The 243,793-nt window shown below is 39.1% G+C and overlaps 1 protein-coding gene across 2 annotated transcripts; it reads right to left on the bottom strand.

The window, feature by feature from the left end:
* Positions 1-806: 806 nt before the first annotated feature.
* ALCAM (activated leukocyte cell adhesion molecule) lies at positions 807-128,299 on the bottom strand. Of its 2 annotated transcripts, XM_064521616.1 has the most exons (16): positions 127,943-128,297; positions 39,466-39,566; positions 36,369-36,588; positions 31,656-31,720; positions 31,178-31,265; positions 30,116-30,298; positions 24,491-24,618; positions 22,529-22,658; positions 16,297-16,409; positions 15,238-15,373; positions 15,014-15,151; positions 13,335-13,463; positions 12,593-12,631; positions 12,153-12,270; positions 5,031-5,147; positions 807-3,078 (listed from the first exon to the last, which is right to left on the bottom strand). In XM_064521616.1, exons 1-15 carry the CDS (start codon positions 128,028-128,030, stop codon positions 5,060-5,062), a joined length of 1,764 nt encoding a protein of 587 aa, XP_064377686.1. In that variant the 5' UTR covers positions 128,031-128,297; the 3' UTR covers positions 807-3,078; positions 5,031-5,059. The 2 variants fall into 2 exon arrangements, with proteins under 2 accessions (XP_064377686.1, XP_064377681.1); XM_064521611.1 differs by lacking the exon at positions 807-3,078 and having other exon boundaries at positions 5,112-10,240; positions 127,943-128,299.
* Between the last annotated feature and the right edge of the window lie 115,494 nt (positions 128,300-243,793).

Raw genomic sequence — 243,793 nt, 5'->3', positions numbered from 1 at the left:
GAATGCAGGGCATCCTGGAGAACTCAAAATCAGCAGGAAATTATCCTGATGCTTTGCCTTTTCCTGCATTGACCTTACCACTTCAGGAGGCCTCACCTATTGCCACCATTACCACCTATTTCTGTGCTGGTGTTTTAGTAGTGGCTCATATCCATTATAGTGTGCCTATGGTTTTGAGATTGCTGCCTCTGGGGACTTCCGCAGTTGTCTGCTTGACAAGCCTGTGAGTTTTGCATGATGCTGCATTTGCACCGTGCAGACAAACCTGTTGTTTTGTTCCAAGCTTAGGGGCCAGTTTCTTCTGAAACTATGAACAGACAACAGAACTTGTCCTAATTCCTCAGCTCTAAACCAAAAGTCCCGGTGTTCTCCCCCTCCCTGTTGTTTTGTTCGTCATCAGTTTGTGAGCAGGGACTTTTCCTTCCCATGTGCAATGAACTGAACTTGAACTCTAGAGTTGCGTCCTATACCAGAGTTGAACAGGACCCCTAAGATTCGTTGCTACAGGTTTCCTACCAGGCCCTAGGTGTGAAATGAACTTTTGGGAGGTTTCTCGTGCTAAGCAGGCAGGCAGCACGATGTCGTCACACTTTTCTCCAACCGGCTGCTGATGCTCTCTAGGTCCTGCCTCTCTGGTTGGAGGGAAGACCCAGAGACCCCCACAGAGCCCTCCTGCACCTACAGGACTGCTAACGTCAGCTAGACCCTGCATATGCACATTGGTTGGATTAGAGTCAACGACAGCTCTAAGTGCCCTCCTTCATGTTCATGCATGTTCTTTTAAACTGAGATTTCAGACAAGCAAGTGAAGACATACTTCAGTTTTATTGTTTAGGCATGGATAGAAACATTAATTCTTTTGCACTCTTGGTTCTTGAAACGTGCCCGTAGTGAACTTTGAGCAGTGAAAAACCTGGCTCCTAGGCCTGATGATTTAAAGTGCATAGGAGATCTAGTAGAATCCCATTAAGGTGAGGTGGTTCTATTCCTTTTTCATAGTGGTGGAAGTTGAAGGAATTATTTTCTTCTCTCCCCTCACATTCCTCAGACAGCAGTACGTAAATTTTCAACCCTTTCCTATGCTTTTCCTCATGATCGCTGGAGGTTTCTTCTCTGTATTTCAGAATTGTTTGTAGTGTTATAAGCAAAAACAGTTGATTTTTGCGTACTCCATCACAGCATTCTACCACAACTTTTCTTTTTTAAAGTTATTCCCACTGCATTTTTTTAAAAATGTGTATCACTTGGCAGTGTTCTCGCACCAAAAGAAAAAGATATATTTGTATATAAAGTAACTCTTTTGTGTGTTCACGTTTTATTTTGGAAAAACAGGTGTTTAAAAATTTTAGAATTTTTTTAACAAAATTCTAAAAAAAAATCACAATATTTACAGAGATAACATAATGGCTTAGCCATGCAAAACAAATTACTTTGGTTTTTTTTCCCCCATTTTACTTTGGTTTAAATATTGACCAAGATTATAATTTTTTTTGCCAAATAAAACAGTAACAAATCAAAGTTTAGAGGCAATATAACAGGATTTCCCCTCTAATATTTTATACAGCGTAGAGTTTATAGGACATCTTATGTATTTAATCCATGCCAATGCACTACAGGAAGCTTTTATTAAGACATCAGTCACTACTGCCCAGACATTTAACATTTTACAAATTTACAAGTAACAGTGTTTTTTTCCCCCTAAATAATGCAAAAGTGGCAAAATACATTTCCTAACGTCCATCTTTGTCTTTTACTTATTTATTTATTTCTGTCTAGCAGTCTATAAAAACTTACTTTTTCCCTGGATATCTGTAAATGGAAACCTGATGTTCTGCTTACTTTACTGTTTCTCTCCATCAAAACTGCCTGTTACTTTCTTCCAGAAACTAACCTGTGTAACATGAAACTTTTCCCTCCCAAGTATGATTTTCTATTGGCCATTTACCCTAAAATGTTTTCTTATCAGTACCATTCTAAAAATTTCCTCAAGCATAAAACAAGTTTATAAAGTTACAAACTTGAATGTAACTAAAGATACATAGACATTTCATAGTTACAATTATATGTACTGTTTGATAAATTAGGTACCAGTTAAAAACACTAAAATTATCTCAAGGTGCATTCAATATCTGTAGCGTAGTTAACAAAAACACACAAAAAATATATATATTCTATTTCTGTGGAAAAAAATGCAGCTTTGATATGACCACTTTTTTTAAAAGGTCTCCAATTCTGACTGATATCTTTTTGAAAGGAAGAGAAGGTACAGTACTTTAAGGCAGCAGATAACAAAGGAGGCAAAACCAATTCAGAATTCTAGTTGCTTATCCTAATTCTAACACAAAAGAGAACTGATAACATATCAATAAAATGTGTGTCTTCCTCTAGAAGAAAAGGATTATTAGCCACCATCTGGATGTAGGCCAGGAATTTTTTGTTACATTCCTTGTTCAATACCCAGCCTTCTCTGCAGAAACTCTTTATTCCCTTTCTGGCTGTTAAGCTTTGCTTGTTTTTTTTTTTTTTTAATTTTCACTTTCACTAACGATTTACTTTATTTTTTGTCGCAGCTGTCACCCTTTCTCTTTACTGAGTTTTCAAAGGATAAGAAAAGAGCTTGATATTTTCCTTTAAGACAATCTTACACTTTAGGTACTTGCTACAAAGCAGAGGCTTCACTGATAACAATCAGAATTAGACATGTACCTGCTGAAAGGGTGTCATAAAAACAACTGAAATAAAAACATTACACTATACATCAGATTAACAGCAACTCCCAGAACAAAGCCTTACAGTGTATAAAAATAGCTACGTAAAAAATTTACATAAAGGCAAACAAAAAGAAATCTTCAGTGCAGACATTTACAAAAAAATATTTCAAACAGAACACAACATGGTGACCTATTATCATGGCTATTGCCAAAATCAGTTGTATTTTTTTTAACTTGAGATAATTATGTCTAAAATCCTTTGAAAACTTGATAGTATGGTCTGTTTAATACTTGAACCATGAATAGCTGTCACTTCTTTGTATAGGTTTAAATACAATCCATGCTTCAGTTGGTCTATATGTATTCTCTGAAAATGTGAAAGATAAAGCCAGTTAATCATCTTTAGTTTTAAATATGTTAACTAACATAACTGCTAAGTATCTAACCCCTAAATAAACAGACACGTTAATAGTATTTTCATCTGCCATTTAATGATGAGAACACTATCTTACATGATGAGAATAGCTGCTGCAACATTGTTACTGGTAAATCAAGGAAGTTCATCAGATAAGTAATGCATTTATGGATAAGCATGTATAGAACTATTTATGTAGAACTGAAAAAATCAAAAATTTATAACAAAAGACTGTGCTGAAGGCCGAGGATGTTATTTGAACTGCTATGTTCAATAAATATGTTCAATAAATAGCCTCAAGCTAATTTCACCTCTGTCTAATCACCTCAGTATTGCGATACTGTAGAAGGTAAGTGGTCCAGGAAAAAGATACAAAACAGTGCCTACCAAAGATAGTACAGAAATTTCCCATAGAATTGCAGTGGAAACCCTGGGTGTTTGTGCATTGCATCTTTTCAAAATTCACCTAGGTCCCACTTTACATCATTCACAGAGCATAATTTTGGTCTTCCTAATTTCCTCTCTCCAACTAGGAAAACAATCATTTTGTTAACAAAGTCCATACGGCAATGTTACATCTCTTTACATAGTAAGTAATCATTCTACCTAGTGAGTTCTGAATAATTAGTGTAAAAATAACCATTTGTAATTTAAAACTACAGACAATATTTACATGTTTAAATTATAAATAAGCAGTGCTATCAAGTGTTTTTGTCAAGTTTTACTTAAATTTGAAACCTTTTTATTGAAATATGAAATCTGTGTTAACTCCACTATATACTTGGAAACTTTGAGACCAAAAGTAGGTATCCAATGCTATTAACTTAAGATCATTAGTTATTAATGGCACACTGAAAATCAGGACCATTTATGGTTTTCCTGTTGAGGAACTCACTGTGCAGTACTGCAGCACACTTACCACTCCTTTAATTAAAAAAAAAAAAAAAAAAAGTTTAACTCAAGAAATCTCACTATGGGTGGTTAACTGGACTTCACACTCTTGTGCTACCACAGTGCTAGTTTCAAATGGGCTCCACTGTTCAGAAAGAGGGTTTAAGGGGAGAGATGCAGCAGTGGTGTATAGATCTGCAAACACTGGGTGGTGCTGTTGGTGTTTCGTAGTGCCCCTGTGTCCCCTAGGGAACTTCTGGGTCAGGCTGTCGAGTTTAATTTATACAGATCCTAGTTGGGGAGATTTTCACACCTGTTGCATTGTTGCTAACTTAATATACAATGTCTGTTTCCAGGATAAAATTGATAATACTATCAGCCTTTGAAATCTTGAATAAAAGAATGATTTTGTTCTAAGAAAAGTTTCATGCCTCTTGCAGTGATGATGATTAAAGCTGGCCAAAGACTTGGAAACTATTGTTTTTGATAAGGGAAGCTCCTGTGAATAGCTGAAGTCATACCTTAAGAGTTTCTAAACAATACCGAAGCTCTACACGTGCACACACACTGCAAAAGGTATAATATACAAATTTGTTTCTCATTTTCAGGAGTGCATGAGTTAAAAGAAAGCCAAGTACTAACTTGCATCTAAATGTTAGAGTTCTTTAATATATCCATATGCTGATAAAAATTCTTAGCTGGCTAGGGACTTGAGTCTGCCTATCCTAATACTAGAAGACTCAAAATCACCCCCACTGCCCACCACTCTGGAGGAATGCAACAGCCTCCAAGCTACTGCTGTGATTCCTAGAGCAGGTAGGACCCAGTGCTGGGAAGAGGTGGGGGGAATCTGGCATCATCTGGCTTGAGGAGTGCAGCTCTTTTACTGCCTGAGGAGAAATGACCTTTTGCAGGGCAGAGTGCATGTTACAGAGATAACCAGATCCAGTTCTCTTCCACAGAGGGAAACGGCTGACAAACGGATGTTAAACGTTGCAATATGCGACACCTACCTGGAATCATGACTGACACATTTTGTCTCTTAAGCTTCAGATTTATGATTGTTTTCTTCTAGTTTTTTATTTTCTTCTATGTTTCCAAGATCTTTGTCTACATGTTTTGAGGCTGTCCTATAATGAAAAGTTAAGGTCAATTTTACATGTCTACAGCATTTTGTTCTGTATTCACATTAATCACAGTGTCTCTTCCCCTCTCAATAAAAGAGAAAGTTGTTACAGTTCTCTTCTGAGCAGAGCAATAGGCTTGCATATGTCTGTATATAGACCAAAAGCACTAATTTCCCCACTGGAGTTAGTACTGCAAGAAGTATTGCAGCAGGCCTGTGTATATGTATCTGTCTTACTGAAGAATTCAAAATTATTCTGACCTAGCTTGTAGAGAACATTTAGTAAGGTTAAACCAGTAGTGCAGATCCGTGTTTCTTGACAAATTAATTGTGTAGCTTGTTTCAATAAAAAGAGTTTGCTTTAAGGCATACTAAAATGTAGAAGTGTGGCTAAGATATCTTTATCAACGTAGCAATCTCTTGTGTACTTGTAGTAATTGACTTTCAGAGCCTGTGCCAAACAGAAGCTCTTTTAGCTGTGAAGAAATTAATGAAAAATCAGGCAACACTGAAAAAAAACCACTCTGTCTCCTAGATCTGTGCTACTATGACTGACAATCTTTGGATGAAGAAGAGATTGTGTAAATGTCTGACGGGGAGAAAAGAAGTATGCCTCATTCAAAATAGCAGGTTGTCTTTAATACGAATAGTGGAGATGAATTAATGAGTTAAGAGCTCAGTTTAGCTTAGTACAATAAAACCATTAAGCTGTTCCTTTAATATGTGAGAAGACTCACTGTCTGCCAAGGTGAGAGATTCCTGCAGTGCGGTGATAACATTTTAAAGGCCACAATTTTTAAAATGTAAATGAGCAAATGTGTTTGAGTGGGACAAAGTAAATCCCTTGTGTCAAAGCAGCTTATCCTATACGCATTTTCTCTGTGGATAATTTGTTTCCCCTACAGAAACAATAATGTCTGTTGTGACAGATTAATGCATATGCTCACCCTTGCTTCAGGGTAAAGGTCTGCAGTGACAGTGACTTGCAAAATACAATGAAGACACAGGTTAGCAAGATCGTGTGACGTGTCACGCTGACACCATGCAGGTATGTACCTTACAAAACCACTGATTTGAATTTTTGCTAGTGGAGTTTCTGTGTGTGTCCTCCATCTGAGCAAAGGCCACTAAGCAGTGGCTAAAAGCACTGTGTGCGCCCTGAGTTCAAGTAGCCTTGAAAAGTAGTGTTAAGAGAGCACAGTTTAGTCCTTAGCCTAGAGCAGCTTCTGAGGGGGTGCAAATCCCCCTTCTCAACAGTGCTGGGGGTGCTACTGCAGTGCCGGCTCTCCAGGAGGGGCAGCAGCATGTGACGGGGCGTGCGAGGCGAGCGTGGAATTCTGGGCTTGAGAGCCCACGGATTATACTGAGCAAGACCACGTTAAAAAACATTCTGGTTTTACTTCCTAAGTGGTTCTATGTTTTAATGCTTCCAAGTTCCAAGTTGTATGACTTTCCCTGCTGTTTCTAGACTGCCTCTGTTGTGTTTGTGTAGCTGATAAGAAGGCTTCTGTGCAGAACCAATTCTGCTGAAAACCCAGTTACTACAAAGATCCAAGCTTCTGCTTATCACTGACAAAAGTAATTTTAAAAATACTACGATTAGGTCATGAAGTAACTTGTCCTACAGTGGTAAATTTCTATTGTGCAGTAACTTTCTACTTTCTTCTGATATCTCAAAACCTGAAAGACTAAATCTGCACAGAAGGAAAGGATGTAAGATATGACAAAGAAGAAAATCCAGTGCTTTGGTGGTGACACAGTTTCTTCTGTGATCTTAATAACCTTTTACAAAGCTCTTTAATTTCCACTTAAAAAAAAAAATTTAAAAACCAAATGTGTTTGTTTTAGGTAGCGCACAGAATTTGGCTTGTCATTTGAATGACAAGTCTCTTCTATAAACAAGCCTTACAAAATTGGAGACAGCAGGGAAAGAGACGATATGCTCAAAAGATCTGGACTCAGGAAATTACCTGAGTTGCAATAAACTGGAGGTTAGAAAGCTGTATCATATGTGCCTGCCCTATTCTTACACTGCCTTATGTATCCACTTATGTCTGCCCCTGAAGAGAAAAGAGTGGGCTAGACAGACTCTTGGTATGGCTCACTATGACTCCCCCTCCCCACTTTTTTTTTTTGCCTCTTATATCAGGAGTTTTGCAGTGCCCAAAGTATCTTACGTGAGCTGATATTTAATAACTGAAGGCATTGTAACTAGCATTACTCTTTTAAGTTAAAATTGCTCAGTGATTAAAAATGGGAGGTCCTGTAATCCTATCAAGTTTTATTTTTAAACTGTTTTAGTTCTGCCTTCAATGAAACTGGTATTCCCTTCACTAAGTATCATGTATATTTTCCTTACACCAAAATGGATAAAAATGGAGATTTAAAAGGCAGTGCTCTGACTCAGAAGGAGACAGGATATCCAGAACTCTTACAGAAGCTGGTATGTGCTACTTTTGTGAAATGAGTGTAGCAGAAGTTTTGCATGTCCAAAAATCAGATGGATATGGAGCCTCAGTGCCTGAGACTGAGATACAACAGTTTTTAATTCTGCTGGTTTTGTGATCTTGCTGACCTTTTTTTTAATTTTGTTCCCCCATTACTGCTATCTAGGCAGACTCACCACCTCAGCCCAAGCAATGCTCCTGCCCTTTTTTGTGCTAGCTAAACGGCATTACTAAGGGACAGACGAGTTCTTTCTACGGAGAGCTGCAGCAGTGTGAGCCATAGGCAGTGCTGTGCCAGCAACAGAGGCACAGGCAGCCTTGGCATAGCACCAGTCCTCAGAGCTCAATAGATGTGGCCTGGGTTTGTAACACAGGAATGGCTCAAAACATTGTTTCTGTCACTTCTTCAGGTGACTTTGAGGCACTAGACAAACAGTCCTTAATCAGCTTAACCTTTGACAATGGTCTTTCCCTACTTTTTTAGTTAGTGCACTCACTACTGTAGACTTGCTGCATTTGCACCTCAAGAGAGACTTCATGATGGTAGCGTTCAGTTGGGCAATTCAGTCTGAATACACTTAAATATTCCAGAGGATTTTCTGAAAAGGGCTGAACGATCAAGTTTGGCCAGGTTATCTCACGCTCATTAAAACTACCTACACTTCCACAAACAAAGCCTTAGCATGCTTTGGCCATAGTTTTGTGACGAGTGAGAATTTGGTTATATCAATATAGGTTTATTTATTATGTCTCTCAACTGTTCTTTTTAATTCACTTGTAAAACGCAGATCATTCTGAGCTCTTGCTATAATTATGGCTGATATTTTACATTTATCTATGCTTGCTCTTCAGGAAAAAAAACCTATCCTCAGGGAAACATAATCAAAATCTCTCTGTAAGTAGTACTAAAAGGAAGTTTTTAATTTCCTTTGGGGGGGGGGGAGAGAGAGAGAGAGAGAGAGAGAGAGAGAGAGAGAGTGAGTGTGTGTGTGTGTCTGTGTGTGTTGGGGGGGTGGTTATTTTCATGCGTTTTAGATATTGTTTAAAAAGTTACCGTTAATAAAGAACACTTTCTATCTCTAGTGTTTTGCCTGCTTTAGATTAAATACTGACTGCATATAGTATACTCAGAAATTGTCTTTGTGATTTAATTCCCGATTTCTTTTAATCTCACAGGTCTCACCCTCAACTCTGTTTACGGATGAAAATTTGTAGTGCTCTCTGTCCTTGTTACCTGAGCTGCTAATAATGACAGGTAAGAAAATAATACACTTACGTATACTTCTGGGTGCTGAAGCAAGAGCCATCAATTTCATTAATGCTTGCATTACTTTTGAAAGGCATGCTAGACACTCAGCTAAACCATTTTGACAACTCCTATAAGAGTCTTATACATCCAAACCTGGATTATTTGCAAACTCTTTCCATTTCCCCCATCTTGACTTTCACCTCTTCCAATTATTTTCAAATCAGCAGCAGAAAAAGAACACAGAGATTAGAAAGATATTCCAGTGATCAAGGACTGTTTTTGAATTAAATCTGTGCCATTTTTATACAAGATTTGTGGCATTAACTGACACTTTCAGAGATGTTTGTAACTTGGTCTTCTCTCTAGATGGTAATTGCATGAGAAACAATACAAGTACTGGGTCTTGTACAAAACACTCATCAAGTTTCCTACATACTTGACCTGCCACATTTGGTTTCATATGCTAATTTCCTATAAAGTATCAGAAAAACGTAATTGCTATGCTTCAAGTGTCTAGTTTTGGCTACAGTGAGACTAGCAAGTAACATTTTTGGTTACTGGGACGTAGGAAGAATTTTGACAGTATGATGTGCTCTGAGCATGCTCAATCTTAAGACTGCTGCTGCTACAACTTCAGTTTTTCCAGCTGAATTTTCCTTCACTCCCTTTTAAATCAGGTTAACCTTGACCTAGCCTCATGTGGCATGAGATTTGTGCACCTCCAGAACCAACCTACAAAAATGGGACAAAAGTCCCACCTAATGCAAAACTTACTCGCCTAGAGAACAGGGCTGTAGGGCACAAGATGCATCATTTTCTTTCTAAATCTTTAATTTTTTCAGTACTCTGAACTCTTTCTGGCAAAGTGTAAATGAAGGATGTACTGAAGATGAGTGCACCAGAATCACTCAGCTGAGGCATGACATAGAAACTTTAGTAAGAACCTGCAATGCTAAATTATATACTGTTTAGTGCAAATTAGTTTAAACTATCTTTTTGGAAACAGAGGAGAAATCCTCTGTCTTTGGCCTTCTGCTCAGATGAAGGAGAAACATAGCATGCTAGGATAGGTAGCTTCAACTCTTTATTCAAGAGAGGGCTGGCTGCAGCATGTGGAATACAGATGAGTCCCTGATTTATGGGATAATACTCATAGTGAAAAGAATGTAGCAATAATCAGCTTTTGCATCAAGTGGAGCTGAGGCAGTGAGTAACTATGCAAGTGATTTATTGTGAATATATTCCAAGGGTACAAGTATAATTCCTACTTAGTGCAGATGACAAGACAATAGAAGATTATACAAACCACAACACCAATAATGAAAAAAATAATGTTTTTCTTGCCTCGGCAGACTTGGAAAGTTCTGTGCTGCTGCCTTCTCAGACTTTCCTTTGGCGTCACTTTGGGGATAGAGATTAGGTGAGTTAGGGTAGGTTAAAAAATAACTACTAACTCTTGGCCTGTGTGGAGATGGAGGGCTGTGATTAGACACAGGTTGTGTCTGAAGGTATAAGGTGCTTTTTGTAAGGACAGTTTTTATTTCTAGGGTATAATTTGTGCTGAAAACTTTGTCAGAATAGGTACTGACATACTGCTTGTCCTTGCAAGTATGGCATGCAGAAAGTAGGGAGGATAGCAGAGCAACTCAAATATATGCTGAGAACAGGAGATTGTCAGTAATGATGCATCAATTAAGTGTTTTAGAGGCCAGCAACAGTGTATCAAATATGAAGTCTATTATTTAACTATAAAGGATTTTTGTTTCCAGTGAACCTGTGTAATCAATCCTAGCTCTGATTTCTACTGTAAGCTTGTAGAAAAGAAGTTGAGCATGAGGAAAGGAAGTGTTGTCCCTTTTAGAATATGCTGTGTCCTATCTTTGAATATGAAAAAGCTATCTTAAATTATAAGTAAGTTTCCAAGTTTCTTGTCAGCTCTCCCAACACTACATGAAAAGATACTTTACCTTCTCTGCCCTCCCTTTACCCTAACCACCTCTTGGGGTGGGGCGGGGGGGGGAGAGGACACCACTCAGTTTCATGATTCTACTTTCTCATATTCAAAAAGGAGAGACAAAAGAAAATGATTTGGGACATTATGATGAGAGTAACAAAGTATGGGAAGAGGAATTCAACATTATTATTACTTTTCAGTTTCTACCAAAAGAACCATATGCTTTGCATAAAATAACATGGTTTTTTTTTGTGTATAATATCCGAATGTGGTTCTGTACTTGGTCATTTATAGGAATTCTGCTAAGTTGTGGCTGAGTAAAAACCTTATACAATATCAAAAAATGAGCATCCTCTACTGCAAACAGATGGGGAATTCCTTGTTGTACTTTCACATCAATAAAACATTTGTTGCTAGTAAAATTCCAGTAGTGTATTTTAGATACAGTTTCATCACAAATTTTAATTTAAAAAATCATATGAAAAGGCAACTGAAGTTTAACATTGCTTGTATAAATGTACTAACTTGTATATGTTATGCATAACTGCCTTACTCCCCCTTTTAAGAGACAGCTCTTAGGAACCCTTAGAGAACAAGCCTGCCTGAGGTTCTCACTGGGGACAAACACATGGGGGTAAAGCCAAATGGCATATAGCGATGGCCACCTTTAGAAGGATGGAGAAACATGGTTTCTTTTTGAGATCATCCAGTTTATTTTCTGAAGTAAGCATGTGTGATAATAAACTTGAAAGCAAGCAGGTCTCATTGGCAAATCCTGTACTATGCAGAGGAAGGCAAAAACATACCAATTTGGATGGTGGCTTCTAGTTTTTCAGCAACACAAGGTTTACTGTTACCAATTTTACTTCAAAGATCTCAAAGCACATGTGAACAATTGAATTAAGCATCTCTCTCCTCCCTGAGACAGTTTAGGCTTATTCTGTCATTTATTCCATCTTTAAAGCATATGAACTACCAAACCTGTAAGTGAAGACAGCTTCTAGAATCAATGAAACCACACAGAGGTGCTATCCCACAGTGAAGTAGCAGATACGATATTTGCATGCAAGAAGTGGTACACACTTGGTTGTCAGGAAACAAAGCCTCATTATATGTGACTGGACTGGGAAAGAGGTAGGAAAAGTCTAGGAGTCCCACCTCAAAGAGATGTGTCACATTAAACATTAGGACATGCCACACACAGGTAGCAAGTTTCCTTCTTATATTCAATTAATTGACAGTAACAACTTTTCCCCACTCTGACTATTGGAATGCTGCAGGAAGTAAAATAGGTAAATACATTTTTCCTTTTATGATTATTTTATAAAACTTAGTATCAAATTTTCCATAAATTCTTACTTTGATTTCTTCACATAGAGCCAGTAGACAACGCCTGCAACCAAAGCAGCCAACAGAAGACCAACTACAATTCCCACTATTAGCTTTGCTTGGTCATTAACCTTTTCTCTATTGTCATCTGAAGCAAAGAAGAAAAGTTAATGAGATAAGCTATGATAAAGTAAAGCATTACACAATTTCTACAGAATTATCTTCGAAAACAAGAAAAGGGGTGAGAAAGTCAAAAAAGTGTAAGCATGGTTCTTAAAAAATATTTCTTAATATTTCTTAAAAAATAAAAGCTTCAAATCAGTCACATTCTTAGCCAATCATGGCATTAGCTATTTCAAATCAAGTCCAGCTGTAAGGCACTGTGTAAATTGCTCAGTGACTCCACATATGTCTTGAACTAAGGTAATCAAAAGAAAGGGTTAGGGAGATGGAAAGACATACATACATACCATTTCTATCCTCTGGCTCATCATATTCTGGAATACTTACTGAAATGAAAAATGTTAAAATGAAATTAAAAACAAAAAATGTGTTGATACCAGAAAGTCACCTTCTTTTCATATGCTGCAGTATTTATCAAAATAGTTGTGTATTTACAGCAGTGACAGAAATACTGAAACTTCATGCAACATTTGCCAAAAAACAAGGTAATTAATCTTATCTTTAAGCAGGAATCTTTACTTTATAGCTGTAATATATCATATTGAAGAATCTTATTAAAGAACTTTAATCTCATAAATACTTCTGACTATGCATTTCCACATTACCCTTTCACAAACAGTAGCCTCTCACTACCTTTCATCATTGAAAATAGACATTTAATTAAAATCCAGCATGGCTGAATTCTCTTCTGAATCAAGTCATACCAGTGATGATAAACTGGAAATTGGGGGACTATAAGAGGACAATCATTTAATAAGAAATGAAAATCAGTTTTTATAAATAATATATTGCACATGTGAGAGAGCTAGCCAAAGTCAGGAAGACTAAATCCCTTCATCCAGTCCAGACCAATAAAGTCTATGTACTACTAATCCAGGCTGGTTTTCCAATTGCTTGACTTTATAAACAGAAAGATTGAACACCTTAATACCATCAGTACTATGCAGACCTACTCTTCATATGGATATGAAGGTGGATACTTTATTTGAAACTACAACTTTAAGGAAATGGTCTGTGGAAGACACTCACTAGCAGAGACATTCAGGGAGGTTACAGTCCTTTCTAATTGATTTTCTGCAATGCAAGTTAAAGTCACATTCTCTTCAGGTGCAATTACAATTTTACTGGAAAATCTTCCATTAACATATTTGGTCTCCTCTGTCTGAAAAGGTTAAAAAAAAAAAAAAGGATTAGTATCCTTGAAAACGAAAAGAACAACAAATGCACTGTCTGTATGACACACTGGAAATGTCTGGAAGGAAATTACTATCAACTAATATTTTACTTTTTAAAACAGAATAACTTATTTTAAAAATATCAAGTAAAGGAGAACACTGCACATAGCACTAAATATACAATCGAAATAGTGTGTGATTTTATTAAATGGTGACATGAGTATTTATAAGAAAATACTTTGGCCAAGATATCTAGTTATATTCACATTTTGTATACTGTGTACTGTAAGATCATTGATAAACAGGCATTTTTTTAAGAAAGCTAAGTACATTCTGTATTTGCTTTTGCTTCTTTGGACTATTTTTTAAATATTCTAAGTGACAAAATTCTTCTGGAAAATTGAGAAGTAAGCTTCTAAGTTTTCATTTCTCTCAAACTCAATATTTTTCATTTACGCCCTTATAATGAGAATAATCACTGTAAATTTTCCACTTTCTAGCATTCAGAGTCCTGAGTTGTTTCTACTTCAAGTATTGTTTTGCCAAGCTAGATGTATTTAGTAGTACCTGCAGTATGTGTGCTGTAATAGTGATGTGGAGCTGTTCCTTACATTTGCTGTACATTGTTCTTAGATTAATACAATCTCCAGAAAAACAACTGTCAATTATTTATGTAGCTTCAAGACAGTTCCTGCCCTATAGCTGCAGTGAATGGACAAATTTTGACCTTGCACACTTGATCACTACAGCCATACATAATTTTCCTAGGACTAAAGCAAAACCTAATGGGATTAATGAAATCTACAGAAGGACTGTCTGTGCATTGCACTTCCAGTCTCTGATTGCTTGTATAGATACCTAATTTATTTCTCCTGTTAAGGCAAAATGTGGCAGTTCTTCATATGTGATTTGGTAATGAATATGAAAATACTTTAGACTGCTTATTTTCCAGGTATTTTTCCTGCTGCATATGGGCATTCCTTTTTTTTCCCCAAGGATGATTGCATTATGGTTCTCTTACCAATGAAAAACAGTGGGTATAACCATAGGAAAACAATTACAAAAATCAGGATGAAAATTGCAAGGTCTAAAGTGACTATATTGACCATATTTTCTGACTTATACTTACCACAGTCCATAGCATTTCCCCCAGTCAATGCCTACATCAAGTACCTTTTTTCTAAAATAAGTTGCGCAGTTCCATCGTTATTTGTAAAGTCTTTATGCAAAGGCAAAATCACAATAGCCAGATAAAATGGGTAAGTACCCTCATATAAAATGTACATTCAATTTCCAATCTTTTCTTTTCCTCTACAGCTTCAGCTTGTAGCCAGTGGATCTTCTGTGCCTTCACCTGCTACATTCAAAAGCCCTTTAGCATCAGAAATCATGCAGGTACAGTGATCACAACCTTCTCTTAGATAAATGAAGTAGACTGAGTTTCATTAATCTCACTACCTGGAAAATTTTCCTTGACTTTGTCACACCTCCTATGCACCTATCTTTTTGTGAATAAGTTAATAGGAAAGATACTTGCTTTATTTATGATGCTTCCGCTACCAGTAACTGTCCATTGTACTGCTGGTTTGGGGAAACCTTCCACATGGCAGACAATTGTTTTAGACATTTTATTTGTGTTGGTTTTCTTTGTCATTTTGATTTGAGGTTTTCCTAAAAGAACAATATTATAGTTAACCATTGTGTTAATGTAACACTGAACAGGACAATTAATAATCATAGCTATGCTGCTCCCTTACCTTCTACGATAAGTTTAAGTGTCTTGCTTTTCTGTAAGCCTTCAACTTCCTGTAGAGTAGTTTCACAGATGTAGTTTCCGGCATCTTGATACTGAAGACTTGAAAATGATGGACTTTTTCGCATTCTGATATTGTCCTGATAAAGTGAGGAGTTAGTCTCTATGAATTCTAACTCAGAATACATTATCTCTAAATTAAAAGTATGACGATTTTCAACAGAATTCTTCACATGCTTCGCTGGATTAGACCCTTAATGCTAAAGTGTTGCCCCATTAATAATTATGTTTCAGTAGCTGACAGCAACATAACAGTATGAAACGTAGAAACTATTGAAGGTTTATTTAAGCCATGAACCTTCTTCTGAAACAACTTCACATTCAAAAAAAAGGGTCATACATGGGGATCAACTGTTTGTTCCAGGCCTCTCTAGTACAATGGCCAAAAATACTAGTGGTACAAGCTGTGATAGAAAAAAAACAACTTTCTCCTAGGAACTAGGCTTATGAGATATGAACATATGCTACTAAACAACTGTTAGATATCACTTCTTTTGGTTTCTATCAATATAGGTTTGATTTAAACTCACGATCTATGATAAGTATCTTTTTCACCAGCCACTAAACAGCCAGTTGTCAACATCTAATCTCTCAACCTGCCTTGTCCTTTTATCACGTTTACTGGAAGCAAGACAAAAACAGAACTCTGTGTCTGAGAAAGTGATTAATAAATCCAAATTCCTCCAATGGGGCTACCCTTCTAAGTGGGAACTGATTCTCAAGGGCCTTGTATAGACTATTTAAAAAAACCTAGGTCTTTGTAAGTGGTACAGTAGGCATCCAAAATCATTTCTCTGCATTTGAAAAATCAATGCAAAAATTACAGTAACTAATTTTTAGTCATCAACTTGAGTCAGTATCTCTTATTTTAACAATAACACTCATTTTAAGATATCCTTCAAATCAAGTCCAATGAAAATGGCTTCCTCTCTTCCAAAACATTGAAGTAACAGCAGTACTCCGAAGAGATGAATTACTTAGATAAAGTACATGAATCACTGACCTTTATCCAAAAGACAGTTGCATTTCTACTAGAAGAAATCGTGCATGACACAGGAAGGGCCTCTCCGATCTGTTTTGTGATTTCTCCGCTAGGAGTAAGCTGCAAATCCAAATCTGAGACAGGAAGAACATTTATCAAAAGGCTAATCTGAGAATGCTGGCTCATTTCAAAGGCTTACTAAGGAAAGAAAATGTGACTAATTGCACTCATTAAATTCACAATTTCATTTTTTTCACTACAATCTAAATCAATTTTAGAAGTAAGGAAGAGAGAGATTATTCTAAAATAGGCCTTGTAGAACATTAGTGTTTTTGGTGCAATTATAGGCTAAAAGTAAAAGAGAAACTTCACTAATCACTAGACAAATGGATACATTTTTTCCACTTTGTACTACTGAAAGAATGATACAGGAGGTACAGGAAGCTGCAGGAGTTCTTCAAATAACAGTACATACTTCGTGAAAGCAGAAGCACAGATTGCTCCGAGCGTAGGTTGTTAAGCGCCAGGTAGGAATGCAGTTTCAGGGGAGGACTCATGCAGGTGGAGCTAGACTAATTCAAACAGTTACTTATGAAAGTGTGAAGAAGAGGGTGAGAGGACAAAAGGTGAAGTTTTGGAATCTGATAAAGCTATTTCATTTTTATCTTGAGCATATGGAGAAGCTTTTGAAGAGGATGAGGGTGGATAAGACACGCTACTGACTGAATGGGCAAGCCAGACTGAAATATATGGTTGGTAGGCCACACATGAGGCCGCTGGCTTCCTTTCTTCTCATTCCTAACCTTAAAAAACAGTTTTTGTTCATGATCCCTGTGCGAATCGGAGGCCAAGCTTTGCCTGACCTATTTTGGCTCCAGGGAAATTGCAAGGAGTCAGTGATAGCTGCGTTTGGCACTAGGCAGGGTGAGACACAACAACGGGAAGGTCAGGAAACTGTTTTAGATCTTCCTAGTACATGAATTTGGCTGGCTAGTGCTTGCTTTTTCACAAAAATCCTACACTGAAAGAAGAGCAGAGTTTGCCAAGTTAAAAGTCTATTTTGCTTCCCCTTGCACAGCGCCTTGGCTTGAAAGCCAAGTTGCCTGATCAGCTTACTATCACACACACACACACACACACACACACACACAAAAGAAAATAACAGCTGAAGTAGCAAGCACACATAATTTCATCATGAGCATAGTACTTGCTGGAAATGGACTGCAAAACATTCTTCTAGCTTTTAAGCAGAGCTACAAAAAGCCTGAGGCAAAACCACAATGGGTAGAGGAAAGGGAAAACAGTGAGTTTTTCTTAAAAAAAAAAAAAAAAACCAAACACACACAGCAAAATTGACTGCTGGCTTCCTTCAGTGGTTGCCCTGGGAACTCTATTATAATCAAAAGCAGGATTTCAGGGAGAAACTAGGGTCCATTCTGTACTATTAGTCTGCATTACCTGTGTTACAAGTCTAATGCCTAGTCTCAGAGGGTCACAGAACCTGTACCTTCACTTATGTACCAGTAAAGCAAAGATCTTATCAGAGAGAGAGAAAACATTTTTTTTCCCCGCATTTTAAGAGGATGTCTTGTCCCTCCTCCCCCTGCCTCCCCAAACTAACAAACCCAACCAAACTAACAAGATACTCCAGACTTTACCATTGCTTCCACAAGAAGAAAAATGACTCAGCTAGTGAATATTTGCATATATTTTATCGGATGGCTCACAGGAGGTTTTTCTTTCTGCTCTGTTACTCTTGAGTACATACTACCATGGTAGAGGGGTGGTGGAAGAAAAAGCTAAGAATTGTTTTCTTGGGGTGACTCTCTTTCAACATCTGCTTAAACATTTATTTCTTTGAAGCAGGATAACACTTCAAACTCAAGAGATCACAGAAGATCATTCGAGAGGGATTCCTGTCACACACATCACAGGAAGCAGGAACTCATTAAATTTTTGGCCTTCATCTCAAGCAAGACTGACACTCAGCCCAGAGCAATCCTACAATCCAGTCTTCTTTCTAGGTAACGTGCCTGTGTCCCCTCCCTTTTGGGGGCAGAACTGAGACTACAGTCCCTCTTGCACAGCGCTGTAGGTTATTACAGAAGTTCAGGCAAATCTGTAATATGCAAGACTTACTGCATAGCTCAGAGCAGAATTTGTAAGGTGATTTATGAGGCAAGTACAGAATTAAGCTTCTGTTTAGCATTGGATTCCCTCTAGGAACTCTCCATAGAGCAATTTGATTTGGATTAATATTCTGCCAGTTTATCTGTAGGGTCCACAAAGAAATGTGATATAGATACTTTTACTTCTGAACTTATATGCTTCATTAGCAAGTAATCTGTGCTGGGTACAGAAGTACAAGGGAAAAATATTCATTGCATATGGAAGACTGTCAAAATTCATCTTCTTAGTGGTTTAAAGAAAAACTTGGTTGCAAGAACTTTCCATACATTTCTGGTTTTGGCTTTGAAAGTTTTTACGTAAACAAACTTCTCATTAGGCACCATTTTCAATATATGCCAGCTCTTAATGTGGTCCCACTTGAAGTCTTGCATTGATTTCAGTGCTGTCTTTGCATACCAAGTAGCACAGGGAAGAGGCAAAGAGTGCATTCTGCATGTATTACCATGTCATATGTGAGAGGTATGGAATTAATGTGCGAAAGGCTAGAACAAACATTTCTGATGTTTGGGTTTATAAGCTGCATTGCATGTGTAGGTCTGTCTCCCAGCCTTTAAAGAGGTCTCAGAGGGGATACCATGCTACAATTGGGAAAACTATATACAGCACCTGCATGTAGTCTGAACACTCCAAGTATAGTATCAGCTAGCCAGAAACTTCTCTTAGTCTACTGAGAATAGAAAAATTTTCCATGCATCATTCAAAAGATTTCTCCTGTATTTTCGGTGTGTCTGCAGTACAGGAAAAGACTATCAGAAATACCACGCAGTCTGAGCCCTCACTCCACAGATCTCACCCCCTCTCTGAGGAGGTGAGAACTAAGGCTGTCCAGTTTGTCACTTAACCTCTGTGGGTAAGGAAGAGACTCTTCCTTATCCCTCCCTGCAAAGACTTCCGGCATGAATACAATATTTCCCTAACTATGATGGGTAACTCAGATACTTTAATGTTGATGTTCAGCTTTCTGTGGATCTCATAATATATATTCCACTTGGGAAAAAAAACAATATCCTTGGTATTAAGAGCTGGAATATTTTGCTATAAAAATATTTAAGGGCTATAAAGTGCTAATATATTTTAATACCAGCAAAAACCTTTCCCTAGCTAGCCACTGAAAGGAACCAGCATACCCACATTGCTCTGTAAAAGCTGACTGGGAATAAGTGCGATAGTTGAAATGTAACAAAAATTACTATAAATGGATTCATAGATGTAAACAAAAATTATTATATTGCTTGTTTTTCATGAAAATCAAAAGTCTGAAGTACCAAGAGCAGAAGTGAGGAAATAAAAAGCCCTGAGCAAACAATGAAAGCTTTTTCAGTGTAACATCACAGACAGGAATACTCATCTATATATGTAAAAGAAAGCAATAAAGCAAAAGAGGGAAAACAGTAGGATTTAACAGGCATCAGTAAGTATTATTTCAAGGAAAAGAACAGCAGGAAGGCATAAGAACACTGAACATCTAACACCAAAAATAAGTATATTAAAAGCAGAAAGTACTAAAAATTATTGGATTATACTGGAAAATTCATGTGAAATAAAGCAGTAGAAAGAGGAAAGAGGGTATTATAAAGCAGTTCTGGATTTTATGAATTGTTCGGAAGAGCTCTCCTTACAACAGGACATGCTGCAGAAATGCTTTATACCAGTGTAAGGCAAAACATCAAAGTAGCTTTACGATGGATTCTGTCACACAGCTGCAAAGGTATAGGAATTCAGGAATTACGGAAGTATTCCAGGCCATTGTACCTCACTTAAGAAAAGGTTTTACTGAGAATGGAGGTGTTTAAGGAAAAAAATAGACTGGAGTAAGGTGGCAGGGTGCTAGCTGGTATCTATGCGTGCTGAGTAGCTGCACTAGCTGCCAGCACTGGAAAGACCTCTATCAAGAAAATATATGCTTCTCTCATATGGTAAAACTCTTCTGACATGCACATAAAATAGCAGAGAAATGAAAACTGGCTTGTTATAAATAACCTGGATTTGAAGAAGTCCTTCTTTAGAGTAACTATTTGTGGAAGTCCAAGTAGTCATGCAGTCTGCTTTGAGTAAAATAAGGGGGTTGTTTTATACCACAGCAAAAATATTTACAAGGTCTTTGTACCCAGCAAAATACAATACGCTGTGAAGACACCCAAGCTACCTTCAGCATTGGGCAGATAGCTGCAGCAGTACAGAGCTCTCTCCAGATCTAACATACCCTGATCCTTGGCTGAGGGAATGGGTAGTAAAATAACTGATGACCTTATTAAATGTACGTTAAATAATGTCATTATTCATATACGGGTATATTCTATGTGCACTGTATCTCCTCAGGAAAAAAACAAACACACAGTTATAGCAGTAAAGTTAGAAAAATAAAAATATGCCAACTATAGAAATCATCTAACTTCTATGAGGCCATGAATCAAGTATTCCTTGGAATATTGTGTTCAGTTACAGACAGCCAATCATAAAAAGTATACCTAACACAAGACCAAAGTTGGTTTTAAAGAGTCAGACTTCAGCATGAAAACAGACTGAAAGAAGTTGTGTCAGTTTAGCTTACAGTGGGGACTAAGTATCAGCAGACGCAGTAGGAATATACACAATAATGTATGGTAAATTAAGACAAGTAGAGAGTAAATGAAATTGAAAGGTTATATAATCAGATAAAACTGTTTTGAAGAGAAAACAGTCACGTAATACCTACATTTTCAAGTGGTACTTCTGTAAAATTTTGATGTTAGAGTGTATAGGAATCAAAGGGGCTTTATAGGTACATGAAGGAAAACAGACACTCAGAACTGCATCAAGGATTGAGTCTCCTATGATCTCAGGAATTTACATGCAGCCTAAGAAGTTACTGTATGCAGTTTATGTACACCTACTGAATGGAAACTGGTGTGCTACCTGGCACCCCTGCCTCCTGCCTGGGCTGCATTAAGCATTCCCCGGCCAAGGACAAAGACGACATTAAAATCTAATGGCTCTCATTCATATGGAAGGCACCTCAGAACGGAGCCATCCCATTTACTATCAACAACTGGTTTCCTCCACAACCCTGACCTGGCTCTTACAAAGCTGAATTTTGAGGTTTCCCGTGCAAGTAGGTAGATTGTGAACTTCAAAGACTTTGACATCATAGTGTAGAGGAAAAATCCACTTAGACGTCTATTATTTTTGTCTACAGCAGTGTATTTTTCTATGTGAAGTTTCTTTCTATGTAAAGTATAACTACTGTGGGAGCATTTAAACATGTCCCTCTAAATTTGTAAACTATTTAGGGTGTTTATGCTACTGGGAAGACTAGAGACCATCAGTGCTCCCAGGGAAAACTATCACAATTGGGTTGAGTCTCATTTCACAGCCTGTAATAGGATTTCAAAATTTAAAAGAGTTCCTCCTGTTCTTTTTTTCTCAAATAAAGGGAAGATTCAAAGCGACCAGTTATGGAGTGGAAGTATCCAGCTAAAGTAACTTTACCGAGCTCTGTAGTCCTATGATTCTGGGAAATGCTAAAAAAGAAATTTCAACTATGTGAACATAATAAATTCCTAAGTCTCTTCTCTGAATTCCTTATATGCTGACTTCATTGAGATAAGATGAAAGGATATTAGACTAATGTGAATTCGACTTTGAAGGATGACCTTGAGTGATACCACTGTGGGACAACTTGTGTGTTTCAGTATGTTCGAAGACAGGGTTGAAGCAGAATTATTTGCTATGTATGTTCGCATGACTGATACTTATAAAACATCAGAATTTACACTACGCATGACAGTGCAACAGTATCATATACTATGCAAAAGTTTCATAAAGTGAATCTGTATCTAAGTCAGTGAAGTGAGAAAGTAAGTTTTAAACAAAAACACATTAGAATAAGTAAGAAAAAGAAGGGGGGAAAAGGAAAAAAATAAAAGGGAAAAAGAGAGACCTGACACAACTTCGAACAAGCCACAACACCCTTCTCCTGTAGGTTAACTGGACAAACACCCACGAGTAAAGCAGAGAGCGATCAGCCCAGAAGCTGCAAGACAGGCTTCTATCCTAACTAGGAGTGCAAAATGCAATGACTTACAGTGTACAGTGATGGTGGTTGAGTCCATCATGCTTTTATCCATCAGAGAGCACTTGTATTCTCCTGTTGCATTTCGTCTCACATCTGTCATTACATAAGTATCTGAGCTTCTTATGCCTTCTGTTTCTCCCTGTGGATGGAAAACAAAATATTTATTGTATATAAGCCTGCTAAAAACATTTATTTTTGTTGAGAATTTTTTAATTATAAGGATCCTGAAATTCTATAAATACAAATAGATTTAGCATATAAAATACATCTGGATTTAGCATCATTGAAGTGCAGTCACCTACTAAAAATATTAAGGTTTATTTTCTGCTTGACTGCATAGTTTTAAAAACCACTTGAACAATTAAAAGCTTGCTCTTTTAATTGAATGACCAACCTTATTTTAAGAAGATATTAAAATACAGAATCTACAAGTTTAACAGGGAGAAGATGAGAAGAAAACAGAAGTCTGCAACAGTCTACTTATAAGGGTGTTAAGAGAAACCACCATAGCAAAAGAAATTGTGTTTCTAAATCTGTATCTAAGATGATACATTTCATTTAGGCAAAATCATGAAGTGAAATGCACTGCATTACACATTTTTAAACAGCCTAAGCAAGCTATGTTCGAGCCACATCAGGATAGGAGCCTTTTAGAGTATATCACTACCTTACATACAGTTATCTACAGAAACTGGTGTTTTGAACTAGCTAAAGTGTTACTTTCCAGCTGTTCAGTTCCCACTTGATTACAAGGAGCTGACTTAGACTTAGAATGAAACTCTAATTCATATCTCTGAACCCAGAAAGAAATTTAGCATGCCTGTCATAATACCCATGTGTCTTGCAAAGAAATCAGCAATTCCAGCTCCCCTTAAGTGAAAGAATTAATTACAGGTAGCTGACAAAACAAACTGGGATGTTCAGCTTGCTCAGTGCGATCATGGAGCAAGGAAAGATACCATGCACTTCTTCCCAGCATACAGTGAATTCTTAGGATGACTTTAACTTAAAGGACAGTTGATTGGAAGCCTCAGTTCTGGTCTCACTGGACCTAAGTGGCCATTCTGAGGTAAGATGACTTCAGCATCTATTCTCCCTTGCTACTCTTCAACAATTCAAAGATGCCTGGAGTCTAAAATAGATGAGGCTATGTTCAAAGAGCTACATGTTGTTTTAGAAATAGTTGAAAGCATGCCGCCTCTTTTGCCCTCTCTCAAGCTCAGCTCTGCTCATTACTGCAGTAGGAACAAAAATGGATATAAACTAGGAGGGAGAGAAGCAGGACATGGGAAGAAGGTAAGAACCTTAGAATATAAGGCCACATCTGTCTGTAGGTTCCAGCAATCATAAGAAGATTAATTTTCTTCTCTTTTCTTTTTTTTTCTTTTTTTTCTTTTTTTTAATATTTCCTCTTTTTTAATCTTATCTTATGTATATGGCAGATTTGTTCTACACTAGGCTCCTGTGCTGACACACTAGTTCTTGCTTGTGGTTGCATGCTACAAAACAACTTAAATAAATACATAAAAAATGTACAAAAATTCATATGTGAAGGTCCAAAAAAATGGCTGACTTAATTTCCTGTACTTTTACTGCTGGATCTTTGTCTGTTAATGACAACAGATGAGATGATTTCATTTAAGGTGCTAAACTTCTTTTCTCAAAACCACTTTTTACTCAAAATATATGATGATGAGAAATGACATGAAGACTAACAATTTTAGTAGGCCTAACCCCCTGAAAATTTCAGGGCCAGGGTGCGGGGAGGTATTTTAAGAATACTTTGTTAACCCAGGTGAGGCATTCTGCGAGAGTCTGATGTAAAGGCCAATAGCTACCTTCCATTTTAGTCGCATCAAATTCCTTCCTTCCTTTCTTATAAAATTGCATATATGGTGACATGCAGCAATGTCTGTAGGAAGGAATGATATAGACTATTTCAGTAAGCAGTAATGGTGAGGCAAAACTTACTGGAATGTAAAACAGGAACTCCTGTGGTGGAGGGTTACCATTCCCTGAGCATTTCAGAGTGATGTTATCACCTTCTTTAATGGTACTTCTTTGCGACAGCACTTGAATAGTCACCTTCTCTGTTGGATCTGTGAAAATAACATGCACATTTAATAGCGTTTGCAAAAAAATTTACAACAACATTATGCATACAGTATTCATGCCCAAAGAGTACATAATTTTATCATGAAGCAGGTGAGGGTATACCCATGTGTAGATATTTTATAGAAGAACTTAAGTTAATCACACTTTCTAAATTTATCCCAATCAAAAAACCGCAAAGAAGCCTTATTATAGAGCAATCCATTCTTCTTCACCAAAGTACCTGTAACTGAAACAGGAATGACGACAACTACTTTGTGTGTTTAAAAAGAAAAAACCCTGATCAGTAGGGACAATTTCACAGTGTGATTTCATTATGAGGGATTAATTTGTCATCTGTGAAGCTTGCTGTTTAGATGACTGCAGCAATCAGAAAAACAACTGACACTCTCAACACCTTTCATTAACATTAGATAATAGTATTCTTGAATTAAAAAGAAAGAAGTAAGAACTGAGCAACCCTATCAAGGCTACTCTATATGCTGATCACTACTGGCTTTCAAAAAGATGAATTTGGTGAACATAATAGACCTCTTAACACAGTCAACAGAACTGTAAATGTAACATACTTCTGTCATGTTCAGTGAACTTGAACTACAACTTATATTTTACTTCACTAATTTCTTTCAAGCAAAGAGGAGTATACTTTAATACATGCTATTCTTCCTAAATAGAAGCCTAAATTTAATTTTTCAAAAACAGAGTAAAATAAACAAAAATAAAGGAAATAATCTGGAAAGATAACTCTCACTGTTTTAATTTCAATGAATAAATAAAATTCCACAAATGATGCTAATCTTGCATTAAGACACAGTACAGTCCACCTTATCAGACACTAAAAAAAATCTACATGGCAGAGAAACTCTTGCCTGACAGGAGATTCTGTGTGTCCAATGAAGCATGTGCTCTACAGCCCTTCCCACCCTCAAGGCATTCATCACGTCTGGCTTCTCCTATGGGGATTTCCAAATAAGAGCAGCTGTACTCTGCAGTGGCCTCTCTATGCCCGAGTGCCCTAGCACAGCCTCTAATCTCTGCCTTCATGGGAAGAGCAGTAGCAGGCTGCAACAGGCCACAGCCTCCTTCCTCGAGGTGCAACACGCTCTGCTCCCTCTCCGGTCCACACGGCCTCCGCCCCCAGCCCTTCAGTACTGACGTACAAGCCTGCCTGCTTCAGAGAGGGACGCGCAGCATTGCTGCTGGTGTGGGAAACGACAGAGGAGGGTAGACAGCCGGCCACGATTCACACGCACGCCTCGTGGCTGCTGCAGGGCCAGCAACCCAGCCTCAGGGGCTCCCTGGTCAGCTAGCTGGCTGCGGGAACTTGTCTCCCCCCTCCAACAAACCTAACCAAATGTAAGAAAGATATAAGGGATGGCTAGACATATGCTAGAATTGCTTAGGCTCTCTCTCAAGACTGGAAAGGGATGAATTATACTGTGGAAAACTATAATTTGGAACAGTATTCCCCACAGAGAGAAACAGAACAGGATTAGAAATGAATACAGTTAAGCGAGAATGACACCCTTGCAGACCACCAATTTTTCCTGTAGGAATATTTTATCTTTGTATCTATTGCAATCAACCATGAGTAATGTTTTTATTTTATGATCTAAATTGAAAAAAATATATATATCGACAAAGTAAGTAGCAAAACACTAACTAAAAATATATATATCGACAAAGTAAGTAGCAAAACACTAACTAAATTGTTCTCTGAAGTGAACCAGTCACCCTTCTGAGGAAGACACATGCTAATGACAATATTCTTCAATACTCATGCTAAGGCAGTGCTCAGCAACTTGCTCCCCTGCTTTTGCTAATAAACAGGAGCAGTTTGATGACGGTATATTTTGCCTGAGTGGCACAACATCCCTGGCTCACCCCATCTTACCTTGTGCTCGTCTATACTTGACACCTTGTACCTGCTTTCTGCAGGAGCAAAGTTTTGGAAGTAGGCACCAAAGGACAGTTATTTAGCGAACTGAATGCTGCCATCCCAGACCCACCATGGTCATGGCAGACATCACGCTGATGAAACACAGATGCTGGAGGCAGCATGGAGTATGAATTGCCTTCTGACTCTAATTTGTTATGGAAAGGAGTTTATCCATAAAAAGACAGATACTCAACAACACAGTATGACTAGAAAGCTTGTCTGGCGAACATATCTTTTTACAATGATTAATTTTGAGCACAACCCAACATAACCAGAGTCTGGATAATTTAGATATCTGAGATATTATCTAACTGTCCAGCTACCAGGACTTGACTTAAATTACTCATCTTACATTCTGTAGCCTGCTCACCACAGCTGCAAACCAGGGCCCACAGCTAAGTATTGATAACTACTGATCGCTAAGCTCAGTTATCTGACCAGCACCAAACTCTGCAGGGGCTAATTCACTCTTTTTCTCATACTATGTTACAGCGACTTCAACTGGCTATGAAATACTTGAATACTAGAGCCTGCACTAACCCTGAGCTAAAAAAATAGTAAAACACTTTTAAAATATACAGATATGTCTTTTAAAAAAAATCATGCAGACAGTTTTAAGTGTGCACTCTCCATTTCTTTAGAATAAATGGCTAAGTTCCAATGAATCTCACCAGAATCAGAATGGATGGTAGGTCTTTTTTTTTTTTTTTTTTTTTTTTTAATGAGGGATTTTTTTCCTACTTGCTTCAGAGATGCAAAACGTGGTATTTCAGAGTCAAAAAAAAGAAAGGCTGAAAGGAAGACTTCCATTTCTAAGAGGTCGAGTATGGCATTTATTTTTATCTGCATTACATCTGACTGAGAAAAAAATAAATTGAGAAAGCAGCTAATTAAGATCACCAAACCAAATTTAAAAACAAAACCAAATCAAGACGTGTTGTTACTGTCAATTAACATCAGTCAAGAAATCTTTCTATAGAAACTCTGGACATCTATTAATAACGAATTTCACAAATGCATCTGGAAATGCACTTGAACAGAATAAGGAATTGAAGTTACATCAAATGAAGATACTGAAAATGGAAATTGGGTAACACCATACTCTGTAGCTCAACAAGGTTCACGCCAGGTAGGCCTCCTCTCTAATCAAGGGGGTGCCCACCTCCCACTCTTGGCTAATAAGCAGCACAGTGATACTGCCTATCTCTGGAGAAGAATTTATCTTAATTAAATTGTGTACTAGTAGACACAGATTAAAAGAGCTGGGCTAGCAAACATGTTAAATTTCTAGTGCAGAGTACAGGTGATTTCTGCAGCAGAGATTATTCTGCAGTGCTGTGCAGCCTTCTTTTTTCCTTCACCTTGGATAGTCCTTGATTGCAAGTGCACAGAGTATGTACAGCACAGGAATGTGCAGAAGTCTCATCCTCAAGAGATGAAGCAGCTTAACGCATGAAAGTGGTGGGGGAAATGGGGACAGCACAGCATCTCTTGGCAGTAATAGTAACAGAGCAGTCTGAGTGGAAGGGAAGTCAGTGCTTTCTGGTCATGACACTTCTTCCCTGTGAGAACTTCTGCCATACACAGTAGCAATTATTCACAGCCATGGGGCTCCACAAAAGACAGAAAGAGTGAAATTTGGTACTCAACTTTTAAAGCAAAAGCTAAAGAAAACCCTAACTTAATGGGAACAATAGATGACTGCAAGATTGAAATCTCTTTGTTCTCTCCTAGGATAATGGTTACTATCCCAGAGGTTTTCATCTCCGTTACTTCTGTTGGTTGTCATTCTGAAGAAACAGCTGATGAAAAAAGGCCTAAATTTACTCTGGTTTCTCCAGGTGAAAACAAAGAGTAACTACTCTAAGGTTTCGTGTGATTTGACCAAGGTCAAAATTGATCCCCTACTTTTGCTGCTCAACAAACTTCACCTGGGAAGGAGAAGCAACTAGTCATCTAAGTAAAATGCACACTGCCACCTCAAATTTAGGACTTTACCCTTTCAAGGTAACAGCAAACACCTGCTGGCTGCAGAAATCCAGCATGCATTACTATTTATCTTTGTACACAACTGGATTACCGAGTTTTTAGAAAAGAGATGACATATATTAAAGCACCAGTGCTGGAAAACTTTAAGCACATAACACTAACTTCAGCAAATACAACAGGCCTCGTACTTTGTGTATTCTGACCTTAATTGTGTACCAGCTTTGGGTTACTTAAACACATTTAATATTTTACTATACTGAGAAATGACAGCTGCATAGAGTTCTCAGGGCATACATGAAATCCAGAAGTCTCTGTATTTGTTAGCAACAAAACTCTGGGAATGTAACGGATTTATACTTCATGTCCTTTCTGTTGCATTGTCTTTACAAAGTACGTTTAAAAGATGATGCCTTTTTTTTGCAAAGCATTTCCAGTACCTTCAGAAGCCTTCAGGATTAAGCAAAAAAAACCTAGCACCTGGAGAATCCTGCACTATAGGAGACGTATTATTTTTTTTATCAGTTTCATTGCCTACTTCCTCTCAGTGGAAATGGCCTGCTCATAAAGATAAAACATGCACACTATTCCTCTTAAGTTTGTGCTCTGACTTTAATTAAAAGTCACATTGGCTGTCTGGACTAAAACTGCATTCCCAAAGCAGAGGTTTTTCTTTAGAAGCTGAGGTATTACCTAAAGTGTACAGATTAACAGCAATTTACTGGACATCACCTTGAATATTTCTCATTCCAATCCTTCATTTTGCCATGACCTGCTGCCTTCTACAGTCCTACAGAAGTGTTGTTTTACAAGACTCTGAAATGCCTTTTCCAGTCTCTCTAACTGCTACCTCCTCTTCTGACCTATCCTTGCCAAATGCCTGTTTTCTTTGCTCAAAGTAGGATTACAATATCCATGCTGGTCAGTAATGCAATAAGCAAGTTGCTTTGGGGCTTAGGCCAGCTGGAAATAATTAGTTACACAAATTTTCTACTAAAAAAAATAAAAGTCCACCAATATTCAGATACGCATTTTAGATGCAAAAGTCAGCGTCTTACTGAATGCTGTAAAGAAGCTACTATATTTTCTGCAAGGCAGTCTACCAGCGTTAGCTGAAGGATGCTGCATCTCCTTTGTGCACATTTGAAAAGCATTTCAGCATACTGAAAACTGCACATTATATTCATTGCATATTTCAGAGGGCACAGGGAGTCATCTTTGATCCTTAATAGAGCACCATCCATTCTAATCAACCAAACTAACTTCTGTTAAAGTTCTTGAAAATCCCATTTCACTTTAACTTATTGTGGTTACTACTTTCCTCTTGTCAATGCAATCCTGATATTCAGTATTCTACTGTTAGCAAGAAAGTAAACTCAGGTAAGTCTGAAGATAAGTATAAATTAGATAAATAATGTACTCAGATCTTCTTTGTGCAAACTGGCTTTGAAAAAACACTCCCAATGGTCAAGCAGCAATGCTCCTGTAATTTTATAAACTGTCTCTGATTTTGTCCCCCCCCCAGGTGTATACGGCAATAGATGTTTTTAATAACTTACAGTGAACGTCAAAGACTACTGGTTCGGACTGTATTGTCTTCTGTCCAGATGGTCCATAATATGTCACAGTGCAAGCAAACTTTGCATTTGCATCTTCCTTTGTTGGCATGTACTGAAGAGATGATGTCATGGTGAAGAGTCCGGTTGATTTGTCCACAATCTTTTGCAAACTTATGACCACAACTGAAAAGAAAATACTGTTTCAGTATCACAGGGCTAGAATTTGCAGCCTTTTTCCTACTGTAGATACATCATGCTTGCCTGCTCTCTACTTGCTAGCAGTCTGCAAACATGCAGGCAACATGACAATTACCCAAAAGACTGTACAGTGTTCCCCCAGTATTGCCACTGACACATACCAGGGACATTTTATCCACAACATATTCCTAACATACTGTAGATTTTAAATCAAAACAAAAATCTATTTGCAGACTGTTTTTTTTTTTTTAATACAAATCTCAGCTTACTTTGTAAAGCAGAAAGAATGCCTCAAAAATGCTGGCAGAAAGAACTGAAGACCACATTTATAACAAAACAGGTAATGCCTATGAAATTATATGGAAGTTAAAATAATGTAGCTCGTTCAGCCTAGCAAAATCAAAGTTGAGAGGGAAGAAAAAAGTGATCTTTCTAAATCTCCTGGAGAACAAATACCTCCAGTAGAATGAGATGATAACCTGTGTGATCCAAAACACACTACTGGACAGGTATAAAACTGAGATATTTAATACCTAATGAGAAGCTGGGAATTAGATACAGGTTCCTATCTAGCTACTTAACAGAGACTCAAGAACAGCCTTGCAGTACCATTAACAAAGGCAACCTTTCTTCACTACAATGTGGTTTTTAAGCTAGAACGTGACATGCAGGAGACAGAGTACATGGTGTGACTTGGGTGCTCTGAAAGGCCTAGAAGCTTCTTTCAAGTTTCACGTTGTGCATCAGTAGTTTTCCTCAAAGGAACAATACTTCAGACTAAAACAGAGCAACTCACATAAATAGAGTTATTCACATATTTGTCTCTCTGTAGATTCAGGGATATTGTCCGATACTGAAACATACCTTCTTCCACAGGCTGCAAAACTTTCCCATTTTTGTACCATGTAACATTGCCTTCTGGATAACTCTCTCTTGCAACACATTCCCCGAGCTGCAGAACAGACAGAAATCGGTCACCTTTTCCTCCATTAGGTATTAACAGAATTCTATGTTCGTTTATGCTTATTCGGGTAAAATTTCTAGAAAGTTCAAATGCTTAACCCCAAAGATTTTTAAATTGCTTAGGTACAATTTGGAAGAGGGGTAGGTGGTGGGTCTAAGGTCAGGATGGCCTCTACTTGCAACTGGAGCAAGGCTTAAACAATGTTGCTGGAGGGAACTACTCTGTGCTAAGTCTGCCTGTAGAACACAGTCTCTCTACACACACACATGCACACGCACACACTCTTAGCAGTCCATCATCACACTTCTTGGTCTTGACTGTAAGGGAGCTTCAGGCAGCCTTCAGGTCCAAAACTTTGAGGGAGAACATTGCTCTTACCATTTTTAGCTTCTCTGTTTCTAAGAAGTCTGCTTGATGCAAGATTTCTGGTTGAGATGGTTGTTCTAAAACATAAATAGGATAAAAGTACTAGTAAAGGGAGCACAAACAGTTTTTTAAAAAACAAAGCCCACGCTGATACAGCAATATCGTCTCTGAGATTAAGCAGGTCAGGCCTGATACCGTCTTATCTATACTTTGCTATTTAAAAAAAGAACAAAAAAGAGAGATAATTCTACCTAAATATTAGGAAATGTGCAGAAGGAGGGGAAAAACAACCCCCAACTTTAAAATGTGTCATAATTCCCATACTTAATTTTATACATACTAACAAAATATGTTCTAGCCAGGCAGATTAATTCAGCGCTTGGGAGGAGAGAACCTGTCTCATCTCTATGAGGTACATGCTGGAGAAAGAACCAGTGGTACAAAAAATAAAGCACCAGTAACATAAAAACAGCTTTACCGTCGATATTACTGTAGCCAAGTTGTCGCGTTTTAACTGGACAAATTCATACTAACCATTCTTCTGATTTTTTTTTCCTAGCTGCTAACGCTACATTTAAGAAATTTGGATGACAGAGGTAAGTGAGGTACTTTAATTGACTTTGACTCAGTTATGTCTCTCTCTAAAAAATAAGCTTTTTCTTCAGTGCCAATATGTCTTCTTACTTACTTTTTTTTTTATGGTAGATGGACCCCTTAGCTTGCCAAAGTGGAGGATCTATCAGTGTTTCCATCATAAAACACTATTTTCTAGAGCCTATATAACTTGTCCGTTAAAATTCAGTTTGGCCTGAAGCCCGGAATGCAAATTTTTATCTCCAAAAGGAACTGGTTTTGCTTCAAGTTTAAAAGCTGGGGGGAAGGGGAAGGGCGGGGGGGGGGGGGGCAAAACAGTGCTTATACAGCCAAAGAAAGTCTCTGCACTCTAGTATATGGCTTAAATAAGCATACATACTACATGCTTTTACAGACTGAACCTTCCTTAACCATCCCAGCTTACAGCATCTTTTTTCTAAATCAAGCTTCCTATGAAATTATGCTAGTAATCCTGTCCCAAGTGATTTTCACACCATCTCATCAAAATTTCAACACACCAACGAAATCACTAATCTATCGGTGCACTGCTTCTGCTATCACAGAGGAAGCATGATTCGGTGAGAACCCATTTCTTTTGTGTGTACGTGGGTGTACGTTTGTGTGTACACACGTGCACAGATATTCTGTGCTTGGAAGATTCAGCCAAAATGGAAGAAAAAGAACAGATCAAGAGGGCAATAAAAGAAGCTATTTGACTCTTTCAAACAAGTTGCCTGTAGCAAAAAACAAAAATAAACAAAGGAAGCAGTCAAAGCTATACACCAAAACCATCGCAATGTCTTCAAAGGGCTAACAAAGATTTTTTTTTAAGATATGTGCACGTTTATTTCTCTTTTATTTCTCTTTTGTTAGCTTTAAAGCAAAAAGGTTAACATAAAGGTTTCTGTAAGAACCAGTCAAGGACAAAGCATTTTCATGTCAATTCAAGCAAATTAGGTTTTCCAAGACCATTAACAGGCCTTCCGGTTTAGATTTTCTGGTCCCATAAACAGGCATAGTTGGTTTCCTGTCATAGTCACCCAGATGATGAACTCAAATAATCACAAAACACACAGCTTTCCCCCACCCGCCCCCAGGCAAGCTTTCCTCCCTTGAATCTGTCTTTTCCCCCAGGACTGTACTCTACTGGTGCTCAGGACCACGACTGACTCTCTGCTCTGTACTCCTCTTGCATTTCCTCTTTGTGAGCAAGGCGAGGACCTCCTCTTCCGGGGCCTCTTTGCGGCTTCTGCTAGTCTGAGGGCTCCAGTTACTGAGTAGATGCTCTAGCTGAAGGGCAGCCACCTGCTCTTTCAGAGCAGCCTCTGAAAAGCAAATGCCTGCTGCCAAATCCCAACAGCTACAGCACAGGCAAGGAGGTAATTCACTATAAAAGACTTACTTGGCATTTACTATCTCGGCGTCTGAAGCAGGAAGACGCGTTAAGCTTAACAGCAGCAGAGCACGTTTTGGTGGGTTTGTAACTGCAGCTCACTGCTTATCTCTTGACTGAAGAGCTTAGCAGAGCACTTTGCAGCTCCATACAGGTATTATAGTGGCGGAAGAAGAGAGCTCACTGCCTACAAAAGCCAAACATCAGGGTAGCAGGATAGCAGCTAATGTCTGCAGGGCTGGTCTACTTTGCAAACTCTGGCCATTTAATTCCAGAAAAAGATGCTGACAAGATCCATCTGGAAAGCTGGTAGAGCTTGTTTAAGTAATCCAGCAAGTGTGACTAGCAGGTGGTACCTGTGCAATGAGCCATTTCAGCTCATCAGTTCTGAGTTAATCAGGTAGTATTGCTGAGGATGCGACAAGCTCCAGTGAAACTCAGCTTCAGTCAAGCCTTCTGGGATACAAGAGAGTGTCAGATAGCCAAGACTTCCAGTTAATGAGGGTTCGCACTGCTGCAGCTTAGCTCTGTATCTGTGGTTCAAGGAGCTTAGAGACTCCACTGGTTAAATAAATGAAGCTTGCAAGCTACTCTTAACCGTTTCCTAATTAAGAAAACAAGCAAACAAAAAGAAAAAAAATCTACAAAATCAGACTACAGGAAGATAAGTGTGAAAATCTATTTCCGGAACCCTGAAGTTGTGAACTCTAAATGAAAAACTGCAAAGGTAATTTTTTCTTGCAGTGTTAAGTCAGCCACATTACATATGTGGTATTTTCTCTTCTTGTTTTCCTTAGTAAATAGAAGCTTTCTCCATTAGTATTAATGCATACTATAAAACATACAAACTCTGCTCCATGGCTGAATTAGCATTGAGTTAATATTTAGTAAGGTATACACTAATTCAAGCAGTTAGTATTTTGTTCACCATATACTATAGTCTCATCTGCATATTTACTGCTGTGTGATAAGTAAACATGGTAATTCTTTATCATTTCCTCTGGAGCACTGTGTTTACTATGTGTGCTCTGAGCACACTTGTCCCTGTCGTCATTAATTCAATTGTTCTTGCAGTCAAATTCAAAGTGAAACGAGGGAAAGGAATTATTGTTGACTCCTAATCTACCTTCAAACTGATTTATGCCACTGACGGACTTCTGCCAAAGCAATGCTGAAGAATCCCTGACACCTTCTCCTTGAAAGAAGTCTTTAAGATTGTCCTTCTAAAATATATGTGTTTTTCAAGCAAAAGTGTGATCTGTTTGAAGCTGCCTATCCCTGCAAGCAACGTGTTCTGACAACAGAGACCTACTTTGAGTGTGTAAATCTGCATTTGAAGAGCAACAAAGGCCAAAGAAAGCAATGTATAAATACGAAGTTAAGAAAGATATCCACTGCAGCCATAGGGCAGTATTTAGAAAAAGCTAACTTCAGCTCAGCAGACCTGTGCCCCCCTTAAGTCCATAAAAAGGAGGAAGAGACTTCTTCATGGAGTGAGTCAGAGTACAAAGGATTATACTTCTGCTCTGAAACACCACCTGGAAAAGCCCAGGTCCACCCACTCTCATGTTTGAGTCCAGAGCAGGACTGTGATTCAGAGTGCCTTGGTTTACACTGCAAAAATTGGGATGAAACTAAACCACAAGTGCTTCAGAAATTCACTTAATGCTTCCCACCAACAGTCATTTGGTACATAGGGCCAGACTAGATCTAGTTCAAAGTAAAATCCTCTGAAACATGTATTGTGGGGATACTGGCTCCTGAGCGCCAACTGTTTTGCTCAACAGGTCCGATCTCATGGTAGCTAAGCTGCTAATATAGATGTAACCATTGTCTCTAGGACACCGGACAACACAAAGAGAACTTTTCAAGACTAGTATTATCCTCTGTAAATAGCTCTCAGAGTATGCTCAAAGCTGTAAATGCCACACTACTGTTTCTCAATAGACTAGATGCTTTGAGAATCTCAAATCTGACTTCAGTAATCATAAAAGGGAGGATCTTTGAAAGCTGCTCAATAAGAAGCCTCAGGAAATGAGGTTTCTGTGAGATTTACTGTTTGACTTAAAAAAAAAAAAACACAAAACAAGCAAAAAACCCCCATATATATTCAACGCTCTTGAAAATCTCAATTGTGATCAATAATTTGTAGTGTTGTCAAAATGCTAATAAACTTTTGTAGCTCTTCCTTGCTCTAAAATGGAATTGCAGGCTGGTGTATTCCTCCTGGTAGCTCAGCAGGGAACAAAATATGCATCTTGGGCTAGCAACTTGTTTTCCAGCCTCTGTCTCTTGCTCAAAGTTCATTCCATTGCCTACTACCTCCTCGGGGCTGCTTTAAACCTCTAAACTGACATCTAGTACTTCAGACCACACACAGTTAATACTTTTCTCCTGCAGAAAAATTCACTCAGAGAACAAATGAAAAATAATCAGTGCTAATTTTACATTTTTCATTTCCAAGGCCAAATGACATCACATAAGTGAGTCATTATCAAAGCCTAAAATTCTCTTTGAGCCAGCACTTATCATGAATAAACTCTAAGTGCAGGCAGTCCTGTTATGTAAATGTTACCAATAGATTACATTTTTTAAAACTGCATGAATCTGCTAGTCTTAGTAATTTACTCAGCCAAACTTACTTTCTTGACTTTAATCTTTCCCTTAAACAAAAGTTTCCTTAATTTAAGATTCAGGTATGATGAATGTTAAAGGTAATGACAACTAGTTTTACTTACTGAACACTTTGACTATTGTCGGCTCTTCAGAAACATCATCTTCAGTTACTAGCATACATACAAATCTCTTTTCATCACTGATCCTTGCATTCTTGATGGATAATGTATAGTTTTCTGAGAGAGACAACCTGTCTTTGTAGTCTGGTACATCATCATACTGTACACTTTTTTTTGTTGATGATCTGAAGGCAATAAATACTGGAGATCCATTTGGCATTTCCTATAATAAAAGGATAAACACCTCTATTTTTCATAAACACTCATTTAGAAGTGTTTCAAGATCTGCAAATGGTGCAAAAACATAATTTTAAAAATCCAAAAACTCTGCGAGATTACTTTTCTGCCAATTAATTTCTGCTGTACAGACAGGAAATTCAGTGTTATGTAAGGGCTAGCTTAAAACTGCTGTGGTACACACTCAGAATATCATCAGTAGAAATAATTTCAGTCCTTTAGCTCAATCTCAGCAAAGCGTAGGGCTTTCTGTGATCAAGGCTGGTGGTTCTGGCACCACCTGACTTCTGTGTATGCGAAAAAGTATTTGAAACAGAGGCATTCAGCTAGGCTCAAAAGCTTCAGTTTCCTTTTTTGACAGTTGTTTTACATATTCATATTGTGTGTTTGGGATATTCAGACTTCATTCCAAATGCAGAATTTAATCAGGCATAACTGCCTATTTTATTCTAAATTAGTTTTTTTTTTAAAAAAAAAAAAGCTTTTTTTGTTTTTAAAAGACCCAAAAGCTTGTGGCATGGGAATATACATACAAATACTGTTATTTATGCATCTCGAGATAATCTGCAAAATATCATTTTCTACACATCCTCCTTACATCAGTATGCAGTTGCTATCTTAAGAATACAAAAAAGGAGAGTCTTGCACAAACCTGTCATATCAAAAATTCATCTTTATGAGAGAAAAAGTTACAGGCTGAATTCTGCTGGCTTCAATTTCTCCCACACACACATAGAAAAGGGACAGATACTGTCCCCCTTTAAGGGTGGTGAGGTGAAAAGTTGAATCCATCTTTACATTCAATATTGTGCTGAGGGCTGGAAGAGGTTTTAGTTCCCTTTTAGCTTCTATCCCTTGCATCTTGTGGCACTGATACTCGTCATGTTCCCAGCAGAGTCTCTCAGCTTGACTACAGAGCCTGCAAAAACATGACGATGCTGTGACAACAGATAAGTGGTGCCAGAGCGGTGGCAGGGAGCAGGAGACAACAGCTAACGTGAAGTTTAAATTCCTTAACAATCTTTCTCCCTTTCCCACTTTTAAATACATATTTGGGTTATTTTAGATGTCCATCAGTCAGGAAAAACAGGACTGTGTTGATAAACCAGAAGTTGGCTATTGAGTGCAAATGAGCTCTTAACTCTAAGACTACTTGGTGCATGAGCATTCACAAGTACTAACTGAAGCTAACAGTCTGCTCCAGCTGCACCAGAATCAATATACTTCTCTCAGTGCTTCGAAGTTTGTACCGGGCACCAGAAGAGCTACTCTCAAGACGGCAGAGTAGAAACTGAAATTCTTCTTTCTTTCACTGAAATAATAACCTTATCAAAAAAAAAAAAAAAAAAGAAAAAAAGAAAGAAAGAAAAAAAAGCAACCCACCCCAATAACAAGTGTTGCCACACTGGGAGCTGCCTGGAGAGAATGGGTACAAGTTTCACTTGATTGAATGGACTACATCAAAAATCTTCCTGCAAGTATAACTCTGCAGACTTTTTTGCACACAAGGCTTTGTGACCCTTTATATCACCATTGAAGTTATATGTGAAATGTGCACACTAAGTCATAATGTCTCCATTTACTGACTAGTACTTGTCTGAGATGAACAATCCAAATGCACTGGAAAGAGAAAATGGATTTCTTTTTCTCAGAATAGCCTTGCATCTTCGCAGAGATCAACTTTTGTCTCTCTAAGAAAAGCCAGTAGACCAAAACACACATTGTAAAATGTAGGCCCTGAATCTTCTGAATGCGTACATGAAACATTTTTGCCCTCCCTTTTTTGGAAATATTTTCCACAGAGTTCTGATTTAGCAGCCCAAAACACATTTGTGGAACAGGAACTCTTGAGTGTGAGAGGTCTGTAAAGACTGCAAACCTCCAGGTACAAGGGAAAGAACCAGTGGGGACTGTGCAACAACTGCAGGGGTAGATCTTTCTGCTTTAAAATGGGCCAGGGGATGGCATTCAGAAAAAGAGTGAGAACTACAAAATCTTAAAGCACAAGTCCACTGTCAGAGTAGAAATTCAGGCTGTGCAGTCACTCCTGAGCAAATGGCCCTGCCACTCCTCAAGTTACCTCTTATTGCTGGTAACATTCTGGTTTGAGCCTAAGAGGAGATTTAAATTAACTTTAGAGAAATGGGAAAAACACTTTTCATAGTGTCAGTCTGAGAAGCTCAAGGGTTTTGCTGTCCTAGTGGGTTTTTTTCCATGTATGCTTCCAGTGTTTTAGGGACTGATCTGCTTACTCTCCTTTGGGCCCTCAATGTAGGAAAAGTGCATTCTGCGGTGTCTCTACTACAAGCTAATTGAGATAACCATCAGAGCCCTGGCATGTTTGCGGTGTGCCTCTGTTCTCTGCATGCCAGCAACGGCAGAGCGAAACCACCAATGATTCTATTAAGGTTGGCTTTGCGCTCTTCACTGTGCGTAAAATACACTGAAGCGTGAAACAGGATTGAGTGACTGTCAGATCACCCAAACACGGGGACAGGGATTTCCCAGGGATGAAGCACTTCCTGCTTCAGGCAGCCTGCTTCAAAAGTATTCAAATGTACAGGGAGGGTTCTGTCAAACTAGTGAGACACCACTGGGCAACATGCCAAATTTCTAATACTGGTTGGCAGAGAAGTCCTGAATAATTATTTCTCTTGAACAATGAGATTAATTCCTCATACTGCTAATCTATACTTGGCAGAAATTATACAGATTGTAATCTTGTAGTCTTGCACACACAGAAATAAGTATCTTCACTTGGCAGAAATTCTATAGGTTGGAATCTTGTAGTCTTACACACACTAAAATATGTATCTTCTTATACTAGTGCTAATGAATTAAGGGTAAGGGAAGCTATACTTACATATTTCCATTTTCCAAACATCAGACCATCTGGTACTTCTAGACGACAAGGCATAATAATAGTATCTCCATATACTGCATTTACTGTATACAATCCCAGAGCTGGAGGAGAAACAGAGAAAGAAAGGAAACAATTTAAGTGTTTTCTTGAATTCCAACATGCTAGCTAGTATTTATTTTAAAGCTATTAAAAAGGGGGAAAAAAAGCCATGTCCCATTGCAAATGGTTATTTTCCAGCATATAGGATTTATCCCTAAATCTCTAACAAAACAGGATTCCTGACACTAAATACATTTACTCAGATATTATGACCCTTTTGAATCCACATTTCCTCAGTAGGAGCTAAGTGGATTTGAAAACAGAATTTCACCCACTCAACCAGATGAATGCACACACAACAACCAGTCTCCACAGCTATTGTTCCAAACTACTCTTAAGTCTGGAAGAGGAAAACCCCAAACATTTATTTTCCCTATCTGCAAAATTGATGGCCGCTTCTTTCTGGAGAGGTTATGCTACAGCACAATACCATGATGAGGACAGCAGAAAAGCGTTTCTTCTTTTTTTTTTTTTTTTTGGTCTGTTGCACCACCACTACTTTAAAAACTCAGGAAGGAAAGAAAGAAAGAAAGAAAAAAAGAGATGTTATTAAAGTACTAGGTTCTCTTAAATCTGGAAGACAAACTAAACCTTACATTTAGGTTTTGGAAAAACAAACTGAAATGCTTCCATGAATCATTTGAAAATCTAAACACATTATTATTGTGATAACGCGTAAGATTTTCAGAGGAAAACTGACCCACTTATTTCATTGTCCAAAACACGTGAATTGAACAAAACCAACAAACCTTTAAGTGATGAAATGTTAAAACCCAAGTAAGTTTAAAGTGCAAGACGTTACTATTTGGTGCATTCGCAACTTTGCAATGCAACTTTGCGCTGTCCCTATTTTTAGCATTACCCCTCCCCGCAGCCAAGCTAACCGCTCCTTAGGCTGGAGCGCTGCCAGGCAGAGAAGGCAGGGTAGAGAGAGCAAACTCCAGGGAGATCTTCCCTCCCGTGCTCAGCGAGCGAGCACGCTGGCTGCCCACTCCCGCCCGCCTGCAGCTTCTGCCAGGGTCTGACGCCCAGAGATGCAGGCCCCCCTTGCTCTCCCTCCAGTTCCAACTGGAGCTGCCTAATCAAGGGCTTGCTGCCAACGAAACCTCATTTAAGAGGCAGCAGTAGGCTGCTGGCGATGTCGCCAGCGCTGTAGAAACACTTGGGCCTTCTAGCGGCCTTCGTTTTTCAGGAGATGCAGCCCTGCTTGCTCGTGCTGGAGGATGTGCACAGCAAGTCTGTTCCTCCGTGCCCCGCAGAGCAGACCCACCGAGCTGAGGTCTTCCCGCAAGTCCTCAGGCGGCCCCTGGCACCACCCAGCAATCCTCCCGCTTTCTGTACGTGTGTACTGTACAGGGAGGCTTCTCCAAGGGACTTTTTTCTTTGAAGAAAAACAGATATTTTCTAAGAGCCAAACTTCAAATTCCTTGCCTACAACTTAAATTGGATGGATGCCTGAACATTTCGCTCAAGTGAGGATCACAGAGCTCACCTCTATTGTAGGCGTCGCTGAGCATTTGTATCACAGCGACAGTTAGGCTGCTCTTTATTTTGTGAGGCACTGCACAAAGAAATAGTGTTTCAAAACCCTTCCTCTGAAAAGCCTACCACCTAGAAGACACTTCACGGTAAGGCAGAGAAGCAGACAAGCACGATGAAGCTTGGGAGACTACACAATAGGCAACAACGCTGGCACACATCTTGAGTTTTCTTCATGGGACTCCTTTTCAACCAAACAACTGCTAGTCTTTTGATGCTGTTATATAATTAGTCACAAATACACTTTAAATATGTTAGATACGTTATAAAGACTGCGTTCTCTAATCTGCTATATAGTTTGCAAAGACCAGCTGTTTTCAAAATTAAAATAGCAGTTGGTCCACTAGATGGTGCTGAATAAATGCAAACTTTAAAAATGTTACCAAAAATTTTGGGAAAATCAGCTAACTGTAATATTTACTGGAACAGGACCAATGTTCCATGAAATCAAACTCTTAGTGGAAGTAAAATGAAAAAAAGGAACAAATTTTCCCCTTGGCCCTCTCTTGCAATCATCCTCATTCTGATCTATAGGAGGGGGACAAAGTAATTTTAGTTTTAAAATCTGAATCCCAATTTTTATTTCTGTTAGAGTTAGCAAACAGTTCTTTTTGGTTCCTTTCTCCCACGAGTGCAAAACTACAAGACGGACTTGCTAATATAAATTCAGGAAGTATATATATTCAAGAGGTATGCTGCTTAGTACTAGTTCAAACTACAATCAAGTATCACTGGTAATTTAAAATTAGATAATGGTATTTCACATCACATGGAAAAACAGGAATCTGCTTCTTCTGCTAGGATATATTGTCTGTCATTAGAAGAAAACAAAATAACCCTGCAGGATTTGTACTGTTGTTTTTTATTGCTCTCGCCTAGACAATCGTTTAACCCCTGCAAATTGCTACGGTAACACATATACACTAGCAAATACTTGACAAACAGCCTCAGGAACATGAATGAAACTGTTTGGAGAGAGGATTTAGGTTTATAGCATTCAGAGCAGGTAATCAATGAATAGCCTGATGAATGGAAAGATTGGCCTCTGATTTAAGAAAAACCCTTTAACCTAAAATGTATTCCTTAAAACAGACAAAAACAACAAAACCATGTCTTGCCATAAATTCTGCCTGAACTAAAATTATACAGTCTTCTAGAAACTTGTAACACATAGAATCAGAAAGGGATTCTTATTACTGAGGTGTTTATTACATATACACAGAGAAACAAGTTCTTACAAGAATACAAGACGCCCTGCTGTAAAATTTTCGCCTCTCTATTCTGCAGCAACAAATCGAGGACTTTTAAGGAGTGCAACGTAGCTGAATCACTGAAAACTTTCACAGCAGGAACTGCAGTAATCTCTGCAAAATGATTTTGCAAAGCTATGTATTAAAAATGACAAAAAAAGCCCTAAACAAATTTGGAAGTTCCTCTTTTTGTTGTTGTTAGATATATTTGTAAAATGCATGTCTGGAGAGGGAAACAGAAGAAAATGACTGCTTAATTACATGACAACGCTTACCATCAACCATCATTTTCTGAGGGCCCTTAAGTTTCCTTCTCACTCTGAGAGAAAGAAAAAGAAAGAGGAATCTACAAATACACAACGAATTGCTCCACGCACTAACATAACACAGGATCATGTCAAGGCCATCATATCCCATTAACTGCAGGAGGGAGCAAAAGCAATTGTAGTGAGTAACACTGCAAGAAGCCACTGGACACCATCCCCACGGTGCTGCGTTTCTGATGTACCTTTCTATAGCAGAGTAAAGTCTCAAAGAGCTCCTCCGCATGATTTTCTGGTGCTGCCTACTAAAACTGGGTCAGTGTTGCTAATAACAACACTAATACAGAGGGGCAGGATCTGTTCCCATGTATGTTGGGAGAAGCTGCACGGAACTACCTGGGAGCTGCAGCTCTACACGGAGATAAGCCAGCTCAGTTTCCTTCCACTCTGTTACACACAGGCTGGAGCAAACCGAGGTGCCTCTTACCTCATTTCTCCCTCTTTGATCCAGTGGTGAAGAAATTCTGCTTTCAGCTAGATTAAGCTTTTCCGCACTGGTTTGGACAAGGAAACAAAGCAGCAGCATCAGGAGGTATTATAACTCAGAGAAAGATCCCAGCAGTACGCTGCTAAATTGAGACGGCATTTGCTGCTGACACTACTGATTACAGTACTTTGCACATCACCCTGGCAGTGCTAACTGGCATCCTTCTTCGTCCCCCTCTCAGCATATGTTCCCCAAGGGAAGAGCCAGCCAGCTAGTACCCACATATTTGGGTGACAAAACAAAAAAGCTGTTTTGTTGATCAGAGCCTTACAGGCAAAGGAGGCACTGTTAGCATTTTATTCTAGAACATTACCATGAGTATATGATGCAGGTCATAATTTAGAAGAATAATTATTATTATTTTCAAATCAACAGGGTCATTTAATGGGAACAGATAGAATGCGAGTATCTGAACATCAGGAAACTTTGATATTTATCCAAGGAAATAACAGAAGCTTTAGGAAGCATGTGAAAAGTAGTCATGTTTTCTACCTGTCTTCCATTCAAAATACCAAATGCTTTTCTTACAGCAAATGCCTTTTTAAAAGCCTTTTTAAAACGCTTAAGAGTAACATTTTTAAGATGAATCTAAAACACAACAAAGGCTGTTTAAAAACCTTTTAGATGCAAGATTCACTGGAGACTATGAAGCTACGTTGGAAAACTGTGACTAGCAGCATTGCTGTCTGAAACTCACCTTTACCTGCAGGCTCGACTGCCTCACAGCACAGCTCAGCTCAGCTCCATTTACTACAGTAATGGGAAGTGGGCAACCGAGCCTCCCTCAACACCCGAGGCCACTCACGTTGGGTGGGCAATACATTCATGTTTGCTCACAGCTCGTCTTTTAACTGGCATTTTTTATGTGCAAAGATGTCCTCTTTCTTCTGTACCCAGTTCTTAACTGCTGATGCTTCTGTTCTGGGCAGGTTCAGCAATGATACTTTTTATTACGTTTTCTGGACCTAAAGAGAGAGGTCTCATTAATGAAGAGCAGCAGGATGCTGCAGTTGTTACCGCTCTTTGTGGCTATCATTAACAGCTCTGTCAGCTCACAGGCAGAGGGGGTCAATTAACGGCTTCCAGAAGGGCAGCGTCCAACCCAAAGAGCTGCTGTTTACTTAGTGCCTACTTCAGAAATTGCCAGTAAGTTCGGCCCTTCAAATCCTTCCTTGAGATTTTGGCCCTCCCACCTAGCCCAGATTACCTTGTCCATATGCATATGTTGTGGTAGGCTAAAAGGCTTTGCCTAGTGAAATAAATATTTTATTAAGTTGCTCAGTATCACCTCTGGAAGTAGCAACAGGAGTTTTTTTCTTTCTGCCCTCCCCTCTCTGTTCCATTGCTGAGCCTAGGGGCATTCTGGGCATAGCTGTGCACGCAGGGTCTCTGAAGCATCCACTTAGCTTCCAGTCTGGGAAACATCAATATTTCTCAAGGAAAAGAGCTGCAGCTTCTTAAGATCAGGAAATCACCTCTTATTAACAGTATTTTATTTTATTTTATTTTTAAGGACAAGGCAGCATATGATTGACAGCTGGGCACTGGTGTGATGCAAAAGGTATTAGCAAAAAATTGTCCAACTGTGAATGAATGAGACAGGGCCTGAGAGTGGGTACTTGCTGTCCCGGCTGTTGGTGACAAAATGCTTCATGATGCTTTTAATGCTGAAAAGTATTTCCCATTTAATTGCAAGCACTATTTAGAGCAAAAGTTAAAAGAGTTGGACTCTTCAGATAGGACTCAACTTTAAATTACTTTTTCTCCTTCCCTTTTCCTTGCTTGTCAGAAAGTCACTTTTTCTGCAAGACATTTACTAGTCTTTCGAGACTTTTACAAGACTGATTATGGGAGCAGAGGAGAGCGAATACAGGGAATATGTCACAGTTCTCATGTTTCCCTACCATGGCCTGACTGAAAGTCAGCTGAAAAAAATGGGAAGTCCTGAGCGGACATAACGTGCTTTAAAACAAACTGTCCGCACAGACGCTCCTGTGGACGTTTGCAGCATTTGGCTTTTGCTCAGTTTCACGTGCACTAACCAAAGGCAACCAGAGAGAGTATGCCTGGGTAACACCATAGTCTGGCACATCACAGAAAACACGAGATACGCTTCAGAATTTCAAAAGACTGGTTAAAGCAAGCACTAGAAAGCCCCACGTTATCTGAACTCACACACAGGGCAACCCTTCTTTTGAAGCAGTGGGTACGAGCATTCCTTGTTTTAAATTTTAGGCATCAAAACAGGGAAGCAGGTAAACACATCAAATCAAGAAAATCAAGAAAACCCAAAACTGATTACCTCCATCTAACACACATGACTGAAAACGCATGAGTATGCATTCATAGATATGTTATCTGATATAGGTTATATAAACATGATATTGTTTTGTATCTCTACCTCTTTAAATAGGGAAACAAATGTACATGCTGGTGATTAAGATTTCAGAAGGGCTCTTAGTTTTAAGAGAATCACCAATAATATCCAAGAGAGAAAATAAATGCAGTAAACATATCCAGCAGCATTTAATGTAACAGAAACTTGTAAAATAACATAACAGAACTTGCTGAATAGAATTTCTTATGCTTTACTACAGCATTTCCTCAATGGTTTTTAAATCCTGAATAATATAAGAGTGCAGACAATTTAACGCCAAGGGAAAAAATCCTTTATCATCTTCTAAGCACTGAAGCAATGGACAGCAATTACCCTTTGGAATCGTCACTGCTAACACGAGCTCTCTGAAGATGTAAAATAACTGAACGGGAATGCACATTCATTCTTTGGCAAGACCCAACTCAAAACATGGACTTGACTCTGGAAAATGCTGAATTCCCTTTTGATAAGCTGGTCCAAAAAAAAATCCTAATTAACTCTAAAGATACAAGTAGTCAAACCTGAATAGGAGCACTTCTGTGCTTAATACTAATTTTGGCAAGTACTCAGGCAGATTAGGGAAATGCAGCCTGGTGCCCAGTAAAATTATTAAGCCATCAGGTAGTATACACCCAGAAACAAGCAGAGTATTTAATGCTAAAAAGATACTAAAAATACCAGAGCTGGAGAGCACTGTCGACACAATTCAGGTTTCATTACCCAAGTAGTATGCTAAATATAAAACATTCAGGGTTTTTCCTTATACATGAGAAAAAATTACTAACGGAAACACTTTTGATGGAGTAGAAAAGAAAATACTGAAGAAATCAGTGCTTTCACAGCAATGAAATCAGGCTCATGCTACACCTGGAACCACAGAGTTCATCACACATGTTACACTGGAAAAATAGCTGTATATAGTTTGGGGGGAGGAGACAAGGGGAGAAGGGATCGTTTTTATTTTAAGCCAGAAAATGCGAACATATAAAAAAAATTCACTCTCCAAATCTCTGAACCTTCAAAATGTTACCAAGTTCACGAAAATGCCATTTTTCCTGTTTCACATCCCCAAATGACCTGGTCCCATACATCTTTGGAAATTCTGCCTCCGATGAGCCCTAGTAACTAAGATTCTCCTGCTCCTTTCAAATTCTATATAAAGCATTCCAGTGTTCTCTTTTATCACTACAAAGAAAGCGGGCACAATTAGAAACTAGCACAGATAACCTGTCACATCTGATCAAGTCAGCGTGGGCTGCATCGCCCTGTCAGTGAAGACTCCTCTGCCCCCTCCACCAAGAGGCCAGCGCATGTGTCTGCTTGGGACTTTGCTCCACGGCTCAGACGGTCGTGCACTGCACAGGAAGCCCAGTCATCTTCAGCTATTACTACCCATACACATAGCTTGGCCTTCTACACAGTCCCAAGCGTGTGTTCAAGACCGGGACCTCCATGAGATTAGACAGGATTGCCAGGCAAAATCCCACTGAGCACGTTCACTACAATTTTCGACGTCCTACAGCATGACCAAATCAAACTCTGGGTTATGCGTGTTTATTTGATTATAAACCATGCTACTCAACTGCAGCTTATTTCACTGTGGGCTACTTCTGTGCTAAGATTTCAAAACAGCTGGTTATTTCCGTACTTAGGTGGCTACCTCCCCTTCCTCCCCGCCAACTTTCACATCTGCACACCCCCTTCATGAGGCCTTTGCTGGCACTTTGAAATGGAACCACTTTAGCATAAACTTTTGAAAATTTTGATGGGAATTTCAATCAAGGCAGAGGTCTTAGAAACTTATAAACTCCCAAGAGCAGGGGGTTTTGTGGTAGAAGCTACAGTGTGTTTGCACTGGCTGTTGCTCCTGCAAGGTCTACCTGAGCAAGGTTGACACGGAGCATTCCTCTCAACATTTCATAGCATCATCGCTGTTAGAGGAACAAACGGGAGAACTTGCAAAAGAAAAGCTGCTTCAGTCTGAATGCACCAAAACTCCTATGTAGTTTCTAAATAATTATGACTAATAAACTTTGTCAGTTTAGGAACTCTAAATGTTATGTATAAAGCAATAATCATCACAATGATCATACTGCAATCATCAAAACATTTCTTCAATTTTTGATAGGTGTGCAAAAGAAATTTGTACACAGTAATTCTCTTAAAATTCAAATGTCCATCATTAAGTGACAATAATAATACATTTAAAGTATAATAGATACTACTTTCAAAGTCAGCCAACCTTTCAAACTACCTAAAAAAAAGCTGTTACAATTAACTTCTGCAAAGCTTGAGACAAAATAAGCTTAAAGCTCAGCAGTTAGCTCTAGACTAACAGATGCAAAATTAATTACTTGTGCCAACAGATAGATCTATCTTTCTCTCTTCCTCAGCCATTTTGCCAGTGCTCAGCTCCAAGACGACAAAGGAAATTGCTCTGAAATTGGACAAGCAAAGATCCCTGTTTTGCTTGGGACTGGTGAGAGCACCTCTGCCTTTTAATCCAGTCCCTACTGAATAAGGAAGGCTCTAAAAACCACAAAAGAATGAGAAGGAAAACCCATGAAAGGCACCACATGGACTATGTTACAGAAGAATTTTTCTTTCAGAAGGAAAGGTCCTAAACTTCTCTCCACACACACGAAAAAATTACTTGTGGTTTTAATGACCACCCATTTATATTATTTTACAGAAACTCTAGCTTTAGGCTTAGAATTGTATATCTCTATTTTCCTGGGTTTCGTACTACCCTGAGAACAATCAGATTTGTTCCACAGACTGACTTGAGGGTTTAAATTTCCAAGCTCTTTAAGTAAATCTCACAGGCTTTAAAAAGTTACATGTATATTGGCACCATTGTAAGTAGCCAAAATGTAGTGTAACTCCAAGCAAATACTTACAAATATGACTTATGGAACAACCTATCTACCTATAAAGTCTTGAATTAATAGAAGGCTAGCAGAAACAACGTTTCCACAAGATCTGGGTGGAACCATGTCAAAAGACAATATTGGAAAGTTGTGGTCAGCATCAAAAAAACCCCAGTTGCATTTCCTACCAGCAGCATACGGTGGAAAAAAGTTATCTTTCCCACAGCTGATGCCTCAGTGGAAAGACTAGTGTTAATAACTTGAAGAAAAATTTTCCAAAACATTTTTAGGATAATTCTCATAATTCAAAGTCAGAGATAGGATGACCAACACATCTTTCTGTTCAAGATGTAGCCTTGACTAAAGTAACTATGATTAGTTTTTTCTAAATATACTTGAAAATTGAAAATAATGAAAATAGCTACTAACATATGGTGCGATTTTTACAAAAGTTTCAGCACATCTGCCGAGGCAGTGAGTTTTAGCTTACCAAAGTTTGATGAGACAAGCTGTCTGCCAAGAGATGAGCAGCAAAGTGCGGGAAAACAGTTCTTGAGTCAATACTGCAATGAGTTTCAACTTTTAAGTGTACCTAATTAGGCAAAATGGGATCAACAAAAATTTTTCTAGCATGCTGAAACTTGTCAAGGCATTCTGAGTTTAGCTTCTGGCTGCTTCTGCAACATACTTCTATTATATGCTTCTCAGCTTCCCTTCCAAAACACTCTTCCATTTGCTGAAGCTATTCCAATTATTTTTCCTCTTCTCTGTTATGCTAGTCAGCAATCCTGCTGAGCAACCAATAGTTTAAAGGGACTTAAAAGTTTCTATTAAGTCAAATAAAACCTGTAGCTCAAAAATACTATCTAAAACCCTCATTATTTTATGCAATGAATCCATTTTTTTTTTATTATAGAGAAATGTCAAGGGATAGCATAATAAATAAAGAGCTGGCCTTCTCGCTTTTTCATAATGTGGTATTGACAGCATGGATCAATACACTCACACGGCAATAGAACAGAAAAAAACATAATTTATGCATAAATGCTGAATAAAAGGCTAAACAGCATATGTTTTTCATATCAGAATTATGAGAGATTTTGTTTTAGTACTGTAAGAGTATATTACTCTGTCATCCAGGATTTTAAGTCAATGTGAAGTTGGCAGTTCTCCAAAGGAGATGATGTCTTGAAAAAGGAGGAGATTGGACTTTTGCCACTTGTATCCTTCTCCTTGTTTGCATTGCTTCACTACAACAAGGAGCTTCAGAAATGTGGCTGCAATTGTGGTCACACTGAAGCAGGGACGGGGGTGCAGATGGCAAAAGGGGCCCAAACTTGCTTGCTCCTTCCAGGTGCCACCTGGAAATGAGCAGACTGTTTCTCTTAGGGTGAGACACTTCATCTCCCTTCCTACCAAATGGCTGAGATTTGGTTGCACTCAACCATTAAATTAAGAATCCTCTTTTCATCAGCTGTGAAGGATTAAACCAGTGGGAGTAAATGCAAGACTGCAAGAAAGCGGTTGACAAAGTGGGATGTGGTGACCACTATTTCTGGAAGGTGTAATTACAGTACCATGCAAGACTTTGCCATGATAAACCATTTAACAAAAACCACACAGAGCATGAGAGTCCCTGACCAAGAGCACTCTTTTCCAACTATGGAAAACACAGGAAAAAAGAGTTTTATTTCCTACACGTTATGGTTCATGTACATTACTAAAGTAATACTAGCTTGCCTATATACAAGTATCCCTTCTAAGAACATTCCTATAGATTTTGTTCTGTGAGGACCCATAAGAGGACAAACAGCAGATGGATCTTCCACATACAGTTGTTTTAGGAATTATGCACTATCTTAAGCAACACATGACTTACTGATCTATGCTCCAACTTTTGCATCACAACACACAAAAGAAAAATAACTCAAGCAAGCCCTTAGTTTTGGAAAGCGGTTAATAAGAATCATTTTTTTCCTCCAGGATCAGCCAGATACAAGAACCCACACAAACACGGAAGCATCACAGAAAAGCCTGACCCTGAATCCACACGCTCCCAATCAAATACGTGGAAGGACTCTGTATCCATGTTCGTAGAGCCAACAGCAGCATTAAAGCTAGTTGTTTTCCCTCACTCGCTTTCTGGGCCTCTTCTACCTCCACTTAGTGAAAGTAGTGTGTGTAACACATCTAACACTCATCAGTGCATTTTAGTAACAATTCTTTTTCTTTAATAAAAAGTGCATGCCCAAAAACATTTATTTCTTATATTCCGTTTAGTATGAAGGACTCAAGAGGAAATCAACATAATAGAAGGCAAGCTGAAGGATCATTTTGCCAAGTATTTGGGGAAAAAAAAATCACAGATTAATCCAGGTATAAGCAAGTAAGTGCAATGGAAATAATTATGACTTACGAGAAACAACGTAATGCAAAAAATTAGAAAAGCTAATTTGGTAAATCAATGCCACTGCAGTCCTTTTATACAAAGAAATCTCAATAACAGGAGCTGCTCTAATCACTTTCCTCTTCTGAATTTTCCTCATTCTGTCTACAGTCCTCCTTCTAGGAGGAGGCACTTCCCTTCTGCCTGGCTAGGATCCTTCCATGTTGAAAATTAATGCCTGACAGTTTTCAGTAATACATACATATTTCTTTTACCATACTTGTTCCGCTATTTCGAATCATGATTTGCTATGTTAAGTAATACTAATATACAAAAAAAGGACAAATCCCTACTATTCAATATGTTCCAAACCTGCAAACCTCGCCCTGCCCATTATCTGCACATTCAGCTGGGCATTTGCCTGCTCAGGCAAAACTATGCTCAGGTTCAGACCTCTAAATCCTGGCTGTTGACTCTCTACCCGGTGTCAGCCTTCTCCCCTATAGCAAACAGGGCTTTCAGCAAGCAGAGGAGAATCCGTGCAGAGAAGACATCACTTTTGACTGTCTTTCTTAAGTAGAACTCTAAAACATTTGCAACAGCTTTGATCGTATTCTTGTATTAATCCTGTACTCTAGAATAGATTCAAAAAAAAAAAATTTGCTCAATAAAAGTTTGACTGACAACTTGCAGAAATACACACTGCAACTTCCACTGATTCTCTGTAGAGACGGTCACCTGAAATCATTTATCTAATATCATGTATCACCTGGCTACCTACCCTTTATCAAAGTGGAGGGATCTACAGCTAACTAACAAGTAGTGTCCTGCCAAACTTCTGTCCGCCATTTGTATTTGCCAGACCTCCTGCTTGCTGCTTTTAGCAGTGCTTATTCCCAAAGAAAACTAGATTCAATCAACAGAACAAACATAACACGTGACTGCAGTGTATACCAACACATTATTTTCTGTAAAGGAGCTGCATTTATTTAAAGTGAAAAACATAAGGTACATGATCACTTCACTCACAACTTTATAAGGCACGGGTAAAGGTCAGATTTATCTATCCATAATTCCAAGAGGGTTGAATAAGCTGTATGCGCTTTAAACAGAAAAAGTCTAGCCCTTCTGTATTAAGGAAGTAGATTGGTAAATGGAAAGTTCCGCTTTTCCATGCTGTCAGGTGGCTCTGGTTCAGTGGAAACCCCCTACAGCTGATGATAGGCTTTTGGCTGCTAGGTCTGTTTTCCAACTGCATTCTCTACTGATAAGGGAGATGACAAAGAGATGTAGAAGACATTCATATAGCCTCACTGGAATCATCAACAGGGCTTTGTTCCCTGGAGACAAGCCCTATCATTTCACTGACAGCACAATAACATAGGTATGGGGTGGGGGGGGAAGCTCATTGAAAGTATAATGCAATGAATCCTTATGATTTATGCTAAAAACAAGTGACTGACAGCTCCTTTGAGGCCCTCTTTAGATTTAATGGGCTCCTCACAGACCTGGCTTTTAAATTTCGCAGATGCCTGTAGCCAGCTCTGGTATTGGCAACTGTCTCCTGCTGTATGAAGATGAACTGGAACAGATGTGCTCTTTCACTGACGGGAGAAATCAACATCACCTTTATTTCCGAAAGTTCTGCCTTTGCCTGACTTTCTTAACTAGTATGCTGAAGACTAACAGCAAACTATATAGCAAATGAAATAGTTAACGTTACACAAACTCCCATTCAATGGCGAAACATAGGTGCACTTACACAGAAACATGTAAGGTTGGTGTGATTTCAATGCCTATCAATTCTATTTGTGGATATTACTGATATGTGTGATTGTATGGAACACTGCCAAATATCGGGGTCTGTTTCAACCTCATCTTGTATGTATTTACATGCTATGTGCAGAGATAAGCTAGCATCTGGTCTGCTATTACTCTTCTTCTGTACATGAATCCTTTACTGCTTTTACAAAAAAATCCCTGTTGCTTAAAAATAATGCATACATAAAATACAATGCTGGAGAGGACCGCTCAATTGCAGTCCAAATCTGGTGGATGAGCCGACTGCTTCAAATGATTTTCCAATATAATATGACATTAGAACATACATTTGCCATCTAGTTATTGAGCAAACTGCTGCAAGTCTCAGCTGCCCACTACAGAAAAACAGCAAGGGTTAGAGAACAGAGAGTATTCCTTTTTTTTTTTTTTAATCAATTTCCTATTTACATTCTAGAATTTTAAACTGTAGGCATCGCTTTCTGTCAACACTGTATTGGTATAAAGTATAAAAGAAGCAGTATACATTGTAAGACAGACATATTTGGAAGAAATGTGTCTATCTTTAGTAGCCAAAAGAGAACCAAAGAGTTACTGGAAGCGTGTGTGAACAGAGGTAATACATAAGTTCAGCCTTCCAAACGTCTGTGCACATGTTTATCTTCAAGAACGAGTAGTCCCACAACATGAGGATAGGGACACAAAACATCGGTATTATTAAGAAAAAGCAGTTACGCTGAATAGGATCCTTTCCCTATTATTATACGTATTGTAGTGCCTCTTGAAACCCCAGGACCCCGTTTATAGACTAATAAAGAGGCACTATCAGCAGACTGCTCAGGGACCCTGTCCAGATCAAACTTCAGTGGAGTACTGGAAGCCCCCTGTGTCACTGTTATTTCCAGAGTGTAAACCCCATTTATGAGTTCCCCAACTCCAAGCATGTGGTACGTGCCTCAGCCACCAGTAACATCTGTAGGAACGGGAATTTTGTCTACCCCAATAATATACTATGATGGCTTTAGGGAATGTGTTCACTGCATGCCACTAGTATCGGCATTGTCCTGAAGAGTAGTATCAGAAATGATAGCAGCTGCACAGACTTACAGGCTTCTTATTTTCGATTTCCACTTTGATGGTTGAGCAAACAGCAATTCCTCTGGAGTTACCAGCCTTAGTTAGATTCATGGCTTTCAGGGCAGAGTGGCCATATTTATGCTTTCATTGAAATTCTCTGTAAATACACATCTTTGTCACTACAAAGTTGGCCACTTTCCCTAAAGACCAGTCAGAAACTCCTCCTTGTAGAGGAGGTAACTGTGTATGTTAATTAGCAGGACAGCTTCTATATAGTGCGTTATGCTCCTGTAAACTGCATTAACACCCAACTGCACTTCTAAGGACAGTTAGACATGTTGTTTTGACCTACATACTTGGGGCAAAATTACTAATTTCCTTATCTAGGCACTGCTGCTGTCTATGTCAGTTCTTCTCCCAAGATGTCATACTGATACCTTGCAGAAGCTTTTATGTGTACATACTACCTATTCATTTTTAGACACTAGCTGTGTATTTGGAAAGTTACTGTTTTGTAACTAACATTGAAGACAAGGTGTTTGCTACACAGCACGTACCTTGGCCAAGCAAACAAGCTACTCCAATGCTACACTGAAGAACAGCAGCTACTCCAGGGCTGAGCATGTGTGCATATCCTTGTACTGCAGTACGGTAAAGTAAACGAGAGGTAACTTATTTCTTTCATAAAAGACAGGCAAGTCATTTCATGCTTTCTGCAGAAAACCAGCATTCACACAAGGCCCAGGCAGGGACTGATTCAAGTTTTGGTATAAGTTAAAAGCAGCTCTGCGCTAGCTGTAAATATGTGCTGGTGCGCTGTGGCCCTCGGAGGGCTCTCACGTCCGAGGGGGCTCTCGGAGCACAGTTAGCTACAGCCCTCAACACCACTCTGCGATAACAGCAACGTGCCTATGCTGGGTACCTGACAGCAAAAACTTCTCGTACAACGCAGTCATCCTGCAGGTATTTCAAGCCTTCTCTTAGTGTGAAGAGGGGTACTAAGATGACTCGGGGGGGGGGGGGGGGGGGCAGAAATGAAAACTTGTTTTCCTGTCTTTTGTGAGGAAACAAAACACTGATTACTACTATTTTTAATAGCCCCCAGCTTTTGTAAGAGCATATATTAATTAGCACACATTTAAAAAAAATGCTGCTATACCTAATTATTCTGAAGAAATCCTGAAAACTAATTATTAGCTCTGGAATCCTTTTTCTTTTTTGGAGCCAGATGGTGCCCTCCCTAAAATACCAAGGCTAGGGAATTATTTATGTGAGCTCTGACCATGTCTGAATGGCTCAGGGAATGATGTATGTTTTTAATGCCCTGATACTGACAACAAGCCTTTTTACACTAAATTAATGGGAAACAAATGTCACACAGTGAAGATAAAAGTGACTTTGCAAAGTTTTACTCCTTAGAAGGTGTCTTTTTAAGAGACCAGGGTCCTTGTAAAAATGTCAGTATCTGCTTGTCTGAAAGAACAGAGGGATGTCACGACGCGTGCGTGTGCTCAGACCACGTGCATGCTCTGGGCTGTGTGTGCAGGGGAAATCAGTGTTATTTGGAATAATTTTAGGTTGGTCTTAATTGGATCCCTCTCTCAAAAAAAAGACAATCCTTCCTGCCCCCACCAAAAAAACCCAGAATAACCCATCACCCTCCAGCAAAGTAGCTACCTTTAGTTACTTAACACAAGCTGATTTGCTTTGTTTAACATTTTGACTATGTTTTTTTTCAAGTGCGTTTGATATGCGAATTTAGTCAGAAACATAGATGTTTATGCCCTAAATCAAATCCTTAAAATAAGTAAAAGCAGTAAAGAGGCTGGGTTTTGAAATCTAATTCCTTACATTGGGTACAGCTTCAGCGTAGCACAGCTCCAGTGTGCACCACTGCTCTGACGAGTTGTCCAGTTGTTCTTTCCTACCAAGAGCAAGAAGGTGCCTTTGAACAGGACCCTGCACCTTCTTCGTGCAAGTCCTAGGAAGCAAGACCTTCCAAACACAGTGCTCAAAAGCATCTTTTTAAAGAAGTCAACAAAAGCCTAAAAATACCAAACTTCTTTCTTACAGACAGCTGTTCTCACCAGAGAGCCTCAATGTACTTTCCCATGGAGATTACTGCTATTACCCTCATTTTAAAAGAGCAAAACAAGGTGCCACAGTCAAGAAATGCCTTGCCCATCATGGGTGAGGAGGGCTGCCAGCCGCAGCCAAGCCAGGACTGGTGGGAAGAAGCTAGAAGACAGTTGCCATCAAGGTTTGAAACAAGTGACAGAATACCAGTCTGCAGAGACCTAACAGGCTTTTCTGCAGCATTACTCACCTTATACCTTTGACATATCGTATCCTGCCTCATAAGCATCAGGCATCTGTTTTGAGGCTCAAACATCAAGAAGCCCAAAAAGGTACCTTCGTACCTGAACTTGCCTTCTGTGCACCAGTAGCTGTTCCAAGGACAATTTTTCCTCTCTAGGCAGTCCATATAGGTATCTGAAAATGGCTGCTGCAGTACTAAAATGAGGCCAACATAAAATGAACATCCATCATAGCTATTAAAAAAATCCCTCATTATGTTAAGTATTCTACAGTCAAAACAAGGCACTGTAAATCAAGGTGAATGCATTTGTGTAGGTTTTCATTATCTAGATTTATATTGGGTACATGGCATTTATTTCTCATTAATTTGCAATATGAGGCATTTCATACTTACAAAATATTAAAACATATTTTTTTCTCAAAATGACTAAAATGTGATAAAAGCCCACGCAATAATTCCCTTGCCTTGACGTTTTCAAGAGAGTACCATATGGCTTGTATGAATCCCTCAAGGAGGTTTCCTGAATTCAACACTAATTTGATTTGAGGACTCTTTTTATATATATATATATATATATATATATATATATATATATATATATATATATATATATAAGAAAATGTGAATTCCCGTAATATATTTCAAATTATATTCTATTTAACAAAACATTTTTTCCTGTGACAAGTACAAGTAAGCTTTTACACATACTTCATTTTGATCTGTAATGGTAAATCCTTCAGCTTTTAAAACTGGCAGTTGTATTATTTTCAAACACAGCATCTCTGCACATTATTAATAAACTACTAGTGCAAAAGTACCTCTGTGCCCCACCTAGGTCTCACTATATTAGGCACCTTGAAAATCTGGAATGTGGGGCAGCGTCTTTTTTAAAGAGCTATGCTGTCTAAGTAAGAAAGAAAAGCAAAGGAAAAGAGCATTATTGGAAATTCTTTTTTTTTTTGGCAGGAGGAAGGACGGAGAACTGCAACACAAAGATCCAGTGACACTGCCAAGTAGGCAGTGTTTGGTAAGATGATTATTCTGGGTTCAGTTCTCCAAGGCCCTGCTACAGAAGGCCATTCTTCCTAGGCTTGTCTCACAGATCAACCAAAGAAAGAAAATCAAGAGCTAAAAGCTTTTCTGGATAAGTCAGTTTAGCAGCCCCAATGGAATTCGGTAAAATATTCTGAATTGCCTGGGATTTCACAGCAGGCTGAAATAACGTCTTCATTTCTCAGGATGGACACAATAGCTACAACAGAAACTGCTGTTCAGGTACGCGTCAAAGAAGCTGTTAGTCTGTCAGCACAGGATGCTCCTGTACTCCTAAAAATAATGGGAATGTAGTTAGTATGAGACACATACGGTAGAGCCGTTAGAGGCTTTTCTTTTCACCCAAGGAAAATGAAGCTTGCATGATGGTGCTGTCTGTGTGTACTTCCATAGGAGGCAACGGACTAAGAACTTGACAATTTCAATTAGAGCTTCACCGAGAAACAAGAGAGACTTCACTCCCAGAAGCGCCATGAACTCAGGCAAAAGAGAGATGACGACAGCGGCTGCCTGAGAGGAAAGCTGCAGAAATGAGCTGAAGCTCGCAAGCCACCAGAGCCTCCACCCTGCAGAGAAGCTCCCAGCACCCTCAGGAGGAGAAAAGCTCCCCTGGGAATCTCCACCTATTTGGTCTCCAGAGAACCCAGCCGTGACGACAAAAAGACATGGAAAAAACAACCATTACTAGTTTTATTGAGCTTAATTTACTTATTTTCCTCTCTGCACGTGTATTTTTAAACATTTCTGTAGAGAATGATAATCTGATACCATCTGTCATACTGAACAGACAGACCTCTTAGGGAGGCAGACAAACTGGCATTTTATAACAAGCATAATGAGAAGCCTGCAGAAAGATACTAGGGAGCATCAAAACCCCCCTGACATTTGAAGAAGTCAGCAAGCTGAAATAAAAGAGTGGTCTGTAGACATCCTGAACAGCCAACTGAACCTTGATTACAGACCCGTTTTTCTAACCCCACCTATTAAGGAGCAGTGTAGTTGTACACTACTCTAGCAAAAGTGTCACTTCATTAAAACTGTTATTTGAAAAGCAGGTGTTTCTGCCAATGTGTACACTTCCCCTATCTTAAAGTAAAAAAAAGTCTGTAAAATTCTAGCAAAAACTGGCAGCATAAACAAACAACAATAAACAACAGCAAAAAGGTTTCCCACCCCCAAAAGGACACACAGGGAATTCAGTGGCGTAGCAGATTTGATAGATCAAGGCGTGATCCTAACTAATCTCACCAAAGCAATTCTAATTAGGCAGGGAATGAAGAATGGTACCTCTCAAGCTGGCTGAAGCAATGGTGGATTGATTTAAATCAAATCACTGATTTTAATCATGGATTTAAATCAGCCAAGCAGGACAGCTTGATTTAGCTCATCAACTTTAATCTTGTACTTTTCACGTTTTTCCTGATGAAAGCTCATTCATGTTGTTCAGACAATGTGAGGATTTGCAACAGATACAGACTTTATGTTAAAATGGAAAAAAAAATTCTTTCATTACTAAACATTGAGGACTTGTTGATTACAAAGCCTCAGTTGACCTAAAAAAGTTTTTTTACATAATTAAAAAACATCACTTTTAGAAGTAATTCAAATTTGAAAGTTTATACATGAAATGTTTAATGAAAATTATTTTAGAAATTATAGCAAATTTAGGCCTTTATATAAAGGATTTCAACTTAATTTTCTTTTAAAAAAATCTTCAGGTAAAATACCCCAAACCTGCAACGTCATAGGCTTTGATCAATTTGTGTTGAACAACACTAGATGACTGTAAAAGGGTAAGGCACTAGATTATGTGGGGACACCTATGGATGGTATGAAACCTGATCTTACTCAGCATTCTCTTAAGAAAAAAAAGAAGAAGAAAAAATCCCCCAAATATGATACCATTGCAGATGCCATTAAAAAAAATGAGGGAAGTGTCGATGCCAGGATCACAACGTTGCGAAACTGAGAGTAGTTGGAATATGATACAGAAATCAAGATATGGTGCTATCTGGAAAAAAAGAAAGCTTTATAATTGCGGGAAACAAATAATCCAAAAGAAATGTCGAAAGAAAGGAAGAGATCATATCTAGTCATGCTGAAAAGACAGAGAAGAACAGAACTGATTTGGTACATAAGTACTTGGCAATATCATGCGGCAGCGGCACGGTAAACAACAAAGCATATTAATAAAAACAAAAAATGAGATATTAAAATGATTTAAGCGATACTGCAGGAGAGTGGGCTGGCAAACACGTATTATACACGGTATGCCCAAGCTTCAACAGTGTACAGCATTAGAGTGTTGTTTCCCCATCTGCTTTTATTTACAGCCTTGCCAGACATGAAAGTTATCCAGGTGTCAGGAAATACACATTTTGTACCAAACCACACCAAGACATCCTCATCTATATTACATTCTGCAAACCTAATATTAGGTAACGTGAGCTAAATTTAAGACAAAAGCGCACAAAACTTATAGATGAACATTACCTTATTTTAATTGTACATACGAGTGAACAATTCTGCCATTTATGTTGGGGAAAAACTACTGACAAAAAATATCAACCCTGAATCCTTGCAAGTTACTGTTTAATCCTTTGGCTCTGCTAAAAATGAGCAACGTAGAAATGGTGACATGTTATTCATCAGTCTTGCCCTTGGTATGTATTCAAAGCCATGGATTCAGAGCTGCTTATTTCTGTGACAATGTCTTAAGCATTTTTCCTTACTCTTGTTCACTCTGGAAAGCTTGGAGAGAAAGATACGGAGTCTATCTGGAATCATTCAGAACAAAAACCAAACCACACCAAAGCAACCCTCCCTCTGCAAAAGGTTAAATAAGTTTGATTTGCTCAGACATATTTTACCTCAGAAATCTTTGAGCATAATTTTCCCCTCCCATTGACAACGTTTTTGAATAATACAAGATTTATAATCAACTTTAACGTCTTAACAGAATTTTGCAGTACTTTTCCTTACAAACTGAGAGAACCTGAAGCACAAGCAAACTGGGAATCTGCTGAACAAAACAGATGCAGTAATTCTGCTATTTCGAAATGAAAGAAATGTCATGAAAGGAAGAAAGGATATTTTAAACAATACTCAAAAGCATACAAGTGATAGAAACAGTCAATCGAGAAGGAATATTCAGAAGAAAAATTGAAGCTGCTGTACCTAATAAAGATTTAATAAAAAGTTTATATTGTTGGCCTTCAGCCTATACTTGTGTGATAAAGCAGAGCTTATACAGGAATGCAGAATTCCTCCTTCTTTATGATTAGGAACTTCAGCTCTTTAGTTTTGTGTATTTGCTTGGAAGATAGTTTTCTAAGGGCCAAACTACTTAATCTAGGCGCTAGCCAGATTCTAGATAAGTGAAGTTACCTACTTGCAACTCCAAAAGGTTAACAGAAGACGACAGCGGCAGTTTCATGTGTGGAGTAATACTGACTCAGAAGGTTGAAAGCTATGCAAAAGTGCAACAGAAAAGCTTTGCAACATTTTCAATAGGTCCACCTTTCATACAGTAACAGCATGCACCAGCAAAAGGGACATTCTCGAAATTATGGCTATGACACTGCCCAGTTAAGAGAGAAAGAGGCGGCACTGTGAGATAGAGTAAGCTGTATTGACTACTAACAGATACAGTATTTTAGTCCAGAAGTGTATTTTGAATACCAACGCCTCTCCCCACCATCCTTCTCCCCAAATACAATTACATAGTGCAATTTACACTGTGGACCACACATGTTTTTGAATGCTTGATTTGTTTCTCTTTATGTTGTTCTCCAAAGAATACAAACCAAGTTCAGGCAATTTGGTGTAGGTCACCACCCTTGTTTTCCCCTTCTAAAAGGAGATGGAGAGAGAGAGGGAAAAAAAAGCAGCTCAATTTCAGCATTCCACTTTTTCCACTCAGTCTTCACACCTGTATGTTACAAAATCATGGATTTTTCAACTCAAAGTAAATACTTAATGCATTCAAAAACTTTAAAAAATGCCACCTATCCTAAGAGAGCTTCCATAGATCATGCTATCAGAGCAGAAACTGGTACTAATGCAATTTCTCAGGACATTTAACCCACCTCATGAAATACTCAATCATTCCATCTTTCACAGAAATCTTGTTATGCAAAAACAAGTTTTTTTTGTTTGTTTTTTTTAATCAGCACACACATCTAAACCTTTTATGAACCTCAGCATGTGCTAGCTCCTCAGACAGAGGAAGAGTAGGAAAGCTGAGGAGTCCTACAGTTGATGAAAGCACTTTTTAATTCATGCATTTATTTTCAAAAATCACTAAGCTTGTTAAATTTACCTGTTAAAAACTACACCTTCTGGTAACCTATAAAAGCCCAAAGATGAAGAGCACCTATTTAGCAAAATAACAGCTATTCCGACTGATCTTAGTGTACCAACCTGCATACACTTACAGTAGCTGCAACAGTCTGAGCCAACAGAGGACAGACTTCAGATAAGTCCTGGTTTTCATCATAGCCAAAACTGCTACGCATAGTCACTTACCATAACAGAAACACAGGCTTTGGAATAACTACTAAAAATACCTTCCTCTATACTTTTCACTAGCTATTATTAATACAAAATATAATGCTAATGTAAAGCTAATGATAAGATAAATGATGGCGCTAGCCGTTTTCTGCTAGGAAGGATACTTGCTATATGCTGACGTACCTATTTCTGTGGCTCTTCCTCACTTTTTCTATTAACCTTTCAACAAATCAAACCCACTCTTGCCTCCTGTATATAACCACTGAAGAGAAGTGAGGTGTGTAGTAACACACAGCCTTTTGGCTCTGCCATACTTCAGAGGAGCAATATGCTAAGTGTAACACTCCTCTCATTATTTTAGTAAAGTCTTTCTTTTCTACTGAACTTCACGTTGTAATTTTAGTGAAGCACTAAGACATATTTAAACAGGTGTCTTCAGTGATATAAATTTTTAATCTTAGGAAAATAATTTTAGATGACCACATATTCATGCATTAAAACCTGAAACTAATAAAAAAAAGTTTTCTGAATAACTCTTGCTCAGAATTATATGATTCATCACCTTAATTTCTGGTTTATCTTTCACTGAACACAGATAGCTTCACTTATCTTAATTGTTTACAGAGGACATATGATCTTAAGCTGAGTTTACATTCTTCCTTGATAACAATTCTTTTTAAACAAGCAGATAAAATTATTTACATTTATAACTTGCTCTGCTGGTAATAAAGGTTTTCCAGATGAAAGGAACTGTATAAATTTAAAATAATATTAGAGTACTTATGACTCCTACCAGGTAACAGGAAAAAAAAAAAAATCAAGTAGGGCTTATTATCATTACACTGAATATTTTGGGCCAAATCTCTCATAGTTGATTTCTGCCTAAAGAAAAGTATTTTTAGTTAAAAGATTTACATATTCAGTTTTAAAACAATTGCATGTTTGATCTTTTTCATATCTTGAAGTCCTAGCTATCATCTTTCTGGATGGATAACTTTAAAATTTGTATCTGGTATGAGCTGGAGTCCTTGGAGCCAATATTATAAAATCGAAATCCCCAGATATAAAGTTACAATGCAAATAATAAATTCAACATTTAATGGATATATTATATATTCCTAGATTTGGAACGTTTTCAATACACATGCCATCAAGCATATTCTTCCCTCCATGGTTACAAAATTTTATAAGCTTACTTTCATGAAAAAAGAAGCAATGCGAAAGCTTGAAAATTTCAATTTTGGCATCTTTTGTATATGCCATAAGATCCTTACTTACAGGCTGGAAACCTAACAGCACTTCTGTGTATTCTGTAACTTGCTTTTGCTACTGTTGAAAAACTAAATTTGCGAACAGTTTAGATCCTTCTCCCCCCTTCCCCACCTAATCTAAAATGAAACATAAGATCCAATTCAACTGGTCCAAGGCTACAAGACCAGCAGGTGGAACTTCTGATTTACGAGGAACTTTAGGCAATTCTGCAAAACCCTGCATATAACTAAACAGAGGTGTATAAAGATGTCAAATCTTTGATCTATGAGGATTCAGTCTCTGCATTATTCTTTTTCAACTACGAAATCCTGTAAGATTTCATGAAAGGGGGAATAAAATAATACAAAAGATTCAAGCCAGAGGATGAAGATGGGATTCATCAAAATATTAAGAAGCTTTTCTATGCACTCAACTGAAAAAACACAACCTTATAGATAAAGAGTTTATATTTAGGGTTCCTGAAAAGAGAATAAGGGTTCCATGCATGGTACGCATGTACCTGTTTACATATATGTACAATCGCACCATGAATATGAACTGATTTCCTCAGAAAAATTCCCTTTGATTCACACCCCATATATTACCAAAGCTCCCAATACAATCAAAAAAATGAACAGGTTAGTGAACTCTTCACAATCTCTTGAGATTCCAGCCTTCAAGTTCCCTGCCTTCAAATGCATGAATAGAAGATGAAATATAATACCTGTGACTTGGGTTCTGATTTCAGTTGAAGCAGTGTAAATCACTGAAATTTAAGACTTATTCCAGATCTGTACTAGAGCAATTGAGATCAGAATGCAGCTCTGAATGTTGAATGGTGTAGTGTACATCTTTAAAAACATACTGGAGAATTCTGTCACAGCCTCCAAAGCAAAACATTAGAAGCACAGTATTTCAAATCTATACATCCCTGCCTCCATCCCTGCCACTCGTAGTCGGCGAACCCACTATAGCATTAACTTCCATGCTGCTTCCAAATTAATTCTCTTAAACCTACCAGTCAGTTTTCGTGTAAAGCAGGGGGGAAGAGTTTACATAAGCTGAACACCTTAAATTAAGAGGCATCTTGCTAGGGCAATTATACTTTTCAAATCTGGAGCAAAAAGCAGAAAGTCAACAGAAAGGCCTAACCAATCTATGAACAGTATAGAAAGGAAGGGCTTTTGACTAAAGATCTGAACAAGGAATAAGGACACCTGTGTTCTTGTTCTGCCATCAATAAATAAATCATTGTGCCAGCAGCACTTGGGACAAACTGCTTTCAAATATTTTCTTTTTCTTTTAAACCAACTCTGTAGCATTTTGTAACTAAACTGAATTTAGCAATTACTGATTGGTAGTCCACGTTTTTGTGTTAAACTCTGTTAGGTGAAACTTGATGTTACATACTCAAAATGATAAACTAGTAATTTACAAGACATAGTCACTTTATTCTGACATAAAGGCAAATCCTTGTTTTTAGTTAATGTAAAACAACATATTTTCTGTATCATTAGAGTTTCAAAATGAAGAGCATTACAAATCTCATTTATAACAAATCACCCATAAAGTAGTCTCAAGTTAACATGCACGAAACAACACATCCCAAAACACTGTATAAAACTCAGCAATAGTTGTAGAGTGGCCTCACCCAAGGTGGCCCATGAAGGTGAAGAGAGAGAAAAGTGATGTCTTATTAGCATTAGGAAAACAGTGAAGCTCCTGGACACAGCATCTGCTCACTACCTTTGACAGAATAACTTTTTAATGGCTACTCACGAAGAGTTCACTACAGCTTAGTGTATCTGTCCGACATAGTTACCTCTGTCTTACTTAAGTCTGCAGTCTTTTGACTGCATATACTTCAGCTTCTACGTGTGTTATATATGAACGTTTCCATGGAACAGAGCAGTTCTATATGCAGCGGTCTAACGTAGTGCAAGTGTATCTCAACGGTAAAGACTCAGCATCTTTCCATACCGCTTGCCTACTATGTTCACAGTTCTTCACACCTACAAGGGCTTTATTTCACAATACAACATACACTTAAAAACTACTAAGCTATATAACGGAAACCAAAGAAACGGAAATTCTAAGTGTGTCCTTTAAAACAGCAAATTCAAGCGAACCAAGGCACACAACCAATACTAAGGTCCAGCGAGTACATTTCTAAAGGGAAACAGAAATTCACAAAGACAATTCAGCAAGTCTGCCTTCATACCAGTGCTTGCTGGCATTTTAAAAGTATATTCACATCTCGCCCACAGGCCTAAGTTGACTGAAGTTGGACAGTGCTTTTCCTAGCCAACATTTTCCTACTGTGCGTATAGTCCACCTTGATATTTATTGGTTGTCAAGTGTTGGTTTTACCAACAGACCGCGAAGTATGTTGGACCTGTCCTATGCCATTCTTGAAGATCAAGATGAACTCTTCTTTCTGTTTTCTGAGCGCTAGAATGCCTGCCTACACTTATGCAAATGTGCTGTCCACATGGTTCACCAAAAAACTCTCCCAAAAGCCACACAGCAAAAGCCACCCTCTAAAACCCAAGATTTTAACAAATATATGCATCTTTCACCCAGAAGTGTGTTTTCACCAAGGAAAACACACAACTCTTTCTGTTCAGCTCCTTTCAGACTAATGAATTACTTATTTCATAGCAAAACAAAAGACACATATGTAAGTGCCTTCGTACAAGTCTTGCCAAACAGCCCTGAAAATTCAGCTTTAGGCTGACTAATGCAGGAAGTAATGTCAGAAGTCCAGGACCACTGAGGTACACAGAATTTTACCTAACACTTTTTTAATCACATTACAACATATGGACTCCTTTGGCTAATCTGAACTTCCACTGTGGTGATATACTATGGGAATAGCTGCCTCTGAAGTAACCACAAAACATGCTATTTAATCCAGCTCTTATGGGCACTGTAAAATAACCTCCTGGTCATGCACAGTACCGTAATTACCAAAATTACCATTTTCCACAGAAAAATATGAAAATGCTCTGGGAGTGGCACCTCACTGGGACTTTACTGGGTTTCTAATGACAAGGCAGCATTATATATATGGGGAATCAATTAACCGAATAAATGGAGAACCATTTGAAAAATTACTCTTACAAGTCAACTTATATGTATTCTTAGTTGAAATATGAATTTACAAACTGCTTGTGAGTTTCTAACCTCTAGCTTTAATCTCAGTCAGTTAAAAAAAAATAACAATTTGGTGCCCAACTGTGAAAGCAAAGAGCCATTTCCAGTTTTGGAAAAATTCAACAGATTTTGCTTTCAGCTCATACTCTTTATGAAATGTAGGGTGGGAAGGAGAAGCTTTAAACTGCTGGTTTAGATATATCACTTGGAAGCACAGCTCCTTAAAAAATTAAACCCATTATACATTATATTATATATGGAATTCCAGGTCTTCTAGGTATTAACCTCATGTTCTAGAAAGAATTTAATCTGACTGGACAGCCTGTCACAAAACTATGGAAAGAAAGTTCTCACAAAATTTCCTCTGTAGCAGATTGATCGGTTCTTCTAGTAACTCATTGCTGTTCCGCTTATACATAAAATCACTGTGTGCAAATATCAGAATTACTTGTCTTCGGCGCCTTTTATATTTTCTGTTCAAAAATTATGTGACAGCAAAAAGCAGTCAGCAGAGTAAGCATTAAAAGGCACGCATAATCTACTTGATTTTATAAAGATGTCAGCACATTTTTTATCCACTATTACAGATTTGCCATATTTCATACTGCTCAGATAAAAGATGCAACAATTTCTCTCAGCATTTCAAATGTTGTCACTGTTAGTACTTGTATTATAGTGGTATGAGCAATCTGAAGACTCACCTCCACTCTGCTAGGCACTACAAAGAACACAGAGCTGGAGAAAGTGTCTCACAAATACCTTGCAATATAAGCAAATAGGAGAGAATAAAGGTAAAATATTTTCTCCTCCTTCTTAACTCCTCACCTTCTACAATCTCTCCCCCCGCCCCCCCAAAGTAGCCACAGGAGTGAGCTCCAGCAAGGATAGACCAACTTGCTTCCAAATACCGCCGGAATGACAGGCCACACACTGGTGCTACCACGCTTTGTTCAGAAGGGAGTTCACCCAAAGACTTTGTGCAAAGTACACACATTTGCAGGATAGGTCACATCTGGTTCTGACCAGCAGTCTCATCTGCAGCTAGGAAGCTGGAAACTCCCTCTGATGATTTTCCTCAGGTTGAGGCATGAAAAATATGAATGGGGTAGGTCTGCCCATTACAAGGGGACAGAGACTGAAATCTCCCTCTCCAGTGAGATGAACCCAGAAATTCAATTCTAAATGTGCCAGTGGTGTGGTACCATTTTTTTTAAATAGGGAGAGGGCATCTTGATGAAGACAGGAAGGGGCAAGACTCAAGGACAGTTTCCTGTCCCTGGACAGATCGAGAAGAACTAAAACACCATCATGTTTGGGTCCTGCAGCCACAAGCTCTGGAACGGTGCAGGGGCTGACCCTGGCAGAGCCTGCTCCCAGCTCACCAAGCACTTCCAGTGTCCTACATCCTTGCCTTTAAATCAACACGAAATCAGGCAGTGAGCAAAGCACAGAGAGAAATGGGGCAGCAGCACAACATCTGTGTTAGTTTAAGCAGACGGGCTCAGCACACTGAACGTACATACATAGTTTTCAGAGTTCATCTTGAATACAGCATGTTGCAGTAACCAGCCCGAGAACCATGAGTGCACTCGCTGCTTTCACTATGCCCATGCTGCAGATGGAGGCTGGTAACTTCTAATCACTTTAGAAGCTAAAAAAAATGAAGTTGTAACACATTTTGGTGATTATACTCCTTAGGAAGCTCCCTTTGTAGTTAGGGAGTCAGAGCATCACGATATTGCAGAAACAGCAGGCTCACCCACCTCAGGAGCCGTTAGCAGATTAATGCACACTACAGATCATAGCAGCTCATCTTTGCGTAGCTTGGCAGACAGAGCAGGACGAGAACTGAAAGGTGTGAGCATGTTGCAACAGCTGGCAAAACAGACCCTGAGAGCAGTAGCACTTTTCATGCTTCTTTAGCTCTGGCTTACACAATTGATACCCTCCTGCAACGTCACCTGTTAGCAAGCCCCCATAAATGCTACCACCAAGGGCTGCTGAAAAATGAAGCCTCAGGAAGGGTGCACAATCTACATCCTTTGGTGCAGGATGATCAGCCATAAGTAAACTATTCATCATGCCCGCTTATGTATTCTTCTGCTTTACAGGCTGGACAGCTTACCACAGGTATCTACACTACTCCACATTCATCTCAACACTTTCAATCAGAAAAGTGTACAAAAAGAACTGGTAAAGCCGATCCTAGACAAAAACTTTTTTGTATTTTTTAATAGAAAGGAATAAGTAAAAACCCCCACAAACTAAAAAAACCCAGCAAACTGATAATTCACAGAAATGTTTTGATTCAGTTAGTCACTAACAATATTTATTAATCAGACTCCTTCTCAAAACTGTTAATACAATCAGAGATATATCTCTGTAAGAGCATGACAGCACAGCTATTAACATAATTTTAGAGAGTCATTACAGCTTTTTGGGTGATCAAAGTGAAATATAATGGAGAAATCTGACTTCCAGAAGTCATATCTCAGTCACACGAAGAAAAGATATTGAATTCAGGATCCCAAAGCGAAGCATGGCCAAATACAGAGCTATTTGTGATTATCAGGCCTATGCACAGTATTTGACACTCCCCCCTAAATTTCAGTTCTCATCGATAAATGAAATTTTGCAATCTGGTGCAAAACACAGAATCCTCTGTTAACTATATTAAAATTGATGCATTTAGAGATGGGGGTGGGGGGGAGAGGAACAAAATCTGCCATAACTCAGCAAATTTAAAGTTGCAAGTTTTGAAAACACATGAATAAACCACTTTTTTTTCCATGGGAACTGAAGGTATCTTAGGTTCTTGGAAGGAGAGAAAGCAACACCTTTTTACATATTTAGAAATTACATTTTTGGAATCAAATGTTCTGAACAAGAAGTTATAATAAGATATTTAAAATATAGATTAACCTTACTGTGGATTTCTTCAGCTTGCTCCAATTATTTGGACCTGTGATCTCAGAAAACAAGTGAAATGGAACCAGCTGAAAACATAGACACGTGTGGGGTAAATTAAGAACATTTTCCTCAGCTTCTGAAAGATATCATCAGGCAATTTTCCATTCACTGTATGTTTCACACAAGAGGTTGTTTGCATCTATAATTCCCATGCTCTCCTCACTCTTCTCTGTTTTTCCTGTGCAGTTGCACAGAACTGTGGAGTTCCCAGTATTCACTCCTTTACGTATATAAAATAAAAGTTCAGGATATAACTCAGCCTGTATTTCCCCTAAAAATTAGTTTCACCTCTATTTGGAAGGGACACATCACAGGACATTACTTGAAAAAAATACAGGAGTATCATTATAGAGCCAACCATTTGATTTTCACCGTCCTCAATTTTCCCACCTAATCACATTGTACTCTAAAATAGAGTGTTGTGAAGGTAAGCTGTATAAATATATATATACACTTCTTTTTTTTTCTCTCTCTTAACAACTTCTGAAGCTCTCCAGGACATACAAAACAATGTTAAAGTCTAAGGCCCATCACACAAATGGAACAAAATAATAAATTACTTTCTTTAAACCCACTTAGCTGTATTTGTTGTCAAGCTTGCCAGAAGCACCATTAATGCTCCCAGCACTACTCTGCTTTTCCACTTGTTACTTGCAGGCCTAAAATGATAACAGGAATGTGCTCCAAAAAGCTAGTTCTTGCCAATTATAGAAGCAGCACTCCAACTCTTTTGGTGTTCATCACTGCAACTTATTTTTTGAAGGGGGAAGATCTAGATTCGAATAATGTTTTAGCTTATTTTGCTTTAAACTGAGGGGTTTTTTTGTAGGAGGTGGAAATACAAAGAAGCATGGGCAAAAAATTAGTGAAAGATGTATCTTTAATATCAGCCAACTCAGTGTGTACCCAGTACGTATCTGAAGATATTAGAAATTCACAGGCTCATAGAAAAGTCTAGGTTGGAAGTCTACGTTGCGGATCATCTAGTCCAACCTTCTCTTGAAAGCTGCTGCTGGAAGGAGAGCCAAGATTAGGTTACTCATGGCCCTGTCAAGCCAAGTCTTAAATAGTTACAGCAAAATGCTATGTTTTTTTCTAATTATTTTTTTCCAATTAAGTAACAAGTCTAAAAGGAATGCTCAAACACCAGGCTAGTGTTGATTTTAATGGAGACCTTTCATTTTCACTGATTTTCATTTATTATATCTTTTCGCTTAAGGAACGGCAACTTCAAATATAGTTAGTTTGTTTGTTTTTTTTAAACAGAAATTAAATGCAAGGTTAAAAGTTGCTTCAAAACCACCACAAATCCTCCTGTTTCAGAGCTGTAACAACACAAGATAACAATACCGGTAAAGGCACAGCTTCACAGACTTGAGCAAAGCGTCCTAGAGACTTTGTTTTCTAGGTGCCATTTGGTGCAAAACCCAAGCTACTGTGTTTTTCAGCTGTGGACAAAAAGAAGATGCCAAACTGTTTTATAATTACTGTGAGACAGTGGCTAAGGTACTTGATTACATCTTTTGTGTTAGACTCAGGTCCATCTGAAGCTTGCAGACATTGATCAGTGAGCACTCGATCAGACCCGTAGCTGAGAATTTAAGCAATTTAATTAAGGTTTTGTCAATCTCGAAGTTTGTTCGAGAAGCAATCAGCCATTTACTGAAGCGGACAGGTTGTCCTTTTAAACTTGTAGGCTTTTCCTCTAGGACCAGAACAAACATTCTAGGTCCTTAATTTACAGTTAAGGTTAATCTGCGTTTTAACAATTTCTGAATCACCTAAGCGGCTTCAGGTATTGATGAAAATGGAGGCAGAACACAGCCTGATTAACAGAAAGACAAATTTGCTTTTCATCTGAATCCTGAGATGCTAGAAAAAGAATAGTTGGGAGAAGTAAGAAAATTTGTCTACTGAAGAGTAAGAAAAGATCTGAAACACTAACTCTCGGAGCAGAACAAATAACTACAGGACAGGCACTTGCAAAGAGAAGAATTACAACAAATCAAGAGTGGAAGGCTCAAAAAGGTGGTTCCATTAAGGAACTCAATGTCAGATGAAGGCTCCATGGAAGAAATATCTTCTGAATATCAGTTTCGTTAAAAGGAAAACTTTAAAAAGAAGAAGAAGAAGAGAAAGAAATGTGACTTCAAGTTGTGAAAGAAAGCTTTTTTCCCTGAACTCTGCCCCGATTGCTAAAATAGGTGCTATTTGCACTTTAAGTAGTCACCTCCAGAGTTTTTATCAAAAATTCTTAGCGGGAATCCAAGATCACCAGCTACTTGTTAGGAAGAATTACACCAGTAGTATAAGAGATTCCTGGACTGGCAGTCTCCAAAACATGTGAACAACAGCTGGGAGGGCACTTCATCTGTTAAGTATGTGATTAACTATTCTGAAGTTGATGCTGGGGGCTATGTAGCAAGAAGAATAGATTCTGCAGTCAAAAGTGGAGCTCAAGTACTTAAGTCTTACCTTGACAGAAACCTGTATCCAGCATATATGGACAGAAGGCACAATCTATACCATAAAGTGTGCATGAGAAAACATCTCACATAATAGACATCTTAACCTATCACTGGCCATAATATCTATTACATTGAGAAGTACCATTTTGTGTAACATGATCTGCAGCAAATCAAAAACATATCTCAAAAGTAATTACAAGAAAAGAATTGCTGATTTACTGTTTAAATAATGCTACTCTGCAGGCAATCTGAAATTTGCTATTTTTATCACTGAAGATTCTTCTCAGAAATACCACTGCAAGCAGCAGATATGCACTTATCATCAGTAAGAAAAGTATGAGTAAGAAATATGGGGAAGTAGAAGCAATTGAGTAACAACAGGTTAGACTGCAAAAAATTCTCACGGTAGTGAATGGGATTCAATACTAAACATCAACAAAATGAACCGTTTCCTTGAAAAATTGTCTCATACTATATAAAAAAAAAAAAATCTGAAGACACTGGAAAAAATTTGGATCCTAATTCCTTCTGACTCTTATTAAGTCACTAAATATTCTCAGGATGTAAAGCTTCTGTAAAGAGACTTTTTGGTACTGTGAGACTTTACAAAATTCTTCATTAACAAGTTTCTTTTAGTAAAATTCTTGAAATCAACCATCTCCAGTACATTTGATCTAAAATGTGGTTTAGTAAGTTGGGTTTTGTGAATTTTATTGTCTGTGTGTTTTAGGAATGACAAAATCCTTTTTTTTTTAAGCATACAAGTTAATTCTGGTTCATGAATAGTCCTTCTTAAGCTGTATAAATTACTCATTTCTACCAATATCTGAAGCATATAGAACAGCTAAAATGAAAATGCTGCTAAACACACAACCACTCTTGCCTTTTCTATGCACACCATAAATCTGTCATTTCAGCTCTTCATGAACAGCTATAAGTTACATCCTCACTCTTCTCTGTTTAAAAGGTAGACATTATCAGGATTGCATTTTTTTTCCCCAAGAAGGCCAAAGTAAAAGCATCACTGAATTTTTTGTGCGCTGATGTAAAAGCTTACCAGCTAATTTGTTATTAAAAATATATATTAGTCGTGAACTCATAGACACAGGACATTTACATCCCAGTATTTTTGTAACCCCCCACAGAGCCACCTATAGTCAATGCTTGCTCTGAGGAACTAGAACACTAACTTGTAGTGAGAGTATCTCACCTAACTCTAGTTAACTTCAATATGAGCTTTTAGGTCACTGTAGCATCACCATTATCCTCAGAGAAGAGAAAGAAGCACTTCTAGGGAAGTGATGAAGCCTTTTTTAAGGTGAATCATGCCCTACTTCTCTTTACTGAGAACAAATATGGTTTAGACAAGTGGCTCAGATGTAGTGTCCCTGCTTGGTCAGATAAATTCCTGTGATGGTTTTACTTGAACTATTTGCAAATACATAAATAAATAATACTGTGCGTAACTTTGCAACTGTTCCCAGCTCTGCCTCAAACATTTCCATTTATACACCAGAAACTAACAAGTGTTCTTCTTACAGAGCAGTTTGTCACAACTCCAGGTCTACTGATGCAGCAGGCCTCTCATCCTAGCTGTATTGGATATTCTAGGCAAGCCCATATATATACACATGAACTTCACCTTGTCACAAAAGAGAAAATAAAAACATAGTATTAGGGAATTTGAAAGAATCATTCACCAATTTACCAAGTTTTGGCTCACACGCCTGTAGAAAAGCAGCTTCATTTCTACCACACAGGTACAAATATTCATGCTGGATTTTGTATAGTTATTTGCTCACAAACAGAAATGCCAAAAATGTGGTTTCAATATATTTCCAATTTTGCAGACAAAAAGTAGAGGTTTCTAGTGAAAATGCTGATGTGAACTAGCTGCAAGTGCCACCATTATCTTCAAAGTTATACAACTAGAAAAAAACATACATTTGCAAAATCATTTAATAGATCAGTGTTCAGTGTACTACTTCTCACTGATAACGTAAGTGATGGATTTCTTTCCCCAGAGACCAGCAGATATTTCACAGACACTGAATACAAAAGAGAACACCACACAGGCATTTCATCTAGTCTGCAGTACTAGAACCAAATCAAAGCATTTAGTAGATGTAATGATGATACTAATTTAGGAAACTTTACATCATTGAGACACATATATAGATCGATCTATATATAAAGAGCCTCTAAATATCTTGATGAGTTAAAAAAAAAAAAAAGTAATCCTTTGAAACAGATATCAGCACTACCTAAAGTCGTTGAGACAAAAAATGTACACTGCTTTATGTTGTTTCTTAAGATTAATTTAATAACCTGAATTAATAATAACTACAATTAATAACAGCATTTTTGCTATTAGTAAATAGCAAAGAAACTTCCTAGTGAATCCTTCTGGTAGCAGACAGCTGGCCCAAACAATCAGTAAGTAAATGTAGTAAATAAATGAGAGAAAAGTCTGTTGATAGTTTTGACTGCAACAATTATTTAAGAACTTCTGAACTGCTGCTTTTTCAAAGGAAAGTCTGTTCTTGAGAAGATGGGATTAACTAAACAAGTTCTTTCTCCTGTTCAATGCTTTCCAACATGGGAAAGAAGATTATATCTTTTTGTCTCCAGTTCACAGAAAGGACAGAGACAGTTTCTGTTTCAAAGAAGAAATCCCAAATCTGTCTCCCGTGTTTTGAGACTAAGCGTATGTTTTGATGAGACTAGCAATTTCAGCTAAATAGTTGAGTGTTTATCTGTTTTTATCTGCCATCCTAAGCAACATATTTGTCCTCCAAACTCTCTCCCATAAGCATTTTAATCTACTGCCTCTTATCTTTTACAGAGCTCTTGGCTCTTCAGGGATGTTTCTTCTCTTCCTGATCTGAACTTCTCTTTCCAGACACACATGATTCATCAAACTTCCTAACATTTCTTCAGAAATAGAGCACACTTTAGCTGAATAACTGATCATGACTGAAGACTGTCTCCCAAAGTGTTGAGGAACTGAGGGAACTGGCTTTGAGGCACGGCCAAGAAACTTCTAGTTTCACTGTCTAAATGCATTATTTTCTCTAAGACTGACTGCAACAAAACCTTTTTGGAAACCACACTAACATTATGTCTCAGCGTGTCTGTTTAGTGAGTGAATCAGTGTTACTTGGTGACTCCATCTCCCTCTGTGGCCCTTTCAAGCATTAGCATCCTTTGCCTTTTGTGAAAAAAACGATCTACATTATTTACTACCCAGCTATCTCACTTTGTCAGAGTATCAAGACTAGACATTTGGATGAGTATCCATCCACTCTACTGAACAGAGAAATTAAGTGATACTTGTTGATTTAGGGACGTTGAGGTACTTCATCTGCGGTGACTGACTGTCTACTGTCTTTGATATTAATAACCTAGTGACTTGTATTAGCCAATACACGGTCCTTCACAAGGAAGGATAAATGCCTCCATTCTTTTTCCTTGGAAAGATCAGAAAAGCAGTGGGTAGAAATTATTTGGCCCCCCCCATAAGGACAGCCAACTAATGTGATACCACATGCTGTCAACTCTGTTTAACCTGAAGCTAGAGAATAATACTGATGAGAAGAAAATGGATTTTGACATGCCCTGACCTATGTCTGCAGTTTTCTCCTACAAAGAAAGAAATAACAAGTAGGTAAGATTATTCAAAGTATAAACTGTACCTTTATCCAAGAATCAAGGTTGGGGAAAAAGAAAAGTTGGTGCAGATTATGTCAACATGTTGTATTAAATTCACTGGACATTTACTCTCTCCAGTGTTTTATTTCCTACTGCCATACACCTTGGCAGTCGTTTTGTGAGAGCTGTGCATAAAACAAGAACAAACAAATCCTTGCAATGACAGTGTTGTACTTTATAGCCTTTCTGCAGTATGAAAGCTGTCTCTGACAACAGACTGCTAAGCTTTCGGTGTGTGACTTTACCCTGGCTGTCTTCCATGGCCACATTTAGACTTTACATTTAGTAGTTCAGGTATGGCACAGAAGCAGCTTCTCCCAGAAGGGTTAGACCCATGGAGAGAAGCTTTCTATATCTTGGACAAATCTCGAGTGCAGGACAGAAGTTAATCACAAAGGTTGACAGACTGGAATACAGTGGATTTGCAAAGGCTTTTATTTTTTATTGGGTAGATTAACTGTTTTATAGTCAATTCTGTACGGTCATTAAATTCAAACATTTTATTTCAAAATTAAGATACATCCTACTGAACATGAAATGAGAGCAAACAGACTGGAGGCTAATTCTGCCACAGCCCCACCCTTCAATTTCAGTAACAGGGGAAATGCTTAAGACAGTCAGAAGAGAGGTGACACAGTACTCTGTGGAGATCTTGTCTTCTCCTTATCCTAAGAATTCCAGACTAAAGGAAGTCTAACTTTATGTGAGAATTAAAAAAAAAAAAAAAAATGTTTAGAGGCATTTGGGGTTATTAAAAGAATTGACTGCTCTCTGAGAGGTGTCCAAAAGCAAATTAAGGAAAATACACCGTACTTACTGGCTCACTAATATGATCTGGTCAGAATTAATTTTCTCGCACAGTGGAACTACATCAGTACTGTTCACCACTGGGAGCCAGAACCCACCAAGGAATACCATATGGCAGCCTGCAGATCAACTCTCCAAGAGAGAGCCATCCAAAAGCCCAAATGGACATTGTGCCAGACAAACACTGTGGCCCTAAACCCACACTGGGGGAATTTCAAAAGCATAAATAATCCAGGCCCTATTTCCAATCAGGAAGTGCTTACCATCTTAAATTTATCAGGGAGGAAACAGAGGAAAAGCAGTAGCCAATTTGATCACTGAAGTATAAGGAACTACAGGTAAATGGAAGGAGCTGCAGGTGGGAGCCCTCTGCTCCCAGGCTTGCTTGCTGACGCTTTACAGCTGCTACCTCTCCTCTTGTGCATAGCTGACCCCAGGCCATATTTCCTCCCCATAAAGTTTCCAAAACTACAGTGCGAAAGGCAAGCAAAAATCAAACAGCTCATCACGTCACATCGCCTCCTCCTCCTACCTTCTTCCCCTCCCCAGATAACAAACCAGATGCTCTGAACAAAGTGAAAGACAATAGTTTTCTTTAGATGTCTTAGTTCTGCCCAGCAGAAACGAACCAACAAAAAAATTCAAAGCGGGGGGATGACTCTGGGTTTCACCTGATCCAGAAAGTAGCTCTAGAGAGATTCCTCTTAATTAATTACATCCTGCTTTATAAACCCAGCAGACAACATGACACATGAGCTACATTGGTTCCGCCGATGCCGTAGAAAACAAATTAGCTGACAAAGAGGAAAAATTTGCCTTTTCATCCCTTTTCCAGTTGAAATTAATTGCAAAATGTGTACCAGTGTACTGGAAAAATGCTGAAGTCAATATAAAATTTTGCTCATGTAAGGGCCCCCATGTATTTGATATGTATTTCGTAACATTTTATTTTTAAATAACAAAGGTTTGCCTCATTTTGAAAGAACCGATTTACATGCATTTTTGCAAAATCTATATAAACTAGCTAGAAAGAGCAGTACTACCATCCCTATTTTTCAGAGAGAAGCTGAAAGAGATAAAAGAGAAAAGTCAATGGTTTAAGAGAGGTTTAAGCTTACCGAGGCTGGACTTCATATCCAGAGTAATGAACACCCAACCAAACACCGAACATTAACGGTCATTCTCAGCAACGCCCAAACTACAATTCAGAGTGCTTATATATAGGATCAGTAGCCTGACAAAAATATAGACATTTCTGCAAGTATCTCAGGTCACCAGCCTGACAAAAGTGGGACCTGCAACCAGAAAATGGATTTGCAACTGAAAAAGCTGAGGAAGTGCCAGGCTATGCAGTGCAGTAAGGTAGCATCTCTTGGAAGGCTGGACAGTCCCCACTCCTCCCATTTCCAAAGTAACTGGAAAAGGAATGGAAAAAGTGACTCTGTAAGTTTGTCTGTACCAAAAGCTTAGTGTTAAAGATGTTACCTTACAGACTAAAATTCATGAAATGAAGGTAAAGGGACCTTACCTTACCACATTAGTGGTAAGGGCCAGTTATCTGGTCCTTTAACTTCACTCTGTTTTAAATGTTATTGGTGCGCTTTGTAAATAGATACAATAGTTAGTCCACAGCGTGTGAAATATCATTTCAAAAAGGAGATACAGGAACACAACCACACCACAGTATTTAGTTAACCTATCAAGATCATATAATCCCTAGACTCAAGCATAAGAACCCAAGAATTCAGGCTTACGCATTTATGATGAATTAAACACTTCTGAAGGCAAGCCCGGCATAAGACCCTCCGAACTATGTACATACAAGTGGCAATATATCCGTTTATGCTGCCAAGCTAGTTTTCTATGACTTATGCTGCTGAATCCTTAATTGGGAAACACGTGCAAGGCCACTAATCTACAATGGGAAAAATCTTGCTCCAGTTATTAAAATAGCAGCAATTCAGCTTCACTAGATGTTTAGCAGCAAAGTAGAATATTCAGTAACTCATTATCACGTCAGTCCAGATGAGTGGAATGTAGCAACTGAAATGCACAACTTCTTCAAAGCAATACTGCTGAATAACAACAAGGTAAAAATTACAGGCACATTTAGAGAGCACTGAACACCCTTTGTGATGGTATTTCCTAATGCAGTTGCGAACAACTTCTCAAGAAAGACTGAAATAACAAAAGTTTCAAGAGTAGAAATTTAAAAACTAAAGAAATAAGAACTCACAAAGTAAAACCTGTTCAAGCCTCCTCACATAGGGACTTTCAGACTGTACCACGTAAGTGATTTTTGCCCAGTGAAGAGAAGGTCCAAGACCAGAAGTCTCTGGTCAAGAACCCATAGAAAAAGAGACACTGAAGAACTTTAAATAGTAATTCAATTTACTTTTTTTCTTCAATGGAACTACTTAGTTGCTATGTTTGTCAGTAGAAAATAAGGGCTTTTAGAAACCCTGCAGACTAAATACATCTAATGGCATATACAGTTTTCCTTATATTCACTTTTATGTATAGTGTTGTTGGAGTTGCCAGGGAGCTATTAAGAAGCTGCACCTGGATAAGAGCAAGCACATCATACATTTAGATGCCAAATAGAGGTCAAACTGAAAAAAAAAATTCAACAGTTTAAAGCATGCTCCAACAAAACAAAACCATCTTACAGAGCATACGAGTATACACAGAATGCATGAGTTGTCTGCATTGTCTATGTGACCTGGCCTAAGTCATGCCTTTTCTGAAAATCTCACAGCTGGAAATGGTTCCTGATAAACAGAGAGCAAAGAAAAAGCAGAAAATTAAGTTCTAGTGCCTTGTGTCATCATTCACACTAAGCAACCTTTTTACAAAAGTGTATTTGTCTATTTTGAGAATTCAAGAGTCACATTACAGTTCTCTGCACAGAGAACCCTTGGAGGTTTGATTTCAAAAGCCAGGCATTGTGTCGTATATTCACCACTGACAAGATTTCAGTCAGACCATATTACATAACTCTTCAAAGAGATCAAAAGAGTGGTATAGCAAATGCAGGAAAAACCCTGAAGTGATCTGATAAATGATTTTATTAGTTAGTTCGGCACCACTATGTCTGGCATCCAATATTTATGACACACAGCCTACCAAGCACACAGTATTAGATTCCTGATATTTTGTGTTGACAAGAAAATATGCCATGCCTTTGTAGTAAAGCATGGAAGAAGAGAAAAGTCAGAGGAGGAACACAATACATTCCCCCCAAAAATGAACTGTACCAGGACTGGACGTTTCTAACAGACTATCATTAATATATTCTAGAAGAAAAAGTCACAATTCAGACTAACTCCAAGCATATCACATTGCACTAGCATTACCTAGTTTTCGAGCACAATTCACTATAGAATGAAAACAGAAGAAATAAGGTATCAAAAGATTGTTTTCTCCCCTTACAGATGATTTCACAGAATTTTCATTTTCCAATTCCATATATCTTCAAATTCCAATATGTTCCATGTATTTCCAATTTCCATACATCCGATACCAAGACTAAGAATAAAGAAGGTAGAACAAAGAAAGAACAATATGCCAGAGACTAATCTATTTCACAGAATCATCACAGAGTAATTCAGGTAGGACAAGACCTCAGGAGGTCTCCGGCCCAAGTACTTGCTCAAAGCAGGGTCAGTCACAAGATCAGACCAGGCTGCTCAAGGCTTTACCCATACTGAAAACCTCCAAGGATGGAGCTTGCACAACCTCCCTAGGCAAACTGCTCCACTACTTAATTATCCTCACAGTGAGGACTGTTTTCCTTACTGCCCTATTTCAATTTATGACCACTGTCTCTCGTCTTCCTGCTGTGCACCTCACTGAAGAGCCTGGCTCTGTCTTTTTAATAACTTTCACACAGGGAGGAGGCTGCTGTTTGGTTCCCCCAAAGCTGCCTCTTCTGCAGGCTGAATAAGCCCTATCCCCTCAGCCTCTCCTCATAAGGCAAACGCTCTGGGCCAAAGGACCAATGCAGTGGATTTTCTGCTGGATTTTCTCCAGTTTACTGATGCTGTTCTTGTATTGGTGGGCCCAAAACAGGATGCAGCATTTCAGATGTGGTCTTATGAGCATGAAGTAAAGGTAGTTATCGCTTCCCTCAACCTGGTACTATTCTCCTGTTAATACAGCCCAAGAATCCATTGGCCCTCTTTGATGCCAGAGTGAAGTGCTGTCTTGTGGTCAGCTTGTCTATCAAGATCCCTGGGAGACCTTATTGGCAAAGACTAAAACAAGGACAACACTGAGAATCCCAGCCTTATCTGTGTCTGTTGTCACTAAATCACCTGCCCTGTTCAGCAACAGGTCCACACTTCCCTTTTCTGTTCTTCTAATGCTCATGCAGTGGCAGAAGCTCATCTTGCTGCCTTTTATGTTTCTTTCCAGTTTCAGCTCTAGCTGAGCTGAGCTTTGGCTTTCCTAACACAATGGTTATGCGCTTGTGCAATGTTGCTAACTCCCCCCTTTGTAGCTTCCATCTCCTACGCACTTCCCCTTTTGAACTGGAGCTCAATTATGACACTTCTACTCATCTTCCTCAGTAACAGGCTGAAGCATTCTCATGCTTGGAGAGGACAATCTTTAAAGACCTACCGGGTCTCTTGAGATCACTCCCCTCATGATCTCAAGCTCCACCATTTCATAGTTGCTACAGCCATTAATTATCACATCATGAAAGTTCCTCCTTGTTCATGAGCAACAGGTTAGGAAGGTGTTACTGCTCACTGGCCCATTAGCATCTGCATTAACAAGTTGTCTCCAACACCTTCTAGAAACCTCCTGTATTGCTGGCATCCTACTGGACTGTCATTTCACATGTCAAGGAGGTTAAAGTTTTCCCTAAGAATGAGGGTCTATGATCCAGACTTCCTTGAGCTGCTTAAAGAAGACTTTGTCTTGATTGGATGGTCTGTAACAAATTCCCACCACAACATCACCTTTACTGACTGCTTCTCTGATTCTGACCCAAAAGCTCTCAACCAGTTTGTTGTCTGTTCTACAGAAGAGCTGCTGCTTCACATAAAGGGCAATGCCCCCCCCATCTTTCTCCCTGCCTCTCTTTCCTAAAGACCCTAGATTCATCCACCACAGAGCTCCAGTTTGACAAGCTGTCCCATGTTGTTACTCCAGTATTACAATTCTGTGTCTATGCTCTGTAGCTCCCTCTTCCTGTTTCTTTCTCAAGCTGTATGCATTTGTATACAGGCACTTGAAATGCGTTTTTTGACCTGTCTTACCCTTCCCAAGGTTCTTTTGCTCCCAGCAGCCTGCCCCATGTATTTGCCACCTACAAACACTGTTCCCTCACTTAACCGCATCCTACCAGCACTGCTTGACATACCCGATTTAAAGCTCCCCGTACCACACTGACAAGGCAGCTGGCAAAGATGCTATTACCCCCATTTTATCAAATGAATCCTTGTCTCTCACTAGTAGTCCTTGCTCCTTAAAGGGAGACACATGGCTTTAAAAGCCAAAGCATTACATGCAACATCAACAATGCAGCCAGTTATTAGCTCACAGGATGCGTCCATTTCTACCCAGCCCTCTCCCTAGATCAGTGAGAACAGCACCTAGGCACCCCCATCCTTCACCTTATCCCCCCAAGCTCTATAGTACCTCTCAGTTTGGGCCAGATCACCCTTGGCAGTGCTGGATGAGCAGTGAGGGACAATGGAGCAAGGGCCAGACAACTGGCAATCCTTACACAATATCCCAGGTCTGGGCTCTCAGTGAACAACAGATTTCTGTAGTTCATAATGTTTGTTACAAAACTGTGTGCTGAGAAGGTGGGGTTTTAATCTCAGCATATTACAATTTTTATTTTGAAGGTGGCTATGGGGAAGAAGAGTTTTTTTTCTTAAAGGCTAAGATAGAAGTGATTAAAGCACTTTTGTTTTTGTAATGACAAAAGGGCTCAGATATTTCATTCTCCATCTGTTTTGTTAAAAGCTTGCAAACTCCATAAATAAAAGCTTGAAACTCCATAAATCCAGCATTGTTGCAAGATACTGCTATTTCCTCCAAAGCCTATGAAGGCCATCCTGACAGACTCTCTTGGGAATCTGGCTTTATTCATGGTACTATTGCGAGTAAATCTGAGGCACTGTTGGAACAGAGGTTCTCTAGAAAACAACTTAAAAGCATCACATGATCACCTGCTGCAGGCAAGCTTTAAAGGGAAAGCAAATAAACTTCTCTCCGTTAAGGGAGATTTGCCCCCAAAATAGGAGGGGAGATAACCATTTGAAATCACTATGCAAGACTTCCTCAGGAAAAATGAAAAATTTGAAGGAGTACAAGCACTGGACAGATAAATGGCACAAACAAGGGCATGAGAACCATTGAGGAAAATAGCAAGACATCTTCAGACTCTTTTTTTTTTTTTTTTTTTTAAAGATGTTATCATATGCCTGGCAACATACGCTTCTCCCATTTCTTAATGACAGGGTCTGGGAAACTAGAATCCAGATACATGGTGCAAGGGGGAAAAAAAACTCTTTCAGGCCAATCTTAGCTGGTGAGAACAGGTCTCTCAAATATTAAAATGACTGAGAGCTCTACTCCTCTTCCATGTGGTGTTTTGTAGTTCTGAATGGATTCAGCAGGCAGGTCTATCCACATCAGGACAGGAGAGTGGAGAAACATTTCAGGAGAATGAACTCAGCTTTTTGCTACTGCAAAGCTATGCATGTCAGCACTGACTATACCCACATTTTAACCCCACCACTACCCTGGAAAAAAGTGTAATTTTAAATCTACTTCAATATCTATAATATAAAGTATTAAATTTAGTGTAAATTATGTATTTGTGAAAAATACATTTAAGCTACCTCCAGATTTCAAATCTCTTGGTATTTGACTGAATCACTTTAGCTACCTTGCTCAGTAGCTTATAGCCCCTTACTTGGGGCCATAAAGATTCAGGTACAGAGCTTCAGCTGACTGCAGTGGTCATTATATCCAGACTTAGCCCTTCAATGTCTTGAGATCAGTTCAAGTTTTAAAAAATAATGCAATATGAACTTCCAGGCTAAGATATATTTTGTTATTGAAGCTTATTGCAGAGCAGAGGAAAACAAAGAGCAAGCTGAAAAATATAATCAGTATTTCACATCTTTTTACTTAGTTTATCTAAGGTAAGCAGATGTGTGCAATGAATAAAATAGTCCATTTTGCAGCATCTCCATGAATGTTAGAAAAACATACACTTGAATACAGAAGTTAAATATTGGCAGAGGGAATCCCTCTTTTGAATGTATGATAGTTTTGTAGGTTGTATTAAACCCAAAGGAATAAACACAAGAAGTGACAGATTTTTTTTTTTTTAATTTATTTAATAGCAAATTTTTGAATAGAGAAGTGTAAAGAAGAATATCTCCTTCATGGTAAAAACATTCCATAGCTAGTTTAATATTAGCAAAAGGCCTCTTCTGTCCTCTGGACAGCACTTTTTTGTAAGAGAGAGAGAGAAAGAGAGAGAGTGTGAGTGTGTGTGTGAGCAAACAACCTTTCTACATCAGCCCAACCTAGATGTCAGGTACAAGGGGTAACACTGGTCTTCACAGCAGTTCAATCCTTGAGATTTTTTTTTTTGACAAGGCTTCCATTTAACAGTCAGTTGTATCTGATATAGATTGACTGTCTGCTAGGAAGAAGACAGATGACCCCCTTATATCACCTGAGAGAGACGTGCACTGATTTTTCAAGAATACCTTTTCACTGTTTCAGTTCATGGTCTGGCTTTTTTGTCAGTTCTATCACTCATTTCTCATTCTCTTTCTTTGAAGGATTCCCATCTTTACTCCCACCAGCTGAAAGCAACAGTGGGTTTTGTTCAACTATGACATACACTGGCTTACATGTAGCCTGGTGTCCTAAGGAAGATGAGCTTATTTAATCATACTTATTTGTGTACCTGTCCCTCCGTAATTATTTTGGCCTAAAGATATCATCTTAAAGTTGACACACAGCTAGAAGTCTCCAAGATTCAAAGTGCTTACAATTTTCTCATTTAACAGCAAAAAAGGGCTACATTAGGCCCATATCCATTTTACTTTGTCCTGCCTTGCAGAAATGAAGCCGTATCTGTCCTGATTCTCCCTGGAAGAGGATCAGGATTATTGTGAAGACGAGCTCAGGGTATCAGCAATTTCAGGCGGTAGAAGGGAGATGAAGGATAGATAATAAAAAGCCATGGGAAATTATACGTCATTATTTCTGCTGCCTGCAGATGAACACATTCAATTGGGAATACATGTTAACTAGTATATTCTTGCCAGCATGATCAAGATGACTAATGCTAGCATGTTCCAAGTTAAAAGTCTGGGAAAGACTATCCTTGACAAATATTATTAGAAAATTTGTATGACAAAACTTTATATGAGACCATATGGAAGGGGAAGGTGATATTTATTTACCAAACCTCAAAGTGGATTTTACCCACTCGTTCTCTCATATATTCTATTCACGCACACTCTTGCAAGCACAGACCTTCAAGTCCCAAAGTTTCAGAATCTTGCTTACTTCAGTCTCCATAAATCTTAGGCTAGGTTGTTGCTCACTGTTTCTTTCTCCTTTTGTGTTTGAAATGTGTGTTTTTCCTGGTGTACTAACAGGACAAACAACTGCATAGATGATATGCTGCAACATCATTGCTATCATCACGTTGTCAGCAGAGGCCACTGTTCTGGGTAGTCATCTATGATGTGGTCTTATCAGAGTACAAGCCTTCTGGTCTTGATATAAACCACATTCTTCGGTTTTATTGCTGAAAATGGCATCCTGGGAGTAGTATCCTGGAACGGTCTCCTTCATTATCAGGACAGGCCATTCTTACAATCCTTGTTCTGCTGTTTCTTCTGGTGTTTTCACACATAAACATGGCAGTTCCATTCATACAATCTTAATCCTTCTGTTACAGATCTCTGCAATACCACTTTTAATTTGGCTGAATTTATGAAGTGCGTAATGTGCAATTTTCCTTCCAAGTTCACACAGATGTGATGATATAATCAAGATTTGCCACTTTTGAAACCAGTATTTGTTATATTCCTGATTTCTTGAAGGTCTGCATAACGTTACAGGTGTGGCAAGGCTTAACTTTGACAGATTGCTTCTTTGTTAAACCCTTGAACCAAAACCCACATGTCCCTTTTCTCCTAGATACCACTGGGAAAAGTTTAAAAACTTTTTCACATAGGATACATAGAAAGATCCCACACTCCAAAAAGCATCAATACTTGCATTTATAGTAATTATCCGCAGCGCCAAGATGAAAAGCCTCTGTGCTCACTAGATCTGCAGATAACTTTTCTATGCTTATGAAAGGTTAAACTAATGGTCACATTGTCAATACTAATGAAATATACAACTACCACAACACAGCCAATTCCAGTTTGGTCTTTACATTGTACTGGTGCTTAATAAGCACAAGATCATCAGTATACTTGAGAAGACTTCTGATAATGGCTGAAGTGCAGAACTTCTCCAGCACTACAGGACACATTGTTTCCATGCTTTTTGTCTACATTTTAGAACTGCCTCTAGAATTTGCACCTAAACACTGAAAGGCTGATTAGTTCAATTAAGCTAATAAAGAAGAAGAAAAAAAGTCATCTCAACCTTCACTTGACATTAACAAAAGTGTTTACATGGCACAGCTCCTGGCTTTCTTAGTCAACAGAGCCTCTGCAACACAACCAATTAATTAAACAACGCTGAGAAGTTAACATTGAAGGTTACTGATTAATTGTATGTTAGAGCCATCTAATCAAGTACCCAAGGCAATAAACAAATACAAAGATAAATTATACCCTGATTAACACAATTACTTATATTTTTAACTGCTTGCTTGCCACAGAGCAGACCTCAACCTGAATAAACAAAAGGGGATGGCGGGAATCAGGATCACATACACTCTTTCTCACCTGGATATTGTGGCAGTTCTCTCTTGAAAGAAATATATTATAAATCCTGCCACATGCATGAAAATCACATAGGCATATATGCTGAACGAGCAGACACACAATGTTCATTTATCATATACTTTTGAGTACTAATGCTCACTAATGCATGTCCCCAAGGGTTTAATTCAGCATTCCAAACAGCTGCTAGACTTCACTGAAAGACAGCAAGCAATCCACTCTAAACACTACAGTGTTACAATGAGGACAAGAGTCAGGCCTAGAGCCAAGCAACAGCTTTTTCTCTGATACCCAGGTTCCTCTGCCTAACAGTGAATGTCTCATTTCAGGGATTTTTGCTCAGATGCTTGGAAGGGCCCATGACTGAAATTCGATCTCCAAATTGCAACACTTCACCATCTGTCAAAGCAAGGCTATTTTCATCGTTTTCTCTGAGCCACCGGGTAACTCATTCCTCCATTCGATAATACAGAGTTTGCTGCCACACCGTAGTTCCTCTAACCTACAGTGTCCACACACACTGTAAAAATACATCTTCTCCTTGTATGCACTGGGGCAAGTGTATCTATTCTTCAAAGGGCCTGTTTGGCCCATGATAAGAAAAGGCTCCAGGAAGAGCTCTGAAAGAAGGAAACTCCTCATCCAGAATCATTCTTGTTTTCCCCAAGTCACAGAAAATAGATGCTTGCCTCTTGCAGAAATGCCATCAACTATCCTCCTGCCAACCCAGGCTGCTTCATACAAAGAGGCCTGGGAGAAGACTCTGTCCCTTTTGCTTCCACCACCCACCTTTCTCCACCAAAAAGAAAACATATATACACCTCACAAAAAGGCAGCAATTACTGAGAGGTCTAATGGGATTCACCCATCTCCTGGTATTTTCCCCCAGGAGTTTCACTGTGCCATAGTTATTAGACATTTTAATATACAAAGTCCTTTGTCAGTCTGCTTTGAATACAGTCAGCACAATAGTCCAAGTACAAACATTTATTCTTACCTATGCTTCTCTTTTGTTAAAAGCCATTGTATATGCAATCTAACCATAATCAAATCGCCTACTAAACTTTTTCTAAACTTTCCCTCTTTATCTACATGGACCCATTTCCCATTTATATCACACTAATTTTAAAGTTCTTCCCACCTCAAGACTGTTTAAGACAGTAAGCTCAAACCACTGTGGTGGCTAGTCCCGTGTCCTCTAACTACAGATGCTCCACAGCTTGCAACAAGATCCACAGCGAGCTATGAAATTTCCTTTTTTCTGTAGTATTTGTATGAATGAGATCAGACAGCTCCAGCACTCTCATCCTTCCCCACCCTCAGATAACTGCTATTTTAAGCAAAGGGGGTATGGGAAGGAATTACAGAAGCCCCAAGAAGATTGGATCAGCATGAAGTGAAAGAGAGAAGTCAAAGGCTGACGGATGTCACCACTGCATACTGTAATAAAATACTACAATTTGGTCAACTGACTTTGATAAAAGTCTGCAAATTTCATTAGTGCTCTGGTCTAATTTTTTTTCATTTTAAAATTACATTTAGAGTTTCTATTTGCCTCACCCCCGCCCCTTTAAATCTGTCTGCAACTACAATCAATCAAGAGCCACAACCCTATCCCTTATCTCCTGAATTATGGATTCTGTGACATCATTATACATTTAAAAAAAACCTGTCCTTCCTTTTTTCCAAAAGGGTTTAATTATATAACATTAGAGAAAACTCTTTAGAAAGGCTAATCTTCACCAGAATCTTTACACATAGAATAGTTTATTTCCTTCAGAAAATATTTTCAGACATGAGAAAAGAATACTGGGAACATCCAAAGAACATTCAACTTCATCTTTACAGTATTGAGAAATGTGTGAATGGAGCTCACACACATGTCCAAACAATATTCTTCCAAGCACAGATTCTCAGACCCACTGCTTGACCCATCTGAACACAGCTGTCTTCAGCAGCTTTGATTTCCAGGTTACCACTGTCTGCACTCATGCAATTTTAGAATAAATTTGCACAAATTTGGAACACTTGTTTTGCACATGCTGTGCAACATACTATAGCAGACAGCCTATCTTCAACAACTGTTATTTTCACTCATTAAAAAAAAAGTATCTTTTATTAATCAAAAAGCAAGGAACAGCTAGCTACCTGTAAAAAAATGCTAGGCAGCCATCTCTACTACAACAGAAGTATACCAGTCCTCTATCATTAAAAAAGACTCATGTTATGTTTACTTGAAGTCCAGATGCAGAGATTAATGTTTTTCATACTATTTCTCTCTGACTGATTTAATGTAGGAATTATATCTTTAGTCTGTTATGTACCTAGTTTAGCAGCTACTCCTGAATGGCAAGGTTAAACTCACTTACTTCATTTTGACACAGAAAGGTAAATTAGTTGTATAATAATGAAAAACACTTGCTTCTTGTTTTAATCATACAGCAACCTCAAAGAATTTTCAGTTCTTTAAAAGATGTTGAACAAAAATGAACTATTTTACTTAACTTCAGCTTTCTAAGGTTAAAAATACTCCCTTCCACCTTTTCCCAGCCCTCCCATGATGCCATCTGTGTTGCAACATCACAACTCTTCCATGCACTTTTCCACTTAATTTGTCACAGAAGATTTCCAAAAGAGGGACAGAAACTATAATTACATTGACCTTCAGTTAATCATTCAAGCTGTTTGCACAACTAAGGCACTTTTAAAAGCCTGTATTAAGATCCACTATGTCTGACAAAAGTGCTTACAGCGTACATGCTAGCAAATAAACCAACAGCATCACCAAACTGGCAGGTAAGAGCTCACAGCTTCAGCAAATGAAATATAATAAGCACAGAAGTACATATTTACAGTTAGGAACCTAAATTTAGAGCAGTCTTTCCTCTGTCAGTACAATCCCTAGAAAATGCATCACATAATAGTTCATTTCTATTTCAAATGCCTAGTGACACTTAATGGTTACAAACCACATTTTAAGGACTTGTTTCCCAGGGACGATTACACTCAGGGAAAAATACAGTGAAACAACTGAATGAGTATATTTGATACATGTCCTCAACATATTTTTCTCATTCTTGGGGGGCAAAATGAATCTGAGCTCTTGAACTAACTCATGCAGCTAACTTGCTTTAAATTTCCTAAAGCAAACCCGTCTGGACAAGTCTGTACCAAGAAATAATTTGTGTACACATTTTTTGACACATGAGACAAAGCTAGTTGTGTGCAGGAAGCGTTAAGAAGCTATATATTACTTCTTGACTAAATATCTGAAAAGATTATTATACCTGTAACACATCATGAGGAAAAAATTAAGTAAAATGATCCCTAACTTAGGGGCTAGTATTAAGCGGCAGATGGTTTGGTGTTTAAGAACCACATGAGGTAAACAGCTTAAGTAATTTCAACAGACAAAAGCATACATAGATTCTTCGCAATCTTCATTTGAGAAACAGCAATGAAAACTTCACTCTTCTGAAGAGCAGCAATGTTTTTAATAAACTCTAATGGTAAGGCCCAAATATTAAATCTGAGAAACATTCACAATGACATTTGCAGGGATCAAAAAGCAGAATTTTGTACAAGACTGTTTATGCTAAAACATTTAAGTTTTGATATTTCAATGCAGGAATTTCAGAACAGTATATCTGTGGGTGTTTTTGATGAATTTCTTCTCAAAGACCAGGGAGTTGCTAAGATAAAGTATAGGTGAGCTCAAGACTGGTGTTTTTCATTAACTAAAAATCACCTGAAACCTGAATATACCAAATCCATAGTGTACTGTAACCTGGCCATATCCTTGTAACCTTCCTCCCACAGGAAGGGAACAGATCTAATTACATATCTTGCTATGAAATTTAGTTACTTTAAAATACTCCTTGAGCATAAAAATCAGTTTCATTATTATGCCTATTGTATCAACTCTAAAGACCACCTGTGGAAGTGCCTAGGTGTTGTAATTGTAGGTTTATAGGATGAATGCCTTGGAATGTAACTATCTAAACTACATAAAGATGATTGGGGCAATTACATTTGGATAAAAATCCTCAACACAATGTCAAAACCATGTAGCGTTTTTGTATTTGCGAGGCATACTGTTCCTGTTCTAGCCCACAACTGGCTTCCACTCTTTTTGCCGTGATATTACTGTCAGGGAAAATAGAAAAGTCTTCTGGCATTTTCCTTTATGCTACTGCTAGTCTCCCAGAACAAATTTGGAAGGTATTTGCAATGTCAAATCATGACTCATCAGTAAGAATACTTCATGTATTTTGGATACCTTTATTCCACTCACATATATCTGAAGAAATTTCTAGTAGAAATTAAAAAGATTTTAAAAAATCAGGCTTAATTTTAGAAGAAAATATTAAAATTAAGGAAGTAATTATTTCTGTGATTATTTACACAAGGCAGCAGCACACATCATGGTTAAAATGTAAGTTAAACCGTTTTCACAGAAGAAAAATTGTGAAAAGGAGTTTCAGGAAAATCTAAAAATGATGAGATCTTCTTTAATAGAGCATAAACCATAACGAAAATCCTACTATCCCCAATTGAATTTACTTCCATTTGAACTTTGAGCAAAATGTTTACATATGGGGAAGCTTTGCTCATCAAGGAGAGCTTTGAAAAACACTTAATTCCCTAGGTAAGAGACATGGTCATGGCCAAATTGTGTTGTTTACAACTTTAGAAATATTTCCACTTTTTCACAGATTTTCCTGCAGGGTTTTTTTTCTCCTCATCAACAGGACCACATAACAGGACTGTATGAGTAAAAAAATTGTTCTACAGCTACATCACTATGACAAGCAAGCACTAATAAGCTTACGTCCTTCTGTTCAGCGGGTCACCCTGAGAAATCAGAACCTCATCCTGAACCTGTTTATTGCCAAAAAGAGTTTTCGGAATAGCAGCTTGCTGTGAATGTGCATGAGGTTAAATACTTCAACTTTTCTAAAAAGAGTATTTTCACACAATAGACTACTCTGGTAAAGCACTCTGGTGTATTTGACTAACTTAAAAATACAGTTTCTGCTGATACAACCCCAAATTCTGAATAGCACTTGGGCAGGATGCATGACAACTTAGTTTTTCCTTAGCTGCCTCCTCATTCACAGGCAGATGATACCCTTTTCTAAGTTCCCTTGTATCTTCAACCAAGTAAGCTGGCACACTCTATCAAAAGAAAAGTGATTCTGAGGAGTCCGATTCTTAGCTAAGCTCTTCCATATCCTACCAGCCATAGACACAGAAGTCTAACAGCTGTTTTCCTCTTTTTCCATCAAACAGTCCTCTAAACTGCTAAGCTCTAAGCCTCTCTAGCCTTCTTCATACCAAGTGCACAGCTTCCTATTTCAATTTAAAAAAAAAAAAAGTGACAAGAAAAAGTGAATGGTGTAGAAATATATATATTTTAAAATCAGATTATCTCTCTTCTCCACTTCATCCACCCATGTGTATGGTATGATTGCAGCAGACAAACTCTTAGTGAGAAGAGCAGGAAACAAACTAGGAGATAAACATCCAGAAATGACCAAACTTAAACACAGCATATCTTCCTCTGTAACCACTCATATGTGCCCATCCACTTCCCCAAATAAAAAGCAACTATTTTCTTACACTCTATAAAACAAAAAATGAAACAAAAAAGAAACCCAAACAAGAAAGGCAGGCCAGTGTGTTGCACAATCACATAAATATCCAAATTGTCAGTGCTGCTCATTACTGTATGTCACACATAACCCACAATCTCAGATCACCCACTGTTCTATTCTCCCTCTCCCAAGGCTGCTGCAGATCTGGCAAACTCTCCAGATCTTAGTTCCCTACTGCTAGAAAGGGGAAGAAAGGAGAACAGAGCAGGAAATAAGGTTGCAGGAACAGAGATTAAGTGTGATAGTAGGTCGCTGAAGAAAGAAGTGAGCTGTGGGTAACCTGAAAGGCTGTGACAATCTACTTTCAATGGGGTCACAAAGTGATACTCAAACTAGATAAGATCCTGTATTTTTAGCCTAAGAGGTCAAATTAATTTCTAGCTAAATCTTCTGAAAAGTAAAACATTTTATTTCAGAACAGCTTAATGACCAACATACTGCTTTTGCACCCCAAGCATATCTACTACCTAAGGACAAACCAGGACGGGGTGGGATAAGCTCACACAGTATACATCTACATTTTATGACTCAAGCACAGCAAGGGCACAGGATCACCCCCACCTGCATTATTTGCTGGTTTAGCACATGCCCTGGCACAACCCAGCCAGTGCCACGTACCACTCTCCTGACCATGCCCAAACACAATTCAGGCAAAACTCCGTAGGCCGGACTTTGTTCCCAACAGGCAGTTAGTGGTACAGACGTAAACCGTGCTCTACACTACTTGCCCTTTTCTTCTATTAACATAGATGCTGCTACAGAAACGGGCCTAGTTAATAACACAGTGAGACTAGAGGAGACTGCAACACGCCTAGGAACAGGGGGCAGCATGACAGTTGAAAAGGCAGATGGTAGGAAAACCCATGCCTCCTAGAAAAAGGAGGAGAATAGGAAAAAAAGAAGGGGAATTCTGGATAAGAGGGACCAAACATTTAGTGTTTGAGATTAAAGATTATTAACCACTCCCCTCCATCTCTGCACATTACTGCTGTAATCTAGTTTTCAGAAAAAAATAATCATACAGACTGTGCAAAAGAAGTGTAACATTAGATGGTCATATGATCCATCCTGGTCTTTGAGTTTTAATAAAGATGGAAAAAAAATAGGTGCTATTAAATTTGAGAACTTTAACACAGCAACCCTCTATTTTCACATTAATATGGAATGGCTTCAGTTCTAGTTGGTTCAGACTTGGGGGAGGGGGTTATATAGAAAAACAACACTCTGAAATGCAGAAACATTGAGCTACAGATTGTTTTATAATGAACGATAAACCAAAACTGCATATTTACTTTGCAATTTAAATTATTGTTCCATAAGAACAACAGCGAGAACATCTTAACAGGACCACTCCATCCTTTGTGTATTCACCTAAGTAGGGCTTCTCAGAGTTCTAGACTTGGCATAAATTAATATGGAGAAGATTTAAAGGCTTAAGAGATTTTCCCAGTTTTTACAGACTTGATAGTAATTGCACTTTGCATTTTTAGTACATGTCATTTTCATTTATTTAGCAGGTTTCTTTTACAATGCAGTTTAAAAAAATTTGAAAAAACAAGACACTACTGACAAGACACTTACACACTTCTGAACACTTATGCAAGACAAAAATTTAGTCTGTAACCCCACATCTAGAATTATCCAACAGAATCAATCTTAAGTTCCAATGCTCAGTTCACATACTACTACCTTTAAATATTTAACAATTCAATTAAATGTCAGGTTACTTGACCACTTGTCCTTGTAACTACACTAATTACAGTTTTTAACAAAGGAATCACAAAAATACATTTACAGCTCTCTTAAATAATAAGAACTTTCAGACCTACTTTAATTTGAACTGTACAGGGAAAAAAATGGATCCACTTATCACCAGTCTGTCTTTTTCAATAATCCAAGCATATTCATATACTTGTGATTATCCAACTGCTATCACACACACAGAGTTACAGTGCTAGACCAGACATTTGAAAATGCTGGACTGGGAGTCCTTGCGGTGCTTGGAGTAGCCCACTGCATTATACAATAGTTCCCATGTCAGATATTATATAGAAAAACTCAGAATTCTTTTAGAACAACAATGTAAACACGTATTTAAAGTTTTACCATGCCAGTTAATGTAACACAACACTGGCTGGATCCTTGATACACTCATCTGAAAGGAAAAAAATAACCTAGTCTTTCCCACGCAATACCATTTCCTGTACTCTTCCCTTCAAAAGTGGTAATCACTTCTGCAGTCAGCCTGGCTGCAGTCACCATCAGCCACACAAGCAAAGTCACAAAGGAAGATAAGAACGCTGACTACTACAGGAAGATTGATGAAATTCTCAGGATAAAATTTTAAAAACACTAATCAAATTATCATGATGCACATAAATGAGATTTTATTTCTAATCTGTCTTCATCATTTGCATTCCAAAACCAATCTTTTCTGCACAGCCTTAAAGAAATGAAGCCATTCCTAGCTACTCGGATACACTGGGAAAATAATGACATAAAACATGTTAAGTCACAGCTTCTCAAATGTTCTTCAGAGTTGTCAGGAGCCACTCTTCACATTCTATTATTTTTTAACAGAATTGTTGTGGCTTTCAGCACATTATTTCAAAGAATGTGAGCAGACTTTCTTTAAACACTTGTCAGTCTGTTTCTGTTGTTTATCTAGTATGTGTATGTGCTAAGGTTGAAAAGAAAAACACCAGACCAACTAATAACTGCAAAGTACCTAAAATCAGCCTGATTTTTCATGGGTATATGTAATAAAAAATAATTTAAAAAAATAAACAAATAAAAAAAAGAAAGCCCCCTAACTATAGCTCAAGTTGTTTGTTTCTTAATATAAGGAGTTCAGATTGTATAAGCCAGAACTCCTTGTCTTTTTCCAAGGTCATGGCTCAATCCCTAGGGAAACTCCTCTGCAAGAACATACAAAGATGCATCTTCAGAAGCAGAACGAAGAAGAAAATGCTGAGATACCCAAATACCTCCTTGCTTGCCAGATGTTATATGCCTTCCCTCATCTCTTGCTAATTCTAAAGTAATTCACTGGATGGAACAGGCCAGTGCAATCACCAGTCTGATACAGATGTCAAGGGATCAGACTGCACATCTTTCAAAAGGCTGCAAGCATACAAAATGCCTGCAGAGTCCTCCTCCCTCCTGATTTTTCACTGATGTAACTTTTAATGCTCCAAGTACTTTCACTCATAAGGCACATTATATTTTGTCTACTTGTATACCAGTGTCCATTTTCTCTATTCAGAAATAGATATTTTACTTAAAAGAAAAAAAAAAAAAAAAGAAGAAAACACCCTGAGAAACTGGTTACTGAAAAGATACATTTCACTATTTTGGTCATTGGCCAGAAATGATACATATTCAGTATTTTTCAACACACTAATATTTTAGATACTCTTAGAGGACTCAAAATGCATTTGTACCATAAGAATGCACTTTTTTAAAAGCTACAAAACTCTGTAGGAAGTGAAAAGTGCTTCACAATAGTTTTCAAATGGCTATTAAAACTTCACACTTGACATAAAAAGACAGTCTAACACCTCAGATCCTGACATCTCCTTTATATAACAGATTTGCTCCTGTTACTCAATTGTGTGTGGCAAAATAACTATATTCTAAAGATGACATCTCTGGACTTCTTAAAAGTAAACTTAAGAACTGCTGAATGTGAAGTCTGCTAAAAAAATCCCCAGCAGTAACAGAATAACTTCTTCCAATTGCTGCCTTTTCTGCCACACATCACTAATACAGATGTCAATTAATTAAGGCCTTAATGGTATACTTCAGATCTTTTGTACAACTTTCAGATAGCAGAGGAGGAATTACCTTCTAACACCTGCAATAGTTTTCAAACAGCATCTGAAAATTAGTCAAATCTTTCCCTCATCAGTAAGGACACCACAGATTACAAGAAGTGAGCTGGGATTTCTTCTGATATAACTAAGGGCTAGATTTTCAAAAGCATTTTGGTTCTAAAGTACAGCCTAGACAACTAACTGACACTGAAACTACACATCAAAAAACACAGAAGTCTGTTAATCTAATGTTATCTACCATAAACTGTCCATTTGTTAGGTTGGATTTTATTTCCGAGAAGGAACATACAAGGTCCTTGGGCTCTATAGGTCCCATCACACTCCTGTGGGGAAGGATCCTACATTGTTCTGATCAGACTTTACTATGCAAGGGATCATGGTTTTCTCTTCAGGGTTAAGATACTTTCCTAGGAGTAGACACATGCAAGTGCTACTTCTGCTACAGTAAATATTTCTCAATATACAGGAAACAGTGTAGAGCACTGGACAAAGGAGACTTAAGCTTGCATCTCCAATGTCTTGGAAAATTAACTTGTGGCTGCCCTTCTAAACAGCAATTATCCTAATTGCTGAACTGTTCATCATTTGCTGCTTTGTGTAATCAGTTATTTTGGAAGTGCTTCATTTCTAGTACATCAGTTTGTTTCATGGAAAAAATAGAGTTTTTCACGTTTCTGGGTTAGACAGATAAAGCCCAAAGTCTTCAATCATACAGATATATTCTTTTTAGTAGATTCCTAACATGTTTGTGTGAAATATGCTTTCCGCTGGCTCTGTCTGATCACTTTAACCATCCTTTCCTTACATGAGACTCCCACACGAGGTAGGAGTGGGAAAAGGTAGGAAAGACATGCTACTACTTCCTTGTAACAGTCTTTTCCCACACAGCAATACAATTTATAGCCTCAGTATTTGAATGAGACTTCTCAACAAATTCTCATTCATGTTTAACATGAATGCAAGATCTTTTCCTCTTTCAGTCATTCAGGTTTTCTTCTATTTGAACACAATTTTGGGAGCTGGGCCTATTAACATTTACACATACTTTAAAGCTAGATTTGATTCGAATTTAACCCTCAGTCTTTTCTTCATCTCATGAAGATTTATTTCACCTGTCCACATAGGGTAAACTGCTAAAACTGAATTTATCAGCTAGACCTGAAAACTGAAAAGTCATGTTAAAGCTCAATGTCTAAGTGTAAGAGATTGAGCTTTGATGATTTTTTTTGTTGGTAGCCTTTTCTCCCAACTTTTTTCTTAAATTGTTTTTGGAAAAAAAAAATTACCCTGTATTTTATAGAGTCTCTAATTATGGAGTCTCTACTTATGAAGAGTGATACTCACCACTTCTTCCTCCCCCCACACACACATAAAGGGGGACAATATTCAAAATATTTCTGCACTTCTCCAGGGTTTTATTATTTTAAGAAGAAAAAAGACAATAAAACAATAAACTGGTTAACCAAGTTAAAATAAACCAGGTCAGCACTTCCATGCCTCCACATTCTTTGATTTATAAGAAAAATACTATATGCACAGGCTGCCACCATCTGCTACAAACAGGAAACTAGCTTTCATAACCAAGGAAGTTGATTTTAAGACTACCAACCATCACTGGTCACCTTATATTTTATCATATCACTGCCCATTTCCTTCTGCTGGGAAGAAATGAGTACAGAGGCAGGACATTCTACTTGTCTCGTTTTGATTTTCCATATTGTTTTTTTCATTTAAAAAAAACAAGAGCTTTTATTGTTAACTCAGAAGTCAAACATCTAACTCCAAAGTAGTGAGACTTACAACACCAGTACCATAATGTTTCTTTACAAAACCAGAGGAAGAAGTTACCTCCTTTGGAATTTATGATACCATTAAAACCAGCTGGGGTCAGCTAATTTTTCCAATGATCTTTTATTAGAAAGAGCATACAAAACAAACATTTTGCAATAAACTATTGACAGGCAAACCTAAAGCTAGCATGAGTCTCGTACCTTTCAAAAATGGCACTGTATAAAGTCATCATTCCAAAGAATTATTTAAATCAATTAGCAGAGAGGACTTTTTTCCACCCTTTCACTTGATAACTCCATTTACACTAACTGCAAGGGTAGTGGCTAGAAATAAAGCATATTAAGAAAAGGAATGCCATTAGTCCTAATTTCGTAATTACAGGGGAGTAGACCCAAGCTGTTTGGTATTAGCTCCTCATGTAGGTTCACCAGTGCACAAAATGAGCAACCTTTCTTCAAGCTAAATGAGAAATGGCAGGGCATTGCTTTACTGGCATTCAGAAAAATGACTGCTTATTCTCAGCAGTGCTGAGTATAAAATAATTGCTGAACAGACTGAACATCAAGGGAAGAACGTTCAGGATCATTCTGCTCAAGATGCTGGTTGGAAGTCACTGTTCTTCCATATTCTTTTAAAGCTATTACTTTCTCAAATATTCTCCCCCTTAAAAGATAAAGTGCAACTATCACCAATACTTGCAATCAGACTTCTGAAAAAAAGATTAAGTATATTCTCAGAAAACCAGACATCCTTCAGTCCTGCCTCCTTGTGGTAAATCATGTAATCACTCAGTATCTCACCACATCAGTATTTTATTAGTGTGCTCTCTCAAGCTCCAGTTACCCAGCAGCAAAGGAAGCAGTTTAAAAAAAACACACGTGAGTGGGGAAAGGTGAAGGTATACAAAAAAAGCCTGTCTTCTCACAGAAGCATTACTGAGACACTGGAAAGATTAAATTTGGTGTCTTCACTAGAGTCGTAACGCAATAGAAAGTCAGAACCTACAGACAACTTAGTTCCCTTCTTCTGTCCCGCAAAATGTTGTATGACCTCGAAATCAGCAGATCTGACATTTGTAAGAAATCATGTATAGAAAACCACATCGTACCGAGTACTGACACAGGTGGTACTTTTCACCATTCTCGCATACCTTTTCTGATTTGCCTCTTTTCCTTCTCTACCTTACTCTTTCTATTGGGTTTGCACTCCATAAACTATTCATACATGAATTTTATCCCTCAATATAACTGAAAAAGTGTAAAAAAAAAAAAAAAAGTGCAGATTTAATGATATAGACTGAGCAATGACATTATCTCCTACTTTTGAAATGCTGTAAAAAGCAATTGCACATTTGCCTTCATTAATCCTTGATGCTCTTTGCCTCAAACAACTTCCCCATACTTTCTACCACCCAGCAATATGAATTCCTTTCTTACTCTCAATAAGCAGAAATAAAAGAAAATCTTGGACATAATAAAATCAAAGACAGGCAGCTGAATCATGTCCTAAAGTTTCATGTATTTATTCTGAGATCTAAGACATCATGGATACTTAAGGGATAATCCTGCCCTTTCCTCCTCCCCCAAACCAGCTCTACTTTCATAGGTTCCTTTGAATCAGTTGTAGTAAATATACAGCTGAGAATGAACTATAAATACAAGTGGATTAAGAGCTTTCAGTTGGACCAAGTCTACAAGGTAGCAAACACAAGAGGGAGAGTGGGCAAGCAGTAAGATCTTCTAGAACAGAGTCCAAAGTCAGAAAACTGAATATTCAATTAATTTGCATGCATGCAAACTAACAGAAAAAGTTTACAACTGAACTATGTTCAACTCTGCAAGGCTGTAAGAAAAATCACTTAGAAGCAGATGTGGCTAAATCTTTAAAATAAAAGTCCATCTCTTCCATGAACTTTACGAATACCTGTACTTCAGCATTTTCTGACCACACACATCTTGCTATATTCATGACACATTTTCATACCGTATAAAAGGATCGGCAGGGCTTCCGCCCTGCCAAACGCTAGACTGGTAACTATGCTGGAGAGCGTCTAATACTAGAAGAACAAACTAATCTTCCAAAGTTAAGTATGCTCCAGGATCTTTCTGCAGGCAGAAAAAATAAGTCCTTGATATCAATTATTACAGCTTTAGTTCAGAAAACAGCACTGTACAATTTATGAAGTCAGTAGCTCTAGATTCTATGTTTGGTCTCAAAGCAAATTTTCATAATGATGAATATCATTTTAACTCCATGGTATTGGAAAGGAAGCCTAACAACAACAAATGGGAGATTATCAGTGGGCTTCTTAAAACATCTGTCTTGAGACCAAAATTTTTTGTTTTTATTTGTTTTCATCAATAATCTTTGCAGTGTGCCAATAAGACCTACAGGCTGAGCACAGTGGAGAGACATCATCAACAGGAAAAAAAAGAATCAGAGCATCACACAGGAAGATCTGGGGTTTCCTTAAGAGTGGAATAATAGAAATGGGACAAAAAGCGTAGAAATGCAAGGTCTCAGGAGTGTCTCATTTGGAAGTGCTCTAAGAGCATAGCAACCTAGGCATAACAGATGACACAACAACTACAGGCTTACAGTTTGATGGAAACAATGCAAACAGAAGTAGGAACCTAAGTGATACTTCATCTCCCCAGACATAGGTGTCATTGTAGAATGACCATCTAAACAGCATGGTTCTGCCAAAGCATTTTCAAGGAGCTTTGATTTAACTAGATTAGGTAAGAAGAATGTTTCCTGGCAGGAATGGAGAGTCTATCACAGTAGAGGAGACTAAGAGAGGCTAACAGAGAAGACATCGTTCTTTATCAGAGACCTGTTGAAGCTAAAGTTTAATACTGGCACAAAGCTTTAATATGCTAATATTTTATTCTGAGATTTAGATGTGTCCTAGCCTTCTGAAAGAAAGAAAACTTGGTCAGTTTTAAAAAGGAGTCAGTCAATTTATAAATGGAATTTATATGATATGATTGCCTGTGGCAATATGGGCCTGGACTTAGTGACCAAGATGTCCCTTCCAGTCCCAAGTACTTAAGTGCATATCTCTTTCTTGTTAAAGTCTCTATAAATCTTCTCACAGCAAATTCCAGGGTGGTTATAAACCACCTGCTTACCTTGAACACACTATGCCCTCTAGCCCGAAATTAGCAGTGGATGTTTGAACTGGAAATAAACGACTCCTCTGAGACTACTTCCATTTCCTAGAGTGTTGAATGTTTAACAAATTCCCTATATGGAACTTTTTGCTGTCTAGCCCCTCATCTCTTAATACAGATCTAACAAAAATCTGTTCTGTATCTTACTGCTATGTCATGTCCACAATTTTCTTGCTTAAATTACCTGTTGGTACCCTCTAAATTTATTGGGCCTACAATAACATACACTAGCCTACTGCTTCAAGCAGAACCATTACAGACTGTCAGGAGCACATTATATGCCTTCTACCCTAGCGCTTCAGTGTTCAGCACTGTGGATGTGCTGCCAGTCTCGGAACACATGGATTTATCTTTGGTAGTGCTTTCTGCTCTCCCTTCTCCTGCCCTTTCCTCCTCCTCTTCTCTTTTCCTTTATCTTGAAATAAGTTTCTGAAAGGAAAATTTTCTGACATTTCATAGCATTTCATAAGCCAATTTAACAGTAAGTGTTTATTTGTCTGCATCTTCCATCCACAGTTAACCAGTGACAGTGCTGGGGCTGCCAAGTTGCAAAAGTTTCTTCCAAAAAAGTGATACTAAACCAACTTCCAAATTCCAAACTTAATTTTATGCATTTTCTTCTAAGTGTTCTGAAAATATACAGAATCATTTCTTTTGCTCAGTTGGAGGAAGTTTAATCTATTTCTGTTCTGTGGATTGGCATGCATCAGTGCCATCATCTCATGTTAACTCTAATATCTCACATACTGGATACTACTGTTTTTCAAAGCAACTAAGAGGTACGATACCAAGCCTGCTACTCTCCATGTCAATGTAAAGACAAAAGCAGCACATTTGAAACAGAGTCCTATTTTCCAAGACTGGAAATCCTAGATTTGAGATCAGTAGGAAAAACACATTTAAATATAAATCTAAGATTTTGAAAGAAAAAAGACCCCTAGAACATTTGCTTATACAGATAAACAGTTTGTCTCTGCAGGCTGCAGTAAGGAAGAATGTACCTGCATAGTGTTTTCTAATCGAGTATCCAATTCAAAGTTCCTACTTGTTCATTCAAATGCAAATTACACCAACCAAAGCACAAATGCCCAGTCCAAGACACAAATTAAATTATAACAAGGCAGCTGGCGAATTCTTAATATGGACACTTGCTATACTTGCATATCTTCATTTGAATGTAGTCAGGAAAAAAACTGACATGAAGCATATGCAAACTAGATGTCACTGTCCTTGATGTATATGCTAAATTAAAATAATCAGCAAAAAAAGCTGACAGACCAGAGGTTTGGGGTTTTGTTCTACACAATTTAAGAAATTCTATAGAAATACAGGCATTACCTTTTCTGTCACTTTCTATAAAGAGCTTTTCCTCTATTCCATTTTCAAAAAGTAAAAGAATTGCAATCCTAGATGTCAGCACAGAATGATGATCATGGACCGATGTTCACCGTATGACTGACTACAGGTAGTTGAAAGTTTAGAAGAAATTCTTAATGACAGCCATGGAAGCTTTTACTCTCCTTTCAAGTTACTTCACACTCTTAGCTTTTGTAAATACCTTTCACATTCCAAATAATTAAGAGTGGAAGGTCTTCAATTAATCATTTCCTTGGGCACCCAAGTCACATCACTTTCAAAAGCTTGGTCCTTGTACAAAACTGAGCAGCCTTTGCAGCAGTTGTTTGATATACAAAACCATCCCCCAGCTATCTAGCAATTCAGTGCCACACTTGAGGGCCCCAAACATGTATAAGTACTACCCATACCTCCATTTGTAGTAGATGCCCCACAGCACAACAGCAGGCAGATCCTTCCATTCGTCATGTGGCTGGACCACAGAAAGCCATTCCTCTCAAGGGGAACACTTCTTCCTTCCTCTTCAATGAGGATTTCACACACTTGTTTGCATCAACACTACTGATCTGTTGGGAAGTTCACTTCAGTGAGAGGCAGCAGAGCTTTCACAAAGCATTATCATGTGCTTTGACAGACATAAGCCTAGGTCTGAGGTTACTGCAGTAATTTCAAATAATCTGTTATTGCCCTTTGGGACATAAAAATCCGTGAGTCTTCTTCAACGTAATGTACTCACAGGCCGACACATTTCACCAGGTCCCCAAAGGTGTGCAACTTCTGCTGAAAATTCAGTAGCCTGAAATGCATACAATCTTGTTCTGGAAGCATGAAGATGTCATGTCATTTTGTTTCAAAAAGGGGTAGCCACCTGAACTAAAAACAGAATACATGCATCTCTCTTCACACAGTCATCTTACTTCTGTTTACAATGTTATCCAAAGACCAAATTTAAAGGACTTAAAATATATTAGTTGGGGCTAGTATATAAGGCTTCAGTGGCTATATGAGGCTTGTACAGTTTTGCAGATTTTCAAAGACCAAGGGTTAAATCTAAAACAGATAAGCAAGCAAGAAATTTTGTGCTGCAGTTGAATGGATAAAATTCATCTATGCAGCATGAGCCTAAATTTAGCTTTAATCTTCATATCCAGGTTTACTGATAGATTTTAGCTTATGTATACAGTAAGTGCAGCCTTCCATTTAACTTGGGCAAAATGGAACTATATTGACAATAAACAAAAAAAAAAGTGTTTTTAAGAGCTTGATTCAAAGCATGGTCTTCCATGGAAGACATAAGATAAGACCGCTGCAGTCTGGAAACTACAAAAATGGGGGGGGGGGGGGGGGTTGGTGAAGGGAAGGCATTTCAATGAATGCCTTACCACCCCCACCCCAAAAAAAAAGACAGGCTTATATACCAAATGCCATCACCAGCCAAACTCAACTCCAGAGCGAACATGAGCTTTATATCAAATTGTACTTTGATGGGACAAGTTTTACATGGTCTAGATTTCTTATTGAGCAATTAGATATACGCTTTGGCCTATAAATCTTCATTGACATAAGAAAAAGTTTCATAGATATACTTTATATATTGAGATATTTTCTCCTGCTCTCCATACTTTATATTTGCACCAAGAAAAGAAAAACCTCATTACTCTGCTTTTCTTAGTATGACAGTCTGCATTTTTCCTATGTCTCCATAACCTGCTCTTACCTTTAAACCACACAGCAGAAAAGCTTGAGATGCTGTGATAGATGTAAACTAAACAGGAAGAGACGAAGGAATTGACTGCAGTTTGTTGCACTGTATCTTTTGTTTGGATGCTTTTTGAATAATTAAAATGTGTATTAAGCTAAGCATAATACTCTTGAAAGAGTACAATAATTCATAAAGATCTCCTGTGCTAAGCTTTATTTTACTTTTTCTTCTAACAATACTTGGTTTATGTTGTAAACACCAATAAAGAATGTGTTAACAGAGCACTCGGAGTATCTATCATACCCAGGCAAGTGACAATATAGCACTATAAGAACTCACCCAATAAAACTTCTGAAGAACAAAACAAAAGCAAATGTTCATGAGAACATAGAGGCAGAACAAGATACAGTGATCAGCCTTACACAAACATACTAAGCTTTTACAGTCACTGAAACTTTTTTCTTAAATGTATTAGAGCAGGCAATTCAGCCTTAAACACATACACAGAAAAAAACCACACATCTCTCACACACACACACAACACACACTAAGGGACAGCTTTCACATGCCATGCTGGAAGGGTCTGAAGTAACTGCACTAATTTAAAGTCACTTTGTGTGTACAATAGGTGAGTACAGAACTTTAGCAATTTTTTTCTTTTTTTTAATAGAGAAGTTGCATGCACAACACGTAAAATGGGTACTGGGCTACAGTGGTTTCAGTGGCAAAGTTGCCACCTTATGATGTGACAGAATTAGTTATCCAGCATTAGAAGCTCTCAGGAACTTCCTTGTTTATTTAGCACGGATCTTAAATAGTGACAAAAAGCCCACAATATTTGTAAAGGTGAAACTTAACTGACATTTTTGCATGAATTATTCCACTATAATGATACATGCTGCTACGAAAATCAAATACACTCTAAGATCAGTAAAAGGAATCAAGATAAAGATAAGCTCTTACTTCTTACTGGCACTTAAAAAAAAAAATCCAAGTAGGCAAGGTGATTTGGTTTTGGCTGACAGAAGCTACACATCACCTAACTTTCACTACGGATACTAATGCCTACAATAAAAACCCCCTACACTTTGACATCAAAGTAGTTTTGAAAGAACACTAAATTAACATGAAGAAACTTATTTTTCTTCACTTTCTGAAACTTTGCAATAACTCCAAAGGGCATTACACGTGGGACTTTAGTCTTCATCAAATAAAAATCTGAAGAAAAATCCTTTTTTAACCGATGTGGACAACTTAATTGGAAGAGCTCCTAATGTGACCTTCTAGGTGATGTGTAATTAGAATGTCCTACTTTCACGGTGTGTAAATGAATTAAAGCAAAAGAAAGTACTGGATAGTTTCCTTAGTGCTTAAATCACTCAAAGCTGTTTTTGAAAATGGGCTGTGAAGGAACATATAGTCCATCTCCGAAGAATTCTCTTAAGAGGAGAATTCAAGAGCACACAATTAGCTGGAAACTGTGCATCTGAGAGGAGCCTGATGTGTCTCTTCATAACCTCGCTTGATGAGGCAAGGCTACTAAAGAGCTATACTGAAAAAGAAGATTAAGAGAGCTGGATTGTGCATGTTGCGGGGGGGCAGGACTGGAGAGAAAGGTAAGGCAGGAGAGGAAAAGAGTGCGGGGCGGGGGGGGGGGGGGGGGGGCGGAGACAGGCACCTGTTCCTCAAACTGGAAAACTGCAAAATGTCTGAAACATAGGTATGTTACTAAGAACAAGCATCTTCAAAGCATCAGGTCAAACTTTTGCAACAAGTCATTTCTCAGGAGGCAGAAGGCTCAGGATGTTAAGAGACAGACTATGCCTGTGCAGAAGCCATTGCTATGCCAATGGTATGTTTTCCTTCATCAAGTCGTAATTCAAAAGGTCATCTAACTTGTACTTTTAATATGAAAGTGCAGGTGGTAATAGCAAACCAGAAGAAGCATCAGTCATGCAGGGAATAAGCCACACACTATATGTAAATATAGTGATCAAGAGTCCATTCCTACCACTGTTTTTCCTTTCTTACAATGTTTCTAACTGCACTGTGATACATATAGGCTAGTTTCATTAATATAGCAAAAATACACCTGTCTCTTCAAAGGTTGTAGAAGTATTAGATGAAGAACACAGTGAAAGAGTTTTGGGTTTTTTTTTATTTGGCTGGTTTCTCTTTTTTTTGGAATATACCTGTCTTGCTATTAGCATTCCGGGGGGGGGGGGGGGGGGGGGGGAAAGCAGCTCATAAAGGTATTCTTGTCCCACATAGAACTACCCATTGGGCAACAGCAGACAACAGTGAGGTTAATGAATTTTGGTAGTACCCCTGCCTCCCTCCCCAGACATTTATGTAAACTATCAAGGGAGGTGCTAGATTTGACTAAATTTCTTCTCCTATGATCACTTTCTTGCAATAGATTGCTATTGTACATCTAAAGGTAACCGACACTACTAGAGTACAAATAAATCAAACAGAAATCACAGACAACTGTCTTTTGATCAAATGTAGGTTTCTATTCTGATATTGCAGAAATAGTGACACAGAGCTGCAACATCTAAAAATGTACAGCTAAAGCAACTTCTACACTATTTACTCAGAAATTAGAAGCTACTTAAGGAGTTATTCCAGAGATGCTTATCACAAATGTGACATTTAGAAGACCTTTGAGAAGTTCCAGTGAGGGCTGAAACTGAATTTAGGCTTATTTTTCCTCAATCTGTGCAATCCCTTATGAGTATAACCAGGGAAATAATCTTCCAGCTCTCTTGAACTGACAGAGGAAAGTTACCAAAGTATGTTGTCACCATGCCTTACCTGTTGTCCTATCACTAACAATAAGTCAAAAGCACTACAAGAGAAGGAACATGGTTATTCTAGAAACAAGTCATTAGTAATCCACAAACTTAGGAGAAGGGGAGGTTAAGTCCCTACTCTCATCCAAACAAATATTCTTCATTCAAGGAACAGACTGCTGTTTCTGCTTTAGAGTAACAAACCGAGATCCCTTCATGCCTTTTCACATCAACATGAAAGGGCAACTGACTGATGAGATTTTCACTCAATCATTATGCAATGTACATCATCACAAAGCTGGCCATTTTGTCCAAGGAAGATTATTAAACTGTGAGAAGCTGCAGCCTGCAGTGCCCTCCAAGCTTTGCCTAATGCAGCTTGGCCGTCAGCCAGTCAGGCCAGACACTTTCTTTTGACCAGAGAGTGAATGATGGTGCTTCATAACTACTGTTCATGGTTCAAAACATTCAAACATCATGACCAAACCTTGACACAAGCTGATAGAAATAATTCCTGAAGGAGAAAGCATGGCTACACCTGGTGGGAGGGTTGCAACTGGCTGAAGGGGGGGGATGGGGGACTTCCCCCTCCCCACCCTCAACACCAAAAATGTCAAGCACAGAAGAGCACATTGCAAGGCACAGCACATCCAGCCTAGGTGACAGTCTGTGAGCACAGCCATTGCAAATCCTCCCCAGTGGAGAGAGTTTTATCACAGTAGAAAATGGGTATTAGGTATAACGCCAGCAAAACCCTTTCACAACTGCATCCGCACCAAATGCTTTTTTTCTGGTAGAGCTCTTGAGCTTAAGCTTCTGGGTTTTTCCTTCTGTCATTGTACCTTTGCCATGCTATCAAAATATTAAAGCACAAAATAGGCACACATATCAGAAAGTTCAACAAAAACAGAGATTAAAGAATAAAATTCTGGGGTGTAACTTACTACTATTCTATTTACCAGTTCCAATTTGTCTTTTTGCAATGACATCAAAGCTACTTTAGCATGACCCAAAAAGGGACCTTACTCTGACTGAAAATTTAAAGATTAAAATATCTGCATTTCAGTTATACTTAAAAGATCCATGTTATACAATACCTAAGAAACCTAAAGTAGATTTCTTTCCCCTACCAAGGGTATTTTTCTTCCAGTTGCATCTTCTTTCTTTAATAGCCATTCTAAATTTAATGAAATGGCAGGGATCTGGAAAGTATTTTAAATCAAAATTGCAACTGGTAGACCATAACCTCATTTTTCTTGCCAACCAATTTGTTTTTAATATTCTGAGACAGGTATGCCTTATGTTTATTCCATAAACCCATTCTTAATTTTCCCGTGGAAGTCTGAAAAGAAACAGAAGTCAGAACACTAGCTCCTTATTTTAATGCTAGGACATTAACATTAAAAGAAATAGAATGTTTGAATAAACAAATAAATTAGCAACCAGAATTTTTTTTTTTAATTTATTTATTGAATCATCTTAAGGTGTATGACTCTGCTTTCCTAAGCAGTTTAGCTGGCCATTCAATTGTTTGTAAAGCATCCATCATGAGATATGCTCTGTTGGACTCTCCCAATACCAGTTACCCAGCACCCCAAAGGGAGGACAAAAAAAAAAAAAAAAAGAGGTGGTGTCTGCAGAACTACATATTAATCTGCAGACGCCAGTTTATGAAATCCTCTCGTAGGCTTTCTCTGCATTTGTATTTGCACGGCTTTTGGGGAATAAAGCAAAACAAAGCATCTGTGCGTAGTAACATGAGAGAGAGAGAGAGAGAGAGAGAGAGAGAGAGAGAGAGAGAGAGAGAGAGAGAGAGACAGAGAAACATGTTCAGTCAGCATGCCTTCCGCACAACCCACATTTAAGTTTCTTTTTTAAAAACAAAAAAACACCTTTGCTGTTTCCTAAGTGAGACAAGAAATGGAGATAGCGCGATGTTTGGAACATCTACATTATACACAGTATTCTGAAAAAAATGAATGGCCAAAATGCTTTACGTCATTGATTTTTAAATTAAAAATAGCTTTCATAACCAGTCATCAGCAGAATTTCACGATGAAAAACAACCTTTAACAATATTCACTACACACTGAATCACAAGGGTTTATTGATAATAAAACACTTAATTACAGACTCAATTATTGATAGACATAACAAATGAAGTACAGTTATATCATTTTTATAAGCTTTGCAAAATATAAACTAGAAAGCAAAGAAAGCATTCCTGATTTTTACTGCTTAATCCTGGTAAGAGGTTTTTCTTAAAAAAAAAAAAAAAAAAAAAAAAAAAAAAAAAAAAAAAAAAAAAAGTTCTAAAACAGCCCTCATTCCCTTCCGCTTTGCTTTTCCTTCACCTTTCACTTAGCTTTTCCATCTTCATGTAATTTGTCCTTTCATTTAGTAACACAGTCCTTCACTGGCACCCTAATTTATTTCCATCCAGCATACTGGACACACCAAACTGTCTCTCCTCCAGTTTTATCATTTCAGGCAACAAGAACCATTTCCATCTAGTTTTCAGCCTGCTCGGAAGCCGGCCTGCCAGTCACTACTCCACCAGCACATCCTAATAGCACTGCTTTAGCAGCAGCACTAGTGTCTAGTAGAGGGGCAGCCCCACCGAACTGAAAGGCAAAGGTGCTGAACTACAGTAAGTGCCAAGAGCCTCCTCTTATGCCTGCATACGGCAGAGCTGATTCTGGTTTCCTCCTCCTATTCATACAGGACTTTGAAAAAGAGCCCTAAAAGTCTCCAATCTCTAAAGCCAGTTCTCTACAGCTCAGACATCTCAGAGCCAATGCTCAACCATCTAGTAACAAAACTAGATGGAAAATCACCTCAGTAACAAGGTGGCTGTGCAGCACCTCTATAAATCCATTCTAATACAGTATTACACTAACACCGCTACTATCTTACCACACAGACACTCTGTGCTGGTTCAAGGATCGTTGCACAGCCCCAGGCAGCACTTATGCACCCCAGGAAACCACTGCCAGAAGAAACTCACCTTCCCCTCTATTTCCCTGCCTAGCAAAGAATTTGTTAATCCATCTATGTGGTGTGAATTCCCTGCTGGAATTTGTGCAGAAAGTTCAGGCAACTTGAGAAGACTTGCATGATATTGGAGAACAGAGAAAAATAGCCTGACTAAAAATAGATATTGAATCTTGAATGAGAATCAAGCCAGAAATGTTAGCAGAAGTTGCTACTCCTAACATTGCTTCTGGTTGGATAAAGAGTTCTTGGTTCAATAAAGAAAGCAATTATACCTAGAAAATGCATTCATTTTCATATCTGTTGCAATCTGCAGCTGGTAGTTGGGTTTCCTGATGTAAGGCTGGGAAGCAACAAAGTCTTCCAACCTCTGAATGGCTGATCATTCCACTGTGGTTAAAATAAAACTTATATATCAGTTTTAAAAATAGAGGAGTGGTGAGGAAGTTTCAATTTAACTGACTTTAAACTGACTTTAAGTCAGTTTGGAAAAAAAAGATACAGTCATGTAGAGGAAGAAAACAATTAGCAAGAGCCTGACTGGTGCCAATGAAAGGCTCTCTGAAAAGCAGGGGGCAAAAATAAGCTGTGATTCAGAAACTTAACTGTCTATAAAAGCTGTTCTTGAACAAGAAATAAAAGTAATTGTGGTAAATAACTATGAATTAACATAAAACAAAAATTCTTATTGATTAAAAGAAAATAAAAATCAAAAGCTCAACAATTATAGTAAGAAATTGCAATACAGTTTACAATTGCCATGGAGGAATCCAACAAAAAAAAAAAAAAAAAAAAAAAAAAAAAGAATTCAGGTGAACAACCACCAATTTCACCAGAAAGGAAGTAATTTTGCCTTAAGCAAAGTAACTGAGAAGAACCAAGTATCTTACTGATAAATAATGGCTATATGCACGGCCTGATTAGCATAGAGACTTTATCCAACCATTTCCAATAGTTGCAGTTTCACATATTAGTAACTTTAAAGAACTGAGAAATATGCTGCACCTAAGATCTATTTTCAAAATACTACAATGAAGGAAGTGATGCAGAGAGTATGCAACTCTGGTGGAATATGTTGCAATCCACCAGAAAAGTAACAGAAACAAAGCCTGAAAAAGCCTCCAGATGTACAATCAAGAAACAGAGTCAATAAGTCAAATGTGCCACCACACTTTAATAAAAATAAAGTAATACTTGATCTGATGACACTCAGAAAATACAAACATGATATCTTGTATAAGGACAGTGAATACAGTCTTAAACGGACTAGTATGAAGACTGCAATTTTCTGACATAACACATAGCCTGCCACCAGCAACAAATAACTTCTGTACTGACTTTCAGATACTTGGTGAGACAAGTCAGAGGCAAACACAATCAAACAAAAAAATTACCCTTACTTGCTATCTTCCATATCAGGAGGTTCTGACCACTGATGTGGATAAAGTAATTGAGCAGGGAAGCAAACCTTTGATCTTTCAGTTTAGCTTTTCATCATAAAAATGAAGCTGAAAGCAATCTATGCTTATAAGCAAAAATCATTAAGTGTTTAATTAATGAGCAAGTATATGCCATCATCTTCATCCTGAGATGAATAAAAAGTGTGCTTGGAAATTGAAGGGCTTGATCCTCATGCTTTCGCAAGCCAGTCTGAAAGACTCTAAAGATGAAAAACATCTCTTCCTCTCCTCCCTAAAACACAATGTGTAGAAATACACTGAAGTGATGTGCAGGCATTTATCAAAAATTATTATAGCTTGTAACCTTTGCTAATAAGTTTCAATAAATAAAAGTGCATTTACCATTTGCTAACGTCTGATAAGCAGCAGCTATAATGGATCCATGCTAAAAGTATGAATCAAATTGCACTGGTATGAAAGGCTGTATGTGAAACATGGATATTTTATCTAATACCACATCCATTTCATTGACTACTTTGCCTGCATGAATGACGACTGAACCAAAATAGCCACACACAACTTTATTGGTTTGACTACTGCAGCACATTTGTTATTACTGGGTATATTACCCAAAACGAGATACAAGGTTATCAAAAGTTACTCGTGAATATTAAGGACTTGAGGAACACACCTACTTTGGCAAAGCACACTTGCTTACCAAACTGTCTCCTGCTCAGATTGCTCTACTGAGAATTATTTTGAGATTTCTGCACTCTAGAATGGATTTAAAATATTCCAAAGAAAACTGGAACACACAAAATATATTTTAAAATATACATAAGATACAATTTCCAAAATTTGTAATTTTCTGATTCAAAGAAATGTTTAAAAACTCTTCATCCTCTACCTCTGAGAACATTACTGAAATGCTGCTTGAAGCAGAGAACCTGGATGTCTGGACTCCTCTTCCACAGCTAAAAGACAGCTAGCAACATGGGCTCAAGCCTGTGACAGCTACCAGAAGACTGAAATTACCAGAACCCTTTCACTATTTAGTTTTGATACCCGCTGAACAGAAAAACAAGCCTGAGTGTAGTATTTTAGAAAATATTATTCCATTTTTCTTAAACAGAAATTGAAAAATACAGAAGCTATGCTGATCCCCCCTTCAAATCTGCTAGAAGTCCTTTCTTAATAGATAGCAGCTTTCCATAGGTGACATGCAAAAAACAAGCAACGTCACTATTTCAGCCTTTGAAGAATGGGTAAGAGGAAAAAATCCAGGCTGAGATATTCGGTCTAAGATGAAACATGATTTCAGAAGTCACCAGTCTGTATGAACAAGTTCACAAGCAAGATCATTTTACAGGCAAAGGCTCCACAGGAGATGAGAAGGTCACTTCAGCAAAACTATCATCTTTTAAGTGTTGAAAGCAAAACTGAAAATAAACCTTTGCCCAACGCAGGAGTGCAAATAAAAGGAACTACATAACACTTTCCTGAAAGGGAATCTAAGAGTCAGAAGCAATCATTAATCATTGCCCCAGAGACAGTCTCCTTTCCCAACCAGATCCCCATGGCCAAAACATGGCAAATCTCAGAATCTTGTGTTTCTTCTGGCACCACACTGAAGAGAGTGCCCAGAGCTAGGAGGACACAAGAGGGAGCAGACATACTGCTTCTACTTAGCTCTAAAGATAGCAGTTCACCTCCTTCCATCCACTTTCTCTCAAAAGACACACAAAAACCCACAGCAGCCTTTATTTCACTGACTTATTCTCTTAACAGTTTTCTCCTTTCCCTCTCACGTGTTTTTGTCTCAACTTTTGTTCTCATTTTTCTCTATCAGGCATACAGAAAAATAAAAGCTACAACTCCTTTATCACTACAGCATTTCCTCTCATTAAACATAAGCAATGATGAGACTCCTCCCATTCTGTTTTCTCTTTCAACACCTGCAAAAGGAATATAATCTCTGAGGCACAGTTTGGTAGACGAACTTTGATTAATTAGCTATATCAGAATACTCTGCTAATATAAACACAGCTCCTATCAGCACGTGTATCACTGTCAGTAGAGCAAACAATTCTCCCTCCCTATTCCTCTCCTTTGCTTTGCTTTTGACAGTATGTTTTGCTAGAATAAGTACATTTATATTAGCGCTTGGACTAGTAGAGAAACATCATGAAAACATACACTGCATTCTTGAGCAATGTTACCCTCTAACAAAATATTCCTTTAAAAAGTTTGCATGGTAGATCAGCCCTAATTATTCTACCTGATGCTCTATCTGATGGTTTCCTCTTCCTGTATCTTTAGCAAAGAGAAAGCTTGTATTCAGTGACACACAGGAGAAAAGGGCACCCCTCTTCCTCTGCATACAGGCTCCTGCTGGTCTAGAGCACAGGGCTCTCCACATAGTCACTCACACAAATAGGCAGAAGCAACGTGACTTCAACTCCTCACCACATTCATGGTTAGAGTAAGGCAAAAAGAATTTGTTCAACTCAATTCAAATCTTTGCTCTCATTATTCCCTCAGCCTGAGCACAAGTTCAAGTAAAAGGCACCATACCCAATTCTGGCCAAGATCTGAATCCCTCAGCCAAATGAATATCCTACCAACATGCCAGTCTGCTGCAAATAGAATAGGGCTCTGACTAATAAGTATCATTTTCTCCCAATAAACTTTCTATATCTCTTGCTTGCTATCACAATTTCATTTAGCGTAAGCCAAGATTTTACATTTTTCCACTTATGTCAAGACATTTTTTTAAATGAGTTGTCTCTTGTAGCTCATCATGGTGATCCTTCCTCCACTCCTATTTTAGTCTTCCAGGCTCCACTCATATTTTAGTCTTCCAGGCTCCTGAAAATTGATTTCCGGAAAGAGCTAGAATAACCTAAATGGTCATTATTCAGAATAATCTAGCAAAACATGCTTCACTGAAAGTTAATAAAAGTTAATTAAAAAAAAATACAATCTCCAATTAAAACTATTTTGGAAGTTTTTTTAAATGGCAGTTACAATAAAGCATTACAATATCTCTTTGAAAAGAAGTGGGGCACAAACAACACATGAATGGGACCATAACTGAATTAATCTACACTGCAACACAAAGAAGTAATCATCACAGGATTTAATAGCCATGCATTTAAATATATCCTGATCTCAAAACTAATAAGAAGGCATAACTATAAAAACAGATCTCTCATGCTAAGTCTCATAAAAGTCTCAAAACTGCAAATCTGTTCTAAAGGATTTCCTCACATTTTAATTAACAGTCATAAAAAAAATTGTGATGAGATAATCTCAGTGCATATAGCAGCATTTTCTCCATTTAAAGTTACATTCAAGAAAGCTTAGTAAGCTGCATATTCCCTGCTGACAAGTTCAAAAATATCTTTCCTCATATATTAAGTTTCATATATAAAAAACCATGTGTGTGCAATTTAAGAACAGAGGCTTAAGTCAGATGAAAAGGTGAACTACCACTTGCATCATACTTTGAAAGACTGAACCAGAGCAAAATGAGAATCTCATACCTAAACTGTTTGTTTCTCTGTAAGTCATACTAGCTAGCCAGATACACTCTGCAAAGAGGAGCAGAAACATGGTACAACTCACAAACACTGGATGCTAAAAGACATGCTGGATCAGGGCCCCAGACTACTGAGAGTCAGTTTAAAGTTTCTGAATACTGTGGCTCAGCACAATTTCAACTGTAGGTTTATTAAAAAAGCCCACAATCTGATACTCCCCACTTCAGGTGGGGAAATGGTAAGAAAAGGCTCAGACTACAAAAGAGGTTGACCATGGCAATTTCAAGAGAAGTGGGTCATACAGCTATATTTATTACAGTGTTCACATTAAACAGCTAATGAATTTCTTCTAATAAAAATGCATTGAAAAATATAGGCTTATTTGTTCCAGAGACAAGAATTTCTTGACTATCTTAACTGATCATGGATTAAGATGCTTGTAACTCTGGAGGAAATTTGACAGTTCAATAAGGACAGAATTGAATATTTAGGTCAAAATGATTATGTTTAACATATTCTTTCCTGACACATTGTTTCACACACCAGGACACTTACAAAGACTAGAAGAAAACATTAAGCGTCTTGGGGGTGGAAGGGACCTTAATATGAACAGCTTTTACGTTATCTACAATGATCCAAGAACAGAAAATAAAAGGCTCCTTAGAATGAATGCATTAGTCCAGATAATCATATTTTCAGAATGATTTACAAGCACAGATCACGTAAGTGAAGTGTAGAAATGCTTCGGCTTTGAGAAATCACTGAGGAAACCAATGTCTTGCTGAGGCATGAAAGAATACTGAAATGTATGGATGACAAGAGAGGAAATATAAAGAGCTGAGTACAGTGGCATTGCAATAAACAGGCTTGACCAGAGAAGACAGCCTGCCAGCTACAGCAGGAAAAACGAAAAGGAGGCGGCAGAATAACTGTGAAACCAGAGAGCGTACATGGGGATACAGGCTGGGGAAAGCAGGAACTATATGCTTTCCTTAAATTCTGTTCTCCTTGCTTTACAGTGTCTCTTCTGTCTGGCTCTGCTCCTCTCTCTCTCTCTAAAAATTCTTACAGAGGATCCTCCTTAATCCTGTAACTTTCCAGAAAGCTTCGACAGAAAGCTTTCTATTCTCCCTCTGCAGCTTCTCTCTTGCAAGCAAAAAAATCCAACCACCGTTTCTATGCATACGACTTACCTCCTTACTCCAGATTTGTCTCGACTGACCTGCCGCCAAAGCATCACAAACACATACACACTTCCTTAGCACAGCTGTAATTGGAGCTCTGAACTTCCTCCCTCTTGTCCCCCACCTGCCAAGGTCTCAAACATAAGCACCACTCCTCACTATCTTTGCAGTCAAAGTGGATTTGCCAAGTCAGATCCAAAAGCTGGGGTTCCCTCAGGTTCAGCTGACTGCTCTTCAGGCACTCACACACACAACATGTGCAAGTCTTGCACAGAAATGTGTGAAGTACAGCTCCTCCCAGTCTTCAAACTAGCCATTGCTTTTGTTCAGGCTCTTATTACCTCCCGTCTCCATCCTTTCACAGGCCTTGTAAAATTGAATTTCTTCCCTCTCAGTCTGTGTTGCAAAGACTACTTTGCATGGTTTTGACATATTACTACCCTTTGCAGGCCTTATGGGTATACCTGCTTTATCACACCTGAAGCAAGCTATTTGTCTTGCGTATGTCATTGCCTATAGAGATACTGACTCATGTCTTTGATCAGATCACCAGTTACTGACAATAAGCTTGTCTTTCAGGTAGTTTCTATGTGCACCGACCAAGAACATCTGCTTAGAGAGTAGCAGGAGAAAACTGAACTTTAAGTATAAAAAACAATCCCTCTTCTTTTTTAGTTTAATACATCTTGCCAAAGATTCAAAGAACTCTTCTTGCAATTCTAAATATTTAGCTTTGCTTATTTGTTCTAATTTCTATAGCTTTCTCTCTCAGAAACCATAAGATCATAAACACATACACCAGTCAGTGACAGCAAGGTCTAGCAAACAATATTCTGGCAAAAAAACAAAACAAAACCAAAAAAGAACCAACCCCTCCCTATTTCTCAGTCAGAAATATTCCCCCAAATCTGCTTTTAATATTCAAGTATAATACATAAATCAAAAAGGTCTATACTATATAATTTAATATTTTCTTTGAAGTCACAGATCTTGTACTTTTTTCTTAAAACACCACATGCTAAAAAAGAAATTATTGGCTAAGACTTTCAGTATTCTATTTTTATATATTTTGTATCTTTTCTATGACCCTAGAAAGACAAGTTCATATTCCTCTCTGAAAAAAAGTGTAGAAAAACAACAGCTTTTTCAATGCAAAAGTGTGTGCTGGCTCACTTCACACAATTTTAAACCACCACTCAGGTATGCCATCAGTACAAGGGATCACACCTGGCAATATACAAAATAGCATCTAGGAGGAACAGTGAAAGCAGTTCTTGAGCCACATGAGGCTTGTGAGCTATTCAAGCACACTCCTAACCCAGGGCTGAATCACAGAAGCCACTGGCCACTCCTCAGCTGCCGACAGAAATACAGCAGCAGTAGCTGCTAATGCTGATGCTGTTGGGTTGCCTTGAGAGTCACTACATACTCAATCCAGTCCTTTCCTGCAAAGGACTGAAAAATACCGTCTTTGAGGAATCACTGCTACTACTTGGAAGCCATGGTGGGAGTTTCCACTTCCCTGGGCTTTTTTTATGATATATTACATAGGCTTTTTAGGTCCTCACCATATAGAAAGTCTGGCCCTCTGAGCCCCACAATGCAAAGTTCAGCTACTCTTTACACAGGGAGAGTTCTTTACTATATAATCTACTCAAAATATCTGCAAGTATAATTTGCACAAGGCTAGGGACTATGGATTTGCAAACGGTGTGCTAGGAATAGCAATTATTAAGGATACATGTCCACCACAGCAGCAGTCCATATAGGATTCTGCAGCCTTGCAGTTACAACTGAAGTATTACCAAGCTGCAAAAGGCAACAAAGTGCTCACTATGCTTTAAGTTTAGCTAAAGCAAATGGCACAAAAAACATAAAACTCAATTATTTTTTCCATCACTGGAGTACCACAGTTTAAGTTAGACACTCAAATCCTCTTCCGTTAAATGCATGCTGTGGAACTTCCACCCTGCCTTAACAGTCTGAAAGCACTGACACATGCAAGAAGAAGGGGGGGGGAAGCTAACTTAGGTGACCTATCCCAAGCCAGCATCATTCCTAATCCCCCATTTCCTTCTGCTTATAAACAGTTTGAAAAGCCCAGCCTCCACACAGAAAGGCTGTGAAAGTGTGACTTGCTCCAGAGAACACTGATCAGTTTCCTCCTCCCTTAAACAATAGCTAAAAAAAAAAAAAAAAAAAAAAAAGTCATCAATCCACATTCAGTCCTCAGTCTTCATTGTGCACAGGGTATCAAACAAGCTCTTTTAAAAAAGCTACCATTCTGGAAGATACTTGGAAGTTGCTTAGTTTTATAAGCAGATGGAAGATTTAGGTCCTAACCCCATGTATGTTTTATGCAGACTTGAAGGAATTACAGACATTTCTCCAGTACCTGTCTTTCCCTCCTTTCCTAGAGGTAGAGGAATGGCCCCTCTTAAAATAAAGCTATCCAGAGTTTACAAAAAGGTTTAGCCCCCGCCTCCCCCAAAATCACTGCAATAATCCAATTAACGTTTTCATTAAATATTTCGATTAACAGGCTCCCCCTCAAGACTTCTTTGTAGTTTGCCACATTCTATCACAGAACTCTCAAACTATAAGCCACCTATTTCCCTGTGTGGTTATGAAAAAAGGCTGCCTGGATTGTACAATATGTTTAAAAAAGTAACAAATATTTATTCCGTCATCTCAAAAAAAGCTTCCTCACAAGGGGTCACGGCCTCCAGCATTCGCAGTGTCCTGCTCTTTTGCATTTATATGAAGAAGTTCTAAGAACAATCATTTCTGCTTACAGTTGACGGCATCTCAAAAAGAAGACTAGCAACTGGTGTAAAAGCAAGAAAAAGCCAGTGATTTATAAGGCTTTTGTGAATTAGAATCCACACCTAAGACAAGGCACTCTGGCATACTAAAAAGGCTGGGTTTTATATCCACTTATGCAAAGCACTGTCCAAATGAGCAAGCAGCTACATGAAGCTTATACATGCTCCTGACGAGCAACCATACGTAAAACCACAATAATTTGCTTTGAGAAATTGCACAAATGCACTATTTCTGCTGAGAAAAAATTAACAAGCTTTTGGGGTGAACTTTCAATTCCAGTCTTCAAAACATTTCCACACCGAATAGAACCATATTGTAAATCCCGGCTAAAAATTGTTCACTCGCTTCTCCTACCACGTGTGCGGATATCACCCCTCACAACACCCAGTTCTCTCTGGATAAAGCTTCTGTCAGCTTACACTCACCCATTCAGCGTTCATTGAAGGAAATACACTACTTTATTCATTCCTCTCTGCCCTGTGCATCTGATGTAATGCAAGCAGAGCCAAGGATCATGAGCATACTGAATACACTTAAGCTTATCCTTCCTTATCACTGCTGTACACACAGATGGAAATAATGATAAAAAAGCAACCCACGGAGTCCTTTCCACACAATTCAGAGCAAGAGAACAAATTGATAACCCCAAACTATGCAGATATCCTTTTGCAGCAGTTCAGAGGGAAGGTATACCCTTTGCAAAAGCTGGGAAATTCTCAAGCTTCAGAGAAATACAGCTCTTCCCTTGCTGCCTAAGTATTGGAAAGGAAGCAACCACCATAGACACTACAGATGACCACCACTGTTACAGAAAGTTTCTGATCTCTGGCTCTTGAACTGCATGCTGCTGAAGTGTCACTGCAAAGCGACACAGTGCAGTCAGCTATGCTGCCCCAGGGGCTGCTGCAGTGATCCACATCCCCAGCTGACGGAAGACAGCCAGTAGGGGCTACAGAGATGAACACTGCCAGCATGCCCCGAGACCAGTGACATGCCCACTCCCATCCCACATCATTGGGCATGACCTCTGGAAAAAAAACTCTCATTCGCCGCTCCCAGAACCATCATCCCTTTGGCCCTCAAAAGAGTGTATATCAACATTTTGAAACACAGACTGGAAAGTTTGCCCTGCCCTGTCATATAACAACTTCCTTCTGACTGTGGACTCCAAGGGCTTATGGTCCTTTCTAGATAATGAAAGCAATTTCTACTGAAACAGGCATATGCTGTTTTAAAATGCATAAGAGATACTAAAAAGATTCTGTGAATTCAAGCTGACAGCGGTTCACCTGCTTCTCCTACCATGTGCACAGCTATAACCCTCACCACACTCCAGTTATTTTCCACCATCTCAAAAGCTTTGTACTCCTCTCTCCCGGAAATTGGACAAAAGTTTCAGATTTAACATTGCAGGGTTCTTAAGAATACGATCAGTGATGACAACAAATGACCTGGAGTCACAACAGAGTTTGGATGAAATAACAGAAATACAACCCAACCCTTAAATCCACAGGTAAACATTCAGAAGCCTCACTCCGAGAGCAGAAATGCTCACACAAACAGAGAGCAATTCGCCACTGTGGGGGGACTTTACATTATTAGGGCTACATTTAGGGTACATTATAAGCTACATTATAAGCACTTAAGCCTCAAAAGAATGAAATAACATGTTGCATTGTTCAACAGTGACATGATGAGTAAGGTCAGAGTAAACTGTGGAACAGGTACTCCCTCCAAAAAGTAGGGCACTGTTTTAGAAGCCATGTCAAGAGATAAACCTCTAGAGCAGAACAGTTTCTAGATGTTTCAAATATTTAACAAAAATTCATTTTGACAACAGAAAGATAGAAAAATGTAACTTTATGCTCATATGAAGTCATTGTCATTTTTTGCTTATATAAAATAGCAACTATTTAAAAATTGTAATACTGTTTACACAGCAAACTATTACTAAAAGCTCATTTGAGTGTGCAAGAACATTACAGTAAGAAATGCAGTTTGCCAATATAACCTAGAAATGGGAGGGGGGGGGGGACATTCATAGTACTGACTTCCATATCATTTGTGTATGTAGATGGGGTTCAAGATTAGCAATATTCTGCAACAGTTTGAGAACTGAGGAGGTTTCTCTTAAACTTGATAAAACAAAAAAACCACACAACTGGGTCTTGTACATGATAGCTGGAAAAGCAGGTAAGGGCATCTTTTTTTTTTTTTTCCAGCTTAAATTCATGACTGAAGTTTTATGTCGCCAGCTGTCGTCATGCCCCATTTTTGGCGTTGTCAGAAACTTTAAAATCAGTTCCCCGGTTTCAGAAAGCAAATCTCATAGTAGTGTATATAACATTAAAATTCATCCAATACTTATCCTATCGTCTTGTCTATATGTAAGCATCTGTTACACAACTTGATGTACAGTGTCAGCAATCAAGGAATCAAAATTTACAATTCTTTTCTCTTCCAAAATTACATAACTGCATTAAAGTCCCCCAAAACCCTCCTAAATACAGAATTTTTTCATCTTCTTTTCCTGTTCTGTGCATGGCTTTTGCAAGTAAAGGCCACTAAGTTCATCTCTGCTTTCCAAAACAACTAGAATAAGCCAATAAACAAACACGGTTTTACTTGAATAAGCAATAGGTCTCACTTGGCTAAAAGCACGCTGGCTTCTAGATTTCATGAAACAAAATTTCATACCAAAATGGAGTGTATCCCAATACCTAGGCTAACTCTCTACACAATCCATAGCTAAACATTTCAGCAATGAAAAAGGAACTTCATCCCACAAATACTAATAAAAACTCTCACACTTACATTCAGGCATCCTAACACCATCCTATAAAGTGAGTATTCTCTGTAAGATACCCAGTTACAGAGCCTAATATGAATGTTTACTATTTTTCCCATGGGATAAACTGCATCAATTCACTTTTGTCCTTCTAAAATACAATCCTCAATGATTCTTTTTGGCTAGCAATGTCGAGTTCCCGAAAAACAAGTTGTTCCACTTTCTAAAACAAGCTTCAAAAAAAAAAAACCCTGAAATGTTTATGTCAGTCATACAAAATGACATGTTTAACTCTAGCTGCATACAAGCTACATCTATTTTATTACTCAACATCTAAGAGTTATTTTCTCTTGTTAAATTGTTAAATTAAAATATTAGAGAAAAAAAAATCAGGCAACTTTTGCAGCAGGTCAAAAGATAAGTTACTTCTGTGCAGCATTTACCTGATGGAAGAATAATGCTGAGTGTACTACAAATTTACCTTTTTATTTAAACCACTAAGGGGGGGGGGAACAATTCTTAATGAGGCTTCATAATTAGTCTTAAAATACTCTGATGAGAAATAATATTTAAGAAAAAACAAAGGATCCAAGAGAAATAAAGTTCTAGATTTGCCAAACAGTTACCAGCTTTCTGTATTTACCTGTTCCTACATAAAAGACATGCAGTGGGTTAAAAGCATACAAAAACATATGTAACCTGATTTTCTTTTACAACAATGAAGAATCCAGATTGTTTTTGGAACAGCACATCTATTTCAATTTTTCCTTATGACCCCAGAAGAACTTACTGACAGAATTGTTTCTGTTAAACAAAAATATTGTTTAACAAAGCCTACTGGAAGTGTTTTAGCGCTCTCATGCATCCAGTGAAATCATTTCCTTATCGTGTTTGTATCTTATCATGCAACACCACTCCTGGCACCGTTCACCCCAGGAAAGCATCCTCTTTTTATTCAAGTTCTTTTTGAATTTCTCCATGAAGACCCTCATCAGGCAAGAACAGGTTATTTGAAAAATTGCATCAGTAACTGATCCATTAAAAAAAGGCAAAGCCATACAGCAGAAGAGAACTATCTCTAACTGAGTCATCACTTCAGGTGATGAAGGCAAAACGCTTTCAAAAACACAGCCTGATACCTCAGAACACTCTGAAGGAAAGGAATTTTAACATAATTTCCATTCTGAAGCCAGAGCTCTGAGAAAAGCACAAACACGCTGCTTCTATCAGTAAGGTAGTGGAGCTCCCTCTATTGAGTAAGTTGCCAAAAACAAAACAAAACAAAAAAAATCTTTAAAAAAACGCAGCATACTATGGTTGAAATCAGCATGTTTTACTAAAAAACATTCCAGCTAGGACTTAACTATCTGATATGCAAAATACCTAGAAGAGGCAGGCGAGTGAATGGGGACAGCTACGGGCACAGAGCTCCGAACACATCCCAAGAGTCCACTGATTCACCAGGGCTCCAAATCAGAAGAGTTTTGCAGTCCGTAAGACCTGAGTATATGTTTAAAGTTTGACAAACATTTAAGTGTTTTTTTCTTAGGACCAAATAACTAATACCCATGTCTAATAATGCTACAAAATTCTACAGATTATAGAATCACAGTACAAAATCTAAGATATGAATGCAGTTCAAATATTTATCGTTTTTCTTCCACAGAAAGAGGTTAACTATACATAGTACAACCTAATTTAAAACAGATGATACAGATATATAGATTGCTGAAACAGTCATTAAATCACTAAATGCAGTTTTTGCTTGTTATCAAGGGAACAGCTTAGCATGCCCCTAGTTATTGCTATTGAAAGCACTTCAAATGCTTTCTAACCAAACACTACAGAACTGTTCTACCCCGATAACCTCCTAAATCATACCCTAAAACTTAGTGCTGTCTTTCTCCCCACTATTTTATCACTTTTCTTCTTACTTTTTCCCCGCCTCCACCAGAGAGACATATTTCTTATCTATGAAGAAAATACCAGCTGAGTAAATGCAAGACTTCCTTTAATAAATAAACACTTATTAGCTGTTCTGGAGACTTAACTGAATCTTAAATGTGGCAGATACTCCTCAAAAGAGCCACCATTTGAGAGCAGTAGATTAACATCTACTGGGGTAGGACTCAGTGCAATTCATGCCACTTTCAGTAAAACAGACTGGGGAAGGAGCAAAAAAACCAAAACACAAAAAGGGAAAAAACATTATTTGATCACTGCCTATAGCAGATTATCAGTATACTAGTTGCACTGCTAAAAGAAGATTCATTTCCAAGCTTATTAGAGATGGAAATGTATGCCATCCCTTAGTGTATATATACTGTTGTTCTTAAAGGAAATATATCAAGATACAGAATACATAGGTCAAAGACTTGTCTTCAGGGAGGATAACATGACAATACCAAAACAAGAGTTGCAGATACTCAGTTTTTTTTCTGGAAAATTGCATTCTACTCAAGTCAATTCTAATCACCATCTACAGCATTTACAATTCTTGAAAATTCTTTCATTTGAGCTGTGGTGCATGAAAGCGTAACTGACTTGATTTTTCTTGAAAGCAGAACTTGTTTCAATGTGCTGAATTCTCTCAGGTGTTCAGTTCTCTTAGAAGTGTGGCCTTACAGTTTACATATATTTTCTAATATCTTGGAAAAAAACAATTGTATTACCAGAGTAAAAATCTATATACTAGCCAGCCTCAAGAAACCTTGAAGAGCACTGAACAAAGAGCCTAAAGATTATGCTTCCAGATACGTTAAATATCTTTGAAAAAGAAGTATAAAGATGAGCCATTTATCAATCTGCAGAATTGAACAAGACTGTATTAAAAAAAGTTTCCACAGTCAGCACAGTAGCAGAAAGGAATACTCCCATATGTGAAATAGTAGTGGTAGGAAAGCCACTGCAGACCAGACCATGCGCCAGCTTACCTGTGACCATTATGCCTATGGTCATATAAAACAGGTCACAGAAAATAAAAACTATGAATATTGCATGATCATCTATGGTTAGGAGATTCAATCACAAGTTATAGCTCCTAAAAAGTTAGGACAATTGCCCTTAACTGTTAACAGACTTTAAGTGTATTTTAACTTTTTTCTTATATAGATAGTCTGGCTCCCCCATACCTGGTCCCTATTCTGTGATCTGCTATTGTTTCACTACAGGTTCAATAATTATCTGAAGACCACTTTGATAGAGGCATTTTTTTGACTAACCAAAATACTGATAGGGGTGGGGGGCGGGTGGGGGAGAACAAAAAAATCCTACCATGCTGTGCTGCACTATGACTAGTGAGCACATTAAAGCTAGTAACACTGAAGTAATGCTTGTTTTTAATACTAGGTCTACTAGGCCCTTCCGTACCATACGTAATCAGATCTGACATGATGGAAATCTGCAGTGAGCCCTCAATAGCTTAAGGCTACAAAACACATTATAAAAGCTGGACATTTGTAAGAAAATAGAGAAGGCAGATTTATGTTGATCACACATGTAATCTGCATTATGTAAAATACTTAATAGTACTTTCTACATTTTCCCATTCATGTATCACCTTGCATAAATATTCAGAGATTTTGTTCCCCAAAACTTTAAGATGGAGATAAGCTAATGAATAGCATTGCTTCTACTACAAAGACAGCTGAAACTGCTTCCCCTGGGATTACACATTAGAATCCTAGGATGCTTTTAGGAAAGGGAATGAATAGCAGCATAAGAAAGGGTATTACTCTTCCATAGGTTGGAAGGTATCCTCTAATTAGGTACGACTCACTGTAGAGATATTTATTTCATGAACACAAAATATATTTTTTTTCTAGTTAAAAAAAGAATCAATGGCTTAGGTCCTTAGAACTGAAGAACTGATTTTCTTTCAGTATGAAACTTGAGAGGCTTCAGATTACAGGCCTGGATGACTTCTGTTGCTGCCTTCTGCCTCATAAGATGTACTAGAAAAGCAACAGAGGAGGAGAGAGGACAAGAAGAAAAATAATTTATGTTGTGAGACTTTTCAAGCATATTCTTAGGCAAAGAAAAAAAAACGATTTTTTAAACAAGTCAAACATTTCCCAAAGCAAATGATTAACAACTAAAAATGAGTTGGGCTTTGCCAGCTTTGTGTTGGACCACAGAAACATACTGTATCAAAACAAATATGCATGGTACGGTGGTTTCCTGACTTCAGTCTTGGAAAAAACATGGGAACCTCAGGTTTTAATACAGAAAACCAGTTCTCCCTCAACCAGTATCACGTCACATGTACCAGAAAAACAGCAGTCAGGAGTGAGAACACAAAGCATCATGTGAATGAAAACACTAAATATCAGTTTCACTACACTTGCATAACATAGCAATGTGTAACACATCTTCAGTAATAAAACAATTCAACAGACTGCTTTTCATAATTAACATTCATGGTGGGGGGAAGGACTACACAGATGAAGATTAGCTCTTGATTAAAAGTTGACTTTCCTTTCACATATAGTTATTCCCTCCAGAGAATCATGCATTTTAATTAGTATACCTATTTAGTCTGGCCTAGGTTTAATCTTCCAATAGCAAATTGGGACTTAGACCACCTCTTTTTTGTATTTCTTCATACATATATATATATATATATATATACACACACACACACACACACACATATATATATACACACACACACACATATATATATATATACACATATATATATATACACACACACACATATATATATGAAGAATGTATGTATAAAAGATCCGTATCTTTTAATATATCTGCATTTTTAATATATGTTATAAAGCAGTTTATTCTGTGAAGAAAGAAACTTAAAATTCCTAATAGGGACCACCAATAAGCTGCAGAGATCAACACCTAATACATATCAGCTTGTAATATGCTTTTAATAGCTTATCTATTGCTTTCATTGCCATGTGTAAACCTGAAATGAAATTACCAAAAGCCAAACATTATGTAATATATCCAGAATTTATTGCGGATGATAGTAAACTAGTATGAAACTGCTGAGATAACAAGGAGAGAGTAACCTGAAACATACAGTAATATCAAGACTTTCTTACAGATATTTTTATATTTAAACATCTTTTGGCCTTCAAACAATAAATTGGAAACTAGAGGATTAAATCTTAACTTAGGCTTTCCAGGCATTCCCCTGTGCTACTGAAAAGTTATTAAGCTGAGGTAGTACTGTTTTCTCTTTTTATACACTTTCATCAGCACAAACCTTGAGATAGGCAGAAATCTGAAATCATTAGGTATTTTAAGTAAAAATGTGGACAGTCACACAACTGGTGAGATCATTTCTTATTTTCTTTACTGGAAAATGGGATAAAACTCCCTACAGGGGACAAGTCTTGCTTCTTGGAAGCTGAGGTGCTTATCTCCACATACCTTTAGAATTTCATAAAATGAATACTCTTTCCCGAGGAGTTTCTCTACATCACAGAAACATGTATTCTTTGTAAGCTCTGCCACTGAGACTTACATTTTTAAGTCTTACAGTGATTAAATACTGTATTTGCCAAAGCAAAAACCCAGCAGAACAGCTTGACATATTCCCTTAAGGTTCTTTCTGCAGCTTTTTTTACTGTTCTAATTGAAACTAAAGCCTCAGCAGCCTTATTCTATTGGTTTAGTAGCTCATTTTTTACTTAGCTAAAGCTTGTACTAAATAAACATCAAAATATTGCTAGTAAGAGAGGTCTCCTGAAGTCACATCCTTATCCTTCATTTGGAAGAGATTACATTGTCTGTAAATGGTTAACTGGAAAGCACATAATAACAAGGCAGAGGCCAGGAATGAAGAAACACCAACTCCAACACTTCTGCAACCCCTTCCCTGTTGCAAACGCAAGCACACAAAGGCAAAGCCATTTCCTTAAAGCAATACAAAATGTTACCACAGGCTGACGCTCTTTCTACAAGAATAATGAGACACTCTCTACCTCGAACGCAGAACTCCTCGCTTCACAGCTTTCCTTCAGACTTCAGTTTCACGCTCAATATTTACAAAATAAAGCCTGCGAACACCTCACGGCCCCAATACTCCCAGAACAATTAGGGCTTTCCAGCGCTTCCTGCGCGTCCCCACCTCCCTAACGCCCGCAGCACGCTTCCAGGCCGGGCAAGAGGAGTCACCACGCGAACCCGACCTGCCGCCGTCTGCCTCGTCCAACGCGGCGCTGCCACCCCCCGAGGCGAGGGGCGGCTCAGCCCCGCGCTGCCTCGCCGCTGCCCCCTGCGCGGGTGCGCGGCAGTTGCGCGGCCGGAGCGCAGCGCAGCCAGCCGCCGGGCACCTCGGCGCCGCGACTGCTCCCCTCAGCTGGCGCCGGGGCGCTAAGCGCCACGGCGGAGGGCAAGCGCCCGCCGCGCGGCCCCCAAGCGCCGGCTGCCGTCGGGGCGAGCGGGCGCCGCGACGGTGGCGCCCGAAGGCGCGGAGGGGGGGGGCCCGGCCCGAGCTGGCGGCAGCCCGCTCCGCGGGACGTGCCCTCCAGCCGCGCAGCGCACCGCGCACCGCGCCAGCCCCGGCTCCCTCGCCCTCCGGCGGCCGCTCACAACGCCCGCAGGGAGACACCCCCCGCGGGGGGAAACCGCCGCCTCCCCGCCGGGGCAGCGCCTTCCCCTTCCTCAGGACAGCGCAGCTCGCACGGCGCTCACCCGGCCGGCCCCAGAGGCCCGCAGCGGGCGGGGGCAGCCCGCGCCCCTCAGCCGCCACGGCGCAAACAGCGGGAGGGGGGAGTGGGGGGGGGATGGGGGTGCCCGGCGCGCGCCAACGGTCACCCGCGCCAACGGCCGCCGGCGCCGGGAGCGCTGGCCCCGCGCGCGCGGCGACGCCGAGGAGCCGGCGGTAGGTGGGCGCAGCGGGGCTCGGGCTGCGGGCGGGCAGAGCCGCCGCCACGGAGGGCGGAGAGCAGGGCAGGGGAGGGCAGGGCGGCCGCGGCCACCTGCGGCCGCCCCGGCCTCCCCTCGGCGAAGTTGCGGGCGGGCAGGAGGGCGCGGTGGCAGGCGCCGCTTTCCCGCCGTCGCTCACCTGGCGGCAGGCAGAGGGCTCCGAGCAGGAGGCAGAGCAGCAGCGGGCGGCGGCAGGAGGCGCGGGCGGCGGCGGGGGGCTCCATCATCCCGCCTGCCCGCGGCGGGACCGGGGGGCTGCGGCGGAGGGGCGGCGCGCCCGCGGCGGCTCTTCCCTCGGGCGGCGGAGCTGGCAGGCAAGTTCTCCCCTCCGAGGCCGGGCGGCGGCGGGAGCGGTCACGTCCCTGCCGGCGGACGCCGAGGCGGCGGCGGGGCGGTTGCGCTGCCTCTTGTCGAGCGAGCGGCGAGGAGCGACTCCGTACCGGGGCAGGTGGCGACTCCCCTCTGGCAGCGAGCGGCGCTCCAGGACTGAGAGCGGCGGCGGGGAGGCGGAGCCGGGCGGCGGTGGCGGCGCTGGCTCGGCCCCTCCGCCCGCCCCCGGCCCCCGCCTCCCGCCACGGCCGGGCCGCTGCGCGCGCGCGCCCCGGGGCGGCGGCCGCGCCGGAGCCGCGGCCTCTCGGTGGGGCGGCGGGAGCGGCGGTGCGGGGCAGGCGATGTCCCCACCGCGTGCGCTCGGTGCTGCGTGCAGTGCAGTGAGTATTGCAGGCCGGTACTTGAAAGCCAAAAAAGCACCCCCCAAGCAAGCCAGCTGCAGGCGACGAAATGCCCGCCGTGTGGTGTGTTTAAAAGCCTAGTGCGCTGTCCTCTCCCTCGTCCACATTAAAAGAGGACTGAGGGTAATACCGCTCAGTCAAAGTAATTTAGTGGAGGAGTAAGAGGAGGGGGAAGGAGCTTACAGCACTCTCCAGTGCGTGGAGGAACACCGATGAAGGGCAAGGGCGGGATCCTTCAGCACTTCCTGGAAGTCAGCTGCCCTAAAGGTCAGACAGATTGTTTCTCAAAGTAATGTGCTCCAGAAGCGGCGCTTTCAGGCACAGTGCTTCATTCTTCTCCCCCTGTTTTCCACTGAGCAAGTGGTGTTATTTCACAAAGAGGGACATGAGCGCCTTGAAATCACGCAGCAGGTTTCCTGACTAACAGTTCCGTGTGATCAACACGTAGTCCACGCTGTCATATGAAGTAAGTCTGATCTGCTAAAAGTAGAAATGTGAGTGTGCACATCATGTGATCCCTCCAGAGGGACTTTCTAGTAGTGAAATCCAAAGTGACGAGTGTCTTATCTTAGTTCACCATGTGATGATGTGCACTCTCAGAGAGAAACTTCCCCAAAACTCCTGCAAGTTGAACACCGACTTAAGCCAGTTTATTCTGCAAATAGGTTTGCTGTTCTCAAAACAATTTTCATGATGACTAAGAACTGAGAACACATAAACATTACCACAATATGGAGTAGGTTTTAAACAATACAGCCTGTATATTTTTTCCTCATGTAGTTTACTTTTTCCTGTAAAATGGAATGAGGATGTTTCACTTTTAGAATTTGAAGTCTGAAACAGTCTTCAAATCAAAACATCCTTCTGTTCTTTCACATTATTATTATATCTCTTACTGTGCAAGTCTTGCTATGCATTCAAATCTAAAAATATTTTTTCTAAACTTACAGCAAATCAGAGCTCTGTGGTCCATTGTTTTCTGAGCTGATTTCTCTCAGTGGGATATATTAATAAGCAGATTCCAAAAAAGTACTACTTTAAGATCAAGAAAGTTTTCATCTTCTTGTTGAAGGTGATGGAGGTTTTCCATTTGGGGTCTTTTCTCACATATTCGAAAGCCTTACCAAGTATGCATAAGTAGGGATATTTAGTATTTTTATTACTGCAGAACCTGGAGACCATCTCAAAGTCTTGAGAGAGGTATTGTGTGAAATTATGTTGCGGTGACCTAATCCAGTTCATGATTGTATTTCTATTAAGTTTTTTTAACTTCTAGTGCTTTAAAGAGTGTTTGCTGTTTCTGCAACAATTAAGTACATTACAAATTAAGGGCCTGATGCTGAAATCATTGTCGATATGGACAAACCTGTTAAAGCTAGTAGGACTGTAGATGGGAGAAAAGGGTGAAAGGTCAAAATTTAAAAATTATCCGAATGCAAACAAACATAGAAGAGGAGAAGGCTTATATGCTAGAATTCAGTGGTGCACTTGGCATATGGTTTGTTTTAAACATGACAATAGTGAGGTCAATTTGTAGAGATAAATACGTGGTTTGCTGGATTAGGACATTAAATAATGCCCAAGCATCATTTTTTTTTAATGTAGATGATTAACTGTTCCCTCATTTGCATCAAAATAATGAGTACTATGTATTTTCTGTCTGTGGGGGTGGGGATGAAGAAACCTTTGTGAATGATGCAAATAATTTCAAAGTGTGTGGTGCAGAGACTATGAAAGTGCAGTATAGAACCACAGAGTTCAAACAGCTGAAACATAGAGAGTCATTTTATAATTTATGCTTAAGCTATTATTCAAAAAAAAATTCTTCAATGACTGTTTTGCCCTCAGGTCAATACTGAACATGTTGTTAAAAGTCTGTAAGAAATATGAGAAATGTGGAAGATTACATCAAGGGCACAATACTTAAATCAGAAGTATGATTTGTTTTGGGTTTTCCTCACTACTTTCATCAAGGACACAATACTTAAATCAGAAGTATGATTTGTTTTGGGTTTTCCTCACTACTTTGTCATTTCTCTTCAAAGCTATTTCTACCTTTCACTTGAAAGAAGCTCTTTAAATTCTGAGTAAATAGAAAACATCTCAAGCTCAGATTACTCAAATGTTTTGATAACTTTGCAGGAATTTAAATGTGATTAGAAATTGTCAAGATAATTATTAAAGATATCTTTATGTGCTATGTCATTTCAACTCTCCTCAGTTCTGAGATTTGTAATTAATTCCTTTAATGTCTATTGGGTTGATGGAATATAGATTTGTTTTTTACAAATTATGTACTTGGGGCATGCTCCTATTCCCATTGAAGTTAATGGGAGAATGAGTGAATCACTGATCTACTGGGAAAATAGCAACTGCCTGGCTTTAAAGTCCAAAATAAACACTTTTTTGAAGAAGTTAAAACAGTTACTAGTATAAATTTTTTCTGCTGTAGGAAATAGCTCTGTGTTTGAAAAGCACTAATAATAAAAACATTCTTTGATAGATGCTTAATCCTATCAAACCACAGATTTTGTATTTATGTGACAAATGGATTAAAAGTGTAATCCATTAATAATGGATTGTGCATCATAACAAAGAGTTTTTGTTAAACTGAAATATCATTTTCCATTTACAACAGATGTATAAAATAGTTATGTTGAAAGCAAATGTCTAGCAAGAATAGTACGGAATATTGTTGAATAGAGGACTGCTCAACACATCTGGTAATTTAATCCATTATCAGTATTGAGTGAATAAACTTCAGCGTATGATAGTGAATATAACGTCAATGAAACTGTGCATGCTATTTTGGCTTAGCATCCAAAAATACAGTCTGCAAAATGGAAATCTTCCATTGTCGATACTGCAGTTGAATTATAAAACAACTATTGGATGCAATGTCCAGTGTCGTATTTCTGTAAGCTAATTTCTGTTAGCTTAGTTAGGTATTGTTCAGATAACGTTGTTAATTCATCAGGTGCATACGTGTGCATAGATTCTTGAGTTATTTGTATCGATATGCATCACATATTTTTTTTTTTTACCAAGGACTGAACATGAATGTAGTCTATACCGCCGATCATAGAATTTTTAAAGGAATTATGTCAGTGAATTGTTTGTGACTTGGACCCTGTTTTTAAGACAGTTGGGAAATCCACAAGGTACTTCCTGCGCCGTCAGGCACCTGAATACCTTTAAAAACTGTCCTTTGCAAATCAGAGCCAAAGCGTCTTGAAGTCTTTCTGCTGATTTTGCTTGATTAAGGAACAAGCTGTGGTAGAAGAAAGCCACCTTCTGTGTCTTAAGAGTAGTCATATTTGGCAGGAATTATTTTGTAAGCTTATCATGTGAGGATAACTGATAGCAAAGTCTGTCTAAATTAGATCAGCTGTGTGTGGTAAAGAGAGTGTCTTTAGGTTGTACGGTATCTCACACAGAAAGTGCAGAGCACAGATAGAAAAAGGACTAAAAGCAGAGCTGAGCTAGAAATGGACTTCAGCCAATGGTAACAAAGAGGAAAGTGTACTTAGTGCAACTGTTTGCAATTTTGGCTCTCTCTGATCTAAGCAAATGGGATGCATACACTTGGCTGGGGGTGGGGGGAAGGAAACAAACAAATAGCATTGGAAGAATACCTGGAATCTGTGTTTCCAGTATTTCTTCATTGCAAAAATGATCCTACTCAAAACAATCAGTAAATGGCTGACAGTATTGTTATTATAGTCATCAGCATAGCAATTATGTTCCTGAAATAAACTTATTTTCCTATTACCTGTGTCCAGTGCACCTGTTTTTTTATACAATTTAACTGAAGGACCAGTACTGTACAAACATTCATTAAAATGGCATTTTGTTTACACTATATACAAAACACCCGGAATGCCTTCAGCTGAGACAAAATTTTGACAAAACATGAGTGGGAGGTGGGAGGAAGAATTTTCAAGAATAGATGGTGGTCATTGTCTTTAAAAGTTTGCAACTTGCCTCAAAAAAAAAAAAAAAAAAAAAAAAGGAAAATAAGAGACTAGAAGCAGGTCTTAGAAAATATAAGAGAAGCCAGAAGCCTCAACATGTTAATGAAATGTGTGAAGAACAAAATCACGCCAGGTTTTTAGGTTGCACTAGTATATATCAGCTATGCTGGCTTCCTAGTCGCCTTTTGTGAAGGCTCAGTTTCCTTCTACTTTCTTTGAAACTGTTTTGAGAAAGGTAAAAGAGAACAGTTTTCAGATCAGGTGTCTTTTTTCATTATGAAAGGGGTTTTCGAGGGCAAAGAGTTGTTTTTATATGCAAATCCTTTGGGATACATAATGGCAGAGTGTGAAGAGTGGCACATAATATATCACAGAAGCAAGATAGCTGTAATACAAAGAACAAGATTGTTAACACTGCTAAAATGATTACACAGTGTTTCCTCATTTTTGTGCCAAACTGTGTGACTTACCATGCCTTCTAGTCCTTGGTGCTGCTTGGCTGTAGGAGGAAGACACCCTAATACTGTAGGAACTGACTAAGCCCATGCTAAGGAGCATCCTTGACCAGACACGTCCCATTTTGCCAACAAACACCTTGCAAGTCAGTGCTGCAAAAGCTGGGTTGCAGTGCTGGCATGCTGTGAAGGAGCAAGAAAGACCATAGCACGGTGTGATTCAAGCAGAGTTTTCCAACTTTTCAGCCAGACACCTGCTAGACTGATCTTTGGACATTTGTCAGAAGTTGGAGAAATATGGCTGCGCCAGAATCATAGTATTATGCTGGGTGGAGGAAGAGGACGTGGTGGGTTTCCTTGCCCTCTTTGGTGGCTCTGGCCAAGTCCTGACACTTGCCGGAGGCTGCTCTGTCTGCTATATTTTCATGTGTCTCAAGCAGTGCAAGGCACAATTCTCAGAAGGGCTCAGGCAACATGCTGGACTTGGGAAGTTGCTTCCTGGGTAATTGGCCTAGGCCTGAGGGGCCTTTCCTCAGGGCTGAGCACAGTGGGATTGGTCTTGGCTTCAGCTTCACGCTCGAAACGTCTCCCCGTCTGTTCCATCGTTGTCACTTGTGGCTAAGAGTTGGACTAACTTGCTTATTGTAAGATCAGCTCTAGGATGGCTGTACTACCAAATCAGGGCCTCTGTTTGATTCTACCCGTGCTGCCAGTGCAAGTGCAGACAAGGTCCGAAGCAACAGAGAGGAATGGAGACCCGTTCTGGCCTGCATCCTCCTTTCATCTGTGCTACAGTGCTGTCAGTCAGGCAGCAATCCGTAATTGTTTTGGGATTACGTGACACCAGATGAACTGGCATAGGAGCTGGTGTTGGGACAGCATTAGGAGTTCCAAAACACCTTCTGGACTGTGAGATAGTGTGAATGGGGGGGGGGGGGTCTGAAGTCATCAATAGGTGGGTCCTTGTGGGCCCTTGTGGAGGGCCCTTCATAGGATGCTCTGGGGGAGCAATCCAACAGAACGAAGACGGGCATAGCCGCAGGTGCCATCTCCTACATCAACACCAGAAGACCTTCTAAGTATCCCCATGCTCAAAATTAATTGTAACTTTCTTTTTACAGAGGCTACTTGTAATTTTGGCCCAAAATTTCAAATTCTTACTTGGATCACTGATTTTTGAAGAAGTTGAGAAGAGCTGTGTAATTTTAAAAATCTGCTTGATCAAATCTAATCAGAATACTTATATTCAGCAATTTTTTATCCAAGGGCCTTACACTGATTAAGCCTCAAATCACGACACCTTTGTAAAGTAGGTACTCAAATAAGTGCTCGCTTTTGTCTTGCCTTTCATTTGAGGAATTTGAAGACTTGTGAGAGCGTTAAGCGCTTGGCAGCATGTGAGGGTAGAGATGATACTGGAGCCTAAAGAGATAAGCAGTTTGCCCAGATCTCCTTAACAAAGCAATGGTGAGTTAAGAACAAAATCCAGAGTTCCTGACTCTCCATGCTCTACCCTAAACCTGAGGACACTCTGTGTTAATACATTCTGTTAGGTAGGTGGAAGTAATAAAGCAAAATATGAACATTATGTAGTAAGGTTGGTAGTCAAGTCAGTGAAATGCACTTGCCCATGGTACTTAGTGTGTTTAGGTTTAATTTTGCAGCCTAACCAAGAGGAAGGAAAGTAGAGGTAGCTCATTCAGAACAGTCACACATCAAAGGGGGTTGTGGATGTTCCCCTTTGCATTGTGAAAACCAAAATGGGAGAAAGGATGGGAAGAAATCACAGAATCACAGAATCACAAAATGGTTGAGGTTGGAAGGGACCTCTGGAGATCATCTAGTCCAACCTACCTGCTCAAGCAGGGTCAGCTGGAGCACGTTGCCCGGGATGGTGTCCAGATGGCTTTTGAATATCTCCAAGGAAGGAGACTCCACAACCTTTCTGGGCAACCTGTTCCAGTGCTCAGTTACCCTCACAGTAAAGAAGTTTTTCCTCATGTTTAGATGGAATTTCATGTGTTTCAGTGATGCCTGTTGCATCTCATCCTATTGCTGAGCACCACTGAGAAGAGTCTAGCCCAATCCTCTCTACGCTCTCCTTCAGATATTTATAAACTTTGATAAGATCTCCCCTCAGCCTTCTCTTCTCCAAGCTGAACAGTCCCAGCTCTCTCAGCCTTTCCTCATGAGAGATGCTCCAGTCCCTTAATCATCTTAGTAGCCCTTCGCTGGACTCTCTCCAGTAGCTCCATGTCAGTATCTGGTGTACCAGCCACCCCTCCCACTTTTGTATTGTCAGTAAACTTGCTGAGGGTGCACTCTGTCCCTTCATCCAAGTCACTGATGAATAAGTTGAACAATACTGGACCCAGTATTGACTGCTGGGGGACACCACTATCACAACCCTCTGAGGTCTGCCATTCAACCAGTTCTCAATCCATCTCACTGTCCACTCATCTAGCCCGCACTTCCTGAGTTTGCCTGTGAGGATGTTATGGGATATATGTCCAATAAAAAGTTTGGAAGGCAAAAAGTGAAAGAAGTGGAATGGAATCTTGTTCATAGCTTCTTCTGACTAGCAGACTACTGACATGTCCATCAGGAAAAGCAGGGAAACAATCCCTCTAGTCCTGTCTCATCTCCACATAATTCTTAGCTGTGATAAAGAAGAAAGTCAGCATGGACCTAATGATAAAAGAAGTGAGACCCAAGACTAGAAATCCAAAATGTGAAGCAGGAGAAAGAGAACAAAAGAGCAAAGGTTAGCTTAGAACAATGTTTTAGGAGGCTCCTTGTTGCCATTTTTTTGCAGTGTTTCATCATCTTGCATTACAAGTAGTACAGTTGAAACCAGTAGGATTCTGGATAGAATATAATTTTATAGTGGTGGAAAACTAGGTCATTTGGGATAAATCTTGGGCTGGTCTGAGCTTGCACTCAATCCATGTAAATAGAGGGCAAGTGGTTTTAGGTCTGCTTGTGGCTGAGAAAATAACGGTGAAGTTCGCAGCAGCCTATAGTTCTCTGTGTGGAGGAGGGACAGAGCAGCAGACAGCTTGAAGCCCTTCATGCCTACTCAAAACTCACTTGAGCCAAAGGAAGTTTATTCGCCCTCCTTTAGAAGCATATTTCTGCCATTTTTGTCCTGGGAGAACCAGAGAACCTGGACCAAGGGATGAAGATTGATGAGTTAGAGATGAGTATCACAGGTATGTTGGTTATACCATGCTGCAGAATTCAGCTCCTTGCAAGTACTGCTTCTGTGAGTAATGCAGCAAAATAAGAACTATTGGATTAAGTAGGGGCAGCAAAGTGAAAAGTAGGAATTAAAATAAAGGGATAGCACAAGATTCCCATTAGTTTGCAATGCTGCACGGTACAGAACAGTTTCCCTAAGTGACAAGTATTACATCATACCCTAGCATGTGTCCTGCTTATCAGGTTTTCCCTCCAGTCTTGAGGGTGGTAGCAGACCTTCTCATGCTGTATGCCTTTTAACGTGAGTTGCTTTCATTCATTAACTTGGGGGGAGGGTCAGCAGGAAATCAGTGATGCTTTTTTACTTGGCCATATGCAGAACCATTTAAATGAATCAACTGACTCCGTTCCAGCATTGCAATTTCTTCCTTGCAACGTTTATTGTGGTGTGTCTGCCCCGATTGTGCTACATCAGAATGTATTATGCTTCCAGCATTAGAATATTGCTTCCACATTAGAAAGAGCAATTCCTGCCTAAATACGAGGAAGTGGTTTTTCCCAGTCTGTCAGTTAGCCATGGTAAGAATAGGCCAGCCTCAAGGGACTGAAAGGCCATGTGTCGCTCACATGTTCCACAGAGCCATGTTATTGAACAGTCAGATTCTTGGAAAAATGTATTTGATCCTCTATTCTTTAACTGGGTATTTGTGCCAAGCCTTATTTTGTAAATTAATTTTTTAATGCTTGAAGATTAAAAGGCTTTCAAGACCAGACTGTTTGGATTGCAACGCAGCATAGAGGGAAAGTACTGGACCATCTCTGTTATATACGCAGCACTAGTTCCTCAGAAGGTAAAATTAGCCCTCAAGAAGAAGGATACAGTTATTACAAATGTTGAAAATAGGTTTTTATTATCAAATCAATAGAAATGTACCAACAGATTTGGACGTGAGGAGAGATAGGAAGTGGGGTGTGAGTATTAGCCATGTAGGAGAGCGATAATTATTATATAAAATTGTGCTGGAACAGCACCAAAATGGTCTGAAGTGACTGGATTCCCTTTAAATAGCTCTTGTTATTCCAGAGTAGTGGGAAGCCCCTGCTACAGAGTTTACAGATTAAAGAGACGTGATGAGCAAAGGATGGCTGAAAGGAAAAGAAAAATGTCATTCCTGTTTCACAAATGGGGCAATGAGGCATCGCGAGATTGACATGATTCTCTGGAGAGAGAAAATTTTAACTTAAATGGCCTTAAAGTCTGCTTTTTTGCATATGTCAAAAATTGCAGGAAAGATGTTCTATAAAAATTTACAGAACAGTGCATCCTTAAAAAAGAAAACTGTAGGATCCATCTAGCAGGATTTTTTAAACCAGTGTCAATAGCAAATATTTCAAGATAAATAAAAATGCATCCACATTAAAAGGTGACCAACAAAATATCATCCTGGTTCAATGTAATAGGTTACGGTATTCTGTGCATCAGATTTTTAGATTAAACCAAAAAAAATTAGGAAGAATAAAATCAAACTTGAAGAAACTTATGATTTGCAGAAATAAAAGTAAGAGATGAATTCTGGTAAAAATGACCTTTTCATTATATTCAGGAAACTATGAAGATGTGTTGGGGGAGGAGATTTATGACACTGCACTTATTGGCAGAAGACGCAAGCCCAGGTTATTAGATTAAGGACTAGTGTTGAGTTACATCCTAGAAGGTAATACCCACGGATGGTGCATCCTTATTAAATAGACTAACTGGGGTAGCAGTGACATATGTTCACAGTGGCTAAAATAATCAGTGCAATTGTCAAAGCAATGCCGCAGGAGCTTTTTTCTTAAAGATTATTAAGAACAACTGATAAGAGTGGATAACCAATAAATATATATTGCCAGTTCTGTTTAGTAGTGTTCTGCAAATCAAAAGCTGAAAGACAGTTGTGATCAGCTGTTTCAGGGTCAGGGTCTGCTGTGGCATGTAGTGGATTCAAGGTCAGATTTACATTCTTTCAGTATGTAAGAAAAGATTCTTTACTGGGGACTGCAGCAAAAGGGGTTCAAATCCTCCCAACACAATGTTCTAAATAATTGCAGTTAGTAACAAGAAACAGGGCTTAACTATTGTGCTAAGGGCACAGTTACCAGGATCTCTCTGTTTTTCTGGGCTTGCAGTTGAATTAACTTTTTTAGTCCATCACATTTTTCAGAGGGCAGTTTGTTCCACTGACCCTACCACCCAGATTTCTGACTTACTTACTGAAGGCATGCTTGCTCTGCTCCCCTGTTGCCAATACAGTCTCCCATGTCTCAAGACAAGAAGATGTTCTTCCTGCATCCCATTATTTCTGTTGCTGGTCTCTGCCACATGTGTGCTTGTCTCTTTGTTCTCCTTACTCCTTAATAAATTTGTCTTAGCCCACAGGCAGGTTTCTAGCTGTCTGCTTTTGTCTACAGCCAGGCAGCCTTCAACCTGCCAGTTCGTCCTTCTTCCCACTCTTCCTGTGCATCTTCCTGTGGTTCTCACCATGAGCATGAACCCCTTGACTCTCCATTTCCATCATGGAGTCTCCTAACCACTAGATGTTGAGCTCAACAATATGAGATTCCCCTTTAACTTGGAAATTCACCTGTAGTCTTGTTCCTTCCAGAACAACTTGTGGCCCAATGTCTGATTTTCTATTCGGTTTGGGAGAGTTTTGTGTCCATTCTATGCCAAAGGTGCAATCTAGTTATTACAAGTAAACAGGTTTGCTGTGGCTTCATATAGCTTCACTGATAGATAATGATATACACAGAATAGCAGTCATGCCACCTATTCACCAACAAAATTGTATATCCAATATATGTTCCAAGATATGAAGATGCATTTTTACAAGAATAAGGATGTTTACAAGTATAAGATGTATGGTAAGCATCCATTTGATCCTCAAACTGAATTTTTTTGCTTGCAGCTCTTTGTAAGGCAGTTGTAAAATCTATTTAAACAAACAAAGGCACATCAGAAAATGAATGCATTAATCACACATTCACTTACCTGTTTTGCAAGTATAAATCTTTGAGCATTATATTTCCCTCACATGAATAAAAGGTCAAAAAAAGGGAGAAGGATCTGGAAAGAAGATGCAAACATTTAGCAACAGTCCTTTTATCTGTTAGATGGGCTAGGAAATTAGAATTTGCTTCACCAAAACAGGGCACCAGTATACAAAATTTCAGCTTTCCAAGAACTGAGGTGGACTTTAGAAAGGCATAAATGCAGTGATAGATTATGGAAGTGAATGCTGCTGTTAAGCGGAAAGGTTTCCACTTTTCTTTGAACCACTGCAGCTAATCTTTGCATACATTGTGGGCTGTCTTTTGCAAATCATATCGTTTTGGAGAGGGATGAACCCCTTGAAAAGCAAAATCTGCTAACAAGGCAACCAGAAGGATTTGAGTTCTTTAATCGAGCTCATGCTGAATTAATGTTGCATTTTCAAATGCTGCTTAATGACATGGAGGATGGCAAAGACATACCATTTTTATACTGTGCGAACCGAATTCCAAGATCTTGAGAGGTGCTTAGAGATGGCGTCTATCTCACTCAAATCTAAGTGTCTCTCAAATTTTAAAAAAAAAAGAATAATAATACTTACACACAGCTTCTATGAAGTGCTCATCATCCACAGTTCCAGCAGCACTTTAGGAAGGATATCATTATTCGTGCTTTGCAGATGGGGAAACTGAGCCATGTGGCAGTCGTGTGCTTGCCTAAAGTCATCCAGAAGGTCTGTAGAAGACTTAGGAACAGCTACAGTGTCCCATTAATGCTAATCCTGCCCTGTAATCATTACTATCTTGTTTGTGCCTCTGGACTTGGCTTGAGAATAAGCTGTCTTTCTTGAGAGAAGCTCTTTAAGTGGGCCACTTGATTTCTTTGAGAGATCCCAGGAAGTTTGAATTTGGGCAGTTTTGAATCCAAGACCTCACTGGTCGTTCATGCTCTTCTCAGTCACACTTCCCTCTTCAGTGTGTATATGAGGCCTTTGCAGAAGCCACAGATAATTTGAGATGCAATATTAGGGGATAAACAGCATGCTGATTTATTTCCCTTTTATGAAAGTCATATACTGTGGTCTTTGTTATTTCAATAACTGCCAACCACAAGGACCAGAATGAAGAGCTGGGAGAAGACTAAGCCAGAGGTGACAGAAGAAGAGCTAATATACTGGCACAAGGTCTTTGTAATGGGTATTTTACCCTCTTGTGATAGAGGATTGCCCTCTCACACTATTCATTCAAAGGTGTATACTGAAGATCAGTCCAACTGATGCCTGAAGTTTTAGCCAGTGTTGTTTGATAAGTATAGCTTTTACCTGTGTGTGAGGAAAGAAAAAAGACATGATTAGATGACTGGGATTTTTTTCTATTATGATAAAAGCATCTTCAGGATCTCATATATGTGATTTCTAGGACAAGCTATTAGCCTGCAAGCAAACTGGGCATAGACAAGACTAACTGGACACCAGGGTAGGACAGAGGTGCTTTTCCTGTTAAGGTACTTGTATGATTATTACATTAATATAATAGTTGCTAACACTTATTTTGACCTCTTTGTCCTGAGATCTTAAGTCCTGATAATAAGATCAGGTATCATTATCCTTATTGAATATTAATGGAGAAAGGGTGGATGGTAATGTTTGAGTCTTGGTGTGATTCCCATTGTGGAGGCTGTTCAGTAATGAAGGTCGATATGAACTGGCTGCTGGTTTTCCAAAGGATCTCGACTTCCACACGCAGGGCAAGTGCTATTACTGGTGACTCCTACCATTTGAACACATGGAACGCAGCAGCAGTGGGTATACGTAAACATATATGTGAGTATATAAGCAGAAGAGTAGATTGGAATTCACTTTGGAAATTCCTTCCCCTTCTGATCACCAATACAATAATTTCAGAGCTAAGTGCTTTATAACAAGTTGGCAAAATGATTCAGTTACAGCTGCTAGAAAGTAGAATATAAAAACAGAATAGTGAGATTGAGTTGCAGAGATACATATGTTTTTACCTTGTACGTCTGTTAGCTCCCATTCCTATTTTTGGTCTTTTTATTTATTAGCTGTAAAACTATTTTACTTTAGTAAGTAAGTTTGAGAAAAATCTAGCACTAAACATAAAGCTTTGCCTGATAAGATGAACTTGGCATAACTGCTGTCTGCGATTAATTTTGGTTATTTGATTTACTCCAATGGCATGTTCAAGGGGCAACTTTAGTCTTAGCAACACTCTTGTGGAGTACAGGCAAACTGATCTTAAAGAAACAGAGGTATTGTAGGGTTTAGTATGAAATTAAGATTTTTACTTTTCATTAATTTATGTATATCAAAACTTTCCTTCAGGGAGCTGGCTCATCAAAAGGCACCAGTATTTTTACATAAATTACTGCTGACCTGAGGAATTACTTATACACCTACTTAAATCCATCCTCTTTGTCTTAAAAGTGAAATAACCTTCTTAATAGCTGATTCCAACCAAGGCCATAACCTTCTGGAAGATTTTGTAGTATTTCAACACTGTCTTTTAGCCTAGGTACAGCTATATAGGCTTCAAAAGTGCTTTCCATGAAACTCTGTAAATAACTGGGAAGTTAACCCACTCTGAGCTCCTCTAACTGTATTGCTGTCAAACTAACTAACTAGTACCAATCATTGACGCTGCAGACACTGAGTAACAGCATTAGTTTCCTTTTGCCGTTGGTTTCCTTTGCCATATTCCTAATTCGTGGCAAGATGCTGTTTCCATTTTAAGTGCATCTGATTTCTAATAGTCCAAATAGGATTCATGTACTTTAAAGAGACATCCTATTGCTTGTGCTAAGTGTCTACAGGCCACAAGCAAGTTCTCATGGACTTTTTTTGTTGCGTGGGTTACTTTGTATGCCTCAGGTACTCCAGAAGTAGTGGCTGTATTTTGCTGTTTTTAACCAAGCAAAACTCCCGTTAAACAAGATTTTGGCTCAATTAATGACCAAACAGTTTGACCCAGTATTCATTTCAGTACCATTTCTAGTTTCTTCCCCCCCCCCCCCCATCTTACTATGCTATCACCCTCTATGTGGAAAAAAATAGTAACATGAAGAATATCAAGCAAAACAAAGGATTTGGGTTTCTTAATAAGTCCTAGCAATTGACTAAATTCTCAAGTTTCCATTGAGATTGAAACTTCATTTGAACTCTCCACTACCTCTAAATCTACAATTATCAAACTGTTCCACAATACTGTAAGAGTGAATAAAGCAACTGTGTTTTTGAGATATTGCTTGTAATTACTGGAAAAGATAGGGATATTAGTAACAACATTCGTAAGATTTATAGCTTGTTTGCTGTTGCATAGAAAAGTAAGTGCAGATCACTGAGGGTTCTTTGCTATGAAGTCTGTGAATTAATGTTGTTATCCATAATTTATTATTCTCCATGTGCTTCTAGTCTACATTTGGTTGGTGAAAAAAGTAAAGACAGAGAGACAGAGAGTAAGGAGGAGTAGCCTTGAAAACATAAGATTTGCTTCATATAATTACCATCTTCACCCTGGCCCTGAAAACAAATAGAGAAGCCTATTGTTATTTAAATACTGGCTTGGTATCTTGCTTTAAAAATTGGATGCACATTCATTAAAACATAAAAACTTGAGCAGCCCTCTTGCTCAGCTCCTGTGCCTTCAACATGGTGCTCCTTTGGGAATTTTGGAAGAGTGAGAAATGCAATATTAAACACTCCAGAAAGAGTTCAAATACAGCTTTCAGCTTAATGTGATCACTTTCCTGTATTTTTATAGGTGTTTATATATGTTTTTCATAAATAGTGCTTTCTAGATTTAGATCACAGGTTAATATTTGCTTCCACATGTATTTCTAAACGATATCTTTAAATGCACTTTCTGTGCATTTAAATATATATTAAGAATGTTGGAGAAGAAGAAAAAGACAGTACTAGCTTGATAGATATACCTTTGTCTATTAAGTCCTAGTACATTTTTCTCATTAACTCATGTTTATACCTATGTAGATATAGATACATGTATTTAGAGATATTCAAAAATGTACAGTGCTTTGAACATGTACAGACTAAGTGTCATACCTATACTGTAGCCAAAAGAGGAGAAAGAAAATGTCTATAATATCTTTTTAAGATGAGTTCACTTGAACTTGGCTAGCAGAACACATCATTTAGTGCTCTGCTGTGTTGACCTTATCTTAGCAACATATCAGCTTCACTCCAGCACAACTTTCAGTCCCCACATTTTAAACGAGTAATAGTTTAACAATTAAAGAAAATGTTTTTCCTATGTGTGTTCTTCCTTCAGTGTTTCCAGATTATCTTCTGGGTTCCTGCCCTCCTATTGTAAGGGCCAAATTCTGCAGTAAATTCATCCACAGGTAGATGTGTTTGCTGGCTCATTTCATAGTTAATCAAGGTTTCATTGGGTACCAGAATTGTTAAGTTAGAATCTCCCTAGGCTGACTGAACCGTAACATTTTTTAAATTGTTACTGAAGTTCATAAAGTGATGCTATTTTATGGACTGGCAGTATACTGGTTTACATTTATTTACTACTTCCTCATTCTTCAAATTTATAAAATAAAACCAACAAGAGGGATGTGTTTGAACATTCTAGATGCTATGACACATGTCTGAAAAATGGGTAATAAAACCCATCAAAAGTAGCACCCTTGCAAAATGATAGGAAATCATCAGGTAGTTCAAAAAATAAACCAAAGGGCTTATTTTCTATTCCAAAAGGATTCACAGTGGTACATAATTTTATAGCAACTGTTCTTACAGCATGGACCTTGTGCCAAGTCTTGATACATAAAGGACAGGGGTGGCTTTCAGCAGTATTGAGGAACTCATTCAAAAGAGAACCTGAGAGCTGTTGCTAATGTAGTCTCAAGGGACAGAGTTCATCTCCTCAACTCTAGACATCTAGAAGTTAGCCATCCAGAAGAACTGAGATTCATTCTTCAGTCAGTGGCTAGACTAAGGCTCCTCCAGAGCAATTCACCTTACTTATAGATTGAGGTTAGTGCAAGGGCAATCACAAAAAACATTTGCATTGCTTCTTGGCTTAGTCTTGAAATTTAAAATAGTTTCTCACCATTGTAATAGTAACATTCCTGTGGCAGCCCTGTTAAAACATTAAAAAACAAAATGGCTGTTTTAACTATTAAAATGTACTTTGAGCTTTATGCACATATCCTTTGTCCCAATGTTTGTTCCCTTCCCTCTTTTTCTTACAATATATTTCTTAAGGCTTGAATCTCAAAATATTTATGCATGTGCTCGGTTTAGGTTTGAAAGTATTGCAGATGTGGCTGCTCACATGCTTACAGTAAATCATTGTGTTTGCAGGATCTTTAAGTGCGCAGACTGTGATGACAGTAGTGTGTTTTCTTACACTGTCATGGCTGAATATCTGAAAGTGTTTAGATAGCTGACTTCCACTGAGACTAATGGAAGTTAGCCACCTAAGTACCTTTAAAAATCTGAACCCTGGATCTTTTGGGGTGGAAACTTTTTCCCTCTGCATAACTATGGAACAGTATGCCTATAGCTGTGTTTTAAGAGCAGTAATAATACTATTTGTACCCATTGTTATTATTTTAATACATATAAAAAAAATTTTCATGTTTTATGTTATTAGTACTGTACTTGCTCGAACTGGAGAAGAGAACGTTTAGGCAGGACCTAATAACAGCATTCCAATAGCTGTGAGGAGGTTATCAAGAACATGGAGCCAGGCTCCTAACAGTGGTACATGGTCAGAGGACAAGAGACAACAGGCATAAGTTGGAAACAAGAGGGGTTCAGACTGGGTGTAAGGAAAAACTTCTTCCCCGCGAGGACAGGCAGGTGGTAGAGCACGATGCCCAGTGAGGCTGTGCAGGCTCTGTCCTTGGAGATTTTCCAGATGCAACTGAATGACCTGGTCTACCTGCTGGCTGACCCTGCCCAGAGCAGGAACTTGGACTAAGGACCTCCTGAGGTCCCTTCCAACTGAATTTTCTTACAAGCTACCATTTTAAACATAGCAATTTTAAAATAATAATAACAAATCAGATAAAAATGGATATTGCATTCAGATGACAAATGAATTAATTTAATATAGTTCTGTATGAACTACAGAATCAGACCCTTCCTTGATACTGTAAGTTAGTTTCATTATAACTTTTGAATCATTCTAGCGATGCCACATTTGCCAGTTTCCATGTACTTGAACATAGCTGGTGAAAGGATAGATGGTTTTCACTGTCTAGCTGTTGAGAAAAACAAGTTGTCAATGCCTCCATAAACCTAAGAGAGGGAAGCTTCAGATTGCTAGGGTTTTAGTTATTAATATATTCTTAGGTTTCTGACAGCCCAGCAAAATTTTTGGAAAGCAGAACTTCTCTGTAAAAAATAGTCAATATAGTTTTCCAAGTGAGACTTCGAATACATAAGATGTAATGTACTGCAAATCTTTTTCCATACTGGATTTTCTTTAACCACATATGATGGCAAAAGCCAGATATACCTCTATTCCATAGTATAAAGCAATGTATGTTTATACTATACATTGAAAAAAACCTAATTATATTTTTCAATTCAAAAAGGAACCGAAAAGTCACATCAACCATGCTAATCTTCACTTTAGATTAAAATAAAAGAGAGCGAGAGAGGAAGAACAGCTACAGCTTTTTGAATTTTTTAAAGAGTCTGATTTGAACAGCTGCAGAGAATAATTATTATAAAGGCTGTAGTCCCAATTGTTTTTGAGTTGATGTTGTAGCCATACAGCAGCAGATACTCAGCAGATGCAGACTGAAGCACACAACTTGAAACATATGGCAAGATAAAATCTGAAAGCTATGCTAGCTAGCTGCCATAAAGAGTTTGTGAGGGAAGAGAACCTTAAATCAACACAGACTTTTAAGGAAGGACAGCACAAGCATTATAGGATAGAAATGATGATACCGCTTTATCACTTGGGTGTCTGTAGCTGAAATCACTGAAAACAGGAGTTGCTGTGTTTCATCCTAATTGAGGGATGTTAATGATAATTTCTTCAAGACTTCCAAATAACAATCATAATCTCAAAGCTCAATTATTGCACATTCTATTATTTCAAAGTCTTTCTTGTGGTAGCGATATTCCCAAGAAGACAGAATAAAATTTCATATAGTAGCAAAAAGAAAATACATTTCAACATAAATGGTTCTTATTAACTGAGTAAGCTATTGAGGAAATTTCTGCCTTTTGGAAGCTGTTTAGGAGGTTTCCAGTAGAAGCATGATGTAAATAACATATTATCTGCCTTTTTGCCTAATGGACATGTTTAGTTCCAATTGCTGTGGTAGAATACTTTACTGAAATACAATTGTCATTCATTTCATTTTAATCATTCCAGTGCAGAAACAGTTACATGCATCTTAGAAGGCTTGTGAAGAATTACATTTTATGAACAATATGTATTTCAATGTATACTTCAATGCCTTAAAACTGAGACCATTTTTTTCACAGATATATACCCATACACACACATGCATACATTAAATATACACACAGAGAGTAACACTCTGCTATCTGTCACTTGTCTGCCTACTATCTTGGATTTCCATTGCCAACCACTTAATACTCTGCTCTGCTAACCATCAGTATTACCCTGGTTTTCAGTCTTTCACCCTTCCACTACCCATCTTCTGTTAAAATTTTCCCTGAGTTGCCTGGTCATATTGAAGCATGTCTGTCAGCAGCAGCTGACATCACAGAACTACTTTAAGGTGTGGATGACACTTTACTAACTGTACATTTATGTTTTCTTCCATATATTTTGTGAATGTATTTCTAGTTCCCATATAATGTTTTCTTATGGAAAGTAAGTGCCGTGAAAACAGGTTCTGCTGTCTTCTGTTGTCAGTATTTTTGCTGTTTCAATATTGTTTATGTATGACACTAATGCTAGTAGAACTGTGTGGGGTGTCCAGTGTATGGCGTGTAGCAACATCTTCCTTCTGCATTCAAGCCTTCAAGATCCCACTTTTTTGGTTAATGTTGTTGGCATATGGATGGGAGAGATCTTATATTACAGTGTATTGTCCCTGTGAGTATTTATTAAGCCCCTGAATGCATCTCCTCTGTATTACACCATTTCTTAGGGGAAAAATCCCTTCAGCATCCATTGACTTGCTATCCATTGCACTTTTCAATAACTGATCCTCAACAGATAGAAGTGTATAGCTGTATATGTCTGAAATACAGGTTCAGATCTTCAGAGAAAAGAAACAGCATGAACCATGACTAGCAGATATTTCACACTGGAAAAGAATAATTTTATGTCAGAATGGAAGCTGCTAGATACTATGAATGGCAACAATGGCTCCGATTACCCCTTAACTGAACAGGAAAAAAAAAAACAAATCAAAATAGGAAATGCATACACATAGTGTCAGAAACACTTAAAACATTCTGTGTGTGCATGTAATTGAAGTGAAAGGCTCATTGCACCTGCTGTTCAGTTGAGAGATATACCACAAGATAATGATATGGCACAATGCGATAGCGTGTGGCACGCTTTTACTTCAAAATCTTGCAGTCCCTATTGCTTACTCAGTAGCCTGTTGGTGACAGGGAATGTGATTTGACTCAAGAATTATATAATCTTTGATTTACATGAAATATCTGACTTTTTTAGGAAAATGTAGTCTAGGATTTGGATGAATCACTCAGACATTCTATTAAGACTTTTTTTCACGAGCAGGAAAGAATCATCTGCTTCAGAAAATCCCATTATGAAGTAAAAGTAGAGCTGGTGAGGATTCTGTTCTGTGCTTGACTGAGTCCAGAGAGGAGAGTTTGGGTTAAATAAGCATGTGTTTTTGCATTGTCATTATTAATATTATTATAGTAATTACTATAATTAGTGCATTTGTAAGAATAATTTTAAGGTTAATAATAGATCTATTATTCTAGGTATATTCATCAAGACATCCTATTTCTTTAACCACTGTACAGTTTCATTTCAGAAAAAAACCTTGCAAAACAAATGAAATGCAGCTGGGGGGAAAATGAAATGAGTATGGAATATTTTTCTTCACAGTTTGACCCAGGTTACCCCATCCATGGAAGTTGCAGAGGACACAGATGTCACATAAGCGTAAGAGTTCAGTTCAGACTATCACAGAAGCCTGGATCAAGTTTTTCAGGAAACTGTAGGCCTATATATTGTACTTGCTGTGGTTGAGAGTTTACTGCATATTGTTCCAGGGCAGAAAGCTGAATCCAAGCACTTCCAGTTTTTCAGTGCTTGTAATTTGCATCTGTCTATGAATTTGAGACAAGAACTCATTTCTGAATTGTACATTGCTATGCTCTTTCTGCAATTCTACTTTTGGTGTAGCTGCAATATTAAGGAAAGCTCTTCGGGGTAAGCATTAATGTCCCACCCCTGCAAAATTAGCATATACATATCTGGACCTGGTTCAGTTTGTGGAAGTGAGTGGTTAGCTTCCCCGTGACTTCAATGGATGTTTGAATGAGACTCGTGTACTTCTATGAAGTAATGATAATTCTATTTGCCTTTGCAGGATTGAAGGCAAGGATGCCTTAGTCAGTGTACTCATATTAGTTAACAAACTCATGCAGAAAAGGTACAAATATTTGAAGTTAAGAGCAGAGTTCACTTTTTTTTTCTGAAAATCTTGCTTTCTCAATGGCTTAGAGAAAAAATGTCAATCAGTGAAAAATGAATTGATAATTCCTATTGGAAAAGTGATGTGAAATAATAATTTTACACATTCTATTTTTAGGTGAGCAAGATCTTTTTCATTTATATAAAAAAGTAATTTCTTTGTTGTGTCCTTGTTTTCACTCATGACAAAGACAATACAGCCTTGTAGCTCAGACCTCATTTTCAGAAAGAAGTTCAAGCATAGCAACATTAAATGTAATCATGTAATCAGCAGGCTCTGCAATATTGCTACTTTAGGGACAGTGAAGTTTATAAATCAACAAAACTTAGTAGTAAAAAGCAGTGCACTTTTTAAGGGGGAACACTGTTTAGAAGAATAATGATTAAGTGAGATGGAAATGATGTTACTCTTAACAAAACAATTTACTGAAATGTTTGGAAAATGGAAATGCCAGCAGGCAATTTGCTTCATTTTGAAATAAACTTCAACATTGCCTTCTGCCAATGTGATGGTAGGACGAGGGAGCCATATATACAAACACATGCATATATATGTATATATATTTATAAAGGTGTACACACACACACACACACACACACACACACGCATACACTTACATGCATATACATTTGTGCAAGGAGGTGATAATGCTTTACCTTGCATTGCTTATGTTCAGCTCTTTAAATCTGATATCCGCTGCAGTAACAGCTCTGCCTTAATGTCTCATGGCAATTGCATAATGGAAGTAAGGCACGTCTTACAAAAATACTAAAAAGTTTTCAAACATGATATTAAAGAGTTTCAGGATTACTGAATTTAGCGTGACAGAGCCTCTTCCAAACTCTTTTTCTACGCATGGAGAAGTTCAGGCAAATAGCAACAGCAAAGAAAACCCTTTTGTTGCAAATAAAACTGTAGGAGCTATCCTGTATTGTAGCCAAGAAACTTGATAAATTCATTATTGAGGTGGGAAGAGGGAAGACATGGAATGGAGCGTGGAGGCCATAGAGTGTAAGATTATAAGAGTTTTAGAGGAAAACTGTGAGAGTCAGTTTTGCTAGCCTGGAACTTCAGGTCCTCTAAGCTCACCATTGTGTGCGCTTCCTTTTATATTTTGGCTAAATTCAATTCTTATAAAGCATTAGTAGGCAATACTCCTTAGTTGTAATACTGGTTTTAAAGGCAGTTTCTTCAGTTTCATATATTATGCTCATGCTTATAGCCTTTGGCCATGCTGAATTTGGCACAGGCTTAAAAAGTGTTCAGAATATTTTGAAAAGAAAGCAAAACTCATATGAAGATGCATTTATATGCAAAATACATGTTAAAAGGATGCCTGATTGATAAAGTACTTGGGGGTGGGGGCAGAGGTCCCTGCAAGGAAAGCAGAGGAATGGGATTGGTGGGGGATGGCTTTTGGGACATTATATGTGTTAACCGACATTCTCTAGTTGTGTCAAAATGATTATTCCTGCTCTCCCTCTCAAAGCCCTATTTAGGTGCTCTCTGGTCCTCTGAGCATCTCAGTGCTAGTAGTTTGGAGTTTGTATCTGTCTGAGGGATTGCGGAACCCTGTTTATAACCATCTGAGCTAAAACCTTGGTAGCTCATCCTCACATTTGTAAATGTGAAAACAGGATTTCAGAAGCACACAAGCTAGGTGGAAACAGATTGGCCAAATGTATACATCGGCTTTCAGGCCCTAGGAAAGAGAAGAAAAATTGCATGCTGAGATGCTCTTTTTCAAAGCAGTCCTGTTAGCATGTATACATCTGACCCAGCAGAGAATGTCAGTCCAGAAAGACTACACTACCTCATGTCTTGTGGAGAACCACTGCAGTTTAAACTTGATTTTATGCAAAGTCCCCTAAAATCCACATCTTTTTGTCATTTCCTGGGAAACAGTTGTACATCAGTGAGTCACAAGGTAGAGGCAGTGATCCAAATATACAGTTGTTTGAATGAGAGGTAGCAAAGTGGTGGGACCAATACAAGAGGGAAGACACTGCCTACCCAGTGTTCCAGCTTATGCTCTACCTGATGGAGAGGTACCTGAAATAATCACACTGTAATTCCTCCTCCAACACTCAGACAAGATATTCTACACTTTGTTTAAGAAAAAATGCATTAAGGTAAGGTTTGCAGAAGATGTGTGCAGATCCTGATGCCTTTATGACTTATAAAAACTTATCAAAAATACTTTGTTTCACTGTCAATCTTTACATCTCCAAAGGACTGGAAAAACATTAAATCTTATAACCCACATGTGAGCAGGAAGGATATATATTATTCTTAAAATTTCTTGCTTTTATGCATGAAATTATTACAGCGGACTGCACCGTCTCTTGCTCAAGAGGGGTAGCATGTTACTCCGTACCTATTCCTGCTGGAATTGGTAGGGCTGTTTGCAGAATACGGAGCTTTTCAGCATGAATCTAGGTGTTGTAACTTGGTACTGCTTAGTGTATCACCAAGGACACAAACGGAACCAATTCCAAAGCCAAAGTGGCAATTCAGGCATTCCAGGAGATAGTTTCAGAAGTATTAGCATGATTGGTTTGTTTTGCCCTTCTGGAGGCTTCGCATGATGCTAACTCAGATAGAGGAATCAAAATAATATCTTTAGGTTGCATCCTATGCACCTTGCTTGTTCCTGGCTGAAACCAGGCTGAAACCCTCACCTCTGTACCCTGTTCCATTTCCCACTAAGCTTTCACGTTTGTGATTCAAACACTGTTTCTGGAGTCAACAGAGTATGTAATTCCTGCCAGTGCTGGCTGTTCTGTTACTGTGATGTGCAACTGTCACATTTCATCCTTTATCAGCAACAGCTTGGAGATGCAGTCCTTCCCAATTACAGCAGTTAGTGACATCAAAAATCAGAATATTAGGTGTGAAATCAGGACACTAAGAATGTGTCCCTCTGATGCATCTCCTCTGATGTTTTCCTAGCTCACACACACATGCTTTGGTTTCTTGGAGTCACCTCAAACTTCAGCAACTTAAGTGGTCTTTGGGACTAACAGCTTCCAGAGTCACATTGTGACTTTGGGGAAGTGGCTGCTTATGGCATAGTTCCCCTGAAATTAGGACACTAAATCTGTTTTGGAAGCCTAGGCTGTTCACTGACAATGCTGTGCAAAGCATCTATGCAATCTGAGAATTCTGCCAGCAGCTTTTCTATAATAGGAACAAATGTACCTTAACAAGAAATGACCCTTGGGATGAGAAGAATCTGTCAAAACCTCCTATCACAGTTGACTCTGGTGTGGACATCATATTTTGCCTCAGAAAGTGAAGTTCTTTATCAGTTCGTAGACAGCTCGTTCTAGCTTTTTGAACTTACAGGAAAATTCAGAAAGTTATATGAAGACATGAGCAATACTGATGCTGCACTCAAGGCAATAATTGGGCTTTGTACCAACTTGTTCTTTTGTATTGTATTGAAACAGCGAAACACCATATGTCATAGACTTAGGAGATATTTCTGGATTTATTTTTTCTGCTATTATTTTATCAATTCTTTTAGCTTTTTTTTTTTTTTTTTTTTTTTTTTTGGTTGAAGTACGGAATAGATCCTCATCTTTCACTTCTTCCTGTAGGTCTCCAGTTTAAAATAGAAATAACACATCATGCATCAAGAGACATTTTCTAAATCCTGTTACTATTGAAAATACTAGTCAGCTCCAGCCAGCACAGAACAGATATTTAAAAGAGGTGAAGATTTGTAGTAAATCGATGTTAGAAGTCTTTCTTATAACATCTACCCATGTTTACATGATAATTTATCTTACATATCACCCTGAGAGAAGGAGTTGAATGTAAACTTCCTTCATCAGTGAGGAAATGGCTTCACTGCATGTCACAAAGCTCAGTGACGTCTGAGCTAGTTTTAAACTCTTTTATCAGGGTAGACACCTGTACTAGCATAGCTGGATTTTTTATATCCTAACTCAGATATCTCTACAGTATACAGAATTATTCAATAATGCCCCTGAATTGCAGATTGCATGCATTGACACCTCATAACAGGTGTATTTCTTACGTTATGATAGCTTTCCCACCTGGTCTCAAAGATTATTGGGTAAATTTTGATTTTCCCCCCAAAATGACCAAAATTGTAGTGTGAGTCAGGAAATTAATACCAGACAAGGTTAACTGAAATGCTTGGGAGTTTTTGCCATTACCTTCAGCAGCGTTGGGATTCCACCCTCAGTGCTTTTCAGCAGATTCCACTGGATAAACTGCAAGGGCAAATACATGACCAGTCTAGTGGGAGTGCTGATTGTAACATACTGCTCAGAAGGAGGAAGATAAATCTTCTTAATCCCCTTAGACAATACAGATCTCACCCTGCATCCAGAAGCCCCCCGTTATTACACTCTCCCTCTTGAAGTAATTTTGAGGGTTAGTAGAACAAGATTTTCAAATAAATTTAACTTTTTTCCCACATAAAGTGACATCAAGTGCCAAATTACTGTCAATACTGAATGTTTTATTTAATGCTCCAGCAAGTCCAGCCATATGTTTAAGTATCAGCTTTCCTTAAAAAAAAAAAAAAAAAAGACTTTGCATTTTACGTGTTTTTCAAGTTTTGCTTTGCAACCATTACCTGATGACATTTTTAAGTGGAAAGGCCAAAAACTAGCTAAAGCATGAGAAACTTCCTATTTGCCTTTTTAGGGCTTTTTAAGCCCTTAGAGCCCTTGGAGGTGGGGGGGTTCAGCCACTCTGTACATTTTCTGGTGCTTAACTCACTTTTGAGATCTGAACAGATAACACTGAATAACATGAGAGAGAGAAACAGGCTGGGCAGATTCTTCGTAGCGTAGCTCTAAACAAAAGAAATACGAGGTATTCATCCTGTCTGCTTTACATTTCTGTTGTAAAGATTTCCGTTCCTTCTGCTTTCCCTACCTCAGAAAAGAGACAACATCGCTTGCTTACTGCACAGAAAGGCTGCAGGAATTAATTAATTTAGACATACAGACCGTTTCTGAAAGGCTGGAACATCATTAATACGAACCACTACCCACTGAAGATACGAGCAGCTAACCACTGCGCCCTGTGTGCCAGTGCTTTACAAAATCACTGCAAGTATTTCCAACCTGCAAAGGATTAAGGAGGCCAAGCAGAGCTTTCTGTTCAGCAAATATGCCATTTTCCTCTTTATCCTCAAACTATATATCGTTTTTTTTCCTGCTTTTGCTCATTAGAATTCAGTATTTAGCCAGGGTGGGTGTGGGCTCTGCAGGGCTGGCCCAGGGTAAGGCTACAAGCAGCTTCGCAGGTTTTTAGTGTTCCTCTGTAGCTTACTTCGGGCCAAAGACCTTCCACTTGCCCTGTTGTCAGAGCAGGAATTCACACTGCTATTTTTAATGGCTGTGGAGTAGTTGTATTTCCCTGGGGCTCCTGGAGGCATTTATCCATCTCTAGGCTTCCTTCCACAAACCACTATTCAAACAACACTTTCGAAATGGCAGCTGGCCGTGGCAGGCTCCGATTCAGTGTGCTTTAGTCATGACTGTTGCTTCACACTTGTAAGTAGCACTTCAGACTTTTTTTTCCTAATTCTTTCCAGCTCACCCCTGCGCAGCAAGAAAATATTTCTGCGCCTTGTTGATCTTCTGGATTGTGTAGATATTGTGCCATTGGCTTTAGTACCATATTTTCTGTGCCTTCAAGCTATTTTAGTATTTTTTGCTTCTTTCTTTCCTTCTGCTTCAAAGCACTGCAGTCATGCTTTGTTGGACAAGTCACTTTCTAGGAAGAGTTAAAGTTAGAACTAAGCTGCTAGAAAAGACGTGTATCTTACATAAAGTAAGTGTAGCAAGCCAGCATGTTGCTTTGGCTTTCTCCTGTACGTTTACAGTTAGCAGTAGTTAGAGTGGTTTGGGATGGACTATTTCAAATGTTATGTGATTGAATAAAAACGTTTTCTAGCAAAAAACCAGTTTCATCAGCAGTTTGAATGAAGTGTTTTGAATTTTTGTTTTGGTAACATTCCTGTGTTTTGCCTTCATTTTAACCTTTTGATTCTTTATTGTTGTATGTGCATTGTATATTATTCCATATATATATTGTATAATAAAATCAAGCAAACAAGTCAAAACTAAGTGCTTTGACAAGCTTGTGTTAATATGCTATGAATTTATTTTTCCTCTTTCCTGTTATTTTGGGGGGGCGAAAAAACAGAATTGTCACTCCTCAATCTGAAGACATGGCAGGAAGAGGCACAGTGTTTTAAACTTTGACTGTCTCAGTTCATAGTGCACTGCATCTGCCAATTGCATTTTGGCACACAGTTCTTGAAGGGTATTTTAAATTTACCTCATTCCATGAAAACCTCTAGAAAATTAAAGCTTGTTTCTCCATTAACCAATGCTTTACAATTTCAAAATACCACTGTTCTAGAAAGGTATTCCAATATAAAAATGTGAAGATATTTTATTTAATAGTAAACTGGCTTGGGGACAGAATGATGTAACTTGGCCATCTCTAGCCTCATACTCCAATAGTCTATGACATTTAAGCTCAGATAATTTTTGTTTTTGTTTCCCATAGTCCTGACTGGGAGGTGTTTCAGGGATTCAGTCAGAGTGTAAGTCCTAGACCACAGATACATATTTTTATCCGAAGCTCTTTATTTTCGCTAGGTAAGGACTAGAGAAGGGGTTTTAAAATGATGAAACTTAGTCCAGGCTTTCTTGGGAAATATGTTTCTGCACTTTTTGCCTCTTATATATGTGATATTAAAATTCATACCAAAGTCAGGAAGAATAAAAGCAGGAAACAGTCTTGCAAAAAGAATATTTTTGTAATTGCCCGTACACCTTTCAGTAAACAAGGGGAAGTGAAATGTTGTGACACACTTCAGATTTACTCCGTCCCCCAAAGGATCATTTTAGATCATCCAAATCTGGATGAGTTTAATCAGAGCTGAACTTTTGCAACATGTTAGTTCAACAGGCACAGTTCTGCTGATGGATAGCCCTCTGTCATGCTAAACATGAGTTACCTCAGTTTAAATTTCTACTCCTACTTATTTGGCAGTATCAGGTCTCTAAAAGAAAGAAATAAAAATCAGTATCTCTGATTTTGTCTACAATTGCATGTAAAGATTCAGTCCTTTTCAGAGGAATTTCAGGGATTTCGTTCAAAGTCAAATTACCTAGGTAGATTCTCTGACGGGGAGAGAGGGATGGAAGTGCAATCTTCTGACTCTCCGTGGAGTTGTAGGAAGAACTCAGACATTTCGCAATTGAAGTATTACATTGAAATATTATAGGCAATATTACACTATTTTAGTTAGGCCTTTATTAAAGTGTTCAGTGGCTTTTAAACTCTAATTAGATGTTTAACTAGATATCTACTTCAATGTATTAATTCACTTGGAACTTTTAATAAGATCTTAGAAATGTTTGATTATTTTGTAACGTTTAGGAATTTTTAATCAAAGATTTCCTGAAATTACTTTTTGACCTTGTAAACACGACTCTTGTTCCGTGGATAGACACGGATAAGAGAAAAACAGTATTGTTAAACGGATTGCTTACATTTTGCTGCAGGTAAATGCTCTGTAGGTTTTATTTCAATCTTTAGTGCTTAGCAGGAACTTCTAATTAAGTCTGGTGTACATGTACAGTTAGATTCTGTTTGAGTGTCTGCTATTTTTAAAAAGCAGCATATAGCCTTTGCATCGTTTTGAAAATGAGGAGGCAAATTTTGTTTGACTAAGATGTTAGGGTCTGATAGCTGTTTGTAACCATTGTGTATTTTATAATAAATAAAAATTAATAGCATTCGCTTGGGAATTTTGAAATGTCTCATGAAGAATTCTTAGTTCCATTCACACTGTTTGGAGGAAGTTATTATTGTCTCTGTTTTAAACAGGTGGACTTTAAATAGCAGAGCAACATGTGATGGTGGACACTGCTTCCACGTACTCTTTTCACAGGTGCTGTTGCCCCTAGATATCGCTTCTCCTCAAACCAATTTCTGAACTGAGATAGGCTTCAGTTTAGAATATTAAAGTGTTCCTCACACAGAAGTCAATGACCAAGTCCGTGCTCACACTTGAAGGCAGCAGGAGGTCACTTGAGTGACCAGTTGCACTGTTTCTGTAGTGAGCGAGACTAGAACGAGAACGTAGGCCCTGTGGGGCCCGTAGCTGACCTCTGTGCCTAAGCTGGCAGCAGCTGAAGGCACTGTGCACTGTCAGGAGCGCGTCCCTGCTCTGAAAGCAACCCGAAGGCTGCCCGGGAGGCAGCCCCAGGGGTAGTACGGGGACCAACTGGGACATGCACCACGTGACTGCCTGTTCCCTGTCTGCTCTTCAGGAGCGCTCTAGCACTACCAGTGGGGCAGCTTGGGTGAATAAATGTACTCCTGTGCCTGCGGGTTTGAGGGCTCAGCCTATAAAGTGCAGGCATTTTTTTGTGCACTTTGCCTCCTGTCTCAGTTTCATGGCTGGAGTGTGGGGGTCAGGTGTTCTTAAACTCCTAAAGGAACTCTGGAGACTGAGATCACTTGACCATCCATATGATGAATGGCTGAAACGAAATTGAATAAGGCTGAGCTCCAGCTTGGCATCCGGTGAAAACACAAATGTACATTTTGTGCCAGACATCTGTGTTTGTTCCAAGGAAAGCCCTAGGAAAGCAACTCTGGCATTTCTCCACCTGGAACCTGTGAAAAAGGCATGAGAGCTTAGTCTGCTTTTTACTTAGTGTGTACTGTGTTATGTCTTAGCATACTGGAAGCTCCTAAAAGCAGAGCAGGGTATTTCCATTCAAACCCTGAGCTTTACTGGTCACCAGGTGCACCGTGTAGTTTCCAAACTACTGTCCCAAAGTGCACCCTGGGATCACTGGCAAGCTGAGAAGTTAACTGAGGCGAGTGTTTCTTTTGTTATTTCTTACCTTCCGGCTGGAAATAGAGAGGGTATGCCCTCACGGCATTACACTTTGGAACATTTACATATACATGCAGTTGGTGTTCTCAGTGAATACATAATGTTCTCAGTACATGCAATTAAAGATTCTCAGCGAATTCTCCACTTTCTTTAAAAATGTACAACACCTTGATGTGATGTGTTTTGCATATCATGTTCCATATTCATTTGAATATTGGTTGGTATTTGCTTCTAACCCTTTCGTACTTCATTATTTTCTTAAAGACGACCATTACCTTCATCTTCTTGCTTAGAGAGGACCTATGGGTTTTGTCGTTTTTTTTTGTTTGTTTGCATGTTTTAAAGTTAAAAAATCCAAGTCTTGCCTATTCTGAAAGATTTCTTGATGAAGTGAAAACACAGTAAAATTCACATCACAGATCATAAGGTGTACTCTTTAAAGTATACTAGCGGTTTGTTTTTGCTAACCTCTTAAACAAGTAGAAGAAAAATTGTCTTTGATAAAGCATTCTTTTCTTCAGTTATATCTTGTTGGAATTTCCAGTTCACATCTCTTTATCATCCAAATGATTCTTCTATAGAAAGGTTTCAAACTCATTTTTCCTCTTTGTTAAAGTACATTTTATTTCCCACTTATATGAATGGAACCTTGAGACCTGGCTCATGTTCTGGCAGCATGAGATGTTATATGCCCCTGGACAAATCAGGAAACTACTCTAAACATTATTTGTTTAACCATTTTTAGGGTATATGTAACAGCTTGCTTCATCTTGAACATAGGAAACCTAAAGTAAAGCTATGTTTATATTAATCAGGTTCCTAGAAGAGGAGCTAGACTATAATCACATGAAAACTTCCTTCAAGAAAAAAAGGATCAACCTGGTATATGCAGAAAATGGTGGGGCAGAGGCGAGAGGAAACAAAACAGATGGCTTCAAATAGCCTACCTTAAAACATTGGGATTTACAACACCTTCTGCATGGAGTTGACAAGAAACTTTGGACGGAAGAAGCCCAAGAAATATGTGCTACCAGGATTCATCTGTAATGCTAAATAAAAATTCAAATGGTTAGTCTACCATCAAAATATTCTACATCAGAAACATTCTTACAGCCATTAGTTCTAATTGTATTAAGAGGTTCTCTTATTCATCTCTTTTGCATATGCATTCTTTATGGTCACGTTGCATCTAATTGTTTCATGTCTTTTTGTGCTAGATCCATCTTACTGTTCAAATGGTATCAGTGTAAAGATATCCTGCAGAATTCCTAGTATTTTTTGCATATGGCACTTCAGTCATACGCACAGACTCTGTTTAATTTACAGAAAGTGAGAAATTGAAAAGTGAGAAAGTTTTCCAGATTCCACCTGGCTTCTTGGAATCCCATTAAAGGAGTCCTAACTCAGATTCTTATTTAAGAAAACATTTCAGTATCAAACAGCTACCTGAACACCTTTCCAAATGCACTATTGCTGCCGAACGGGAGGTGTTGTGAGCTCTCAGAATTGGCAGCCTTTCAGTATGTGCCAGTTTTCCTAAAAGTCGATCTCATAGCCCCACCATTCTTTGAAGAGGCAGAAACTGTAGGATTCAGTTTTTCAGTTGCTTTGGTGGAAGTTAGCCATCAGTGTTCTAAAGTGCTGAATTGGCACTTGATAACAAAAGAGAGCTGCAAAACTTAGCAGTTAGCAATAGAAACAGAACTGTAGCTGAGTGGACCTTATTTTCCAAGTACAGTATATCCTGTATAAAACTGCCAGATTATTTCCTCAAACGTCCTTAACAAAGACATCCTTAACAAAGTGAGAAGTGGAATTCAAGATTTCAGAAATAATTATATAGGCTCTGATTCTGCATTCACTGAGTATGCGTGCATGGGTTCTCATAGAAGAAGTCAATAGCTACGTTGCAGACATGGGACTGCCCACTATAAACATATGCACTTGTTTTCTGAAGATTCGGGATTTAAATAGAAGACAGAGATGAGACTAAAGGTACCAGTGAGTAGTGAAACTGCATTAGTGTTTCAGAAAGCTGCACATATTCCAGTGAATGTTTGGAGGGTTGATCTGAGGGGAGTTAGATGTGTAGGTTCAAACGAGTCTATAATATTGAAGAAAATTCATATATTGTATACAGCATGGAATTACTAATCTGCTGCTGGTTAGCTAATGCAGAGTGAATCTTTAGTATGAAAGCCATAGTTTTCATAGAGACAGTTGAAGGCCGGACTGAGCCCAGGATGGACGTAACCTTGCTCATTGCTGTTTGTAGACTTTTGTCAGCTGGCACTGTAGTGTTAACATAAACATCACTCTGTCAAGCTATAAACATAGCTCCATACTCGTTTATTTTAGTTTACTTATTTCAGCTCCAAGAATGGCTAGACACTGATAATTGTAACAGGCAAGTTTCTGACATAGTCTTTTAAACACATTTTACATTAATTTGAGTATCTTGTCTATTTTAAGGCCATTTCTGGCATGGCTTGACACAATTTTAAGTCAAGTTAGAAGCTATTAGTTAGCTAACAAAAAAACCCACCTCCTAAAATTCCAGTTACAGTTACTATTGAGACACTTTCAGGGTGTTGAGGCCAAGTTCTTCAAAGCTGAATCTACACTCCAGAAATATGCAAGGATATCCAATCAGCATGCACAAAAAATTGCATGTCTGCAGTTCTGGCACACATACAGTGGGCTTGTATACCTCACTATAAAACTGTGGGCAAGATTTCTCCTCAGTGTAAACCTGGAATAGCTTTACCATCTTCAGTACCAAAGCTAAAGTATTGCAAAACAGATGGATGCAGTTTGAGAGCTGCAGAAACAGAATGCTTCCATTTTTAGTATAAAAGTATTTTATTTGAAAAAATCCTGAGCTTTCATAGAAAAACTAGGATTTTATATTAAACAAAATTATTATTAGAAATAAGTATGTCGGAAATACTAACTTTGCCTGCGTAGAGATAAGTATATACCTTTTAGTAATATGTTTAAATTATGTCAGAAAATGTATTTTTGTAATGATTATTAGCGGGTTACATGACATTAATTATTTCATTATTCATATTCAATATTAAGAAATTATTTAAACTGGAATAAAAGTACCCAGCCTTATGCACTGCAGGCTGAAAGTTAGGGCTGTGAAGTGTTATTCTTGAAACCTATTAAAGGTGCAGAGTTAGGAGAATGTAAAAAGGAAGAGAAAGAATGGTATTTCTGAGAATCTAATGGTGAGGAAGGAAGACTATTCGTTAGGCAGTATTTTTATTTTATCTTCCTTCTGATTCCTTAAAAGTGCCTAGAAGGTCTCCATACCACACCTGAGTTGGTGCTGAAATACAATGGGGAAATGAGAGAAAATTTCTCTGGGTATGGCACTGGAGTGAGACTTGGATGTAGATTTTGTCTTGACTTTGCCAGTTGCTAGCTTGGTGACATATCATATCTTCACACTTCTGTTGAGCTCAAACTTCATCAGTCTTGTCTATTTTGATCATAAACTCTTCAGAGTAGGAACTTCTGCTGACTCGCAGTAAGAGCAGTTGGGTGTGAGCTTGGTCACTGCAGCACTTAGATTCTGGTTTTCTGAATATTTCTACAAGGTAAATAAAAATAGTCATATCAATAAATATGAGAATATATAAAAATCACAAATTAAAAAAAAACAGCAACACCATCTCATCTCCAATTGTTACCTTCCTGCACTCTGGTACGGTTCATAATTACAGTCACAGCACAACATCAGTAACAACCTTCTACACTGAAGTCTACAGTCATGTGTTCTTCAGTCTACTGCTTCCTCACTAAAGCCAGATATTCAGAGGAGTGTGGAGAACTCAGGGCTGAGCTCTCTGGAAATTAAGTCCTGTATTCTGCAGTGTGTCTTGCAGAGCTGGTAAAAGCCAGGTTTGTTGGACTAAGCAAAGACATAAATCTGTTAGTCAGTGTCTGTTGTTGGGAATGCCAGCTGGGCTCCCTCACAACTCATGTTAGATTGAAAGATTATCATAAGGGAGGAGGCAGTTTCTGCAAAGGCCAGATTAAATATGACTGCATGGGTATAAGCCACAGAGCAATTGGTCTTTCCATGATGATGTTAGAACAAAAAAAACCCAACTCCGCTTTTTTAACTTGAATAATAGTGCCTAACTTTTCTGTAGCAATTTTCTTCAAGAAATCTCAGCCTTTTACAAAGGAATTTGTTAGCTTTTTCTTAATTTTACAGCTGATGAAACCACAGCTTGCAAAAGGGAAGTGATACACCTTAAGGACTGCATTAGAATGGTGAAAATAAAGCATAAGGCACCTGGGTGCCAGTCCAGTAAACTGTCCTTTAGATCAGAAGAGGCATGACTTGAGGGTCAGTCTTACTTCTAAGAACCAATGCATTACTTGAAAAATTCGAGTTATTTGCCATGCTGAAAATTCCCAAAGCTGGTTATTTAGAACCAAGGCTAAAATTTGCCTAAAGCTCTTGTTATATAGTCACCTTTATAGCAAGTAAGTACCAAAATTTATGGCTTGCTCTCTCTTGTTTTTATTTTGTACAATTAAGGATAAGGAACTCACAAACTGAAATTCATTGATATTTATTCCTGGGAGATAGATAGTATTAAAGTTGCCTCGCAGGTGCATAGGCCAGGACAGGGAGAGACCAGCTAGGCTAATGGTGCTCAGGATCAAAACTTGGCAGTGCTTTTGCCCAAGATCTTGTCATGACCTATGGAACACCTCCTCTTCAAGAGGAAAAATGAGCATAAAATCTCTACCATTTTTGAAAGTACTGTGGCTAGGAAAATTAGGTACATTTCATTTCCACCTCTCTGTTAAGCTGTGTTGACAAACCAGACTATTGGCCAGTTTAGTAGAGTATTAGTATTTAACTACATAGCCTAATTATCAAAGCTACTTTCACCTCCTAGGAGAAAACTATTGAAAATCTATTTCCACATATTGTTTAAAATAAAAATGCTGCACAAAGACAGCTTTTATTCACTTGGCCAATGGTTTGCAAATTAATCATAGTCTACAACGCAGTGCTGTTTGAAGTTGCACTTGGTGGCTTTTAATAAGATCCCACTGTTTATGGATCAGATGAAGCATAATCTGTTTATTTACTTTTTCCTGGGCAAAGCATCACTTTAATGCCAGTCTGCTGAGACTGGCAGAGACTGGCAAAGACAGAATTGCATCATTAGAGCAAAGGTGCCAAAAGGGATGTTTGGCTCTTTCTGATCTCCAGTTCTTCAGTCCCCTTCATGCCAGCAGGCATTATTTATTAAATACTCTAAAACCAATTCGTTCAGTTTAAATTACACTGGCAGCATAAAAAATGTGATTAGCAGAGAGAGATGCTGGTCTGAGCACAGGACAGGTTACAGGAATCCTTGAAGTCCAGCTCTTGTCTCATTCTAAGCTAGGCCTCAGTGCCTTGCTTTAGACATGCCTACAGGAATAGGCACAGGTACACCAGAGCTTGCAGTCCTCTATATTATCTGGATGAAAGCCAACTCCAGTCCAGAACCTGTGAAGATGTCCTGACTGGGTGTATTATTTTGGACAGAGGGCTGCATTTCTGGATAATGATAGCTACCTACTTTATTGTGGGGGTGTTTCAGGGTTGTTGAAGGGTTGTGTGGCCTGGAGGTTCTCCTGTAAGTCTCTAGACAGGTAGAGCTAGTCTTTTGTGACAGTCTTTACTACCAAGAAGCAGAGATTATGTTTCTCTCCCTCCTGTGGTGGGGTCATTGATGAGGCTTTGCACCTTCCTGAGTTCTAGCTGCCATTCGGTGCTTTTGTGACGATGGGCAGAATCATGCTGGGAGTATTTCTCAAGGGCTTGGAAGAGAAATGACACTCTGTCTTGCTTCATATTCTTTAGAACTGTTGCTATTCAATGTTAAGGGTGAAAATGTAGCTTGTTGCTGCTCTTGAGGGCATCATTAATCAGGCTTGACTGAATGCTCATCAGTTTAGTAGATTTATGTGTATTTATTGTCACTGTAACATTTCATGTGCAGTTACATCTATTACATGGAGTCTGTGCAAACCTAGGCAGATGCAGATTCAAGGCTCATCAGGTATATTGTTCTTTTGCTGAGTCGGGGCAGCTTTCGCCTGGGCAAGCCAAGGAGTCTGGGCTAGGTTTATGAATTTAAATATATTTAATATTGATAGTGTTTGAAAAAATGAGTGAGTGTACAAATGAAATGAGTATCCAGTTGCACTCAACATTATATAAGCACACAGTAAGACAAGCTTTACAGTCTAAACAAATATAGTGTGTGTGTGAGGAAATCGCAGAATAGTGAAGTGATTTGCCCAAGATCTCACAGCAGATTGTTTGCAGAGCTTGCAGTGAATTCATAACTCCCGCCTTCTGGGGCTGTTCACAATAGGAATGAGTTAGAGTCTATATTTTGGGTTTTTAGTTCATTGAACTGCCGCTAGCTTCAGTGGTACAGGACTGTACCACTGCTGCACTGAGGAGTTCCACTTAAAAAAGCAGATTGGCAAAGGATGCCTTTATTGAACTAAGTATAATGTTCTCAGGTTGGTTCTAATTCTCAGGCTGACTTACTTTTAAAATCAGTGTATTTCTGCGGATGGTTACATTCAGCTCAGTTGAAAACAGCCTTTAATTATCAGCAGCGCTTTGAAATGACCTCACAAGGTAATATAATAACTTTTTACAGAGAGATCTGGAGACTGTAGGAACATATCAGGCTGGTATTTCACTTACATCTGGATGTACTGTGTGACATATTAACACCACAGACATATCTGCTATTCCTAAGGGGCTGAGCAAACTTCCAAATTTCAGGGCTCCAGAGCAGACAAAGAATTATCACGGGTTGCTATAGAAGGTGAAAGACGGATGCAGGGGAATTGAACAGGGCTTACTGTGGCACTGCGTGATGTACAAAGTAACAAACCACATGGCTGAATTTAGTGACTTAGAAATAAGACATAGTCTACGATGCACTAAATATGTATGATGAATATAAAGGAGTGACTGTTAAGGATTTAACTTCTATCACTCTCCCAATAGCTTGAAGTCTGGTTTACAGTGACTGTACCTCTGTAATTCCACTGAGCTTGATCTGATCTACGAGGCCAAAAGGGACACTTAAAAACATCAGTAGTTGCTAGTCAAGTCATAGTTTTACCCAGAAGTTCTAAAACACTAAATCCACAGAAGTGGTAATCTTCTGTGGTTTCTTTTCTCTTAAACAATTGTTACATGCAACTGACAGCTCTGGCATTGTTCTGAACCATGGAAACAGCTTCTGATGCTGATCTTTCATACTCATGTAACTAAACATTATCACCAGCATTATTTTTTTAACAAACTTCCTCCTGCTTTTGAAATCCTCTTTAGGGTTCTCTTTCCAGTTTGGAATGTAAATTCTCGGAGAGAGAGACTGTCTTTCTGATCTCTTCTCTCTTGTTCTCCTCTTTCTTGGTTTTGTGTCAAATTCTCAGTTTGTACCAAATGATTGCAATTTGATTCGACCATTTACTTCCATTATTTTGATCATTCTCTTCCTACTGTGTTCTGTCTTTGTTTGTCTTTTGCTTCAGAACTATGAAAAATTGAATGAAAAGAATAAGAGCAATTAGCAATGGCAAGGTAGTGCATTATCACTTAAAACAAATTGAGTTGTTCATTCAAATGGTTTTGGTGCCCACCAGTTTAACCCGTCTTTATCTGGTGGGCTTCTCACTAACACCTGAATGCAGAACTGTCTGTAGGGATAGGCAAAAATATGTAGTTGCCTGAGATAGTAGATTACTCTGGAGCGGTATTGTAGCCCTCTGTTAGCTTTGCCTGTGCCAGAGCACTGCAAAATCAGGCTGGCTACAGCTTTTACTGAAGCTAGAAAAGGGGGTTAATAGTCTGTGGGGCAGCACTTGTTGGAGGTGAGAGTATGGATTTTCCCTGTCCCCCAGACAGCAAAAAGAGCACTAAAGCCAAATTTCCAGAGCTCTAACATAGGGTCTCTCCCAGTTTTGTCCTCATCTCTTTTCTTTCCAACAGCAGGGGTTTTCTGGCTTTGTCTTGATCCAGACATTCATTCTTTTGATTCAGCTTTGCTTGTGCTGCATAGAAGCCTTAAGTTTTTAGGAGAAAACTTTCCAAAGCTCCTCGGAAACTCACGAGCAAAAGTCCCAGCCATTTTCAGTGTAATGAGACCCCTAAGCCCTTTGCTCTTTTGAAATCTCCTTCCTAATGTAAGCTCATTTAAACCACAGCAATACAGTATTGTGTTTTTTCCAGTGTGATTTTAAAGTTCGCAAGCCGTTGAAACCTTCCTTACTGGAACAGTCCCTGACATGGCTGCAGGTTGGACCCTGGTGCCTGTAATTTAGGGAAATTATTAATGGAATAATACTTTTGAAGATCCTGGGCACTTTTATATACACAAAGGTGCTAATAAAGCGATAGCTATATATATGCTTTACTAGTAAAGAAAAGGTTTTAGCTTTTCCTTTAACAACTGACCTCAGCAGAGAAGAGAGATCTTTTCCAGTCCCATGTAGGTGAGCTGAATCATGGTATAATTTGAGCGGATGCTGGCAACCATCAGTTGCAGTATCAAGAGGAAGGCTTGATGGGATGTACCAGCAGGCTGGGTCCAGTCCTGTAGGTTGTGCTAGCAGAGCTTTGCAGGAGGAAGCGCTTTGGGTACCATCAGATCTGTTCTGAATTACTGTACCAGAAATCCCTCCTCATGCTGAGATGAGGGGTATTTTCCTTTTATCAGAGATGACTTATCCTCACAGGTGGCATTCATGCTATAGGTCCAGGGCCTGTTTTCAGTCTCCTCGTACAGATGACATAGCACATGACTAAGTTCTCTTTCTTTTTGGACTCATACTATGGAATATAGACAGAACTGCAACCATGTTCCTTCTGCATGTGTTCTATCTGTACTTAATTACAGATTTTATTTTATTTTCAATGGCTGTCACTATGGCACATTGCAAAAAGCTAAATTTAAATAAAGACAAGAAGAAAGAATCAATTCTGAGAACTCACCCATAAGAAGATGTTACTCTGCATTTGCATGTGTGTTATTTCTGGTACCATGTAATGATGTATTAACTATAAAACAGTAGAAAATTGTATGTAGCCTTTTAGGTATGCAGAATATGACAATTTGGGTAGAAAATGAGAGAAAGCAATGGACTGGAGGTGGTTTTAGGGTCAACTGTCCAGAGGCAACAGGTAACGTTTAATTTCCCCAACTACATTGATCCACCTTGCTAAAAAAAGGCAAAGAAGGAACAATTTTCACATTTCATTAAAATTATAGAAAGACTTGCTAAATTAATTTATTGGCAGTCAGGTAAGGTTTAGCTACATTAGGCAAAGAGAAAGTGGCATCTCTTTCCATACTACTCCCCTGTGGGTGACTTTCAGAAACAGATTCAGAATATTGTTAAATCTTAGGCTCTAGAGACTGAATTGGCTCTGTGACCATTTATAATCCAATTAACAATAAATAAATAAGTAAACAAAGAAACAAATCCCAAACCCCATCCAAATTGTCATCACAGACTGAAAGTACATTAAAATTTAACTCCCATAACGTTTTCCTTAATGAAGAGGATGCACTAAAATAAATGCCACAGATTTGCTTCTTTTAGAAAACTGTAGGTATTGGGATATTTCGGATTTGAGTTTTTTTCTAAAGCACATGATAGTCCCCCAAACCTTTCTAATCAACTCCCTATTATTTGTTCCCATATTTTTGCAAAACAAAACCAAGAAAATAAAAAGCCTTACAATGTGTCATCAATATTTCAGCAGGTTTAGAGCTACTTTGAAGAAATTGCACCTCATTATCTGGAAATACAGCTCTCCACTATGAAAACAGCCCAAGATGAAAGAATGCAGCAACTTATCTATTTAGAAACATCACAACTGTGCACTTATTTCCCTAGTGCTCTGTTCTCCAGTGGTTCCCCACTGAATACAGAATGAAGTTAGATTTATGCCTTATGTTCAAAGCTCTACAGAGGATTCATTGTTTGTTTTGTTTTCTTTTGTTTTGTTTTGTTTTTTTCTGTGCTGTAATAGGGCCCTACTATTTTAGATAGTTCACAAAGTCAGATCTGGACAGTCCTTCCCCTGGCACCATTGAGGACACAAAATAAGGCAAGTTTGAGTCATGAATTTTGGGCAAGTTCACAGAACAAACCAGAAGTGGAGCCAAATCCTGTGACATTCATACTAGTTTCATACCAGACAAATCACATTATCTGGCGAAAGCTGCCTAAGAAAGCCCATCTTTCTCTACAAGCATCATCTCTCATAAGAACTTTTACCATAACAGTGAAACTTGTAATCACAGGACACAAAACACGGATACTATTTTATGTCAGTTGCAAAATACATTTTAGCAAGCAGAATATCAGCCCAGCCGGATCTGTCAGACATACTTGTTCCTTTGATTTAGCTTTCCAACAACCAACATATTTTTCCAGAGCTCTTGTGCAAGAAGGAGGAGAAGAAAGAAGAAATAAAAACAGAGGAGAATATCATCATTTCTTTAAAAACCATCTGCTTCTAGACATCACAGTGTTGAATGTAATACACGCAACCAGATTAATAGGAACAAACGTGGGATAAAATTTTGTTTAATGTTATTTAACATTCCTAAGATGTGTCATTTGCTCATCTTGGAACTTTTTCCCATCCTGTCTTCTCCCAGTGCCCCAAAAGCTGACTGTTTATCTCTTGGTTTTGTGTTTATATGTGATGTGCACATATGCATCTGCTTGCATAGCTGCGTGGGCTGATGGCCACTTGGAGGCCTACTTTTTCAAATGGGTTCCCAGCTAAATGGATACATACACAAAGTGATCTTGCAACTGTTCTGCTACATGAAGACCTAGGACACCAACTCGTTGGTTGGTATAAATTTGATCAGCAAAGATTTACCTTTCAGACACTAGGCATCCTTCCCACGTGCCCTGGATAGTACACATAATCCAAAGCATGTGATACAGCCTTAACCACTGACATAAGGGCTGCATCTATCTCAGTGATTGTAAAAAGTATAAATAGTTGTCTTCCATAAGCTACTTTAAGAAGGTAAATATTTACCTTATTTGTGAATGAAGTGCAGCAGCTGAATATCTGGACAGAGGTACTTTTAAAGGGATGTACACTTACATGTGCCTTTGTTTGAAGCTTCATCTTAATTATTACTTATCTTTTTTATTAACTAGCTATCTGTGTTGCCTAGGTGTGTTGGTGAGCTAGCACTTAAAGAAGAAAAGAACTGTGATTATAATCCATACTGGTACTAATAAAAAGCACGCATGACTGAGACAGAGCTTGGATCACCTGAATATGTAACTGTATTGTAAGAGATAAGCCAAGGGGTTTGCAGGATTGTAGACAGAAGATGAAATAATTAATTAAGGAATTAGATCCACAAGGTGAAAAGTCCCCAAAAATAGCTGTGTCGAGAGCTATTTTAGGGAAAGGATCCAGAGTTTCTGTATCTGAATAATTTTATGCAAATCTGAATATTCAATGACAATGCTTGTGCACGTGTGCATGTAGTTTCCTTCTTGCATAAATGCCCTCAGTGCTAGGGTCTAAGATCTTTTGTGACAGACCCTGAAAAGCTGTCCTTACATAATGCTCTTCGCTGAAGTAGTCTCATACACATCAGTGGCAGAACTGGCAGTCAGTGTGCCCAAAAGTTGCATGAGAGGCCCTTTCAGTTGACACAGATCAGGATGACTGTTTGCTCAGGGAAGGGAGGACTGACTATAGGATGAGAGAGCTTAGGGCTCAGTGCTGAGGATGGTCATGTTTTTCCTGAATCTTTTCCGGAGCTCTGCTCTCAGGAACTGTGGGGAGCACAGGACGTCTCTTCCTCTGCTCGTCATGTGGTCTTGCAGTTCTCAGTGGAAGTCTTTTCAGTGGTGTGCAGACTACATAAGTGGCAGATTTTTAGTTACTTGAATTGCTAGAGCAGTTTACATAAAAATGTAACTCGCGATCACAGAGAATAAGACCTACTAGACTGTGGCTTTCCAGACTTGTGCAGTAACCAGATACCATATTTTGATGTCAATTTGACAAAGATTGCTCCAGTTCTATGTGATGCTTTCTGTTCTTCAGATGTGCCATTGTGAGAAAAAGGGATTAAAAAACATTTCTGTAGTACACTCCTATCCTCTCTTCAAATTAGTAATTTTGAAAAATGCTACCTGTACTTTTTACATCATTAAACACTTGGCTTAAGACATCTAAGCTCTTGAAGGCTATACGCACATCTTAAATTCTATACACACACGCATGCATGCACACACCCAGATGTAACACATATACAAATCTTCTCATTGTTTCTATCTGTTTTTAACAGCTTCCACTGTGTTATTAGGAAAGATCTACATTTACACTAACATTTGTGGGCTAAGTGTATTTATTTTGTGAATGCTTCTCTTTTATTTATTTATTTTGATTTTTAGAAGGAAAATAGACTCTTAATTTGATGACCTTCCTACTATATTCAACATGTATCTTCCTACTCTATTTTCAGTAGATAATACCTTTTCCCCACCCAATTAGAATAATTCCACATTCTGGTCTTTTTAAAGTGACATTAATAGTGATCTGTAGTCTGCTTTAGGTAATGAGCAGGTTGAGAGGCACATTTTAAAAGGATTTTGTAGAATTTATGAAGCAAGCAAGCAAACAAACACAAAAATAAAACACAATGAAAGATAAACTAGAAAAAATTCCTGTTTTCCTTCCACTAATTTCTGGTGAGCTGAAATATTTGTTCTAGGCTTTATGCTCTTGTGCATATGTCAGCAGAGGTTCCTACTTGTTTAGGAAATAACCTTCTCCTGATCTTGAGATAGCAGAAGTAAGTATAGAGGCAGTATATGTTGCATATACATAGTAGATGAGAGAACAAATATTAATGAGTAAGCATTTCACTACTAGCAAGCAGAGAGAATAAGTAATTGCAATTCTTATATGTGTCTCTTTTCAACATCAAAGACGCTTTACTGTGCTTGCCTATCTTATGGCACTTTTGCAAAAGGTGCTTTTGGGGAACTGCCACTGTTGCTGGTTGCTTTATATTTGGTAATTTGTAGCACGCACAGGTCTGGACCAGGAAGCTCTGTTGTGTAAAGTGTTACACAACCAGAGGGGAAACACAGCCTCTGCATGTTCTTAGTAATTTAGGACCTATGATCAAATCCAGGCACACTAGTTCTAGTAATAAAAAATTATTTTTGCTTATGATCTATATTTTCACACATTTTTAATAGAATTTCCTGCAGTCATCCCAACACATTTTGTTCACTCTAAGTAATGGAAAGCCAGTCTTGGGCTTACAGCCTGGAGTGGGCCATGGATCCCATATCTCCTTATATTCCAGCCTACCTAGTTCCTTGCACTTCTCCACAACAACAGTACCTGATTACTTCAGGAAATTCTGGCATTTTTCCCATTAGTGGAAGTGGACAATGCATTCAAAGATTCACCTACACAGCTCAGATAATAAAAGCTGAATTTTAAAATCCAAGGCAACACTCACAGTCAGAAAGTTTAAGAGCAGTTCTACAGCTGAAATACATTGGTACCAAAAAAAAAGCAGGTCTTATTCAATGACCTGAGTAGCTAGCACTGTAAAATGAGAGCATGAATTTCTGCCAGCAGTCCTGCAGACACAGTTTGTTCACCAGTCTGTCATACCTAAATCCGTATCAGCTCCATACAAGGAACTGAGATGTGCTACCACCTAACACTGAATGTAAATGGAGGCAGTACTGAGCCCGGGAAAGCATTATGATGGCTTTTGGTGTAAGTCATGAGGCAGCCTGTAGAACATACCATGTTTATGATGATGTGTTGTATGATTGTAAGAACTGCATATGATGCCTGTCACTCTGGAGGGGCACATGCTGACTGTTCATCTGCCTGCTTGAGAAAAAGGTATGCAAACAGGTTAGCTACAAAATCTTTCTTTTATGTTTAATGAAAACAGTCTGAACTTTGGTCCATGACCCTGAAAGTAAGAGTCCAAGAGACTATCCTTTTTGAAAATGTATGCAAGAAAAAAGAAATTTGCTTAATACATAGAGTCATACTGTCATACTGTATTAGAGGTAAAACCTTTGGTTTTACCTTTGGTAAAGCCTTTGGTGCTTTGAACCTCAAACCAAACCCTACAGAGTAGAATTACTATCCAAGTGTGCATGTGAGGAGAAGAGATGGTCAAAAGATATGTATCCTCTAGCACCGGCTCCAGTGGTTCCCAGCCTCCTGCATGATGTGCTTGCCTTTTGGTCCTGTGGTAAATAAGTGAATGAGCTATGATCTGGCTGCTCTATGCCTCCTATGCCTTTCATTATGTGGCACAGAGAAAGGGTTGCTTTACCTTGGATAGTGGCCCTGCTGCTATGCTACTGGTGCTTCCCCCCTGCTTGCCTTCCTTGAATTATGAGGTTGTGGCAGGATTCAGACCTAAGTGAACCGACTGTTTTTGTGTAGCAGACATCTTTAAGGAGAAGCAGGATCTGTCCTTGATTCCTGTATTTCATGCAGAGGTGCTTGAGGACACTTATAAATATCTGCAAGGAGTGTTTATGGGATGCAAAAAGCTCTGTCCCTGGCTTTCATGCTCACTCATCCTTAACCCCTCTAGAATTAAGAGATACACATAATAAATGATTCATTACGAGTGATTATCTCTGGAGATTTTTTTTAATCTTATCAAAGCATAGACTATGTCAATCATATGCGAAGTCTCAAATGGAATTGCTTCTTATAATCAACCACTCTTAAGTTTGTATCTCATTTTTACCATGTCGTTTTAAAACGAGATCTTATTCTCAATGCCTCTTTTGCAAATTGAAAGAAATAAATAAAGTATTTTTAAATCCATCTTCAGGACTCAGCACCATCAGCTGAACAACCTCTGGAGTCTTAGGTTTTCCAATAAACTTTCATCAACAGAAAATCAGTCACTTCAGGGAGAGATTTCGTTATCCCAGTGGCTGCATACAAACATAAGAGAGGTAGCACATGCTAAATTAGATGTCTTATCATTAGGCATGGTGCTAATCTACATATCCCATTGCAACAATAGCTTGTGACACAGAAAAGTGCACTGTTAACTAATAAATAGCAATAATACTTGTGAATGTACAACAGATCACCAGGTGGCCTTTGAGAAGGTTTAAGTAAAAAAACATGTCAAACTGTTTAGGATAAAAATGTAAAAGGGATCCAATGATTATTAAAGTTCATGGAAATTGACTTGAAAGTTCCCATTATTAATTTCTAATGTACGTGTAGGGACCCTGCTATTGAAAACTTGATGAAAAGTAGACAAAAAGGATTTTCTAAAACAACATTAGGGAGTAAGTATGCAGCCTGAATTGTGCAGCTTCCATTAAAGGTAATGGGTCTTTCAAAGCGTATTTCTTGCATTAAAAATGTGCCCCGATATTCTCATTTAATCTCTCCCTAAGAAAATTCAAACTTCAGATAGAAACATGCTAAATATTATGCTGTACTAAGAACAACTGGGCACAGCCTTTTTTTTCTCTTAAGATGCTTGAGTTTCCATAGTTTTATTGAAGATTTATGCTTTTCTATTTTTAAAAAAATGCACATATGTGAAGGGTTTAGGGCTCTTCTGTATCAGTGGGTAGATGTGAGAGTGGATCTGTAGACACAGCATCTTTAAAAAGCTCGACAGATATTTCCATGATATTTTTAGAACTATTGCAGGAAAAGCAATGTGTTTGCTCACAGTGCCAACTCTACGGGAAGGCTTTGGGGATCTATAGCGGATACCCAGCTGAGCACTGTATCTGGTGCTGTATACCTCCTCTGGCATGCCTCAGAGCATGGCCCCCCTTGTTGCCCAGGCTGGGAACTCTCTCTTTGCCAAGCCACATGCCCATGTTTTCTTACCCTGGTGTGCAGTGGGAATACAGCGCCATAACCCAGGAAATATTCTTGGATCCATCAATTTCAACTAGAGACAAGAAAAAGGAAAGCAGTGGTCGAAGTTAACCCAGATGGTTGGTGCCAGGTATTGTACTAGGCCAGTTTCTCTGCAAGTTCAGTCCTGTTCTAGTCAGCACTGGTTGGCTGTGGCTCTAAAGGAAGGGCAGAAGGGCCCTGGTGGAAATTTGTGAACAAGGAGCCTCATAAGGCATAAAAAACACTCTGGGGCCTGAACAGGACACTGAGAAGTTTTGGCAGATTGTGCAGACTGCCAGTGACTCATCAGTTGCAGATGTGTTTCTATTCAAGCCAGCAACTCTAAGCCTTATTTTTCTTTAAACAAGAAGTGTAGAAGGCAGATACATTAGAAGTTAAGGCAAAGATTTCCAGTCTCTTCTGGTGACCCAGCTGGAGATAGTGCATAGTAGAGCAATAGACACAGTTAAGGCTAGCATTGTATTTTCACAGGCATGGAGCAGATTCAGAATGAGGGCCTGATGAAGGGGAGGGTGTCCTGAGGGACAACACCCTTGAACCCCTGCAGGAAAGAAACATTTTTATAATGTCAAAAAATATAATAGAAAAACAAAATGTTTAAAACCAAAATTTTAGTTCAAAATGTGTTATGGAAATTGATGAGTGGATCAAAACAAAGTGTCAAAATGAAAATACCTGTACATTAACTTTCAGCATAGTAATGGCATTCCAGCTGGTATTGCATCTCATTTTTCAGGAGTTCATTTGAGCTTTGGTACTTTAAATAATTAAACCACAAAATGAAGAAACAAAGGTGGATGTGACTTTGACCTTCACGCAAAAAAATCCAGTTTCTTTTATACTGCATGATTATGTCCATGAGCAATCAGATAAGCACAGTGCAGCCTTGTTCTTCTCAATGCACACGGGATGTTCATACATGCAGTGAGAGCAACACTGAACTCTGTGTCTCATTAACAGATGTGGTCTGGAGCCAAGATCCTGACCAATGCAGGTGCAGCTGGAATATCTAATGATGATTTGGCCACATGTTTATGGATTACCACAACCTAACATTGGCAGGAGGAGAGGAGAGGTCCCACCTGCATTTTGTATATGTGACAGGTGCAACTAGTCTGTTGGCTCACAATTTCAAGCATAGCATCATTATAAAGTCTACTCTGTCCTTCATTAGGAGTCTTCATGTCTGCTTGTGGGGGGCGCGGCAATGCGCAGACTTTCTCTCCGTTTGTTTGTACTAAATATTTTCACTTCTATTCGAGCTAAGGCAGAATGGAAGGGAATGGAAGGTAGAAGATTATAGCAAGGTTTTTTGGTCCCAAAGTTGTCCATATGGATCCTCTTGGATCATTCCTAACTCTTGGAATGATCACCTGCATTCTTATGCATGTAGGGCCATTTTCAGGAATCACAGTCCGGTAAAAGGCATGGTTGCCCCAAAATGTTAGGAATCAGTGTTTCAAGGGGCCTTTTAGGATTCCTTCATAATGACATCATAAAACTAACTACCACTGGTGGTCAGATGAGTGAAACATGAAGCATTAGTGAAATGGAATGATATTAAAAAGCCACTGTCTTGACAACTGTTGTTCATTAAAGACCAAAACCTGTGGAGAAGCCTCTTAATTTTTGTACCACATAGAAATGACTCTGCCTGCCCCCACAAGACTGAAGCAAGACAGATACTTACAATTTCTTTTTGAAGAGTAGCTCTTTTATATCATAGAGAAGAGGCAGGCCATGCCACTCTTCCACTTTTCCCAGAAGGGCTGGCAGTGTGTGAAGAAAGAAAAAGACCCATTTCAGAGAAAGTCATATATTTCCCAGAGCTTATGTAGCTTTACATCATTCTGTGTACAGATCATTGGCTCAGACATATATGTTGACTTGCTGTGTTCTGGTTATGTTATTAATATTAATCTTGAAGTTCTGTCTAATCTCTGCTAGGTGATTACATTTCTGTCTGTAAATTACCCATTCATCTCTAGTTTCCTGTGTGATGAGGCTGTTGAATGGTTGCCAAATCTCATGTCAAAGGTGGCTGAACTGTAGTGATAGATTAAATAATCCCTGCGGACCATATTGCTATAAAGGTTTCTAAAGAGTCTTAGGACATTTTATGGATGAAAAGCAATTGTAAGCTGCAGTTACAATTATCATCCAGGACTTGGGTGTTATATCATTGTAACAGAAAGAAAAAAAAAGATAAATATTGGCAACTGACATGTTTATGTGATGTGTTGATCTTTGGTAACAAACACAGCTTCTTCTTTATATGTGAAAGTACAGAAATAGCATCTGAATCAAGATTTAGTAAAGCCTCAGTGTCATCCTCTTGAGGTACTGGCTTGTTTTTCTTATTTACGTTTAACAGTAATAAGGACTGCGAAGCAGAACAAGTGAGAACGCAGTATGCCACCAGATATTGTGGAGTTTCCAAATGTGCTTACTTTGTTAATCACAATTAAAATCTAAGTTAGCTAGAAATTCTGATCTATTTTATCCTGAAAGTCTGAACCATTTTATTTCAATTATGCTCAAACAGAATATTGTATTAAACATAAGGTCTTAAGAATAATACATAAAGAATATGAAACCTTATACATTAAAAGTCATAACAAAGTGAAAGTAAATGTTTCCAACATTTCAAAACACAAGATTTCAATGCTACTGAAGCAAAGGAAAAGGTGAAACATTATTCAATTTCATACTTTTCTCTCAATTTTGGGGTGGATGTTGTCATGTTTCTATTTTGATTCAGCATTTCCCAGTGGGAAATGGTTCTGTTGAAAATGTTTTGACCATACATTATTTGTTGAGGAAACATATGTTGGTTAGAATAAGCCTCTTCTTGGCTCCTTCACTTTAAGGAACAGCACACATTTGACTCTGCCTGGCAGTGACCACAAAGCATTACTCTTTCCTTACAATCGAAGAGATGGGTTTCAATCAAATTCCTGGGGGCTATGTGCCAGTATCTGCTTGACTTAGATGCAGGTCTAAATGAATGACCAAGGATTACAGGGCTATAGCAACCACGGTATTTTCTCATTCTTAGGTCTTTTCTTCACAGAAAAATGAGTGCTTTGCAAAGATAGAATACGAGATTACAATGCAAGGGTGTACACAACTCCATCTTCATTAAGGAAGCAGAAGGAAAGGGCTATGTGGCCTTGCCTGCCCATATGTTTTGTGAACCGAAGTACCACACTGAATAATATTAGTAGAATAGGAGTACAGAATAAAGAGGAAGAGTACAGCTGCATTTTCTTACTAGTAAATCCAGGTTTATGCTAGGTACTCTGAACTAACTCCTTGTGTAGACATGTTTATGAGCAGTAAGAGAGAGGTAGCTTACTTAGAAATGTACTTTCTGAGCTGTTTGGCTCTCCAAGTTATTTGGAAAGCTTAATGTCTTTGAGTATGGACTAAGGTACTTCATTCCTGTCTGCAGCATTAATAAGCTTCGCACAGCTTCCATTGTGGAATGGCTTGTGTTCAAATCCTTGCTAACTTCCTAATTTGTGTAGTCTAGTCTTTCGACTCAGTTCCCTCAGGTGAGGGCTGAGATAGGGCCACTGGCAATATTACCTTGGGGATGCATGTACACTAATGCTTAACATGCCATCCCTCTGCCTGTCTCAAGACAGACTAGGATGCAACAGCTGCCACCAGCAGCTGTGAGCATTCAGCACCTCCGAATATTAGCTACAAGGTATCTTAAGTCTGGTATTTCAAAACTGGTGAATCATAAATTAGATGCTGCTGTTGAAAACATAGCTGTAGTTCTTGAATTTTTCATAAGAACTACCACAATTAAAGTCTTATAGTAAATAAAAGGAAGTGGGGAAGAATCAAAAGCTTTGCTGTACCCACTTGAAAAGAAGAATTCAGTAACATCTTAAAAGTAGTGTTGATAATTTTGAAATAATAAATAAAATTAGTAAATTACCAGTTAAGTGAAGTCACAGTAGAAGGTCAACAGCTAGTGTGGATTTATATTAAACAGTAAAATGAGCAAATTTGTTGATTAAAAGTTTGATAAGCCTACCTGAGGTTTGGTGACAAAAACTGAACATCAGTAAGTAGTGAAATTGGGGTGGAAATATCTGAAAAAAAAATGCAGAAAACTAAGAACTGAAATGCCTCATCTACCCAGTTTCACCTGCTTCTTTATTCAAGACCCCACATGCTTACTGCATATCGCTAAGCCAATAGATTCCCCTCTACTTCATGACACAGTTTAAACTGACAGTGAGACATAGTCCCAGTTCTAAATGGCTCCTGATTCTTACATGCTTTCAGATATTATCAAGAATGTTTCTAGAGTCATAGTGCACATCACAAACTGTGCTATGCAGGTTGTATAACAACAGCTCCAACTCTAAGGAAATCCCTTTCCTCCAATGAAGCTTTATAGCTGAAAAGTGCTTAAGCCAGCAGAGTCAGTGGGACAACTTCCAAATGAGTTCAGGTCGCTGAGTCAGCTGACTTTTCTTTTAAAAGAACTCCATGGATGCATCCACATTAGTAATATAGTCTGGATCAGTTTTGGATTCAGTTCTGCAGTGGATGTCCTGGTTGTCCACACTTAGCAAGCTTACACATCATGGACTGGTCTGAAAGTGTTCAAAGTGTGTTCCTTTCAGATAAAACTAAACCAGGAGACATGCTCCAGTCATGCTTCAGATGCAATGGGCTCAGTGCAGGGGGGCAGGCTGGAGCTAGTCTGAAGTAAAAGCTCACTGAAATGCAGATAGTGTGGATATCAGGTCCTGAGCACCAGCTATTCCCCTCTAGAAATCTTCTCCTATTGGTCTGCATTACTTGATAATGTTGACATAGCCTGTCTGTCCATCTGTGCCGCTGGCAGGAGATTTTCTGTGAGCCAGGCTGCCCATAATTCCTACACTGCCTGGCTGCATGCAGTATCAGGACCCTTCTAAGACTTGTTTGTTTCCTGGAGTGTGGTGCAGAAGATGAAATGAACTTTGCAATAGCCTTCCCTTGAGCACGCTTTGAATGCAGAGCAAGCTGGGGTTTGAAAGGCAGCAGACTTAACACTAGCAGTCTTTGTGCTGGCTCCATGTGGACTTGCACCAAGTTTTTAATACTTGAGTGTTTCCCTTGTTGTCCACGGGAGCTCCAGCAAAGGAATGAGAGTGAGTGCTGGTTGACAGATGCATGTCACTGGAGAGGTGCAAAATGCAATGCAGCTGTTCCTTATCTATGTTATTCACAGGATCGCAACAGCACAGGTTTTAGAGTGGAGGAGCTTCTTGGGAACAAATCCCGGAGTTGCTCTTCCTACTCTTATGATCCCCCAGCCCAGTCTCCTTCTTGTGTTCTGTTGTCTTCTTCCTGAGAAGAGTGTATTGCATCAACTCACAGGTTTTTCTTGAAGACACAAACACTGGGTACATTGTTTTTTCTTTTAATAAAACCTTTAATGTCTGTAGCAACCATCATCAGTTCTACAAATCCAGATGGTGTTCCTAAATCAGTAATAGTATATAGAATTTTGCAGAAAGTGTCCACCCAGTGGCCCAAGAATGAAGCAAGTCTTCAGTAAATAAACAAATAATGCAATTACTGTACAGTCCTACAGGGGGAAGTGCAGGTGATTTCTCCTCTCTGGGCTTTGAGTGAAGTCTGAGGACAGTACTGCTTATACCTGTGGCCAGGAAGAAGCAGCTTCACGCTGGGGTTTCTTAAGCATGCAGGGTCTCTGTAGGAGACTGCATGCTAGTGGAGACAGGCTGGTGACTCTGTGCAGAGTCAGTGTGTCTGCTGAACTCCCTGGAGTCTGCTCCACGCATTTTGTGATTTCTGCTAGCAAAAAGATTTCTAGCAAGGTTTTTCTTCAGTGTTCTTATTGTATCTTTCTGGGGCCTGCTGGCTAAAAGCAGCTGCTAGCCAGTGCAAAGGTTGTGTGCTTGAGGAGAAAAGTTCCCTCCGGGGAGTGACCCTCAAGTTCCCTCTGTCCTTATAGTTCATGCATCAGCAGTGCACATTTAAAACATAGTGGTGATCTCTGCCACGTGCCCATGAATTACTGTGAATTACTGCTCTGTTTTGCCTGTTTCATTTTTTTAGAACACTAAGTCTTTGTTTCCTTGGGTTTTTTCTTTTGTAAAATGGTTGCATTAACAGACTGCACCTCATTCTAGCAGCCCATGAATGTTAATATTTTAATATTTATTCCCATATCCAGACTGTCAAAAAAGCAGTGTTTAGGAGCACACTTCATTTAGTGCAATGTATTAAAATAGTACTAACTCTGAATAAATATGTTATGCCTCTCATGCATGATATGAAATTTAGAAAGGAGCCAGATGCTAGAAAGAAAGGAAAAAAAGAAAAAAGAAAAAGAAACAAATAGCCATGGACACCCAGAAGCCAGACTGATGCAAATTGGTGTAAGCTTCATTGGGACAAAAGGGAAGAAAATTCAGCTTACATAAATAGCACTCCTTTTCCTTGCATATTGATATAGTTTAGATGAGTGTTTATGGGACTGGGTGGTGATGTCTTTCATTCATTTGGAGAAGGAAGGTTCTGAACACACTGAAGAACAGAAGATAAAAAATAAAGCAGCCTTAACAGAATATCAGGGCCTCTGCTAGTACTCTCCCAGCCCAAGCAAAGTGTAAGCAAATGTAATATAACAAATGCACAGGGTTTGAAAACTTTCTGTCTCTGTTTCTCACAGAATTAGAGAAAAGTGGGATAGGAAGGACTTCAGAATGTCAAATTGAGAAGTTTGCAGCAAAAAATATTTGGTAGCTTGATCAACAGAGAAATAAAAATAAGAGAAAAAATCAAAACCGTTCATGGATGATTTGCACAGAGTTCAACGTGCCGTGCACTTGTAAGTATTCCTTCTGCTCTGCACTGTTCCTCCGGGACTGGACATACTGGAGCCCTGGTGGCAGCAAACCAGGGTTACGCCATGCTTGTCCCTTCATATTTTGAAGGGAGCTTAAGCAGAGGGAGGGGGTCCAGTATGGCAAGCAGCACCAATTTACATTAATGGAGAATCCAGTCCATTGTATTTAACTGATTTAATCCTATTCAGTGAGAACAATGCAACTTTTCCTGCTATACTGCATGCACAAATTCCATCCATTTCCTGCCATTATAAATAAAATCAAATATTCTTTAGCTGGCTTTTAAACATGTTAGCAGAAAAGGATACCAATGACAAAATGACCAAATGACGTGATACCAATATCATCCTCCTGCAATCAGTTTGTTTTACGGTGAGCAGATCAGCAGTGTGTATAAATGAGCAGGGAAAGCTGTCAATCCTCTTACAGCTAATAAAGTTTTTTGAATTTCTTGTAAGGAACCTTTACCCATCAAACTTTTCTCCAGAGGAACACTGATGACAAAACTATTACACTGTATTTATACCTTTGCTATTGTTTTATTTCAGAATTCACAATAGGTGGGCTTCTCAGAAGCAGTCTGTGTTGATCTCATTCAAATCCTGCTGACTTTAAGTGACTGCAAGGACATGCCACTTTGGAAAAGATCCTCCTCAAAATCACTTAAGCTGTATTTCCACCTGCAGTAAATCTAATTTTAAGGTGCACAGTAGAGAATGATAATGCCATGGCCACATGACATAAAGCACTGAACCTGAACTCTGTCAGTCCAAGTTGTTCAAATGTTAAAGGGGAAACTTTGTCCCTTTGGTTTTTTATTGGAAGGGCACTGTTTGTCTGCTCACAGCTGGTGTAAAGCTGAAATGCAGTTCAAGACATAAGCCCCATGTTGTACATTCTGGATAGCTGGTAGAAATTTGATTAGGTGCTTGCATCTAGTTCTTGGAGAATATGGACTGCTGGGTGAGCAGGTACTGTCATAATCTTGACCTGTGACCATGGAGCCACAACTGTTTGCAACAACAAAGACATTGTTTTCAACAGCATGTCAAGTTCACCTGTTACCTTACCTGTCAAAAAGAGGGAGGTTTTCATAGGTTTATGGCAGTGTTGCATGGGTGAAGGAATGTCCTTTTGTGATTTAATTCTCAGCTAAAACTGAGAATCACAACATGACTCCAGTGCCGTGCTGCTGTAGATGCTGAGCGTATCTTTAGAATTTAATCTACTTTACCTACTACCAAAGGATCATCCAATGCGGTAGAGTCATGCCAACTGTCAAAAATAATCTGACTAGTCAGCAACCTATAGTGTGATCTGCTCCATTTGTCAAATTTGTGAAGTTAGGGCACTTTCTCGCATTCCCTCTGCCTATATCCATTGTAATAAATTTGGATTGCATGTCAATTACTGAAATTTATGACTACCCATCTCTCAATTCTGAATATGTATGTGATTTTAATTTAAGGCTTCCTTACTGTACAATATTTATTATCAGTTCTCTGTTTTAACCAGCATTGAGATAACTGCTGTTCTACACTCTTCTAATGTCTTCTCTTTTCAAGGTCATCAGTTTCACAACATCACTGGAATGAAGCAGGACGTATGGCTCTGTTTAATCAATTTTCATGCTCTGCTGCCTCCTTCTTATGGTCTCTCTGCTAATTGATCAAGTTTTCAATTAAGTCCTCCATCTTTGTTTTAATTCTTTGTTAAGGTTTTTATTCCATTACATGGTTTCATGAGATCTAAGTTGTTACAAGTGCAAACTGTCTCTGCCTTTCCAACTGTCTAGTTACAATGATTTAGCTATATAGTTCTTCTGCCTCCCCCTTTCTTAGTATTAAAGCCCTCAGTGGACTAACTTCATCTGCTGGATTTAGACTTGAACTCTAAAAATCTGATTCATCCATCAAGGAGAGACTAGTTTACCTCAAGAGTTGTCATGGATAAAAATCTCTCTGTGTATCTCAGCACTTTCCAGACATCTTGTTCAGCTACAATTAAGCAAATTATTGTTTCTAAAGAAATATTAAAATGACTCTTGTTAATAAATGGGGCCAGGTGAAGCATGTGCAGAAAACACTGCTTTATGGAAAGGTTTTCCTAACAAGCTGAGATTCTGTTTTCATTCTTTTATTGTGTTTATATGGATCAAATAAATATTAATACGGAAAATATATATTGATGCACAGTGCTGATTACTTGTTCTGTAGTTCATAATTCCACATTTCAGGTCCTAAGTAGTATTATATCAAATCTCTTTGAAATCCACTATCATGTTCATTTTTAAAAATCAAATAATCTTTAAAGTCAAATGTTTTTCAAAAGGCCAAAGAAAATGTGCTGACAGAATCCATATAAATACGATCTTTTCAGGGAGGCTTTGTTCAATTAGGGGTAGTTCTTCATTTTAAAAGGTAGGTAGAATTTTTACCTAAATTCTGATTCTTTCAATTCTGATGAAAATACAGACCACATCATTCCCTGAAAAATTTGCGATAACTGTCAGCAGTCTTAAGAAAAATCTCACTTTATGATAATCTTCAAATAAAGCATGAAAGCCTATAAAACATTTCCATTTCCCTCTTTAAGATGCAAAAGCAGGTTTGCTTTCCAACCTCAGTTATCTGAATGTTAAAACAGAGCCAATGCATTGATAAGAATGACTGTAGTACAGACCAATTCCACCGTGCCTGTGCTAGTGCATTTTTGTATGTTGTCTAATAAAAAGTTCTTGTAGTTCTTAAACTCTTCCCCCCTGTTTGTGCTGAAGAGCGTGCTACAGAGTTCTGAGCTTTGAAAATCTCTTTATCATTTCATACTGAATATTCAGGCAGTCACCAGGAGGAACCCTGATGGGGCAGGGAGTATGGAGCCTTGGCACTCAGGCAGTGCGAGGTGGCATCCTGCTTCCATTGCAGTTGGTGCCCGAATTCTCATTGATTTCAACATGGTGAAGATGTCATCATTTCTTGTCTATAGCACTGAAATCTGCCAGGGATCCACTGTGCTTCTTTGGGCAAGCCCACTGACAACAATAAACAATACAACTGCCTACATCAATACAAATACTTTTATTTGTAGGAGGCACATCTTCACACCGCTGTGGCATTTTTCGAGGGGTGATAAAATCCATCCAGCCTGTATCCTGTTTTCAACAGTAGTGAAGTAATGGATGCCTAGGGAATACTTATAAGAGCAGAGCAAGCATGTAATGGTACCTCCCTGACACAGTCTTCCAGCAATCCATAGCGTAGCAACTTCCTTGGATAGAAGTGTTCTTGTTGTGTTTAACAGCCTTGGTGGATTTTCTTCCATGAATTGGTCCTGTTGCTTTTTGAACCCACAACAATTTGCAGTATTTAGAATATCATCAGACAAGGAATTCCCCAGTTTAACTATATGTTGCTTGGAAAAGCATCTCCTTTGTTTGTTTTCAGCCTACCACCTGATAATTTCATTTGTTGACCCTACATTTTGTATGACAAAAAATCTAAGTAATCATTCCCTATTAATCCTCTTAATGCCATTGAGGATTCTATTCTCCTGTGCTATATCTATCCTCTGTCGTCTCTTTTCTGGGTGAAAGAGTCTTAATATAGTTGTTTCTCATATGGAGACTATTTTTTATTTTTTGTTACCGTTCTTTGTATGTTTTCTCATCCTACTACACCCCTTTTGACCAGAAAAACAGAACTGCAGGCATGTTCAGCTGTGGGCACAACATGGGTTCATAAAATGGCATAATGATGTTTTCAGATTTGTTCTCTGTTTCTTGCCTGATCATTCCTAATTTCCTATCATCCTAATTCCTGCTTCCCATTTCTGTATGTCTTTACAACATCCTCTTGTTTTTATTGCCCTGAATAATTTAGTATTATTAACAGATCTGTCCTCTCAGTCTTCCCTCCTTTTTCTGGGACATTTTTGAATGCATTTATTTGAAAGCCCTTTGTGAGGATGCTTGTTGAAAGCTTTTTGAAAGTCCTTTGACTGTGGTGTGAAAGGCCTTTGAAAAGGCTTGAACTCTCACAGGTACAAAACCTGCAAGTGGAGTCACCTCAATGGGCAAACACTTTTGCCTGAATCCCTCTCTCCTTCACTTCTCCTCTTCATGAAAATGTAGGCCAGTTATGTCCTTCTTTTGCAAACTGATTTAGGCTTTGGGGGAGTAAAGATCATGTAAGTACTAGCCTTCAGTATTTCTTAATTTAGCCATTTCGATAACATCTTATATGGTGAATATTCAAAGGGAGCCATGGGAAGAGCACAAGCTGTTCTTTAATTATATCTGGTGGCCATAATAATTAATAATTGTAAAGCAAATATTGTCTACATTTGAAGCATGCAACTAGTGTAGTGGAAGAAGACTTTAATGCATCTTTGCTTTTAAAAATCCCTCAAAATCATTATGTTCTTTATTTAGTATATTGTGGGGTATATTTTCTTATGCAAGTGGGCAATTCAAGAATTGCAGAAATGACTACACTGCAGTACACATTTAAATCAAGATCAAAATAAATTCAGACACTATTCAAATTATTACTGAAGTCAGTAAAGCAAATTCCCGTAACTTTTCCATGCTTGTTCAATGATGCTGAGTTTGCCAAAGAAAGATTAAAAAAATCCATCCCCCCCAACAAAGAAAGCAACAGCAAACCTCTTTTATTGAATGTTTGATTATCTTTAGAAAACCTGCTTGTTTTTTAAAATGTATGATGTGTTCTGTCTTGTCAAGGTGAGCTACTGTATGTAATAAATTTTAAACCAATTTTGTCTGTGAATGCACACTATTGATTTAAATAGTGTTTATTCACATCGCACTGTTTTAAGGGGAGAGCAGCTCAGCAAGCAGGAAAGCTGGTAAGCCTCCACTTGCTAACTGGTGAATGCCAGGCCACCAAGGACTGGCTTTTCTCATTCCAGCCTGAGTAAAAGAGATTGTTCAGAAGCAGATTTGGCATGAGTCTGATGTGGGAGTCATAACCGGGAGGGTGCTCCCCAGCACGTTTTATCTACCAGACAAGGAAGAATCAGTGCAAGTTGCTTTTTATACCGCTTTATTTCTTTATCCTTATGCACATGTGAGCTGGAAGATGCTCACTTCTATAATTCTGGGCCTTCTTTGCCATCTACCATTAATATCAATGACAGTTCTGCTGCAGACAGAACTTGAGCAAGCTCATACTTTCTTTTTGTTTTCACCCCTAAATCTGCTGTAACTCTGCATTCTGTATCATCTGGACCTTGTAGGCACTGCACTGAGATCATGGCCAACCAAAGCCTTGATGAGAACACAGGGATGAACATGTTAATTACAGTGTATTAGTAGTACTGCCACAATAATAGGTGGGAAACTCAGCAAGGAGAAGAAGGGGAGTAATGTGTGAAATGTCCAACTGCATATCCACTTTCCGGACATTACAGTTGTCTCAATGTTGGTAAATTTTGGTCAAGCCAAGAAGCATATTAACTGGTCCAGATAGATATTCATATGATGATGTCTTTCTTCAAACTTACATTTTCAATACCGACCAAATGTGTGCCAGGTCACATCTTCCAGTCTGTGCCCTGCATGGACCTGCACAATGGAGGCTGGAAGGTGGAAGGAAGCACACGAATCTTTAAGCTGCCCCTTTCTCGGTGCAGAGCCTTCTCCCTCAGGGAGCACACCTTACTCTATCCACTCCAATGTAGTACAAAAAGGCTTTTTCCTCTGCCCCCATTCTCCTCACTGGGCAAGGGTGAATCATTCTTTTGCTCTGGAGAAGGAGAACTTCACCTTTCATTATCTGTGCTTTCCTTGCCAGCTGAGTTTCCACCTTTTTTGTGAGATTATGATAGAAAGGTAGTCATTAGCCTTTCAGTCCTCTTACCATCTTTAAGGGTTTGGTTGACTGTGGTCAGAGTGCAGTGCCTGCAAGGCTTAAATGATACAGAATACAGTTTTCTGAGATCCAGCACAATTGTAGCACCGAATGCAGTTCACACTGGTGACTTTGTAATGTGCGCAAGGACCAAGCACATTTCACCTTTGAGATTAATGCTATTGTATAACTTAATAAACACATTTAGCATGGGCTACCCAAAATTGTCCATTTAGGGTTACTCTATTAAGCCAGTCTCTAGTAGGAGTAGGAGTTGTTCTCATTAACAACTAAATGATGCATTTGTAATCTCTGTTTCAGAAGCTGTGGGAAACAGCCTCATGACTTGCTGTTTCTTCTGCCATCCAGCTGGCTTGCCCTTTAACTGATGGTTGCTGTATTAAAAGCCTAAAACTGCTATTCTTAAATTTAGGTTTTATTGAATTTAATCATTTTATTTTTAAGACTGTACTGCAGTTAATGATCCAAACAGATCAATATTTATAAACAGAGTGGTGCAAACTAAATACATTAATAAGTAAAATAGATATACTTGTATCTTCACATAAAACTTAACAAATCTGATGTGAATTGTAGACATTTTTAATTGCAAAAATAAAAGGAAAATAAAATGATTACCTCTCTCTACAAAGACAGAGAAATTCTGATTATTCCTAGGGAGTAGGTACCGATGCTGATCTAGTTCTGTTGTCACACAAGTGAATTAAAAACAATTTCACTGATGCCAGTGAAGCAACACTTTAGCTAAGACCATACCAGTACCAGGACACAGTATCAGCGAAGCTGGTCCTTCTGTAAGGCTTGGCAAAGAATCAGGTGAAGGTACTGTAACTTTGCTTCCAAAAGCAAGCTGCCATGCTGTGCATGAGATAACAAGCTTAGTATCTTGAAAGAGTTATCAGCTCAGACTTGAGCCTTTGGTGGCTGTGGGTATTTTGGTTCTGGAGATAGCTTGGTTACACTTGTATCTGAATCCTCTGCACAGTGCTTCACAATGTAAAAACTACTCCAGAGCAAAATCACCCTTGATGTCTTTGTATGGTCACCCTCTCTGTTATGATACATCAAGGTCTTTCATAGACATGACATAGGTGTCACTAGACTTTGCAGTCTAAAATAAGTGGATACCTGCCATATGCATTTCCTTTTTCAAGAGTACGTAGGGAATATGCCTAGCCTTTTGTGGGAGGGACAAAAGTGATTTTCTGTCACCTTTCAATCCTTTTTCTATTTGGGCTCCTGGAACAGATGTGTCTAGTCCCTGGGCTTCTTTATCCATGACAGTGATGACTGGGTCCCAGAGGGGCTCCTGATTGTCCCAAACTGCCAGCGCTTCCCCTATACTTTGAAACGGCAGAGGAGAATTCAGGTGCATGTGGCCCTACTAAGTGGCACATGGTGTCACGTCATCAATACTGACTTTATACAGTCAGGAAATCTTTTACCAAGTTTAAAGTGTGCTCAAGGGAGGAAGATCTGGCCCCATAAATAGGATAAGACTAAAATATCTCCATTCTCTATAACCACAATGTAGCTCGTTCATTCTTTTCCCAGGAAAAAAAAGATGCAACATTTTTTTCTCCCCCTTGACTTGTCAGATCAAGGACCTGACGCTTGCTGCTGCCACATTGCACTTGTTCTTCGATAAATCTCCAGTACTAACTAGTGAAGACTAATTTTTTTCTAAGTGGCGAGCGCAGGTATCTGTACGGAGACATCTCATTTCTTCCTAACTGCTTCAGATATACTTTGGTCCATGTTAAGCTAGTTCCATACCAAAAAGAAAAAAAAAATTGTCAACAGTGATTGCCAGCAACAGTTTCCCTCCCTCCTCACCTGTCCCCCAAATTGGTATTAAAAATGGTTGAACTGCTAATGATGATGAGATGAACCCCAAAGGACACTTCTAAGAATACATTTGTCGAGTAGAATTTTAGTCAAGCCCTTTCATGAAGGACCTAATGAGTATGCAGGGACTTGCCGCTGTAACAAAAAAGGTATCCATGCTTGTCTCTTGTCTGCAGACCTGTCAATACATTTTTCTGTGCAAGAAGGAATATGGACTCCAGCATCTTGTTTGCTTGCAGCAATAAAGCAGTGGTAGGCTACCATCTATTTAAGTTTTAGATTTCCCAGGCAGGAAAAATTTGTGCATTCTCAAATTCATCCTCATCTAACTCTTATTCATTTCTGAAAAAGCCATTTCTGAGATGCTGGTAAATGACTGCAAGACTAGACACTATGTGGCTTTTTGCAGGCAAGTACCTGAACACTGCATCTAATGTTGTCAATTTAATTTAGATGATTTAAAAATACCTGAGAATCTCTGGGGGAAGTCATTTGTGGTTCGGGAGGTTTGACAGGAGTGCCAGTCCTGCCCAGAGTGCCAAATTCCTTCCTTTTGCTTACTCCTGGGAAAAGACATGTTGGAGCAATTGCACATGTGTGAGGCGTGGCACTTGAGTTTTACCATTACTGTCTAGAAATTAGTACATACAGGCTTAACTCCTGAAAATAACTTTTACGGTTTATGTTGAGTTTTAGAGTTTGAGACAGTGAGCCTATGGATTGTGCTGTGTGACTTGTTTCAGTTTCCCAGTATGAACACAGTCACCAAAACATCTGCTCTTCAAATCTTACAGTTTTCAAGATTTCCTTTCCAGCTCCTATGCAATCTTCAGGAAAATCTTATTCCACAGCTTCCCTGGCTCAGTTTTTAATTCTTTCTTCCTGTTGTCTTTAAACACAAAGGGAAGTCTGTGGCAGATGTGCATCTGAGTGTGACTTGGACTGAGATGACAAATGGGACAAGGAGGGATGCCGTGTCTATGACTGGTCCTTTGTCACCGTTACTATTTCTTTCTGTACTATGTGGAAATGAGGAACGGGTAAAGAAATTAGTAGGTGTGGAAGGGCGGAAGTCTCCCTGTTTAGTGCAGATTTATGTGGGAAGTTTGCAAAGACCTGCTGAGTGTTTCTGCTCCGTGCAAAGCTGCCTAACTTACAGGATTCTTCAGCTACTCAGTGACCTGGGAATCAACCCGTTGCAAAATTTAGCTTCAGAATTTAAGCTTTTGTGTTTTTCCTTAAGTTTCCAGCTTTTCTGGTTACACAGTACCTGTGTTTTGTGTAACGCAGTGCTGTATTATCCTCCCCAGCCTACACTCCGACAGCATTCAAAAGAAGCATGAATTTTCTCTGTTCATCTCAGCAGGATGTGTAATGCCTCACACCTAGAACTCAACTTGCTATTTTATTCCTGCTTATTTCAGCTAATAGAAACAGCTAATAAGATTCTTTTACTTTATGTTCTCAACATATGTTACGTAGCATGAGTTACAGTCTCTGCATAATTGTTTGATGCACTAACAGGTATTGGAAGAGTGGGAGTGGAAGAATGGGTAAGAAATTTCAGCTTATCTAACAAGTCGTTTTTGTCTTTGCCCGGAAGAGGCAGTAGAAAATGAAGCTATATCACAACAGCTTCCTGAGGAGGATCAAGCCATCTACCTTGTTCCTGGTTTGATCAGACTAATCCAGTGTTTCAACTTCTAGCTTCCAAAATTGATTTACCTATTTTTCCTGTGTAATTCTGCAGCACGATGGTGACAGAAAATAGATTGTGCTGAAATGCTTAAGTTTACCCCATCTGAAAGTAAAATAAAGACACAGTGGCTGACTAATTAAAGGCCTGTTCTAAAAATATTCTAGAAAATGTCACAAACATTAGCATTACTCTTCACAGGGTCTCATCCCAGAATTTAAGTCCAAAGACTCAGAAGCCGTGTCTGCATTTTCCATACTGTAAAAACTATAGATTTGTGTCGCCAAATTAGATATCAGTCTTGACCTTGGAGAAATGAAACAATGATTACTGCTGCCGCATGGATGTTGTGTATGGGCGTACCTTTGTTGCTACAACCCAATTAAATAATAACAAATTCTATGAATGCCTGATCTAGTTATATTCAGTGTTAACACTGACAAAATCACAGGGCTCTACAGTTCTTTTAAAAGTGGATGAAAGATCAGAATTTTCTATTTCCACTTGTCAATTTTTTTCCAAAGACATCCAAGGATCAATTGGATTTTGAGTGTGTTAGGTTCCAGCTTTACCATATCAGTTGTGGTAGAGTTTCTTGAGAAATGAAAATGCACAATTTCTTCTTAATTTGAACACTTTTTCCTTGTATGCAAGGAAGTCTCAGATGTCCGGATTGGGAAAATGGGTTAGCATATACTGCCTATGTCTACCAGGAATTTGTTACTTTCAGTCAGTGTACAGAGCTGAGATCTGAAGTCTTCAGAGCTCACCTGATTCAACTGCAGTTGGCTGGTAGTCTAAGTAGATAAAGTGATTTTACTCCAGGAGGTCTTAGGAGATTAATTTGATTTCATTACCAGTGTAAGGACTTCTGAGGACATGAACAGCCCATATTCCTTTTACATCACCTCTCTCAGTAATCTCTTTCCAAGAGAATGAGAAGAATTTGTATTTTCTTATGTTACTCCTATCATGATTTGGATGATTGGAAGTGCGGAGCATGCCTTTGCTTTTGTCTGTTCTTGCTAGGAAAGTCCCTTTGTAATCGGACGCTTGCTCTCATTGACTGGAAAGGAAAAAAAACCCCAGCCCTTAGCATAGAAGATGGGACTTATGAGAAAGATCAGGTGAACAAATAACTCTTTGGAGCAGAGACTGGGTGTGAGAAACCGGATAAAGCAAGCTACAAAGCCAGGGCAAGGAGACCATCCCGGGTGGGATTTTGCGTCAGCCTGGAGGTTGCTGCTGCATTGTTCCACTGCGGCAGGCAATGTGTGCTTGTAGGCACAAGGGGAAGAAGCCCAGCCAAATGATCATGCTCTCGCTACAGAGACCTTTTGACTGAAAGGTCTGAGAGAGTTTTCTTTCGTCTTAAGGGAAACACTCAAAGCAGGAACAACGTGGCTTCATCTTCTGATTCCCATAGTACTTTCCAGATCTTGAAAACATACTGAATGTTTTCTAACGAGCCTGAGCATCCTCAGAGTAAGGAACTGACTCAGCCATGTATCAGGTTGCAAAGTGTAAAGCCCTACAATACAAGTCAGCAGGCATTTGTTTTCTGTGCCATAAAAGACCAAGCAAACACATCATTATTATTACTATTATTTTTATTGTTTTATATGTTAGGTTGGTATTGAGGGACTGTGAATATTCTTTTCAGAGAAGGAACTGGCAAAGAAGATTAAGTGATCTAATAATTTGTAATAACAAGTACTGCATTTGAGAGTACTAAAGAATGTTATATTCTGGCTTTTGGGACCATGTATGCATTTTATAGGGGAATAAATAAGTAATCATTTGTGGCTTCAAAATGTAACAGTCTTCAGGGGGGAAGGGGAGAGAAATGAATGCTGATTCAGAAGGGAACTACTGTTCCAATTTGCTGTAATTTTAACAAGAAGAGATCTGTTGAATGCATTCAGGAGAACAATGAGTAGTTAAAAAGTACTTCAAATTAAGTACTAGTTTGATTTTTTTCATTTTATTCTTGGATCTGATTATGAGTCATGTACAGAAATAATGGGAAATTATTGAAAGTTTTCCAAATTTCAGACCTTTTTTTAAGATAATGAGAAGGAGCCTTAGTTTTTTGATACCTTTATGTCTTGCTTCATTTTTCAGATGTGGATGAACTTCCCTATGCAGTTCACTTCTGAACTATCACTGCAAAATCAGATCTATTACTACAGTTTATGGCCAATTTATGGGATATTGATTTACTCATGCCAAGTGATAACATATGCTAAGAATAGTCCCATAGGGTCAGTGAAAATACATGTGCAGTAAAATGCTACTTATAGTTTCAAAGTCTGGCCTTACTGCAATAAAATGGGTTCATCTGAAAAATGTTCTAGCATTTAAGAATTATTGAAATTATGCATTTTGAGGAGAAACATATAGAATTATTCATAATGAAAATATGGTTGAAACTTTTTGCTGGATATGAGAAGCTTCCTATTTGCTTTGGGAAGGAAAAGGAATAGTAAATCTTTTACCTCTCTTACTGAGAAGCAGTAATTCATGTGAATAGTCAGTGATACTGCTCACAAAAGGGAGTCAAATCCTCTTCTGGCCTTAATAATTATAGGTCATATTGTGTCCCTGGCTTTAAAGCAGATCTTTTCATTGCAGGAGCTATGCTGCTGACCGGTGGTATGAAATTCAGCTTCCAAGTGCTTTAGTGAGTTCTTACAAGAAATAAGTACAATTGTAGTAGACTTCAGAAAGACTTTTCTGGCCTGTTCTAGGCATGGAAAACCCAACCAGTCTTGCAGGGAATTTGTGGCCTTCCAGGTTGAATGCCAGTCTAGATTCTCTGTCCTGAAAAGTGCTACTAAGCTGGCCAGAAAACTATATTATAGTCTGAGAAAATTATATTGTCATCTTTCTAATTCCCACTAACAAGACATCTAACTTTCAGTGAAGTTAATAACACAGGTTGAATAGCAAGGAACAAGGCAGCAAGTCCTCTTCTCCACTGTAGTACACCTAAATTATACTCAGATGTGGTAGAAAAGAGGTTTCTTAGGAAAGACAGATGTGGAGTGTAAAAGTGACTGGATTGTGGGCATTGACGTGGGAGGAACAAGTTATCAGTGTTGCAGCCCTACTGCCTTGTCTATGCTGCAAATAGAGAAGTTCTGGACCCGGCATACCCTGACTGTCCACTGAATGTGTTGCAGGACTCCACCTGGGACTGCACCACCTCTGGGCCATATTCCAATTTCCAGGGGAAAAACAGCTGGATATTTGAGCTGGAGGAGAACTAGTATGCACTGCGAAGGATTCTCTGATCTGTGGACAGTGAAGAATCAGGAGCGCAGGGTGTGCTACAGAGTACTGCTGTCCTGCATTTTAGACCTGGAAAAAATTGCTGTGGATGACATTATCTTTCCGAAGACTTCTAGGGGGAGTGACCTGAAGCCTGAATGCAGTCAGTCGGCTCTAGAGGGGAATGCCACCTTCAGAGGGGATGAGAGCCGTCTGCATCGTGATTGGCAGTGGACCGCTGTCTGAGGTGGGTACCTTTAGCAGTGCAGCCTGTGGCACTGTCACTGCCACTAGATTGCTGGCTTGCAAGTATCTGGAAAGCATGTTAGCAAAATTCTCATTAACACTGTCGAAAGCTACTGCACTGCAGAGAAAAACTACTATCAAGCATGCTTCCTCTCCTGTCACACTGGCACGCACAACCCTTATTAACGATTGTGTAGATACGAGGAGCATCTACTACTGCTGACTCTGTGTGGTTTTTTTTTTGTATTTTAAGAGGACATTGACATTTTGTGGTTAAAGATTAATTCACTGCATGGCTGCACTCACACATGCCCTTCCCTCTTCAGAATTCCTTGTGGATGTTTATTTTCCACTTCTGAAGTGTTATGTCGCCTTTTGAGAAAGAAGCGCTAGCAGGAGCTGGTAGATACAGCCTCCAGGTGAAGTATTTATCATTTTAGGCTATAGAGAGTGAAGGCAACATTTGTTGAAAGTACCAGATATAAGCTGTTGAATGAGAAGATAGCAGTGACAGTTCCAGAGGGGAAGGTATACCTACTGCCTGCCAGAAATAAAATGAATTTGTGTCACCACATGCAGAGAAGTGAGAGTCCTAACCATTAGCTAATACCATAGTCTAGGGCTTCTTCCAGGTGTCCAAAGCACAAGGGACTCAGTAGAGATGGATATCACAAAGCAAGAGACAAAAGGCCAAACTCAGCAGTTCTATATATTCCCTTTAACTCAGATTAATTCCAGTCATGTCAGGGGAAATATTCTTGTCAGTATTATTAATAGCAATATTTGACTCAAACTTTGGAAAGCAAGGTTAGTATTTGACACAGTAAATATTCAGTTTTCTATTTACCTTTTTCATGTTAATGTTTTGAAGTTTATACTGTAGTAAATAATGTAATAGTACATTTTTATTAGATTGAATAGACAGTTTTACATTCAGTTATTAGCTGTTTAGACATTGGTAAATGGGCTATTCTCAGGGATGCTGATCTTTGGATATCCCTTTTCTCTCCACATGCACATTCCAAGTCACAAACCATTTCATTTCTTTAAATCTTATTTTTTCAATCTTCCTTCCTTTTTTTTTTAGTGAACAGCAGATTTTCTTTGTATATACAAGTCTGGGGGGAGTTGTTTTTATTGTGGATAGTATGCGCGGTTATTTTATTAAAGTCGAGAAGAATCAGGCTTCATGATTCTTCCTCCTTCCCCTCAAAACAGAATGTATGAATTAGTATACAGTAATATATAAGGAACTTTTTTTTAGTGGTTCATGTGATCAGTACAGAGCTGACACAGAGCCTTCCAGAAACTCTTGGTGGGACCCTGAAATGATCATCATGGATGAGTGGCTGATTGCAGAGCTGAATAAATCTGTGATTACATTACAATATAAGGGCCAGTCTCTGCAACCCCTTATTCATGCAAGTAATCCTAATGGAGACAAAGTTAAGAAGGAGAAGAAAACTGAAATCATCAAATTCCTTTGAAGCATAAAAACATATCCTCAGGAGTAAAGGAGTTAATGCCTTAAAGACTTCATCTCCCTGCCCCCCCCATTTTCCATCAGCTGTATGCAATGTGAAATTAAAAGAATTAATTTAATAGTTGCTAAAAGCTTTAAGTAAAAATAACCCCAGTGAAGCCCAGTCCCAAAATCCTGCAGGTGTTACTGACTCATTTTGCAATTCAGGGAGGATATTTCTTCCAGTAATCTGTTTAACTTTGAAAGACTAGTGAAAGGTCCCTTAACCAAGGCTGGCTTCTACAGATGAATAATTTACAGCATACCAACTTTAAGCTTTTACTTGAAAACATGATATAATCTGTGGTTACCTTTTTAACGTCTAAAAAGTGTAATTTGCCTGTGTTTCCATCATTATCCCCACTTCAGCCTAAAACTATGGAAACAAGAGATAGTGCGTTCAAAAGACAGAGAGATATATGACAGAAATGAAGGTAGGAGTATACATAGTGGACTGGGTGATGTGTTTCCAGGATTGCTTATTCTTTGATTCCAAAAACATTTATGAATCTGGGCTTAAACTGAAAGCATCTGTTTAAGTCTGTCCCTATGCAAAACACTTAAGCTTGTGCTCAACTTTAAAGCTGTGGTCAAGTTCTACTGTGCTCAACTTTAAAGCTGTGGTCAAGTTCTACTGATGTTAATGGAAAAGGTGTGTCCTAGCTGATTAGCATGATGCAAATGGGGCTGATGTCCCACTGATTTCAGAAGAGGTGGATTGGACCCTTGTTTAGAGAGTTTGCTAAAATAGGGCCTTAATTATTCCTTCCACAGTACCCTAATGCACTCCTAACAGTGATGGAGCAGTGTTCAGGTAAAAGAAATGGAGAGGATGAGGTCTTTGTCCTACCTGACTTTAGATGCTGGACAGGGGCTGTAGAAACATTTGAAGTACATTCCAGTGGAAGAAGTATCTAGCATTTCTTTTGCCTTTGCTGGTCACTGTAGTATTGATAGTATTTCTCTCTAGGTCCTCTGCTTTTCAAGAGGCTCTTTCTGTGCATCCCTAACTGCTGCCATCAATGAGCTTCTCCTCAAGTGGAGTTAAAGGAAAACAGGAACTCTTCAATTTCAAGAGTATCCTTGGGGTGCATGAGAGGTACTGAATAATCCAGGAGATGAAAGGTGGGTGTAGGAAGAGCAGGATCATTTAAAATATGTAGTTTTTTTTTTATTGACAGGATCTACATATACAGGTATGGGAGGATTCAATTTCAGTTATCAAGGCAGTAACAAGATTTGCCATGAGTGGAAGGAGGAGTCTGGCTCTCAGTCTTTCCAATGCCCTTCCATTTTAAGAACAGGTAAGGAAAGATTTCTATTGGACACTGGTATCAGGGTATGAGGGGAGTATGTGTATTTAGAGATCTTCATAGTGAGTGTGTCTGAGACTCTATGTTGTCTCAGTATTGGTCCTGAAAACCTTAAGGTGGAAACATTTTAAAGCTTCCCATCTACTTCTCAAAAAGGCTTTAAAGCAGACTCCTGAAAATGCATGTGTTGGAGCCTTGTTGCTGAGTATGGGGGGAACTGCAGGAGATTCAGGGATGCAGAACTATGACATAGGTGACATGTTTTGAAGCAAGCCCCAAGAAGTTAAACAACATTGCGCATTTAAAGTGGTTTCCCACTGGAATGTTGCAAATTCTGTTGTGCCTCTCAGCCTCTCGCAGACAGGAGATGTATGGTCTGATACAAAGCCAGGCAGCCTGACTAGGATTTGGCAGCCTCAGGAATGGGTTTATATACTATTTTGCCTTTCTCTTCCAATCAATTCCCCTAAAGCTTCAGGCATCCCTGAGAAACTACAGTAAAAGGGACATGGATCCTATGGAAAACACAGTCTCTATGGGAGAACTGCCTATGCAGCCTGTTTAGTGTGGAGGATATCCTGTCGTGAGTGGAGAGAAGAGGGGGGGGGGAAACTTGGGGGGTGGGGGAAGAATGTCATAGGAATAGACCGCTCCTTAGGCATGTATAATTCCCTGTCATTGACCAGTGGACAGGGATAGTGGCAGGTTCAAGCAGAGCTGACTTAGCTGTGTTTGACCAAATGTAGTAGTCTTGACTCGGGAAATTCATTCAGACATTTGTAACAATGGAAAACTGTAAAATCCTGGCATTGGCACATTAGTAGGGAGGCTTCGTCTTCCTTCTTGCGATTTACTCTCCTCCGTTGCTGAGACCCAAATAACACTGGGGATAGATAATTGTTATTACAAGACCGGGCTTTATACGCATGCTGCAATGATAGGAGGAAAACTAACGAAGAAACAGCAACCGGACGAAAGCCATCGCAACGCTGGCTATTCTTTGTGGAGTGCCCCATTCTCAACTGCGTTTTGCAAAATATTTAGTAATCTTGTACCTACCTCTCTGTTTTTGTGACGGACATGCTCTTTCTCTTTGACTGGATATTATTATTTACTGTATGACTTCATCTGCTTCCTACAGCCTTGGAAACACCAAAGAGCACCGTGTGCTCTAGCATGCAAGAACTTAGGGATTTTCAGTGTAGAGGGGAAACACCCTTGCCACCTCACTCCCCCCCTAACCCCCCCCCCCCCCCCCACATCAAGACATCTCAGGATTCTCCAGTTCCTGATATTTCCTCTCTGATTTCACCTCTGGAAAAAACAGATGTGCAGTTGAAAACTAGGCAGAAAAGGGGGTGGGTGGGGAATAAGCTCCTAATTTTTATCCTTCAAAACATTTTATCTGCTTTTTTGTGAGCTGTGTGCCACAAATTCGGTCTGGGCATTAGTATCCAAATTACCTCTTCCTTTTATCCAGCATAAAAAACATTGTCACACTCTTAACTAATGTTTCATTTTTGTCTGTAGATGCAATATTGGAGGCTTAATTGGGCCAATAATTATTCATGCATTAGTGTGAACTTTCTGAAGTATAATCGTAACTTGTTAAATGTATAATTATTACCACTGAAAATTAGCAACCTTTTTTTATGTGCATCTCTAGTTCTCTGGAAAAAACAGTGATTACAGTACTGAATAGTGGAATTTAACCCATTTCCTCATATTTTATTTTTAATATTGGTAGCTATTATGTGTCCTCACACAACTTGGGTTAAGACTGAAGACTTGACCCTGCTCAGGTGGAAGTCCCAGTGTATAGTAGTCTTGAATACTCAGTTGGGCTGATATCTTAGAAGATGCTATTTTAAATTTCCTGGTAATTTAATGCCTTCCAGTTGTCTTTGCAATGTAAAAAAAATGCATCCTTTATGTCATTCTTATGAAAACCTTTAAGTCTTCTTTGAGGCAAACTAATTCTGTGTGCAATTGTTGCTTTTTTTATTTCTTTTCTTTCTTCCCCCCCCCCCCCTTCCCCTCCTTCTCGGGAAATTCAGATAGCAAGTTATTTGATTCCACAGCCGAAATTCCCTGTGGGGAAGGTTTTTTTTGTTTTTGTTTTGTTTTTCAAGCTGTAAGCCTGATGCATGTTTTCCATTTCACTTTAGAAATTTGAATGACAAAATGTTTCAGCAGACTTGAAGATAAAATGCTTATGCTTGCTAAACATTTTGCAAGTACTTCTCTAGCCTGACCTCTTCATTTTATTACCATGTGTGAATAATGCGTTGCACATAAATTTTTGTGTGTGTGTAAATATAGAGGAAGGTATCTATGTATGCTCCTTATACATACAATTTATGCATACACACATTCTTTAATATAGCATTAAATACAGAAACATACGGGATACAACACTTTGGCTTCACTGTTATTCACTCTGAAGTTGAGCACTTCTGAAACTAAGGTATATCATGTAATCATAACTCAGGTCCTGCGAATTTTCCAGTCCTTAATTGTGTGATCATGCCTTACTTCTCAGATAATACATCCATGTGCAGCTTTATCTATAAGCTTAGAAGTAGAACTATTTTAAAAACTGATGTCTCTGTAGTCCCTCTCCCAGAAGCTTAATTTTATATTATCTGAATTCAATGAAAGCATTTCTTACTGCCTTCAGTGGTGCAGGATGTGGCATGCTGCTCCCTGAGCTATTACATCCTCTCTGCTAACGTGACGTAAATATGGTACTTCAAACCTTTAATTTTCAGACTTTCTTTCTTTATTTGCATGAATTTTGTTTTGAACCATTTATTCTTTTTTAATAAAAATGGTTTATGGAAAAACACTTACTGGGCCTATGGGTTGATTCCTTTCTGATACCACAGAAGGCTTGTGTATGTACTCCCTAGATGCATGTTAAGGAACTGAGGGTTAGAAGAATTACTATACAGTTTTTTATGGAAAATTAGTTACTCATAGGGTTTTTTGTTTGTTTTATTAACATAAATCTTCTGAGGAGAAATTTAATTTTCTTTTTTTGTTTAAAAAAAAAAGCAGAAGTACCAATGATTCTAAAAAAAAAAAAAAAAGAAAAGAAAAGAAAAGATTGGTCCTTAGTAGAAGTGGTAAATGAATCTGTGAAGACTACCATTCTCTTCTCCAGGCTTATCTTCCCATTCAGACTGCATTTTCATAATGTCTTCCAGAGAGATTATAACACATCAAAAAAGGAGCATCCAGCTAGAGATTTCCTGGTTTTTGAAGCTACCTAGATTCAAGAAACAGTTTGAAGCCCTACAAAAATGCTGATTATAAAATCTGGATCTAGTTCAAACTTGGATTGCTAATCTGAATGAAATTGTTGGGACTTGTGAAGTGACATCTAGATCTAGTTCTTCCCTAACCAAGTTATAAAATGTATAAAAAGAAATAAGCCAAAAGAGAATGATCAAGAAAAGCAACTAAAAGATAAATGGTTCCCTGTTGTATTAGAGTGGTAATAACCTTTTTGTTGCCTTGATTTACTGCTTTGTAAATTGGGAATATCATGGTGGTTTCTGATGTTTACATAGCACTTAACAGATAATTAGGACTGCCTACATGCTAAGCATTTCACCCACATGTGATACTGTAATAGCAATATCCAGGTGTGCATATCAACAGAGTGTAAGACCACAATGTTTGTATGTGCTTCTTCTGGAACAAGAAAGCATGTTTTCTTTGTTCTCCCATAACCAGTTTCCTTTTCTCTGCTTGGACTATATTAGGTTAGAAGAGCTTGTATACAGAGTGGCAATAGAGTGGAGGTTTTGGGTGTAAAGATATCCTGAAATGAGAGTGCACTCTTTCTATGACAATTGGATATAGAGCCTGATGGTCAGTGAATTCAGTCCATTGGGAGGATCATTGGTATCCCTAGTAAAGACTGGACTTTGACAAGAAATTTAATGAGTCTGTTGCTCCTTTGATCTCCATTTGCATAACTTGATTCAGTAAAATTAAAATCATGCTTCTAAATACCACAGTGCTGGAATACTAAATACTGCATGTAACCACTGCACTACATTTCCTCCCCCCCTCCCCAAGTGTGGTATACAAGAAAAGAGATAAGAGAGCCTTCCTTTTAACTCCTTCAGCCTTGCATGTACTTTGGGAGAGTGGGTCCTCTGAAAGGCATTGGACTCTAGGAGACTGTGTTCACAGAGATGTGGCTGGAAGCATGTAGCTGTGTCACTATGCTGAGCTCAAGTTAACATAAGCCTCCTCTTGGTAAGCCTTGCTAATTTGGCTTCAGCAACGTGCTTACTGTAATTAAATGGCTTCTAGTTCAGAGCTGGCTCATATCTGGCTCACATCCCCATTAACAGGAAGAATGAAACTTGTCTGCCTGCAACGATATCACAAATCCCCACAGTTATCACAGAAGTTTGTTACTGAGCTGGTATAATTTGGCACTCTGACTGTGATGGCCTGACTTCTACTTGAATCAGTGTGAAAGGTTTATTAGTTGCTGCTGTCAGATGTTCTTGGGAGTCAAGGATATATACATTAAAGCATTGCTTCCTTTAGTAAAAACAAAGGAAAATGATGTTTCCTCTGTTGCCTTTTTAACTCCAGAAAGATGCCACAGCAATAACAAACTTCTGAACAAATAATGTAAACAACATATGAGATAAACAGCCAATAATGCTGTTAAGCTAATCAATAATATATTTTTATTTGGATTGAAAATGAAGTAATCTTCCTTTTCATTTCTCGCAGTCACGAATTCTTTTCTTTTTTTAAATAATGATGAGAGCAATCAACGTCTGCCAAAAGCAAATGATGTGTCGGCTTACCATAAGTTCCTTGTCAGGTCCAGGTAAGTGTAAAAATGTTAAATGTAACAATTGTAAAATTGATCAATTTAACATACCAGAAAAGCGAAACTGTTCCATATGATGAAGATTCTTGTTTTTTGCCATGTTCAGAATATCCTTTTCAGGTGCGACTACTTTACTACTGATCAATGATCAAGCAGAGAAGATGAATTTCATATTCCTTCTCCGTTGTTGCAAATCATTTTAATTACTTCTGCAAAGGGTAATTGGCACAATCAGCAGAGGTTAGCAGATCATCTGAGAGCATTTATTTTGCCAATTTATCCATGTTTGAAGTGCCAATATTAAGTTATTTTTTTTGTTACACTATTATATATATATACATCTGCAATAAATATAAGTGTTTTCTAGGAGAACTTGTGACCTCAGGGTTCACAAATTAATACATTTGTTCTGGCAACTAAAGCTAAACTGAATGTTAGTACAGCATTTCAAATAACACCATCCAAAGTCTTTCGTAAAAACAATATGTTTGTGTTGTAGCACAGGATTGTATTTATGTAATGAGAAAGCATAATGTGCTCAATAAATATTGAAGTTCTTGGCCTCCTGCTGAGCATTTGATATTGAAGCGTACCTAGTTATAGACTTTGAAATTGATGCCCCTTTTCATTCTGGGCTGAATTTGCACCTTTGCTACAGTAATTTCACTTTGTGTCTCTGCACATAATTATTGTGAGGCTGATTCAATAGGAGAAGAATAAAGAGAGATAGAGTTCTGCTTGAACAGCAGGTAGAGTTGTATTATTTTAATGAAACTTTGAAAGTTTGCTAAGAAACTAAACCAGTAAACTTTCCAAAATGCCCAAAGTAGGACTTCAGGCAGTTGTTTTCTGGTTCTCTGTTATCCTCATAATATTTGGAACTAAATTCTTGTGAAGTGAATTAATTATCAGTATTATAAAAGAAATCATAATCTTGGCCTTTGTCATTTATTCCACAGCAAAGTAAGAAAATCTGTGCTAAGCATCCATCACCTGTAGCCTCCAAGCACTTACAGTGCTGATGTGGATACCTGAGTAAGGAAATGCAGCAAGGGTGGGAGACGGAGGGCTTTTATCTTCCTACCCCTCAATTCAGTATCAGTTCCTCCTTATGTACCTCTTCTGAGAACTCTGTTTTAGCTCCCAAGGCAAATGAACTCAAGAAGTGGACTGGCTCTTTCCGCTCAGCACTGAGTCATTGTAAATTGTAAGCAGCTATAATCTTTTCCTCTGTGAATGTGTGTATATTTTAGAGTGCTGATTTTAGTGTTAAAGGGCCTTCAGGACATGAACATTTTGCATTGGGATAGTTAGCATCTCCAGCAGACATTCACAAGCTGGACAGAGCCCTATCCCCTTGGAAAGGATTGGAATACAGGCACTTTGAGGATGCACTAATTCAGATTGCACTAACTCCTAGATTTGGAGAATGGTGGTGGTCCCCCAGAGGTCTCCTATTCTGCTGCTGTCCTCTGAGAGTGCTCTGCAGGGCCTGTGCCCACAGGAACGAGTCTGACTCCAGGTAGAGTCCTACTGAGAGAGTTGTTTACATGAAGTAAGTTCCTTCGGTCAAGTCAAGAGCAGTGCATTTCTCATTCATGAAACTTTGGCCTCTTTATGGTGAATGAGAGTTCTACTGTTGTCTTGCAGTGTGGATGGTATTTTACCCCCAAATCTGCAATAAGCTAAGTGGTTGAGGTCAGATAGAAATACGAGAACTGACTATTCCACAGAAGTTAGTGGGCACGTGGGAATAGTTAGGATTTTTGGGAGGAAGGTTTTCCAAGAGGAAAGATAAGCAACTGACCCTCACTTCAGCTGAAACTAGCTACTTAATTTCTCCTTTGTGTAATAACAGATCTATCCCTGTGTCTTTATTATGGCTTGTTCAATATAAAACCAATAAAAGTATACACAGAGGCCCATATACTCAGGCATGTAGATCCATTGCCTTCAAGATCTGCTGAAAAATCAAAACAAAAGCATGCACAGAGGGGTCTTCAAAGATGATCTATAATTAACTTAAAAAAAAGTCTCTGTCCCAATTCAAATCCTTATATTCTATGATATGATGTAAACTGGCATATCACCACTGATGTTATCAGACTTGCATCAATCACCAATCTGAGTATCTTATGCTTTGGGCCACTGGTGCCAGAGGTGTAAAATGAAATTCTAGATTGTGCTGGTTTTTGGCGTGGTGAAACAAGAGTTTTCAATTCTCATCAGACTGCTTTATTAGAACACAAGCCTTCTAGAACTTTACTTTGGTTTTACTTATTGGCTCAAAAAAGAGGTAGAGTGGCCAAACTTGTGATGACAGATTATTATATGAAGTCAGTATCACTTAAGGTTATTTGTAAGTGTCTTCTCCCAGCGCTTCTGATATTCAGGTTTCCTACACGTATTTCTTTGGCATGTATCTTCTTTAGACATTAATACTTTCAATGGTACAGCATATATTTTCAATTTCTTTTTAGTAAGCAAAAGAAATGCTGCAATCAGGTGTCTATGGAAAAATGCTACCTGCTATGGGCTACATTCATTTCAGACATTGTACCCCAGCGGCTACATCTGTGAGGAGCATTGACAGTGGGAAAACAGGGTGCTCCACTCACAGGGTTGTTGGTCCCCATTTGGTCCTCTGATTACTAAGGATTTTTTGCTAAGGTTGCTTTCAAACCACAGTCTTGCTCTTTCCCTTCTTCTTGCACTGTCATATCAATACAGTTGCCTACCGATTTACTTCTCTTGAAGAATTTGCCATCTGCAGGAGTGTATGGGATTATATTCCTGACACTCATTTTGCCTGAGTCTGCATCACTGTCTTCATTGTCCTTCACTTTGTTGAACTCATTTATACCTCTGTGAGGAGTGGGGAAAAAATAGTGCCCTTCAGTGCTCCATTTGCTGCTCTCATTGTGCGGGTGTAAATGACAAGATATGAGATGGCCAGGAATTAGGTCCAACTCAAACTACTCAAACACTGACTTATGCTTGCAATTTGAAGTGCAGAAAATACTCGGAACTGTCAGTTTTCATGTAGCGCAGTGGTGCAATGGTATGGGACAGCATAAAATCTCTCTTTCTTTGGTCCACAGTCACTCTAAATATTTATGTACTGTAGCAAACTTTGGGCAAACCTGAATTTAGATTCAAGTGTGTAGCCTCTGCACAGGGCAATATTTTGAGATACCAGATTTGCTGCAAACAATTCATGTTACTCTGTACATATTTATTTGCTTGTAGACAATTCAGTGTCCCATAGTATCTCAAGCATAGTTAATGTTGTTGGTATGTAGGAGTTCACACCTGAGCTGGCCATTCTGCCCTCATTAGAAGGGTATTCATTTGCTCACATGCCAGCTTCTGAACTATGGAAATAACTGGCTGATGTATTAAGAAAAGCAGGACCCTGTTTAATATGCTGGTTTAGCAACTGAGGCCTTCCATCTACTGCTTCATGAGCAACTTAGGTTTCCCTGCCGTGGAGGACTGGGACCTCAGAGAGATGGACATCTGGGGATGGGGACTGCCACAGCTGTTTTCAGGTAAGGCATCCTGCTTGCATACCAGATCTTGACATGTGAATATATTTTGAGTGCATTAGTTACTCTGTCCATTTATCCAGGCTTCCAGTCATTTACAAATCCAGCACTTTTTAAAGTTTTGGCTTAATACTAGTTTATTAGTAGAGTTATTACACTGAGTAACTTATAAAGTCTCAGCATGTTGCTTGAGCAATTGTCTTTAGTCCTGAACTTCTCGGAATAAGCCAGTACAGTGATCTGGAAGATCTGTAATGTTTTATCCTAGTTTTAAAATAAAATGACCTGCGTTCTATCTTTGAGACGTACTCAGACCTGAATCCTATGCAATTCACTGTCACTTGTACATTTTTAAGAGTAAAATTTAGCCCTGTGGCTTCTTTTTGTTTGTTTTAATCATTCTGGCTATTTCAGGAACATTTAAATTGGAAGAGTAATGAGCAAACAAGAATATTTAATTTACTCTCAATTTCTTTTTCCTGCTAGATCTGCTTAAGAGGCTGTGGTCTTGATATAAGTCATCTACTAAGAAATGAACAAAGGAACAATTTATACTGGAGATTAATGAGTGTGAGGGGCTCTGGTAATATGGCAGTAAGTACCATAGAAATGTTATAAATACCTAAAAATTCAGCACAGAGAGGTATGGGCAAAACTCCAAATAGCCTCCACTATTGTAAGATGGAAAATAAAACCCTTAATGGGCAAAACCTCTGCCTGTTATTGGTAAGAAGCACTAAAAGTAGCCATTCTTAGGAGCACTTGTGGTTGACTAGCACTTGTTATGCTACAGGAGAGAAGTAGTAGTCCTGAGGAAGAGGTTTTTCTTTGTCATATCAGCAGTTTTAAGTAGAGCGCAGATGCTTTATGCTTCCAGGGCTGGTAACATTAGAAAAATGTATTAAGAACTGTGCAGAGGATTTTTTTCTGAAATAAGTGAAGTACTGGGAATTATTGGTGTGACTAGTGAAGTTTTGCTTCTCTTGCTCATTGTGACTACAGACACTTTTCACTTTTGCATGTGTTTCTAATTGAGACTGATGTAAAGTTAGACATTTTCACCTAAGTCTCACAGGCCAGAGTGTTCAACAACAATTAAGTATCGAGTGTGCATGTGAGTAAACAATTAATTAGTGCCATAGGGAAACATATGTTTTGGCTCCTTCCTGGAGCCAATTACCACATGCCTGTGTTATAAGGCAGAATGAGAAGAGGCCCCATGCTGAAATAAAGGTTCATTACAAAGCAATACAAAGCAACATGACAAAGAAAGAAGCAAGTATATGCTGACCTGTCAAATAGCACAGAACCACAAACTGGAAAAATTATCAGGGAAGCTTCTACACTGAAAAGAAAGCTCACATGGCCTTCAAGTTCATAGGTACACTTGCACAACTTCTTTTGCAATTAATGTACAATTCTTAAACATACTGGAAGGTTGAATTTGTCCCATGGCTAAAAAAGCATATGACTCACATTTAATGACCCCATCAAGGACTGAATTGAGGCAGGTTTTGATATTTCCTTTTTTTGCTTGGTTTGGGCCCATGTTTGTTCATCTGCGGTGACAGTTTGAGTCATTTCGTGCTTAGTTCTGAGCTGTGGTTCTGATTGTCTTCCAGCCCCAAAACAGCTCATTCTTCTAGAGAAGAAACCTGAGCAAAACTGAGCAGATAGTCTGCTCTGGAGTCAATATTAAGACATGCAGTGGGCATCTGACCAGGCCACTCCAAAGGAGTCAGACTTTATCAGTAAGGACACAAGTCCAGTCTCATTAGCTGACCCAGGGGCTGGAGCCTACTAACTTCTGCACTTTCTAAAGACAGTACAGACTCTCCAATTCTTCCTAACTTTTAGAGACTGCAGAACTGGTCCCTTCCACAGACTTTATTCTGCTGAGATTCTATTGGCCTTAGAATATTGTCTCCTTGAAAGATGCTTCTTTAAATGAGGTAACCATGTAGTTGCAGAAGTCAGGTATTTTTATACAGCTTAGTTATATCTGCCATGTAAATTATTTTTCAAGTAGTTTTAAAAATAGTATGATCGCAGTAATTGAGAACATGGACAGAGTTCAGCTGCAGCTTGGCGACTGAATGTTGGCAGAAATTTTACACCATATTTACTGAATATTTGTACAAGCAGGGTTTACGTCAGTGACAGTAATGCAAATATGTATGTTAAATACGGGAATGCATTCTAGTGAAATGATAGAGTGACTTGTACTGCCTTCTAATACTGTGATTTGCTGCAAACTTAGCTTAGTTATTACTTTACCCAGCTCCTGAAATGAAGAACTGGCAAGTGCAAATATGTTTAAAATAAATCTCTTCAGCATACTTCACGATTGCATTCCCATCTTGCACTAATGCAGCTCACCAAATACATTGCTACTCTATGACACTTCCATCAGAACCTAACTGAATACAATTTGAAAATCTTTAACATGGCTTTATGGTGAGAATATTCATGAATACAAACCCATAGTTTGCTCACAGTTAACGTAATTCAGGTAAACATTTTACCTGTGCACTCATTCATGGGAAAGGTAACACAGATGAGAAACTCATATAGTCTTGTCTTTTATATATTTGCCCATCTGTGCTTCTTGCTGCGGAAAAAAAATTCCTTTCCTTTTGCTCCTATCATTTTTATTGACAGTCTTGGCAGGTGGGGGGTTTATTAGCTTTTTATTGTTTCATCTACTTTCACTCCTTGCCTCTCCTCTTTAGGTCCACAGCAGTATTTTAAGAATATGCCCCCTTCTTTCCTACTGTTTTTTGCAACTGAGCATCTTGTTTAGTTATTTTGTTTCTCATCTTGACAGCTGCCGTTCCCTCTGGCTTTTCTGCTTCCACCTTGTGGCTTGTTAAGGAGGCTGCTTTAAACCTGAGCACTTTTAATTTCTCCCCCATCTCCTCTGCATTAACTTTAGAGGTCCACAAGTCCAGGGGCAGGGCTGCTGAAGCCATGAATCTCCAGAGATCACCTTGCTACATTAGCAGGTGTCTTCACATTTTTCTCATTGTGACTGTGCTGCTTATGGCTCAAAGGTGACTTTGCCTCCATTTCCCTGACAAGTAGGGCTGTAACTTAGTGGTGGCGAAAACAGCCAGCACAAAGAAGCAAAGAGGGCCTGGCCAGCAACATCTAGAATGGGCACTCGCTTCACTTTTGGGGTTTGCTGAGGTCTCCTGGTGTTTCTCCAAGCATGTGGCACGGTGGCATCCTGCCTAGGGAACCCAGATCAGTCCCACCCTACCATGGGGCTTGTGTGGTCCCTGGCCGTTCCCAGCAAATGTGCTCATCGGCATTGTGGCAGAGGCCCCGCTACCCTGGAAGAGGGGTCTCTGGAGGCACTGCCAGCTGTGCGGTGCTGCCTGACTCCTGCCCATGGTCCTGGTATGGGGACAGCCAGGGAGGTGTCTGCCAGCACTGTCTGTAGGGTCAGTGCTCATCTGGAAGTCTGAACCTGAAAGTCAAGCTCTGAGGCACCCACCTGTGTCTTGTTTGCTCATGTGCGAAATACTGCTAATTGTGTTCTTCACTTCTCAAGTCTAGTTCCTACCTCTGAACTCCTTTGGCAGGGCACTGTGTTGTCCAGTTTAAGATGAGCCTCAAGGCACTCACAGTATATAAATATACATTAAGGTGCTGGGCATAAGCAGAAAACATCATGGGATTCTTTGAAAGAAGGAAAATTCAGTTCTTGATCCAGAAACCCAGTTGGTACAAAATCATCAACAAAAAAATCAAGAAAAGTTTCTTTTAAAATCATCTTGGGTTGCCCCAGTTCTGATTCACATACCTGCCTGTACTGTCTGCTAATACATCCATAACCAGAGGTATATAACAAACATAAGTGGCAAACAGTTTATCACATCTTTCATAAACTGGGCAAAACAAGAAAAAAACCCATGACTGTGTTCAAAACCTATTAAACTAAAACTCATCAAATAAAATTATTTGCTGTAATTGTGGTCTCCTGGATTTTGATTTATTTCCATGCAGTATTTAATGTGCTCAGAAATGAAGAATTGGAATTCCAGTAGCACAATATATCAGAGCAGCATCAAAGTCACTTACAGCCTGTGTGGCTGAGTTGCACATGACGTTTAAGAAAATATTCCATTTAAATGCTCTTAACGCTTTTTTTTAAGCATTATCAGTAACAACAATATTTCATTGGAGGCAGATGACTATCCAGAAACATAATTAATCATGATTATTTATGTCATACCTAATTATCAGGAAATAGCCCCAGGGATACACTTCAGTTATATTTCAGAACCTTCAGACTATAATTACTTCACTTTGTATTAAGTATTCTTTCCATATTCTTGTAGAAGTTTAGAGCATATTTATAAGGAATAAGGTTGAAGGGGTAGAAATAAATATTGTACAATCAAATAATGAAAATATGTGCATTTGGGGAAATGCTGAGTTATTATGAGGAAGTATATTAATTTCATTTTCTTCATAATGAGGTAAAAGAAATGGCTTGCTAGTGTAGTTTTTAATATGTGAGTGCACTAGCATAACAGCATGGGCCTTAAAACAAAGGACTTCAAAAAATTCTGTTAATGTAGTGTAAAGTGGATTAAAGGTTGGAAAAAAATTAAAATCCTACCTAAGGGTCTGAATTCTCAAGGACTTTTCAGCTGTAAATGTTGAAGCTATTTTTCAACAAGGACCTTACGTATTCTAAGGTGCTTCATAGCTTCTAGTGTTGCTGTAAAAAAAATTTAGATACATTTGTGGCTTATTATTTATAACCCCTTGCATGTAATTAAAGCATTTAATAGGAGTTGTAAAATTAGGTAGGCAACATACATATGTGTGTGTGTGTAGCTTACAGTCCTGGTTGTTAATGATACTTAATACCTTTCAAAATGAAGAAAGGATAAGACTTAATATAAGATCTCAAAACATGCACACACTCATGGACCTAAGCTATAATTTTATTGAAGGGCATACCACACAACAAAGTCATTCCTGTATAAATGAAAACCTGGACATTTATTTTTACAAATAAAGGGTTTTTTTCCTTGTTTTCGTTGATAAAAAAGACAACAACATATTTTCAGCACTGCTATAACCAGAGGCTGTTTTTGAGAACACAGTTTTTGCATAACAGATTTGTAGAGCTATGCTGGAATGCGGGTCATTATATTGTCTTTGAAAGTAGGTTTTGGGGGGGACTTGTGGTTTGGTTTGGTTGGTTGGGGTTTTTTTTGGTCCAGGTTGTGCTTAGGAAAGTTACCTGTGATCAGGTCCAGCATTCAAGTTATATGTGGTTATTTTATTGACTGACAGAATATGAGCTTAGAGCATTTCGGTATGTGCTTAGTGTTAATCTAAAATTGGAGTCTACTGACTTCAGTTCACGTGCTTACAGTTATGCTTATGATTAAATACTGTGTTGCCCCGGGACCAAAAGCCTGTCTACAGCTCTCATTGAACAGACCTACACTGGGTTCAGCGGAGGCTTCCATCTAGCTGTCACACAGTGAGTGCTCAGTCTCCTGGTGTTTTTGGCCGAAGTGTTTTGGGGATTTGGGTACTGCCACTCTTTAGGCATAGTCTTACATAGGTCCGATTGACTTTGGAGTCCTGTTTCACTGCAGTCCTTGTTGCGACTTGCCCCTGATTTGGGTAACTGGATGCGAATTGAATTGACAGCCACACTATTGCCGCATTTAATGCTTGGCCCCCATTTTTAATGTCTAGGTTTTTCTTGACAGAGTTTTGAAATGTCTGCAGGGTTTGACTTTACAAAGCCCTCATTAAAGTGAAATTAGAGGATTATTCTCTTTGCTAAATTATTCAACCTGTTTAAATATTAAGACAAAAATAATAAAGCTGATGTTATTTTAAAATGTTAAAAAGGAATGCCTCATGCTAAGGTTCAGTCAACAAACAATCTCTTCTTAAAGCTGGGAACAGACATATGCGGAAATTGTTTGCAACTATTTAACATAAGGACAGCCCGCAGATAGAGTCCATTTTGATTTGATGATAGCACCATCTTTGTCTAAAGCAATGATGAAAAACAGTGTGCACACTTGAACTGCCACCCTCTGTCTCCTGTGAATAATCATCTGCAAAACGAAATGTTACTCAGGCAACTATTTCCTTACCAAATGGCTGATTTTTTTTAACCTGCTATCCTGAAAGGTATTTTTCTTCTCCTTTTGCTTCCTAGCCTTTGCTGGACATTTATTTTTTTAACCTATTATTTGAAACATCATTACTGCAGACGGCAAAGTGCTTTGGTAATTGAACATTCAATTAATTAAACCAGCTAATACTGAAAGTCAGTGTTATGAACTGACCATTTTCATATGGCGTTTTTCCCCTCTATGTTTATTCACTTTCCTGAGGTTTCTGAGTGCTAGTGTCTAAGTGGTACATTGCTTATTGCTGATGATGAACAGGAGCAGCCTTGCCTTAATAAAGCACTAAGGTGGCAACAATTATCTAGTGTCTTTTTAGAGACTATTACATATGCTTCATTTTAATTTTTTTCCTCCCAACCTACTGGCCTCCAAAAAGATAACCCTTAGATAAGATGCAGTGAAGCTTAGGTATCTTACATTGACTAACCTAATTTTTTTAGTGGATAATGTTGATTTTACAGGAACATTCAACTTTCATGCAGCTATTTGAAACTGACAGTGTTTCACGAGGGAGCTCCTTCCTTAGCATGCATTAAAGGTGGATTGAGACACTTTCCTGAGCAAAAGGTCCTGAAGAAGTGAGTGGTACAGGTGAGGCAGTACCTATCCAGCTCCAAAAGGCTTAGTGGAGTTATTGCCAACACATGGGAAATGAGAAAAAGAAAAAAGAAAAAAAGGAGAGAGAAAAGAATTCTAGAAAAGGGAACCCATTCTTCATTTAAAAAAGCTAAAAGTGCCAGTTATTTTTGGAATGATCAGTTTTATGTCTCGATCTAAACTGTCTGCCTCACCTACCAGTGGCTGACTTGGTCCATGGGTTCTGCATAAGCTTTTGGGCCAGCTCAGGCAAACACATCAGCTTTCACCTTATCCTGTTACTCCGTCTGCCTTTTACCACCTTGAAAGCTGTTCCTTTGCTAGTCATGCTCTGCTGCTTTGAAATTTATGGCATAGCCACTACAAAGCTGCCTCTAATTTCTGGCTGGTGATGAATGGTGAGCAGGAAGTTTGTGAGGGAAAGGGTTCTGCAGAGCTGGGAGAAGAAGACATGGGAGGTGTCTGTGATCTGGTACTCATGAAAATAAGGGAGAAGGCAGAGCTACTTTTTTCAAGGACAAGGGAAGAAGGGGGATTATTTTTTTTTAGGTAAAAATGAACACAAAACAACCCATAATAGGGGGTTTTGACTGGTTAAGCATAGAATGCTTTAAATAAATCTATTCTTCAAAGAAAAACCATCAGAATTATCCTACTGGTGCTGGATGGAGCCTATGGTACCTCCATAGGTGTGCACAAATGCACACTGCTTTCTGCTAAAGGTTTTGAAAGAAAACAGGCTCTTTCTTTTGAAGAGGCTTTGTTTGCCGACATGTGATGTTGTGAGGGTTGCAGCAACTTCTGCACTGGTAAAAGGAATCACCTCTGGAGCATTTATTCTTCTCAGTGCTTTCCTTCATCTTCCATTTACCTTTTTACATGTTCTCCATCTCTTAAGGTTTTTTCTGCAGGAGGAGAGATTTGGCTCAGGGCATCAATTCTGTGTTGTTGGTCTCTGTTGTAAGCCTTGAAGTGTGACTTTGGTGAGAAATCCACTGCAAGCATAACCTGGGAGAATAATCTTATTTCTTTCTAGAAGCTACAACCTCAGTAAGACCAAAGGAAAACACATATTGCCAGCAAATAATCTGCTGTTTCTATACATATTGTTTCCCACTTTTTAATTTCAAGTTTTCCCAGGCTGAAAGCATGTCTTTAATTTGACAGATCTCAATTTCAATCTTCCTAAGCCACAGAAGCATAGAGGAAATATTTTAAAATTACCATCTTTTCTCATTGTTTGAAAACTTACTAAAACACTACATATACAACGGGGGACAGTACATATACATTTGGAGACAGTTTTAAACTCTTCCTAGAACCTATTTGGAATCACTCAGGCTCAGAAATAGTCCAGGTGAAAAATACTTTTATATGGTACCAAGTTACATGCTTTATACAGCCATATTAGCCACAGTAGATAATCTCACAGTGTTTGAATATTAACTGCATGGTAGACTTACCTGTACATGTGTATTGTCCAAAGGAAGGAAATAGGGGAGTTTATATAAATGAACATCTTTTTTTCTCTGTGATGCTACCTGGTCTAAATCCTTTCAGGAAAATCCTATGGAATTAATTAGACTGTGGTAATGACCTTGGTTTATTTTCATTAGGCCATGGAGATAATGATCTTTGACTCCAGAAACTATATACTAGGATTCGTCTCCGTTACCGTTAGTCATTTAGGTCATTTAGGTTCTCTCTGTATGCAATGCAGAGACAATGAGGTCCAGAAGGTTCCTCAGCTCTCCTGTCTTAGAGACCATCATTAGAGGTCCTGAGCATCTCCAAGCATAACTTCAGTGCTCGTGAAGCCCACAGCTGTAGTGTCCCCTAAAAGAATGAATTATGTAGCTTTTTAAAACATGTTGGATCCCTTTGTATGATTCCAGTTTAGCCTGTAGAAATACTCTGATCCTGTAAGACTTCCATGTAATTTAAAAACTTTTCTATAAGGACTTCATAATATTTATGCAATTATTTGCTTGCTAAACTTTCCACTTATTTGCCCAACTCTCCCGTAGTTCTCTGGCCACTCCAGATACCCCAACTATCAGGCAGAAGAGTAGCAGTAATCTCTACCAGTGGCAGCTGAACCCTTCTACAGGTAGTGAAAACATATCAGACCCATGAATAATGAAGTAAAAAGCAGCTTACTCCCTTGAATCCCACTGGAAGTCCCAACCTGAAGGTCAGTTATGGTTGACCTCTGAACATATGCTGCATATATGCATGTGGAAACTTAGATGGCTTCCATCAGCACCCTGCCTTTCTGCTCAAGAGAATCAGTCAAAAAGCCTGTCTTGGACTTTTCAGTGGTCAGGCTGCTAACTCAAACTAATTTCACTATTCTGCTAAGCTAGGTTATATTTTCTATCTTTTTTTTTCATTTTTTTCTTTTTTTTTCTTTTTTTTTCTTTTTTTTGAGGGTGGGGAGTCATATTTTCTGACACCGAATTTGTTTGGCAAACTTACCCCCATATTTTTTCATTTAAAATAATGAAAGCAAGCATACTGGAAGAGTCTGAATATTTATTTGTGATATTTTTTAATCAATGTTTCCATTTTTCATTTAGAAAACTTTAATTTCCATTAATTTTTCACTTAGGAATGGTTTTCTGATTTAGAAAAAAATAATAAAAATCCTTTATAAAGTTCTCAGATTGAAATTTAAATGTTTTTGTAAAATGAAACATTTTGTTCAGTGAAAAATTTTATATTTGAACTCACCTCGGGTTGTCATCAAACTGACAAGAACAACCAGCTAAAAGAGTTATTCTCCAAGTGCTGTTGCTGAAAGCTGTTTAAAAACAGGAAAGTGTTTTTATTTCCAAGAATGCTAGACTGCTTTTTCATTTTCTCTCTTTCTTTGGAACTTTTATGTACTCATTAAATTTGGATATTTTGTTAAAGAACTCCAAATGGGTGTTTGCTTATTCTTAAATGCAAAACAGAAGCAATCAATAATTCTGTCTGCTGTTAAATAGACCCGAGTTCTGGGTGGTGTTAACGATAGAGAAAATGAATAATATAGGGTTAACAGGTATTTTGATCACATTGCTTGTTTGATTCAGCTAAAATACAATAGTATTTTGTAGGATTAAGCAGGAATCTTTATTTAAGAAAAAACACATTAAAATGTTAGTTCTCTGCTTTTTGCTTTTTTTAAAACTTTCATCTCTTCAATTTCAAACTCCTTGCAGTTGTTGTACTCATTTCTCACATAGGTATTGCATGCACCCACCTTCTGTACTTATTCAGTGTTAGATAAAACTTTTTTTCAGGTGGCCAGTGCAGTAATTTCAAAGAGCCTCACCAGAGCCTACTGAAGTCAAGAGAAAATCCTTTATTGACCTCGGCAAACGTGTTGTAGAGAAGGAAATTTCAGATGTCAGTCGAGCATTGCGATAAATTCTAAGTGTAAACTTGGTAGCTGCATCGCCCCTTCTTTTTGTGTCACTTCATTACGTCTCATTGCAAAAGGTCAAGCAATAGAGTGATGCATTTCCTTTTTCTAGGGAGCAATGGGAAGGCGCTGTGGCTTATGTTTCATTCGTCCTGCCTGTTACTCTCAGTGTTGCTGAAACACAACACGAAAATTAAAACATTGAAACAAAGTGTAATAATTGTGACTGGTGAGTTGCCATCTTTAGCTACTGACTAATGACACCTTTGCAAGAGGCTGTGTTCCCTGTGGCTAGCGACAAGCTCTGGTTGAATGCGACTGAGCCTCAGCAATGTCATTCTTCAGTCTCCATCATTATATCTGAACAATTATGAAATCTGCAGAGCAAGGAACTCTTCAAATCAAACATAAGCATAGGAGCACACTATTAATTCAGCAAACATAATGTAAGATAGCACATCAGTTGGGTAGTAGCTGGCTCCTTTCTAACTTTACAGTATTCTTTTCCTGAGCCATAAACGTCATTCAAGAACACAAAGCATTTCCCACTTCCTAAAACACAGAAACTACTTCCTTACATCCGAAAGCCTGAATTTTTACAATTCTGTATCAAATTGCAGTGGAATACTGAAAATTCAAAATCACCCACAAAAAGAGACTTTTGCACAATAGTTAACTTTAAGTAAGACATGGCACTGTTCTTTTTCTATGAATGAAACCCTGTGCAGGAATTTGGACATTTTTTATTTTACTTTGTGTTACGCTCTTTTTTAACGCATGGTAATATGTAATACATTTGGAAATACAAACTTGTTTTTAAACCAAGCATCAAAATGTTCAGTTCTGGGAAAACTGAAGCCCTCTGTTTTCACTATGCCAAAAAATGAGGGTTTTTTTCAAAATCGACGCTCCTCTGCAGAACACGTTAAGCTCAACGAATAAGCATGTTCCCTCCAGACATTTTCAACTGACTCTAGCTGTTTGTCTGCAAGGGCCTTGCGCAGCAGTGCCCCTATCCTTGATTTGTGTTTTAGACTCTCCCACAGTGTAAATACAGAATAACAACAATCGTAAGCAGAAAAAGAAAGGAAAAAAAAAAGCAGAGAGGCAACATGAGTTAGTTTTATTGTAGGCAGGAGTGTGCTTCCACAGCTCCTATTCCCCTGTGGTCAGGTTCCATTTAACACTCAGACTGATTTTATACACATATATATTTTTCTTGAGCTAACAAATATTTCTTCTCCCTAAGGACGAAGTTTAGGTGTGAATGAACATGAAAACGAAGATGGCGTGTGAGAGAGATCTGGCTTGAGGGGTTGCTGATCACTTCAAAAACATTTTGAAAGTAGCTGAGATAAGCAGAAGAAAAAAGCTAGGAAAGTAATGTGACAGTGGCAGCAGAGCAGGCTTTGGGGGCCTCATCTCAAAAGGAACAATCAGCTAAAATTCACTATTGAACCAGTGGGGACAGAATACTAACAAGAAAGAACAAACAAACCCTGGCTATTTTGCTAATGTCCCAGTTTATGTACTGCATCAGGGCTCTCCTTTTGCTTCCCTTCCTCTTTGCAGCTCTATTGCTGTGAATGAAGAAGATTTCTCTAGAGGAAATGAGCAGCTGGCATTAACCTGGTCTCCATGAATTAAGAAAACATTTCACTGGAAAAGGAAAAAAGAAACAGCACAAGAGAGACAGGTGAAACAACAGGTTAAGTCAATTAGTAGTGTGGTCTTTATCAGCCAGATTGTCACTTAGCTGCAGTTATTTGAAATGGAACAAAGTAGTCCTCTACAGATCAAAGCACCAAGGGGGAAAAAGAAACAAGGAAAATAAATGTTCATGTTAAGTTAAAAGGCCTGCATTATCTGGACATGCACCTGAAGCATGAAACCAGCAGCGTTACAAAAAGGGGAATAGGACTAATTTGCCATTTATAATATTTCAGACTGACTATTCAATATGCTGCTTCTGCATTAAAAAACATCCGGTTGAAAACTGACTACAGAATGTTACGATATGTAAAAATGCATATTTATATCACCTAGAAAGCCACGCTGAAAGAATATCAATAATGGATCATCTGGAAGCATTCTTATGTCAAGGAGTGCTGACCTGGCCTCAGCACATGGCTGACCCTGCACTTGTAACATTTACTAATAGTGACACAGTGCTGTTCCTGTCTTTCTTGTGTTTTTCCTGTCCCTGGTGAAACTGCTACATTGAGCCACAACCAAGTCAGTAGTTAAAAATAATCCAGGAGCATCTCCAATTTCTTCCTTTTAATTCAATTTCTGTCACCCTTCCTTACTCTTGGTGGCTGTTGCCAATGGGCTGGCCACCGTTACTGATGTCCTAATGCTTACAGAACCAGAAAAAGCTACAGACTTCACTTACGCTTTTCCTTTTGGCTCAAGAACAAGTTCTCCTTACTAGACTGAGTTGGCACTGGGTGCTGTTGGTAGTACAAGAAAGCTGGAAGTAAGAGGAGGAGGCAAGAGACTGGGAGTGAGTTTGGGAAGGCACTCAAAAGTATGCAGGAGCATGAATGCAGAAAAGGACAAGAGGAAGGGAAGAAAGAGTTTATGTAAGGGTAGAGAAGAATGAGCAAACAAGTCTACATGTGTTTGAAGAGAGTGTAGAGCTACATGACTTCCCAAGAAAAACAGGAAGGATGCTTATGCGGGTCCAAACATCAGGACTACATGGAGACAGCTGGGAAGGTTTGCATGGCCTGGGGGAGGAAGCTGAGGAAGGACAGCCTGTCAAAGCAACAGAGCTAACCTGAGTTCCTGGCTCTGTTGTAGGCTTTTGTCATGGCCCCAGACACATCAGCGGTTTGCCTTCTCCTTCTCATTAGTTTCCTGCTTCTGACTTCTCTATTTGGTGTTGTTGTTGAGGCAACTGAAACCAATGCAAGATTATGAGGTCCTCAAAGTGCTTTGATGGTAAGACTCATACATGTAGCAACATGGCTACAACCCATCTGTCTGTGTGTTCCTGTAACGTCTGTTTGACACCTATCTCTGGGGAGGAGCAGGACACAGAGGTGAGATCTGGAGCTTGTAGCCCAGGCAGCAGATGGTCAGAACTAGCAACCTCAAGTTTTGAGGATCTAGCCTGGCTCCGGCATTGCAATAGCAGAGGATCACTATAGAAATTACTATTTCTATTTCTAGCTAGAGGGAAAAAGAATGCCAGTCTTCATACATACAGGTCATGAGTAAATCTGGTGGAAAGGGAGTCTGCAATTGTGTGTAGATTCTGGGATGAAGTAGTAATGCATGTAGGAGACATTTAAAGGAGAAAAAGCTGCCAAGAGAGAACAGTGTGCCTGCCAAGAGGAAGCAGTCAGTGTTCTTGTGGCTATGGAAAGCAAGTAAGTGAGAATTTTGGTGACAGAGAAGATATGGGGAGAAAAGATGGAGTGGGGCAGAGAGAGAGCACAGGGAGCATGGGAAGTGTGAAAGGAAGAAAAGGACTGGCTAGAAGGAGGGAGAAGAAATACTGAAAAATGCAGGCAAGAAAGAAAGGATATGAGATAGGAAAAGCAAGAAGATGAACAAAGGGCATCTACTACTGCACCATATAGAAAAAATGACCTTAAGGAAAAATTAATTAAAAAAGATATCTGGAAAGATAAAAGGTGACAGAGAGAAAAAGAACAGAACAGAGTGAAGCAGCAAGGAGAAAGAGGGAGACAAAGTACGTGTAAATGAAGTTTTTAATTAGTGTAAAGGATAGAGGTAACTACAGGAAAAGAAGAAAAGCACAGAGGTGAAATATTAAAGATGCTAATTTATGTAGGTCCCCTTCAGGCTCAGGTTCTTATGCCTCCTTTTCACTATTGACATTTTCAAATTGAACGCAATTCTCCCCTCTTGGTACTGCTGGCCTTTTTTCCCCCTGTGATTACATATATTATTGCTCCGATAACATGGCCCGATGTAATACTTATTTTTCACATTTATATTTATATATTTGCTCATTTTTAACATTGTTTTCTACTGACATTGATTCCCTTGTTAAAACAATCTTTTTATCTTTACTGACTGCAGCTTTCTGGATGACAACCTCTCTTTTATCTGGGGAATATTATTTTTGTAGAACTGTTGGCACCCAGTCACTGTGCATTTGCTCTTCAGCTCTCAGCACCACTTACCAAGCAGACCTTTCAGGCAATGACATATCTTTCTAAGGAAACAGTGGTGATGAAAACTTACTCAGGCTACATTTGCCATGCAGTTTGTTCACGGACAATATATTTTATGAGTACAGTTGCAGTTTATTTTTTCACACAGGTGACTTCTATGAATTAGCTTGTGTCAGACAGACACGTAGTCACCGGTTCCTATTCCCGTACCTGACACTAACACAGTCTGTGTGTTTGGCCTCTTCATTAAAGAAATTGGATTATAAAATACACCTGTCTCAGAAATAGATTTAACTAATGGCAGTAAAATATAATGAAAATCCGAAAGCCTTGCTAGGTTATTTTTTACTGTTTTAAAAGGTGTGACATGTTGGTTTGTATTGTAACTTCCTCCACTTCCCTGTTCCTGTTAGGGAAGCTAATGTAATGAGGAAAGAAGTGAGGTAAGTAACTCCTGCCTTCAGCATCTGCAGCGCAACACACAGGTAAATACAGCTTTAAGAGGGGTCCTCAGGGATGCTGTTCGGCTGTTCATTAGGGTACTGCAAGCTCTGAATGAATGTGGTATGTTCTATGAAAAATTTCCGAAGTAAACTTTGTATGGAAGGAGTATAGTACAGGTATGTAGTAGGGAGCATCTGCCCCATCTCATTAACGCAAATGGTAAACTTGGGTTCACAACAGTGAGTTTTTTATGTTGTAATTGAAGTGATGATCCCAGAATGGGCACGTGCACTTGAATAAACTTCAGTCTAGCTAGTGCTGGGGCAAATGTCAGTGAAAATGCAATAATAAATATAAATAAAATATAAATACATATAAATATAAATATATAAATATAAATATATAAAAATATAAATAAAAATAAAAATAATGTCCCAACTTTGGCACCAAGTGGGTCCCGGCAATTTTGTCCAGCCCATAGTGAAGTGTCACCTCGTCTTCACTGCAAGGGTCCAGCTAGTCTCGTGACTAGCTGTAGCCACGAGATGGGATGCCTGAGTGGCCTGGCCAGGCCCAGTGTGCATTTTGCCCTCACACTCAGAGGCAGGGAAGTGACACAGCCTCTCTGCTACCCAGTACTAAGTGCACGCTGCATGCACCAGGCCCTGCTTCTGCCTGTCTTGCCTGCCGTACGTCTGCAAGTACGACGGCAAGAAATAGCCATGATGGGGATTTTCAAAGGCATGTAAGAAACTGAGCATCTGACTTCCATCACTTTCTAACAAAAATAAGGAGCCTTAGAGTTCAGTTGTGAAAAGAGCTGAGCTTATTTTGATGCCACGGTCTTTGTGCAGCACAGCAGGTGCTGCTCGCTTGGCAGGTCACTCAGGATCTCCCACAGGAAGACCTTTGCTGTGATAATGTCTGCCACCACTGTCAACCCTTAGGCACTGCTGGTTTTGATGCTGCTGTTGGAGTTTTCCTTGAAACAGACTCAGTGCCTGAGCCAAATCCCCCCAACCCAAGAGGAAGAAGCTGGACTGCAGTGAGTTGTGGGCCAGGCTTGCAGGGGTAATCAGAGTGAGAAACCCTTCTGAATGAAAGGAAAGGGCCATCAAGAGAAAGAGGAGATGGAAGGGAAAAGGAGATAGCAGGCCTGAGCCACGGCTTACTCTGCAACCAGGCAGCCTGACGTTCAGGTTTGGAAGCATTATCAGCAAACAGAAAAAGACTAGGAACACAGTCTTCCATCAAAGCTCTCCAGCACAAAAAAGTTTTCAGGACTCCTTGTCAAAACACAGGAGATGGTCAGCATGTTTGGAAGAAGTGCATAATTTCTTTCTCCACCAGTAGGCTCATTCTGTATGGGACTGGAACAGAGTCAGCCATACAGTAGGAGAAACAAAGTGAGTGCGTTAAAACCTGTAGCGGATGGGTGGTCTTTCTATTTTGGGTTTAGTTACTGACTCTACCAGATATTCCTGAATTTGCAAAGAAATGTGGACTTGCTCCAGTCTTTCAACTGCCCATAGTGTTTCATTATCATCACCACAGGGTAAGGTGATGCATGAAAGATACTTGAAGATACAGGTCTGTAAAAGCAGTCATGCAAGCATGTCACACAAAGAAATTCCTTATACGGCTGTGTAGATCCCAGTAAGTTAAAGAATAATTATTTTCTTGCACCCACTGTTCTAATTATAAAATTATATTGCTATATAAATGGAACAATACACACACACTTTTTTACACACACACCAACACGAGTGTCTATATGTAAGTATAAATAAATGAATATATACACACATACACATACGCATATAGATATATTCATATACATCCCCCCATATATATACGCACACATATATTTATAGTTATATATATATATTTTTAAGAGTTCTACTACATTAAAGCCAGCCTGGCCAAACTGTTTATCTGCCTCTGGGAGATTTTCATATTAAGCCTTGTATTCTTACCAGCCTCACAATGATTGCAGATAAGCAAACTGCACCTTTGTGAAAGGAATAGAAGAAAATCTATTGTTCTGATGTTTATCTATTTGCATATTTAGAAAGAAGTGTGATCTCATTCTCCATTCATTGCCCTGTTTTATCCTTCAGTTTATCTCTGAATACATTTTCTTTGGCCATCTCTCTGATGCAGACACTTAAAGTAATCTTAATGAGTGGAAACCCAGTGGTTATTATTAAAGCTGTTTAAGCAATGTAAAGTTTCATTTTATCATGTAGGCTCCTCTTATTCTTAATTGTAATGATCTCATTCCCTAAAGTGTCTGTGCTTCCATTATTAACTCCTATTAATAACTAGTATTAATAATACACCATACAAGTCCCAGTCTGTGCTGAAACACGGCAAAACAAGCCTAAGACAGGGAGGAAATGGTCTTCATGTTTTGTTCTAAAAGGAAGAAGAAATCTTCTATTTAAAAACAAAACCAAAGACGACACTGTGCCAGATTCTCCATTACATTGATACCTTACTCCTCTTGTGCCACTGAAGAGCACTAAACATGTCCTGGATAAACAGTGAAGAGGTCCTAACTTGAAAGGGTACGTGAATACTTGCAGCATGAATTGAAAGTTATGGTCAGATTGCCCTGCTGTGGTGTAATGCTGGAGCTGAAAGTGGTATCTTTAGTGGAAGAAAGTGTAAGCCCTCCCTGAGTTTCTCTGAGTGCTACAGAGGAGAACAAACTCCTCCGAGACCTCATAGAGACACAGTAAGTAAAGAGCAATTACACCGTACAGGGCCGAATTGAATGGTCACTGCCATGCTGCTGTAGAGAGAAGCACTGGGGCAGCAGGATGCAACACCAACTTGGCAGCCCACCTCCCAGGAGCTGCCATGAGAGTATCTATTGCCACATACATGGACCACAGCATGGTACCACCTTCACAGTGCTAAAGGAGGGGGTGGGAAAGATGGAGAGGAGAGGGACAGAAGGTGGGTGGAAGCAGCAGCAAAGTTGCTTCAACCCAGCCATGCTCCAACCCTCAATCCATGCCTGCATGGCTGGGCAGAGAGGACAGGCAGAGCTTGCACCGTGAGTGGGGAAGGGCTCTTGGCCCCTCAGGGCAGCTTGCCTGGGGTTGTGCCCTGGGGCAGAGAAGTGGGGGAGGAAGTCAAGTGCCAAAGGACATAGCAGCAGGAGGTAAACTGCTAAAATCCGCCTGCAGTGTGTGGGATGTGTTTTGCTTTGCTAAGAAACAAATCCTTTGGTTTGTCATTGTTTCTAAAATTAATGTTTTGCTCTTTTTCCTACAGTAACATTTCTGGTTTTAGACATATAGGCTGACCACTTCAACATATTGCCTTTTTTTGTAGGGCACCTGGTAAGTGCCTGATTTTCCCATGCTTCTTGTGAGGACTTGAGCCTGCATCTTCATTAATTTTAAGAGGCACCTTCTAGACATCTGACCCTTTCAGTTCTGCTGCCCTGGGGCAGAGGGAAGCAGAGAATGATCACATGCGGAATTGCTGTTAAGCCCTCATTATGCTGCAAACCGAGCGTCATGGTACTTCTCACCAGGGAAGGGTCTGCCCTGAAAAGCCTCGTGGTGCCTGGCTGGAGGTGTCCTGAGGGGAGCGTTATTGATGCAGTGCCTCTGCTTCCTCTTCTGGCAGTGCACAGTGAAGGCAGGAATGACCGAGGCCCTGGAGGCTGTGCCCAGTTCAGAGATGATCCTCTCAGCTCTCCTACCAAATATTTCATTTGAACCAAGTTTGGGGCTCAGTCAAACTGACTCTGGAGCCCCTGAACACAGTATGTTTGAGTGAGATGATAGGCTTGGCTCAGCTCCCCACTCACCGTGAGCTATCCTTTGGTCCCCCAGCCCTTTGGCAGCAGGAATATGCATGAAAGGGAATACTTGGTCACTGTTGTGTTGTCTCTGAAAAAGGCATCTCCTTCTGTTATATAAGCTGTTGCTTCTCCCAGTAGGTCTTCCTTCCCTCCCCTCCAGCTTTTCTCATTTGCTTCTTGTGGCTTTAGTAAGAAATGAGGTTGAGATAGGAGTAGGAATCATTGCATAGAAAGGGTATCAGGTGTCTGACTTGTCACTATGTGTATAAGCACCTCCAGTAAATATGGTTAAATATGTTCAGTGGGAGCAATTTTATGTTAGATGATATCAACTTATTATGCCTGGGACATTTTGCAGAAGGTATTGATTTTAATGATATTTCATTTTGAACAAAATGAAAAAGAATGAAGCCACCTCCTTGCTTTCTTTCATGCAATGTTTTGGAAAGACTGAAGCTAATCAGACTGGAACCCCTAGTTTCTGTTTTGGAGGAGCTTTTCACTTCAAATTTTATTTTTCAATGAAAAATTATAAAATATATGTTAAATTGGAAAGTAATGTTTTAATTGAAAGCATCTGTGGGGCAAATTCTGAAAATCTGATCTAATATGGAAAGTTTCCAAATCCTGGAGTGTCTCTGAGAAAGAAATTCTGGCTCCTGCATAGCTCTGATAATATCCAGAGTTCAAGTATAGCATTGATCCTGGATTTCTTGACCAGTAAAACTGCTTGTGTGTATGTGTGTGTGGGCGTCCATGCATGCATATGTGTTTTGCAGATGGCTTCCATCTTATTTATCGTAGTAGTTCCCAATATCAGCCAAAAATATCTGCACAAAAGCCTCTGTCTCCAGGCTTGAATACTGGCCAGTGTTACATATATGGAGAATAGTAACTCAATATCTTGCGTGGCTATCTCTTGCATTATACTGACATAGCTTGAGCTGGATAAAATGCAGTATGTAAACTGAAATTGAATAAGCCATAAAGATTTAAATTATACATTTGGGAGGTATGTTCTGAGTGTCACTGAAACCCTAGAGACCATGGGAAAATAAATAAGAGCATTTTCCCTTTTGTTATTGGCTTGCATCTTTGCTTACTGAACCTCGTGCTGAGCAGCCAGAAGGGTACTGCAGGGGCGGTGGACGACGTTGCCCTGTGGCTGCAGTTGGTATAGGTGGAGGGTCTTCTAAAAGCAGCCTCTGAACAGGGCACACAAAATTTGCAGCAGCTTGAAAGCTACACAGCTTTGTCCCTCATTACTGAAGAAATAAAGCTTCCTTTTAGACTTCACCGCAACAATAGGGGTTCCAGATGCCATTCCTATTACAAACAAGCAACAAAAAAAGATGTATTTTCTGAAAGTAACAGCCATTTTCCATTCCAATATTCCTATGCAATTCCATGGCTCTAGATGTCCCTTGCTTTAGGAACAACAGACCTGATAAGAGGACTGTTTAGTCAGATCCCCTACAATGCAAGGGAAAAAAGTGTGCTGCTTTTCAGAATAAAAGGTCAGCTGAAGTACTCATACTACTCAAAAGTATTTGTACTACATATTTTTTAAAAACAGCTACTTAGTAGTCAACATTTACTTTTCACTGCCTGCAGTTCATGCAATAGGACAATATACGGCTGGAGAAAACGAAATCGAAACCATCTGCTCATTATTCTTGTGAATTTTACTGCCTTTTCCTACAACACAAACAAGTTCCCTGTGGCACGTATCTTGATAGTGTACGTTAAGGCATGCATTATGCAGGCGCACGCTGTTCCTGCCCAGTGCCGGGGGCTCGGCTGCTCGTGGCGAGGGTGCAGCCTGATCAGCACTAAGTTTCCCCAAATGGCTGGGGGTCCAGGATCTGACCGCCAAAGCTCATACAGGTTCTCCTTGCTGCAGCCCAGGCACTGGGATATGGCTAGAAAAATACAGGTGCGGGATGAGACAGCGCGTCCAGAGGGCGCTTTTCTAACCCGCCGTAGGGACAGGGAATTGCTTTCTGTCACAGGCTCCTGCGAAAGGCACCATCCCACCCCCTGTATGACTACCGAAGCAGCCGATGGCATATCTTGCCTGCTAATGTCTGCATGGTAAATACGCCTTGGGGAGGGGAATTAAATGTGGGTATGAAAAGGCTTGACTGCTATAATTGTCTCCAATTAGTTTAGCTATTTCTCCCTCTTTTCTGCACATTGATCCAGTCTTAAGACACAGGCAGGGGTAAGGAAGAAAGGACATTATTTGAGGTTGGTTCACTTCCTTGTTTTGTGTTTGTTGTTCTATCTTTTATTTTTTTAACTGGCAATTAATGGTAACACTGCCCAAGATTACGTGTAGTTTTAGTGAAACAAAGTCATTCAAGCCTCTCTTTCCCCCTTTTAATTTCATCCAGTCCCTAGGAAACTCACCTCATCACTCTAAACACTTAGATTTAAATGACAATTTCTCTGTTCACAAAAGCAATGATTTCTTATGTGATCTGTTGCACAGGGAAAAGTGACATAATTCTTAGGAGGAATAGGAGCTTGTGGGTTAGGTTATATGAGCCTCAAGTTACCACATGAATCTTATTATTCTGAATAAGTTCCTCATCTTTTTTTTATGTTTTCATCATATCCACTGAAGGCTTTGACATACATTCAGCAGCAGATTAAACGGTGACAGGCCAAGCAATTTTCATCTCTAGCTTTCTGCCCTGTCCCTCTCTGGGAAACTTCTGCCCCTGCAGTACGGACTGTGGGACCTCGCCTAAACCAGTGCAGTTTACAGCCAGGCTTATTAAAGTGAATCATAATCCATTTTGATCCACGGCAGCCTACCATGTTGCAAAATGTGACGGTCAAGAGGTCACTCACAAGCCACCCAGTCACCTCAGCTATGGGGGCAGCAGCTTTTGGGAGATGATAGAGCAGAGAAGAGGGGAACAGAGACCACTTCAGCAGCAGGATTTTAATCTGACAGCAAATGCCTGTTAAGATCCTGAAAGCCTCCCATGGAACAACAGTTACAGGCCAGGGAAGGTTTTTACATTGGTTCCATCATAACTGTAGTTTTTCTTTCCCCCGTGCACCAGCCCAAGTTCTTAGGCTGACCACAAGGATGGTGGTGAAAGCTTAAGCCATCTTCAGCTCTTCCTTAAGTTTTCCAGTAGCCTTCCAGTACGAAGGAGGAATAGAAGCATCATCTGTCATATTTAGTGGCTGTAAAATTGTGTGACGCCAAAGCACAGGGAGGAAAACAAAATCTTGAAAGCGAGTAATCCCTGCACCTCATTGGCCACAGAGAAGCCAGGTTAATCCGAAAATATTGTTGCAGTGTCCGCTGCTGACAGACTGTCTGCTCTTCTTCTTACTAGACATGACCAGATATGAACTTTAAAACCGTTCATGTAGGTGAAGCTTATTTGCATCTTCAGACATTTTACCTTCATGTAAACATGTTTTTCCTTTCCCTCATAGAAGCCCATTTGCTTTAATGATATTGTAATTAACACATGGCAGCAGACACTGCAGGCTGGCCTGGGTTTTCACTTGCTTTCTGAAGAGTTTTGATGGACCCGCGCTCTTAAAAAGATTTATGCAGCCTTTAACTGTCGAGCTTTCTGATGCCTAGTTCTCAGGTACAGTTTGCCTTGTTCCCAAGTGATAGACAAAGCAAGCAAGATTTAATTTTGGCAGCTGCGTAGAGAAAGGAGAGAGAGGCCTTGCTTAAAATTGGCTAATGTGCTTAGAGAAGCCGGCTCAGGAATGGATGGGCAAATCCCTAGCTGTGGGTCACCTTTTAAAAAAGAAAGTTGAATAAAGGTAATAAACTGACATTCTGAAGAAAAGCTAATACTAAGCCAAGCCAGACAGCAAGTAACCCATAAATGCCTCTATTTCTGTAGTAGGACACATTCTGAATGCAGCTGCCTCACCAAACTAAAATGGAATTGAAAAAAAATTATTTTGGCTTAAAGGAGGAAAAAACTTACTTCCTGAGAACAGTGCCGCACCTTGCTTTAGAAGGCATCTTCTTATTTTTGCAGCTTTCAATAGCAATAAAACAATTTATTTAAACTCCTTCTAGCAACTCAGAACCATATTTTCCTTTCTTATTACAAGTGTTTATGACAAACACATCAGCCAGGATTTGTCTGTATTTGGAGACATGAATACACCTTCCTTAACTAATGGGATTGTCTGTTTTTTGCTAGATACACATTTAACACATACTTTTGTAATACAATTATTTATGCAATGGATTAAATATGGGGACTACAAAACCATGCAAGAAATGAATTTCATAATGCTAGAAGGATTCATGTGCACTAAGAGGAATGAGTACAACAAAGAAAATGGAAGCTATGACAATATTTCTTGCTTTAACAACATTATGGGAATAAAACCATATGTCAAAAATAAATCTGTTCTGGAGCTGTATTAAAATACACTGTTTTAAATACACATACATACAAGAGTGTGCACACCCACACAAATTATGTTAAAAGAGCAGTTTTATGGTTGCAAAGTCACTTTACCAAAAAGCTAGGAAATGTCAGAAATAAAATCATGTAGAAGACAAATTTGTCCCCTACATTGTATCTATGTATCGTGACATAGTCTTTAATGACATAGTCATGTATTTTTTTTTCTAAAGGACCATACCTCATTCAGCACACAGGATGGATGCTGCTCACTTAATCAGCAGCTATTCAGTCTCTTGTTTACTCCTCATTATAAAATGAGAAGCCCCAAGCCTTATTTACTGCACACTATTCAAATCCTTCTCTAAAGATAGAATTTTTAGTTGCCTCCTGGGTTTTTCTATAGAGTTCATCCCTGTGGTATCTGAACACTTTGCAATGAAGACATTTATTTATACAAGACCCTTGTGAAAATAAGGGATATTATTAGCCCCAATTTACAAATTCACAGAAAAAAATGTGGGTTTCCCGTCTGAGCCACCTAAGGCAAGATTTTTTCAGTGTGCTCATCTTTATGTGTTTAAAGCAAAGTTCAGGTCCTATTGAGCTCAGTTGCAGCTGCAGTACTCAGCATTTCTGCAAATCAGGCCCAGAGTACAAAGTCAGATACCCAGAAAATAAAAAGCGCAGAAATAAACCCTGCCAATGGGAAGTTTGTTTTTTGCAGTTTCTGCCTGTCCAGAATCTTTTGAATGTCCAGTCCATTTCTTTTCCATGACTCCCTCTCCAATCCTTTACTCCAGCCCCCATCTCTTCTTCAGTCTTCTCCTTTTAGATCTAACCTCCTCGTAAGCTTTCTCTCAGCCCTCCAGACCTCTGGTCTACATCCCAACCTCCTCATCCAGGCAGTACCATGGTCAGCCCCTCCAGTCTTCACCAAGATGGTCTCCCAGGCTAACAGGAAGGATTTGAGGAGGAGGAGGAGGAGGAGGAGGAGAATGACCAGCAGTGGATGAGGGTTAAGCCAGGGACTGCTTGTGAGAACTCAACCTGCGCAAACTGAGGGGGGCATCATGAAGACGGCGCTAGGCTTTTCACAGCATTGCATGGTGAAGGGATGGGAGACTATGGGCACAAGTTTAAACAAGAGAGGTTCAGACTGGATATGAGGAAAAGCTTGCCCCAGTAGGACAGTTGAGCAGTGGAGCAGATCATCCAGCAAGGCTGAGCAGGTGCCATCTTTTGATGTTTCCAAGACCTGACTAGATCAAGCCCTGAGCAACCATGCTGGCCTACTGTTTTTAGCAGGTGACTGGACTAGGGAACCCCTGAGGGCCCTGTTTGCCTGAGTTATCCTATGGTCCTAAAAGGACACTATGGCTCTCAGTTTCAGCTCTCCTTTATGTTATAGGCATCCTTCCCCAAACAGCAACTCAGCTAAGATTTGGCTGTGGTCTTTTTGACATTTGAATTACATTTTTCTCAGAAATGCATTTGCAAGAGCTCCATCTCAGCCCTGGGTCGGAAAATGCCCAGTGGCACTGGCGTCTGAGAAATGAAGTTCTGAAATCCAGGATTCCCTTCCCTCTCCCAGCGGACTATAATGAACCGAAATTTGGGAGTTTTTTTCATGGGGACAGCAAAATGTATGGTCGTGACAAGAAGGCCCTGGCTTTTTTGAAATACAAGGGTGCTGGAGTTTTTCAGAGTGAAGGTCAGGAGAAAGTGGCAAAAGAAAAAGGGAAAAGAAAACTGTTTTCCCTGACTTCATTCTCAGACAAAGAATAATTATATTTTCCCAAAATAAAGAAAAACAATAACTAGAAGCAACAATAAAAGGGGCATAGACTACTACATAACGAATAGTTGTCCGACAAAGTTGTGAGCAATTCAAATATGGCCTGGCATGGAGAAAAGCTTTAAAATAGCTGATGCTCCTCCAGCTCACCTAGAAGAAGGACCAGTCTAGAAATGCTCATGTATATTACCTTTGCATGGTAAAGATACGGCAAGTAGGAAATGAACTGCCAGAAAAGAAAGACAAGTGTATACTGGCCTCAAGTGTGGCTTGGGTGCCTGGCCTGAAGCATCCGCTTCTTCTCACCCAATAAATTTCTGCATATGCTCTTTTTTGTGTGCAGTGTTATGGTTAGCATGAACATAAGAAAAGCCCCCAAGAGCTTTTCCATCTATAGATGTATTTCAGAAATTTCAAAGTACATCAGCAATGAAGATCTAGTGTAAGGACTGCAAAATACAAAAGCCTTGCCTACATGGAAAGTTGGACTGTCTCAATTTGTTGTTTGTTCCTCTTCAACTAATTGAATAGTTTTCAGCTTCTGTGAGGACATTATTTCTGTTTAAGAGCAGTTTGCTTCAGTTATAGATATATATATCTACAAAGAAGAGGTTTAAACTAAACTAAAAGAAGTCACATCTGACCTGAAAAAGGAATATTTACATATAAATGTGTATATATATGTGTATATACACAGATTTGCATCATTAACTAAGTCAATTTTAAACCCTAAAGGATGTTGCATCCTTCACTAGATGCTGTGGTATAAGTATAATTTTGTTCATTACACTCTCATTGGGGCCAGGGCTGAAATTCAAATATCTACTAGGCAACACTTGACTTCAGGAGCGGAGATCTCTGCAGAGCTGGTGCTGTTGTTGAAAAGCAGAAATCCTGCCACAATGGCAGGAATTTGTACCCCCTCTCTGCATCCTCCTCTTGGCACATGGGGAACATCTGCAATGCTCTTAAAGTGCAAATTTATGTGAGGTGAATGCAAGTGTTGGGATCCAGACAGGGCTCCTGTCTAAAACCTTGCTGCTCAGCAAACGACAGAAGCCATCAAGCTGTGGGCAATGCCATCTTCTCCAACAGCCTACAGGCTTTTAATGCGTTTATCTCCAGTCACCGTGAGCAGCATGGGTGCCCCTTCCTGCGTTGTGCTGCCCATGGGTGCTGTGCCGGGGAGCCCACTGTGCCCCCAGCTCGGCCGGCTCCCCTTTCCACCCTGAGCAGTGCCTGCAGTGCAGCTGAAGCTCAGCTGGGAGTTGAGTGAACACAGAGATGGCACAGCAGCCTTAATCCCCATAACTTTAATTTCCTTCACCTACAAAGACTGGCAAAAGGAAGAGGTAATTTTTTTCTCTTTATTTTGGAAAAAGGAAATGTATCCTGGGTTGTAGGGGATGGGCTCCACTGAAGCAACAAAGCAACTTTCTATTTACTGTTGAAAAAAAAAAAGCTTTAGGTTTATTGGAATCATTCCATGAAATAGCACAGAAAAAGCAGGTCATTCTCTCCTACCTCTCATTTCCTCTGCCTCTTTCCTACCTCTTTATACAATCTGAGGGGGAAGTTTCGACATCTGCTCTTCAACTCGGGGCTGTTCTCAGCACTAATTTTTAGTTTCATTGGGAGCATTTGAACCCTTGAATGGTGCTTCTCTTAGCATCACCACACCAAGTAGTTATTGCTATAAAGGAGGTGAGAGATAGAGAGAGATGCTTGATACTCCCCAGCTGAGGAAACTGCTGCCACTAACTTGCTTTTTTGGTGGAACAGTGAGTCATCCATTAGGGCTGGAGCAAGATTTATTTATCTGAATTAGAAGAAATAAATAAAAATTGAGAACAAACAAACAGTAGTCACTGACAGTCAGTTGGTATCTAATGAGTCATATTCTTGGTTTAGCTTGGATGTTTACTGAGTAATTTTTTTCTGAGTGCAGTTGCTCTTAGAGACTTCTGTGGTGGTACTAAGCCCGTGATTATAACTTCCTTTATCTCTTAACCCTGTTTGCTTCCTGCTTGGTAATTTCACTTCTTTAACAAAGTCAAAGAAAAATATATATATTTTTTATTTTTGCTAACAAGAAGGAAGTATGTGCATAGTGAGAGCCCCTCTCTGACATGTGGCTTCTTAAAGATGTGGTCTGATAACCAACTGATGGTTTGGGTGGGACACATGGTAAAGCTTCCTGGTTCCTGGGCACTGACACTTCTCCTGATTTTTAGTAGCTAAAGTGCACTAAAAAGATGAAAAGCATATGCTGAATAATTATCCGGTACAACTTGGTTGTGCAGTTGGTTGCTCCACTTGGCCCAGGGCTGTTGGACAGTCACCAGGGTCAGGACTGGTGCAAGGTGTCACTGTGAAGGAAAAGGCTGTGGAAGGTCACCTGTGTCTGTGCGCACACAAAACCCATGTTGGGGAAGAAAAAGAAAAAAGCCTCATTTAGAAAGTGGCTTTTTCTTTGAATGGGCGACAGAAACCAGAGGAGAGGTTTCAGGCAGAGCCAGTACAGTGAAGGTAAGAAAGATCATGGTAGTTTTCAGTGGTAATCTTGTTCACCTCTTTCTAACAAAATCCTTTGCTCAGTTCAGAAAAAAAGATGAATAAAAAGGGGCAGGATGGAAGTATAGAAAGCAATGAATGCTAGAGAAAAGGTAAGTCAGTTATGCCTACTTACTGTAGTACAAACACATAAGATAATAGGATATTGGGAATGTGTCTGTCAAAGCAAAGGCGCTGGGGAGAAAGGGCAAACACAAGTGAGAGTTGCCTATTTGCTGAGTTCAATGCCCAAAGCCAGCATTCATGAGCAAGCCTAGAGGGTTATTTTTAAGCCCTGCAGTACTGCTGTTGGATTTCACATCGATTCCAGGGCAGAGGTGACTGAGACGTATAAAGGGACAAAACTGTGCCAGCTCGAGGTGACAAGTCAGCTGTCTGGATCCATTCAAAGCCCACACCAGCCACAGAGTCAAAATATGAGTGACGTCTTGGTAGCCTGGTAATCCAAGGCCCAGCGCCCCCATGCATCAGGCGATCCAGGGGTCCCTGCTTTTGCAGTCCCTTGGTCAGACGGAAAGTCAGTGAGATGCTGCCCAGAGGCAGTGGAAGTTTATAGAGATGACATTTTGGTTTATGGGAAGTATGAGGAAGGACATAATGTAATCGCCTCTGGACATTATCTTAAAGGCTGCCGTACTTCAACTTACTGTAGGAAAATGCACGCTGTTAGGAGTACAGCTGTGGCATTTAGAGCAAATCACTGGTGAAAAACGGGTGGGATCCAGGAGAGGATCCAGAAAAAAAAGGAATGAAATCTTAGTTGAAGTGCCACCCCCTAACAGTGTATCAAAAGCATGTTTCCATATTTGATCTAATGCATCACTCTCCCTCATGGGATTCAAAAAGCAGTCTCTTCAGTTTCTTTCCATAGTCCTCATGAGGCTTTGAAATAAAGGTGCTGATTTTTCAGGCTTCTCACTTTCAGGGGCACTTTTCCACACTGGGAGAGGTCTGGTGCCCAGACCTGGTGGAGATTACTTCTTTTCTGATGTAAGGGTGCTAACTACAGATGCAGGAGCTTAGCATAGGCACTGTTTTTTGAAAACCTTGACCCAAGCTTATAGGGTGTTCTTGAAAGGGATACTTTGAGATAATAAAGAGCAGAGAAACGATGCTACTTGGGAGCTTTGATTATAATAAATCACAGCCAGTAAAGCACCCTCTCAAAGGACATTCTCCTCTTCTTTTGGTTCAGACTCCTTCTGTTACTTGAGAGTCATCAGGGGGCAGCACAATTACTTTGGTACAAAGTTATTTACTTCCAGAATTCTGGTAGGCCATAGTGAATTATAGTTGCTGAACAAGCTTTTATCTAAGATTCCTGTAACTGAGCAATTAGCTTTCTGACTCTTATGCTGAAGCAATTCATGTAAACAGATTATGGTCGTGAAGCAAAATGTTTAACAAGTCATAAATTGTGAATCATGTGTTGATTTGTCCTTTTCTTCTACTTTCTGAACAAAATATAAATTTCTGCCTGTAGTGGGGTATCTTTTTCTAAACTTGTGGCATGTGAATATCCTTGCGGTATAGAAGAAACCCCCAAAAGGGCCACAAATCTCACCCATTTACCATGTAGGATGAGGGAACTCCTCTAAGGAACAGGCATTTGGGGCTTTGTTACAAGCAAGATGCCATCAGTTACAACGGGCTGTGAATTTACTGCATGTTAACTGATCCATATTAATTTATAGGGACTGGAGATTACATCACATTTACCACAAGTAAGAAAATGTGGTTGTGTAGCTAATGCGAAGTAGCTCAGTTTAAATAAATCAGTCTCCTAACTTATCCTTCCTACTTTTGTAACTAGCCAAGACCACGGGATAGGTAATGCAGCTCCTTTGTATGATGATACTTCCACTCCTTTGTCTTTGTTTTGCGCAGCAGGACAATGTTGCCATATAAAATATCATCAGTATCATAGGAAATAGCACCTCTTTAAATAGATGGTACGGTTGCAAGTTCTCTGCAAACTTAGGCCTTGTTATGTGTAGACTTCTTTGTCTCACAGCTGCAAAACCTGGACAATAATTTTTGGAGAATAATGATATGCCTTTCTATCTCCTTTAAGACTAGTCCTTACACCTTCCCTGGAGCAGAACCTGATAAGAAAGGACTTTTTCTGACTCCTTCAACTGCTTAATAATTAAATATATGATCTCTGTTTAGAATTAGAACCAAGCCAATTAATGCACACTTCAGCCAAGCATATTCCCTATAATGTGAATGTGATGTATAATGTAAATTTGAGAAATATGAGGATTGAATGTGAATAAAATGTTCCATATACACCATGACAAGGATAAGAAAAGCACTTCTTTGCAAATGTCTTCCCTCATTCATTCTATGGCACTTTGCATCACTATGTAATTATGTATAATTGCTTGAAAAAACACTTAGATTCTAGCCCCTTGGGGTGCAGCTTAGTCAGAGAGAAACAAAAAAGGGTCAGTGTTTCAGTAAGAAATGAAATTCTCTGCAGTAATCCTGTATGTTCCCTGGAAGTGGAAATATTTCTGCAACACCTCCTGCAGGAGGGCTTATCCTAGTGGTCTACATCCTACATACGTTTAATCCAAGCTTGAAACATTTTCTGCTGCCTACTGCATTTGCATCGTTGTCCTGTTATCTGAAAAAAATGCTCCTAATCAATGAAACCTCAAAAATGTCTTCTATCAAGTTTCTGAAAGTGATTTAGAGAGCATCTTTACAGTGAGTCAAGAGAGTGTGGTTATCTCTGTTTTCAACATGGAGGAAAGAAGAGGTGGAACTGGGCTCCTGTGAATGCAGGGCTGTGTCAGGACTGGGGATGGCTGGGCATTCCTGCATCCTACTGTGGCATATTACACTGACAGACACATGCCTACCCTCTGTTGCAAGCATAAATCTTGTCTTAATGGCAGTGGGCTTTTTTGCTTTAGGCACTCTAGCATGCACAGATTTGGCTCTCTCTGGTGGTCAGCTGAAGCATTTTCTGGTGGTCAGCTGAAGCATTTCAGCAAATAACTGAAAACTTAGTGTAATGAGGGAGGTCAGAGTTCTTTTTCTGTATGAGCCCTTTCACAGGTATGGGCTGTGTTGTGAGTTAAATCTGTTGCTTGACAGTTGTGAAAAGTGTCACAAAGCCTGAATAATGGCAATTACTGCTTACCTTGTTCTCTGTGCTTTGATTCTAATGCCTTTAGGTATTCTGCAAAATCCTAAGATAAAGACTGAGATGCAAACAACACCTCTGAGATAAAGGCAAGAAGTGTTCTGTATGACATGCTTTATTTGTGAGGTGTTCAGATAACACAATGATTAGTGCCTGGTTAGACAGAAGAATTTTTATTATTTCTCCCTGATCCTTTAGACAGCTGAATCTTACGTTTCAAAAACTAATTTCATGTCAGGCAGGACTGCTCAAACAATGCAGGCTTGAGAGAGGTTGCGCTCTTCCAGTGTTACGAAGGCAAAGTGCAGAAGAGCAGTGAGGGCTAAACCACACTTGGAACTTGTATACAAATTGTATACAAAATCCAGATCAGATCTGTGAGGAAAATATCCTGTCTGGGCTGAAAATGAAAGTCCACACAATTTGCCCATCTGCATGTAATCTCCACTAGAAGTTAGACTTTATATATGCAAATTCCTGGACACCTGATAAGCAGTGTGGCAACTGACAGGAAGGGTTTGTGCTCCCATGTAAGTAAGGCTGATCTGAGACTGCTCTTCTCCTTTTGCAGCAAGGCAGTGCAGCACCAGCAGAAGTCCAGGAAGGAGTTCCCTCTACAGAAGCCCCTTTTACAGGGGTGTTTCTCAGGGAAAATGGGGAAAATTAGTGCAGGAGAAGGATAAAGAACAGTGTGCAAGTACTATCTCATGGGCTTCGGCTTTAATAACAACGTGCGCAGAAGCTGTAACAAAGATACTTGGTGCCTCCATCTATTTGAGAGGGGGCATTCCCCCATTGTGCTGACTCTGAGATGTAACTAAATCAAAGCAAATTATGGCTTTATTCCTTGCTAGGGCATGGTTAAACTGGGTTTAACCTTAGTTACATAGGTGACTGGGTAGTTAAGGTGGCTGGTTTTGGGTGGCAGGACACATCAGCCTGTGGGGGTCAGAGCTGTGTGTCTGGTTAAGGCAGCAGTAACAGCAGGAGCTGCTGGGTCCGCAGCCTGCCTGCCCTTGGGCGGCACGAGTGACAGCGCCAACATCTGCCCTGATGCTGTGGAGAGGGACCACCCTGGTGGCTGCAGAAAGGGAAGAGAGATATCAGCACTGACTTCTGGCCAAGTCACATATCTGCAGTCCCAAATCACAGCACTCAGAGCAAATATGGAAACTGTTTCCAGGTCAAGTCCTAGTTGCTGATGTTACTCAAAAGCATGCCATTCAAGTTGACCTTGTCTTGAGGGTTGGCTGGATCTCAGGTCTAACTCCTTTGCCTTTCCTCTTGAGCCAGTTTTGGAAGACATTACTTCAAGTGGGATTTGTGTTGTAACATTGCGCTCCTCTTTGGAGAGATATATCAAAATAATCCCCTATATACCCCACTTTTTCCCTTCCCTGTCCCCAAAGAAAAGCCTCTAACTCGCTGATGGCAAATCCAAATCTGGAATCTGTGACAAGATCCTGTCTTCCCAAGGGAGTTGTTGGCCCTTGTCTGTCGTAAGTCAGACGTAGAATAAGCTCCATGCTGCGTGATTTGAAAAAGAAAGTTCGCTTTACTGTTCAAGATTTAATAGCCTGAACATACCCTGTTCAGGCTAGGCCAGCAGTAATGAAAATGTTGAAGTCATCATCTGTTTTGTTTTCAAAAAAGGGATGGTGGTCTCAGCCTTGATGCGAGGGGGCAGATATCTATGTCATGTGTGCCAAAATTAGAACTGGTGACTACGTCATTAAGCACTTTTTTTCTTTTCTGTAACTTGATGCCAAATTGAAAAAAATAAAATAATGGTTGCGTTGATCAGAAATAGACTATAAATATTCTTCAGTGAGACAAAAAACATTTTTTCAGGTCGACCTAAACTGTTTAATTCTAACAAAGATATGTGTCTTGAAAGGTAGTCACACCACTGAATTTCAAGCAACTGAGAGAGATACCTATTTAGTTGGCCTGTCTACAGAGGCCTTCTGAACAGTCAATGGAGGCACAGAGGCTTTTGCAGGAGCACCTGAAGTTTGGGTCATCTCGTGAAGGAGCTGTCTTTCTGTGCTATGCTGAGCCTTACGAACATAGGCATCTTCAGGTCAACACTGGAGCACCTCCAGCTCACCAGTCTAAACTCTTGCTTCTCCCAAGTCTTTTGTTCCAGTTATTTGACTTTTTTCCAGCCTTTTCTAACATTTTTGTCAAAAAGAAAAGCAAATCGTGGTGGTTCAGAAATACTGACACACAATATTTCATTTTTTTCTGCACTTCCCTCGCTCCTCTATTCTTCCGGCCAGAATTATTTGCTACATTTGATCCAAATTCATGAAGGGCTTTTGTTGCCTTGGAACAGTGTTTTCTAGCAAAGTAACCATTCTGCTGAAAAAACATTTGAGGTTAAAGCCAGCTATAGATTAAAGCAGATAGCTTCTATTTTTCCTGTAGTCTTTGGATAAACACAGGTTCTAGTCTCCCAGGCTGCTAATTTGGCATCTCTCACCAGTGTCTAATGCAGAAAGCATATGAATAACATTATGAACAAACAGAGGAGTACCTTCCCCCTTTTAGGATGTTGACTCCACCTTCGTCAATCTCTCCTTCCGCTGATCCCCTCTGGGGGAAGAGAGTTGACTACACTAATGACAAAATGGCACATGTGCAAACTCCCTCAAGGAGCACTTAAAAAGCTTCATCATCACAACTGTCTGACATGGACATGAATAGAGGATTGTTCTCTTACTTTGGATTCCAAGCAGCCATCGATATTATTGCATATTTCTACCCACGTGAGTTACAAATTAGTGAGAAATATGTTTGAAAGCTAATCATTACCTCAATCGGTCAATTATTCGAAGGATGCATCAGTGTGATTAGTTGCTTCCAGTTAATTATAGGAACAGTAATTAGCTAATAAGGGAGTCCCATCATTCATATAATACTTATTTTCATTGTTTTAGAGGTAATAATTAAAAAGTCCCCTGAATCTATATATTGAGAAAACACCCTAGATTACTTTTAAAATAACTTCACCAAGTTGCAGGAAATGTCTTACTGTCTTCCGGCTAGCTTTATACTTCCACCATCTTCTCAACATCAGATTTTTTTGAAAACTAATGAACATGTCCTTAAAGGTAGCCCTATTTGTGAGTTGCCTTCTGAAGGTCAAATGACACACAGATGATTAGAAAACTTGTTCTATCCTGATTGCTTCATCCCTTAACAAATCTAAACTGATGCACTGGCAAAGAAAGATGGATACATCAGAGACATTATATCCCACTTTTGCAAACACAATTTGCTCAGAAATTACAGATGCAAGACTGCAGGATTTCATATACTTCTCCTCCCTAAAACAAGTGCCTCAGGGAGAATATATGGTGCAGGCCTTCGATTTTGTTTTAAAAGATTCTGCTTGTTTATTACTTGTATTTGCTCTTCCTTCTCAGGAGCTTCAGCCCCAACTAGTTAAATCTTTATAAGTCAGTCTAGTGCCTGAGCCCTAAAAACAAGGGCGGAAGGCCCAGATCCTCTTGGGGAAATAGGCACCGAACCCACAGCGATGCCTCCATGTACATCTGAGTCTCTCCCAGAGTGTCTTCCTCACCTCCACTCGATCAAGAGAAAGGCAATAATCCAGCATTCGGTGCTGGAGCCATTCGACACACATCATGCACCAATGACCAGGCTGTATAAAACAGGTCCGAAAGAAGCTAAGAGCTTTCCAAGAGCTTAAGCAATGTCCATAAGGTTCAGACTAGCCAACCTGACAGGTACCTACTGGTGATTAAAAAGAGCTGTTCCACATTATCTCTTCTCCTCCAGTCGTGCTTGTCTGACTGTGGTTGGCTGGCTCAGGCAGCTAAAGCAGCAGCAAACTAACCTTACAAAACCATAAGGGCTGAGAGTAGCAGAGCTCTCCAGGGACACAGGGAGCATGGCAGTGGCATCACTGCTTTCAGCTGCTTCCAGCTGCCTATATCACCTTTCCGTACTGTAAGTGTGACCTACTTCACCTCGTTGGTGTGCCCAAAAACTTTTCAGCAACTTCAAGTAGGATACGAACCTCAGATTGTAATGCACTCCTCCTGTTTATCTCTAGTCTGTAATCAAAGGTGGCCTAGGGGGTGTAATCTTTGCAGCCCCCTGCAATCTTATCCCAACTGCCCTGCCTCCTGCCCTTGGGTTTTCATTACATGCTGGAGACAAGCCATGAGAAGACTGCCCCTCTCCAGCTGTTCTGGCATTTTACCAACCATATGTTTATCCCAGGCTTTTGTTTTTAATCTTTTTCATTTTTATTTCACCTCTATCTTTACCCTGAAAGTCTCTCTTGATTCCTGCTCCAGTTCTAGCTGCCCTGGGCAATAATTGCATTAGCTTTTCACTAAGATACCCCATTTATTTATTTAAAGTCAGAAAAAAGAAAGCTTTATAAAGCCTAGTGAAAGCTCAGAAGACTATGATCGTCTTTAACTTAGCATTGTCTAGTGATCAAAGTACTAGAATAGAAGGCAGGAAATTTGCATCTGATAAATATTCCCTGAGAAAATCATGTAAGCTCCCTCTCACCCTGCCTATATGAAACATAGGATTTATACCTAACAAGGTGTTATGAGACATCTATGTATGGTATGCATTATTTTGCAGTTCTCCATTTCCTTATCAGAGCTCCTATATACTAATCACATGACTCAGACTCACAGTCTCAGTGAGCTCCCTTGCATGCTTTCCAACCTCACCCACTCTTAATTGTCTTTTTTTCTTCCTTTGCTTCACTGGATAAATGAAAAAGGTTGGAGGAACACAGAAATCCTGTTGTACTTAGCTTCTGGTACCTAGTCACATTAGTGCTTTAAAAATCACAACCATAGTTTTCATACCGTTTTCAGACTGATTTTAAAGAGCTCTTTTTCTGAATAGTGAGAGGAGAAAGAACCCTTGAACATTTAAGCCTATGTTCTTCGATGCATAGATGAAACCAGGAGATTGCATGAGTTTCTTTGCAAAAATATGTAAAGATATGAAAGTTCTGTCTTCACCAGAGCAAAAAACACCACAGGAAGGCAAAGATTTTAGCACTGATTTATTCGAGTTCTGATGGTGATTTTGTCTGGACATACATGACACTCCCTAAACAAATCATACCTGCTCTAATTTCCCATTACTGCTGTTGTTTCTTTGAAAGGCAGCTGCAGAGCTACTTTTTGTATCCAGTATTGAAAAAGGTCCCACTCTCCTTGGTGCAACTTCACTTGATAAATGTGCCTTGATATTTTGTCCTTTCCCTGTTCATTCTAACTCCAGTCCAGACACCTTCCAACTCATCTCTTGGGCCTTTCCCTCTCCCCATTGCTTTCTTTCATCCTCCATCTCATGAGGCAGGCATGGAAGTACTACTGCTGTCAAAGGGAAAACGTGAAAGTAGGCAGCACTGCTGAAGAAAGGGAGGGAGATAGGCAGTGTTAGTGGATGCCTCACCATCTCTGATATTTGCAGATGGAGGGGTGAAGAAAAAGATGAGAACCAAGGCCACCACAACAGCTATGGAAAAAGCTACATCTACAAAGGAGAAAAAGGCTGAATTAACTTTTCTGGAGCCTGATGGACTTGGGATACGGACAAGTGGGGCAGTCACAACCAGATACACCCATATTGCCATTCCCTTTTCACAGCACTTTGGGAACAAAGAGGTCCTCACTGGAGGTCCTTGCTGAATCTACACCAGTGAGACACAATAGCTTCTTTGTGGCTTCACAACAGCCCTGTCTGAGACCAAATTTACCACCACCCCACACTCTTTCCTGCTGACACACTCTTGCGGCAGGGGTAAATTGGCTCTGAGTAAACTCAAAGCTCACTCTGTGCCCTCATTGCATTTGCTAGCCTTGTGGCCAGACTGTGTCCCTGTGCACGGCCAAGCACCTCTATCTGCCTTGCTTGCCCTTCCCTCAGTGCCACAGGACTGACATCAGTCAGCCTGAGACCCTTCCTGAGAGACCAAATGCTGTCTGCTGAGAAGGCTCATGGGATTTCTAGGGAAACACAAAGAGGAATTACTGTGTCTTGGGAATGGCCTTCAAGACTCTGTTGCCCTGGGAAGCATAAATGGAGCCCATTACACCAGGGACTGGAAGGGAACTACTGACAATCCTGGGGAAAACAGGACCCTTCAAGTATTTTAAGGAACCTGCCCATTCCAGTCTGAAGCTTCTTATTTGGGGACCATTGCTTATAGACAGATATCTAATTTTCCCAAGACTGGAAAGAGTAGTCAGTTGTCACCTATGTACACTTAAAAAGGTTGGAGATGTTGGATCTTATAAACTTTAAGAGTTGAAGATCTCTGTGCTGGAATGGCATGTCCAGCCTTGGGATGAAGGGAACTCCAAGGGAAATGCTGCAAGGGAGGGTGGCCAGTACTGACTGAGGGCCAAAAGCTGAGGATGGGGAGAAATAGTGTCATTGAACGGTGCTACAGGCTTGCCATGTCTATGTGAGGAACTGCTCAAACTAATGGTGCTAGTGAATCAGAGGGATTTGAAATGATGGTATGTGCTGAGCTCTCCGAGCATCTCTCTTGCAAAGGCTGTATGACCTGGCACAGACTGGTCCTACTACCTAACCCTGCCTTTCTTGGCCAGTGCTTGAAACTTGTATCTGTAAAACTGAATAAATCAGTTTTGTTTCTGGAAAGGCACACCTTCCTGTGCTGGAAAACAGGAGCAATGCAAATGATATTGGATCAATCTGATTCAATTACTTTGTGGAATCTTGAATTTAACCTCACTGGTGAGAACTTGGAGAGAAATTTTGAATTATTTTTCCTTTTTCTTTCTTCCTGTGTTCAGTTTCACCACAGCTGACACAGGTAAGAAATAATTCCGACTCCTTCTCCCATCAACTGCAACCAAGACCCTTTAAGTTATTTTAAATGCATTTCTTGGGATTTATCAGAAGCTCCTCTTTGCCTCTCCAGATGCATATATGAGCAATCACATACAAACCCCCATGCACTTACTGCAGACTAGACAAACAATTACAACATAATTTTCCCATGTAAGAGAGTCCTTATAAATCTGATTCTTCTTGAATATTAGAATAGTTTCTCCAATAAAGAGAAAAGAGAATAGGGGAACTGAACCCATGAACCCAGATGCTGAATAAATAAAATCTCTGGCGTGCTGAAGGATGGAGGAGTGAGGAAAAGGCAAGTCAAAGACCTTGCTCCAGAAATCTCCTCAACGGGTAAATCCTTTCTATATCACTGCAGTACTACACTGCCATGAAGAGACAGACTCTCTCTCTAAAGCAGTCAGCATCCAAGCAGTTCAGGATATTTTAGGCCAAAGCAAGTCACTTGAATTCTGCTAGAAGACTACCCAAACCCCAGAACATTTCATGGTATGCACATGTAACCTGTGTCCTCTCAGAAGCACCATGAAACGGGATGCAAAAAGAGGAAATTTTTAGCATAGATCAAGGAAGAAGCATATAAAATGCAGAAGACAATCAGCTCACAAAGTTGGTCCAAAAGAAAATTTTCCTCTGACACAGACAGAAAAACATGCTCTTGGTCCCTGCTGGCTGCGACCTACTGGATAGCAGTGGAGAAGCACTCCATGGCACTGTTACAGTGCGCGCTTGCACAGCAGAGGACAGCCAGGTCCCTCAGCTGAGGGGTCTGGAACAACCACTGCTATTTCACCTGCAGTTTCCAGCATTTCCTCAGTCTTATTCAGCTTTGTCTGGCAAGGCAAACACATATTTTCCAAACATGGGACATTTCATGTGCTGAAGCTTGTCTAGAAGAATTTTAGGAAGCTCGATGAATGCAGGATGACTTTGGAGCCCATTCAACAGCACTCATATGTTTCTCCATGCTGTTCGATTTACTGCTGTTATCTAAATGCTTTAGTCTTCCTGGAAATATATTTGTGTGTTGACAAATTTTCGTGGTGGTGATAATTAATTCCTGCTGGATAAAAAGTGTGTGCATAGAGTGCTGTAGGTTTTGTGTAGGTAGCTGCATATAGATACAACCACAGGCATTGAATAATCATAAAAAAGGATGAATGGTGAACTCAGGCCCAGTGTGCCTATTGATTAAAATGCCAATAATAGCTATGTATTGTAAAAATCAGAGTCATATTGCGAGGTTATATAACAGAGCACACAAGTAAATTACTTGCTTAGATTATATTATTATCAGTGATGAAAGTAGTTCACATAATTGTTCTGTCAAGTAAGTTTTTTACATCGCAAGTTAGAAAAATGTGGGGAAACCTGTTAGCCCCACTTGTCTGACCTGTTCCTGTCAGAACTATCTTTAGTTTGAGCTTTGGAAGCAACGAACTGCATAAAGTCTACACCCCCTTTCTAACATTATTAT

The sequence above is a fragment of the Dromaius novaehollandiae genome, chromosome 1 (genome assembly GCF_036370855.1).
Source record: "Dromaius novaehollandiae isolate bDroNov1 chromosome 1, bDroNov1.hap1, whole genome shotgun sequence".
NCBI lineage: Eukaryota > Metazoa > Chordata > Aves > Casuariiformes > Dromaiidae > Dromaius > Dromaius novaehollandiae.
Note: the sequence above shows the minus strand (reverse complement) of the source record. Positions and strands in the feature narration are given on the sequence as shown.

What these genes read in the sequence shown, in the direction of transcription:
- ALCAM (XM_064521611.1), bottom strand. Translation starts at nt 128,030, where the DNA reads ATGATGGAGCCCCCCGCCGCCGCCCGCGCCTCCTGCCGCCGCCCGCTG. An exon ending in AGTAGTCTTTGACGTTCACT is followed by an intron (nt 24,619 to 30,115) that starts GTAAGTTATTAA and finishes TTATTTTCACAG; the next exon opens with ATCCAACAGAGAAGGTGACT. An exon ending in CTCCCTGAATGTCTCTGCTA is followed by an intron (nt 12,632 to 13,334) that starts GTGAGTGTCTTC and finishes TTTTCATTTCAG; the next exon opens with TAAGTATTCCAGAATATGAT.